At 38.0% G+C, this 288,358-nt stretch overlaps 1 pseudogene; it reads left to right on the forward strand.

Annotated features, from left to right (window-relative positions):
- The first annotated feature begins 122,767 nt into the window (after positions 1–122,767).
- LOC129653904 (zinc finger protein 322-like) lies at positions 122,768–123,978 on the forward strand (annotated as a pseudogene).
- The last annotated feature ends 164,380 nt before the right edge of the window (positions 123,979–288,358 follow it).

A 288,358-nucleotide genomic window follows, 5' to 3' on the forward strand; every position in this document is an offset into this window, starting at 1 on the left:
CTTGGAATGCAAGGAGATCAAACCAGTCAGTCCTAAAAGAAATCAGTCCTGAATACTCATTGGAAGGACTGATGCTGAAGCTCCAATATCTGGCCACCTGATGCGAAGAACTGACTCTTTGGAAAAGACCCGGATGTTGGGAAAGATTGAAGGCAGGAAGAGAAGGGGACAACAGAGGATGAGCTGTTTGGATAGCATCACTGACTCAATGGACATGAGTTTGAGTAAACTCCGGGAGTTGGTGATGGACAGGGAGGCCTGGTGTGCTGAAGTCAGAGGGGTTGCAAAGATTCAGACACTGATAGACTGAACTGAACTGAACCTTTAATAATCTATTTTTAAATAAAATTTTGATATTAGATAAACTTTTATTTAATAAGTATATGAAAATACCTTATAGGAAGTGATCTGCTAATATGGATGTTAGTATAATTAGAGTTTGACATATTTTAAGTTTCACTGTTTTGTCTTTTCTGTTTTCCAGAATTTCTACTCTTCATTAGAATGTCTATAGTTACTCTGAAGTATCTTCAGGCAGTTAAAAAAAAATCTTGTCAAGAGTTTTTAGGTGTTATACTTGGAAAAATGATGTTCACATAGTCACCATGATGGTAATAAAATCCCTGTTTATTGAACTCGTCCTGAAAAAATTATTTGATATTACTTTTCTAAAACTGTCACACTTTGGGAAGAAAATTGGGGAGCTGCTATTATAATACATCCGATTATTTGGAGACTAGATGCTTACTGCTAACACTTTGTTGTCAAAGTAAAATATTTCTTCCTTCTCAATTTTAGCTTTAAAATTGTTCAGTAGCTCAATGCAACGTTCTGGGGCAGGGCATCAGGTAAGGTTGAACCTAAGTTAGGTGCAACTGTCTACCATCCACAGGGTGCTAAGAAATGAAGTATCTGAAATATTTGTCGTTCAACAAACCCTGGATAATGTCACTTTATTTTTCACTGAACTCTATCTCCCCAGTTGGTAACCACCCAATTTTTCTTCTGCTGCACAACCGACTCTTTGTGACCCCATGGACTATAGCCTGCTAGGCTCCTCTGTCCATGGGATTCTCCAGGCAAGCATATTGGAGTGGGTTACCATGCCCCACTTTAGGGAATCTTCCGAACCCATGGATCAAACCTAGGTCTCCTACATTGTGGACATATTCTTTACCACCTGAGCCACCAAGGAAGCCCTGTTACACAAGAATAATATGACTATTCATTTAAATGCCCAATTAAAAAGTATAAAAGGTAAGGGACTTCCCTGGTGCTTCAGTGGTTAAAACTCTGCCCTCCAATGCAGGGGTGTGAATTCTTTCCCTGGTTAAGGAGCTAAGATTCCACATGCCTCACAGCTAAAAACCACCCCAAAAAAACAAAACAAACAAACAAAAAAAAAAAAACATAAAACAAGAGCAATGTTTTAACAAATTCAATAAAGACCTTAAGAATGATTCACATCAAAGTCTTTTAAAAAGTGTACAATGTAGAACCAACTCTATTCCAAAACAAGACTTTGTTTTTTCTTTTAATATAAGAAAAATATGATGATAGAAAGCTTGAGAAATGCATAAAATTATTTTAAAATGCAGAATTAAAAGGTACCAGATGGACAGATTAACCTCATCTAATCACACAAGCTCTTTAAAAACAAATTTTCTTTGGCTGGTAGCAGAAGAAATTAAAGAGACTGGATGTGTTGAGAAAATGTTGGCAAGAGAGGATATTCCATTGTGGGCTTTAAGATGGAGGCTGCAAGAGGGGAAGGACCTGAGAGCTGGTCCTATTAGCAGACAGTGACTCTCAACCATCAGTCTGTAGCAGAATGAGAACCTCAGGCTATAGGAGACAAACAGCAAGGAATTGGATTTAGTTAAAAACCCAACAGAGTTTGGAATCAGATTCTCCCCACCAGATCCCTCCATGTGAGATGCCAGCCTGGTCATCATCTTGACATTTTGAAGCCCTAAGCAGAGAACACAGTTGAGTCCACCTAGACTCCTGACCTGAAGAACACCAAATAATTAATACATTCTGTTACAAGCTGTCAAACTGGTAGTACCTAGAGACCTTTATACAGATCAAAGTAAGTCAGAAAGAGAAAAACAAATATCATATACCAACACATACATGTGAAATCTAGAAAAAATTATATAGATGATTTTATTTGCAAACCAGAAATACAGACACAGACACAGAAATAAGTGTATGCATATCAAAAGCAAAGGGAGTCATGGAATAAACTAGGAGATTGGGATTGACGTATACAAATTAATACACAATGCATGTATTAATATAAATAACTACTGGAAACATATTGTAGATTACAGGAACTTTACTCAATGCTCTGCGGTGACCTAAACGGCAAAGAAATTCCAAAATAGGACATATATGTACATGTATCGCTGATTCACTTTGCTGATTCACTTTGCTGTACAGTAGAAATTAACAGAACACTGTAAAGCAACTATATGCCAACAAAAATTAATAAAAATAAATAAACAATATTAACTGTGTTTCATGTCTAGTACATGAGATTGCTGATGTTTAAAGTTTTTTTTTTTTTTTTTTCCTGGTTTCCTGTCAAAACTTCTATATTTACAGGAAAATTTCAGAGCAAAAAAATCAAGAACTAAAGCATAATTAAAGAAAAATTAGATTAATGGCTATAAAGTAAGACTGCCTGAATATGATCTCTGAGTACAAATAAGAAATAGCTGATTAGTTTTGAGGACTTAATTAAAGTCTAATGAGTTTAAATACTTCTAGATTATTAGATTAATATTATGACAGCAAAAAAAAGTGTTGTACACTAGGAGTGCTATCATTCTTGTAACAAACCCTTACTTAATGCAACCCTAAATATGTAAGAATTTCATATAAAAATAGGAAATTGTTAAACTTTGCACCTTTGCTTTGCACCTTAAACTTTGCTAAACTTTAAAATTCGAAGAGAGTACAATACAGATATGTGGCAATGCAATAAGTACAGGGGTTAATTTCTTAATGACTAGAAAACAATTCAGTTCAGTTCAGCTCAGTCATTCAGTCATGTCTGACTCTTTGAGACACCATGAATTGCAGTACACCAGGCCTCCCTGTCCATCGCCAACTCCCAGACTTCACTCAAATTCACGTCCATCACATCGGTGATGCCATCCAGCCATCTCATCCTCTGTCGTCCCCTTCTCCTCCTGCCCCCAATCCCTCCCAGCATCAGAGTCTTTTCCAATGAGTCAACTCTTTGCGTGAGGTGGCCAAAGTATTGGAGTTTCAGCTTTAGCATCAGTCCTTCCAAGGAAAACCCAGGACTGATCTCCTTTAGAATGGACTGGTTGGATCTCCTTGCAGTCCAAGGGACTCTCAAGAAAACAATTATTGATCACCAAATTTTGGAAAGCTTTAAATCAATTTTTTTACTACAAAATGTTTCTGGGAAAAATTCAAGAGGAGCTAGATGAAAGATTTTGAAACTAGTAAGATATTGATTTTTCTAACTTTGTGTGCCAATTTGTGGATTTAATAGCCCCTAATTTAATTAGACTAATGCCTTTGTGTTGACTTGCTTGTAGAGACGGGCTGCCTGAAAAAATGTTTGAATTTCTGGTGATGTATCGCCAAAGAGGGGAAATTAATATACTTCTAGTTTGGTAATCTCAGTTAACAGCATAACCGAAATAGCTATGGATTTGGAAGATTCATGTAGTTTTATACCTGTTTCTTATTTATTTGTCACTTGAGGTTAGTAGAAGAGAATAGGAATTGTTTTAAAATTTGATCAATTAGGTCCACAACCAATTAGGTTAATACAATACAGCAATAGGATATGGAAAAAAAAAAAAAAAGAGTAGACACTTCATTTCTATGATAATGTTGAACGATTGGGGGTGGGAATGGAGACGGGAAGCAGAGAAAAAGAAAATTAAAATTTACAGTAGAGATACATGAAGTGAAATATTTTTCTTTTCAGGCCATTATTCAAAGACACAGTGACTGAAATCACTGAATGAATAAGTGATTGACTTGGGGGACACCATTGTCTAACAATTTAGGACTTGATTTAAAAGTTACACTTTAGTATATTTGTGTTTACCTATTATTGTCTTTCTGTAATTATTTAATTACAGAAAAATTACTTGTAATTATTTCACAATTATTTATAAAATAGACAGGATTGAGTGAATAACACACAGTTATAATTATTTAATATCAATGATCAATCAGCGTCACCAAATTTAGCTCATGATAAGTATAAAGTCATTTGCAGTTATCAATATCAAATCTATTTCCATTTGTATCTATTAGCATCAAAGCCATAAGACTCATCACAAAACACATCAAAAACAAACAGAAAATTCGAGATGGAAAGCAAAAAAAAAAAAAAAAAAAAAAGAAAAAATAAAGTATAGGATACCAGCTGAGCATTCAAGTTTACTGTTTTAAACAGTAAGGGGAATGGCTGTGTATGGTGTGAAGTCTGTGCTGCTGCTGCTAAGTCACTTCAGTCGTGTCTGCCTCAGTGTGACCCCATAGGCAGCAGCCCACCAGGCTCCCCCATCCTTGGGATTCTCCAGGCAAGAACACTGGAGTGGGTTGCCATTTCCTTCTCCAGTGCATGAAAGTGAAAATTGAAAGTGAAGTTGCTCAGTTGTGTCCGACTCTTAGCAACCCCATGGACTGTGGCCTACCAGGCTACTCCGTCCATGGGATTTTCCAGGCAAGAATACTGGAGTGGGGTGCCATTGCCTTCTCCAGAAGTCTGTGCTATAGTGGACTAAATAGAAAATTATTCAGGAACAGCTGAGTTTAGGACCTTATTGTATTGGAAAAATCTGGGATTTGCTACAATTTTCAAACTATTTACTCCCATAAAAGAAAAGCTGTTTTCACATGGAAGATTAGGAGAAGTTCCCAGGGAAAAGTCGTGTCTACCACAGAAAGTTTTTGATAAATAATTGGCTCTTCTCTCCTGTCATCAGTCATCACTATGTCCACAAATTTACAGCAAAAATATCATTGCAGGCCACAGAAAGAAAACCTTGCTGTGGTGACCCACTAATTCTCTAGAAGTATGACTTCTCAGGATATTTTTTAGAATTTGTTTTTAATTGGAGGATAATTGCTCTACAATGTTGTGTTGGTTTCTGCCATCCATCAACATGAATCAGCCAGAAGTACACATATGTCCCCTTCTTCTGGAATCTCCCTTCCACCCTATCCCACCCCTCCAGGCTGTCACACAGCACCTGATTTGATTCCCTGAGCCATACAGCAAATTCCCACTGGCTATCTGTTTTACATGTGGTAATGTATATGTTTCAATGCATGTGACTCTCTCAATCATCCCACTTTCTCCTTGCCCACTGTGTCCACAAGTCTGTTCTCTATGTCTGCAATGCAGATATTCTCACGGTATTTTGAGGCTGTTTCCTCCGCAGGCTGGAAAGTCACAGTGAGAGAGTGAGACACTATACATGTCAGATTAGGGAAGCACACCTGAGTTAATTTAGAAAACCATAAGACCAACGATGACAAACTCTGACCAACAGGATTTTAAAAACAGAAGCTGAGGATAATAAATTGGGAAGTGCTGCTAATGCAGTCAAGAGCAAAACCAAGAGGATAAATGAGAGGATTTCAAGAGCCAAGGAATTTTTACTTCATTTTCCTAATCCCAAGATTGGAACAGAAGATCTATTTGCAAATGGACAATGCCCATAAATTTCAAAAAAACTACCTTTGACCCATTTTCTATACCTAGAAAAGCATCAAGTTATGTTTTCTTTTTAATGACATTCTTAGAAAAACTGGAAACATTGAGATTTGTTGTTTTGTATTAAATTCTGTTTAAAGTAAACCTTAAGCAGTTTGCTATTTTATAGTAATTTAGTTAATTTCCTTATATCTCTATTTTCCTTTCATTAGATGAATTTCTGTAATCTCAGGATTTTAATCTTCTTCCTAATAAATATACTTCTAATTGTTAACTGGCTATCTAATTTCCTAAAAAAAAAAAAAATCACGGAAATCTGTGATACCTAAATATGATAGTGTTTAAAATCCCCTGTATGTATATGTATAGCTGATGTATCAGTGTATAGATGATACACTTTCCTATACAGTAGAAACTAACACAATGTTGTAAAGGGACTATACTCCAATAAACAAAACAAAACAAACAAACAAACAAACAAAAAACAAAAAACAAAAAAACTAGGTATAGGAGATAGAAATCAGAAGATTAATTCAAATACTATTCAATAGATAAACTTCACAAATCTTGGCAGATGACAGCACCCTTATGGCAGAAAGCAAAGAGGAACTGAAGAACCTCTTGGTGAAAGTGAAAGAGGAGAGTGAAAAAGCTGGCTTAAAACTCAACATTCAAAAAACTAAAATCATGGAATCTGGTCAAACCACTTCATAGCAAATAGATGAGGAACAATGGAAACAGTGACAGACTTTATTTTCTTGGGCTTCAAAATCACCATGGATGGTGATTGTAGCTATGAAATTAAAAAGTGCTTGCTCCCTGAAAGAAAAGCTATGATAAGCCTAGACAGTGTACTAAAAAGCAGAGACATCACTTTGCCAACAAAGGCCCATATAGTCAAAGTTATGGTTTTTCAGGTAGCCGTGTACAGATGTGAGAGTTTGACCATAAAGAAGGCAGAGTGACAAAAATTTGATGCTTTCAAACTGTGATGTTAGAGAAGACTCTTGAGAGTCTTTTAGACTGCATAAAGGTCAAACCAATCAATCCTAAAGGAAATCAATCCTGACTATTCATTGGAAGGACTGATGCTAAAGCTGAGGCTCCAGTGCTTTGGCCATCTGATGTGAAGAGCCAACTCAGAAAAGATCATGATGCTGGGAAAGATTGAAGGCAGGAGGAAAAGGGAATTACAGAGAATGAGATGGTTGGATGGCATCACCAACTCAATAAACAAGAGTTTGAGCATGTTCTGGGAGACGGTAAAGGACAGGAAAGCCTGGTGGGGTGCATTACATGGATCAAGGAGTCAGACATGAATGAGTGACTGAACAATGACAAATTGTAACAAACCAAAGTAAGGAGTTACAGAGAACTTCTGGGCTTCCCAGGTGGCACTAGTGGTAGAGAACCCTCTTGCAAATGTGAGTTCAATCCCTGGGTCAGAAAGATCCCCTGGAGGAGGGAATAGCATCTGATTCCAGTATTCTTGATTGGAAAATCCTAGCTATTTCAAATCCTAAAAGATGATACTGTTAAAGTGCTGCACTCAGTAAACCAGCAAATTTGGAAAACTCAGCAGTGGCCACAGGACTGGCAAAGGTCAGCTTTCATTCCAATCTCAAAGAACGGTAATGCCAAAGAATGTACAAACTACTGCAAAATTGAACTCATCTCAAAAGCTAGCAAATAAATGCTCAAAATTCCCCTAGCCAGGCTTCAAAGGTACGTGAACCATGAATTTCCAGATGTTCAAGATGGGTTTAGAAAAGGCAGAGAACCACAGATCAAACTGCCAACATCCGCTGGATCATTGAAAAAGGAAGAGAATTCCAGAAAAGCATCTACTTCTACTTTATTGACTACACCAGAGCCTTTGACTGTGTAGATCACAACAAACTGTGGAAAATTCTTCAAGATGGGAATACCAGACCACCTTACATGCTTCCTGAGAAATCTGTATGCAGGTCAAGAAACAACAGTTAGAACTGGACATGGAAAAACAGACTGTTCCAAATTGGGAAAGGAGTACATCAAGGCTGTATGTATACTGTCACCCTGCTTATTTAACTTATATGCAGAGTACATCATGAGAAACGCTGGGCTGGATGAAGCACAAGCTGGAATCAAGATTGCCAGGAGAAATATCAATAACCTCAGATACACAGATGACACCACCATTATGGCAGAAAGTGAAGAGAAACTAAAAAGCCTCTTGATGAAAGTGAAAGAGGAGAGTGAAAAAGTTGGCTTAAAATTCAACATTAATAAAACTAAGATCATGGCATCTGCTCCCATCACTTCATGGAAAATAGATGAGGAAACAATGGAAACAGTGAGAGACTATTTTCTTGGGCTCCAAAATCACTGCAGATGGTAGTTGCAGCCATAAAATTAAAAGATGCTTGATCCTTTGAAGAAAAGCTATGACCAACCTAGACAGCATATTAAAAACCAGAGAAATTACTTTCTCAAAAAAGGTCTGTCTAGTCAAAGGTATGGTTTTTCCAGTAGTCAGGTATGGATGTTAGAGTTGGACCATAAAGAAAGCTGAGTTCTGAAAAATTGATGCTTTTGAACTGCATGTTGGAGAAGACTCTTGAGAGTCCTTTGGACTGCAAGGAGATCAATCCAGTCAATCCTCAAGGAAATCAGTCCTCAGTATTCATTGGAAGGACTGATGCTGAAGCTAAAGCTCCAGTACTTTGGCCATCTGATGGGAAGAACTGACTCATTTGAGAAGACCTGGATGTTGGGAAAGATTGAAGGCAGGAGGAGAAGGGGATGACAGAGGGCGAGATGGTTGGAAAGCATCACCAACTCGATGGACATGAGTCTGAGCAAGTTCCAGGAGTTGGTGATGGACAGGGAGGTCTAGTGTGCTGCAGTCCGTGGGGTTGCAAAGAGTCGGATACTACTGTGCAACTGAACTGAACTGAAGGACAGAGAAGCCTGGCAGGCTACAATCCATATGTCACATAGAGTTGGACAGGACTGAAGTGACTTAGCACGCATGCACAGAGAACTTCTAGGTTTATATGTAGAACAATCTAACATACACACTATTAGCATTTCCAACACTGTTACATTTATTATTTGATTTGATTCTGATAAGTAGACTGCAATATAATTAAAGCAAATATATTTCTTTAAAATATCCTTGGGTATTAATTCTGTTTTTATTGTTTGGACTCTATAGTACTTGGTCTTTTTAAAATTTCACATTCTGCTATAAAAGTGTGGTTTAAACAAAAACTATGTAGAAACATTCCTGTGTATTTTTATAATCTACCTTACATGGACTTTAATTCAAAGAGAGTAACGATTTATTAAAGACCAGGTCACCAACATTGTGCTGAATCATCAGGGACACATAACTGTGAACCTGGGAATTTCTGTGTATCTTTAAAAATTATTTCAGAGAGAGTTCTAAGATGTTAACACTGTTTCTCCCTTCCTGTCCTCACCTCTGAACAGATTCTGGTGATCTTAAATTTCATACCAGCTGCAAACGTGGGATGTTTTGGAAGCTCAAAGATTAGACAATTCCTGTCCATTTTCAGCTTACAGTCTATAATAAAGACAGTCATCCTTGGCCAAAATAATAGCATAATTAAGTACAAGTTGTGAAAAACTTGGGAGTAAGCAGAATAAAGCATTATATAAGACTGGAATAGAGCATATGTGGTTGAGGGAAGCAGAAGAATAGAAACACAGCAGAACTGTACTATGTGATCATTCTACTCATATAGTGAAATTATTTTTAAGAATTCTAAATTACTATAGAATCTATGAGTACCTGGGCTTCCCAGGTACTAGTGTTAAAGAACCTGTCCACCTATGCAGGAAATGTAAGATGTAAGCTGTAAGGTCCAGGTTCAATCCCTGGGTGGGGAAGATCCCCTGGAAGAGGCCATGGCAACCCACTCCAGTATTCTTGCCTGGATAATCCCTTGAACAGAGGAGCACTGGCAGGCTACAGTCCGTAGGGTCACAAACAGTTGACATGAACACTATGCAGTTTTGCAATGTGACATGTCTTGTACATTATCTTGCCTTAATATTTATGTGTCTTACAGCTATGAAACATTCTGAAATTATTTGATAAAAGAATACTGCCTATGGCTTTATAAATTACTTCTTTGATCATTCCATCCTAAACAGGATTTTCCTAAATACAAATGATTACATAATTATTTTGAAGAACTGATAATTATTTTAAGAACTGAAAATCTCCTATGTTTATTATTTAGCTTTTTCCAGTAATTTTCTATGTTCAAAATAATTGATAGCATTTATTGAATCTTTCTACATGCCAGGCACTGAGCAAAGGACTTTCCATTCAACATGAAGGGCCTACAACAATATTACAACATAGTTTTATCAATACTGTTTCAGAGAAAAAAAAAATCTATACCCCCCCCAAAATTAGTTAAGTTTCATAGTGCCACATAAGTATGTACAGAAATTAAAAATCAAACTCTAAAAACCAAATTTCATTCCGAAATGTACACTCCTCCCCACACCACCTCCACTCTCTAAAATTTGTTTTATTCCATCACACTGTCTTTTGCTCTTAAATAACTTGTATTTCTTGGAATTTAGATGAGGCTTAAAGCACAACATTCAGAAAATGAAGATCATGGTATCTGGTCCCATTAGACAAGATCAGATCAGATCAGTCGCTCATTCGTGTCCGAATCTTTGCGACACCATGAATTGCAGCACATCAGGCCTCCCTGTCCATCACCAACTCCCGGAGTTCACTGAGACTCACGTCCATTGAGTCAGTGATGCCATCCAGCCATCTCATCCTCTGTCGTTCCCTTCTCCTCCTGCCCCCAAATCCCTCCCAGCATCAGAGTCTTTTCCAATGAGTCAACTCTTCGCATGAGGTGGCCAAACTACTTGAGTTTCAGCTCTAGCATCATTCCTTCCGAGGAAATCCCAGGGCTGATCTCCTTTAGAATGGACTGGTTGGATCTCCTTGCAGTCCAAGGGACTCTCAAGAGTCTTCTCCAACACCACAGTTCAAAGGCATCAATTCTTCGGCACTCAGCCTTCTTCACAGTACAACTCTCACATCCATACATGACCACAGGAAAAACCATAGCCTTGACTAGACGAACCTTTGGTGGCAAAGTAATGTCTCTGCTTTTGAATATGCTATCTAGGTAGGTCATAACTTTCTTTCCAAGGAGTAAGCGTCTTTTAATTTCATGGCTGCAGCCACCATCTGTAGTGATTTTGGAGCCCAGAAAAATAAAGTCTGACACTGTTTCCACTGTTTCTCCATCTATTTCCCATGAAGTGGTGGGGCCAGATGCCATGATCTTCATTTTCTGAATGTTGAGCTTTAAGCCAACTTTTTCATTCTCCTCTTTCACTTTCATCTTTGAGTTCCTCTTCATTTTCTGCCATAAGGGTGGTGTCATCTGCATATCACTTCATGGCAAATAGATGGGGAAACAGTGGAAACAGTGTCAGACTTTATCTTTTTGGGCTCCAAAATCACTGCAGATGGTGACTGCAGCCATGAAATTAAAAGACACTTATTCCTTGGAAGAAAAGTTATGACCAACCTAGATAGCATATTGAAAAGCAGAGACATTACATTGCCAAGAAAGATACGTTTAGTCAAGGCTATGGTTTTTCCAGTGGTCATGTATGGATGTGAGAGTTGGACTGTGAAGAAAGCTGAGCACTGAAGAATTGATGCTTTTGAACTGTGGTGTTTGAGAAGACTCTTGAGAGTCCCCTGGACTTCAAGGAGATCCAACCAGTCCATTCTAAAGGAGATCACTCCTGGGTGTTCTTTGGAAGAACTGATGCTAAAGCTGAAACTCCAATACTTTGGCCACCTCATGCGAAGAGTTGACTCATTGGAAAAGACTCTGATGCTGGGAGGGATTGGGGGCAGGAAGAGAAGGGGACAACAGTGGATGAGATGGCTGGATGGCATCACTGACTCTATGAACGTGAGTTTGAGTGATCTCTGGGAGTTGGTGATGGACAGGGAGGCCTGGCGTGCTGCGATTCATGGGGTTGCAAAGAGTTGGACACAACTGAGCAACTGAACTGAACTGAACTGAAAGTACCTTACTTTTCTTGAAATGACATTAGCAATTAAAATGGTTTGGGCTTTGAGCAAATTATTTAAGTATTAAAGCTTTTTATTCTTGTCACTGCTGTCATAAAGAAAGATAATTGTTTATTTCTCTCTGAATCTTGAGTCCAAGCTTCCAAGCTACATATGAAGCATTCATACTCTTTCAGTTGCTAATTAACTGGTTAATTCATTTGAAATTACTCAGAATTTTGTATCTGAGGTTTAAAACAGACACAAAAAAACTTGCTTATTTTTGCAATTTGACAGATTATGCAAAATCAATGTTATCCTCTAATATGCACTAAAACCTTTTGATTTATTGATCAAACCCTTCTCTTTTGACCTTTATATACCACTTTTAGTTCTTTGGGATTTCTTTTATTCTAATTACATTGTCTACTTCTGAAATCCATGAAATGGTATGCCAAAGATTTTTTTTTTTAAATATTCTTTAACTTCTTTGTACTTTCCTCCTCATATACCTTTTAAAAATTGACTTCAATGACCTATGAACATCAAAGGCATTCTGTCCCAGGGTTCTGCCAACACAATTCTAAATAATCCTTGAATTATGAAGGATAAAAGAGTATCTAAGTCTGATTGTGATTTATACAAAATGTTTCATGAGACTTTTGCTAAGAGTCAAAACTATGTTCAATTCAGTTGCTCAGTCATGTCTGGATTTGTGACCCCTTGGACTGCAGCATGCCAGGCTTCGCTGTCCATCACCAACTCCTAGAGCTTTCTCAAACTCATCTCCATAGAGTCGGTGATGTCATCCAACCATCTCATTCTCTGTCACCCCCTTCTTCTCCTGTCTTTCATCTTTCCTAGCATCAGGATCTTTTCAAATGAGTCAGTTCTTCCCATCAGGTGGCCAAAGTATTGGAGCTTCAACTTCAGCATCAGTCCTTCCAGTGAATATTCAGGGTTGACTTCCTTGAGGATTGACTGGTTTGATCTCCTTGCAGTCCAAGGGACTCTCAGGAATCTTCTCCAACACCACAGTTCAAAAGCATCAGTTCTTCAACACTCAGCTTTCTTTATGATCCAATTCTCACATCCATACATGACTAGTGGGAAAACCGTACCTTTGACTAGACGAACCTTTGTCGGCAAAGTAATGTACCTGCTTTTTAACATGCTGTCTAGTTTGGACATAGCTTTTCTTCCAAGGAGCAAGTGTCTTTATTTTCATGGCTACAGCTAATATCTGCAGTGATTTTGGAGCCCCCCAAAATAAAGTCAGTCAGTGTTTCCACTGTTTCCCCATCTATTTACCATGAAGTGATGGGAGGGACGTCATGATCTTAGTTTTTTGAATGGTGAGTTTTAAGCCAACTTTTTCACTCTCCTCTTTCACTTTCATCAAAAGGCTCTTCAGTTCCTCTTTACTTTCTGCCATAAGGGTTGTATCATCTCTGTACTGAGGTTATTGATATTTTTCCTTTACTCTTGATCTCCTTGCAGTCCAAGGGACTCTCTGATGCTTTTGAACTGTGGTGTTCGAAAAGACTCTTGAGAGTCCCTTGGACTTCAAAGAGATCAAACGAGATAGTTTTCCTTTACTCTTGAACATAAAAGAAAACATGCGGAATTAATTTCAAAAAGTGAATATAAGAATTCATACTTATTTATATTAAATAAATCTATATCAGGCTATATCAACTGATATTTATCAATATCAATTATAAATTTCAAACATACTGTGTATAATATACATGAGTATATTTGCATTTCATATATATGTATCATAAATGCATATAAGATTTATTTAACACATTATCACATTGTAATATTTAGCATACATTATTTATTTATATGCTACTTATTTAAATAAAACAGTGTTAATTATAGTTAAACTTCTCAAAAGCTTTCTATTTGTATAACTATCCATGTTTAATTAATCTGCAATAGGGATATTGGTATAAGACTATCAAGGCAAGTCAACTCTGTGATTCCCTGCATGTTTAAAGGCAGTGAAATATAAAGAATAAATGAAATATGAATAAACAATACCATCATTCAAGTCTCTGCTGAAAATCAGGTAAGACTCAAGGGGATAGCTTTCTTATCAGAAATCTTCATGAATACTTATCACAAAATGTACTCACAGTTCAAATCCTGGAGCTGACAGAAGCTTATTAAAAACATGTACACTTGTGGCTGATTCATGTCAATGTATGGGAAAACCACCACAATATAATAAAGTAATTAGCCTCCAATTAAAATAAATAAATTAAGTTTAAAAATGTATTTATTTTAAATCTCAGTAAAACACTAAGCTCTTTAACTCCTCAGTTCAGTTCAGTTCAGTCACTCAGTCGTGTCCGACTCTTTGCGACACTATGAATCGCAGCACACCAGGCCTCCCTGTCCATCACCAACTCCCAGAGTTCACACAAACTCATGTCCATTGAGTAGGTAATGCCATCCAGCCATCTCATCCTCTGTTGTCCCCTTCTCTTTCTGCCCTAAATCCCTCCCAGCATCAGAGTCTTTTCCAATGAGTCAACTCTTTGCGCGAGGTGGCCAAAGTATTGGAGTTTCAGCTTTAGCATCATTCCTTCCAATGAACACACGGGACTGACCTCCTTTAGAATGGACTGGTTGGATCTCCTTGCAGTCCGAGGGACTCTCAAGAGTCTTCTCCAACACCACAGTTCAAAAGCATCAATTCTTCAGTGCTCAGCTTTCTTCACAGTCCAACTCTCACATCCATACATGACCACTGGAAAAATCATAGCCTTGACAAGATGGACCTTTCTTGGCAGAGTAATGTCTCTGTTTTTTAATATGCTACCTAGGTTGGTCATAACTTTCCTTCCAAGGAGTAAGCATCTTTCAATTTCATGGCTGCAATCATCATCTGCAGTGATTTTGGAGCCCCCCAAAATAAAGTCTGACAGTGTTTCCACTGTTTCCACTGTTTCCCCATCTATTTCCCATGAAGTGATGAGACCAGATGCCATGATGTTAGTTTTCTGAATGTTGAGCTTTAAGCCAACATTTTTCACTCTCCTTTTTCACCTTCATCTAGAGGCTTTTTAGTTCCTCTTCACTTTCTGCCATAAGGGTGGTGTCATCTGCATATCTGAGGTTACTGATATTTCTCCGGGCAATCGTGATTCCAACTTGTGCTTCTTTCAGCCCAATGTTTCTCATGATGTACTCTGGGTATAACTTAGATAAGCAGGGTGACAATATACAGCCTTGATGTACTCCTTCTCCTATTTCGAACCAGTCTGTTGTTCCATGTCCATAAGTAAATTGGAATATATGGTATTAATACCATCAGAGTTTAAATATAACATTATTGTGAGACATTTTGTCATTTCACATGTAAATTTATACATATAGTTCCTATATTCTTAATGACTTTTATTACTGTAATATGAAAAAAAAACTTGAAAGGTTTTTTATCCTTTATGATTCATTTCTTATTATTTTTATTTGTACTAAATTTTAATTAATTCACATTGCTGATTCTTAGGAACCTAATTGTTACATGAAGGCTATCGTGAACTGTTCATTTTAAACAACTTGATATTTTCAGATAGTCCTGTAACTCTAAAATTTCTAAAAAACTTGCTATGTCTTGTGATAGCAAAAATAATGAAATAAACACTTTTGTTATTATTATTAGTGATCTTCATCACAAATATTTTGCAGTACTTTATTTTTTTTCTAGATATTTTGCATACTCAGGAAAATATTGAGCTTCTCAGAATTTTATGAAGTTATATTATTTTCACTCTTTTCCACATTTAGTTTTGATTCAGAATCCAAGAGAACCAAAAGTTAACTCACATGTTAAAGTTTTCTTGTCTCAAATGGCTAATTTTCTTAAGCACATAATTTGACAAAATTTCTTTCTACAAAAAATTCTTTGGACACTGCACCTTGAAATATATATGGTACCATGCTGAGAATACTGATCTCTTCCTGATACTGAAGATGTGACAATGTTGTACAGGTCAAAAACTATTTTCACTTTAGAATGTCTATTTCTTAAGTTACTATTACTTAAGTTTCATTGAATTTTTTAAAGCAGTGCAGAATCTTCTTTTTCTCAATATGTACAAAGCATAAGAATCTCACTTGGAACATTTGCTTCCAAAAGAAGAATATGTTCAAATATTCTTCTTTTAATGAATAGAGAATATACCCAGGGACATTTAATAATCTTGATATTATTATGAATCCATTGTTTGGAGATACCAGGAGATCATGATTTTATAAACAAAGTTCTCATCACAAGAAAAAAAAATTGCAACTACATGGGGTTGTGAACCTTACTAAAGTATTGAGTTACTGATTCTACCTTCTTTGTTTCTCAATAAGTTTTGAAAATCAGGTGTTCTTAAACTTACCCACAAGTGCTTAAAAGGTGAAAGTCTGGCATAGTGCTACAAAGGTACACTTATGTTCTGTGTATATATATATTCATCAGACTGCCTTGGTTTAACTTGCCACTGTGATCTGTAGTTGGTGATGGACAGGGAGTCCTGGCTGCTGCAGTCCATGGGGTCGCAAAGAGTTGGACACGACTGAGTGACTGAACTAAACTGTGATCTTGAGCTGAGGAGCAGAGGTTATAACAGGAGATATAGAGAGGAAATAGGAAAAAGGATATTTTTTCTCTTTCCACTATGACTTTATCTACTTAAAGCAGAAATTACATTGTGTATCTGGACATGGAACAACAGCCTGGTTCCAAATAGGAGAAGGAGTACTTCAAGGCTGTATATTGTCACCCTGCTTATTTAATTTCTAGGCAGAGTACATCATGAGAAACGCTGGGCTGGAAGAAGCACAAGCTGGAATCAAGATGGCCGGGAGAAATACCAATAACCTCAGATATGCAGATGACACCACCCTTATGGCAGAAAGTGAAGAGGAACTCAAAAGCCTCTTGATGAAAGTGAAAGTGGAGAGTGAAAAAGTTGGCTTAAAGCTCAACATTCAGAAAACGAAGATCATGGCATCGGGTCCCATCACTTCATGGGAAATAGATGGCGAAACAGTGGAAACAGTGTCAGAATTTATTTTTCTGGGCTCCAAAATCACTGCAGATGGTGACTGCAGCCATTAAATTAAAAGACGCTTACTCCTTGGAAGGAAAGTTATGACCAACCTAGATAGGATATTCAAAAGCAGATACATTACTTTGCCAACAAAGGCTCTTCTAGTCAAGGCTATGGTTTTTCCTGTGGTCATGTATAGATGTGAGAGTTGGACTGTGAAGAAGGCTGAGCACCGAAGAATTGATGCTTTTGAACTGTGGTGTTGGAGAAGACTTTTGAGAGTCCCTTGGACTGCAAGGAGATCCAACCAGTCCATTCTAAAGGAGAACAGCCCTGGGATTTCTTTGGAAGGAATGATGCTAAAGCTGAAACTCCAGTACTTTGGCCACCTCATGCGAAGAGTTGACCCATTGGAAAAGACTCTGATGCTGGGAGGGATTGGGGGCAAGAGGAGAAGGGGACGACAAAGGATGAGATGACTGGATGGCATCACTGACTCGATGGACATGAGTCTGAGTGAACTCCGGAAGTTGTTTATGGACAGGGAGGCCTGGCGTGCTGCGATTCATGGGGTCGCAGAGAGTCGGACACGACTGAGTGATGGATCTGGTCTGATCTGATCTTAATCACAATCTGAGTTCTACTTGTTTGCATTTCATTGCTGCATATTTTAAATCCCAAATTACAAAAAAGGTAGATTTGTTTAATAAACTTAATCCATTTCAAGAAATTATCTATTTCTTGGTTCCAGTACTTCTACAAAGTGGGAGAAATTGACCCAACTTAGAGTTGACTCAGTTCAGTTCAGTCGCTCAGTCATATCCAACTCTTTGTGACCCCATGGTCTTCAGTACACCAGGCTTCCCTGTCCATCAGCAACTCCCAGAGCTTACTCAAACTCATGTCTATCCCGTTGGGGATACCATCCAGCCATCGCATCCTCTGTCGTCCCCTTCTCCTCACACCTTCAATATTTCCCAGTATCAGGATCTTTTCCAAAGAGTCGGTTCTTCACATCAGGTGGCCAAAATATTGGAGTTTCAGCTTCAGCAGCAGTCGTTCCAATGAATATTCAGGATTGATTTCCTTTAGGATTAGCTGGCTGGATATCCTTGCAGTCCAAGGGATTCTCAAGAGTCTTCTCCAACACCACAGTTCAAAAGCATCAATTCTTCAGTGCTTATTCTTCTTCGTAGTCCAACTCTCACATTCATACATGACTACTGGAAAATCCATAGCTTTGACTAGATGGACCTTTGGTGGTAAAGTAATGTCTCTGAATTTTTAATATGCTGTTTAGGTTGGTCATAGCTTTTCTTCCAAGGAGTAAGCATCTTTTAATTTTATGGCTGCAGTCACCTTCTGCAGTGATTTTGGAGCCCCCCAAAATAAAGTATGTCACTGTTTCCATTGCTTCCCCATCAATTTGCCATGAAGTGATGGGACCAGATGCCATGACCTTAGGTTTTGAATGTTGAGTTTTAAGCCAACTTTTTCACTCTCCTCTTTCACTTTCATCAAGAGGTTCTTTAGTTCTTCTTCACTTTCTGCCATAAGGGTGATATCATCTGCATATCTGAAGTTATTGATATTTCTCCCAGCAACCTTGATTTCAGCTTGTGCTTCATCCATCCTGGCATTTAGCATGATGTACTCTGCGTAAAAGTGAAAGAAGCAGAGTGACAATATAAAGCCTTGATGTACTCTTTCCCTGATTTGGAACCAGTCTATTGTTCCATGTCTGGTTCTAACTCTTGCTTCTTGACCTGCATACAGATTTCTCAGGAGGCAGGTCAGGTGGTCTCGTGTTGCCATCTCTTTAAGAATTTTCCACATTTTATTGTGATCCACACAGTCAAAGGCTTTGGGATAGTCAATAAAGCAAAAGTAGATGTTTCTCTGGAACTCTCTTGCTTTTTTAATGATCCATCATATGTTAACAGTTGACTAGTGACTATAAGAGGGTAACACCCTATTGTTGTTATTTCTTATCATTAGTTCTGGTTCAAATGCACTAAAGCAATTCTCTTTATGACTTAAATATTCCAATGATTATTTAAGAAACCATCCCTTTCCAAGAAGAAATCTACAGGGAATCACTCCTTGTTTAAAAAGCAGCTGAAAATACAAGAACCTTATGCTGTGATGGACAGAACTGGGCTACTGTATTTTAGTGATGGCAGTCTTACTTTAGTGCTTCCTCAGTGGCTCAGTGGTAAAGAATTTGCCTGCAGTGCAGAAGACCTGGGTTCAAGCCCTGGGTCAGGAAGATCCCCTGGAGAGGGAATGGCCATCCACTCCAGTATTCTTCCCTGGAGAATTCCATGGATACAGTATACTAATGGGAAATGGTCTGTGGTGTCACAAAGAGTTGGACATGACTAAGTGACTAACACAACACATCCTTCTTTTATCTTGCCAATTTCCCACTGATAGCAATCTAAAACATAGCAAGTTTGGACATATTTCTATATCTGTATTTCTTAAATTAAATGTACTAAACAGAAGTGGCACCCTTTTGATAACCAAGGCTATCATTTTGACATGATTGTGTTACAATGAACAATTGTATTTGCCTATTTCCTCTGATTTTTACAAAACATCCTATTTAAATTTATTTGGTGTATTTTCTGCCTTACAAGAAATCAATTATTCATGGTTTATAAGTAAAAGGTAAATTCTGATTAACCAACATGGGGAATCCTCCTCAGAGTCAAGTGTTTAGTTTCTGATACTGAATTTTAAGCAGGTTTGTTGTTTTTGTTCAATAAGTAAGTCATATCCCATTATCTGCTACCCCATGGACTGCAGCACATCAGGCTTTCTTGTCCTTCACTATCACCAGGAGTTTACCCAAATCATGGCCATTGAATGGGTGATGTTCTAAACATCTCATCCTCTGTTGCACCCTTTTCCTTTTGCCTTCAAATTTTCCCAGCATCAGGGTCTTTTCCAATGACTTGGCTCTTCACATCAGGTGACCAAAGTATTGGAGCTTTAGCTTTAGTATCAGTCCTTCCAATATATTCAAGGTTGATTTCTTTAGGATTGACCGGCTTCATGTCCTTTAAGTCCAGGCACTCTCAAGAGTCTTCTCCAGTACCACACTTCTAAAGCATCAGTTCTTTGGTGCTCAGCCTTCTTTATGGTCCAACTCTCACATCCCAACATAGCTACCGGAAAAAAACATAGCTTTGACTACTTGGACCTTTTTCAATTAAGTGATGTCTTTGCTTTTTAATATGTTGTCTAGGTTTGTCATAGTGTAAGCAAGTCTAGGGCCTGTATTTCCTCACTTAATTAGCCATATCTTAAAATGGTATTGGAAATGACTGTTGTTTCTGCAAAAAGGGAAAATACTAGAAAATATGAGAAGCTTCTGTTGTGCTGGACCACACTAGGCTACTTTCTTTTGCTGGTGGCATCCTTAGTTTCTCTGCAGAAGACTAAGTCAAATCCAGTTTGATAAGTCCTTTGAATCATGGTGGTGGTTTAGTCATTAAATCATGTCTGACTCTTATGATCCCACGGACTGTAGCTTGCCAGGCTCCTCTGTCCATGGCATTCTCCAGGCAAAAATACCGCAGTGGGTTGCTATTTCTTTCTCCAGGGGATATTCCCAACTCAGGAGTTGACCTGGTCTCCTGCATTGCAGGTAGATTCTTTACCAACTGAGCTACAAGGAAAGCCCATACTTGTTTGTACTTTTTATATTTATACATTTTTCAGCAAAAAGTAGTGAATAGGAAAATAAAGTGGTCATCCTTAAATAGATCTCTCTTGGCATAGATCTCCCTTGAATTCAAATCTGAAAATTACTTGTGAAATCATGAGTGAACTTTAGAAAAAGTAGAATTCTTGAAGTCTCTGAATTGATATGTTAAAAGCAAGCACTCAGTGACGATTGCCAAGGCTTTAATCAGAGAAAAGTGACTCAGTTTGAAGTACTTTGTGCTCAAATAAGAGATGTGCTAAGATTTCAGATATGGCACTTTATTCTGAAATGGTTGCAGCAGATTTAATCTGAAAATCAGTTCAACTACTTGTGAGTATTACCTACAGTGATGTATCAAGGATGGTTTCAGATTTTATGTTGAATATTATGTATGCTGACTACATGTTGTGTCAGATAGGATAAAACACAGAGCTTACAGTTTCTAAAATATTTGAATGATTTCTCCTGCATCTGAAAATTTATCAGAAACAGTCAAATAATGAAAATGCTAATATTCTATCATATTTGTATATTTATAGAAACCCATATTACATTTTTCCTGCTTTTAAAATTAAGGTTCATTATCAATACATAGATTTTTTTTTTTAAAGAAACTACATTTATGTGATTTTCTTCTTTTTATGAGGTTTTTCTGCTCCTCTCTTAAGAGGAAGAGGCTGTCACATTTTACAAGCATCTGCTATATTCTTCAGAAGCTGAACATGCCTTGCAGAATATTGCCTGAAATTTAATTACTGTTTATGTCAGTTTGGTTTTCATCAACTTTTTAGCAGAATGAAACAGACTGATATGAATTCATTCACTGATCTTATACATGTCAAAAAATTATTTTTTTTACATTAGGTTTTAAATGCCTGTCTCTATGCATTTACTTAGTATGAAGGAAAATATAAACTGAGATCCTTGGAATTTCAGAAATCAGTTAACTAATCACTGTTCATTGAAGCTGAATTTTTATTCAGAATATAATTGCAAACACATTGCTGAAAGAAATACATAATCATTAAGATATTCATTGTTAGTAATAGGATATATGCCATAAGGAAATTTATATTGAGTGACATATTGGGATATACTATTTATAATATTTTAAGGCACTATATTTATTTAGTGCAAAAATTTTAAAATATATTTTTATAAGACTGTTGAAATCTAACATTTTTCAAAACATTTGGGAAATCTTAAATTACTCAAGCTCTAATATTAAAAAATATATATTCATTGGTCAACTGTGAATTGTTATGTGCTATAAACTATATGTGAATGCTGAATTTACTCTGCTGCAGAAGGCAGAAATATTCCTACTTTCATGGAGCTTATTTCTTATCATCAGTACATTTGACTCATGGAATAACACTAAAATTTAAATGAAAGGTATTAAATACAACATAGAAAATGAGTGAATTATTCAAAAAACTTAAACAAAACATTGTTATCTTTAAATTAATAAAACTAAAGAGTGTCAAATGCATACATTGTTTGGTAGGTGACATCCAGAAAAATCATTTTCTATAGGTGTCTTGTTTTCAGGGTTTCCCTTGTGACTCAGCTGGTAAAGAATCCGCCTGCAATGCGGGAGGCCTGGGTTCGATCCCTGGGTTGGGAAGATCCACTGGAGAAGGGAAAGGCTACCCACTCCACAATTCTGGCCTGGATAATTCAATGGACTTTATAGCCCATGCAGTCGCAGAGTCAAACAAGACTGAGTGACTTTTACTTTCACTTTTTATCAAGAATGTTACTAGCCAACTGGATAATCTCCACTACCCTACCATCCTCCCTGTCTGGGTCTATTCTCATAAATATCTACCTAAGAAAATGTGTAGTCTAATTTTTTTTTTTTCCTTTTAAGTTGCTTTCAGTCCCCTTAAAATGATTTAGAATAGTAATAGGCATATCATTCCTTAATTATACTTGAGGATTCGCTTAACCATTACTCTTTTCTCTATGTTCTTAAAGTATGATCTTAATCATAATCATTATGGGTTAATACTGCCAATGATGTATCAAGAGCCAGGAAAAAAAAGAGAAAATATTAAGCTTTAAAATAAGCATAATCATTAACATTAATCAATGATAGTCTTATATAAAATGAAAATACAAAACAGAATTATCATATAAATTGTTTATGACATTTTCAAATAAATATGCAGATAGTCAAATACCAGCAAATTAAGAGAAATTTATTTTAAAATTGCTTTCCCCCTTTATTTGTTGTTACATTCAAATGTACTGATGATAAGAAATAAGCTCCATGAAAGTAGGAATATTTCTGCCTTCTGCAGCAGAGTAAATTCAGCATTCACATATAGTTTATAGCACATAACAATTCACAGTTGACCAATGAATATATATTTTTTAATATTAGAGCTTGAATAATTTAAGATTTAAGTAATTTAAATATTCTTACAAATATTTTTTAAATGTAGCAAAAGTAACAAATATTCTTGACCTGTAATAGCCCAATTTTACATTTATAAGTTAAATGTTTTTATAGGTTCTTTGTAAGTTTTTGAATAGGGGAAGCCTACATGATGGAGATGATATTAAGGGATGTTAGACAAAGATGGTCAAGTAAAGGACTTATTTCTGAGGAGACTATGGTTTAGTAGGGTAAAGAATGGATCAAGATTTAATGATGAAACTTTAACAAAAGAAAGACATAATAGTTTTAGAAATATGGAATATGTTCTGTGCTGGGGTTAACTTTGTATGCTTGACATATTCTTTGATTAAAAATTGTGTTGTGCAGAGATATTTTAAAGCATGGGTTTCCTTAACGTTCTGTTAATGAGATCCATTTCTATGCAATATTGGAATGGCCCCAGCAGAACTGGGGCACCTGCACCACCACCCCACCATCTGAGAAGGGAGTGGGGAATACCATGGTTAATGGATGTGCTCCATAGACATAACCGGTTGTGGTTTTTCTCCCTGAAGTGAAATGCCCCCTTATACTTTCCAGTTGATTGACAGTGGTGAGTATTATAACTTCACTTTCCTCCTTTGGGACAGTAAGAGGAATCTTCTTGTATTTTCTCATGTTGTAGGATATTAAGAATGGTAAAATTTGTATAGCATAGAGTAGGATGCAAGAACTGAACTCTAATTTTCCTCTCCTTGTTGTAATACATGAATACATTCAAGGGAATTCCATGACTCAGTCCTTGTTATGCCATGCTTTTCTTGTGACTGTTTATTAAATTCAAGTCTTCTCAGATGAAGTTTTGTGTTTTTGTCTTATAAAAAGGCTCAAAGACTCTTCAGGATTTCAAAGGCAGGTAGGTCCAGGGACTGCTAAGTCACAATACATCACAGATTGCCTTAAGATGTCATGGCAAGTAGGTCTAACTATCCTCCTTAACAGGCAGCCATGAGACTGGCTACCCTCCATCTCGAATAAAGCTTTTTTCTTCACAGGAAGTCAAGGAAGCTCTCTGGGGATAATTAGGGAAGCAGTCAGCTTGTCAAAATGGCATCTCCTATATCAGTGTCCTTGTGCCTCAGCTGGTTAAGAATCCGCCTGCGATGCTGAAGACCGGGGTTCGTCCCTGGGTGAGAAGATCCCCTGGAGAAGATAAAAGCTATCTACTCCAGTATTCTGTCCTGGAGAATTGCAGGGACTGTATAGTCCATGGGGTCGCAAAGAGTTGAACACAACTGAGCAACTTTCAGAGAGAGAGAGATATCAATGTCCGCTTTAGAAGGAGCCCTATTGTATCTAATGTTCCTTTCTATACAATATCAGAGCTTCCCTGATGGCTCAGTTGGCAAAGAATCCGCCTGCAATGCAGGAGACCCAGGATCAATTTGTGGGTCAGGATGACCCCCTGGAGAAGGGATAGGCCACCCTCTTCAGTATTTTTGGATTTCCCTTGTGGCTCAGCAGGTTAAGAATCCACCTGCAACATGGGATACCTGGGTTCAATCCTTGGGTTGGGAAGATCCCCTGGAGAAAGGAAAGGCAACCCAGTCCAGTATTCTGGCTTGGAGAATTCCATGGACAGTATAATCCATTGGGTCGAAGAGTCAGACACGACTGAGTGACTTTCAGCATCACTGCTCTGGAATTCCTAACATACCTAGGGGGCTTATATCATTTTATTTAAAATAGTATAGTTTATTTTTATTATTGCAGTTTTTTTTTTTTTTTGGCTGCACAGACTCAGCAGTTGCATCTTGTGTGCTTTCTAGTTGTGGCACAGAAGATTAGTTGCCCCATGGCAGGCATGTGGGATCTTAGTTCCTTGACCAGGAATCGGACAGGCATCCCCTACAATGGAAGGCAGATTCTTGACCATTGGACCACTGGGGATGTCCCACGTATTTTTTTTATTAATTTAAAAATCTTTATTTTGAATTATACATATTCACATGCTTATTTATCTGTAAGGAGTGTCATCTTTCTAGACAAGGTGCCTGGCACAGTATCTTTTGTTAGCAATTGTTTGAATAACAAAAATATAAAATTCTAGAAAATAGACTGAATCAAGACTCTAGTTCTGGAGGTTGAATTTCAGGTTTCTGCTTTTAATCAATAAAACATATATATGGAATAAAATATTGAAATTGTTTTATATTAAGGTTACAAAATCATAGAGCCAAATTTTATGTCTGTCAATATTTTTACTTTTTACTAAAAGTTATTTAAAAATACCTTGTATATCTTGCTTTTATTATTTACACATGTAGAGATTAGGGGAGCCAAATAATATGTGAAAGTGTTTAACAGATATATTTCTTTCTGAATTTTTTATATACTCACTGTCCTTGATTTACAAAATCAATAGCAAATGGTGCCTTAGGGGATACAGATAAGCATAGGACCAAAATGTCACAGATCATTTTTGATAAGACCTTTTCTAGGTCCATCATGAAATGTTTGTCTTGAGAGTTACCATTTTATGAAGAAGTCTGTTTTCTGGGCAGGGGGGTGGGGGTGGGGGTCGGGGGTGGATAAGCTCAAAGTTGATAGCCAGGATGACTGAGACTACAAATGGTAGAGTGGACCAAAAGCGTCTATTCCTGGCACACAATCCATGCCAGATCCATAATGGCAGGTGGAAGGCTTGGCATTTTGTGTGTAGTCATGGTTGGGTGTTCTAGATGATTCCTGCCTGTAGTCTCCCTCTCTGGGGTCAAAACTCTTCTTAGAGAGAGATAAAGCCCCCTAGGTATGTCTGGAATTCCAAAGCAGTGATGCTGAACCTGTGGTTGGGATTCTTGCCAGTGTCAGCCTGGAAGAAGTTGTTGTTACTGTGAAATGGAAATAACAAATTTAGGCAGAGAGTGAGCTGAGATTCACCTACTTTTTTGGTTTTCCAAGCTCATTTGGCTTCCACTCCATCTGCTAATTTTTCCCTTCTCTTCTGGTTGAAGCAAAACCAAGGAAAAATCTCCTTTCTTCCCTCACCATTATTCTGTGTCTTTAACTTTTATCTTTGGGACCCAGAAAGTGTTTCTAGATAGGTGGCAACAATATGTAAGTGTGAATGGTTTTGGAATATGTTTGAGAGAGTGTTATTCCTTTAGTAAATCAGAATTGGGTTTAATTTATGAGAATTATAGTGTCCACATAGTCTTTTGCTCTGTCATTGAAACACAGGTGGTCAGCAAGAAATTATATTTTTTTTGAATAAAGGCTCAAATTATTTTTTAAAAAAGAGAAAACAATATATGAAATTAAAAGCTGGCATTTCCAAGCATTGGGTGTGTGACTGCAAAGTCCTAAGTTTGATTAAAATTTAATTATGATAAAAGTAATCTCTCTATCCAATAACATTTTATAGCTTATACTACCATCTTGATAATCTTCACAATCACTTTACCCATTCTTCCTTTGAGAGTGAATGGAACTAATCACACAATCATTACTGGTTATGATCTTTTCTTTGTCCATGCACACAAATAACTTTTACAGATTTTATTGTATACAGTTCCTGAAAAGTAGTTTTAAAATAACTGCCTATTTGGTATAAAGCTTCTGAAAAATTTGTAACTATGCTTATTTGATCCTCTTTCCAAAGAAGACTGACTGCAGCTTCTAGAAACTTCTATCTTGCTCAAGAGCACAAGTAAAAACAGAGAGTGAATTCTTCTGCAGGTTGATAAGAAGCCCTGGGTCCCAGAGGAGGAGAAAGGAGTCTGGGGTTCTGAAGGAGCAGATAGGGGTCTGGAATTCTCAAGGAGGGGGAAAGGACTTTTTTTTTTTTCCCCCTACATTCCTTAGTGAGGATTATATAACAACAATGTATCCTGCTGGAGGATAGTTTCTCCTTCTTGAAAACCTTCTGACGACCAACTCCGGGAGTTTGTGATGGACAGGGAGGCCTGGCGTGCTGCGATTCATGGGGTCACAAAGAGTCGGACATGACTGAGCAACTGAACTGAACTGAACTGAATGCTGTTATCTTAAAATGTATATTATGGGAGTGGGTCTGGTAAAATCTTTCTATTGTTAAGTTCTAATCTTGTTATATTAAAATGTAAATTGTGGGAGTGAGTCTGGTAAGATCTTTACAACCTTGAGATATTCTTTTGATTTATTGTAATAACCAGGTAAAAAGCATTCAACTTCCTTGCTTAGACTAGCGAGGGGGGCACTCTCCATCCCCCTCCTGATATCTATGTCAGAAGGTCTCTCTGTCCCTTTTTATACTAATAAAACTCTTTTATACAAAAGCTCTTTAGTAATCAAGCCTGGTCCCTGGTCCCAAAGCTAAATCTTCTTCTTCAGATATTAAGATTTGATGTCATTCCCAGTAAGCTATCAAAACCAACACAGCAGAATTGAATCCAGGGCATCAGAACTTCCAAATCCACACTTTTAATCACTAAGTTCTTCTTTAATGTGTGATTTCACACACCAGACAAAACAATGGCTCTCTTTAACTTTGCAGACTTTTTTCTTTTTAGTAACTTGTATTTGTTACAGAAACATTATAAGAATTTAAACCACTGGGTTAATCTTGAAATCATAATAGTTCAAAGGTCTTTTCCAGCAAAAACCAAACAAAACAAAACAAAAACAAAGCAGTGCACAGGTAGGAAAAAAACGCCATTCAGCGATTGCTCTGTATAAAGAACGGGTGGACCTAGCTCTGGTCTGGTCTTTATAGAGACACAGGGCTTCTCTCCACTTGTTCCCTCATGTCATTAGAAGAATATAATTAAGAAGACCTGTAAACAGAGCTTTATTTTCTTCTTTTTAGTTTTTGTTAGGTAGGTAGAATAGGGAAAAGGAGTCCAAAATGGCAGTGCCTAAAAGACAAGGAAGGTCAAAGGAAGGTCCGAGGACCAGAGTGAAGACTTCAGGCAGAACAAACAGCACTCCTGGCTAAGCCCTATTTGCATAGGGTAAGCCCAGGTGGAGGAAAAAAACACATAAAAGGAAGAGCCAAAGCTCTTTCTCAAGGACTCTCTCTCCCGCCTGCATGCGCTCTTTTCTTTCTCTCTCTCTCTCTCTCTCACTCTGTCTCTCTCCTGCTATCTTCTAAATAAAATAGAGCTGTAACACTGATTTGATTAAGAGCTGCAGCACGGTTTGTCCAAGACCTGAGAGCTGTGATGTGCCGAGGGCTTTAATGTTCGTTGCTCCAAATCTTTGTTTTGACGAGACATAGAACCGAGGAACATACACTTGTGTGACAGTCTTTATTTAATTTTTTTTTGGCTATGCTGTGTGCTTTTTGGATCTTAGCTCCCTGACCAGGGATCAAGCCCTAACTCCCTGCAGTGGAAGCGCAGAGTCCTAACAACTGGACCACTGGGGAAGTCCCCAGAGCTCTTCCTTCAATATTCATGGAGCCTCCATAATGGGATGTAAAGCTTCTAATTCATGTCCTCTGGAAAGATAAATCTCCAAGTCCTTACAATGAGAACATGTTGAGTGAAGTGGAGGCCTTTGGTGGCATCTATGTTTAAACACAATGGTCTGAATGTTTACATAGGAGAGGCTGGCACTGATGTTATAGTTGAGGTTGTGAGTCCTGGGTGCAACCAGTCTGTCACTATATTATTCTTTAGAAACTATGGTGATCTGAATGAGTTCCAACTTCGATCTCAGAGCAGCTTCCACAAACAATCACTGGAGATCACTGGACCTGTGTGGCTAGTTTTTATTATTTGCAGGGGTAGGTTTATATGAAAGAAAGTCATGCAATATTTGCAATCAGATTTGCAAACATAAAAACATAAAAGCTTATGTACAGCTTTATAAAAATACTGAGAAGAGTCAAAGTAACCTCATGTGTAAATTTAAAACCAAAACATAAGAACTTAATTACTTTCAAAACTATTTATAGTAAAATGATAAAATCATCAATTTTAATGTCTCTTACTTATTTGTTTCAATAATTTTTAAGTAAAGCATAAAAGGACAGGAAAATAGATGATTTCTCTCTCATCTAAATATTAATCTTTCTAATTGAAGGTTAAGTAGAATTTGGGTTGAAGTGATCATCTAAATCACTTTAACACTCTTCATAAAATCCCTTTGACTTGTAAACACAATGCTTGGGATGATGGTTCACTGAAGAATAATATGAATGAAAAAAACTGTGTTACCTTCTGGATAAGCAACTATCTGTTACATTTATTCCATCTGCAGAAATATTTTGAGCCCTGACTATCTGTGGTACAGTTCTAGGTATTGTGTATACAGCAGTGAGCCAAAAACTAAGTCTTTGACTTTGTAGAGCTTAAATGTATTTATTTGGGGGCAGGGGAAAAAGCAACAGTAGTTAACATCAAATGATGAGTATCCAAAAAAAAGATGTGTAAGGAGAAGCAAAAGTGGAAATTGTTGCTGCTTAGGTAAGCTGGTGAGGGAGGGGCTCTCTCAAAAGGTGACCCATGTGAACAGGCACCTGAAGAAAGAGAGGATGCAAACAGCAATGCCCCAGGGCAGAAGTGTGTTCTATGCTGGAAGGCAGAACAAGAAAGTCATTGGATTTTTCTGGAGCAATGTTGGATGTTATTAGAGGAAATTAGATCAGAGAATCAGTCCAGGCCAGAGCTTGCACTGTCATGTCTAAAATTGATTTTTACTTTGGCTTTTACTCCGTAGTAGATTGGAAAGTCATTGAAGAGCTTTGAGCAACAGAGAAACATCTACATTTAGAAAACAAAAAAACACAATGCTCAGTTACATTTGAACTTGAGATAAAAAATAAATAAATGTGACATAAAAGACGTCCCAAATATTGATGGGACATACTTATCATAAAACATTATTCATTATCTGAAATTTGAAGAACAGAATATCCTGTATTTCAGAAGCATTTTTGCACTTGTTGTTTGGTCTCTAGGTTGTTTCCAACCCTTTTGTGATCTCATGGACTGTAGCCCTCCAGGCTCCTCTGACCATGGGATTTCCCAGGCAAGAATACTTGAGCGGGTTGCCATTTCCTTCCTCCTCCCGACCCAGAGATCAGACCCACATCTTATGCACGGGCAGGTGGGTTCTTTACCACTGAGCCAGGGAAGCCCATGTTATCTAACTGCTGTGTGATAAATATTTTGATAGGAAAGAAGTAGAAGCTGCTAGAGTCTACTTAAATAGATTCAAATATATTCACTCATTCTTCTTTAATCTGAAGCATATCTAAAAACTGTAACTCAGTGAGATGTGCAGGCTTATGGAAAGATACATGAATTTGTCTTATTTTAATAAATTTATATCTTTTCAATTTTCTTTGGTATCAATAATGTATCTTTAAATAGATACAATAAAATATATTTTCATAAAATGTCTGTCATTATAAACATAAAATAATTATATTATACAAAATAGATATTAATTTTAAAAAGCATAAATTGGAACAAACAAGATTTGAAAAATATAACAAATTATTTTGAAGTAATGAATATAATTAGGTGAGTAACTAGATTATACATGATTTTTTAAGCATATATGGTACATTTAGAAGCACTGTAAGCATTGCATTTTCAAATATATTAGACCTGAAATCAAATCACAAAACCTTTCAGAAGTGAAATTAAGATATTTTAAAAATACAGTGCAATTATATTACAAACCAATTGCAAACCAAAAATAAAATGCCCTTCACCTCATATTTTTAGATATTAAGAAATACACAAGAATATTAGGAAAACCTTCTAATTGATAACAAAATGATGCTTATCAAACCCTATCTGAAAAAGTAAAGCAGAAATTTAAAAGAATTTGTAATTTTAAATGTATAAGTTAGAAATCTGCCTTCAATGCAGGAGACCAGAGTTCCATCTCTGAATCGGGAAGCTCCCTTGGAGAAGAGAATGACTATCCACACCAGTATTCTTGCCTGGAGAATTTCATGGACAGAGGAGCATGCAGGGCTACAGTCTATAGGGTTGCAAAGAGTTGGACACCACTGAGTGACTGACACACACACAAGATAGAAATAAAGTATCAGCTGAAAAAGTTGCAAAGTGAAAAGCAACCTGGGTCTAAGAGGTAGACAGAAAAAAAAAAAAATCTTAGACAGGGATAATTAAATAGAAAGTGTATATGCAGCAAAGTTCAACAAAGCTCTGAAAAATCAACAAAATAATGGCTTCTTGAGAGAGGAAAAAAAAAGAGAATATATATATATATATATCAGTCATGACAGAGTGGATGACTATAGCTGGAGAGAAGACATTAAACAGATAATAAAATGATATTATGAACAATCTAAGAGCAATAGATTTGAAACAGATATGAAGAGTAACTTACTAAACTGTCCATGGAAAAAGTTAAATAAATATTCTGGGCTTAAAGAAATGGAATATCATCCTTTTTTTCCCCCACAAATAAAACTCAAAGTCATGATGTCTTATGTCTTATCTTGTATTCTTCCAAATTAATAAGGAAGACATTTTTCAATCTTACAGAAGCTCTTTTTTGTTTTTAATTTTATTTTATTTTTAAACTTTACATAACTGTATTAGTTTTGCCAAATATCAAAATGAATCCGCCACAGGTATACATGTGTTCCCCATCCTGAGAATTGATGAAGAAAACCCTACTCATTTCATGAGGCTGGAAGACCTTCACACCAAAATCTGACAATGATGGTATGAGAAAGGAAAGTGGCCATCAAATTTCATATAGGAACATAGATGTAATAGATTTTGCAAAAAAAAAAAAAAAAAAAAAAAAGTACACACCAAATTCAGAAATACTTAAATGTATAAATACATCCTGAACAAATTTGATCTCAGTGAATGTAGGTTTTATTAACATTAAAGATCAGCAAATGTAAATCAATATCTTAACCAATTAAAGAGTAAAACAGTGGGTTAATGGAAGTAAAAGTAGAAATTATATTTGCAAAACTTCAGCATCCATTTGTCATAAAAAGAATAACAACCTCATGATCTTTCAGCAAAGTAGGTATAGAAGAGAACTTCTTTAACCTGCAAAGTTTCTCTAAAAACAAAGCAGTGATGAAAAGGCCTACTGCAAACTACTATACTTTTTCTTTAAAAAGGGAAACAATAAAGAAGACAAAAGTCTTCTAAAATCTCTTGAACTTACCTACTTGCCTACCAGCATCTCAATCTTATGCCACTATTATAGCTTGCTTTTCTTGTATAGAGATGCTCTTATCAAGTATACATATTCTCAGTCTTGCCTACCAGGATACGGCTTGAGAAATTCTTCTATTTGACAAAAGCTTTTTTCCCCTGAATCACTGCCATCAGCTTAAACACTTAATCATTAAAAAAAAAAAAAAATGTCTAATAATGCCTATACATCCAATTTGCTTTTTAATACACTCAACCCCTTCAGCCCCAGTAGACATAATGGCTTACTGTCATTACTATTCTCTGGATTCATCAACTTTTCAGTTTTCTGTTTGTTTTATCATACTATTTTTACACTTTTTAAATACTATCTAATTTAAGTCTCTTAAAACATCTGATGTTGGATTCTGTTTCTATTAATAACTGAAATGCTCAGTAATACAATGACTAATCTTTAAGAGTAGAATTATTTCAATTTTGTTGAGTACAAGAAATAGTATTTATTACAAGCTATAATTTTGTTATTCAGCTGACTGACTAAGTCATTTGAAAATGCATATTAAGTGTGATAAGCTAGCCTGGACAAAGCAATGATTCTTTCTATATATATTGGAAGCTGACTAAACATTTTTACCTTGATTTTGCAGGTTTGTGTGCATGTGCTCAGTAGTGTCCAACTCTTTGTGACTCCATGGACTGTGGCCTGCCACACTCCTCTGTCCATGAGATTTGCCAGGCAAAAATACTGGAATGGGCTGCCATTTCCTCCTCCAGGGGAACTTTCCAACCCAGACTGAGCCCAAGTTTCCTACATTGGTAGGCAAATTTTTTAGTGACTGTGCCACGTGGGAAGCCCAGGTAGAGTCTCTCTATTCTGACACGGAAATTCTAGAGGGTTTTCACACCACTAATAATAAAGCCAAACTCTATGCTGTGTGCTGACCTAAAAGGACACACATGGTCTGTTCCTTTCACTGTATTTGGCATCATTTCCTGTCATCCTTCCCTTTTTCTCTCTAGTTTGGCCACACTGGCCTCTTAACTGATCCTTTGCTGACCAAACACTCTACCTTCAGAGGCACCTTAAATATCGCAACTTCTGCCTAGACTGCTCTTTTCCTAAATAGCTTCAAGATTTGCTCTTTTACATTTTTATTTATTTTTTTCCTTGTTTTTTCATTTTATTTTATTTTTTAAATTTTATTTTATTTTTAAACTTTACAAAATTGTATTAGTTTTGCCAAATATCGAAATGAATCTGCCACAGGTATACATGTGTTCCCCATCCTGAACCCTCCTCCCTCCTCCCTCCCCATACCATCTCTCTGGGTCGTCCCAGTGCACTAGCCCTAAGCATCCAGTATCGTGCATCGAACCTGGACTGGAAACTCGTTTCATACTTGATATTATACGTGTTTCAATGCCATTATCCCAAATCTTCCCACCCTCTCCCTCTCCAACAGAGTCCATAAGACTGTTCTATACATCAGTGTCTCTTTTGCTGTTTCATACACAGGGTTATTGTTACCATCTTTCTAAATTCCATATATATGTGTTAGTATACTGTATTGGTGTTTTTCTTTCTGGCTTACATTTTTAAACTTCCTAAATTCCAATCCCCATTGACTTAGTGTTTTTTTTTTTTTTTTTTTTTTCCTCATAGGGATGTTAAGTACTGAAATATTCTATACCGTCTTATGATTTGCTTACATTACAATACCTCTGTGGGACTATCCCTATAAGAATAGGTTCTCTGACCACTTTAAGGACCCATTCAACAGTGCAAATGACACTTTCCGACATACAGTAGCAACCCAATAATACTTGTTGAGTTGATGAATGAGTGGTTAGCAATGACGGTAAGATGAACCCAACAAAAATTAAAACATTTCTTCATAAAAAATTCTAGAAAAGATGTTATTAGGTTGGTCAAAAAGTTCATTTGGGTTTTTCTGTAACATCTTATGGAGAAACCCAAATAAGCCTTTGGCCAACCCAATATTTTGCCATCTAAGCCTTCTTTTCTTATGGGCCCCACTTAGTTTTGCTATAAACTATAAAATTCAAAGGAAGGAAATCCTTTCAGAAGGACAGGTATCATGAGATGTGCTTTATTGTACAGGTTGCATGAGAAGATGAAGAAAAAAGAACCAACAGAAAGATGAATAAACTTGAAAGAGGAAGACATCTCAGAGGGGACACCAAGAGCTTGCTAGTCTCAGTTTAAATCTATTTATACTTCCTTCACTTATCCCATTAACATCCTTACTGCAGTGTACTAATTATGTCCTTGAATCATGATTAATATTTTCTTCCTCCTCAAAATCATGGGCAGGAGTGAAGTGGGCCTGAGCCTCTCTGATAACAACAGTTTTGAATCTCCGGTAGTAAATTAAAATTTTCTTTTCTTTTTTGGAGGTTGAAAAAAGGGGATTGTATTTTATTACTTTATCTATTTTCTATTGGTGTATAGTTGCTTTAAACCTTGTGTTAGTTTTTGTTGTACAACAAAGTGAGTCAGCTGTATGTATACATCCCCTCCCTCTTTGACCTCCCACCCACCCCACCCCACCACACCCCACCCCACCACACCCCTCCAGGTCATCACAAAGCACTGAGCTAAGTTTCCTGTGCTGTACAGCAGCTTCCCACTAGCTATCTGTTTCACACAAGGTAGTGTATATACCTCAATTCCAGTCTCCCAAATCCTCCCCCTTCTGCCCTCTGTGGAGTAGGCAATGGCGACCCACTCCAGTACTCTTGCCTGGAAAATGGATGGAGGAGCCTGGTAGGCTGCAGTCCATGGGGTGGTGAAGAGTCCGACACAACTGAGCGACTTCACTTTCACTTTTCACTTTCATGCATTGGAGAAGGAAATGGCAACCCACTCCAGTGTTCTTGCCTTGAGAATCCCAGGGACGGGAGAGCCTGGTGGGCTGCAGTCTATGGGGTTGCACAGAGTTGGACACCACTGAAACGACTTAGCAGCAGCAGCAGTTGCCCTCTGTGTCCACATGTATCCATTCTCTACCTCTACACCTCTATTCCTGCCCTGCAAATAGGTTCATCTGTACCATTTCTCTAGATTCTCTCTCTCTATATATGCTTAATATACAGTATTTTTTTTTCTCTTTCTGACTTACTTCACTCTATATGACAGTCTCTTGGTCCAAAGGTAATTTCTAAGTCCCACCTCCAGGAGTTCAGGTTCCGAGAGTCAAAATGTAGCTGATTACTGCGTATTTGTTAAAAAAAAAAAAAAAAAAAAAAGGTGGTGTTTAGGCCCAGGCTTGGCCATCCCAAAATGTGTTTCAGTGGCATACTGATTATTTTAAAGTTACTTAAGAAAAGGCCGATGCAAGAGGGACACCTTGACTTTCATTTCTCTTTGTTTTTTTAAAATATAAATTTATTTTAATTGGAGGCTAATTACAATATTGTAGTGGTTTTGCCATGCATTGACATGAATCCGCCACAGGTGTACATGTGTTCCCCATTCTGAACCTCTCTCCCACCTCCCTCCCCATCCCATCCCTTTGGGTCATCCCAGTGCACCAGCCCTGAGCACCATGTATCATATATCAAACGTGGACTAGCGATTTGTTTCACATATGATAATATATATGTTTCAATGCCATTCTCCCAAATCATCCCACCCTCGCCCTCTCCTACAGAGTCCAAAAGACAGTTCTATACATCTGTGTCTTTTTTGCTGTCTCGCATACATGGTTATCATTACCATCTTTCTAAATTCCATATATATATATATATATATATATATATGTTAGTATACTATGTTGGTGTTTTTTTTTTCTTTCTGGCTTACTTCACTCTGTATAATAGGCTCCAGTTTCATCCACCTCATTAGAACCGAATCTCTTATGTGAAAAGTGTACTTTCTGTGTCTGGAAGTAAGACGACATCCTTGTCATGAAAGACAGGAAATTCAGGGCCACAAAGACCATAAAGACAAACCAGGTGACTTGAATTTACTACTCCAGCCCCAAACTCCATTTAGATTCTTCACTAATTAAACACCCAACACGTAAGTTTCTTTGTCCTGTTAACTCTTAGAAATTTATTGTTTCTTTGTCTACAAGTGTATAAGCTATTCCGACCACTTCTTAGGCCCTCATTCTATGAGACTTCTGTGGACACAAGTGAAATGTGTTTCTTTTTCTCCTGTTAACCTGTCTTGTGTCAGTTTAATTTCTTATCCAACCACCAGAACTCAAGGGAGTCAAGGGTGAAATGTCTTACTCTCAACAGTGGCTCAGATGATATCAATATTTACCTTCAATATGATTTAAAAAGCAATATGATCATTCATCTAAATAATACAAATAATTGGCTGCTATGATGCCAAAAAGAAAACGGAAAGTCATTCTGAGTCAAAATAGGGAAAAATAATATATGTGTTATATTAAGGAACTGATGTGCTAACCGGAAGTTTTCTTCATCTACTAGCCATCTTTGATGCATAAACACTTACTTTAATGAACATAAGGTTAACAGCTTATGCAACCTCTCTAATAATATTTTTAAGTCTGAAGGTGAAAGCAAATGTTTAGAAAAAGGCAAAGGTCAACCAAATTTTATTGTAATATCTAAATTACAATTAATATGTAAATTATACTTAATTCCTATAGCAACAGGAAACTTTTTGAAACTCTGAACACTCATGTATTTCTCCAAATTTATGGAAAATGCTTAGAAGAAAAAATGCAGGAGATGTTGTGACCAGAATTCTTCCATTGCATGTTATTATCATGAAACCTCACCCTATAAGTATGAAATATGATATTGCAGAGCACACCAATCTGTCAAATCTTGTTTTCTTGCTCACTGAAATGGTAACTTCATGGAAAATAGATTCTTTGCTTGGGAAAAGTGACTAGCAATAACTTCATAATGCTCATTTATTCTTTTCTTAAACATTTTTTCAGCAAATCTGATGTAATATAGAATATGCTAAACTCTGAGAATACACAGAAAAGTAGACCGACTTGGCTTCAAGGATACTGTATATGTAAATTTCTCTCAATTTGGACTTCAAAGAATGTGACTCATTTTTCTTCCACAGATGCCATTTCAATTGTGAAATCTTTATACCTAATATTAGACATTATCCTCTTTAACATTAATACTTAAAAATCGACTAATGTAAATTTCACTGTCACTAGAATGTTGCTTATAATGGCCTCTTCAACAGTTAAACTTGAAGATAGTTTCTGACCCTTATACTTGACCTACTTTATGGATACTCTCACATTATATGATTATATAACAATAAGATAAACATTTGAAATATATACGATATCTTGAAAAGTATAAAAATCTCTAATATAGTAATTGCTAATTTCAATATAGTATTTTCAAAGCTGGTATAAGAATATAGTTATATAGTTATACAAATGCTTTAAACTGAAAAACTGCAAACTTTTTTACTGACTGAGAAATTTAAAATTATTTTCCATAGGGTAAAGCAATTGTTAGCTAAAACCAATAAATACCAACTCTTCTATTTAATACTTTTGGAGGACATGAAAAATACATTTTAAATTTTTCAAAATATCTTACCCATAACTTCTTTTAGGCAATACTTTTAACTTCCCAGGTCAGATGCTTCTTCTGTCAGTTACTGTGCATTAATTTTGTATTCTGCAACTTTACTGAATTCATTGATGAGCTCTGGTGGCATCTTTAGGATTTTTTATGTATAGAATCATGTCAACCTGCAAACAGTGACAGTTTTACTTCTTCTTTTCCAATTCGGATACCTTTCATTTTTGTTTCTTCTATGATTTCCATGGCTAGAACTTCCATAATTATGTGGAATAAGAATGGTGACAGTGAGCTTCCTTCTCTTGGTCCTGATCTTAGAGCAAGTGCTTTCTGCTTTTCAACACTGAGTGGGATATTTGCTGTGGGTTTGATGTATATGGCCTTTATTATGTTGAGGTATTTTCCCTGTATCCCCACTTTCTGGAGAGTTATTATTATAAATCAGTGCTGAATTTTATCAAAAGCTTTTTCTTCATCTTTTTATATGAGCATATAGTTATTATTCTCAGCATACAGTTTGTATTCTCAGTTTGTTAATGTGGTATATCGCATTGATTTTCCAAAATTAAAGAATCTTTGCATCCCTGAAATAAGTTCCACTTGATCACAGTGTATGTCTCAATGTATTGGTGGATTTGGTTTGTTAGTATTTTGTTGAGTATTTCTGCATCTCTGCCTATCAGTTATGTTGGCCTGTAATTTTCTTTTTTTGTGGTATTTTTGCATGGTTTTGGTATCAGGGTGATGGTGGTCTCATAGAATGAGTTTGGGAGTGTTCCTTCTTTTGCAATATTTGGAAGTGTTTCAAAAGGATAAGTGTTAACTCTTCTCTAAATGCTTGATAGAATTCAACTGATGATTTTTATTTTGGGGGGAAATGTTTTTTTATATATTTTTATTATTATTATTATTATTTTAACTTTACAATATTGTATTGGTTTTGCCATGCATCAACATGTCTGCCACGGGTGTACATGTGTTCCCCATCCTGAACCCCCTTCCCACCTTCCTCCCCATATCATCCTTCTGGGTCATCCCAGTGCACCAGCCCCAAGCATCCTGTATCCTGCATCGAACCTGGACTGGCGATTCGTTTCTTATATGATATTATACATGTTTTAATGCCATTCTCCCAAATCATCCCCCCTCCCTCTCCCACAAAGTTCAAAAGACTGTTCTATGCATCTGTGTCTCATTTGCTGTCTTGCATACAGGGTTGTCATTACCATCTTTCCAAATTCCATATATATGCGTTACTATACTGTATTGGTGTTTTTCTTTCTGGTTTACCTCACTCTGTGTACTAGGCCCCAGTTTCATCCACCTCATTAGAACCGATTCAAATGTATTCTTTTTAATGGCTGAGTAATACTCCATTGTGTATATGTACCACAGCTTTCTTATCCATTCATCTGCTGATGGACATCTAGGTTGCTTCCATGTCCTGGCTATTATAAACAGTGCTGTGATGAACACTAGGGTACACGTGTCTCTTTCAATTCTGGTTTCCTCGGTGTGTATGCCCAGCAGTGGGATTGGTGGGTCATAAGGCAGTTCTATTTCCAGTTTTTTAAGGAATCTCCACACTGTTCTCCATAGTGGCTGTACTAGTTTGCATTCCCACCAACAGTGGAAGAGGGTTCCCTTTTCTCCGCATCCTCTCCAGCATTTATTTCTTGTAGATTTTTGGATCATAGCCATTCTGACTGGCATGAAATGGTACCTCATTGTGGTTTTGATTTGCATTTCTCTGATAATGAGTGATGTGGAGCATCTTTTCATGTGTTTGTTAGCCATCTGTATGTCTTTTTTGGAGAAATGTCTATTTAGTTCTTTGGCCCATTTTTTGATTGGGTCGTTTATTTTTCTGGAATTGAGCTGCAGGAGTTGCTTGTATATTTTTGAGATTAGCTGTTTGTCAGTTGCTTCATTTGCTATTATTTTCTCCCATTCTGAAGGCTGTCTTTTCACCTTGTTTATAGTTTCTTTTGTTGTGCAGAAGCTTTGCAGGATATAAAATCAACACACAGAAATCCCTTGCATTCCTATACACTAATAATGAGAATTTGGAGAAGGCAATGGCACCCCACTCCAGTACTTTTGCCTGGAAAATCCCATGGAGAAGTAACTTGGCAATACTTGGCGAATAATGAGAAAATAGAAAGAGAAATTAAGGAAATAATTCCATTCACCAATGAAACGAAAATAATAAAATACTTAGGAATATATCTACCTAAAGAAACTAAAGACCTATATATGCTATGCTATGCTAAGTCACTTCAGTTGTGTCCAATTCTGTGTGACCCCATAGACGGTAGCCTACCAGGCTCTCCCGTCCCTGGGATTCTCCAGGCAAGAACACTGGAGTGGGTTGCCATTTCCTTCTCCAATGCATGAAAGTGAAAAGTGAAAGTGAAGTCGCCTAGTCCTGTCCGACTCTTAGCGACCCCATGGACTGCAGCCTACCAGGCTCCTCCGTCCATGGGATCTTCCAGGCAAGAGTACTGGAGTGGGGTGCCATTGCCTTCTCCGAAAATATAGAAAACTATAAAATACTGATGAAAGAAATCAAAAAGGACACTAATAGATGGAGAAATATACCATGTTCATGTATCAGAAGAATCAATATAGTGAAAATGAGTATACTACCCAAAGCAATCTATAGATTCAATGCAATCTCTATAAAGCTACCAACAGTATTTTTCAAAGAGCTAGAACAAATAATTTCACAATTTGTATGGAAATACAAAAAACCTCGAATAGCCAAAGCAATCTTGAGAAAGAAGAATGGAACTGGAGGAATCAACCTGCCTGACTTCAGGCTCTACTACAAAGCCACAGTCATCAAGACAGTATGGTACTGGCACAAAGACAGAAATACAGATCAATGGAACAAAATAGAAAGCCCAGAGATAAACCCACACACCTATCTTTGACAAAGGAGGCAAGAATATACAATGGAGAAAAGACAATCTCTTTAACAAGTGGTGCTGGGAAAACTGTTCAACCACTTGTAAAAGAATGAAACTAGACCACTTTCTAACACCATACACAAAAATAAACTCAAAATGGATTAAAGATCTAAAATAAGACCAGAAACTATAAAACTCTTAGAGGAGAACATAGGCAAAACACTCTCTGACACAGATCACAGCAGGATCCTCCATTACCCACCTCCCAGAATATTGGAAATAAAAGCAAAAATAAACAAATGGGAATTTTTTAAATCACATTTTCAATTTCAGTAGTTGTGATTGGTCTGTTCATCTTTTCTATTTTTCCTGCTTCAGTCTTGAAACAAGTTTTTTATATTTTCTTTACACAAAACTATATTCACTGCCAATGAGTTAGTAATCACAAAGATTTAAGTTCCCACTTATATGTGTATCAGTATGACATAATTTTTAAGTGGCAGGAGTTTCCCTTTTACCCAGACTGCCTTATAATGAAATGCAATTTTTGACTTCTGCTAACTACTGCAGGAGTCAAAATTATCTGAAAAACATGGAGATAGCTAATAAATTTGATGAAAATACTAAAAGCTTTAATTTTTGTTTCTCTGCACTAGGGTGTCATTCAGAGTTCTGTTCCTTTGTATATCACTGCATATTAAACATTACAAATAAACCTGACATTTTTGATATAAATTTATTTATTTTAATTGGAGGCTAATTACTTTACAATATTGTATTGGTTTTGCCATACATCAACATGCATCCGCCACGGGTGTACAGGTGTTCCCCTTCCTGAACCCCGCTCCCACTCCCTCTCCATCCCATCCCTCTGGGTCATCCCAGTGCACCAGCCCCAAGCATCCTGTATCCTGCATCGAACCTGGACTGGCAATCTGTTTCACATATGATATTATACATGTTTCAATGCCATTCTCCCAAATCATCCCACCCTCGCCCTCTCCCACAGAGTCCAAAAGTCTGTTTTAAACATCTGTGTCTCTTTTGCTGCCTCATATACAGGATTATCGTTACCATCTTTCTAAATTCCATATAAATGCGTTAGTATACTGTATTGGTGTTTTTCTTTCTGGCTTACTTCACTCTGCATAATAGGCTCCAGCTTCATCCACCTCATTAGAACTGATTCAAATATATTCTTTTTAATGGCTGAGTAATACTCCATTGTGAATATGTACCACAGCTTTCTTTTCCATTCATCTGTTGATGAACATCTAGGTTGCTTCCATGTCCTGGCTATTATAAACAGTGCTGCGATGAACATTGGGGTACACGTGTCTCTTTCAATTCTGGTTTCCTCAGTGTGTATGCCTAGGAGTGGGATTGCTGGGTCATAAGGCAGTTCTATTTTCAAATTTTTTAAGGAATCTTCACATTGTTCTCCATAGTGGCTGTACTAGTTTGCATTCCCACCAACAGTGGAAGAGGGTTCCCTTTTCTCCACACCCTCTCCAGCATTTATTGCTTGTAGACTTTTGGATAGCAGCCATTCTGACTGACGTGAAATAGTACCTCATTGTGGTTTTGATTTGCATTTCTCTGATAATGAGTGATGTGGAACATCTTTTCATGTGTTTGTTAGCCATCTGTATGTCTTCTTTGAGGAAATGTCATTTTAAATACTTGAGATAGTCAAACCAGCAGATGTAAGTACTGTCAAATCCATTTGAGGGAAGAAAGGAGGATATGAATTTTCTGCCTCATTTTGTCATTCCATGGGGTGCTCAAAATGAAGCCTGTGTACTGAATGTTAGATTTCCTTTTTGTGGCCTTGCTGTTACTTTAGTTCAGGCTTGTGTTTTCTCTTGTCTACAATCACTTCCTAGTTTAACTTCCTTTACTTTTCATGCTTACTCTGCCACTAGATTTTCTCCTATATTGCATCCTAGGTAAACTGCCTCTAAACTCTTTAGGTCCCAGAGAAGTCTTCTCAACATTACTACACATCACCTCAACCTTGTCTATCATTACCTTAACCACTCAGTCAAACACTACAAACACTGGTATCAGTTTCCACTCTTCCCTAAAGGGTATGTCTCTTCATATTTCAATATCATGGCAGATATTTTTCCTCTGCAAGAGAAAATTCCTCCAAAATTGGAAAGACATGAGAGTGGTTGAGTCATTTTTATCAAAATGGTAATAGTTACCTAGTCTGAATAGTCTAGGATTCAAAATATTTGCTGTATATTTTTTAATGTGTATTATTCTGTTAGAAATATTTCTCTTCACCAAAATACCTGAATTAGTATTTTAACTCAGAGAAAAACTTCAAATGCATGAACTATGATGGTGGTAGTTTAGTCACTAAGTTATGCCCAAATCTTGTGACCCCATGGACTGTAGCCTGCTAGGTTCATCTGTCCATGGGATTTACCAGGCAAGAATACCGGAGAGGGTTGCCATTTCCTTCTCCAAGGGATCTTCCCAACCCAGGGATCAAATTGGTGTCTCCTGCATTGCAGGCAGATTCTTTAGCACTGAGCCACCAGGGTAGCTCATGAACTGTACAAAAATCAATTAAATAGATATAATCTACTGAACAGTTAATTTAATATGATGACTCATTTATACTCACCACATAGTTATACCATTAACAAAAATCTACTGTTAACATACACATCTAAAATTAATGTGGTTTTGAAGCTCCTCTAGTTACGTTTCACTAATGAGTGTTTTGGAAATCAATACCAGCTGAGACCTAGGTTCAATCCCTGGATTGGGAAGATCCCCTGGAGAAACTGGCTACCCACTCCAGTATTCTTGCTTGGCAGGACACAGTCCATGGGGTCTCAAAGGGTCGGACATGACTGAGTGACTAACACTAGCGCTTATCTGACTTTTTAACCATCTTTTTCCACCTCATGTATGTAATACACTTGGAACACCACTTTCCCACTCTATGTCACTGTTATGAACACTCTGCAACCTCTGATGTCCCTCAGATGTCACATGTATGGTTACTCCATCCTGGTCTTCCAGCTCATGGGACACGCATCTGGTGTTTTTCTCCTCCTGCACCAGGCATAATATGGGAGTCAGTCCCACTAATCTGTGAACAATCAACAGCACTGTGCTAGTCATGGAGACTGCTGTAATGGATAACTACAACTTGATGTAAAGCAAAAGAAATACATTCCCTCACAGTGCTGGGTGTAGGATGTCCAAATTCGGCATGATCGCTTGGAAATTCAGTCAGCAGGGTGGTGCTCCCTCAGCAAGCTCTGGGGGAGAATGTGCTTCCTCTTCCAGCTTCTAGGGGGCTTGCAGCTTCTGTGACTTACATCCGTCTCACCCAGGCCTGCCTCCATGGACACATGGTCTTCCTGTGTCTTTTCCTTTTCTATGTTCACGTCCCTCTACTTCTTTCTTATAAGAACACATGTGACTGCATTTAGAGCAGTGTATCATCCAGCATAATGTATCATCTCAAAATCCTTACAAATCGTCCCATCTTTTTGTCATATAAGGTAATATTCATAGGTCGTGGGAATTATGTCCTGATATCCTGGATATTCTTTAGCATCCTGTAAACATGGGCCCCATTCAGATCTTTCTCACTTTGGTAAGTGCTAGACGAATAGTTCAGAGAAGACAATGGCAACCCACTCCAGTACTCTTGCCTGGAAAGTCCCATGGACAGAGGAGCCTGGTGGGCTGCAGTCCATGGGGTCGCTAAGAGTCAGACACGACTGAAGTGACTTAGCAGCAGCAGCAGCAGCAGCAGACTAATAGTTCTATTATGTGGTTAGCTCACAACCTCCCTATTTAAGCTGAATTGATTAGGCCTGCCCTTAAATGCAAAGCATCACTTGGTCAGCATCAATTTATGTTTAAAACTAAACACTTCAAAGCAAGTAGTGGAAGAGTTTAGGGATTAAATAAAGCATTATTAAGGTAGTGATGTTACTTTTTTCTTCACTATGCCCTTATCACTTTATTGACTATGTTAAAGCTTCTGACTGTGTGGATCACAACAAACTGAAAAATTCTTAAAGACATGGAAATACCAGACCACCTTACCTGGCTCCTGAGAAATCTGTATGAAGCTCAAGATGCAACAATTCAAACCAGACATGGAATAATGGACTAGTTCCAAATTGGGAAAGGAGTACATCAAGGCTGTATATCGTTACCCTGTTTATTTAACTTCCAAGCAGAGTACATCATGTGAAATGCCAGGCAGAATGAAGAACAAGCTGGAATCTAGATTTCTGGGAAGAATATTACTAACCTCAGATATGAAGATGACACTACCCCTATGGCAGAAAACAAAGAGGAACTAAAGAGCCTCTTGATGAAACTGAAAGAGCAGAGTGACAAAGCTGGTTTTAAACTCAACATTCAGAAAACTAAGACCATGGCATCCAGTCCCATTACTGCATGACAAATAGATGGGGAAACAGTGAAAACAGTGGCTGACTTTATTTTTTGGGGCTCCAAAATCACTGCAGATGGTGATGGCAGCCATGAAATTAAAAGACACTGATGTATAGAACAGTCTTTTGGAATCTGTGTTAGAGGGAGAGGGTGGGATGATTTGGGAGAATGGCATTGAAACATGTATAATATCATATATGAAATGAATCGCCAGTCCAGGTTCAATTCATGATACAGGATGCTTGGGGCTGGTGCACTGAGATTACCCAGAGGGATGGTATGGGGAGGGAGGAGGGAGGAGGGTTCAGGATAGGGAACATGTGTATACCTGTGGCTGATTCATGTTGAGGTATGGCAAAACCAATATTGTAAAGTAATTAACCTCCAATTAAAATAAATAAATTAATATTTAAAAAAAGACACTTACTCCTTGGAAGGAAAGTTATGACCAACCTAGGCAGCATACTAAAGAGCAGAGACATTACTTTGTCAACAAAGGTCTGTCTCATCAAGGCTATGGTTTTTCCAGTGGTCATGTATGGATGTGAGAGTTGGACTATAAAGAAAGGTGAGCACTGAAGAACTGATGCTTTTGAACAGTGGTGTTGGAGAAGACTCTTGAGAGTCCCTTGGACTGCAAGGAGATCCAACCAGTCTATCCTAAAGGAAATCAGTCCTGAATATTCACTGGAAGGACTGATGCTGAAGCTGAAATTTCAATACTTTGGCCACCTGATGCTAAGAGCTGACTCATTGGAAAAAACTCTGATGCTGGGAAAGATTGAAGGCAGGAGAAGGCATGACACAGGATGAGATGGTTGGATGGCATCACCAACGAAATGCACATGAGTTAGAGCAAGCTCTGGGAGTTGGTGTGGTTGGATGACATCACCAACTCAATGGACATGAGTTAGAGCAAGTTCTGGGAGTTGGTGATGGACAGTGAAACCTGGCATGCTGTAGTCGATGGGTCACAGAGTCAGACATGGCTGAGCGACTGAATGCCCTTAGGGGATACATATTGCTATTTCCATGTAAAGTAGGAATAAAGAGATTAAGAATGCTTAAGTTTTTGCTAATATCTCCAAGATCAGGTTTAGACTCAAAACTACATTTTTTAAGTCAAAAACTATTGTTTTTCAGTGAAGTCATACTCCCTTAAAAATAAATAGTTTTACTAAGGATAAAAACAAATACCTCACATGATGACTTAAATAACAGCATAAATGACAATATGAAGTTTTTCCTTGATCATTAAAATATCTGACCTGATGTATGATTAAAATGCTAGCAGTTTCTTTGCCTTCCACTTGTTAATGAGAAATGTCAAATTTATCATTAGTGATAAATTTATTTAAATATCAAATGTAAAATTTGATAAATATCAAACTTATCATTTGATAATGATAAATTCTATGCAGTGACGATCTAGCAAATAACAGTATAAGCTCTCTGGTTTGTCTTCCAGGTGCTCCATGTAACTGAATGTTTAAGAAAAGAGCTTTGTTTATTCCTTTATTTATTACAGCTTACATTTTGGAAAACATTGTGATCTATACAATCCTTCTGCCAACAAAAAATGAATAATTACCTAGGACTGGGTTTCTAAATAAGACCCATACCAACAAACAGATGTCAGCAGGATGTTGGCTTCAGTTTTTTGCCTGCAGGAAATCATTAAAAGATAAGTAGAATATCAAGTCTGCTCCCCTGGTAGCAGAACGTCCACCCTTGGAGGAAGGGAGGCTTATTTTAGTGCAGAAGCAATAGCTCCCACATTGCATGATAATCACTCTTGTATTTATAGACTGTGTAAATCAATCCTGGATAGGCAATAAAATAATCTTTTCTGTATTTACTTTAGGATCTTTAAGAAAAGGAGTTCTGAACAATTCAAACCTTTTTTAAACAATCCTACCCTTTAGTAAATTTTGTGGTTCAGTCTTCCACAATCACGTTGTGGTCTACCTGTGTGCCCTTAATGCCTTTCTACTATCTGGAGATCAGCACTGTATTCCAGCTGTGCAAGAAGGAGAATCTGTATTCAAAAATGGTCGATGTGCCGGCAGAAAGGCTGACTGAAAGCAGGTGTGCATCATTATGCTTAATACTCAGGGCTATTCTTCCATCTTAGCCCTCTAATGATTCTACAAGTTGTTTTTCATGACTCACAAGTTTGCAAAGGTCTAAATGGCTTAAAGAAGGTGGCTTAATTTTTTCCCAAATATTAAATAAAAGCTAAATTTCAGATATTCTTCATAAGAGACCTTTATTTTATTAACATATATTCTAAGTAATGGCAATGAGCCATTAAGAGTACAGGGTAATGAGTATGGAGTGATTTTCGTGTATCAGCAAATAGCATAAGACAATACAGAAAAACTCTTTTGCTTCAGACAAGATCAAGATTTATGTAAGATTTCCACATACAAAAATGAGCAGGGAATCAATGATTTCTAAAGTTATGATGCCACACACTTGCCATTAACAAATTAGCTGTAGAGAAACCTAGAGACTGTCACACAGAGTGAAGAAAGTCAGAAAGAGAAAAACAAATATATGTTTTTATGCATATATGTATGTGTGTGTATATATATATATATATATATATATATATATGGAATCTAGAAAAAACAGTGTGTGTGTATGTGTGAGTGTGTGCTCAGTCATGCCTGACTCCTTGTGACCCTATGGATTGTATGATACTATGTATTGTAGCCCCTGTCAGGCTCCTCTGTCCATGGAATTTTCCAGGAAAGAATACTAGAGTGAGTTGACATGCCCTCCTCCAGGGAACGTTCCCCTCCCAGGGATCAAACCTGTGTCTCCTGCATTGGCAGGCAAATTCTTTACCACTGAGCTACGTGGGAAGCCCGGGGCGGGGGTGGGGGGTGGGTGGGGAAGATAGTATAAATGATCTTACTTGCAAAGCAGAAACAGAGACACAGACATAGACAAGGGACATATGGATGTCAAGGGGGAAAAGTTGGTATGGACTGGGAGATTGGGACTGAAATATATATACTATTATTCATAAAATAGCTCACTAGTGAGAACCTACTGTATAGCACAGGGAACTGTAAGGAATGTTCTGTGGTGACCTACATGGGAAAGAAATCCAAAAAAGAGGGGATATATGTATTTGTAGAGCTGATTCAATTTGCTGCACAGTAGAAACCAACACGTCATTGTAAAGCAACGATGCACCAGTAAAAGTTAATTTTATAGAATCTAGTTATGTGTTCCCAATTTTTGTTCATAGGTAATGAGTGAATTAATCTTCTAAAGCTGTGAAATGTCAGGTTTATTTTAATATACTGAGCTACACAAAAGTTTAAAAATAAAAATGTAGGAATAAAATGTCTTATTTTTGTTATTTAATGTATGCCACTTGGTGCTCAGTCTAAATTGCAATATCACTTGCCAATCATGTTGGTAATACATATTGAAAATCATATGGGTAAACAATATGTACAATACAAGACTGTATATAGACCCACTTCCTTCTCCAGAGATCTTCCCCACCCAGGGCTCGAACCTGTGTCTTCTGTGTCTCCTACATGGGCAGGCCGGTTCTTTATCACTGAGCTACCTGGGAAACCCCATGTAGACTGTACTTTCCTTTTTAAACAGAGGAGTAAAGTTTAAAGGAATTACTTTGTTAACATATGAATGTTTATTCTCTTAGCTGTTAAACACACTGCCTTTTTAGATGTTAGAAAAGAGAAAGTTTAGGTAAAAGCCTACATACATTTAGGTGGTTTCCTATTTTTAGTTTTGTGGAAAAACAGGTGGGAGGTCCTAGCCAAGTATGCAACACAGTAAAAGCACTGTAGCATGAATCCCAAATTCAAATTAATTTAGTTTCAATGACTTCAATATTTATGTCACTAAAAGCAGGCAGAACTGCAGTGTGTTGTCTTCCACAGAGCTGTTGCTGACATAATTGTTCCCCCTCACTGGGAAGTTGTAGTTGGGTACAAAGCTGAGATAGATATGACATCCTGTGTCAGTTTTCTTTTTATGATATGATTAAAATGTATTAGTATGGGCCAAAGAACTAAATAGACATTTCTCCAAAGAAGACATACAGATGGCTAACAAACACATGAAAAGATCCTCAACATCACTCATTATCAGAGAAATGCAAATCAAAACCACTATGAGGTACCATTTCACACCAGTCAGAATGGCTGCGATCCAAAAGTCTACAAGTAATAAATGCTGGAGAGGGTGTGGAGAAAAGGGAACCCTCTTACACTGTTGGTGGGAATGCAAACTAGTACAGCCACTATGGAGAACAGTGTGGAGATTCCTTAAAAAACTGGAAATAGACCTGCCTTATGATCCAGCAATCCCACTGCTGGGCATGCACACTGAGGAAACCAGAAGGGAAAGAGACACGTGTACCCCAATGTTCAGCGCAGCACTGTTTATAATAGCCAGGACATGGAAGCAACCTAGATGTCCATCAGCAGATGAATGGATAAGAAAGCTGTGGTACATATACACAATGGAGTATTACTCAGCCATTAAAAAGAATACATTTGAATCAGTTCTAATGAGGTGGATGAAACTGGAGCCTATTATACAGAGTGAAGTAAGCCAGAAAGAAAAACACCAATACAGTATACTAACGCATATATATGGAATTTAGAAAGATGGTAACAATAACCCTGTGTACGAGACAGCAAAAGAGACACTGATGTATAGAACAGTCTTATGGACTCTGTGGGAGAGGGAGAGGGTGGGAAGATTTGGGAGAATGGCATTGAAACATGTAAAATATCATGTATGAAATGAGTTGCCAGTCCAGGTTTGATGCACGATACTGGATGCTTGGGGCTGGTGCACTGGGACGACCCAGAGGGATGGAATGGGGAGGCAGGAGGGAGGAGAGTTCAGGACGGGGAACACATGTATACCTGTGGCGAATTCATTTTGATATTTGGCAAAACTAATACAATTATGTAAAGTTTAAAAATAAAATAAAATTAAACTAATACAGTTATGTAAAGTTTAAAAATAAAATAAAATTAAAAAAATACAAAAAAATAAAAAAATAAATTATAGTAATATATGCCTTTTATAAAGAGATAAAATTTATACCTACATGTTGGTCTATCATGGTAATAAAAAATAACATTACAAAAAAAAATAAAAGAAATAAAATGTATTAGTATGGCTATGACTTGTTTGGTTGTTATTAATAAGAATTTCCATAGGTAAAGACATCTACAAACATTATTTAAATAGAAATTGTTCATGCAGTTAGGAATGAAGTTAGATAGTTTTCTCATGCCACACAGCTAAGTGTCAGACCTAGGATACAAAATCAGGCAGTCTAGCTATAGAATCTACTCTTTTCTGTACAAAATCATAATGTCTTTAGAAAACTACATGCTTATTATCTGGCTGAATCAGTTAACTTCTCCTGTGTAATAAATGCCCTGGTGGTGGACAGAATCCAGGGTGTTTGAGATCTTGTGTTTAAGTGATATCCTGCCCTGAGTGTAGGTAGGGTCTGTGTCTTGCTCCTAACCAATAGAATGTGGCCAGGGTGATGTGATTTCACTTCCTGGATGATGTTACCTGCAGAGGACTTGGTCTTACCGCTGGCAGATTCATTCTAGAGATGCCCTTTGCTGGCTGAGTAAGGAAGTAGCCAAGTTGGCAAAGCCCACATGGCAAGGAATGTGAGCAACCCCTGGTGGTGGAGGGCAACCTTTAGCCGAAAGTGGGCAAGAAGCTAATCCCTCTGTCTTGAACCCATGAAGACACAAATCCTGCCAACAACCTGAACGTGTCTGAAAGTACATTTGTCTCCTCTGACTTACTTCACTCTGTATGACAGTCTCTAGGTACATCCACTTCTCTATAAATGACTCCATTTTGTTCCTTTTTATGGTTCAGTAATATTCCATTGTATTTGTGTACCACATCTTCTTTATCTATTCCTCTGTGGATGGACATTTAGGCTGCTTCCGTGTCTTGGCTATTGTAAATAGTGCTGCCATGAACTTATGGGTTTATGGGTCTTCTTGAATTATGTTTTTTTTTTTTTCCTCAGGGTATATGTCCAGTAGTAGAATTGCTGGGTCCAATCCAGCTTCTAGATAAAATCACAGCCTTTTTGACACAATTTAAACCTTGAAAGACCCCTAGCAGAGGACCCAGATAAGCCATGCCCTGACTGCTGAACAGTGAAAACTGAAATAAGCAATCTAAGTTTTGTTGTGCTTTGTTACAAGAGATAACTAACACAAGTGACTGTGGTTTAAAACAACTATTCATTTAGCTCACAGCTCTGCAGTTTTGCAATCAGTTTTGATCCTGCTAGATATATCTGGTCTGTGCTGATTGGTTAAAGTGTCTGTTAGTTGGCAGGTCAGCCACTGTGGGTGTTTCATACAGACTTTGGCTGGAATGGCTATCAACTTGGTCCTCTCTTGTACAGGTTATTCTAGAATTGTTCTCAGGATGGCAGCAGTGTTCTTAGTAAGTTCTTAAGAGAGCAAAGTAAAACGTGCAAGTACTTTTCAGGTCTCTGTGGTGTGACATTGGTTAATGTTCCGTTGGCAAAAACAAGTCACATGACCAACCAAGACTTAAGAATTGGGTGACAGACCCCAACCCTTGAGAGAAGAAATGGAAAAGACTGGCTGTGTTTACAAATCATCACACTGGTATTCTCCATCTCTAAGCGACACCACAATTCACCCAGTTGATGAAGTCTGAATCATCCTTGATTCTTATCATTTTTTCACTTCCTATTTCACTCTTCTGTCTGTGTAACCTAAACTTAATTGGTTCATTTATTTCCAACATTATTATATTTTTAGTAGAAATACAAATTACTGGGTTGTATGCCTCAATAAAAATATGCAGGAATAAAATAAAATGTTCACAATTTAGGAAATCTTATGGCCATTTGTCTGATGTCTATGGACAAGCATTGAATATAACCCAGGCCTCACAGCTCAATTGGTAAATAATCCACCTGCAATGCAGGAGACCCCAGTTTGATTCCTGGGTTGGGAAGATGTGCTGGAGAAGGGATAGTCTACTCATTCCAGTATTCTTGGGCTTCCCTTATGGCTCAGCTGGTAAAGAATACATCTGCAATGCAGGAGACCTGGATTCAATCCCTGGGTTGGGAAGATCCCCTTGAGAAGGGAAAGGCTACCCACTCTGGTATTCTGGCCTGGAGAACTCCACAGACTATACAGTCCATGGGGTCACAAAGAGTTGGACATGACTGAGCGACTTTCACTTTCACTATGGGTTTTAATGTATGTTTCTAAAGTAGCAAAAAACTAGAAGTCTCTCAAAGGTCACTTGGAAAATGCAAAAGTACTAGCTTAAGTTCTCTAAGGCTGAAGTAAAGATTGCTATACCATACAGAACCTCTCAGTTTTTATTTAAAGGATAAATGCAATTTACTCTTTGAAAGTGAAAGTCACTCAGTTGTGTCCATCTCTTTGTGACCCCATAGACTATACAGTCCATGGAACTCTCAGGCGAGAATACTGGAGTGGGCAGCCTTTCCCTTCTCCAGGGGATCTTCCCAACCAGGGATCAAACCCAGGTCTCCCACATTGCAGGCAGACTCTTTACCATTTGAGCCACAAGGGAAGTCCAAATTTACTCTTTAATAGGGGTCAAAAAGTATGGTCTGCAGACCAAATCTGGGCTACTGCCTAATTTTGTAAGACAAATGAGTTAAGAAATCTTTACAGATTCAACAGAAGAATCAGAATCCCGTTTCAACACAGTTGCAAAGATATTGTGGCCATCTTCATTTTACCACAGGGATTTTGTGGAATATAATTTAATGGATTAATGGATGTTGATAAATTATGCCCCACCGGCTTAGAAATTGTGAACACAGCCTTGGGTAGTCAAGCAGTCAGTGTGGGAATCCCAGCTCTTTCCATTTTTAGCTCTGTGATGGAGGAAGACCCATGTCTGTTCTTCACTTTCCCATGGTGGAGCTCATATGCCCGCCCCAGACATTTAATTCTTTTACCTTAGTTTGATCTCTTGCCAAGAAAATGTGGTGGACAGGAGGCTTCTGCATTTAACCAGATTATACTGATATTTAATATCCTTTTGATCTATTGGGTTTCAGATTTAGCCAGAAAAATGCAAAACCAATTAGACTTCACTATTTGGATTCTTAAAATGATAGGTTGCCTATTTTCTCCTAACACTGAAGATTTTAAATGTTGTCAAGCAATAGTGAGTAACACTTGTATTTTAATAACATATTGTGTTTTAAAAGCCACAAAGTGATTTTATTTACATAACATCATTCACGCTTACAACTGACGTAGGAGATAGATGGGTCCCTGTGCTGGACAGCTGGTGTTTGTCAAGGGGAGTAAGATTGAAGTTTTGTTTTCACCCAGACACACCAAGGACAAAGCTAGTGGCAGAAGCTGAGCTCTGCTGAAGTAAAGAGACAAGGTGCCTACTCCTGAGGTCAAGGAAGACTTCTCTTCTGCACATGTGTAGGAAGCCTCCTTGAAGGTCAAAAAGGGAGGGGGCACCATCCCATAGTAAGTGTGGACATATTCCCACAGGCCTCTGTGGAGGGATCCATCTTAGCAAAAAGTTGCACAAACATCTTGGGGAGGATCCTAGGACCAGTCAGGTTGGTGTGAAAAAAGAAATGTTCCTCCTCATTAGAGAGGATGTCCACATCCTTTCTCTCCAGGTGTGTATTTCTGCCTTGCTTCAGTCTTATATATATATATATATATATATATATATATATATATATATATATTTTAATTTTTACAATGTTGTGTTGGTTTCTGCCATACAACAAAGTAAATCAGCCACAATTACACTTATATTCCCTTCCTCTTGAGCCTCCCTCCCGTCCCTCCATCCCACCCCTCAAAATCATCACAGAGCACCAGACTGGGTTCCCTGTGCATACAGCAACTCCTCACTAGCTGTCCATTTACACATGATAGTGTATATATGCTGATGCTAATTTTTCAATTTCCCCTACTCTCTCCTTCCCCACTGTGTCTGCAAGTCTGTTCTCTATGTCTGCAACTCCATTCCTTCCCTGCAAGTAGGTTCATCAATACCACTTTTCTAGATTCCACATATATGTGTTAATATATGATATTTGTTTTTCTCTTTCTAGTTCACTCTGTATAACAGGATCTGGGTTTATCCACCACACTAGAACTGACTCAATTTGTTCGTTTTTATGGTTGAGTAATACTCCATTGTATAAATGTCCACAACTTCTTTATCCATTCATCTATTGATGGACATCTAGGTTGCTTCCACGTCCTAGCTATTGTAAATAGTGGTGCAATGAACACTGGGGTATATTAAATAAATTGTTTCTCTGTGTGCTCTCTCACTTGCTGTGTTATGTCTCTGATAGTAAACTTAGCACCTGTTTTTACAGCTTTTGCTTTCTTGAAACATTCCTGCTTTCACTGGGATAAGAGTCAAGGCCATTCTGCTTCTAGCCTCTAACCCCTGGTGGCTCTAGAAGTTGGGAGTCCTGGTTTTCATCCAGGCTACCCAGGTTCAATTCCTGGGCAGGGACTGCTCACTGCTGTATCTCTGACATTATAATAACAATCGAAATAAATCAAGAGTGGTTACTATTTTCTCTTTTTTAACATATAAAGAAATCAAATATCAAAGAAATTAACTTACTTTTTGAAATACACATAGCTAGGGCAGGTTCAGGGCTCAAACACAGGCTATAAATTTGAATCACAGGAAAGAAGACAATATTTTTGACATGCCATTTACTGAGAAACTTCAATAGGTGTGTAAAGGAGAGAAGGGATCCTAATGTGTTACTAAATTTTGAATATAAATACTTAAAATTGTTACATTTATAAAAAATTAATAATCTCATCATGTGAGAGACTATATTAATATTACCTAATTGTGACTGATCTTTAGGTTGCATTCAACCACTTTATAATTTATTAAGCAACTTCAATGTGTTTATCTCCATATGCACAGCACCTAAAAAAGAATCTAAGGAACACTCCACCATTGGAAACAAATAACTTGGAAATTCAGAAGTGCTTTGAGTCTCATTATCATTCTGCTGGTGCAGAGTGTTAATAACAGCATTGAGAAGACTTACTTTTGCATTAGTATAATTTTCGTGTAGATGCCACCATCAAAGGTTACCTAAGTTGACAAATGACTGCAGCCCACTGCCACACCTGCTGCCTTTTCTCTGACAACAAAGAGTACTATGCTATTGAGCTTTCAGAAAGGTTAATTTCTATTTTCTGCAATTATAAATGACATGGTTAGAGGAGGTTGCAGGGAGTTGAATTACTGTGATTACTGTTTGCTGGAAATTATGCAAATTTGTATAAAAGCAAAGTTCGTGAAAACTGAAATTAGGCTATACTTGATTTAACCTAGTGTTACTAATGTTACAACTCAAAGTGTAAATAAAACACCAACATAATAAAATCCAAATCTCAATGTAAATATAATTTTATTATGAAGCACAAACAGGATGCCTGTTAACATTTTTACTGTAGCATTACTGTATTTGATATCATTTTTGAGGTATTCTGAAGCACATTAAAATCCAACCTTGCATGATGTATAATTTGAAAATGATGCTATTTAATTTTTTTCCCTAATAGCATTGAATTCAAATATGTTAGGCTCATCTTAGAGGCCAAATACTTCATCTGAATTATGATTCAGAAAATAATCACTTGGTTCTACTAAGCATAAGTTTATGTGATTTAATTTATATTATGGCAATATTAGCAATATCTCATTTATTCAGGATACTTGACTATTTAAATCTTAGTTTTGAGATCATTTTTTTCTATTAATAATTTACCAAATTTCATCACTAAGTCATACTTCCACTCATTCTTATCTTTGGTACTTACACTAGTTCTTTCATATATGACATATTGAAACAAATGCCAGATGTGTATTTATATGTTGTATATCCTCACATGTGACAAAAAATGTTTAAATGTATGAAAGAGGCAATCACTCTATGTTAGATTTAAAACTATGCAATTATGAAGAAAAATTTAAGCATTTTCATATAAGAAAGGCAATGCACAAGAATGCATAAATATCAGTTCAGTTCAGTCACTCAGCCGTGTCTGATTCTTTGTCACCCCATGGACTACAGCAAGCCAGACTTCCCTGTTCATCACCAACTCCAGCAGCTCACTGAAACTCATGTCCATCAAGTTGGTGATGCCCACCAACCATCTCATTCTCTGTTGCCCATTTCTCCTGTCTTCAGTCTTTCACATCAGGTGGCCAAAGTATTGAAACTTCAGTTTCAACATCAGTCTTTCCAATTAATATTCAGGACTGATTTCCTTGTGGATGGACTGGTTGGATCTCCTAAGCAGTCCAAGGGATCTTCTCCAACACCACAGTTGAAAAGCATCTGTTCTTCAGCACTCAGCTTTCTTTACGGTCCAACTCTCATATCCATACGTAACTAACGGAAAAACAATAGCTTTGACTATATGGGCCTTTGTTGACAAAGTAATGTCTCTACTTTCTAATATGCTGTCTAGGTTGGTCATAGCTTTTCTTCCAAGGAGGAAGCACCTTTAAATTTTATGGCTGTAGCCACCATCTACAGTGATTTTGGAGCCCAAGAAAATAGTCTCTCACTGTTTCCATTGTTTCCCCATCTATTTGCCATGAAGTGATGGGACTGGATGTCATGATCTTAGTTTTTTAATAAGTGTATATTTAATTATATATATGTATATATAATGTATAAATATATAACTCATAAATATAAGTTGATACTGCTTCAACCATTATTCAGAATTTCATGATCAAAAAGGAAGCTTAACACTATTGTGTGTGTTTTCAGGATGCTATTTTTAAAAACAAAGAAAACCCCCCAAATTATATTATGTATTTATAAATACGGTTACTAGAATGTTAATATTCACAGTCAACTATGAAATCACCAGTGGGTAATGAAATCATCAGTGGCTATGAGACAGACCTATTCTATTCATCTGCTTTTTTCCTAGACATACAGTCTAACCAGCTTACTGTGCAGTAAGGCATAGTCATGTGACTAAGTGCCCTCCATTGGTCAGCAAAGGTCAGAACCCCAGCCTCACCCAGATCTGTCCCATAACAACCTTCCATATATGCCCTTTCATGCTGTTTGCCAGCCTGCTGCTGAAAGACACAGTGACCCAGAAGCCAAGCAATTATTATGGCAGAGCTCATTGTTGAACACTGAGGTATTGTAGTACCAATCAGGAGAGCTCTGGCTACCAGCAATAATAACAGCTTCAATTCTGTACAGAAACAAAATAAATGCCTCTCATATTTAGAAACATTTACATTTTAAGGTTTTGTGCATGCATGTGTGTATGTGTGTGGCTGAGATATGTATGAGGGTAGTTACTACGATTTAATTTTATATGTAGAGTTAGAAGACATATGGAGAGAAGAAAAACTAAAGATTTCAAGAGATAAGACATGAGACTTTTTTCTGGCTGTCCTTTGCATATCTTATTTAATTTTTTTCCCCATTCTTTGGTTATACTGTCCATTATCACAACTGTTCAAATACGAGTAGATCTTTGACTCATCTCTATTTTGGAATAATTTTATTCATAAAATCTTAGACTCATTTTGTCTAAGACTGAGGGTTACTTCAGGAATGCAAGTCTGGTTCAACAGTGAAAAATTAATTACTGTAAGTCAGTAAATTGATAAAGAAGATAAATTTTATCTCAATAGATACAGGAACCATATTGGACAATATTCAATAACTTGCATTATAACCACTGACAAGAGGGAAGGGATAGAAGAAAAACTCCTTAACCGCATAAAGAATATCTATACAATGTTTACTGCCGCTGCTGCTGCTAAGTTGCTCAGTTGCGTCCGACTCTGTGCGACCCCAGAGACGGCAGCCCACCAGGCTCCACCATCCCTGGGATTCTCCAGGCAAGAACATTGGAGTGGGTTGCCATTTCCTTCTCCAATGCATGAAAGTGAAAGTGAAAGGGAAGTCGCTCAGTCGTGTCCGACTCTTAGCGACACCATAGACTGCAGCCCACCAGACTTCTCCATCCATGGGATTTTCCAGGCAAGATTACTGGAGTGGGGTGCCATTGCCTTCTCCTAACATGTTTACAGATAATTTAATTAGTAGTGAAAGACATATGCTTTCTTCAAGGATCAGGGACAAAGTACAGGTATCCTGTTCCAGCACTCTTGTTAAACAGCATACTGAAACTCAAAACCAGCAAAATGTCACAAGAAAAAATTAAAGATACATATAGGATATAAAGGAAGAAGTAAAACTAAATATTTACAGTGAACATAATTTTTTACATAGAAAATGCAATAATTTGGAATGCACATAATTCCAGGACTAATAAGTAAATCAGTAAGGTTGAAAAATATAACATCCACTCATGTCTATATACCAGCAATGGACATTTGTTATTTTAAGAAATATTATCACTTATTGTAGCACCAAAAATGAAGTAAACAGGTAAAAAAATCAATCAAAAATGCATAAGATTTGTACACTGAAAACTACAAAACACTTATGAAAGAAATCAAAGAACTCTATTAAGAGAGTTGGGCTGTGTTCATACATTGAATGACTGTATACTAACAAGGTGTCAATTTTATTTAAATAAATCTATAGATTCAATGCAGTTCTAATAAAATATAGAAGAATTTTTTTTTGTAGGCCACAACAAGCTAATTCTAAAATATAGATGGAAAGACAAAGAAACAAGGCTAACCAAGAGAATTTATTCAAAAAGAAAAAAGGATACACACTGCCTGACTTAAGAGCTATGAAGCTGCAGGAAGATAGTAGGAATTATCAAGGAATAAATACATATGTCAGTGAAACAGAGTACAGCATCCAGAAACAGCCCACAGAAATATAATCAGCTGATTGTTGACAAAGGTATAAAGACAAATCAGTAGAATAAGAAGTGTCTTTCAATGCATGAAGCAAGGCACTCAAAGCCAGTACCTGTGACAACCCAGAGGGATGGGATGGGGAGGGAGGTGGGAGGGGGTTTCAGGATGGGGGGACACATATGCACCTGTGGCTGATCCATGTCAATGTATGGAAAAAACCACCACAATATTGTAAAGTAATTAGCCTCCAATGAAAATAAATTAATTAAATTAAAAAATTAGTGCTATAAGATGAAATGTCTACATGATTAAAAAATGAACTTTGAACCTATTCAAAAATTAAATTTGGAACACAAATTTAACTATAAACCTAACTATAGTTAGGTTCACAAACCTAACTATAAACAAATTTATAAAATTTCTGAAGAAAAATCTTTGCAACTCTGGGATAGGTAAAAAGGTCTTGAGTATATGAATTAAACCACCATCTATGGAAGAAAAAAACAATAAATTTGGCTTTATCAGAAAGAAAAATTTGGCTCTGTAAAGTGTACCATTAAAAATAAACATCAGACTGGGATAAATATTTTGTAATAGACGTATTTGAGAAAAGACTTGTAAAACGTATCCAGAATACTTAAATAATTCTCAAAACTCAACAATAAGAAAGCAAACAACCTAATAAAAAAGTGTGCAAAGCATTTGGATTGAAACTCCATCAAAGAAGATTTATGAACAGTAAATAAAGACCTGAAAAGGTACTCAACTTCCATGTCATTAGTCATCAGAGAAATGCAAGTTAACTCAGGGTTATACCACTACATAAGTGTTACAATGGCTAAAAAATAACAAAGCAATACCACATTTGCAAAAACACACAGCCGAAGACCCCTCAGAGTGAAATTTACTGCACATTAATAAAGAAATGAATTATACAAACTTCCAATCAGCACTGGTCATGTCCCAACAATGCACATTACCTTTCTCTACAGCTTTGCATGTTGGGAGAATTCTCTTCTGCAGAGATGAAAGTTGCCTCCCTGAAATGTTGTCCACTGATCCATTTCTGTTTAAAGTAGCCATAAAAATGACATTCAATCTCAGGTAACGTGTCAGCCAGTGCTCAACTCTGAGACAGCTGCATGTGTATTATTGCAACTTAACCTGCAAGACTCTATTTTGACTCTTCTGTGTGAGCTAGATGTGTTTCTTTGGTTGCTTTTGTGATTGTGATCACACAGAGAATCCTGCCCCTCTGCCTGACTGTAAAAGTAAAGTGCCTTTGTTCAGAAACCCATCCACCTGTAGATGGCAGGAAGGAAGAAATTAACACAGTCCCCAGCCAGAGGCTTGCCATTCTTGGAGATACTTGCGAGATTAAAGATCTTTTTACTTTGTTTCACCTCCCTCATCTTTGATCCACGAAAGAACCTGGCATCCAGACTCCAACAAGATGGTTATTTGCAGACATTAGTTTACCATCTTCACTACCAGCTGGCTTTCTGAATAAAGTCCTATTCCTTGCTTCAACACTTCCTCCCTCAGATTCACTGGGCTCTCATGTGGCAAGCAGAGCCAGCTTGGACTGAGTAACACTTTGTGTGTGTTTTGGGATTATTTCGTACCTCAGCACAATATAGGGATTTTATACTTGCTGCATTATATGCTTTTATGTTCGTTTGAAAATGTCTGCTGCTAAGTTGCTTCAGTCATGTCCGACTCTGTGCGACCACATAGACGGCAGTGCACCAGGCTCCCCCGTCCCTGGGATTCTCCAGGCAAGAACACTGGAGTGGGTTGCCATTTCCTTCTCCAATGCATGCAAGGGAAAAGTGAAAGTGAAGTTGCTCAGTCGTGTCCGACTCTTAGCGACCCCATGGACTGCAGCCCACCAGGCTCCTTCATCGATGGGATTTTCCAGGCAAGAGTACTGGAGTGGGGTGCCATTGCTAGAAATCATTATTCAAATAAACATTTGGTCTGGATATAAAGGTAATTAAAAAAGAAGACTTGGCAGGGTTATTTCGTCTTCATCCTCTTTTTTGTCTCATTGCTCATAAACTCAAACCATCAAAAAGACACATAGGTACCCAAATTGCACTCCTTTGGGCAAATTTAATTCCATCCACATTCTAGATATGGTCTCAAGCAGCTAAGAACTCTCCTGCAGTATCCCAAAAATCAACAGCAACATTTTAATTAAAAATAATAACTAATTAATCCCTAAGTAATTTTGGACACTTAACTTGTATGATAAAAACCAAATGAACTCACTAAGCCATTTCCGAGAGGCAAGAGGTTGCTGACAATATATCCATCAGGCTAATTAAAAAAAAACAAATATTCAAACAGAAAAGTTGGCTCAATTGATTGATTGCTTGGAGAGTAATAACATCCTTAGCCTATGACATTCAGGTTTCAATGAGAACCTATTATTAGACACAAATTTGTACAAGTAATATATGCAAGAGAGAAAATATAAACTACTAGTTTATTTCAAAATCACTGCAGGTATTCATTTTTTAAAAGGGGATTATTTTAATTAATAAAATAAAATATACATGATAAACATCTGTGAAAGAAAATATGTAAACTAATTTGACATATAACTTTACTAACCTAAGGAGTTAGATATAGTTTTTATTTTCATTCACTCAGGAAACACCTAATTTCCAGGAACTATAAAGGATTACAAAAATAAATAAGATACAACATCTGCTCTTATGGAAAGGAACTGTGCGTATTCTATATAGGAAGGATGGTAGGCTTGACTAAACATAGATGATTTACCCTACTGTTATTCAGTTCAGTTCAATTCAGTCGCTCAGTCGTGTCTGACTCTTTGCGACCCCATGAATCGCAGCACGTCAGGCCTCCCTGTCCATCACCAACTCCCAGAGTCTACCCAAACTCATGTTCATCGAGTCGGTGGTACCATCCAGCCATCTCATCCTCTGTCGTTCCCTTCTCCTCCTGCCCCCAATCCTCCCAGCATCAGTGTCTTTTCCAATGAGTCAACTCTTCGAATGAGGTGGCCAAAGTACTGGAGTTTCAGCTTTAGCATCATTCCTTCCAAAGAACACCCAGGGCTGATCTCCTTTAGAATGGACTGGTTGGATCTCCTTGCGGTCCAAGGGACTCTCAAGAGTCTTATCCAACACCACAGTTCAAAAGCATCAATTCTTTGGTGCTCAGCTTTCTTCACAGTCCAACTCTCATATCCATACATGACCACTGGAAAAACCATAGCCTTGACTAGATGGACCTTTGTTGGCAAAATAATGTCTCTGCTTTTCAATATGCTAGCTAGGTTGGTCATAACTTTTCTTCCAAGGAGTAAGCGTCTTTTAATTTCATGGCTGCAATCACCATCTGCAGTGATTTTGGATTACTGACAAACAATTTGGTATCACTTGTATGGCTGAAACCTAATAATATACTTGTCAGAGTAAAATTAATGAGTCAAAGTGTTATATAAATATTTTAAGCATTTTGATGCATAATGTCACAATATCTTCTATAATAACTTTATAATTTCACATTACCACTTATAAAATCATATCCCCCATACACTCACTAAAACTCACTGACATGATGCATTATAATTAAAAAACAAACAAAAAAAAATCGAACAGAGCCCATTAATGTGCTTATATTTGATTGCTGAAGTTAAACCCTCAACTTCTTGACACCTTAAAAGCTATAATTCTAACCACGCATTTAACCTTCAGTGTTATCTAAGGGAATTTTACGAGAATACCTATGGCTTGTCACATCACTAACATTCTGATTCAGTAGTCCTTATGTAGGCTACCTGTGCGTCTCTATTTCAGAAAAGGATCTGGGCTCATTTAAAGATGGGTCTTCATTTACTGTAACTACCTCCTGAGTTCTGCTCTTATGTTTACAGGCAAAACCTCTGCATGAGTACAAGAGGCTGAACTGTCAAGGACTCACATGTATCACAAGTCCTACTGAAGGCCAAGCTTGACTGATGATTAATGAAATATGAAAACAAGAAACCATCACCACTGGTTGCTGAGGGAACTTGAGAAATCATTGTGTGCCCTCAACGTTGGGTTTCGTTATCTGGAAACATGTATACACAAAGCACACAAGCCAGGACATTATTTTGATGCCGACAAAGCAAACACAGTCATTGTCACCTTCCTAGTCTCTCTCCATGAAGCCTGGAGAAGTTTCCTAGGCCAGCATTAATATCTGGGGTCCCTGATTAGATTCAGTTACCTGAGAAATTCCTTCTTTGGGGTTTTACTGTCTCCAGTAACTTCATGAATTTTTAGAACATAATTAATTAAAATGTTGATGTTAAAAAACACCAGTGGATTTCTGCAAACTGAAATAGACACTAGCCATTTTTTGGTGACCAATCTTTAAATAGCAATTTATATTAAATGATTTGATTGACCAAAAGTGATAAACTAGTTAATAATAATATTTTCCCCAAGAAATTATACTTTTCTGTGGATGAGTTGAATTTCTTAAAAATCTCAATGATAAAGTTGGAGTTCTGTTCAGAGAGCAGAAAATGAGTGAAAAAGAAAGAAGGAATGACGATACTGCATGCTAACTTGCTATTACTTGTGCTTTGCTTTCAGACAGATTGTGAAAGCTAGAGCCTGTGCCTTCCTCTCACTAATTCAGAATCCAAACTCATCTAAAGGTGATAGATCCTATTTTTTAAGACAGAGGACAGCTCCTCAAACATGAATGGTGACAGAATATCTCAGGTTACCTGGACTTTTGCTTTGATGTATTTCCTGTGACAGTTCCTCTTCCCAGACCTAATGTTGGTCCCACAGTGAGTGCCTGCCGTGACTGTTGGTGAATTGACTGGTTAGAGGAAACCTTCCCCCTACTGAAACTGAGGAGAATGCTGTGAGGCTCCCAAGCACAGAAGCCTTTTTGTCCCCAGTTTCTTGTGTGTAGGGAATAGTCTCCAGCCTCAGCAACCTTCCCTGAGTTCCAAAGTGCAGGTTCAAATAGCTGCTAGTCAGGTAAGGGAGGGAACACAGAGACAAAGAGCACCCAGGAAACAAGAGAGCCATCTTGGGACAGGGCTAGTTTCTCCTCAAGGGATACACATAACATCTTTGTGCTGTTTTGCAGTACTAAAACCCCAACAAATGAAAGATTTTAACTACTTGAGGAAGCAGTCTTCATATTAGAGATAAGGTCACAGTTTGATAACCTGGAGAACCACAGAAACTCATCGGAAGACCAGATGAGGCCAGACCTTGCACACTCTGATTCCTATAAGGAACTCCACCCTTGAACCATTGCTATGAAACTGCTCACCAAATCCCTCTGGGTTGAGACACACAGTTTTGAGGACCTTAACCCACTGTGCCCTCCTTTGCCTGGCAAAGAAATACAGCTTTTTTTTTTTTTTTTTTTTTTTTACTTCACCTATCTTCTGCCTCTGAGATTTGATTAGGCACTGGTGCACAGATGCTAAGATTCACCATCACAAACACTAAAGCAAACAATCCAGAGAGTATCTGTGTTGAGAAATCTCAAGTCAAGGGCAGTGCATGTTTTAGATTCTGCCTCTCCCTGCCCTGACGTTTCTAGGGCACTTGTTCCATGGTGGCTTGTATGATCTCTGTTTCTGTGCACTAAAGTCAAGGCCTCTGTCTTCATAAAGTAACCACATTTCCAAGTAAGTTCAGACTGGTCTTCTGTTAGCTCTATATCTAAATTTAGCAGCTCTCACCGCTGGTGGATTTCTGCTGGCACTTTCACAAAGACAGGAGAGTTCCTTTCACTGTTTTTCTCCGAGCTGTGCGGCCACCAAGGATATCCTGTCACCTTCCACTTATTCAGCACTTGAGGTACAGCAGTACTTGTGCCTGCAGCAAAGCACTATTCTATTCACGAAAGCACTCTCTCCTGCCTCAGGTCAATTTGCTTTTACTCAACTACCATGGTGAGATGTGGGAGATCTTAATGAGGGTTTTGAATAGTTTCTTCAGGTTGTAAAAATTTATTCTAGGAAGCAATGTATGAACCAGAGGATTTATTAAAGTTTTAACTTTTGCTTAAGTTATTTCCCCATCTAAGAGCAAGAGATGATTCACCATTTCCTTTTCTTGATAATAAGACTTCATTTTGTTTCAATTTGGGGCTGCGACGGACCACGTGGAAGAAGCGTGCTGGCTGCAAGCACCTCACAGAAGCATGGTCGAGAGGAGCTACCCCACGCCCGAGGCCAGGGGCGGCAGCCCAGAGGAGCGGCTGCTGCCATGGAACAGGAGGGCCCAGAGGAACCACTCCATGTTCAAGGTCAGGAGGGGCGGCGGTGAGGATATATCCCTCGTCCAAGGTAAGGAGCAGAGGCTGCACTTTGCTGGAGCAGCCATGACGAGATACCCCATGTCCAAGGTAAGAGAAACCCAAGTAAGATAGTAAGTGTTGGGAGAGGAGATCAGAGGCCAGACACACTGAAACCATACTCACAGAAAACTAGCCAATCTAATCACACAGACCACAGCCTGGTCTAACACAATGAAACTAAGCCATACCCTGTGGGGCCATCCAAGACGGGCAGGTCATAGTGGGGAGGTCTGACAGAATGCGGTCCACTGGAGAAGGGAATGGCAAACCATTTCAGTATTCTTGCCTTGAGAACTCCATGAACAGTATGAAAAGGCAAAATGATAGGATACTGAAAGAGGAACTCCCCAGGTCGGTAGGTGCCCAATATGCTACTGGAGATCAGTGGAGAAATAACTCCAGAAAGAATGAAGGGATAGAGCCAAAGCAAAAACAACAGCCAGTTATGGATGGGACTGGTGATAGAAGCAAGGTCTGATGCTGTAAAGAGCAATATTGCACAGGAACCTGGAATGTTAGGTCCATGAATCAAGGAAAATTGGAAGTGGTCAAACAGGAGACGGTGAGAGTGAACATTGATATTCTAGGAATCAGCAAACTAAAATGGACTGGAATGGGTGAATTTAACTCAGATGACCATTATATCTACTACTGCAACCAGGAATCCCTTAAAAGAAATGGACTGGCCTAGGTTTGGCTGAAGATTCCTATCTAAATGCAAGAAAACAGAGCATGATGGTCTTTAAATTTTTAAAAATCCAAGACTCCTTTCTTTAAAGTAAGCTGATGCCAGGGACAGCTTCAAGAAAATTAGAGATACCAAGGGAACATTTCATGCAAAGATGGGCTCGATAAAGGACAGAAATGGTATGGACCTAACAGAAGCAGAAGATGTTAAGAAGAGGTAGCAAGAATACACAGAAGAACTGTACAAAAAAAGAACTTCACGACCCAGATAATCATGATGGTGTGATCACTTACCTAGAGCCAGACATCCTGGAATGTGAAGTCAAGTGGGCCTTAGAAAGCATGGTGATGGAATTCCAGTTGAGCTCTTTCAAATCCTGAAAGATGATGCTGTGAAAGTGCTGCACACAATATGCCAGCAAATTTGGAAAACTCAGTAGTGGCCACAGGACTGGAAAAGGTCCCTTTTCATTCTAATCCCAAAGAAAGGCAATGCCAAAGAATGCTCAAACTACCACACAATTGCACTCATCTCACATGCTAGTAAAGTAATGCTCACAATTCTCCAAGCCAGGCTTCAGCAATATGTGAACCGTGAACGTCCTGATGTTCAAGCTGGTTTTAGAAAAGGCAGAGGAACCAGAGATCAAATTGCCAACATCTGCTGGATCATGGAAAAAGCAAGAGAGTTCCAGAAAAACATCTATTTCTGCTTTATTGACTATGCCAAAGCCTTTGACTTTGTGGATCACAATAAACTGAGTGGCTGAACTGAACTGAACTAGGGAAAGTAAATTTGACCATGTGCAACAATTCTAACTTGGTCACTAAGTGATCCCATGTTCAGGACTCACTCGTGTTCCATTTCTGACATCTACTAAATGTACAACTTTGAGCAATTTTTGTTTTGTTTTTAGTGTAACTGAGCCTCAATTTCTTTATCTGTAAAAGGGTCATAATTTTAATACAACTCTGATAGAGTTGCCAAAATGACAACATAAGATACTCAGCGTGATTATTGGAAATATACATATCAACTTATATATACAGTAGAGTTTATATCACTCTAGATGTATTTGAGATATATATATATATATATATTTGAATATATATATTGGAATATATATATTTGAATATATATATTTGAAACTGGGGACCCAAAAGAGTGATCAGAATTTGTAAAAATAAATTTGTAAAAATAAATAGCATTATCCAAATCTCAGATTATGAAATAGAATGGGAACTGATTTTAGATTTTAGGACTAAAAGAGTAAAAAATCCAGTTTCATAAATAAGGAGTAGTAAACTTGGCTTGATTAGCTCAAGTTACTTAGGGTCAAAATCAATGTTCATTTAAGTAGAAGTAACTAAGTTTTCTAATAGAATATTTGTCATAAAGCCATTGTCTTTGTTAAATTGTCTCACATGCTCTTTTCAGCACCTAAACATCCTCCATAAATTTATTGCTCCTTTTTCTCCACATTGTGCTTCCTTATTAAAATAAATAAATAAATAAATAAAACCCCCAAAACTTCCCCTGACCATGTTATTTCATCTAGTTCTGACCCCATTAAATTCTTTTTATTATAGATTCTAAAAAAATGTTTTTCCTATCATTGATTCTTCACCAATTTTTTTTAATAGTGGCTTCATTGAAATATAATTCACATAGCATACAGTTTACCTCCTTAGTGGGTATAACTCACTGTTTTACTATATAGGCAGAAATACACAACCATCATTATTCTCAATTTTATAGTCTACATCACCACAAAAAGAAACCATGAACTCTTTAGGTATTACCATCTTATATTCACATTAAGCCCTCAACTCAAACCTAAGTAACCCTTAACCTGGCTTCTGTCTTTATGAATATGTCTCTGCTTAGTCACTTTAGACCTCTCTGACTCTTTGTGACCTTCTGGACTGTAGCCGCCAGGCTCTTCTGTCCATGGGATTTGCCAGGCACTAATATTGGAGTGGGTTGCCATGTCCTTCTCCAGGGGATCTTCCTGACCCAGGGATCAAAACTGGGTCTCTTGCATTGCAGGTGAATTATTTACTACTGAGCCACCAGGGAAACCCCTCTTGTCTCTATAGATTTACCCATTCGTGACAATTCACATACTATGTGGCATTCTGTGACTAGCTGCTTTCACTTAACAACATGGTTTCAAAATTCATAAATATTGTAGCATGTATCACTACTCCATCACTTTGTTATGACTAAATAATATTCCAGTGTATAGATATACTACATTTCATTTATCCATTTTTCAGGTGATAGAATTCAGGTTGTTTCCATCTTTTGGCTATTACTAATAAAGTGAAAATGAAAGTGAAGTCGCTCAGTCGTGTCTGACTCTTTGTGACCCCATGGACTGTAGCCCACCAGGCTCCTCAGTCCATAGACTTTTCCAGGCAAGAGTACTAGAGTGGGTTGTCATTTCCTTCTTCAGGGGATCTTCCCAATCAGGTTGGTATAAATATTCTACCAATTTTTGTGAGGACATGCATTTTAGTTTCTCTTAGGAATCTACCAAGGAGTGGAATTTCTGGGTAATAAGGTTACATATGGAAATGTTTCATAAATCATCAGATTGCTTTCAAGTATGGCTATACCATTTTATATTCCCACCTGCAGTCTATAAGGAGTTTGATACTTCTTATCCTTCAGTTCAGTTCAGTTCAGTCACACAGTCATGTCCAACTCTTTGCGACCCCATGAATTGCAGCATTGCGACCCCATGAATTGCAGCACGCCAGGCCTCCCTGTCCATCACCAACTCCCAGAGTTCACTCAAACTCATGTCCATCGAGTCAGTGATTCCATCCAGCCATCTCATCCCCTGTTGTCCCCTTCTCCTCCTGCCCCCAGTCCCTCCCAGCATCAGGGTCTTTTTCAATGAGTCAACTCTTCGAATGAGGTGGCCAAAGTACTGGAGTTTCAGCTTTAGCATCAGTCCTTCCAATGAACACCCAGGACTGATCTCCTTTAGAATGGACTGGTTGGATCTCCTTGCAGTCCAAGGGACTCTCAAGAGTCTTCTCCAACACCACAGTTCAAAAGTATCAATTCTTTGACATTCAGCTTTCTTCACAGTCCAACTTTCACATTCTTGCTACCACTTATAATCTGAATTTTTAATTATAGCCATATTAGTGAGTATAATGGAGAAGGCAATGGCACCCCACTCCAGTACTCTTGCCTGGAAAATCCCATGGATGGAGGAGCCTGGTAGGCTGCAGACCATGCGGTCGCGAAGAGTCGGACACGACTGAGCGACTTCACTTGCACTTTTCCCTTTCATGCATTGGAGAAGGAAATGGCAGCCCACTCCAGTGGTCTTGCTTGGAGAATCCCAGGGACAGGGGAGCCTGGTGGGCCACCGTCTATGGGATTGCACAGAGTCGGGCACGACTGAAGCGACTTAGCAGCAGTGAGTATAAAGTGAAAGAAAACTCATTGTGGTTTCAGTCTGGATTTCCCAGGTAGTTAATGATGCTGAGCATCTTTTCATGTGCTTATTGGTCATTCACATAACTTTTTTATAGAAATATCTATTCAGGTTCCTCACCCATTCTTTAATTGGGTTGTCTTCTTCTAATTGAACTGTAATGTTTCTGCATATCCTAGATAAAAGTACCTTATCATAAATTTAATTTTCAAATAATTTTTTATCTTTTCATTTCCTTTGATAGTTTCTCATGAAGAAGAAGTGTTTTTATTTTTGATGAAATATAATTAATTTTTTTTCTTTTGTTGCTTATACTTTTGGTGTCATATCTAAGAATCGTCTGTGAAATCTGAGGTCACAGAAATTTATCCCTGTGTTTTCTTCTAAAAGTTTTGTAGTTTCAGTTTTTATTTTTAGAGGTTACATCTACTTCTAGATAAATTGTGTAACAGCATGAGGTAAGAGTCCAATTTTATTATATTGCATGTAGCTATCCAGTTGTCCCAGCATCAGTTGTTGAAAAGACTATTCTTTCCCAGTTGAACAGTGTTGATTCCTTTGCTAAAAATCAATTGACGACAGATATAAAGTTTTATTTCCGGACTCTCAGTCCTATTCCACTGGTCTATGTGTCTATCTTTATGCAAGTACCACACTGTTTTGACTATTATGGTTTGTAATAAGATCTGAAACTGGGAGTTATGAGTCTAACAACTTTTATTTTTTAAGGCTGTTTTGGCTTTTTAAGTCCCCTGCCACTCCACATGAATTTTAGACTGTGTTTGTCAATTTCTGCAGTGGAACCAGTTGGGCCTCTGATAGAGATTGTATTCAATCTTTAGACAAATTTGGTGAGTACTGCAATCTTATGTAGAACTTCCCTGGTGGCTCAGATGGTAAAGTGTCTGTCTACAATGCAGGAGACCCGGGTTCGATCCCTGGGTCAGGAAGATCTCCTGGAGAAGGAAATGGCAAGCCACCTCAGTACTATTGCCTGGAAAATCCCATGGACACAGGATCCTGGTAGGCTACATTACATGGGTCGCAAAGAGTCGGACACGACCAAGCGAAGGCAATCTTATGTACTGTATTGCATTTAGTGAACATTTTCCATTTATTTGAATCATTTTTAGTTTATTTCAACTCTTTCTTTGTCTTCAATTTATGTGTTTGCAGTGCATTGGTTAAATGTATTATATTTTTCTTTCTGATGCTATCATAACTGGAATTGCTTTCTTAATTCTATTTTGGAATTTTCATTGCAAGTGTGTGGAAATACAACTGGTTTTTGTATATTGATCATGGGACCAGCTTGTTTATTAGTTCCAAAACAGTTTACAGCATTCCTTCAGACCAGATCAGTCGCCCAGTCGTGTCCGACTCTTTGTGACCCCATGAACTGCAGCACGCCAGGCCACCCTGTCCATCACCAACTCCCGGAGTTCAATGAGACTCACGTCCATCGAGTCAGTGATGCCACAGAGCCATCTCATCCTCTGTCGTCCCATTCTCCTCCTGCCCCCAATCCCTCCCAGCATCAGAGTCTTTTCCAATGAGTCAACTCTTTGCATGAAGTGGCTAAAGTACTGGAGTTTCAGCTTTAGCATCATTCCTTCCAAAGAAATCCGAGGGCTGATCTCCTTCAGAATGGACTGGTTGGATCTCCTTGCAGTCCAAGGGAATCTCAAGAGTCTTCTCCAACACCATAGTTCAAAATCATCAATTCTTTGGCAATCATCCTTCTTCACAGTCCAACTCTCACATCTATACACGACCGCAGGAAAAACCATAGCCTTGACTAGACGGACCTTTGTAGGCAAAGTAATGTCTCTGCTTTTGAATATGCTATCTAGGTTGGTCATAACTTTCCTGCCAAGGAGTAAGCATCTTTTAATTTCATGGCTGCAGTCACCATCTGTAGTGGCTTTGGAGCCCAGAAAAATAGAGTCTGACACAGTTTCCACTGTTTCCCCATCTATTTCCCATGAAGTGGTGGGACCAGATGCCATGAACTTTGTTTTCTGAATATTGAGCTTTAAGCCAACTTTTTTCCTCTCCACTTTCACTTTCATCAAGAGGCTTTTGAGTTCCTCTTCACTTTCTGCCATAAGGGTGGTGTCATCTGCATATCTGAGATTATTGATATTTCTCCGGGCAATCTTGATTCCAGCTTGTGTTTCTTCCAGTCCAGCGTTTCTCATGATGTACTCTGCATATAAGTTAAATAAACAGGGTGACAATATACAGCCTTGACGAACTCTTTTTCCTATTTGGAACCAGTCTGTTGTTCCATGTCCAGTTTTAACTGTTGTTTCCTGACCTGCATACAAATTTCTCAAGAGGCAGATCAGGTGGTCTGGTATTCCCATCTCTTGAAGAATTTTCCACAGTTGATTGTGATCCACACAGTCAAAGGCTTTGGCATAGTCAATAAAGCAGAAACAGAAGTTTTTCTGGAACTCTCTTGCTTTTTCCATGATCCAGCGGATGTTGGCAATTTGATCTCTGTTCCTCTGCCTTTTCTAAAACCAGCTTGAACATCAGGAAGTTCACGGTTCATGTATTGCTGAAGCCTGGATTGGAGAATTGTGAGCATTACTTTACTAGTGTGTGAGATGAGTGCAATTGTGTGGTAGTTTGAGCATTTTCTTTTACATTGCCTTTCTTTGGGATTGGAATGAAAACTGATGTTTTCCAGTACTGTGGCCACTGCTGAGTTTTCCAAATTTGCTGGCATATTGAGTGCAGCACTTTCACAGCATCATCTTTCAGGATTTGGGATAGTTCAACTGGAATTCCATCATCTCCACTAGCTTTGTTCGTAGTGATGCTTTCTAAGGCCCACTTGACTTCACATTCCAGGATGACTGGCTCTAGGTCAGTGATCACACCATCGTGATTATCTGGGTCGTGAAGATCTTTTTTGTACAGTTATTCTATGTATTATTGCCACCTTTTCCTAATATCTTCTCCTTCTGTTATGTCCATACCATTTCTGTCCTTTATCGAGCCCATCTTTGCATGAAATGTTCCTTTGATATCTCTGATTTTCTTGAAGAGATCCCTAGTCTTTCCCATTCTGTTGTTTTCCTCTACTTCTTTGCATTGATCACTGAAGAAGGCTTTCTTATCTCTTCTTGCTATTCTTTGGAACTCTGCATTCAGGTGTTTATATCTTTCCTTTTCTCCTTTGCTTTTCGCTTCTCTTCTTTTCACAGCTATTTGTAAGGCCTCTGCAGACAGCCATTTTGCTTTTTGCATTTCATTTCTATGGGAATGGTCTTGATCCCTGTCTCCTGTACAATGACACGAACCTCATTCCATAGTTCATCAGGCACTCTATCTATCAGATCTAGGCCCTTAAATCTATTTCTCACTTCCACTGTATAATCATAAGGGATTTGATTTAGGTCATACCTGAATGGTCTAGTGGTTTTCCCTCCTTTCTTCAATTTAAGTCTGAATTTGGCAATAAGGAGTTCATGGTCTGAGCCACAGTCAGCTCCTGGTCTTGCTTTTGCTGACTGTATAGAGCTTCTCCATCTTTGGCTGCAAAGAATATAATCAATCTGATTTTGGTGTTGACCATCTGGTGATGTCCATGTATAGAGTCTTCTCTTGTGTTGTTGGAAGAGGGAGTTTGTTATGAACAGTGCATTTTCTTGGCAAAACTCTATCAGTCTTTGCCCTGCTTCATTCCGTATTCCAAGGCCAACTTTGCCTGTTACTCCAGGTGTTTCTTGTCTTCCTACTTTTTCATTCCAGTCTCCTATAATGAAAAGGACATATTTTTTGGGTGTTAGTTCTAAAAGGTCTTGTAGGTCTTCATAGAACAGTTCAACTTCAGCTTCTTCAGCGTTACTGCTTGGGACATAGACTTGGATTACTGTAATAGTGAATGGTTTGCCTTGCAAATGAACAGAGATCATTCTGTCGTTTTTGAGATTGCATCCAAGTACTGCATTTCAGACTCTTTTTTTTTGACCATGATGGCTACTCCATTTCTTCTGAGGGATTCCTGTCCGCAGTAGTAGATATAATGGTCATCTGAGTTAAAATCTCCCATTCCAGTCCATTTCAGTTCGCTGATTCCTAGAATGTTGACCTTTACTCTTGCCATCTCTTGTTTGACCATTTCCAATTTGTCTTGATTCATGGACCTGACATTCTAGGTTCCTATGCAATATTGCTCTTACAGCATCGGACCTTGCTTCTATCACCAGTCACATCCACAGCTGGGTATTGTTTTTGCTTTGGCTCCATCCCTTCATTCTTTCTAGAGTTGTTTCCCCACTGATCTTCAGTAGCATATTGGGCACCTACTGACCTGGGGAGTTTCTCTTTCAGTATCCTATCATTTTGCCTTTTCATACTGTTCATGGGGTAGGGTTGTCTATATACAGGGTTTTCTTGTCTAGGAATAGAGATATTTTTCGGTCTTCCTTTTCAATCTGAATGTTTTCTTCACTAATTGCTCTGGGTAGATTTCTAGTGGATACCCTTGTCTTGTTCCTGGTCTTTAGCTGGTTAATTTGTTTTTAAATTGGTGATTCATTAATTTTCAACTTTGAACTCATTCCTGGAAATAGACCCTCTCTTCTAGAATGCCTTGACATCAGCCTCTCTGCCTAAGGAGGAAGAAGAACATGTGGATCACAGCATTTCAGACCCTCTTCCTCGTTTGGGTATTACTTTGGCTCTCACTAGTTTGTCCATATGAGATGAGATCCCTGTCACTGAAAGACAGTCTAGACCATCCTCACTGAGACCACAAGTACCCTGAAAGCCACTCTGGTTGTCTCTTGATTCTATAATTAGGTAGTGGGAACAGCAGGTGATGAGATTATTAGCCACAGTCAGATTTCCATATTTGCTCAAGCAGCTCATACTGGTTATTAAGTCCAATTAAATCTCCTTATGAGGTCAGTTCTATCTATTCACAACACAACCCAAATCTTAAATGACAAACATGGACACAGAAAAGGCAGCTTCAGTCAAAATAGAAAATCTAACAAAAAAATAAAATATAAACAGGTACAAATGATATTTAGGTACACTCTCCTGGACCATCTGGGCAAAAACCTTCCCAAAGGAATGCCTAGGTCTAGTTATTCGAACACGAGGTCTCAACGGAGGAGATGGATAAGCTTCTGAGGCCAAGTATCTGGTTGCCACAGGCAACATTGCTAGGGCCCTTATGATCGTCCTGTGATTAATATGAGTGTTATTCCCTCTGACCCATCCCATGAATCTGGAGGTGCATCAAGCACCTCACCAACTTTGACCCAGGTCTTTGGGGCTTTAAAAAATAAAACAAAACAGAAAAACTAAAATAGTACTAGAGGTTAGGCCAAGGTCCATCTGTTTCCAGGAGAACAGACGGGTCTATGCGAGGGTTAGAGTCCAAAGGGGAGTGGGGAAGAATCACAGCTTCTGATATGGGGGCTGAGACCACCACCTCTGGGACCACTGTCCAAGCCTGACTATAGGTGGGTTCTCTAGGGCTCCTACCAATCCCCAAAGCTGTATATCCTGCCACTGAATGAACAAGTCTATTATTTATGTGCCTTCCTGTTCACTTTTGCCCCAAGTTCCTGTCAGGAAGTACTGTAATCAGGGCCACCCTTGTAGGGTATATGGAAGACCACATACCCACCCTACTACCTACACCTGCACCTAGTGCTTCTGGCTCTCAAATACAAAACTGGTAGGTTGTCTTTTTGAATTACAGTTTTCTCTGGGTATATGCCTAGTAATGGGATAGCTGGGTCTAATGGTAGTTCTATTTTAGTTTTTTTTAGGATCCTGAATAGTGTTCTCCATAGTGTTTGTACCAATTTACATTCCCACCAATGGAGCATGAGGGTTCCCTTTTTTTGACACCTTGTACCGCATTTACTTTCCATAGATTTTTTTTTAGGCTGGCCATTCTGATCTGTGTGTGGTAATACCTCATTGAAGTTTTGACTTCATTTCTCTAATAATTAGTGATTGTTGAGCATCTTTTCATGCATTTGTTACCCATCTATAGGTGACCTAAATGGGAAGGAAATTTGAAAAAGAGAGGATATATTTATACACATATGTGTGTGTGTGTGTGTGTGTGTATTTCACTCTGAAGTACAGTAAAAAAAGAAAAAAAAACCAACTAATACAACACTATAAAGCAACTGTTGTTTGTTTTTAGTCATTCAGTCATGTCTGACTCTTTGCAACCCCATGGATTGTAGCCTGCCAAGGTCCTCTGTCCATGGGATTCTCCAGGCAAAAAATACTGGAGTTGCCATTTCCTTTTTCAGGGGATCTTCCCAACCCAGGGATCGAAAACAAGTCTCCTGCATGGCAGGCGGATTCTTCACCATCGAATCACCTGTGAAACCTAAAAGCAACTATACTCCAATAAATTTTTTTAAAAAGAAAGAAAGAAAATAAATAGCAAAAAAAATACTGGCTGCCTGGTTCAGTCACTCAGTCATGTCCAACTCTTTGTGACCCCATGGATTGTAGCCTGCCAGGCTCCTCTGTTCATGGAATTTTCCAGGCAAGAATACTGGAGTGGCTTGCCATTTCCTTCTCCAACTGGCTTCCTGAGGGAGAAATAAACAGCTGTCCTCACTGCTGAGCACCAGGAATACAAAGCCCTCTCTGAGACTGTTTATCTATTCAGCAGCCCCGTTTCACCTGTGTGGAAGGCCTCAGAAACCTGGTGAATCACTTTGGGTAATAAATGGCTCAACACCATAGTTCAGCAGTTGGGGGCCTGCAGTGTTTCCTAGACATTGTGATTCCTATGCGCTATGGCCCAAGCTGAAGGTACTTAATAACTGACATTCCAAAGGCACTTTTAAGCATTCCTTTCACTGGGATGATGACGATAGCTTGCTTTCACATGGAGCCAGTTACATCTTTAGTGTTCTTCCACAAGGATGCCTAAACTTCTGGGCGCTCTGCCATCAGGAGGTAGGTCATGGCTTGGAACAAGTCCCAATCTAAGAGGAAGAATGCTTCATCATATAGATGACATCTTCCTAGTGGGCTTAGAGCTGGGCAACCTCTTATGCTGAACTCCTGAATTTTCGAGTCTAATGACCTCAGATGGCAAAAAGTCTGCCTGCAATGCAGGAGACTTAGGTTCAGTTCCTGGGTTGGGAAAAAAAACCCTGAAGGGAGAGGCTACCCACTCCAATATCCTTGCCTGGAGATTTCCATGGATGGAGGTTACAGGTCACGTGGTCACAAAGAGTTGGACACAACTGAGTCACCAATGACATCAGTTCAGTTCAGTTCAGTCGCTCAGTCGTGTCTGACTCTGCAACCCCATGAATCACAGCACACCTGGCCTCCCTGTCCATCACAACTCTCAGAATTCACCCAGACTCACGTCCATCGAGTCAGTGATGCTGTCCAGCCATCTCATCCTCTGTCGTCCCTTTCTCCTCTTGCCCCCAATCCGTCCCAGCATCAGAGTCTGTTCCAATGAGTCAACTCTTTGCATGAAGTGGCCAAAGTACTGAAGTTTCAGCTTGAGCATCATTCCTTCCAAGGAAATCCCAGGGATGATCTCCTTCAGAAAGGACTGGTTGGAAAAGATCTAAACGTAAGACCAGAAACTATAAAACTCCTAGAGGAGAACATAGGCAAAACACTCTCTGACATACATCACAGCAGGATCCTCTATGACCCACCTCCCAGAATATTGGAAATAAAAGCAAAAATAAACAAATGGGACCTAATTAACCTTAAAAGCTTCTGCACATCAAAGGAAACTATTAGCAAGGTGAAAAGACAGCCTTCAGAATGGGAGAAGATAATAGCAAATGAAGCAACTGACAAACAACTAAACTCGAGAATATACAAGCAACTCCTACAGCTCAACTCCAGAAAAATAAATGACCCAATCAAAAAATGGGCCAAAGAACTAAATAGACATTTCACCAAAGAAGACATACAGATGGCTAACAAACACATGAAAAGATGCTCAACATCACTCATTATCAGAGAAATGCAAATCAAAACCACTATTAGGTACCATTTCACACCAGTCAGAATGGCTGCGATCCAAAAGTCTACAAGCAATAAATGCTGGAGAGGGTGTGGAGAAAAGGGAACCCTCTTACACTGTTGGGAATGCAAACTAGTACAGCCACTATGGAGAACAGTGTGGAGATTCCTTAAAAAAAACTGGAAATAGAACTGCCTTATGATCCAGCAATCCCACTGCTGGGCATACACACTGAGGAAACCAGAAGGGAAAGAGACACGAGTACCCCAATGTTCATCGCAGCACTGTTTATAATAGCCAGGACATGGAAGCAACCTAGATGTCCATCAGCAGATGAATGGATAAGAAAGCTGTGGTACATATACACAATGGACTATTACTCAGCCATTAAAAAGAATACATTTGAATCAGTTCTAATGAGGTGGATGAAACTGGAGCCTATTATACAGAGTGAAGTAAGCCAGAAAGAAAAACACCAATACAGTATACTAATGCATATATATGGAATTTAGAAAGATGGTAACAATAACCCTGTGTACGAGACAGCAAAAGAGACACTGATGTATAGAACAGTCTTATGGACTCTGTGGGAGAGGGAGAGGGTGGGAAGATTTGGGAGAATGGCATTGAAACATGTAAAATATCATGTATGAAACGAGTTGTCAGTCCAGGTTTGATGCACGATACTGGATGCTTGGGGCTGGTGCACTGGGACGACCCAGAGGGATGGAATGGGGAGGGAGGAGGGAGGAGGGTTCAGGATGGGGAAAACATGTATACCTGTGGCGGATTCATTTTGATATTTGGCAAAACTAATACAGTTATGTAAAGTTTAAAAATAAAATAAAATTAAAAAAGAAAAAAAGAAAGGACTGGTTGGATCTCCTTGCAGTCCAAGGGACTCTCAAGAGTCTTTTCCAACACCACAGTTCAAAAGCATCAATTCTTCGGCACTCAGCCTTCTTCACAGTCCAACTCCAACATCCATACATGACCACAGGAAAAACCATAGCCTTGACTAGATGGACCTTTGTTGGCAAAGTAATATCTCTGCTTTTGAATATGCTATCTAGGTTGGTCATAACTTTTCTTCCAAGGAGTAAGCATCTTTTAATTTCATGGCTTCAGTCACCATCTGCAGTGATTTTGGAGCCCCCCATAAATAAAATCTGACACTGTTTCCACTGTTTCCCCATCTATTTCCCATGAAGTGATGGGACCGGATGCCATGATCTTCGTTTTCTGAATGTTGAGCTTTTAAACCAACTTTTTTTTTTTTTAATTTTATTTTATTTTTAAATTTTACATAACTGTATTAGTTTTGCCAAATATCAAAATGAATCCGCCACAGGTATACATGTGTTCCCCATCCTGAACCCTTCTCCCTCCTCCCTCCCCATTCCATCCCTCTGGGTCATCCCAGTGCACCCGCCCCAAGCATCCAGTATCGTGCATCGAACCTGGACTGTCAACTCGTTTCATACATGACAAAGGAGGCAAGAATATACAATGGATTAAAGACAATCTCTTTAACAAGTGGTGCTGGGAACTCTGGTCAACCACTTGTAAAAGAATGAAACTAGAACACTTTCTAACACCATACACAAAAATAAACTCAAAATGGATCAAAGATCTAAACGTAAGACCAGAAACTATAAAACTCCTAGACGAGAACATAGGCAAAACACTCTCTGACATACATCACAGCAGGATCCTCTATGACCCACCTCCCAGAATATTGGAAATAAAAGCAAAAATAAACAAATGGGACCTAATTAGCCTTAAAAGCTTCTGCACATCAAAGGAAACTATTAGCAAGGTGAAAAGACAGCCTTCAGAATGGGAGAAGATAATAGCAAATGAAGCAACTGACAAACAACTAATCTCGAGAATATACAAGCAACTCCTACAGCTCAACTCCAGAAAAATAAATGACCCAATCAAAAAATGGGCCAAAGAACTAAATAGACATTTCTCCAAAGAAGACATACAGATGGCTAACAAACACATGAAAAGATGCTCAACATCACTCATTATCAGAGAAATGCAAATCAAAACCACTATGAGGTACCATTTCACACCAGTCAGAATGGCTGCGATCCAAAAGTCTACAAGCAATAAATGCTGGAGAGGGTGTGGAGAAAAGGGAACCCTCTTCCACTGTTGGTGGGAATGCAAACTAGTACAGCCACTATGGAGAACAGTGTGGAGATTCCTTAAAAAACTGGAAATAGAACTGCCTTAAACCAACTTTTTCACTCTCCACTTTCACTTTCATCAAGAGGCTTTTTAGTTCCTCTTCACTTTCTGCCATAAGGGTGGTGTCATCTGCATGTCTGAGGTTATTGCTATTTCTCCCGGCAATCTTGATTCCAGCTTGTGCTTTCTCCAGCCCAGCATTTATCATGATGTACTCTGCATATAAGTTAAATAAGCAGGGTGACAATATTCAGCCTTGACGTACTCCTTTTCCTATTTGGAACCAGTCTGGTGTTCCATATCCAGTTCTAACTGTTGCTTTCTGACCTGCATACAGATTTCTCAAGAGGCAGGTCAGGTGGTCTGGTATTCCCATCTCTTTCACAATTGTCCACAGTTTATTGTGATCCACACAGTCAAAGACTTTGGCATAGTCAATAAAACAGAAATAGATGTTTTTCTGGAACTCTCTTGCTTTTTCCATGATCCAGCGGATGTTGGCAATTTGATCTCTGGTTCCTCTGCCTTTTCTAAAACCAGCTTGAACATCAGGAAGTTCACGGCTCAAGTATTGCTGAAGCCTGGCTTGGAGAATTTTGAGCATTACTTTACTAGCATGTGAGATGAGTGCAATTGTGCGGTAGTTTGAGCATTCTTTGGCATTGACTTTCTTTGGAATTGGAATGAAAAGGGACCTTTTCCAGTCCTGTGGTCACTGCTCAGTTTTCCAAATTTGCTGACATATTGAGTCCAGCACTTTCACAACATCATCTTTCAGGATTTGAAATAGCTCCACTGCAATTCCATCACCTCCACTAGCTTTGTTCCTAGTGATGCTTTCCAAGGCCCACTTGACTTCACATTCCAGGATGTCTTGCTCTAGGTCAGTGATCACACCATTGTGATTATCTGGGTCATGAAGATCTTTTTTGTACAGTTCTTCTGTGCATTCTTGCCACCTCTTCTTAATATCTTCTGCTTCTGTTAGGTCCATACCATTTCTGTCCTTTATCGAGCCCATCTTTGCATGAAATGGTCCTTTGATATCTCTGATTTTCTTGAAGAGATCCCTAGTCTTTCCCATTCTGTTGTTTTCCTCTACTTCTTTGCATTGATCACTGAAGAAGGCTTTCTTATCTCTTCTTGCTATTCTTTGGAACTCTGCATTCAGATATTTATAGCCTTCCTTTTCTCCTTTGCTTTTCACTTCTATTCTTTTCACAGCTATTTGTAAGGCCTTCCCAGACAGCCATTTTGCTTTTTTGCATTTCATTTCCATGGGGATGGTCTTGATCCCTGTCTCCTGTACAATGTCATGAACTTCATTCCATAGTTCATCAGGCACTCTATCTATCAGATCTAGGCCCTTAAATCTATTTCTCACTTCCACTGTATATCTTCTAACCCTAATTAGTCAGACAGACTTAGACAGCATATTAAAAAGCTGAGACATTACTTTGTTGACAAAGGTCTGTATAGTCAAAGCTATCGTCTTTCCAGTAGGCACACATGGATGCAAGAGTTGGACCATAAAGAAAGCTGAGCACCAAAGAATTGATGCTATTGAACTATGGTGTTGGAGAAGACTCTTGAGAGTCCCCTGGACAGCAAGGAGATCCAACCAGTCAATCCTAAAGGAAATCAGTCCTGAATATTCATTGGAAGGATTGATGCTGAAGCTGAACCTCCAATACTTTGGCTACCTGATGTGAAGAAGTGACTCATTAGAAAAGACCCTGATTTTGAAAAAGACTGAAGATGGGAGAGCAGAGGATGACAGAGGATGAGAGGCTTGGAGGGCATCACTGACTCAACGGACATGGGTTTGAGCAAGCTCCAGGAGTTGGTGATGGACAGGGAAGCCTGAAGTGCTGAAGTCCATGGGGTTGCAGAGTCAGACATGACTGAGTGACTGAACTGAACTGAAGGAAATTAACTAAATTACTATATAATAGCAAACTGCTTAAAACTGACTTAAAGCAGAATTTAATACAAAACACCATATTTTGATTTTTCCAGTTTTTCTAGGAGTGTCCTTTTAAAAAAAAAACAAAACATAATGATGCTTTTCTAGGTATGGAAAATGTGTCAAAAATCGTTCTTTTGAAATGGACATTATACACTTTGCAAATAGACCTTCTGTTTCCAAGTTTGGATTTATAAAAGGAAGTAAACATTTCTTTGCTCTTGAAATCCTCTCATTCATCTTCTTGGTTTTGTTCTTGACTGCATTAGCAACATGTCCCAATTTATTATCTTCAGATTATGTTTTTAAAATCATGTTTGTCAGAGTTTGTCATTGTTAGGGTTTTCTACAGTAATTTACATCACATGTGCTTCCTTCATCTTACTTATATAGTGTCAGATGGTGACTGACAGGGAAGTCTGGTATGTGCATGGGGTCACAGAGTCTAGAGGACACAACTGAACAACTGAACTGAACTGGACCCTGATTAATTCCTCAAAGTCCCATATCTAAGTATCATCATATTGGGAGTTAGGAGTTCAATATATCAATTTGTGGGGACACATTCAGTCCATAACACTTTATCTCCTTATCTTCTATTCATCTTCCCCTGATACCTTTCTTTACCCTATTGAACTTGCTTTTCACTGAACACACTTCTGCTTCATGGACTTTAATTCTTCTTGTTTCGTCTGCCTGGAAATACATTTCAAATATCTTCCCATTTTCCACATCCTGCAGCTCCTTCAATATTTGACTCATCTCAGTAAATAATTCCCTAAATCTGCTCTTGAATATTATAACACTCTAATTCTCCTAAATTCATTTCTTTTCTTTCATAGCACTAATCACCAGTAACCCTGCATGGCATGGCTCATAGCTTCATTAAGCTATGCAAAACCCTTCACCATGACAAAGCTGTGAACCATGAAGAGGCCCCTAGTAATAGTCTATGTAACATACAATTTTAGGATTCTCAGCCTCTCATGAAAATTGAAACTTTATTAGAGCAGAGATTTAATTTTTTTTCAGTTTACTGTTACATTCCCAACTACTATAGTCATGTATGACACAATTAAAAATGTATACTTTTACTGTCTTGATGACTGTGGCTTTGTAGTAGAGCCTGAAGTCAGGTAGGTTGATTCCTCCAGTTCCATTCTTCTTTCTCAAGATCGCTTTGGCTATTCGAGGTTTTTTGTTTTTCCATACAAATTGTGAAATTATTTGTTCTAGCTCTGTGAAGAATGCTGTTGGTAGCTTGATAGGGATTGCATTGAATCTATAGATTGCTTTGGGTAGTATACTCATTTTCACTACATTGATTCTTCCAATCCATGAACATGGTATATTTCTCCATCTGTTAGTGTCCTCTTTGATTTCTTTCACCAGTGTTTTATAGTTTTCTATATATAGGTCTTTAGATTCTTTAGGTAGATATATTCCTAAGTATTTTATTCTTTCCGTTGCAATGGTGAATGGAATTGTTTCCTTAATTTCTCTTTCTGTTTTCTCATTATTAGTGTATAGGGGATTTCAGAATGGGAGAAGATAATAGCAAATGAAGCAACTGACAAACAACTAATCTCGAGAATATACAAGCAACTCCTACAGCTCAACTCCAGAAAAATAAATGACCCAATCAAAAAATGGGCCAAAGAACTAAATAGACATTTCTCCAAAGAAGACATAAAGATGGCTAACAAACACATGAAAAGATGCTCAACATCACTCATTATCAGAGAAATGCAAATCAAAACCACTATGAGGTACCATTTCACACCAGTCAGAATGGCTGCAATCCAAAAGTCTACAAGTAATAAATGCTGGAGAGGGTGTGGAGAAAAGGGAACCCTCTTACACTGTTGGTGGGAATGCAAACTAGTGCAGCCACTATGGAGAACAGTGTGGAGATTCCTTAAAAAACTGGAAATAGACATGCCTTATGATCCAGCAATCCCACTGCTGGGCATACACACTGAGAAAACCAGAAGGGAAAGAGACACGAGTACCCCAATGTTCATCGCAGCACTGTTTATAATAGCCAGGACATGGAAGCAACCTAGATGTCCATCAGCAGATGAATGGATAAGAAAGCTGTGGTACATATACACAATGGAGTATTATTCAGCCATTAAAAAGAATACATTTGAATCAGTTCTAATGAGGTGGATGAAACTGGAGCCTATTATACAGAGTGAAGTAAGCCAGAAAGAAAAACACCAATACAGTATACTAACGCATATATATGGAATTTAGAAAGATGGTAACAATAACCCTGTGTACGAGACAGCAAAAGAGACACAGATGTATAGAACAGTCTTATGGACTCTGTGGGAGAGGGAGAGGGTGGGAAGATTTGGGAGAATGGCATTGAAACATGTAAATATCATGTATGAAATGAGTTGCCAGTCCAGGTTCGATGCACGATACTGGATGCTTGGGGCTGGTGCACTGGGACGACCCAGAGGGATGGAATGGGGAGGGAGGAGGGAGGAGGGTTCAGGATGGGGAACACATGTGTACCTGTGGCGGATTCATTTTGATATTTGGCAAATCTAATACAGTTATGTAAAGTTTAAAAATAAAATAAAATTTAAAAAAAAAAAAAATGTATACTTTTAAACTGAATCAAATTAAAATGAAGTAATTTAAGTCACCTCAGGAAATACAAAATTAAATTATTAAAATTATGACTGAATGTCAGTAACATAATTTGTTGTTTAGTATCTGTTCTTCTTTATTAGATGGTTAGCTCTATGAAGCAATGAATTATTCAGCACTGAAGTTTTAGCAGTCTGGACACTGTTCATTTCTGGAGTTAACTCAGTACTGTTGAGTACATGGGTATATTTGCATTAATTTATCTTATATAATGATAGCTTGCCAATAGCACTCCTGTTGGATTTTCTGCTTTGAACTATTAAACTCTTACCTAAATTGGTATGCACTATTCTGTATTGTCTATGTGTTATGTCTGTGTTACAATAGCAAATGCAAGAAACTCAACTTAGTGTAGGAAGAACCCTTCCTTTTGAACTTAAAAGATACTTTTTAGAGCAATTTTCAGTTATTTTACACAAAATGTTTTATTTTTTTTAACTCAATGACCTTAATAAACCTAGCCTGTCAAAATAATGCCACCAGCAGTATTATGTATTATATTCATTAAAATGACTCATTTGTGGACAAACTGGTTGCTGTATAATGTTTTCCATGAAGCCTGGCACAACTGGTTTTTAATTTGTCTGTAAGGCAAAACCATTCCCTTTGGAGTAAATGTTTTCATCTGGATACTTCAATTTACCATGTTTGCAAACAGTATTTTGCTCACTTTGTTGTGCAAAGGAAAGAGTAATAAGCGAGTAAATCTGAACACATACAAGTGCAAATCAAGTAACTTCTTTCCTCTTTAGCTTGCTTCTTATTCTAGATTAGCAGATAATGTTCAAAAATAAATTAATTGGCTTAACATACTTAAATTATGAGCTTGGTTATCCAAATAAACATGTTTGCTTAGAACTTTACATTTCCACCTACTTAGTACAAGCTTGGAGAAGGAAATGGCAGCCCACTCCAGTATTCTTGTCAGGAATATCTCATGGACAGAAGAACTTGGTGGACTGTAGTCCATTGGGTCACAAAGAGTCAGATATGGCTGAACACACACACACAATATAGCTTAGTGAGATGACAGCAAAAAGCACTGCTGCCATTTTGTAAATGAAGAGGAGAAAATCCAACATCATGAATTGACTTGTCCCTTAATTCCAGGGTCAAGAATAATGCCCTAATTCATTTTGTTCTGGTATTTTTCTCTATTCCGTATATTAGTCTACACATATTATCAGTAGGTTGTGAATTTGGCTTTGATTTCACTGACATAAGAACATGTTTACACTTGGTTCTCAGAATTCCTTAAAGTTTCTACTGCTTTAAAGCAAAAAAAAGTGACCAAGGAGTCAAATGAAGATACTTATATCCAAATATTAAGAAGCCATGATTCTAATGTCATTATCATTCCTGGTGAAATTTATCTAGACTGAAAAGGTAGAACAGTTGAGACAAAGGCCAAGTTTGCTATTTTGAAGAGTGTTTCAATCATAATGCATAGGCCCTACTTCTTCAAAGTATAACTAATGTGTAGCATGTTTAGTGTCACAACTGTATTTTAAGGTTTAGCTTTATATTCTTGCATGCCTCATTTATTATGCATAAATCTGTTTCAGCAATTATGATAAAATAATGCTATCTTTGTATTTATTATTTCAAGTTGGGGGTTAACATCTATGATTGACAGAAATCTAGCTTTTAACATGCCTTACAGGCAATCCTGTTGCAATCAAAGCCATGAGCAGTACAGATTTAGGGTGTAGGGTCAATCTTTGGAAGAAAGGGCTCCCGCAACACAGCAGGTCAAAGATAACAGATATTTGATTTTCTTTTAAACAGGAGTCTAGGTGCAGGAGGGGAGTTCATATTAGTTCATGGTGCCACTGTTACAGGAGACTCTGCTCATAGACCCAGCTGCTGTCATTCTAAGACTGTTGAAGGCTGGCTCTCGAACACGCATGTATATTTCAGCTTGGGAAAATAATAAAGACAGGATATGGAACTCCTGGTGCAGGTGATGCTTACAGCTCCAAAGATAAACCCAGACCATGGCAGAGTTACCACCTGAATTTATTTATTAATTACATGAAGTCCCAAACAGTCCTGTGCACTGGGTAGATTTACTCTAAGAGGATCTTCAAGGACCTAGAACACTTCCTTGTATGTTCGTTATTTTCAATATGTGAATTCCAGGCTAGTCCTGCTTGTCTTCCTCCAGCTTGTTGAGGGGGAAATGATCATGAAGGAGCAATTTGGGAATTACTAATGGAATGCAGAAGTGGCATGGATCATTTCCATCACATCCAGTCTCCAGAGTGCATGGCCATGTGCAGGAGGAGAGGAAATGTGCTCACTGAGCAGCTACAAAATTTATGCCAACTTGAGTGTAATTTTATTTTTTTAAGTGGTAATCAATAAAATTCTTCTCTATTTATTATTGACTTAGTCCTACTTTGATTCAACAAGTTATTATTAATTTAGCAAAAGGCTTCTGATTTAAGTACTCTAGAATTTCAAAGAAAGCATTTACTAAAACATTCATAGGTTTAGATAAATGCTTTGCTTTTATTGGGAATATAGCAGATGTGTCAGTCTAAACAGATTTCTATATAAATGATTAGCAGCTGTCTCTCTGTATAATGTCTAAAAAGCATCACAGCACTTACTGAAGAATTTGTCGTTCATTAGTATGAAGGATGCTCTCCTTCATATGAACAGTATACTCTCAAAGGAAACTGTCTCTAGGAAAAAAGAAAAACAAGCTAATATTTAACTAGAATTAAGCAATTGATTGTCAGGAACACTGCTAAATATTTTCACATATAATTAAATGGTGTCATTGGTAGTAAGGCTGTTTCTCTAAGGAAGGGCTGGATAAAGAAGAAATTAAAGAGGAGGCTGAGCACCAAAGAATTGATGTTTCCCAAATTGTGGTGATGGAAAAGAATCTTGAGAGTCCCTCAGACAACAAGGAGATCAAAGGAGTCCATCCTAAAGGAAATCAACCCTGAATATTCATTGGAAGAACTATGCTAAAGCTGAAGCTCCAATACTTTAGCCACCTGATGCCAAGAGCCAACTTATTGTATAAAACTCTGATGCTGGGAAAGACTGAGGGCAGGAGAAGAAGGGGGTGACAGAGGATGAAATGGTTAGATGGCATCACTGACTCCATGGATGTGAATTTGAGCAAACTTGGGGAAACAGTGAAGGACAGGGGAACCTGGCATGCTGCAGTCCATGGGGTTGCAAAGAGTTGGACACAACTTAGCAACTGAACAACAACAATGAAGGGCAAAATGTAAAACTAGCGAGAAGCAGAGGACAATTCATGGAGGATGTGAGTCCAGGAAGACAGGTCATTGAGTCAAGGAGAATCTTTGGCAGACACTACAGAGCTGAGGAGTATTACAACGAAATAACAGGAAATTCAAATAGGTCCTGATCCACACCCAGTGATTCTACTCTGTTTTTCTGGTTTGCTCTTTTAAGCTTGTTTCCCTATTTTCAGCAAAGGGTCTTAAACACATTTTTTTAAGATATTAGACAGAGAGGAGCTTCATAGCTGTTGGTCCCTAGGCTTTTCATTTAAACTGGAGAGCATCATTTGTAGCCAATACCAATCAGGTTAATCTCCAGCTCACAACAGTCACCCTTCTTTGAGAGAAGTCCCAACCACAGAGGTGGGTCTGAAGTAATGATGAACAAGGTCCTTGCACCTGAACATTGACCTCTGGCCATCTTCTGGGGGTGGACAACTGATCAATGCTGGACCAAGTTTGGTAACTTAAACGGAAACACAGAAGTTGGTTGAAGCTCTTACCTTAATGATCCTGTGATATCCTCCAGCTGCTGAGGACTCCAGGGACCAGAGAGTGGAAGGGGGTGAGGTTCCTGGCTGCTTCCAGGTCTGGACCTGGCTGCTGGGCAGTGGTAAGGGAGGCTCCGGCCTTCACGGGGGCTCCAGAGTTCTGTGAGACACAGTCCTCAGCCTATTCTGGGTCCTCAGCCTGTCCTGGGCCCCCAGCTCACCCAATGGTGCTGAGGCCAAAGGGCCTGGAGGGCCACGGAATAAGACCCAGGGCCACGTCTTGCTGCACTCTGCCAAGAGGACCACCGCTAGGCTGATCATCAGTGGAGCAGGAAGACTTTTAACCACCAGGCTAACAGTCTCCAGGCTAACGGTCTCCCGACCTTTAAGTAAGTAAGTAAGTAAGTAAGTAAGTAAGTAAGTAAGTGAAGTCGCTCAGTAGTGTATGACTCTCTCCCTCCCTGCATGGGATTTTCCAGGCAAGAGTACTGGAGTGGATTGCCGTTTCTTTCTCCAGTGGATCTTCCCGACCCAGGGATAGAATCTGGGTCTCCCCCATTCCAGGCAGACGCTTTAACCTCTCAGCCACTAGGGAATCCTGAGCCCCGACCTTTAACCTCCATGCTAATGGTCTCGCGATAACAGCCTCGCGCCTGCACCGTTACACTTTGATTTCACAGACGCGTTCAGTGTCTTTGCGGTCACGAGGCAGTCGCCCTCACATGCTATCTGCACAGGCTTCGCAGTCTTTAACTCTTCATCTCATTCCAGCCAGCTTGTGCTTCTCACATCCACTAAAACCATTTCTTCCACTGTCACAAAGGAACTCTGTGTTGGCTGCTCCACAGGTATGTAGTTTGAATCTCCTCACTTTACTCAGTATTTCAGAGATGTTTAATTCAATCGTTGATTCTCCTTTTGTCAAATGAGCTTCTGCTGTTTAAATTCCTTGATCGTTTCCTTATTCATCTCTGTTTCTTCTAGATAATTTTTTTTTCCCCTATCCTTTCCTTGTAATTCTTAAATAAGGTGCTTTGAATAATCTCCCTTTTCCTCATTGGATTTAAAATGAATAAAGAAATAAAAGAAGTGAGTTACGCAAATGAGAAAAAAATATTAAAGTCAATGGGAATAAAATAAAAGTCAACGTTTAACACTGTGGCTTACGTATGTAGGCTGATGGTCTTCCCAGTAACAGATCCTAGATATGGACCAAGTCACTCAGACAGGAACAGGTTAGAGCCTTTCTACCTGCCCGGCTCTTTTGGAAGCTGGCTCCCAAGAAAAAGAGACAAGGGAAGAACAGAGCTAAGCTTCTGTTGTGCTGTGCTTAGTGGCACAGTCCTATCTGATTCTTTCTGACCGACCCCATGGAATAGGTAGCCTGCTAGACTCCTTTGTCCATGGGGATTTTCCAGCAAGAATACTGGAATGGGTTGCCATGCCCTCCTCCAGGGGATCTTCCCAATTCAGGGATCAAACTGAGGTCTCCTGCATTCATTGCAGGAGGATTTGTTACCATCTGGGCCACCAGGGAAGCTTATGAATACTTGGGTGAGTAGCCTATGGATTCTCCAGGGAATCTTCCTAACTCAGAAATCAAACTGGGGTATCCTGCATTGGAGGAAGATTCTTTACTAGCTAAGCCAGGAAGCCCAGAGCTAAGCTTAAGCAGGATCATTATCCTAAACTGAATATATGCCATGGTAGGAGGAAAAAAAGAGAACCCAGCAGTGCTGTTTCCTCTCTATGGAAGGAAACATTGCATATGTGTGTGAACAGGTACAGACAATCCATGGAAGAGCTGGAACCCTGTAGGATGTATAAAGAAATATTAACCCTAAATACTGTGTGACAAGTATGTGATAAGTCCATAAATAGTTGAGAAAAGACACCTGAGCAGAAAGGCCTTCGTAGGCTACCCAACAGAAAATAGTGTTCTTATCCACTTGTGTTGTCATTTAATCTCTAAGTCATATCTGATTTTTAGTCTCTAAGTCATATCTTCTTGTAGCCCTCTGTCCATGGGATTTCCCAGGAAAGAATACAAGAATGGTTGGCATTCCCTTCACCAAGTGGTCTTCCAGACAGGGATGGAACCCACATCTCCTGCATCAGCAGGCAGATTCTTTACCATTGAGCCACTTGGGAAGCCCCTTACACATTTACTCCATGTTTGCTTTCCCCTTAGGAGAAGGCAATGGCACCCCACTCCAGTACTCTTGCCTGGAGGATCCCATGGACGGAGGAGCCTGGTAGGCTGTGGTCCGTGGAGTGGCTAAGAGTTGGACACGACCTAGTGACTTCACTTTCACTTTTCACTTTCATGCCTTGGAGAAGGAAATGGCAACCCACTCCAGTGTTTTGCCTGGAGAATCCCAGGGATGGGGGAGCCTGGTGGGCTGCCGTCTGTGGAGTCACACAGAGTCGGACACGACTGAAGCAACTTAGCAGCTGCAGCAGCAGCTTTCCCTCTTGTACCCCTTAGAGACTGATCCAAATGGTTACTTGTTTATGATTTGCCTAAAGTGTGTCTTCATTTTGTTTAATCTGTATCCCCACCCTCTACAATAGTAACCAGAATGTAGGATGAATGAATGAATGTATAAAACAAATATATAAAGATGTCATGCCACTTCCATTGTTGGAAGAGATTACTGCTCTGTAGGCTTCAAGGAGATAAAATCTGAGTTGGATTATAAAGAATATTAAAAGAAATCAACCCAGAATATTCGTTGGAAGGACTGATAGCTGAAGTTGAAGCTCCAAAACTTTGGCCACCTGATGCAAAGAGCTGACTTATTAGAAAAGACCCTGATGCTGGGAAAGATTGAAGGCAGGAGGATATGGGGATGACAGAGAATGAAATGCTTGGATGGCATCACTGACTCGATGGACATGAATTTGAGCAAGCTCTGGGAGTTGGTGATGGACAGGGACGGCTGGTGTGCTGCAGTCCATGGGGTCTCAAAGAGTCGGACATGACTGAGCAACTGAACTGAAGTGAACTGATGTATACATATATACAACACCAAAATTTACTTGCAATTTTCCTCTCTAGTCTCCAAAAAGAAGTTAAAACAGGGATATTTTTCTTTCTCCATGGAAATTAGATTAGTAATACTGTCAGATTTTAATACAAATTCTGAAAAACTTCAGAATGAACTCTCTGGAGAAAATATGCAAAGGCCACCATATGTTCTCTTGTTTTTACCTTTCATGATTCATGAGTCCAGAGTCAGTTGTTAGAGACTTAAACTCCATATGAAACCAGAAAACTTATTTATTTTCAATAAGAAAAATGATTAATGTCTCACATTAGCAGCTTTTAGGAATTTGAGAAAATGTTTCCTACCACACATGGATGTATTAAGCATAATTTTTTTGAGGTAAAGATAAAAATTTATCTTGGGAATATTTATTTTTGTTCAGAAACTGAAGAAAGAATAGCTACAAAAGTCAATACTCATTCAGTTCAGTTGCTGAGTAGTGTCTGACTCTTTGCAACCTCTTGGACTGCAAGCATGCCAGGCCTCCCTGTCTATCACTAACTCCCAGAGTTCACTCAAACTCATTCCATTGAGTCAGTAGTGTCATCCAAACATCTCATCCTCTGTCATCCCCTTCTCCTGCCTTCACTCTTTCCCAGCATCAGGGTCTTTTCAAATGAGTGAGTTCTTTGCATCAGGTGCCCAAAGTATTGGAGTTTCAGCTTCAGCATCAGTCCTTCCAGTGAAGATTCAGGACTGATTTCCTTTAGGACTGGTTGGATCCCCTTGAAGTCCAAGGGACTCTCAAGAGCCTTCTTCAACACCATAGTTCAAAAGCATCAGTTCTTTGGTGCTCAGCTTTCTTTATGGTCCAATTCTCACATCCATACATGACCACTGGAAAAAAACATAGCCTTGACTAGATGGACCTTTGTTGGCAAAGTAATGTCTCTGCTCTTTAGTATGATGTCTAGGTTGGTCATAGCTTTTCTTCCAAGGAACAAATGTCTTTTAATTTCATGGCTGCAATCACCATCTGCAGTGATTTTGGAGCCCCCCAAAATAAAGTCTGTCCTGTTTCCATTGTTTCCCCATCTGTTTGCCATAAAGTGATGGGGCTGGATACCATGATCTTAGTTTTTTGAACATTGAGTTTTAAGTCAACATTTTCACTCTCCATTTTCACTTCCAAGAGGCTCTTTAGTTCTTCTTTGCTTTCTGTCATAAGGGTGATGTCATCTGCATATCTGAGGTTATTGATATTTCTCCTGGCAGTCTTGATTCCAGCTTGTGCTTCATTCAGTCCAGTGTTTCTCATGATGTACTCTGCATATAAGTTAAATATCAAGGTGACAGTATACAGCCTTGACATATTCCTTTCCTAATTTGGAACCAGTCTGTTGTTCCATGTCCAGTTTAGGATGTGACATACATTTCTCTAAAAAGAAAATTTATTTACATATTTTTGTGCAAAGTGTATTTCTGTACACTCTTTAAAATGTTTGCAGATCACAGAAAACTTCTTTGTGGATATCTATTGATATTTGCAATATTAAATATTAGACTTACAGGATAAATATTTATTTATTCCAAAAATGATAGAATGAATGTATTTGGTTAAAAGTGCCAATAAGTAACCTATTATGGGTTAGCATATTTCCTAGTCCAGGGTATCTTCCTGAACTAGGTATTGAACCTGCATCTCTTGCATCTCCTGTGGGTTCTTTACCGCCATGCCACCTGGGAAGCCCTGGTAGCAGATGGCTTGGTAGGATAAAGTGATTAAATGCTAGATATGTTCAGAAGACAGAGTTCTTAGAAATTTCTAACTGGTTGAATGGATTCTGTGAGAAAAGGACGTGTGTAGAAAGACTCTAGTGTTCTTGACCTGAACTTTTGACATGACAATATCACCATTAATGATAATGGTTTCCACTTTGTGTAAGTTTGAACAAGATCAGTGTAGTTTTTACACAGGACATTTGAGGTATCTTTTAGATCCATAACATAAGATATTAAGTATGTAGTTGAATGGGATATATTGGACAGGGTTGAGGGATGAGTTGATGCTAGAGATAAGGAGTTGCTCATCGTTAGACTGGGAATGTGTGTAGATTGAGAAGAAGAGAAAATACATACTTAAATACTTACATAGACCCTTCCCATATTAGGAAGATGGGCAGAAGAGAAAGAAGAAAAGACATCAGAAGAAGCAAACAGTGAAGTAGGGGTTCATTCAAGGGATTCTGAGTTTATTAGGTCAAGTGAAAAATAATAGGGCTGATTTTCTATATCAAATTTTGTCAACAATAAGATGAGAACTGATCATTGAATTTAACAACATGAAAACCAGGGGTGACCATGATAAAAAGTTGCCTAGCGGTATTATAAGCAAAATCCTGATTACATTGATCCAAGAGAGAATAGGATCCTTAACATTAAGCTGGAAATCTTAGAATATTTTGAAGCAAAACACAATAGAGTCCTTTAAAACAATCTATTAATATCCTTCAACATCATATTTAGTTTTGTTATAAATCAAGGTTTGTTGTTGTTTTTCAGTGACTAAGTCATGTCCTACTCTTTGTGACTCCATGGACTGCAACATGCCAGGCTCCCCTGTCCTTCACTATCTTCTGGAGTTTGTTCATCCTCATGTCCATTGAGTCGGTGATACTATCCAACTCAACTATCGTCTTCTACCACCCTCTTCTTCTTTTGCCTTCAATACTAAATATTACCCACTTTCAGATTTCGCATTCTATTTAAAATTCTAAAAATAAGAAGTTCAAGAGAAAAAATACAGCATGTTTAAATAGGCATTTAACTCATAATATTATGGAAATTATAGTTTATCAAAATATGCAAGTTTATCAAATCTATGTGATCATTGCCAAAAAAGATGCTAGATTTTCAGCATTTTTAACTTTCTTTTATGTCAGGAGAAAGTCTTGTAAGAAGCACAGGGGACATATATAATCAATTTCATTCAAATAATTTTTTCTTAACCTGTATTGTAAATACAGAGAAATCAGTATAGTACCACTAATTATGTTTGCATTAATCACATTAAATACACCTCAAAGAAATTATGCAGTTCACACTGCGATATCACAGTTGACATGTGCTTTCTTCCTTAATATGTGAAAAGTTACCTAAGCTTCACTAATTTTTAGTATTTTTAAAACTTTCAATTTATTTATTAAATCTTTTTTTTTTTTTTTTAAGCTCTGACTATCTTCTAGGCACATTTCCAGGAAAGTCAGCAAAGAAAACTGCTAAAATGTGTGTTTTCTGTCTATAATGCTTTGCAATTTTAAAAAACAAGAGGTCATAGAAGACTGCAATAAAATGGCAAACATTTAGCAAAACTTAAATGCTAAATTGAAAACATTTGGCATGTTCTTCTATGCGCTGTACCCAGGACACATGATCAATCATGACATTCCCCCCCCCCCACCCCAAATTGGCTTAAACTCTTTTTTTGAGTAAAAAAATATATAATATTTTTTGATATCAGGTGTAACACTATGTAACCATATCTGTTCTTGATGTACTGTGACTGTCCCAGAATTATAAAACTAAACTTTTGCCTTGACTCTATTTTTACAACCAAAGAGAAATGAAATGACATGGAAACCCAGAGAATAGAACCCTAAGGAATGAACCCAAAAATGAAGATATTTTTCAACCAGGCTTGAAAAATATCTGGAAACCACACATCTCTAAGAGATAAAGGAAAAGGAAGTGCAAGAAATATTTGTAAGAAGTCTTTAGGGAGAGATGTATATTTAGGTATTTCCCCCATTTTTTGATTGGGTTGCTTTTTTCATGTTGATCTCCATGAGCTGTTTTATATATTTTGGAGGTTAATCCTTTGTTGCTTTGTTTGCAAATATTTTCTCCCATTCTGAGGGTTGTCTTTCTGTCTTAATTACCTAATTCTGAGGCAGGGTAAGAGACAGATGTGCAGAATGGACATATGGACACACAGAGGTTGGGAGGGGAGACTGGGACAAATTGGGAGATTAGGATATATATATATATATATCCCAATATACATATATATACACTACAATGTGTAAAATAGATAGCTAGTGGGAATGTGTTATAAAGCACAGGAAGCTAAGCTTGGTGCTTTGTGGTGATGTAGAGGGATGGGATGGGGTTGGGGTGGGAGGGAGTCTTAAGAAGGGATGGATATATGTATGCATATGGTTGAAAGACTTCATTGTATGGCATAAACTAACACAACATTGTAAAACATTTATATTCCAATAAAAAAAAAGAAGTCAGAAGGGGAGTCTGTGATTCAAGACTAAGCCCTGGAAAAAATAAACTGAATGCATATTGCTGTGTTATAGCTTAGATATGGAACTAATAGAATAAATACAGAAAAGGTAGAAAAAATAAGAATAAACAAATATAATTGATAGAACATAAAGTAAGACAATAGGTATGAATCTGAGAATCAGTCAATATAGTAAATCTGAATATGTTAAATTTCTGTTGTGAAAGGCAAAAAGGTTTATGGAAATGAATTCAACCATATGCATTTTTGCAAATGATTCACTAAATTATATTAATAGATATACAGAAAAGTTGAAAATGAAGAGTTAAAAGGTTTCAGGCTAGCAAGCAGACAGCTATATTAATGTTGTCAGATTAAAAAAAATTAAGAAAAACTTTAATACAACAGAGGACAGTTCAGATTATTGTTATGAACTAAATTCTTGTGTTATCAAGTTCAGGTGTAGAAGCCCTTATCCCCAGTGTGATGGTATTTGGAGATAAGACTACTAGGAGGTAATTAGAGTTTATGAGGTCATGAGAGTGGGATCCTTCTAGATTTTAGGATTAGTTCCCTTCTAAGAAGAGACCCCAAGAGTATAGTCTTTGTCTTTCCACTCACACATAAAAGAGGGGTCATGTAACCACATTATGAGATGGCAACTGCCTCCAAGCCAAGAGAAGAGGCCTCAGAATGAACCCTATCTTGATGGCACTTGGATTTTGGATTTGCCAGCCTGTAGAAGTGTGAGAGAGAAATTTATATTGTTTAATCTGGATGTGCATGCATGCATGCTAAGTTGCTTCAGTCATGTCTAAATTTTTGTGACCTTAGGGACCATAGCCTGGTAACCTGTCTGTCCGTGGGATTCTCCAGTCAAGAATACCGGAGTGAGTTGCCATGCCCTCCTCCAGGGGACATTCCTGACTCATGAATTGAACACATGTCTTTTATGTCTCCTGCATTTGCAGGCAGGTTCTTTACCACTAGTACCACCTGAAAAGCCCCTTAATCTGCCCAGTCCATGGTATTTTATTATGGTAGGTCAAGCAAACTAAGACAGTTATTTTGAGATAAAATCCATAATATTCATGGATATTTATACATGTAACTAGATATGTATTACAGCAAAAAAGTCACTATAAAATTGAAGACACTGAACTTCTTTCAGAAAAGAAAAAACAATAACAAAAGTATAGGAATAAGAAATTTGATTGACACAACTGTAAATCTTGATCTAATGAATGTATATTGAACCATACACTCACAAGTTCAGCATTTACACTCTTCTGAAGCATGTATAGAAACACTAGGTGATAGTTTCTGTGTATATAGTCTTAAAAGAACTCTCAAGTAATTTTAAAAGAAAAAGCCTAATTTTACTTAATACATTTTAAAAATGCAAAATGCTAGCCAAAATTATGCTTCACCATTAATTAAAATACACTTCTAAATAGTTATTGAATAAGAAGAAAATTTAAATTATCATTTTTAAGAACAGAAATATGTGCTTTGAGTAGTATAACAGGAAAATATATAAATAAAAAATGGCTAATGCTAAAACAAGGTTTATCCTATGAAAACCTATTTTATATAATAAACTCAAGGCAAGAGAAATCCTAAAAGGCAAAAAATAATAATTTTAAATAGAATAAAAAACTTTCATATTCAGTAAAACTCAATGTTAGTCTTTTGGGAAACAAACAAAAGAAATACTGGCAAATTTGATCACTTATAAGTACATATAACCTTAGAAATAAAAAAGAGTAAAGACAGAGAGTAACTAGATAAAATTGTGGGAGCATATTATATATGTTTATGTCAATAAATTTAAAAATTTAAATAGCATAAATGCTTTTCTAGAGAAAAAAATCCATACAGTAATTCTTTTTTAAAATATAAATTTATTTATTTTAATTGGAGGCTAATTACTTTACAATATTGCATTGGTTTTGCCATACATCAAGTATTTGATGAAGCAATTTTTTTTTCTTGAATAACATACAGCTCTTTGATGATATTACTGAAAAAATATAGAGAATGTTGCAATTCTGCCCATTCTAAGTTATATACTTAAAAAACGGCCAACAATTAATACAAAAAGAAAGTTATGGAGGGTTTTTGTTTTCTTTTATCCCTTTCTGAAGGTATCATCAGCTGTTGTTGTTTAGTCGCTAAGTCATATCTGACTCTTTTGCGACCCCATGGACTGTAGCCTGTCAAGCTTCTCTGTCCATGGGATTTCTTAGGGAAGGATACTGGAGTGGGTAACCATTTCCTTCCCCAGGGCATCTTCCCAACCCGGAGAATGAACCCATGTCGCCTACATCGGCAGGCAGATTCTTTACCACTGAGCCTCCAAGGAAACCCATCATCAACTGAGTCATCTCAAAAAAAAAAAAAAAAAAAAAAAAAAAAAAAAAAAAAAAAAAAATCCAGGCTCCAGTAGGCAGTGGTTCTAAAGTGGTTATGGTCTGGTTCCAGTCGTTTTAGGAGAAGGCATTTTGGATCTGTGGAAGGGAGTCAGCATCTCTCATTTGTATATACTTCTGAAATAATTCTGTATGTGTCCATATGGAATTTGTGACTTAATTTGAATATGAAGCTAATAAAAGCCAATTGGACTTCCAGTGTCTTGATCCATATCTACACTAGGCAGTCAAGACCCTGAGTAAGGAACATGACTGGTGAGAACCCCAGTCTAATTCCCAACAAGGTTTGGTTTCTACTGTGTTTGGAGTGATTTTTGAAAGTATGGGAATATTTACATTATTATTTTTAATTAACTTTTTAAGTAAACTATCCTTGTAAACTCATATACTTAATTAAGTAGTAAGTAATAATTTGAAAAACTCAGAAGTGGCCACGGGCCTGGAAAAGGGCAGTTTTCATTCCAATCCCAAAGAAAGGCAATGCCAAAGAATGTTCAAACTACCACACAATTGCACTCATCTCACACGCTAGTAAAGTAATGCTCACAATTCTCCAAGCCAGGCTTCATCAATATGTGAACCGTGAACTTCCTGATGTTCAAGCTGCTTTTAGAAAAGGCAGAGGAGCCAGAGATCAAATTGCTAACATCTGCTGGATCATCAAAAAACCAAGAGAGTTCCAGAAAAACATCTATTTCTGCTTTATTGACTATGCCAAAGCCTTTCACTGTGTGGATCACAATAAACTGTGGAAAATTCTGAAAGAGATGGGAATACCAGGCTACCTGATCTGCCTCTCAAGAAACCTATATGCAGGTCAGGAAGCAACAGTTAGAACTGGACATGGAACAACAAAATGGTTCCAAATAGGAAGAGGAGTACATCAGGCTGTATATTGTCACCCTGCTTGTTTAACTTCTATGCACAGTACATCATGAGAAATGCTGGGCTGGAAGAAGCACAAGCTGGAATCAAGATAGGTGGGAGAAATATCAGTAACCTCAGATATGCAGATGACACCTTAAGGCAGACAGTGAAGAGGAACTAAACAGCCTCTTAGTGAAAGAGGAGAGTGAAAAAGTTGGCTTAAAATTCATCATTCAGAAAATGAAGATTATGGCATCTGGTCCCATCACTTCATGGGAAATAGATGGTGAAACAATGGAAAGTGTTGGACTTTATTTTTTGGGGGCTCCAAAATCACTGCAGATGGTGATTGCAGCCATGAAATTAAAAGACACTTACTCCTTGGAAGGAAAGTTATGACCAATCTAGATAGCATATTCAAAAGCAGAGACATTACTTTGCCAACAAAGGTCCGTCTAGTCAAGGCTATGGTTTTTCCTGTGGTCATGTATGGATGTGAGAGTTGGACTGTGAAGAAAGCTGAATGCTGAAGAATTGATGCTTTTGAACTGTGGTGTTGGAGAAGACTCTTGAGAGTCCCTCGGACTGCAAGGACATCCAACCAGTCCATTCTAAAGGAGATCAGCCCTGGGATTTCTTTGGAAGGAATGATGCTAAAGCTGAAACTCCAGTACTTTGGCCACCTCATGTGAAGAGTTGATGCATTGGAAAAGACTTTGATACTGGGAGGGATTGGGGGCAGGAGGAGAAGGGGACGACAGAGGATGAGATGGCTGGGTGGCATCACTGGTTAGATGGACGTGAGTTTGAGTGAACTCCAGGTGTTGGTGATGGACAGGGAGGCCTGGCATGCTGCGATTCATGGGGTCGCAAAGAGTCAGACACGACTGAGCGACTGAACTGAACTGAATAATAAATCTTTTATCTATCAAACTAGTGTTGCCCCATGAGTGAAGAGTTCTCTTGAAGGCTGTCTGTCTTGAGGGAGAGGAAGAAACAGAGCAGTTGTTTAGTTGCTCAGTCGTGTCTGTATTTTTGTGACTCCTTGGACTGCAGCATGCCAGACTTCCCTGTCCTTTACTATCTCCCAGACTTTGCTCAATCTCATGTCCACTGAGTCAGTAATGCCATCCAACCATCTCATCCACTGTCACTTCCTTCTCCTGCCCTCAGTCTTTCCCAGCATCAGGATCTTAAAGCAGGGAGGATGTCTGATCCTCTGAGGTAGCAGATCATAAGATTGTGGGCTGCACCTCACGTATAAATTGCTAGAATAACAGGAATCCTTTCCCATGAATGCTGAAAACTGCCCTAGGAACCTAGAGTGTTTTTTGTATCAATGCTGGAAGCACCCAGTTATGCACTAGAAACTGCAAAACTGCATAGCTGGAGAAAACTAATTTTGAGGAGGCAGTAACTAAGGTTAGTTTCAGAGATAATGGTTGTGAGTCAGGGTTTCTAAACTAAGAAACACTTTAAAAAATGTTTCTTCTATCTCTCCATATCAGACCAAAATTGGCCTTCTAAGAAAGCCAGCACACAATGGAAAAAAGCAATCCAGAGATACTTAGATATTTCAAACACATTATGTGGAATAGTTTTTGTTGACCTCTTTTAGCAAGATATTTAAAATAGTCTTTATGTTCTGCCATAGAATTTTCCAGTATTTCTATTTAGTAATTTTTACATGATGATTCTTAGTTTCTTGATGCTGCTATGTAATTACTTCTCAGAAGCAAGACTAGGCCCATTTTTCTTATTTCTACTGAGTTAGTGTTCATTTTGGCAGTCACTATAATTATATTGTGCTGAATTCAGGAACACTGGTCAGAAAATTAAAATGCAAATGGGTGCAGCACTATTACAGTGCACATACTAGTTTCCCTATAAATGATTTCACAAGTCTAACATTCTTGTCTCTCCAAAGACTTTCAAAACACTACAAAAGGAATATTATCAAAAACATTTTTTCTAACTCAAGCCAAAACAAGTGGAAGAAAACAAAAACATAAAAGGAGCAAAGCAATCTCTGTAATTATACTTGCAAAAATGTTTCATTTTCCCGAAATATCACATGTTATTTTTAGCAGTACTTATTTTGCATGTTTTATATTATACAGTTACTGGAAAAAAACTGTTCTTGAGAATCAAGTCCATTACATAAAAATAGCCCTCTTCTGTTAAAGTAGTTTGAATAAAAAACAAACTTCTCTAATATATTCATTATTGTAATTATATTTTTTAAACAGATAAATCTATTTAAAAAAATAAGTTTTTCTGGGATAGGAAAGCTTCATCTCAAAAGTGATGAGAGAGAGATTTATAAAATCAAAGAATCTAGAAATGCAAATAGTTGATCCAGACAACAAAAGGAAAAGAATAACATTCTCAAGTAATGATAAAGCTTCTAGAAAGATTTTAATAGTAGCGGGGACCATTTGAGTATTCTTATTAAAGGAATGGGATTCGTTAGTGGCTCAGATGTAAAGAATCTGCCTGCAGTGGAGGAGACCTGGGTTCAATCCCTGGGTTTAAAAGATCCCCTGAAGGTGGAAATGCCAACCCATTCCAGTATCCTTGCCTGGAGAGTCCCATAGACAGAGGAGCTTGGTGGGCTACAGTCACTGGGTTGGAAAAGAATAAGAAGACATAGTTATAAAATATTTATTATGTTCCTGCTTTGCATTAAGCTAATATGAAAAATTCAAGCATAAACATGCAATGAAATTTATAATAAGGCTATACCCTATGAGTGAGCAGTCTGATCTTTGTGATTTTTGTTGACACATAGCAGTTCAGGTGTCCATGTGGCCTTTGTGATAACTACTTATAGTGAAAATTTAGGACTACTCTTTCCAGTTCTCCATTTTTCTAATTTCCCTGCTATAGTTTCTTTATATACCTATTTCATCACTCCAAAAGCAGTCCAGGTAATGGTTATCAAATAAACTCTAAGCACTTGATAAGCTTTCAATTAATGTTCATTAAAGAAAGACTGAACAAATTATTCTATTTCAGACTTAGCTTATGAGTAAATATTTTATTCATCAATGGATAAAAGAATACTTAGGAAATTTTACCATACATAACTAATTTTTGTGCAGTACTTGGCATATATAATCTAAGCTGATATATTTGTTACATTTCAGATTACATCATTTTAGCTGGCTTAGGTACTGTGTAAAAGGGCAACCCCAGAAAAAGAAATATTATTTTACATTTGATAAATTTTTAAAAATTTGTTTTGGAATAATTATGAGATCATTGCAAATTCCAGAAATAATACATCGATTACTCTGTAACATTCACCAAATTTCTGCTAGTGATAACCACTTATACAATTATAGTACAGCTAATAAATTTTACATTAGCACTGTTAAAGAGGAAAATTTTTCCTCTTCCATGATGGTTAATTTGACTGGTCTAATAATTAGGTTGACATAAGAAAAACAAATGTGATTTTGTGTATATGGAACCTCACAAAAACTTTAGAGTACTCAAGACAGGTGACTGAGGCTTATGTGCCATCCTGAGCTAGGGAGAAGGTGTGTGGGTCTGGGACTATAAAGGGGAGGAATACAATTTACAGGGAGATAGGAAAAAACAGTGTCTGGAAAACAAATGTTTGTCATGCCATGTAGAGAAAATGGGACAAGAGGAAGTTCTTGAGAACAAGAGCAATGGTAGCATTTTTTCTTATAATATTTAGTCTTTTGTCCTCAATTCCTATAAAACTCCAGAGCCATAAGGTGAAATGGGTGTCTTATTATTTATAGCAAGCCCCTTTGTACCACAACTGGGTTTAAGTTAATGAGGTGACTTTTGAAAGCATCAAAAGGTGGAGGCTGGTGGTCTGGAGAACCAACATTGTGGTTAGAGAGTTGGAACATTTAGTCCCACTTGAGGATATCTGGAGGAGGGAGAGGGGCTAGAAATTAAAGTAGTCACTGAAGGCCAGTGATTTGCTCAACCATGGTTAGTCAGGAAGCCTTCATGAACATCCAGAATGACTGTGTAAGAGCTTCTGGGCTGGTGAACACATGGGGAGAGTGATGCTCTCAGAGGTTGTGGAAGTTCCTGCCCTTCCTCATACCTTGCCCTACATATCTGGCACATCCCAAGTTGTATCCTTTTATTAGAAAACTGGTAGCCAAGTGAGTCAGTGGGTTTCCTGAGTTCTGTCAGCTACTCTAGCAAGTAATAGAACTCAAAGAGGGATTTATAGGAACCTGTGATGTACAGCTAGTCAGGTAGAAGTACAGGTGACACCTTGGGCTTGTGACTGGTGTCTCAGATATGTGGAGGAGAGCAGTGTCCTAAGGCTGATCCTCTAACTTGTAGAGTATGATGCAGTCTTCATGTAGATCAGGTAAATGGTGTTTGATTATAGGAGACACAGCTGGTGTCTGGAGAATTGTTTGGCGATTATAAGGAGATCAGTATTGCTGGGAGAAATATCAATAACCTCAGATATGCAGATGACACTACTCTTATGGCAGAAAGAGAAGAGGAATTAAAAAGCCTCTTGATAAAACTGAAAGAGAAGAGTGAAAAAGCTGAAATAACTAAACGTTCAGAAAATGAAGATCATGGCATCATCCAGTCCGCTCACTTATTGGCAAATAGATAGGGAAACAGTGGAAACAGTGACAGACTTTATTTTCTTGGGCTCCAAAATCACTGCAGATGGTGACTGCAGCCATGAAATTAAAAGATGTTTGCTCCTTGGAAGAAAGGCCATGACAAACCTAGACCACATATTAAAAAGCTGAGACATTACTTAGCCAACAAAGGTCCGTATAGTCAAAGCTATGGTTTTTCTAGTAGTTATGTATGGATGTGAGAGTTGGACTATAAAGAAGGCTAAGGGCTGAAGAATTGATGCTTTTGGACTGTGGTGTTGAAGAAGGCTCTTGAGAGTCCCTTGGACTGCAAGAAGATCAAACCAGTCAATCCTAAAGGGAATCAATACTGAATATTCATTGGAAGGACTGATGCTGAAGCTCCAATACTTTGGCCACCTGATGCAAAGAGCTGACTCATTAGAAAAGACCGTGATGCTGGGAAATATTGAAGGCAGAAGGAGAAGGGGATGACAAAGGACAAGATGATTGAATTGCATCATAGACTCATTGGACATGAGATTGAGCATGTTCTGGAAGATAGTGAAGAACAGGGAAACCTGGCATGCTGCATTCCATGGGGTCACACAGTTGACACGACTAAACAACAATGAAGTGAACTTCTCTCTCCATGGTAAAACTGGGCAAAACCCAAAAGAATAGAGTTAAAAGATTATAGGTACCTGAAAAATTAATTAATTACCTCCTAATTTTTTTTCAAATCAGAGTGTAAACAAATAGAAGTTATAATTTGTATAATCACAGTGAAATTATTGGTAACACTCAGGCTGACTTCTGAATGCTGCAAGAATCATGGTGACCAAACATTGCAAGAGAACCTACTACTGGAATGAAGAAAACTAATAAAAAGAACCAAGCAATAACAGCAAAACAATCTCGGCTTCACTCATAATTTGAATTGTTGTTTGGTCTCTCAGTTATGTCCGACTCTTTTATGACCCTGTGGACTACAGCCTGCCAGGCTCATCTGTCCATGGGTTTTCCCAGGCAAGAGTACTGGAGTGGGTTGCCATTTCTTTCTCCAGGGGACCTTCCCAACCCAGGAATCAAACCCATGTCTCCTGCATTGGGAGGTGATTCTTTACTGCTGAGCCACCAGGGAAGCCCCCATAATTTGACTTCATAACATTCAAAACTGCAGTGGTATTTATTTAGACATTCATATTCTTAGTGGCTGAAATTTTCCCTGCATATATGAAAGACTGGATCTAAATTTAGGAGACCTGATTTTAAGTCCAGACTCTAATAATTATTGGCTACATGATTTCAGATTATTTCTCCCCTATTTTTCATCAGTAAAAGAGAATGAGATCTGTGACCATCAGACAGGGTCATTTTGAATGTCAAATAAGACCATTTAATAAGATCTCTTAACTCTAAAATCATATGCTAAATTTAGTAATTAGTTTTGTTCTTCAATCCTATGTATCTTAACTCATAATTGAAATTATAAACATAATCCATCTTTAATTCTGTCCTAACTTTATATTCTTCTAATGATCTAGCTATTTTCAGTGGAAAACTACAATCAGTTTCAGTTCAGTCGCTCAGTCGTGTCTGACTCTTTGAGACCCCATGAACTGCAGCATGCCAGGCCTCCCTGTCCACCACCAACTCCCGGAGTCCACCCAAACCCATGCCCATTGAGTCAGTGATGCCATCCAACCATCTCATCCTCTGTCATCCCCTTCTCTTCCTGCCCTCAATCTTTCCCAGCATCAGGGTCTTTTCAAATGAGTCAACTCTTCGCATCAGGTGGAAAACAACAATAAAAATGTCACAATAAAAAAATAGGTTTCTGAATGACTTCTAAATATATGAAACACTAAACTTGTGTAACTGTTTAGTTCTTTTATTTATTATTATTATTATTATTATTTTACTTTACAATATTGTATTGGTTTCACCATACATCAACATGCATCTTTAAACAATTATTTTTCTTTCTTTCTTATGATGACCTCATAGCATTTCTTTTCTGTCAGGTTAGTAATTATTTTTTTTTACACAGTATCTAAGGTAGGATATAGCCTGCCCTGTGACATCCTATGTTTGCTTGTCTGATTTTTTTAATAATAACTGAGAAATTTTTGAAGCAAAGTAAATACTTAAAATTGCCCATCAAAATGATTTTTGTTGTTTTACTTTAAATACTGTTTTGTACAACTGGGAAATAACACCTCAAATAGCATTGGCCCTGTATCATAGAAATTATTTAAATACACTAAATCACATGTAAAGTATTCTGAGAAGTGGAAAAAAATCAAAATTCACCTTTTTCGACCTTGTTTACCTGAATCTAAAGAAATTTATTTCATTTACACTTAATAAACAGCAATCAGCAACATGTAATTTCACATTAAAACCCTCATTAAATTAAAGGACTACTTTAATGTATTTTCCTGAGTTATACTGCCATGGAAGAAAAACTGAATTTTTGGCTCATTTTAGAGTTAAGATCAACAGGTAACAATATTAGACCTATTCTCTAAATTGACTTGTTTAAATTAAGCATTACCAATCATGACACAAATTAAAAGGAAAATAAGACAGGAATATTATTGAAAACTGAGTTGATAAAATACTTGGTTTATTGATGGCAGTGGCTTATTTTTGTAATCAAGTTTTTCTCAGACTAAAAATTATTTCATAACTTGTCAGCAATTCTTTGATAAATAACAATTAAAGGAATGTCAACATAAGTTCAAAATGATGCTAAACTGGACAGGAAAGTCTGCTTGGAATTATAATGTTGCCAAAATGATCCTTGAATGATCTGCAACTATTAGATCATTATATTTTCAATCCAGTGGAGGCCTCTAAATACAGCTATTGTTGCTCTTGTAACAGGAAAATCACAAAGAAGGGGAAAAAAAAAAAAAATCAACAACCCTTAATGGTTGTAATTTAAGAATCAATGTTAAACCTGATGTCTGATGATGGTATTTATTATATTGCTTGAATAATTTCTGTAACTCACAGATTAGTATTTTTCTTTGAATTTGTACCGATGACAATATATATATATATATATTCATACATACATACACAACTAGGGTGAAAGACAAGCAGAAACAAGTCATGTATAGAGACTGGGGAATAACATTCCAGGTTCAAAAGCCCTAAGGTGAGAACTGTGTTATCATGTAAGCATTCATTCTGTAGTGTAACATTTACAGAATAAGATAAATATTCACCCTTTGTCTACATAATGTTCAGGGTTGATAATTATGTACAAAAGTTAACACATGTATTTCTCTGCATGCATTTTGGGTTAGTTACTGGTGAAAATACATATTCATTTAGAAAATATTACTAGATAGGAATACTTGATCTTTACCTTTATCAATAAAATTGTAAACTTGGATTCAGTTCAGTTCAGTTCAGTCTCTCAGTTGTGTCCAACTCTTTGAGACCCCAAAGCATGCCAGGCCTCCCTGTCCATCACCAAGTCCCGGAGTTCACTCAAACTCACATCCTTCAAGTCGGTGATGCCATCCAGCCATCTCATCCTCTGTCGTCCCTTTTTCCTCCTGCCCCCAATCCCTTCCAGCATCAGAGTCTTTTCCAATTAGTCAACTCTAGTGGGATTAAAATGTGATATCTTCTCTTGTTCTTTATTTATTACCTTTACAGTACAGCAGTGAGCCAGAAACCAGTTCTTTTGAGCATAGTAGTATATATTATTGGAGAAGGCAATGGCACCCCACTCCAGTACTCTTGGCTGGAAAATCCCAATGATGGAGGAGCCTGGCAGGCTGCAGTCCATGGGGTCGCTAAAAGTCGGACACGACTGAGCGACTTCACTTTCACGCACTGGAGAAGGAAATGGAAACCCGCTCCAGTGGTCTTGCCTGGAGAATCTCAGGGATGGTGGAGCCTGATGGGCTGCCGTCTAGGGGGTCGCACAGAGTCGGACACGACTGAAGCAACTTAGCAGCAGCAGCAGTATATATTATTACTTCTGGCTAACCACACTTTGTCTACATAATGCTCATGGGGTCGCAAAAAGTTGGACACAACTCAGCGACTGAACTGAACTGAACTGAATCAATGTTGACAATTTTATTGATAAAGGTCAAGCATTCCTATCTAATAATATTTTCTAAATGATTTTGTTTTCACCAGTAACTAACCCAAGATGCATGCTAACCACACTAACAGGCAAATTTGGCCTTGGAATATGGAATGAAGCAGGGCAAAGACCAATAGAGTTTTGTCAAGAAAATGCACTGGTCATAGCAAACACCCTCTTCCAACAACACAAGAGAAGACTCTACACATGGACATCACCAGGTGTGACACCACCAAAATCAGATTGATTATATTCTTTGCAGCCTAAGATGGAGAAACTCTATACAGTCAACAAAAACAAGTCCAGGAGCTGACTGTGGCTCAGATCATGAACTCCTTATTGCCAAATTCAGACTGAAATTGAAGAAAGTAGGGAAAACAACTAGACCATTCAGGTATGACCTAAATCAAATCCCTTATGATTATACAGTGGAAGTGAGAAATAGATTTAAGGGACTAGATCTGATAGAATGTCTGATGGACTACGGACTGAGGTTCGTGACATTGTACAGGAGACAGGGATCAAGACCATCCCATGGAAAAGAAATGTAAAGTGGCTGTCTGAGGAGGCCTTACAAATAGTTGTGAAAAGAAGAGAAGCAAAAAGCAAATGAGAAAAAGGAAAGATATAAGCATCTGAATGCAGAATTCCAAAGAATAGCAAGAAGAGATAAGAAAGCCTTCCTTAGCTACCAATGCAAAGAAATAGAGGAAAACAACAGAATGAGAAAGACTAGAGATCTCTTCAAGAAAATTAGAGATACCAAGGGAATATTTCATGCAAAGATGGGCTCAATAAAGGACAGAAATGATATGAACCTAACAGAAGCAGTGGATATTAAGAAGAGGTGGCAGGAATACACAGAAGAACTGTACAAAAAATTATTCACAACCAAGATAATCATGATGGTGTGATCACTCACCTAGAGCCAGACATCCTGGAAAGTGAAGTCAAGTGGACCTTAGCATCACTACGAACAAAGCTAGTGGAGGTGATGGAACTCCAGTTGAGCTATTTCAAATCCTGAAAGATGATGCTGTGAAAGCACTGCACTCAATATGCCAGCAAATTTGGAAAACTGAGCAGTGGCCACAGGACTGGAAAAGGTCAGTTTTGATTCCAATCCCAAAGACAGGCAATGCCAAAGAATGCTCAGACTAACGGACAATTGCACTCATATCACAGGCTAGTAAAATAATACTCAAAATTCTCCAAGCCAGGCTTCAGCAATATGTGAACCATGAACTTGCAGATGTTCAAGCTGGTTTTAGAAAAGGGAGAGGAACCAGAGATCAAATTGCCAACATCTGCTGGATCATGGAAAAAGCAAGAGAGTTCCAGAAAAACATCTATTTTTGCTTTATTGAGTATGCCAAAGCTTTTGACTGTGTGGATCACAATAAACTGGAAAATTCTGCAAGAGATGGGAATACCAGACCAGTTGAGCTGCCTCTTGAGAAACCTGTATGCAGGTCAGGAAATAACAGTTAGAACTGGACATGGAACAACAGACTGGTTTCAAATAGGAAAAGGAGTACATCAAGTCTATATATTGTCACCCTACTTATGTAACTTATATGCAGAAAACATCATGAGAAACGCTGGGCTGGAAGAAGCACAAGCTGGAATCAAGATTGGTGGGAGAAATATCAATAACCTCAGATATGCAGATGACACCACCCCTATGGCAGACAGTGAAGAGGAACTAAAAAGCCTCTTGATGAAAGTGAAAGTAGAGAGTGAAAAAGTTGGCTTTAAAACTCAACATTCAGAAAACGAAGATCATGACATCTGGTCCCATCACTTCATGGGAAATAGATGGTGAAACAGTGGAAACAGTGTCAGACTATATTTTTGGGGGGCTCAAGAATCACTGCAGATGGTGTCTGCAGCCATGAAATTAAAAGACGCTTACTCCTTGGAAGGAAAGTTATGACCAACCTAGATAGCATATTGAAAAGGAGAGACATTACTTTGCCAACAAAGGTCTGTCTAGTCAAGGCTATGGTTTTTCCAGTGGTCATGTATGGATGTGAGAGTTGGACTGTGAAGAAAGCTCAGTGCCGAAGAATTGATGCTTTTGAACTGTGGTGTTGGAGAAGACTCTTGAGAGTCCCTTGGACTGCAAGGAGATCCAACCAGTCCATTCTGAAGGAGATAAGCCCTGGGATTTCTTTGGAAGGAATGATGCTAAAGCTGAAACTCCAGTACTTTTACCGCCTCATGTGAAGAGTTGATTCATTGGAAAAGACTCTGATGCTGGGAGGGATTGGGGGCAGAAGGAGAATGGGACGACAGAGGATGAGATGGCTGGATGGCATCACTGACTCAATGGACGTGAGTCTGAGTGAACTCTGGGAGTTGGTGATGGACAGGGAGGCCTGGTGTGCTTCGATTCATGGGGTCTCAAAGAGTCGGACACGACTGAACAACTGAACTTATCTGAACCACAGTTTGCTTGATACAGATGTTACATCTAATTTAATCTAAATTCTCTGTGGATATTAGCAATTTAACACACTAACTGTTACCTGAAGTTATGTTAACTTTTTATGTTAGAAAATGATTTTTTTTCATAAGTATAGGATTAAAATTTTGTTGTCCTTAAAATCATAAGAGACATAATCTGAGAGTAAATTTCAGGTATATAGTTTCTAAGGGAATACAAGTTAAAGCCAAGAAACTCAACTAGACTCTTCAACTATCCTAATATACAAGACTTCCTATAAAAAATGCACTAAAAATTTCAGTGATTCCTCAGTACCTGCTGCACCCCCCTGCTTATATTCTTGTGACTTTTCTGTGCGCCTCACTGATTTAAAATTCCTGGTATCTGCATCTCAGTGCTTTGCTCCCCAATGGTGCTTCTGGAACCTCCTTATTCTGGTCTTCCTTAAAGCATTCAGGTTTGTATTTTTCGTCAGTGTAAACCACCCTGTAACTCTTCATATTGAAAGCATGTTTCAGATACCCAAGTTGGCTTCTTACTCTATGATTGTAATTCTTGGTTAGATATCTAATCTTCATAATTTCTACTTTGATAACTCAGTGATTTCAGTATCCATGAAGATAAAAATTCCCAAACTCACACCTTCTTGGTTATCTCATCAATATTCAGTGTATCAAATGCCAGATATATGGGGGGTAACCAATGTTTTGTCTAAATCCTTCCTTTTTGTATCTATGAAAGTACTGGCACAATCAAGATTCTGAGCCTCTCACCTCCAAGAGTTTCATCATTCCCTTTGAAATTTATTTCTCCCCATCCTGTGCTCCTTCTCTCCCTGGCCAAGGATCTATGTTCTTTAAAGTGCTATCAGCTAATTAAATCTGTTCTCTGTTCATATTGGCTGCAAGTGAAAGCTAATTTATGTGGTTTTAAAATTTAGCATAACCCATATTTATTCCTGGAATCTTCCACATTTTTTTTTTTTTTTTGGCCAAATTGGTTTTGGAAAGAGTAGAAACCATAAAAGAGAAATAAAAGTATCAGACAGTGTATGTAATATCAAGATTAAAATAAGACATTGACTTGATTTACTGATCCATTTTTAAACTCTGATTGGATCTCCATTCTACACTCCCAGACTTTTGTCCTACTATTAAAAAGAGTCTCTAGGGACTTCCCTGACAGCCCAGTGGTTAAGACTGTACTTACAATGCAGGGAGGGCATTGGTTCAATTCCAGGTCAGGGAACTAAGACCCCACATGCTGTATTGCATGACCAAAAATAAAATAAAAAGCTTTAAAAATTATCTCTAGCATATTAAAATCTGCTCCGTACTTTTAAGTTTGATTTTTATTTTTTTTAGATGAACAAGTATATCTACTGTTTAGTATTTATGAACATGACCTTTAGAATTTTAATTCTGATTGTGGTATTAGGCAAGATATTTAATCTTCCCATGCTGTTTTCCCTCCACAGTAATACGTGATATACATTGTGCTTACTTTCTAGGGTTGTGTGAAGCTCAGGTTAGTAAATCACAATAAAGAAAACAGAAAAAAAAAAAAATCAGCCTTACTCATAAAACCATTTCAAAATAATTTCAGTAACATTTAGAGACAAATGTATTCATTTTTACAATGTTTCAAATGTTTGTTTTCTAAAACTGTAAGAGTAGGTACACTAAACATATTATCTGGTTGGTCTAAAGTTCCATCTATTCTAGTGGCATCAGGGCTTATTTTTGCAAGAACCATCATAATAATTACCTGTATGAGGCAATGTCCTTCATGATGACCAGTCTCACTTCATCACCTTCAAAAGGTCATTTTTGGCCAATTTTCCTCGGTTCCTGTGACTTCAGGGAGCTGATCACAGCAACCTTGCAAATCAGAAACAAGATTTCTCCCTTCTTGGCCCATTATATATATATAATTGTGATGTTAAAATGCTTTCTGGAAACACTTGGATTAGCCCAAATGATGATGGCTTGATGTTTTCCTGGAATTTCTTCATACATTGTCTGCTCCAAAATGAAATGATTCATAACGTAGTCCTCACTCAAGGCACAAACACATTATTGCCTTAATGGAGTGGGTTCTATTACAGTGAAAGGTGACTTATTATTCCTTGGCAAATCTATCTTAGTACTTCTGTGGATTTATAAAGAATAATAATGATTTAAGAAATGCAGAAACATGCTCAATTAGATCTCTCTACAGAGAGAGCAATGCAACAAAAACTCAGCAGTGGATCTTTTACTGTGAGTGGATGTTCAATAGATGTGTATAATTGATAAAGTCAAATCATTTTTAATACAGATATTGAGGGGTGGGCTTCCCTCGTAGTTCAGTCGGTTAAGAATCTGCCTGCAGTTCAGGAGACCTGAGTTCAATCCTTGGGTCTGGAAGAGGAGCCTGGTGGGCTGCAGTCCATGAGGTCGCAAAGAGTCAAGCACAACTGAGTGACTAACACTTCATTCATTGAGAAGCACCACTTGAGGTTGATAATGGTGACTAATTAATTTTGTTTTTTATTTGTATTGAAGTGTAATTGCTTTACCATGTTGTGTTTATTTATCCTGTACAATGAAGTAAATCAGCTATAGGTGTACATATATTTCTTCCCTCTTGAGCCTCTGTCCAGCCCCCACATCCCACTCCTCTAGGTCATGAAGAGCACTGAGCTGAGTTCTCTGTGCTATACAGCAGCTTCCCACTAGCTATCTGTTTTACACATGGTAGTGTATATATGCCAGAGCTACTGTCTCAGTTCATCCCACTGAAGTTTTATAACAATGTTTCTAGTGCAGATCAGTTGAAAATCTTGTGATTAAAATAGTAATAAATAAATACGATTTGGGAGTTAGGAATCTAATAATCTGTTGCAAATAGATTATCAACAGTTTTTATTTCTGAAATGGGAAAGTTACTAAAGATACCTAACAGGCCCAGGTGGAGGAAAAAAACATATAAAAGGAGGAGCCAAAGCGCTTTCTCTGGGACTCTCTCTCCCGTGTGCATGCGCTCGCTCGCTCGCGCTCTCTCTCTCTCTCTCTCTCTCTCTCTCTCTTTCTCTTTCTCTCTCTCACTCTCCTGCTATCTTCTAAATAAAATGGAGCTGTAACACTGAAAAAAAAAATAAAATAAAAATAAAGATACCTAAAACATGCAGAAAGACGGAGAGAGAAGGGGAACAGATTCTATCAAATGTTTATATTTTATGTAGTATGTGGGTAAGTGATAGATGAATGATAGATGATTAAAAAAAAAAAAAAAAACAGCTGTGTGTGTATGTATACTTGTCTCACACTCCCTGTTTGCAATAACACAGGCCTATAAAACAGCAAGCGGGGTAGGACCCAGGGTCTGCCAGAAAGGCAGGCAAAATAAGTAATGTATTTGAGCCTTCAGCAAGTGTCAATCAAATGATTTAAATCCCCACACTTAACCTTCACAACAACCCCACACAGACTGCTCGGGTCAAGATCCCACATCCAACCATTCCTAAAAACAAACAAACAAACAAACCAACAACAACAAAAACAACAACAGTAAAAACTGAGTTTGTTTTTATTGTAAACATCTATAAATGTATTTGGTAGCAAATCATGCTTTAAATTGTGATGCTGTTAATGTTATTCATAGTCATTTTTTCATCTGACCAAGTGAGAATATCCAGTTGCTTCCCTAAAGAAATATTAATAGGTTTGTTTATGAAGTGTAACATAGCTTGCAACCTGTGTAATGTAATACTTATCAAAATGTTTAAAAAATAGATTCAAACATATATCTGGCCCCAAGGATTTGGGATCATAGAATTGTGGGACTGTGTCCCTCCTGCATCAGGGAGAGAGTACGATTATAGGCCAGCATATCAGTGCCTTATTCTTTCTGCTTAAACAATAGTGTAGACAAAATAAGTACTCACCATCATTAGCAGCAACAGCAAAGGGAATTTTCACTTAATTGCAAATAAATAAGTTGGGATCTTTGGGATTGTCTCTCGATGAGCCAGAGAATAATTCAACTCTTTTTAATTGTCCATTTATTACAGTGATGCTTCTAAGAAAACTGGTTGAATGTTTCTCTTCTGTTTCATCTCCCTTCCTGCTGAAGAGAACTAAATTTGCTCAAAAAGTCTAGCAGGTGATGTGTCAAATTTATCTGGCTCTTACTAAAACAGCCTGCTTGCCTTCTCTTGCAGATGCTCTAAATCATATAACTGAACTTGGTTTTTATTAGGAAAAGCTGGTTTTGAGGATGCTTACAGTAAATTATGGGTCCAAATACAGCAAGTGTGTAAAACATCCTTTGGCAAATCTTCAGAAGTAAAGTTGAATAATGTTTCACTTTATTACCCTAATAATTTTTCCTTTTCAATCATTTATGCAGTATAACATATTTTTGTCATGTTGAATAATATGTAGTTTTGTGAGCTACCTTAAAATTTTTGCAACAAAGTAGATAATATCAAAAGTAATGCAGTGTAATTCATGGTTTTTCATTCAGCATTGTAACAAAAATCTCTTTATTAGAACTTTTCATAAATATCATATTTCAATGACTACCTGAGATTACATTCCTCCATGATTTACTTTATCACTTCCTTCTAGTTCGTTGAACAAATTTCCACACAGTTATTAAAATAATTATGTGACTAACATAATTATGTGTGAAGTTTATAATTTAGTTTAGGTAGATTGATAGAAAAATAGAGTAAAGGGTATTGAAAAGCAAGAAAGATGTCAGTTTAGTATTAGACCAATGTATATATTTTCAAAATTAATGTATACTTGAAAGACAAAATATTAGACTAAAATATATGAAATCTCTGGGAGCCCATGCCCGTCTAGAGGTGAGGAGAGAGGCAGTCAAGCCCCGACATGAAGCCAGTCCAGGAAGAGACAAAATCATATTTTTCCTTTCATGGGGGAAAATTGTTGAATTAAAACCTGTCTGTAATTAATTTTAAAGAAATTTTAAACAACACACTTTAAATATAGCTGGGGTTAGACAAACTCAATATAAGTCTTTATATTATATTCAAGAAGAAGTAAACTCACTTCAAAATCTTAGGTTAATTGATTTCTAAGAATTCCAGAAATCATGAATATTTATAGTTAAATCCTTCAAATATGATCAGAGTATAAAATAATCAAATAAATAAAACATATCACTTTTAGTCTGTCTTCATTTTTAAGGAAATTTATTTCACTAGCTAACGAGAATAGTTCAGACCCTCTTTCCTTTTTATACACTTTGAATAATTTAATCCTCTTCTCCCCCAAGATTTGCCTCATAATTATGGAAAAACCAATACAATATTGTAAAGTTTAAAAATAAAATAAATAAAACAAAAATGAATATAAGCAAGACTCCTAAAATGCTTCATATTTGCAATCCTACACTACCTGCCTCTCCACTCATAATTCTGCCTTTGAGCTTCTTACAAGGAAAAAAAGGATAATTCCTGTTCCTATCAAAGTCTTGTCCAGGTCTTCCATTTTTTCTCGAATTCTCATAACTTCTAGGCCTCTTAAAAAATTCATTCCTGAAATAACCTTCATGCAGAATCCTAAATTTCTCCTATGGTACTAAATAATTTTCATTAACATAAAAGTAAAAGAAATATCACTCTAAAAAATCAAACAAAAATGGCAGTTATAAAACCTTAAATCTGCCTTTGCTCATGTTTATCACCCTGTTTTTTCCTCTCTTTCACAGTGAGCATTTTAGAAAGTATATTCTACGATATTGACTCCAGTCCTTACCACCTGTTCTCTAGCCAATTCACTCCAATTGAATTTCAAGTGGAAATCCTATTTTTTTTCTTAGTAACTTGTAGAAATGTGCTTTATTTCATGCAAAGCTAATAATACCCCATATTTTAACAGTTAGACAAATATTTTTTAAAAGCTCATTACATCAATAAATTAAAATGCCATGAAGCAAGTCCATGACTTTGTCAAAAACAAACTGAGAGAACATTATGCATAGTTAAGGGAAAGATGCTATTTTAGCAGCTTACAGGTTTTTTCAAATACATACTGAGTGAGAATAAGTAGAGAATAATAGTTCCCTGGAACTGTTCTCTTTAAGTCATAGTGAATTCACATTAAATATTGCTGTCTTATCTCCATATTTAGCAGTCTCCTTGAGACACAAACTTGCCTTACTCACAGATATGAAATAATTTTCTCACTTGCTGTCAACATCCCTTTAGTGGTGCTTTCTCCGCACCTGTATTTTTAATGCCAGAATCCACAGAGCTTGATTCAAGTCTGTCTCTGCTATATTTTTATTTACTTATTTTGAAAAATTAATTATTATTTATTTCACCACTTCTACATTTTTTTTCAAGTTTTTCCATTTTAATTTTTAATAGAAATGAGTTTCAGGCTTAAATTTACACACTGGCAAACACACTTTCAGATCATATAGTTAAGCTTCACATTAATAAAACCAAACATATATTTTTCTTTTTAAAAAATATTTAATTGGAGGATAATTACTTTGCAGTGTTGTGATAGGTTTTTTTTTTTTTTTTTTTTTTTTTTTTTTTTTGTGCCATATATTGACTTGAATCAGCCACAGGTGCATGTGTCACCCTCCATCCTGACCACCCACCCCACCTCCCCCACTCCCTCTCTACCTCATCCCTCTGGGTTGTCCCAGAGCACCAGCTTTGAGTGCCCTGCTTCATGCATCGAACTTGCACTGGTCATCTATTTTACATATGGTAATATATATGTTTCGATGCTATTCTCTCAATAGCCTTCTCCCACATAGTCCGAAAGTCTGTTCTTTACACATGTGTCTCTTTTGCTTCCTTGCTTATAGGATCATCATCACTGTCTTTCTAAATTCTTCATATATACATTCATATAGTGTATTGGTGTTTCTCTTTCTGACTTATTTCATCCACCTCACTAGAACTAACTCAAATGTGTTCCTTTTTATAGCTGAATAATATTCCATTGTGTGTATGTACCAAAACTTCTTTATCCATTCATCTGCCAATAGACATCTAGGTTGCTTCCATGTCCTAGCTATTGTAAACAGTGTTGCATTGAAAGTTGGGGTACATGTGTCTCTTTCAATTCTGGTTTCCTTGGTGTGTATCCCCAGCAGTGGGATTACTGGGCCGTATGGCAGTTTATTTCCAGTTTTTTTAAGGAATCTCCACGCTGTTCTCCATAGTGGCTGTACTAGTTTGCATTTCCACCGACAGTGTAAGAGGGTTTCTCCACACCCTCTTTAGCATTTATTGTTTGTAGACTTTTTGATGGCGGCCATTCTGACCGGCATGACATAATACTTCATTGTGGTTTTGATTTGCATTTCTCTAATAATGAGTGATGTTGAACATCTTTTCGTGTGTTTGTTAGCCATCTGTATGTCTTCTTTGGAGAAATATCTGTTTAGTTCTTTTGCCTGGTGTATTTTTAATATGCCACATTTTGGTGATTTCCTCTAGCCTCATGAATATTAAATATCATCTTTGTGATAAAAATTCCTAAATTTCAGGCAAATGAATAGAATATAGGTATCTCAAATTGGATATGTTCTCCAGATATCTCAGCTTAATAAGGTAGCTTTGCATTCTCCATTTAACCTGCTCTGTAACTGTGTACCCCAAGTTACTTACAGTTTAGTAAATGGCACCATCATCTACTCTGGTACTAAATCACCTAACATCAGAAGCATCCTTAATTATTCCCATTTCCTTCATCTGCACATCTATTCCATTAGTAAGTCTTATCACCTTTCTTTCCAAAATGAAACTTGATTTTACCACATTCTCTCCATATTATCTCCATTTCCAGTGGGACCATTCTGTCATTTCTAGAGAAGGATTATCTCTTCTTTCCCAGCTGGACTCATTGCTTCCCCATGTGACCTGATAGTGCATTTCTTTTTTAGTGCCAATGTGATAATCCAAATATGGAAATCGGATCATTAGCAGACATAAAGAACAGACTATTGGTCACAGTGGAAGAGGTGGAGTGGGGATGACTTGAGAGGGTAGTAGTGAAACATATACATTACCATATGTAAATTAGAGAGCAAGTGGGAATTTACTATATGATGCAGGGAACCCAAAGCAGAACCCAAAGCTGGTGTTCTGTGATAACATGGAGGGGTGGGGTGGGGAGGGATGTGGCAGGGAGGTTTAAGTGGGAGGGGACATGTGTATACCTGTGGCTGATTCATGATGATGTGTCAGAAATCATCACAATATAGTAAAGTAACTGTCTTCCAATTAAAAATAAAATTAAATTAAAAAAAGAAATTGGATCATTTAATTCTCCTGCTTAAACATCTTCATTGGCTTTTCATTGCTCTTAAAGGAACATATGTATTCCTTTGATAGTATTCAAGAGACCACCTATATGGACACATCTCTTATTCAAATATGTGTCCTGATTCTTTTACCCTTTTCCCCCAGATCTTCAAATATTTGTGTCTAGGTTATCATTTAGACCTCAATGCAAACATTATCTGGGCATGATCAAGATTGTCACAAAAATTTTCAGTGAATTTCCTATAATCAAGAAACGGGAACCAAAAAGGCTTTGTCCCTATAAACGTTGGATATATATAATTTAACAAGCAATTTTTTTTTTTTTATCTTAAGGAGAATCTTTAAGTAATTTGTTCAAAAACAGTAAGAAAAGCAGAAGAGTTCCACGGACATGGGGCAAAATCTTTCTCCCCTTGGAATCCAGGCACAGTGAACTTCAGGTCCCTCTGTCATACATACATTCATACCATCTTTTTTCTGAATTTATTTGTGTAAGTTTTTGATACTTTAATAGTAAAACTAAGTGAAGACCAACAGAACTGATTTCAAGTCATGCTTTACTCTAATTTTCAAATCTACATCAGTCTCTTAGATCTGGCATAGCTCAACCCATCTTACCTGGGATAAAGGACCACTTTAGTTTACTTCTCTGCTTAGCGTTGAACCAGAAATTCGGCCTCTATAACCCACCATCTAATTAAATCTCAGAGATAGATTGTCAATTGAAGTAGAAAAGAATTATTTTATTGCTTTGCCAGGCAAAGAGGGCTACGCTGGGTTAATGCCCTCAAAACTATGTGTCCCAACCTGGAACGGACAGTGAGAAGTTTTATAATCATGGTTCAAACGGGGCATGATCAGCTTGTGGACATTCTTCTGATTGGTAGTGAGGTAAGTGGGAGTCAGCATCATCAACCTTCTGGTTCTAACCAATCTGGGGTCTATGTGCTTATGGGCAGCATACAGTTAATTTCTCCTACCCTGTAGGGGTTTTGGTCTCTGTAAAACAGCTCAAGATATTGTTGTATGTATCTCTTGATGGGGAACCAGGACCCTGCCCCAAGGCTGCACTATTTCTCTTGACTGTCAGTTTCTCCTTTGTCTCCATCCCCTCCTTACCTAATGAGCAACTGCTTGAATCTCCCCTTTGGAACTCAGGAAGGTCATGGAAACGAAATGAAGCCTATTTCCTGAAATAAAGAAATGGGAAAACAGAAAGGCTTTGTGCTCAGGAGCCCCACAGGGTCCTGCTGGATTTCACCATCTTCAGTCATTCATTTCATTTTCTTGATGACATTTATCACTATCTGAATATAGGTTATCTGTTCATTTGCTTACTATTTACCCTCTCTCTCCTTCCCACAAATGTTAAGTTCTGTTAAAACAGAGATTCTTATCTCTAGTTCTTTTTATATCCCTACTTTATAGATTGCAGTTATTAGCATAAAGTAGGTGGTCAGTAAATATTTTACTAAAGTAATGTTGTTGTTCAGTCACTTAAGTCGTGTCTGACTCTTTGTGACCTCATGAAGTGCAGCATGCCAGGCTTCCTTGTCCTTCACTATCTCTCTGAGTTTGCTCAAACTCATGTCCATTGAGTCAGTGATGCTATCTAACCACCTTACCCTCTGTCATTCCCTTCTCCTCCTGCCTTCAAAGTTTCCTAGCATCAGATTATTTTCTAATGAGTTAGCTCTTCACATCAGGTGGCCAAAGTATTGGAGCTTCAGCTTCAGCATCAGTCCTTCCAATGAGTATTTAGGGTTGATTTCCTTTAGGATTGACTTGTTTGATCTCCTTACTGTCCAAGGGACTCTCAAAAGGCTCTTCTCTAGCACTAGGATTCAAAAGTATCAATTCATTGGTACCCAGCCTTCTTTATGATCCGATTCTCACATCCATGCATAAGTACTGTGTCAGGAAACATTTAACAGGAGGCTTCCTGTGTGCTGTTTTGGATCTCTCAGGAATCCGCTGTTCCTTATTAATTCAGGAATTAAGAGGAGAAGTGACCTTCTCCTGGGGCTGAGGGATCCAGGCATTTTCTTCATTAGTTTTTCAATACAATGATAAGTACCCTCTTCTTTTTTGCAAACCATACGGTAAAAATGATTGTTTACAACTCTCTCTCTCTTTAATATGGATCGCCTATGTTTTGTAAGTCTGGAATTTTAATCTTTATCTTTGCTGAGAATAACTACAATATATATGCCCACACCATGTTGATTAAAACACCTTTGCTCATCAGAGCTTTGGTCCCCATGTGTGTCGCTCTCGCTCTCGCTCTCTCGCTCTCTCTCTCTCGCTCTCTGAGTTCACTTTCCTGCCCGAGCTTCTAAGACCCTCTCGAGAAGGCGCTCTGAGCCTTCACCCCATCTAGAGGGCGCCTGAGGCCTCTGTGAACAGAGCAAGCCCCTTGTCAGGGACTTTATTGTCTTTCTGCATAAACCAAGGAATATCAGCCTCTTTCTTTCTGCTTTACTTTCTTATTGGTCAACTCAGGACCACCAGGTTCCAGTCCATTAAAGGACCTCAACAGTACTGAAAACACCATAGGTTTGACTATAGGGAACTTTGTTAGCAAACTGATGTCTTTGCTTTTTAGTACACCGTGTAGGTTTGTCATAGCTTTTTTTCCCAAGGAGCAAGCATTTATAGCTAAATCATATTTCCTCCCAGAATGTTTTCCATTAATTGTTATTCTTAGTTAATATACAAAAACATGAAATAGTTAATACTGTATAATTACTCGTGCATCTTTCCTTCATTTTCTCTAGCATATTTACAGTTTAGCTCACCTGCATTTATTATACTGATTAATGTACTTGTAGCAAAAGAAGTCTCTATGGATGAATAAATTTAATACCACTTATAATTGGAGATACAATTTGATAATAAAATTATCATTTATGCAGGGGAATATATTCAGACAACATATGCTTAAACCAAAGTAATAATAAGAAATTAGGGAAGTAAATAAATGTGTCATTGGCATGGAACATGTATTATTTGCACAGAAAAATACTTATAATTAGGATAGCCAGAAACAAAAATAGAGCATTTCTAATTATAATTCAAGAATCAGACACATAACTGTATTTTAATCTACCAGTTAATAAAATGTAAAAACATTTCGAAAAACATTAGAGATCTTTAATCAAGTCACATAGTTTTCTGTCTGTTTGTGGCAGTGCCCTAGAGAAAGAAAGCAACAATTCTAAAGCATGCTTATCAAACACCTTGGAGTTCAATATTATTCTTTTTTTTTTTTTTTTCTTTTTAGATTGAGAAGCTAAATGGTCTCACGGCAACACATCTGGTAAAGTGACAGACTGTGACCTCAGGCTCACCCTCTTGCTTTCCTGTTGCTTCTCATACAAGGTCTATGGCATTACTCAGTGACCAGGAATATTTAAACCTGTATTTCAGTATTGCATCCAGAGTTATATGATAATGACTGCTGTGAGTTGCCATTTAGCTAGAACTTTTATTTTTCTAACGTGAAACCTGACCTTTCTTTTTTGAAGGAAACTTACTGGCTTTGTTCCTATTTTGCTGCTTTTTTCCCAATGATATTTAGAATTTATTTCAGAATCTTAGAAGATGTTTCACAAGACAGTTTTCAAAGATGGAATGTGCTGTATCAGCAGGCATAATAGCACAGAAAATATTTTTAAATTTGTAAATAAATTATTGTATCCTGATCAGTTATTCACCAGTAGTTTTGATGTTGTACCAAGTTATAGTTTTATTGGAATTAATAACTTAAAACTTAATATGACATTCAAAACTATATTGTGGAATAGATTAATGGCTACAGTCAGTCAGGTATTCACTGGGAAAACATTTTTGTTATCTATTTGAGCTCTTCTGTATCCTTCCCAAAATATAAAATATGATTATGTCATACAAGATACATATAGGGCTAGTCACCCAGTGGTGTTTCACATATAAAATGATGTTTTGCACTTTTTGTTCACTTACATTGAACATAGTAATTTTGAATAAATTATACATAAAATGAAAAATCGTGATCATTCTCATATTCTAGGACACAAAACAGTTTAAGAAGCTAGAAAAAATTGTTCTTAAAAAGCTGGGCTTGGGACAGGGCTGTGCCTGCTGCTTCCCACCCAAGCTGAAAGGGCTCGGGAAGCTAGCTGGCCTTGTTGGCCCTTAAATCGCACACTGGATGGCCTGGCCGGAGCTACCCTCCCCGAACCATGCAAAGAAGGATGCTCCTGGCTCTCGTCGGCCTCCCAGGTTTGCTTTCCTTCTTTTCCTGAAGGTGGGCCCTTAGGTTCACCGTCCAAAGCCTGTGGCCGCAGGGAAAGCCAAACCCCGAGTGTCCAAGAGTCCGGAGAGTAACCGCAAGTGCACTCCCAGGCAGAGGGGTGGTGCCGGCAGTAGCCGGGGAGAGGGAAGAATTGAGTATTGTTAATAAGTATGGACTAGAGACCTTTTGGAGCCAAAAGGAATACAGTCTTGAGTCTTTCTTGTTATGGGTTGTAAATACCACATAAAGAACAAGTGCGTGTAATGCTGGAAACTTGTAAAGAGGAACTGCTCGTGACGGAAAGGCCTAAGACAGATGTATCTTTCAAGTTATTATCGAGAAAATGACTATGAAGAAAATGATGCATCAGGAAGACCAGTGGAAAACTCCCTAGGAGAGAGCCATAGAAAATGCACACTTGAGAAGAGAGATATAATCAGAGAACTCAAGGAAAATATATCATGTATGCCCTCAGAAGGGTAAAAAAAAAAAAAAAAAAAAAAAGTATTCATGTGCATGAGATTACTCAAATAGATGATCAGATATACCAGTGCCTTGAACTTGAGCAAAACTTTTGTGAAAACTTAGGTCTTATGTGTGAGAGAACCCACACTGGGGAGAAACCTTATAGATTATTATGTGTGAGAAAACCTTCATCCAAAGCTCAGATCTTATTTCATATCAGAGGATCCACAGTTATGAGAAACCTTTTAAATGTAGCAAATGTGAGAAGAGCTTCTGGCACCACTTAGCCTTTTCAGGACATCAGAGAACGCATGCAGGTAAAAAATTGTATACATGTGATATCTGTGGCAAGAATTTTGGTCAGAGCTCTGATCTGCTTGTCCACCAGCGAAGCCATACGGGCGAGAAACTGTATCTTTGTAGTGAGTGTGACAAATGCTTCAGCAGAAGTACAAACCTCATCAGGCACCGAATGCACACGGGTGGGAAACTGTTTAAGTGTCTGGAGTGTGAAAAAACTTTTAGTGGGAAATCTGATCTTATTAGCCACCAGAGAACTCATACTGGTGAAAGACCCTACAAATGTAATAAGTGTGAGAAAACTTACCGACACCAGTCAGCCTTCATTGTTCATAAAAGAGTACATACTGGGGAGAAGCCCTATAAGTGCGGTGCCTATGAGAAATGCTTTGCCCAGAAATCAGACCTTATTGTACACCAAAGAGTCCACACAGGTGAGAAGCCATATAAATGCTTGGAACATATAAGAAGTTTTACCTGGAGTGCCAACCTCATCAGGCACCAGGCAACTCACACTCACACTTTTAAATGCCTTGAATATGAGAAGAGCTTCAGCTGTAGTTCAGACCTTATTGTTCATCAAAGAATTCACATGGAAGAGAAACCTCATCAGTGGTCTGCATGTGAGAGTGGCTTCCTCCTAGGCATGGACTTCATTGCCCAACAGAAAATGAGAACTCAGACAGAGGAGCTGCATTATAAATACAGTGTCTGTGATAAAAGCTTTCATCAGAGCTCAGCCCTTCTTCAACATCAGACAATCCACATTGGTGAAAAACCATATATCTCTAATGTGGCTGAGAAAGGTCTTGAGCTCAGCCCTCCCCATGTATCAGAATCCTCAGGGATGTCTTGACCAGACAAGAAGTTATTATACCATTAAAAAAATATGTATTTACAATGTAAGAGAATCATTTAAGATGGAGAACTCAAAGCAAATCTCAGACTTTCCTCAGAGTTCAGACTTTATTGGGGACCAGAAAATCTGTAGTTGTAGGAACTTGAGAAATCGTTTGACCAGAGAGCTGTCTTTACAGAACCATATCAATCACTCCAGTGAGAAACCTTACAAATGCCTTGAGTTTTTGGAAAACTTCAGTCCAAGCTCATGTCTGATCACCCACAAGAAGATTTATACAGGTGGGAAACTTACAAGTTCAGTGAATGTGAGAAAGCTCTCTAGCAATGCTCACCTCTCCTCATTCCAAGAGAATTCAGATCAGAAGATGATATTTTTTTAATGCCCTGTTAAACAGTGCTTCAGACAATATGCACACCTCATTGGATGTCAGAAAGCCCCACTGGAAAGAAACCCCAACAGTTGTGAAAAAACCTCTTAACATAACTGTGACTTTATTACCTATCAGAGAAGCCATACTGGTGAAAATTTGTGTATTTGCCTTGAATGTGGCAAAAACATTAAGTGGAGAGCCTTCTTGGGTTTGCAACCCCCGCCCCCCCCCAAAAAAAAAAATCTGATGAAGGACCTTATGAATTCTCTGAATGAGAAAAACTTCTGTCAATAATCAGTTCTTGTACACCAGGGAACTTGTATAAGTGAAAGACCCTATAAATAACCCTAAGTCTGGGGGGAGGGGAAAAGTCCTTGCAGGAAATCTCTATCTTATTGGGCCCCAAAGAAACTACTCTGGAGAGCATTTTGTAACCCTCTATGGAGGTCTAACTATGGACTGTGTATGTTTAATAGGTATGAGAAGAACTGTTCTCATAGTTAGTTGACCCCTGTAGTAGAGATGAGTTTTAATGGAGTCAACATGCAAACCGTTTTGTTCAGATACCCAGAAACTTGTTCTGGGAAGAGCTAGGGCAAGTCAGAGTAGGCCTGATGGGTAACTCAGGTAAAGATGCTTTTCTTTTATCTGAGCCATTGAATGATTGCTTTACTTTCAGTTGTTAAAATTTGGAACTCCAATAAAAGAAAGGACTGTAATTGAAAAAAGAAAAAAAAAAGTTGGGCTTTTGTAAAATTACTGTTCGAAAACTTAGGACATATTCTTAAAACCATCTACATAAACAGCATTCATAATTTTAAGATAATAATTGAAATTTAATTTATATACAGAAGAAGTACACAAATCATGAGTGTACATTTAAGTAAACGTTCAGACAATGAACACAACCATGTAAGTACCACCAGTTCAACAAATAGAGTATTTCCAGAAAGTTACAGGCAATTCTCATCCTCCCTTTAACTTACAAGCTTTTCATTTATTTTATAAAAGTAAAGGTTGCTCTGACCTTTAGCCCACCATAATATATGTTCCTGAGATTTATATAAATCAAATAATAAAAAAACATTCTATTCTGGTTTTTGCTCAAATTTACATTTTTGAAGTCTTATTTTGGCTCTTATGAATGTAGCTTTTTATTAGTAATCTCATTCATTTATTCATATTAGTGTTGATGGCCATTAGAGTTGTTTGCTGCTTCGGGATATTACACATCAGTTCAGTTCAGTTCAGTTCAGTCACTCAGTCATGTCCAATTCTTGGTGACCTCATGGACTGCAGCACGCCAGGCCTCTCTGTCCATCACCGGCTCCTGGAGCTTACTCAAACTCATGTCCATTCAGTCTGTGATGCCATCCAACTATCACATTCTCTGTCATCCCCTTCTCCTGCCTTCAGTATTCCCCAGCATCAGGGTCTTTTCAAATGAATCAACTATTCGCATCAGGTGGCAGAAGTATTGGAGTTTCAGCTTCAGCATCAGTCCTTCCAATGAATATTCAGGGCTGATTTCCTTTAGGATGGACTGGTTGGATCTCCTTGCGGTCCAAGGGACTCTCAAGAGTCTTCTCCAACACCACAGTTCAAAAGCATCAATTCTTTGGTGCTCAGCTTTCTTTATTGTCCAAATCTCACATCCATACATGACTACTGGAAAAACCATAGCCTTGACTAGATGGGCTTTTGTTAGCAAAGTAATGTCTCTGCTTTTTACTATGCTGTCTAGGTTGGTCATAACTTTACTTCCAAGGAGTAAGCGTCTTTTAGTTTCATGGCTGCAATCAACATCTGCAGTGATTTTGGAGCCCAGAAAAATAAAGTCAGCCACTGTTTCCCCGTCTATTTGCCATGAAATGATGGGACCAGGTGCCATGATCTTAGTTTTCTAAATGTTTAGGTTTAAGCCAATTTTTTCACTCTCTTTCACTTTCATCAAGAGGCTCTTTTGTTCCTCTTCACTTTCTGCCATAGGGGTGATGTCATTTGCATATCTGAGGTTATTCATATTTCTCCCAGAAATCTTGATTCCAGCTTGTTCTTCAGCCCAGCATTTCTCATGATGTACTCTGCATAGAAGTTAAATAAGCAGGTGACAATATACAGCCTTGCCATACTCCTTTTGCTATTTGGAACCAATCTGTTGTTCCATGTCCAGTTCTTTTTTTTTTTTTTTTTTTCCCATGTCCAGTTCTAACTGTTGCTTTATGACATGCATACAAGTTTCTCAAGAGACAGGTCACCTGGTTGGGTAATCCCATCTTTTTTAGGAATTTTCCAGAGTTTATTGTGATCCACACAGTCAAAGGCTTTGGCATAGTCAATAAAGCAGAAATAGATGTTTTTATGGAACTCTCTTGCTTTTTCCATGATCCAGTGGATGTTGGCAATTTGATCTCTGGTTCCTCTGCCTTTTCTAGATCCAGCCTGGACATCTGGCAGTTCATGATTCATGTATTGTTGAAGCCTGGGTTGGAGAATTTTGAGCATTATTTTACTAGTGTGTGAGATGAGTGCAGTTGTGTGGTAGTTTGAACATTCTTTGGCATTGCCTTTCTTTAGGATTGGAATGAAAACTGACCTTTTCCAGTCCTGTGGCCACTGCTGAGTTTCCAAATTTTCTGGCATATTGAGTGCAGCACTTTGACAGCATCATCTTTTAGGATTTAAAATAATGCAACTGGAATTCCATCGCCTGCACTAACTTTGTTCATAGTGATGCTTCCTGAGACCCAATTGACTTCACATTCCAGAACGTCTGGCTCTAGGTGAGTGACTATGCCTTCAAGAGTATTTAGGTCATGAAGATCTTTTTGGTACAGTTCTGTGTATCCTTGCCACCTCTTCTTAATATCTTCTGCTTCTGTTAGATCCATACCATTTCTGTCCTTTTTTTTTTTTAATTTTATTTTATTTTTTAAACTTTACATAATTGTATTGGTTTTGCCAAATATCAAAATGAATCCGCCACAGGTATACACGTGTTCCCCATCCTGAACCCTCCTCCCTCCTCCCTCCCCATTCCATCCCTCTGGATCGTCCCAGTGCACCAGCCCCAAGCATCCAGTATCGTGCATCAAACCTGAACTGGCAACTCGTTTCATACATGATATTTTACATGTTTCAATGCCATTCTCCCAAATCTTCCCACCCTCTCCCTCTCTCTCAGAGTCCATAAGACTGTTCTATACATCAGTGTCTCTTTTGCTGTCTCGTACACAGGGTTATTGTTACCATCTTTCTAAATTCCATATATATGCGTTAGTATACTGTATTGGTGTTTTTCTTTCTAGCTTACTTCACTCTGTATAATAGGCTCCAGTTTCATCCACCTCATTAGAACTGATTCAAATGTATTCTTTTTAATGTCTGAGTAATACTCCATTGTGTATATGTACCACAGCTTTCTTATCCATTCATCTGCTGATGGACATCTAGGTTGCTTCCATGTCCTGGCTATTATAAACAGTGCTGCGATGAACATTGGGGTACACGTGTCTCTTTCCCTTCTGGTTTCCTCAGTGTGTATGCCCAGCAGTGGGATTGCTGGATCATAAGGCGGTTCTATTTCCAGTTTTTTAAGGAATCTCCACACTGTTCTCCATAGTGGCTGTACTAGTTTGCATTCCCACCAACAGTGTAAGAGGGCTCCCTTTTCTCCACACCCTCTCCAGCATTTATTACTTGTAGACTTTTGGATCGCAGCCATTCTGACTGGTGTGAAATGGTACCTCATAGTGGTTTTGATTTGCATTTCTCTGATAATGAGTGATGTTGAGCATCTTTTCATGTGTTTGTTAGCCATCTGTATGTCTTCTTTGGAGAAATGTCTATTTAATTCTTTGGCCCATTTTTTGATTGGGTCATATATTTTTATGGAGTTGAGCTGTAGGAGTTGCTTGTATATTCTCGAGATTAGTTGTTTGTCAGTTGCTTCATTTGCGATTATCTTCTCCCATTCTGAAGGCTGTCTTTTCACCTTGTTAATAGTTTCCTTTGATGTGCAGAAGCTTTTAAGGTTAATTAGGTCCCATTTGTTTATTTTTGCTTTTATTTCCAATATTCTGGGAGGTGGGTCATAGAGGATCCTGCTATAAAACACTGGTGAAAGAAATCAAAGAGGACACTAACAGATGGAGAAATATACCATGTTCATGGATTGGAAGAATCAATATAGTGAAAATGAGTATACTACCCAAAGCAATCTATAGATTCAATGCAATCCCTATCAAGCTACCAACAGCATTCTTCACAGAGCTAGAACAAATAATTTCACAATTTGTATGGAAATACAAAAAACCTCGAATAGCCAAAGTGATCTTGAGAAAGAAGAATGGAACTGGAGGAATCAACCTACCTGACTTCAGGCTCTACTACAAAGCCACAGTTATCAAGACAGTATGGTACTGGCACAAAGACAGAAATATAGATCAATGGAACAAAATAGAAAGCCCAGAGATTAATCCACACACATATGGACACCTTATCTTTGACAAAGGAGGCAAGAATATACAATGGATTAAAGACAATCTCTTTAACAAGTGGTGCTGGGAAAACTGGTCAACCACTTGTAAAAGAATGAAACTAGAACACTTTCTAAGACAAGAAACTATAAAACTCCTAGAGGAGAACATAGGCAAAACACTCTCTGCCATACATCACAGCAGGATCCTCTATGACTGTTTCTGTCCTTTATTTTGCCCATCTTTGCATGAAATATTTCCTTGGTATCTCTAATTTTCTTGAAGAGATCTCTAGTCTTTCTCATTCTATTATTTTCCTCTATTTCTTTGCATTGATCACTGAAAGGCTTTCTTATTTCTTCTTGTTATTCTTTGGAACTCTGCATTCAGATGGGTATATCTTTCCTCTTCTCCTTTGCGTTTCACTTCTCTTCTTTTCTCAGCTATTTGTAAGATCTCCCCAGACAATCATTTTGCCTTTTTGCCTTTATTTTTCTTGCTGATGGTCTTGATCCCTGTCTCCTGTACAATGTCACTAACCTCCGTCCATAGTCTTCAGGCACTGTGTCTATCAAATCTAATCCCTTTAATCTATTTGTCACCTCCACTGTGTAATCATAAGGCATTTGATTTTACTCATTCCTGAATGGTCTAGTGGTTTTCCCTACTTTCTTCATTTTGTAATTCAAGGCCAAACTTTCCTGTTACTCCAGGTATCGCTTGACTTCCGCTTTTGCATTCCAGTCCCCTACGATGAAAAGGACATTTTGGGGGCATTATTTTTAGAAAGTCTTTTAGGTCATTATAGAACCATTTGAGTTCAGCTTGTTCGGCAGTGGGTTGGGGTGTAGACTTGAATTACTGTGATGTTGAATGATTTGCCTTGGAAACAAACAGAGATCATTCTGTCATTTTTGAGATTGCACCCCAGTACAGCATTTCAGACTCTTTTTTTAACTATGAGGGCTAGTCCATTTTTTCTAAGGATTCTTGCCCACAGTATTAGACATACTTAAATTCACCCATTCCAGTCCATTTTAGTGTACTGATTCCTACAATGTTGGTGTTCACTCTTGCTATCTCCTCTTTGACCACTTCCAATTTACCTTGATTCATGGCCCTAACATTCCAGGTGCCTATGCAATATTACTGTTTATATCATTGGACTTTCTTTCCATCACTAATCACATCCACAACTGGACGATGTTTTTGCTTTGGATCCATCTCTTCATTCTTTCTGAAGTTATTTCTCTATTCTTCTCCAGTAGCATATTGGGCACATACAGACTTTAGGAGCTCAATTTTCCATGTCATATCTCTGCCTTTTCATCCTGTTCATCAGGTTCTCAAGGCACGAATACTGAAGTGGGTTGCCATTCCCTTCTCCAGTGGACCACATTTGGCCATAACTCTTCACCATGATCCATCCATCTTGGGTGGCCCTACACAGCATGGCTCATAGTTTCATTGAGTTAAACAAGGCTGTGGTCCATATGAATAGTTTGATTAGTTTTCTGTGATCATGGTTTTCATTCTGTCTGCTGTCTGATGGGTAAGGATAAGAGACTTATGGAAGCTTCCTGAGGGGAGAGACTGACTAGAGGAAACTGGTTCTTGTTCTGATGGGCAAGGTCATGCTCAGTAAATCCTTTATCCAATTTTATGTTGATGAATTGCTTGGGACAGTGCAAACTATAAACTCATCTCAGTGGTCAAACTCAAAATGGCTCATGTATTCCACTGCTCTTCTTTTTCCCAGGACTTAAAAATCAAGCAAACTGAATCAGTTCTCTCCAAATGTCAAAGTACCGTGTTGCTAGATTGTTTTTGAAGTGTTGAATAAATGTTAATAATCATGACAGAGAAGAGGTGTATGCAAAATGGGTAAAAGGTGAAGTTTCTAAGTGGTTCACACAACCTGGATGCCCAGCAAAAACATTTCTGGAGAAAGGAACAAAGTTCCATTTACATAGTGACCTAGGAACTCAGAGGGGCTCTCCTGACCTCATCCACTTTGATCATTGCCTGGATCAACCACCTCCTCCTTAGCATCCATATATCCTCCATTCTCATTGTGTTTAGGGCATGGACTGGATTGTCCAGCAAGAAGAACTCGACTTAGTCACATCGTGTCCTTCAGGCCATCCTTTTGAGATCACATTTTGAATCTGCCTAAAGACAGAGAGTCCCTTGGACAACAGGGAGATTAAACCAGTCAATCCTAAAGGAAGTCCACCCTGAACATTCATTGAAAGGACTGATGCTGAAACTGAAGCTCCAGTACTTTAGCCATCTCATGCCAAGAATCAACTCATTGGAAAAGACCCTGATGCTGTGAAAGATTAAGGCAGGTGTATAAGCAGGCAGCAGATGATGAGATGGTTGCATGGCCTCACCGACTCAAGGGACATGAGTTTGAGCAAATTCTGGGAGGTTGTGAAGGACAGGGAATCCTGGCATGCTGCAGTTTATGGGGTGGCAAAGAGTCAGCACAGCTTAGTGACTGAAAAACAAAGGAAGAGAGGGTTTTATGAGGAAGGTAATATGAGACTTTTCCTAGAATATTTTGTAATCAATACAGTAGAGACATTACCTGAAAATAGTATTTTGCATATGAATAATATTTTAGAATACTGTATTATTATAATATACTCAAGAACATGTTCTTTGTTGTATCCCACCACTGCTGATATGTTTATTAAGTTTATTGCTCATACCAATTGAGTGAAAAGAAGTGAACCTGATTACTTCACTGCTTCTGGAACTAGTTCTGAGGATGATGTTTCTCTATGCTTAATCTGATATTAGGTATCAGGTAAGTTCTACAAAGCATTGGAAACAAAGTTTTAAATATAGTTTTATTGTGTGTGCATCTTTATTAAGAATTAAGACTTCTCAACTCAGAAGTGCACCTGAGCATGCTCATGAGAAATTAATTTACATTTTTATTAACATTGATACAGATGATACAGATATAAATCTACAACCTAATTTAAACTTTTAAAAATACATCTAGGTTCTGTGCTACAAATTTCAGTTGTTATATTTTCAATAGAACGTTAGCAAAACCAGTACAATATTGTAAAGTAATTAACCTCCAATTAAATAAATTAAAAAAAAAGAACATTAGAGATCTAGAAATACCAATACCATTTCAAAAATACTAACTTAATCAAATGATCCGTGCTCATAGCTAACCCGGAAAATGATGTTGGCCATATAATAACATTAATGTTGACAGAGGATGAGATGGTTGAATGGCATCACAGATTCAATGGACATGAGTTTGAGCAAACTCCGAGAGATAGTGAAAGACAAGGAAGCCTGGCATGCCACAGTCCATGGGGTCACAAAGAGTCAGAATGACTGAGCAACTGAACACCACCACAATATAATATCCAGGGTAGAAACCAATGGTAGTTATTATACAGAAAAAGTTTTCTTAAGGGGGGATATAGGAGTCCAAAAATACTTTCCAGAAAAAATAAATATATGCTTTAGTCTTATATAGTAATAGTCATTGGTATTTCAGCAGCAGGAGAATTGGCAATAATATGGTTTCATAACATGATCATAAGATGTAATAACACATTCATAAATTTCCAAAAGACAAAGAGTACAAAATAAGATGAAAAAGATAGGTTATCTCTACAAAATGCCAATGAAATATACAGGCTATGAAATGTATTTCTTAAATAGAGTCCTTAAGCCCAAATCTTATTTTGTGCTACTTCCATGAAGCTTTTTTAAGTTCTTTGTTTTGCCTTTTCATTATGCTTATAGAGCCTACATTTTATGATAGTGTATAAATGTGCTCTAAACAGTGATTTGACAAACATAATATCTCTTTTCTACAATTACATCATTCCTAAACTGAAAATGTTATTTTTATCTTTAGGATCTGGTAAGTAGCTCACTCCTGGGAAATAATTTTTACTGTGGAAAAATGAATGAAATATGATAGAAATAGCAGGTGAAACATAGAAACAGAAAATGGTATTTGTTATAGCTTACCTAACCATGAAGCAGAGATGTTCAGTTTGAATCGAGGTAAGGTGCTTGGTGTTATATTGAGGCTTTTGCTGAAACAGCAAAAATAATTCAATCTCTTTTGAAGAACCTTGCAGTAGTTCAGAAACCTGAATCCCCTGGATTGGCTCACTATGAAAGAATAATGTTATAACATTGTTTTCACAGTTAGATGCATTCAAATTAGCCTCAGTGAGAGCTTTAAAGTTAAAAACCCTTAAATAAGAAAACTCAAATGCCTATTGAATTTCCATACAACATTTGCAAATTGACGAACATAATGTCCAAATATTTTGAGATGGAGCCAGAGCTATGACCTTGTAAACCATGAATGTATATACTGCAAAAAATCCTTGATGTTTGTTTACATCCCCTGAGATGACCAAGTTTTAATGGAATCAATTTAAACAATAAAAGAAGTAGATGATAGTTGAAATTATGAGTGTGACCATTTTTGCACTTACTGTCTCTCAATTTTAATTATAAATGTATGGTTTTTGAATTAATAAATTATAAACAAAATGAAATGTGACTTAACTTTCCATTGTAAGCCTTTGGAGCCCTTTATCTTTATCTAGTAAAGAAAGTTGTGAGCTGCAATAATATAAAACAACAAACCCACAATGTTATTAGCAGTGCAGGAGTTACTGAGTTAATCAAAAGGAATTAGGTTTGCTCTCAGAAAACTGGTGTTAAATACCCTTAAATTGAAGCACTCTGTTCTGGTAATATGAAAGTCTTTAGTTTCCTTTACTAATGATTTTCTTTTCATAGAAATATAGTTTCGATTGACCTAATTAGACGTAAAATGAGATGTGTTCTTTGCGATAATAAAGGACCTAGTTTGGCTAAATTCTCATAGGACCACTGTTCCTCATTTTCCCTCACAATATGTTCTTGATCGCCAAAAGAATTTTTGCTTGTGTGATCACAGTGTGGGATGGTTTCTCTTGAGATATTCCTCTACTTCAAGTGACCCATAGGTTTACTGATTCAGAACTTGATTTTAATTTTTTTTTTAATTTTATTTTATTTTTAAACTTTACATAACTGTATTAGATTTGCCAAATATCAAAATGAATCCAATACAGCTATGTCTGTTGTTGATCACTTCATTGATGGCTTCCTTGGGCTCACAGATTATAGAAGGTTGAAAATAGGGCAGATGTTTTCTAATTTAAAGATATTTTTTGGTGTGGACCATTTTTTTTTTAATTTTTTTAATGAGTTTGTTACAGTATTGCTTATGTTTATGTTCTGGGTATTAATCTATTTATTTTTTTGGCCATGAGGCATGTATGACCTTAGCTCCCCAACCAGTGATTGAAACTGCACCTCCTGTATTGAGAAGTGAAGTCTCAACCACTGAATCACCAGGGAGATCCCAAGGCTAATTAATTTTCATTTCAACAGAACCTTTGACCACAACTTCCTGTGAATTAAAATGGTGAAACATGCATTGGAGGCTACATCAAAACGGAGGCTTTTCTAGTTGGTCAAGAAAAATATATGTACCATGCTGGTTAAAGGTTAAATATCTCTACATAGATCAAGAATTTTTTGTTGCCAATGAGAGGTACCGAATCCAGCTAACTTAAGGATACTGTGCATCCAGTGTATCAAGAGACAGCTACTCTGCTGGGCTTGAGACATTCACGATTGGGATGTAATGTGAATGATACCCGCCACCACCACCACCGCCCCCCCCCCACAGTATCTAAATACTGATAGCAATTATGGAGGAAATTACAGTGAAACACATTTATCTAACATAAGAGAACTTTCCAGAAAATCAAACTGTACAATAATTTAGTGGTAGTTGTATAAAATTGAATGCCCATGCCATATTTGAAGAGTTACATAGAAGTTCATTTGTCAGTGCATGTGTGCATGCTTAATCACTTCAGTTTAGTTCAGTCGCTCAGTCGTGTCCAACTCTTTGCGACCCCATGAATTGCAGCATGCCAGGCCTCCCTGTCCATCACCAACTCCCAGAGTTCACTCAGACTCACGTCCTTCGAGTCAGTGATGCCATCTCATCCTCTGTTGCCCCCTTCTCCTCCTGGCCCCAATCTCTCCCAGCATCAGAGTCTTTTCCAATGAGTCAACTCTTTGCATGAAGTGGCCAAACTACTCGAGTTTCAGCTTTAGCATCTTTCCTTCCAAAGAAATACCAGGGCTGATCTCCTTCAGAATGGACTGGTTGGATCTCCTTGCAGTCCAAGGGACTCTCAAGAGTCTTCTCCAGCACCACAGTTCAAAAGCATAAATTCTTCCATGCTCAGCTTTCTTCACAGTCCAACTCTCACATCCATACATGACCATTGGAAAAACCATAGCCTTGACTAGACGGACCTTTGTTGGCAAAGTAATGTCTCTGCTTTTCAATATGGTATCTAGGTTGGTCATAACTTTCCTTCCAAGGAGTAAGCGTCTTTTAATTTCATGGCTGCAGTCACCATCTGCAGTGATTTTGGAGCCCCCAAAAATAAAGTCTGACACTGTTTCCCCATCTATTTCCATGAAGTGATGGGACAGATGCCATGATCCTTGTTTTCTGTATGTTGAGCTTTAAGCCAACATTTTTCACTCTCCTCTTTCACTTTCATCAAGAGGTTTTTGAGTTCCTCTTCACTTTCTGCCATAAGGGTTGTGTCATCTACAAATCTGAGGTTATTGATATTTCTCCCGGCAATCTTGATTCCAGCTTGGGCTTCTTCCAGTCCAACGTTTCTCATGATGTACTCTGCATATAAGTTAAATAAGCAGAGTGACAATATACAGCCTTAACGTACTCCTTTTCCTATTTGGAACCAGTCTGTTGTTTCAAGTCCAGTTCTAACTGTTGCTTCCTGACCTGCATACAAATTTCTCAAGAGGCATCACTTGAGATGCCTTGATTTAATCACTTCAGCGATGTCCAACTCTTTGCAACCATATGGACTGTAGTCTGCCAGGCTCTTCTAGCCATGGGATTCTCCAGGCAAGAATACTGGAGTGGGTTTCCATGCCTTCCTCCAGGGGATCTTCCTGAGCCAGGGATCAAACACACATCTTTTTTAACAACTGAGCCACTGAAGGAACATTTAATTTCTCTGGTGGTGGTGTTTTGGTCACTAAGTCATGTCTGATCTTGCAACCCCATGGACTGTAGCCCACCAGCCTCCTCTGTCCATAGGATTTTCCAGGCAAGAATACTGGAGTGGATTGCCATTTCCTTCTCCAGGGGATCTTCCTGACCCAGTAATTGAACCTGGGTCTCCTGCATTGCAGGCAGTTTCTTCACTGACTGAGCTATGAGGGAAGCCCATTTCATTTCTCAGATGTAGTTAAAGAAACTTTGATATTGTACAGGTTGGATGGTGGGTTCCTTCCACTGGTAAATGATTTGTTTTATATATTAAAAACTATAGATATTGATAAAATTGCTCTCACTCCAAAAGCAAGGCCCCCCAAAAGAAAGACAACAAATACTTCTATAATGTATACTATGTACGGGGTATTTTATACGCTTTATATATATTAATATATGTATCGGTTAAGAATCCCTAAGGGATAGTTATTATGCAAATCTTTGTTTTTCAGATGGGAAAGTAGAAAGTCATGTAATATAGAGTAAACGGAATAAGGTCACACCCCCAGTTAAAGACAGAATCAGAATTCTGTTATATTCAGGCTTCCCCCATATTCTATTTACTTTCAGAAACACACACAAAATTCATACATTGCCTTTCAGAATGTATTAAGAATTGATGCTATTTCCTCAGGAAAAATTAGAATTTGGAGTTGAAAGGAACAGAAATCATATAAATTTGATTTTTCACAGCAGAAATTTATAATTTCTTGTAAAAGAAAGTAGTCTCTTTGCTAGAAAGACAAAATGAGGCCCTCTGTGTATCACTGTAATCCACCTAGATAGCATATTGAAAAGCAGAGACATTACTTTGCCAACAAAGGTCCGTTTAGTCAAGGCTATGGTTTTTCCAGTGGTTATGTATGGATGTGAGAGTTGGACTGTGAAGAAAGCTGAACACTGAAGAATTGATGCTTTTGAACTGTGGTGTTGGAGAAGACTCTTGAGAGTCCCTTGGATTGCAAGGAGATCCAACCAGTCCATTCTGAAGGAGATCAGCCCTGGGATTTCTTTGGAAGGAATGATGCTAAAGCTGAAACTGCAGTACTTTGGCCACCTCATGCAAAGAGTTGACCCATTGGAAAAGACTCTGATGCTGGGAGGGATTGGGGACAGGAGGAGAAGGGGTCGACAGAGGATGAGATGGCTGGATGGCATCACTGACTCGATGGACGTGAGTCTGAGTGAACTCCGGGAGTTGGTTATGGACAGGGAGGCCTGGCGTGCTGCGGTTCATGGGGTCGCAAAGAGTCAGGCATGACTGATCGACTTAACTGAACTGAACTGAATATGGGGTGAAGTGTCAAACAGGACTTGATAAGTAACATTACAGTAAGTCTAGAGAGCACAACAGAATCTATATATAATCAGGGTTTCAAATTGTGTGCCCACTCCGCCGAAAGCAATGAGACTTTATGAATCATATAAAGTAGCTATTTGGGGTTTTGTTTTTAAAAAATGTTTTGTGCTATGTGCTTAGTTGCTCACTTGTGTCCGAATCTTTGTGACCTCATGGGTCTGCCGAGTTTCTCTGTCCATGGATTCTGCAGGCAAGAATACTGGAGTGGGTAGTCATTCCCTTCACAGGGGATTGTCCAACCCAGGGAACAAACCCCAGTCTTCTGCATTGCAGTCAGATTCTTTACAATGAGAGCCACCAAGCAAGCCTGAAAATACATTTTACACTTACTTATTTTTTACTGAAATATACCTGATTTAAAATGTTGTGCTAGTTTCAGGTATACAGAGCAGTGACTCAGTTTACCAGTATCGATAGCTATATATTTTTTAAAGATTCTTTTCCCTTATCAGTCAGTTCAGTTCAGTCGCTCAGTTGTGTCCAACTCTTTGTCACCCAATGAATTGTAGCACACCGGGCTCCCTGTCCATCACCAACTCCCAGAGTTCACTCAGACTCATGCCCATCGAGTCAGCGATGCCATCCAGCCATCTCATCCTCTGTCGTCCCCTTCTCCTCCTGCCCCCAATCCCTCCCAGCATCAGAGTCTTTTCCAATGAGTCAACTCTTTGCATGAGGTGGCCAAAGTACTGCAGTTTCAGCTTTAGCATCATTCCTTCCAAAGAAATCCCAGGGCTGATCTCCTTTAGAATGGACTGGTTGGATCTCCTTGCAATCCAAGGGACTCTCAAGAGTCTTCTCCAACACCACAGTTCAAAAGCATTAATTCTTTGGTGCTCAGCTTTCTTTTTTTTTTTTAAATTTTATTTTATTTTTAAACTTTACATAACTGTATTATATTTGCCAAATATCAAAATGAATCCGCCACAGGTTTACATGTGTTCCCCATCCTGAACCCTCCTCCCTCCTCCCTCCCCATTCCATCCCTCTGGGTCGTCCCAGTGCACCAGCCCCAAGCATCCAGTATCGTGCATCGGACCTGGACTGGCAACTCATTTCATACATGATATTTTACATGTTTCAATGCCATTCTCCCAAATCTTCCCACCCTCTCCCTCTCCCACAGAGTCCATAAGACTGTTCTATACATCAGTGTCTCTTTTGCTGTCTCGTACACAGGGTTATTGTTACCATCTTTCTAAATTCCATATATATGCGTTAGTATACTGTATTGGTGTTTTTCTTTCTGGCTTACTTCACTCTGTATAATAGGCTCCAGTTTCATCCACCTCATTAGAACTGATTCAAATGTATTCTTTTTAATGGCTGAGTAATAGTCCATTGTGTATATGTACCACAGCTTGCTTATCCATTCATCTGCTGATGGACATCTAGGTTGCTTCCATGTCCTGGCTATTATAAACAGTGCTGCGATGAACATTGGGGTACTCGTGTCTCTTTCCCTTCTGGTTTTCTCAGTGTGTATGCCCAGCAGTGGGATTGCTGGATCATAAGGTATGTCTATTTCCAGTTTTTTAAGGAATCTCCACACTGTTCTCCATAGTGGCTGTACTAGTTTGCATTCCCACCAACAGTGTAAGAGGGTTCCCTTTTCTCCACACCCTCTCCAGCATTTATTACTTGTAGACTTTTGGATTGCAGCCATTCTGACTGGTGTGAAATGGTACCTCATAGTGGTTTTGATTTGCATTTCTCTGATAATGAGTGATGTTGAGCATCTTTTCATGTGTTTGTTAGCCATCTGTATGTCTTCTTTGGAGAAATGTCTATTTAGTTCTTTGGCCCATTTTTTGATTGGGTCATTTATTTTTCTGGAGTTGTGGTGCTCAGCTTTCTTCACAGCCCAACTCTCACATCCATACATGACCACAGGAAAAACCATAGCCTTGACTAGACGGACCTTTGTTGGCAAAGTAATGTCTCTGCTTTTCAATATGCTATCTAGGTTGGTCATAACTTTCCTTCCAAGGAGTAAGTGTCTTTTAATTTCATGGCTGCAGTCACCATCTGCAGTGATTTTGGAGCCCCAAAAAATAAAGTCTGACACTGTTCCTACTGTTTCCCCATCTATTTCCCATGAAGTGATGGGACCAGATGCCATGATCTTCGTTTTCTGAATGTTGAGCTTCAAGCCAAGTTTTTCACTCTCCACTTTCACTTTCATCAAGAGGCTTTTGAGTTCCTCTTCACTTTCTTCCATAAGGGTGTTGTCATCTGCATATCTGAGGTTATTGATACTTCTCCTCGCAATCTTGATCCCACCTTGCACTTCTTCCAGCCCACCGTTTCTCATGATGTACTCTTCATAGAAGTTAAATAAGCAGGGTGACAATATACAGCCTTGACGTATGCCTTTTCCTATTTGGAACCAGTCTGTTGTTCCATGTCCAGTTCTAACTGTTGATTCCTGAGCTGCATATAGGTTTCTCTTTTCCCTTGTAAATTACTATAAAATATTGTGTATAATTCTCTGTGATGTACAATAGGTCCTCATTGATTATTTTATATATGATAGTATAAATATGCTAATGCCAAGCTCTTTATAAAGCCTTACTCTTCTGTACTTGAGGGTAGAGTACAGGGTCTATCACAGAGCTTGGTGTATAATAATAGCTCAAGTTCATTTCAGTTGTTTTGTCTTGTCCAAATCTTTGCAACCCCATGGACACCAGCACACTAGGCTTCCCTATCCATCACTAACTCCCCAAGATTGCTCAAACTCAGGTCTACTGAGTCAGGGATGCCCTCCAACCACCTCATCCTCTGTCGTCCCCTTCTCCTTCTGCCTTCAGTCTTTCCCAGCATCAGGGTATTTTCTAAGGAGTCAGTTCTTAGCATCAGGTGTCCAAAGTATTGGAGTTTCAGCTTCAACATCAGTCCTTCCAATGAATATTCAGGACTGATTTCCTTTAGGTTTGACTGGTTTGATCTCCTTGCAGTCCAAGGGACTCGCAAGAGTCTTCTCCAACACTACAGTTCAAAAGCGTCAATTCTCCAGCGCTCAACTTACTTTATAGTCTTAACTCACATCCATACATGACTACTGGAAAAAGCATAGCCTTGACTAGACAGACCTTTGTTGGGAAAGTAATGTCTTTGCTTTTTAATATGATGTCTAGGTTGGTCATGGCTTTTCTTCCAAGGAGCAAGCGTCTTTTAATCTCATGCCTGCAGTCACCATCTGCAGTGATTTCAGAGCACCCAAAATAAAGTAAACCACTGTTTCCATTGTTTCCCCATATGTTTGCCATGAAATGATAGGACTGAATGCCATGATCTTAGTTTTTTGAATGTTGACTTTTAAGACAACTTTTTCACTCTCCTCTTTCACTTTCATCAAGAACCTTTTTAGTTCTTCTTCCCTTTCTTCCATAAGGGTGGTGTCATCTGTATATCTAAAGTGATTGATATTTCTCCTGGCAAGCTTGATTCCATCTTGTGCCTCTTCCAGCCCAGCATTTCATATGATGTACTCTGCATATTCTTATCTGGAAAATTCCAGGGCCGGTGGAGCCTGGTGGGCTTCCATCTGTGGGGTTGCACAGAGTCAGACACGACTGAAACAACTTAGCAGCAGCAGCAGCAGCATGTAAGTTAAATAAGCGGGGTGACAGTATACAGCCTTGACATACTCCTTTCCCAATTTGGAACCAGCTCATTGTTCCATGTCTGGTTCTAACTGTTACTTCTTGACTCGCATGCATATTTCTCAGGAGGTAGGTAAGGTGGTCTGGTATTCCCATCTCTTTAAGAATTTTCCAGTTTGTTGTGATCCACACAGTCAAAGTCTTTGTCATAGTCAATAAAGCAGAAGTAGATATTTTTCTGGAACTGTTTGCTTTTTCTGTGACCCAACGGATGTTGGCAATTTGTTCTCTGGTTCCTCTGCCTTTTCTAAATCCAACTCGACTATCTGAAAGTTCTCGATTCACATACTGTTGAAGCCTGCTGACCCATGCCTCCACAGGAGACACTCAAACATTCAAAGGCTGGTCTGGCTAAGTCTCTGTGGTGTCATGGGTCCTTGTGGCACAAGGTTTTGTTTGAGCCCTCCAAGTGTCTCTGGCAGATATGGGATTTGATTCTAAATGTGATTTCGCCCCTCCTACCTTCTTGCTGGAGCTTTTCCTTGCCCTTAGGCATGGCGTATCTTTTTTTGGTGGGATCCAACATTCTACTACTGATGATTGTTCATCAGCGAGTTGCAGTTTTGGAGTTCTCACAAAAGAAGATGTGCACATCCTTCTACTTCATCATCTTTCCTATCCAAGATGGTGAAGATGTATGCATATCCTTCTGCCCCGCCATCTTGCCTGTTCATCTTGTCTATCCATAGTATAATAATAAGTTGAAACTAAATTAAATAATAAATACTTGCAGTATCAAGAGACAGTCTGACTTTCAGTAGGCTTTACTGAATTGGTTTATGACAGTCCTATTCTATTAAAAAACAATCACACCATAATAATTATAAAGGTAGAAGCCACATAATCCAGTGACTGGAGACTTCTTGATGGTACATAAGCTTGTAAGTCAGGCATCTGTATTCACCAAACACTATGAGTCAAACCCTGGGGAAACACTAGTGGCAAAGAAAGGCAGACTCTAACATTCAGATGAATTGTGTTGATGTAAAGTCAATGCTGTTGCTGATTTGTGATAGATAATAGTGTAATGACTTAAGATTGACTCAATATTGAAATATTTTAAACAAGGAAATCCATCCCCAAACATATGTCTGTATATATGAGTGTATGTAACATGTATGTATTTAACCTAAAGATTATACAAATACATAATGGCACATATCTGATTAAACATGATACATTGAATACATGTGTTTATCTTCGTGCCATTCTAAATTTTCAGAAAAAAAAAAAAATAAAACAGTTCAAAGAGTCCAATTTTACAAAGGTAAAGAGAAGTGGAGAAAATGTTAAAAAAAAATGAATAGTAAGATAAATACTTGAATACTTATCAGAATTGTTGTTGTTTAGTCACTAGGTTATGTCCAACTCTTCTGCAACCCCAAGGGCTATAGCCTTCCAGGCTCTTATTTCCATGGGATTTCCCAGACAAGAATACTGGAGTGAGTTGCCATTTCCTTCACCAGGGGATCTTCCCAGCTCAGGGATTGAACCTGCGTCTCCTGCATTGGCAGGTGGATTCTTTACCACTGAGCCATCAGCAAAGCCCCATATTAACAAATGTGTTATGTGCTTAGGCACTCAGTCGTGTCCGATTCTTGCCGCTCCATAGACTGTAGCCTGCCAGACTACTCTGTCCGTGGGATTCTCCAGGCAAGAATACTAGAGTGGGTTGCCATTCCCTTCTCCAGGGGATCTTCCTGACCCAGGAATTGAACCTGGGTCGCCTGCATTTCAGGCAGAGTATCAATTGAGCAACCAGAGAAGCTCCATATTAACAAGTAATCAGATTTAAATATTTAAGCAATTATTCATCCTGGGTAGAAAATGATAATGCAATAGAAAATGGAACTTTACTACAGGATTTATCATTGTCATTATAATACAAATAATGATGCCATTGTGATATAACCATAGTAAGGAAATAAGGTAAGAAAATGCGTTTGTGATTATGTGTGTGAGAGTATGTTCTGTTTATGTGTGAATTTTTTGTGGTGAAGGAAGTGTCGAAAAGAGTGCTGAATTTTCATCTTCTATAGGGAAAATACAATAGTGTCCAAAATTGAAAAGTCAAGAGAGAGCGTAGGATAAGAGTAATGTTGAGAATTTGTATGTAGGGAAGTGAAGAAATGGTTAAAATATTTAACATGATTGCTTTTGAAAGTTGCTGTTAGGATATGGGGTGGACTTTTCATTATATATCTGCCAATATTTTATGATTTTTAAAATAGTGTAGATGTGTTGCATTGATAAAAGTTTTAAAAATAGCATAAAATGGGTTGAAATTTGTTGGAAGAGAAAAAATAAGTCATCATCAAATACTTATTGAAACTCTGACATATTAAAGTTTGATTTTAATAAATGTGACTATATATTAGAAATCATCAAATCATGACTAGTTCCCTTGGGGGAAGAATTTAAGGTTAGAAGTTAAGGCTCTGATATAAATAATTTCCTCTAAAAGACCTGCCCTCAACCCACAAGGGTTGGTTCAGTGTTCATTGTATATGGTCTTTATAACTTTCAAAACATTTCTGTCATAGTTAATACACATAATATTGTGACTAGTCTGTTGCCTATCTGTCTAGGCTGAATGTCAGGTAGGGTCGGAAAATGGAGGAGACAGAAAACTGTAAATTCATTCATTAGATCTTAGAATTACATCATTGACTTTTACCCACTAGTTAATCTGGGTTGCAAACTATTTTATGATACAAACTTATTTTGAAATATGTTCATATCAGAGTCTCTTGGCAGATTTTAGTCACATTTACAAATCCATGGCCATTTGTGAATTTGCATCACAGTCCTGATTTCATTTTTTAAAAGAAACATGGGCTTTGGGGGGAAAAATGTAGTATCATTGGTCTAAAAAGGACAAAAAAAGCCTTCATTAGTCTTTGGTTAAATTTCTAATCAGTATTCATTTCCAGTTTCTTCCAAGTTTCACTAGAACATAGCAAATAAAAAACAAATCACCAAGTCTGGCAATATTTAAGATATTAATGTCACTTTCCAAATTCATTATTTTCTTTTCTTCAAGGCAACAGACAGCTTAGTTTTTTATGGAAAGAAAAATAGATCCTCTGTGGCCATTTCTGTGCATTAAAAGATTTTTAGTTTTCTAAGACAGCATTCCAATTTTATCTAAACAAATGCTGAAGGCAACCAGACTGTTTTATGCTTTTCTCCAAGTGAATGACTTGTACATGCTTCTGATAATAGGAGTCTTTCCACTTAAAAAATATATATATTTTTTTAATGAAGGATAATTGCTTTACAGAATTTTGTTGTTTTCTGTTAAACCTCAACATGAATCAGCCATAGGTATACATACATCCCCTCCATCTTGAAACTCCCTCCCTTCTCCCTTCCCATCCCAGCACTCTAGGTTGATACAGAGCCCCTGTTTGAGTTTCTTGAGACATACAGCAAAATTCCATTGACTATTTTATATATGGTAATGTAAGTTTCCATGTTATTTTCTCCATACATCTCTCCCCATCCTCCACTTTCCGCATGTCCATAAATCTGTTCTCTGTCTGTTTCTCCATTGCTGCCCTGCAAATAAATTCTTCAGTACACATATTTCTAGATTCCATATGTATGCATTAATATATGATATTTCTCTTTCTTTTTCTGATTTACTTCACTCTGTATAATAGATTCTAGATTCATCCACATCATTAGAACTGGCTCAAATGTGTTCCTTTTAATGGGTAATATTCCACTGTGTATGTGTACTGCAACTTTTTTATACATTCATCTGTTGATAGACATCTAGGTTGCTTCCATGTTCTATCGATTGTAAATAGTGCTGCAAGGAAAAATGGGATACATGTGTCTTTTTCAAATTTGGTTTCTTCAGGGTATATGCCTCGGAGTGGGATTGCTGGGTCATATGGTGGTTTTATTCCTCAATTTTTAAGGAATCTACATACCGTCTTCCATAGTGGCTGTATCAAGTTACATTCCCACCAAAAGTGCAAGAGCATTCCCTTTTCTTCACATCCTCTCCAGCATTTATTGTTTGTAAACTTTTTGATGATGGCCATTCTGACTAATGTGAGGTGATATCTCATTGTAGTTTTGATTTGTATTTCTCTAATAATGAGAGATGTTGAACATTTTTTTCATCTGTTTGCTAGCCATCTGTGTGTCTTCTTTGGAGAAATGTCTGTTTAGATCTTTTCCCCACTTTTTGATTGGCTTATTTGTTTTTCTGGTCTTGAATTTTATGAGCTGCTTGTATATTTTGGAAATTAATCCTTTGTCAGTTGTTTCACTTATTATTTCCTCCCATTCTGAGAGTTGTCTTTAACCTGCTTTTTCTTTCCTTTGCTGTGAAAAAGCTTTGAAGTTTAATCATGTCCCACTTACTTACTTTTGTTTTTATTTCCATTACTCTAGGGGGTGGGGAATAAAGGATCTTTCATTTTTTGATTTATGTCATTGATTGTTCTGCCTAGGTTTTCCTGTAAGAGTTTTATAGTTTCTGGTCTTACGTATAGGTCTTTAATCCATTTTGAGTTTATCTTTGAGCATGGTATTAGTTCAATTCGGTTCAGTAGCTCAGTCGTATCTGATGCTTTACGACCCCAAGAACCACAGCACGCCAAGGCCTCCCTGTCCATCACCAACTCCTGGAGTCCACCCAAACCCATGTCCATTGAGTCGGTGATGCCATCCAACCATCTCATCCTCTGTCGTCCCCTTCTCCTCCTGCCCTCAATCTTTCCCAGCATCAGGGTCTTTTCAAATGAGTCAGCTCTTTGCATCAGTTGGCCAAAGTACTGGAGTTTCAATTTCAGCATCAGCCCTTCCAATTAATACCCAGGACTGATCTCCTTTAGGATGGACGGTTTAGATCTCCTTGCAGTCCAAGGGACTCTCAAGAAGCTTCTCCAACACCACAGTTCAAAAGCATCAATTCTTTGGTGCTTTCTTTATAGTCCGATTCTCATATCCATACATGACCATTGGAAAAGCCATAGCCTTGACTAGACGGACCTTTGTTGGCAAAGTAATGTCTCTGCTTTTTAATAGACTGTCTAGGTTGGTCATAACTTTCCTTCCAAGGATAAGCATCTTTTAATTTCATGGGTGCAGTCACCATCTGCAGTGATTTTGGAGCCCCAAAAAAGAAAGTCAGCCACTGTTTCCATTGTTTCCCATCTATTTGCCATGAAGTGATGGGGCTAGATGCCATGATCTTAGTTTTCTGAATGCATTAAACGGGATTAAAACAAATACCCCAAAATGAGAAAGTAAAGACAAACCCCAGAAGAATGACAATTACAAAACCAGTCAAATAATAATTAAACTAACAATATACACATATACATATACAGCCATAAGCAAAATCAAAACAGTCCAACAAATATAACGTACAATACATTGACTCAGTGAGCAAAGGAAACCAAAAGTGATATCCACTAATTAAGAATAAAAGTAAAGTACAAACTGGAAAACAGAACTAAAGCAAATTGCCAACTGGGAAACTAAGCAATGAAAACAAAACTAAAAAATATGATGAGAAAAAGAAAGGAAAGAAAGAATAGAAATACAAAGTTCAATAGAGGTAGATAAAGAAGATCTGTATATATTAAAGATTAACTGCAAGGGGGAAAGAACAGTAGGAAAAGCAAACAAAGGAATAAATTTAGAAAAAATAATAAGTTTAAATAATTTAAATATTAAGAGAAAAAAGGGAAAATTCCATAGAATTTCAGAAGTCCAATGTAGAGGAAGAGGTTTATAACAGCAATGAAAATTGTGATTGAAAAAAAAAAAAATATGGAAAGCTTAAGTAGGTTTCATAGTGCTAATAAAGTTGACAGCTACAGCGGGGGAGTTGGGGGGGGGGGAGAAAAGGAAAAAAATACAGAAGAAACTACAGAACAAGTCCAAACACAAGAATAATGAATGGTTTTCTTGAGTCTCTGCTGTTAGCGTCCTTTCCCTCACTGGGAGCCACAGTCTACCTCACCTCCCTAAGATGCCTTCCAACACTGCACTGGTCTCTGGACCTGCTTGGAGGCAGCTCACTCTAATGTGGTCATACTCCTGCGTATTCTCACCTCCAGTGTCCACAGCTACCAGAACTAGTCTGTTTTCTTTTGTGGGACCTCTCAATGTCCTTTTATATATTCCATAGACACAGAGTCTGCCTAGTTAATCATGTGGATTTAATCTGCAGCTTATACAGCTGGTGGGAAGGTTTTGAGTCCTCTTACTTAGCCACACTGCCCCTGGGTTTCAATTGTGGCTTTATCTCCACCTCTGCATGTGGGTCATCAACTAGGGTTTTCTCCTGAGGCTGCCCTGGAGGACTTCTGACTGACCCAGTGATGGCTAGGTTAGGAGGTGGTGCTGCTACTTGGATGCAGAGGCCCTAGCAACACCTGGTATTTAGGGAAGTTGGCGGCTAGGGCACAGGAAATATAGAGCTTTAGAAGGGTATGGCAACCCACTCCAGTATTCTTGCCTGGAGAATCCCACTGACAGAGAAGCCTGGTAGGCCATAGTCCACAGGGTTGCAAAGAGTTGGATATAACCGAAGCGACCCAGCATGCATAGATGCCAGACATTTTTTGCCTGTGGCAGCTCTGCCCTAGTGGGGGTTGAGTGTGAAGGGGGCACAGCTGCTTGGGTCGTGGGGACCCTGGAAGTACCAAAGTGCAGGGACACGGACTGCCTCAGCCACAGGAGTTATGGCCCCATCAGAGTCTGTTTTTCAAGCCTCTGTCAGCTGGTGATCAGAAGACCTCTCTGGCTAGACTTTCTCCATTGTTCTACCTGTTCATGCACTGAGAGGGCTCCTTTTCTTGGGGTCCTTCTCTGTTATTCGTCACATCAGGCACATAAGGGGGCCCCGTGGCTGGGGTCCTACTCTGTTGTTTGGTATGTCAGGCACTTAATAGGGCATCCTGGGTGGGGTCCTACTGTATTGTTCTGGCATGTCAGGCACTTAAATGGCTTCCTGGATGGGGTTCTACTCTGTTGTTCCACATGCCAGGTGCTTGATGGACTAGCCTCTCTGTTGTTCAGCTACCAATGCTGAGGGGGTGGGGAGAGAGAGGCTACAGTGATGGCTCCACCCGCAAGGTGATACTCAAAAGTATCACCTTGCTTCCATGGCTGCCTGGCTTTCCTCCACAGGTGTTTCCCACCACAGTGTCCTCCCTTACGTCCCCTCAGTCTGTCTCTCTCTGCAGTCAACAGTAGCTCTTGCCCTGGGATTGCTCCACAATTCCTGTGCTCTAGCTCCCAGCCACTACACCTTCTAGGGCACCTTCATTCCTGTCTGGGGTATGTATGACTGTGGCAAGGACTATCTGATTCTCATTCTGTTTAGGCTTGCCACAGAGTGGCTGCTTCACTCTCAGCCTCAAATGTTTCTCTTCTGACCCAGCCAGTTGCTCCGATGTGGGCGTCGGACCCCTGCTTCAGTTCCCCCACCTGCCAAGAGCAGGTCCAGTCCTACCAACACTCCCCCTAGTTCCTTCATCCTACCAGGTTTTGCATGGTTCTATATATTCTTTTCCAGTGGTTAGATACTCCTGCCCACTCTCAGCTGGTGTTCTGCAAACACTTCTGTTTCTGAAGGTGTATTCCTGATATATCTGGGAAGAGAGATGAACTCCGTGTCCACCTGCTCCTCCGCCATCCTGTTCCTGCTTGGAGTCTTTCCATTTTTAAATGGTATTTATTTCATTAATGTAATATAGGACCTGGACCTTCGTTTTTGAAAACTGCATCAACATCTTCCCCCAAAAGAAGCTGAAATTATGTTAACAATGAGGAAAAAAAGAGCCAACTCTCTTCCTTTTTTTCCCCTGAGATCCTTGTTAGGGTCACATGTGAGGCATGTCCTATAAATAAATCAGAAGATAGTTAAATGCAGCAATTTTCTAGAACATTGTTAAGTATTATTGTAGTGTCTCTAATTCATTTAAGTCTATTAAACCTGATCTGTAAAATTATAGTATTTTTAATCTTAAAAAGTATATGTCAAATTTTAAGAGTAGAATAGAAAAAAGTGTTTGCCCGAATTTTTATAATACATCAAAATCCTCAAATTGCTGGTGATTTTTTTTTTTTCCTAGTACTTTGTGTTTGAATCTAGACCTATTTTTGAGTTGTTCCATATTTTGTTATTCTGCTTTATTTCTGGGATATTTATCTTAAACTTTTAAAACAATTTTCTTGGTTATAGATAGACTGTAATTGTCCCCCTACCCCATTTGAACTTCAAAGCAATTTCCTTGAACCCTCCTTTGTCATTTTTAAAAGAATATTTTATGCATTTCTGTATAGTTGTGGCAAGATTAACAAAATTCAGGTCTGCCTTCCAACAAACTGAGCTTCTAGGATTTATAATGTAACCTTTCTCAGTTTTAAATAGATTCACTCAGTTCTCACAATGAGCCCATGGTATATGAATTTTACAATTTTTCCCATTTTACTGAATTTTTTGAAGGTTCAAGAGTTTCTTAGAGTCCAAATAACTATCAAGTACTAGTTAAGACTCTAGTCCACCAAGTTTGGCTCCAGTGCACTGGGGACTTAACCTTTCTGCTAGTTGGTATAAGATGTTAACATCTGTATAATGTTTATCTGTGAAGTACATATCATAATTATTTGGTGGTGGGGTCGGGGGAGCGTTCCTGGTGGCTCAACAGTGAAGAATTCACCTACCAGTGCAGGAGATGCAGATTCAATCCCTGGGTCAGGAAGATCCCCTGAAGAAGGAAATGGCAATCCATTCCAATGTTCTTGCCTGGGAAATCCCATGTGGAGAGGAGCCTGTTGGTCTGCAGTCCATGGGTTTGCAGAGTCGGGCATGACTGCAACTAAACAACAATGACAATTAGTTCTTATGGGCTTTGAAAAGTCTTTACTCCAAAAAAATTACAAAGTAAAGTAGTGAAATTCTACACTTCTTTTTAACTTAACCACTGTCTAATGTATTCCACGCATTTACCTTCAGATCTCCTGGGAGATGATATTACTAAAGAACACTGCTACCCAGTATCTGTGTTCAAATTGGCATTTATTTAATTTAAAATGTAAGAATTAAGTGATCCTGCAAAAGTTTGGTTTTTAGCAGCGTTCTACTAAGGGGCAGATGCTTACCCCTGGGAACATCTAGATACATTCTAGAGGATCACCCTACCACTATGAAAAACTGCTTTATGTGAATACAGAAAAATCCAACCCATTTTTATTTTGCCTTGAAATGTTTTTGCAACATGATTAAGAAAGTGAGGCATCTACCCATTAATTGAACAGAGACAACTTAAGGCAACATATACCCATGCGACAAATTGAGTGGAGTCATAAAAATTGAAAGATTTTTAAAATCTTTCTTAATTAAGTTAGCTTTTAGCAGTATGCGAATGCAGTATGTATGTGTATGTATAAAGGTTTGAATAACATTGTACCAAATGTCAATGAGCGATGGCTAATTTTGTTATGTGAATTTTACCTTGATAAGTAATCTACATTTATTGTATGCATAAATAATAAATACTGTAACTTTTTTGGCTTGTTTATTAGATGTTGAATGAATAGAAAGTCAGTCATTACTTTCAGATAAGTTTTATGGTATAGAGAAATTATTTTCACTGAATTTAACAATGAGCCAAAACAATGTAGCCAAACATAACCAAAGCTAATATTTTAGTGACATGTTGCTCATTACAGTAATATGAAGTATTTAATTTTTATGGACCAATAAATTAAGTAAATTAAAATTATATAAATGCATAAGCAGAAGTTGCAATGAGGGAAATCTTTGAAATAACACAATATCTTAAGAATCATATATTTAAACATCCATTTACTTAATACAACCAGGGTCAATTGTAGATAAGTAAATCAACAGTTTATTTTCCCACTTTTCATATGGTAGCTCATTAGCAATATGAGCTGAACTAATTATATTTAAATATTATTCTGAATTTGGACTACAGAGATTTTAGATCATAAACCAACCATTAAAATGATTTTACAAATGACTGTACATGGAAAAGATTTTAGCTACCTTCTCAGTAAAGTGGACTAGTACAAGTTTAGTCTGTAAAAGTAAATATTGTTTGAAAAATTGTTGAGTTTCTTTTTTATTCTTAATCTGTTTACATAAATTCTATCAGCAGATATTTATGATTCAATTGAAGTCAGTTTTTTCAGCATATTTATGTAAAAACAATTTTTCAACTGCATCTTGGAAACAAAAAATGCAAAAATATTTGTTACATAATAATTCAACATCGTTGAAATCTAATAAGAGACTGGCTGGATGTTTTCAAATGCCAAGTCATTTGTGCTTAATTGAATTGTTCATTATGAATTATGATTTCTTATATATACTGCAATTGAGATATAACACAGATACTTCAAAATTGAGTTTCAAACTAGGAACTTTTAATACTTTGCTTAAAATGTAATTTAATGTGAGATTAATTTTTAAAATTAAAAAGTTTTTAAATCATTAACAGCTATGCTTTTTCTCATTGCCTCTGTCCTCAAAAAGACATCCAATTATTTGTAGCTCTGTGATTGATGAAAGAAACAATGGGAAAAAATGTGCAAACTTTATAAATTCTCCAAAGGAAATCATTATTCAAACATGAGGAATATTAAATCTTGATAAAGAGATCAATTTCAAGTAGCTCTGTATGTTCACTCAGAATTGTGTGTTTCTAGTAATAAAGTCATATCACTTGGATATAAATCATATCAGACCGGATTTAAATCCTTGAGATTTGATAAAATCTAAGGAACAGATTATTACTGTTATCATTTGCTTTAGGTGTGCAAATAATTATTTCAATTTGTTTCAAGACACAATGAGAATATAAATCATGAGTTTAAAGGAAGTTACATTTTTACTCATTTTTATTTTTGCCTTTAAACTTGGAGGTTTTCCTAGAAGCTGTAGACAATACAGGTCCATGTAAATGGAATTATGTTCTCTGATCAGTGAATCTAAATGTCTAGTAATGTTTTTTTACATTGAGATAAAAATACCCACCCTTCAAAAGAAGTCACCTGACATTTTTTATCTAATTATCCTGTTTTATTCAATTATAAAATGTATAGAATTATAAAACACTATAGAAGTTATTCTATAGTGCTAAAGAAATATAGTCAATCTGACAACATGTCTGCAAGTTAATTTTCTCCCACCAAGGTTAGTGAATAGCCTCCCACTGACTTTCAATAACCTATACTCACTCAATCAATCCCCTACTTGAATTCTTGGAATCAAGTAATGTCAAATCATTGAGGGTGTGGTCACTAGTGTTTGGAGCTTTATAGAATACTGCTTTTCTTCAAAAAATAAGCAATCTACTGTAAAAATGTTTTTATTTTTGTGATTTTTACTTCAGTACAAACTCCAGAATATCTTTTTATAGGAAGATTTAGAATATTTTCAAGAGATTGCATGATACAATAGCTTGGCAGTGAGAAAGCAGCTTAAATGAAGGACTTAAGAGTGTGATTTTTTAAAATCTAGTGACATAGTGGAATTGATGGGTGACAAGGTATGGACTTCTCTGTTGGCTCAGATAGTAATGAATCTGCCTAGAGTGCAGGAGACCCAGGTTCGATCCCCTGGTTGGGAAAATCCCCTGGAGAAGGTCATCGCAAGCCATTCCAGTAGTCTTGCCTGGAGAATTCCTTGGACAGATGAACCTGGTAGGCTACAGTCCATGGGATCGCAAAGAGTCAGACATGACTGAGTGACTTAGAGAGAGAGAGGGTATGGAGGAGATACCTGTATAGAATGATCACGATACTTTTTGTTGGATGTACTGTGTGTAGCTAAGTACTGCTCTGCTTATATACATTTATAATACGGTCATATATTTGTTTTTAACCCTGCCAATTTTGGATTTAGCCCCTGCATAAATATTGGACAGTGTAAGCCATAGTTTATTCATATTATCTATTCGAAGGAAAAATGATTTGGAGAAAGGAGAAGGGATGAAAATATACATGTTTTAATAAATTATTTAAGAATAAATAACAGTGATCCACAAAGCTTTTGTTATCTTCTTAAATATTTAAAGTAGCCTATTATGGGAATCTGTTCTGAGTTTTTCTTGGCTACATGTTAAAATCTTATAAATTGGGATATATTAGTTATGTTAATGTATACAATTCATTTTCCTATCAAGTTATCATATTACAATGACTCCATGTATACTTTACATAGAGGAATGGTCTTTTTACAGTGATTCTTAAAATGAATTTTTAGTATAACCTATTTATCTTAAACGTGAAAGAAAAAATAAAGGCAAAACGTTGTTTCTAAGCCATTATCATTTAAGTTTTACAAGTCGCATCATTTTAATTTTTCTGTTCTTCCTTTGAAAATTATTAAGAGTAATAAAAGTATCCTTTTTATATATGTTTGATAGCTGATAGGTGGTACAGCTGATAGGCTCATTGAATTGCTGTATGGGGTGCAATGTAAATAATGTTAGAACCATGTCACCAAAAAAAGCTCCTAAATGCTGTCTGTTGTTCAACTTAATAGGGCTGCTCAATTTGCTGTCTCTAAATTGAACTTGTAGCTTTTATTTCCATGCCCCTCTGTTAGTCTAGTCACCTAGATGCTGAGTTTTTCCACATTCCCAGAACTTGGAGGTCACTTCCACAGCCATAACCATTATAATTTTATATTATTTTATTTCTAACTTGTTACAGAATGCTTTTAGTGGGCTCTTAAATATTCATTGAATGAAGTTTAGAATATTGAATAACTAGCTAAAATACCCTTTATAAGACACTTTATTTACTTCTCTTATACAGAAATTTTAAGATTTACAAAAAGAGGTAAATTTAACTGTAAAAATTTGAAAATGAATTAAGCCTTGCATCAGTAAAATTTTAGACACTGTTGAATACAGTGTATTCTTTCTCTCTGGGTTAACCTGATTGAAGAATATGAGAACAGTGGATTAAATATGGCTATATTTTGAAAATTAGCGGATTGCAATATAGAAACCTACGTGTGTGTGTGTGTGTGTGTGTATAATTTTGCAAATGTTTGTAGCCTGTTCTTGATTTAAACTAGTTTCATTTATTTTATTCCTGTCTTTCATAGTAGATGTACTATGTTATTAATATATACTACCCCAGAGTGAAGGTTTAAAGAAGAATCAATTACTTTGCTCATGGAATCTGTCAGGATCAGGCTATGACATAATGAGGATGCATCTTTTCTGCTGCACAGTATCCGAGTCCTCAGCTGGAAAGACTTTCAAGATAGCTTCTTAATCACAAGTCTCTGGGCTAGGCTGGTGGACTTACTGGGCTGGATGTATCGATCTGAGTATCTACCTGTGACCTCTCCATGTAGCTTGTGTCTCTCAGAGCGTGTCATCTGGGTTCTCAGTAGGAGTATGCAAGTAGGGGGCTTCCAAAGATCGAGTCTTCCAGGAGAAGCTTGTGGAAGATGAGTGGCTTATTACGACCTAACTTTGCAAGTCACATAGCTTCCATTCCTCTGTGGGCTATATGCTGAAGCAGTCAGAATAAAAGGGATGGGGTGGCTCAGAGGTTAAAGTATCCACCTGCAATGCAGGAGACCTGGGTTCTATCCCTGGGTCGGTAAGATCCCCTGGAGAAGGAAATGGCAACCCACTCCAGTATTCTTGCCTGGAAAATTCCATGGACAGAGGAGCATGGTGGGCTACAGTCCACGGGGTCACAATGAGTCGGACACAACTGAGTGAATTCACTTCATAGACCCTACTTTTAAATGGGAGGGTTGTCAATGAACTTGAAGTCTTTTTATTTGTAATATTTATCAGTGGTATTATAAGTACAGTATTTGTCTTATGATGTTTCCATAGACATATTTTGTGAAGTTCCTTTATATTTAAATGTTAAGCAGTGTTTTTATAGCATAATTATTTTTTTAAAAAGCTCTTGAGAGGATGAATATAAATTGATGAATAAGTAAACAATAAATAGAAGAGATAGTGGCATTTACCATTTTTATAATTAACAAAAAGAAGCTATGAATCACCTAAATTAAGTTTATTATGTAAATGTAACAAGCATAGTCAGATTCATGACTCTCCAGGTTCTAGAAATATTATATTTCTTTATTTTATTAAATCAAGCTCAGTCTGTCTTGAATTTGTCTGAAGGTCAATGAAAAATTTAGTATCAGTACTTTGGGTGCTCCCTCCTACAGTCTCCTCCCTCCACTTTTCGGAGAAAGATATTTCTCTTTTTGTTTTATATAGCATTTTAATAGAGTTTTTTTTTTTTTTTTTTCTTGAGTAGGCCCTTGATGATGTACTTCTCACCTAGCTGTTTATCATAGCAGTTTATTGAACTCTTGCTTCCAGCAACACAGTGTTTCTTTTTTTTTTTTTTTTAATTTTATTTTAAACTTTACATAACTGTATTAGTTTTGCCAAATATCAAAATGAATCCACCACAGGTATACATGTGTTCCCCATCCTAAACCCTCCTCCCTCCTCCCTCCCCATTCCATCCCTCTGGGTCGTCCCAGTGCACCAGCCCCAAGCATCCAGTATCGTGCATCGAACCTGGACTGGCAACTCATTTCATACATGATATTTTACATGTTTCAATGCCATTCTCCCAAATCTTCCCACCCTCTCCCTCTCCCACAGAGTCCATAAGACTGTTCTATACATCAGTGTCTCTTTTGCTGTCTCGTACACAGGGTTATTGTTACCATCTTTCTAAATTCCATATATATGCGTTAGTATACTGTATTGGTGTTTTTCTTTCTGGCTTACTTCACTCTGTATAATAGGCTCCAGTTTCATCCACCTCATTAGAACTGATTCAAATGTATTCTTTTTAATGGCTGAATAATACTCCATTGTGTATATGTACCACAGCTTTCTTATCCATTCATCTGCTGATGGACATCTAGGTTGCTTCCATGTCCTGGCTATTATAAACAGTGCTGCGATGAACCTTGGGGTACTCATGTCTCTTTCCCTTCTGGTTCTTATAAGAAGTCTGATGAATAAAATTACATCTTTATACAAATACACATATACATTATTTTCTCTACAATTACACAGTCTTCTCACATAAATGAAATTCAGTCTTGCCTGATATTTCTTAGTATGATAGAGAACAACTTTCAGTTTTGCTTATAATTAATAAATGTGTTTGCCATTTTGCTTGAATTAGTTTCTTTTTTATCTAATATCTTCAGCTTATTTCAACAGATAAAAGCAACTTTGTGAGAATAATTGCCCTGAAAAGAGAAATAAGGAAAGAAGGTTTTATTATTATCTTAATAACTCATAATGTGACACGTGGCACACTTGCTTTGGTAATGGACCACATTAAAACATATTTAGTGTTAATAATAGGTTTGAAACTACTATTCCTATTCTTGGATGACTTTATAAATTGTATTTAAAACATATATTTAAAGATGTAGATAATATCTCCAGAAAAGTAAAACTGCCAAAACGACCTGAGGACAGGAACAATGGAATAAATATAGCTATAATTTGGATAATATGTGAATTACAGTATAAAGACTATATTTTATGATTTTGAAAATGCTGGTAGACTGTTCATGGTTTGAACTGATTCAGTTTCTAGTATGCCTACCATTAGAATGCTAATTTTCATTTTTACTTTTTACACATTTTATTAGTTGAGGTTGGAATTGTGATATGTGGGAAAATCTGTTTAATTAGTGAATGATTTAGTTAACTAATTCTCATTTTGCAGCTTCTAACCTCATTTCAGAAATATGATTACTGTTCTCATCATGCATGTATGCTAAGTCACTTCAGTCGTGTCTTAATCTTTGTGACCCCATGGACTGTAGCCCGCCAGCCTCCTCTGTTTATGGGATTCTCCAGGCAAGAATATTGGAGTGGGTTGCCATCCCCTCCTCCTAGGGATCTTCACAGTTATTGCTAATTCATTTCTTTTTTTTTTTTTAATTTTATATTTGGCAAAACTAATACAATTATGTAAAGTTTAAAAATAAAATAAAATTAAATAAAATTAATTCATTTCTATAATGTATAACCATTTTGAATTATACCCTGACATTATGAATCTTTATCTTTCTGTGCAGTGACATAAATAGAAAATTAACTGTTGTACCTAAAATTATGTTTAAAAAATGAAAATGTGAAATTATAGTGAAAATGTAAAAATATAAAAAAAACAACCTACAGAAAAAAATATATGTATATCTAGAACGATGTATATAGTCAAAGTTATTCCTTCATTAAAATGTGAACTATGAAGTTTGGCCTTTGGTGCTTTTCCTCATTTATTGAAATTTCCTCTGCACCATATTATGTAAGACTTTAACTTCCTCAATCTTAAGACTTTTTCCTCTTTTTGTCCCCCCTCTTTTTCTTCCTCCTTCCCTTCCTTCTTTCTTCCTGTTATTCTTTTTTTCTATCATTAAATATTTCCTTGTAGCCTGCTGGGCTCTAAAGAAATTTTGAGGTGTGTAATAGTAAGATGGCATTACTCAAGTTCCTCTTTTTAGGAAGATAACATTAAGTAATCAATTATGGTGGATAAAAATCTATTGGGGGATTAAGTATAAGAGCAAACCTATGAAAATTCTTAGTAATTTTTTAATGTTGATCAAAAATACCAGTGAAATTGCAGATCAAATACAGGGATAATTAGCTTTGTTTTATGGCTTATAAATTAGAGTTGGTGGAATATACTATTATTTTTCATTTCTCATAGTCTCATTTTGACTATGTAATTTTTAGGACCTTCATCTCATTTCAATTTAGGTTGGTGGGTCAGTGGTAAAGAATCTGCCTGCCAGTGCAGGAGACACAGGTTCAATCCCTGGGTCAGGAAGATCCCCTGGAAAAGGAAATGACATCCTATTCCAGTATTCTTGCCTGGGAAATCCCGTGGACAGAGGAGCCCAGCAGGCTACAGTCCATGGAGTTGCAAAAAAGTCCAACACAACTGAAGTGACTAAACAACAATAAAACTACTTATAGTTTTTCTTCTAAAGGTTTTAAATTCTGAATGAATTTTCATTATTGAATTTTTAAAAACTTCATTGTTGGATATATTTTAAACTATTTTTTTTAATTAAAAAAAAATTCAGAATCACTCTCAAAATGATTCAGAATAAGTAGCAACCAATAAGTCCTTGATTAGAAGTTGTTTCATTTGTGAAAATACATGCATAGGCAAATACATGTATATCACAATTTTTTATTAGGGAAAATTGAGATTGAGAAAGGAGTCTTCTATTAGATAACTTTTCGTTGCTGTCAACTTCTTCATATAAGTGTAAGTCTTCTCAGTATATTTCCTTTAAGTGACACAACAAGCTCATGAATTTTCGTCTCATATTCTTTTATGGCTTTTTGGCTTAATGTGATTTAAAAAAAATCCTAATTGATTTGATCTGCACTATTCAGCAATGTTCAGTCAGAAGCAATGGTTTTTCTTTGCACATGAGATAAAATTTGCATGATCTCAAGGTTTGACTAACAGTAGAAACTTTGCAACACTCATTTTTGAGAGAAATACTTTCTCTTAATCTTTGTTCACTTTTAAATCTCATTACCTAATTGCATTCTTTGTTCAGTAGGACCATCTCTCTAGTTAATCTTCCAGAAGCTGTAATTGTACCACAACTGATGCCACCAGTTTTCCCCACCAGGGAAGTCCCAACATGATTGTCTTAATTTGAATTGTATTCTGATGTTAGTCAATCTACGTACCTTTGTTCTGCCTGACATGGAGCAGCTTAGAACAGAGATTGTTTTCACTCATATTTATATTTACGGGGCCTCACTCAGTGACCGTCTGGGCTTCCCAAGTGTCTCAGCAGTAAAGAATCTGTCTATCAGTGCAGGAAACAGATTTGATCCCTATGTTGGGAAGATTCCTCGAGAAGGAAATGGCAACCCGCTCTAGTATTCTTGCCTAGAAAATTCCATAGACAGAAGAGCCTGGCAGGCTACAACCATGAGGTTGCAAAGAATGGGACACAACTGAGCAACTACCTCACCTGCCCTCAATGACTGCACTCCTGAATGAATGCAGTTTAACATAGGATCTTACCATCCTTTAGTTTTAAAAACAAATGCATAAACAATTTGATTTATTAACATTTTATCTAAATTATTTTTTCTTTCCTATCCAAATTCTAGATTGTACCAGTGATCTGATAATTATGCTTTGTGTAATTAATATTCTGTGTTGATATTGTTCAGTCGCTGATTTGTGTCTAACCCTTTGAGACCCAATGGACTATAGCATACCAGGTTCCTCTGTCCTCCACTATCTCCTGGAGTTTACTCAAATTCATGCCCATTGAGTCAGTTCTGTTCAATCATACTTAAAATAATTTGTTTCAAATAGACATTTCTATCATGATCATACCACATACTACCTACTGTTATATAATTAGTTGGATATTGGATATCTATTGAAACAGGATGGAAGGGAGCAGAGCACAACCTTTGAAAGAATGATGTAGGCTGAAGGCACAATATTATCTGATTACAACCAAATAGATCCAAGGTGGCAAAGGAGTTAACTTCCAGTACACTTTGAGCCTCATCATATGCTCATTGTAATATATTCAGTTCAGTTCAGTCCAGTCACTCAGTCATGTCCGACTATTTGCGACCCTATGAATCGCAGCACGCCAGGCCTCCCTGTCCATCACCAACTCCCAGAGTTCACTCAGACTCACATCCATCGAGTCAGTGATGCCATCCAGTCATCTCATCCTCTGTCGTCCCCTTCTCCTCCTGCCCCCAATCCCTCCCAGCATCAGAGTCTTTTCAATGAGTCAACTCTTTGCTTGAGGTGGCCAAAGTACTGGAGTTTCAGCTTTAGCATCATTCCTTCCAAAGAACAACCAGGGCTGATCTACTTTAGAATGGACTGGTTGGATCTCCTTGAAGTCTAAGGGACTCTCAAGAGTTTTCTCTAACACCACAGTTCAAAAGCATCAATTCTTCAGTGCTCAGCTTTCTTCACTTTCCCTGAGAGTATCTTCTTTAATCATTAAATTATAAATGTGTAAGTTAAAACACACCTTTTCAAAATTAAATGAATGATAAATTTCTCACTTCTTAAAATGATATTCAAAACCTGTTAACAGTGTTAATTCTAATTTTAATAAATATCTCACTCTTTAAAAAAAAATAGAACACAAATTCTCTTTAATTGGATCTGTTTATTGTAGAAATGCATATCTAAAGAACAAAAGGAAAAAATGTGTCTCAGATTGCCAAACCCAAACACTGTAAAGTTTAGTTTTCAATAACCTTGGAAAAGGCAATCAAGGAAGAAAAGATATTAGCTAATGGTACTGAAAACTTCACTTGTTCTGGCCTCAATATTGAAGGAGTTACGACATTCTTTTTTGCTGCCATGTAACCTGTGTTGCTTATCTACCACTTGACAATCACTGAAGTTCCTCAATCTCAGCATCTCTATTGACTCTTGCTTTCCTGAAGGTTGTTAGTGATGGCCCCACAATTCTCTTCAGAGCATGGTCCTCTCCAGGCTCACTCTGAACTTCTTAAGGCACAATTTTATAACATAGTGCAAATTGTTTTTTATCTATCTTTTAAATGCTATATGATATAATTTATATGTGGGATCTAAAATATGACACAAATGAATTTATCAATGGAACCAAAACAGATTCACAGATACACAGAGAACAGACTGATGGTTCTCAGGGTAAGGATGGGGGCAGGGGTTGGGGTTAGCATATGCAAACATATATAGAATGAAAAAACAACAAGGTCCTACTGTGTAGCACAGGACAGTATATTCAATATCCAGTGATAAAGCATAATGGAAAAGAGTATGAAAAATAATGTATGTTTATATACAAATAACTGAATCACTTTGCTGTACAGCAGAAATGAACCTAACATTATAAATCAACTAAATTTCAATAAAATAAATTAAAAAAATGTAAAATGATTTACCCTTTCAGCATTTCAGCCCTTCTCCCTAAGGAAATAGGAAATTCCTCTTGATTTTCCTTATTAATAGATCAGGGGAGATTTTAAATAAGTAGTCTGCAAAGGGAATTCGCCTCTATCATTTCTTATCCATTTTACTTGGAAACTGTTCAGACATTCTTTACACCCATTCGGTATGAGTTTCTGCTTATTAGGGAATTATCTGATAGGGTCTGTGGTAGGCTTAAGATCCAGCTTTACTGCTGAAACTCATTCCCTGGCATTTTTGCCCTTACCCATGGGATAGTTTTATGTGGAGCACCACTGAAGATTTATGTACATAGAAAGTTATCAGCCTTCCTGATAACCAGAAGAATAGTTGACAGTTCTGTGGCCCTGTTAATGACCTTTGAGCCTTTAACTAGCATAGAACACCAATCAAAATGATAAAAAAAAAAAAACAAACAAGGAGATTTGATGAGTCATGTTGTACTCAGTTAAAATTCATTTTGGTAGGATTGCAACCTCTTTAACTTATTGTGATAAACTTTTAAATGCATTCCTTCAATTTTATTCATTCAAGAAAAAAAAAATTATTGTGTGCCTGATATATGCTTGATATTGGGTATTGTTCTATGCAGTGAGAATAAATTAGTGAAACAGAGAAAATCTTTCACCTTAGAAAGTTTACATCCTTAAGGAAGCAAAAAGAAGATATAAAATAAACAACAATTACATAATTTATTCAAATTTTTTTTTCAGGGTGAGATGACTTTATTTATTTATTTTTTAATTTTTAAAAATTTTTTTCTTATTTAATTTTTTAATCCAGCATAAACCAAATTTATGTGACCACAGAAACTTTTAAAAATTACATCAATTAAACCCTTTCAAAATGAATGTTGAGGGAAATATAATTAGGAATTGCTGAAAGTATTTCCCTTTATTCTCTATCCCTTGACTTCTCTAAGCCCTTATGTCCAAATAAATGGCATACGCTTGATTAGTTCCTGAGATTTTTTTTTTTTAGCAAAAATAAATATAGTTTATATAATTAGTCCATACAAACCAGCAGCTAGAAAGGCCTCCCCCCTCCACCGTGACTGCCACTGTGTGTACTGGCTTTCGGCTGGGGTGTCAGGCTGAGATTAAACAGTAATTATAATTGAAGCTAATGCAATTAATTAGATAATTTTGAGTTGTTCCAAGTTAATTCCACTATTAAAATTACATCATAAAATTAGAGCATTAAGAAGGATTACTGTCAAAAGTAAGTGTGAGTCAAGTACCTGACTCATGTGTGATTTATCTCCAGAATACTTGGCTCATATTTTTTCTTTTTTTTTTTAATTTTATTTTATTTAACTTTACAATATTGCATTGGTTTTGCCATATATCAAAACGAATCTGCCACAGGTGTACATGTGTTCCCCATCCTGAACCCTCCTCCATCCTCCCTCCCCATACCATCCCTCTGGGTCGTCCCAGTGCACCAGCCCCAAGTATCCAGTATCGTGCATTGAACCTGGACTGGTGACTCGTTTCATATATGATATTATACACATTTCAATGCCATTCTGCCAAAACATCCCATTTTAGAGATTAAAATAATGAAAAAGAACAGATGCAGTTACTGGTTAGGGAAGGAGGCTGCAGTGTGGAATAGGCTAGTTGGGAAGTAGACCCAATGAGAAGGTAAATTTGATCTGAGATTTAAAGAAGATTAAGAGACTTCATTGTTGGGATGTCAGAGTAGAAGCATTCCAATCAGAGAAAACAACCACAGCCCACTCTCAAATACTCTTGTGTGTTAAGACATGAAGTATGGCTGGAGCAGAGAGCAGGGAAGGAGCAGTTTGATTTCTGGAAAAAGAGAAGGATTGGAGACACTTTGTGTAAAAAATTTAGCATGGTGCTAAATCACTGCAGATGGTGACTGCAGCCATGAAATTAAAAGACGCTTACTCCTTGGAAGGAAAGTTATAACCAACCTAGATAGCATATTCAAAAGCAGAGACATTACTTTGCCAACAAAGTTTCCGTCTAGTCAAGGCTATGGTTTTTCCAGTGGTCATGTATGGATGTGAGAGTTGGACTGTGAAGAAGGCTGAGCACCAAAGAATTGATGCTTTTGAACTGTAGTGTTGGAGAAGACTCTTGAGAGTTCCTTGGACTGCAAGGAGATTCACCCAGTCTATTCTGAAGGAGATCAGCCCTGGGATATCTTTGGAGGGAATGATGCTAAAGCTGAAACTCCAGTACTTTGGCCACTTCATGCAAAGAGTTAACTCATTGGAAAAGACTCTGATGCTTGGAGGGATTGGGGGCAAGAGGAGAAGGGGACGACAGAGGATGAGATGGCTGGATGGCATCACTGACTCAATGGACATGATTCTGAGTGAACTCCGGGAGTTGGTGATGGACAGAGAGGCCTGGCGTGCTGCGATTCATGCGGTTGCAGAGAGTTGGACACGATTGAGTGACTGATCTGATCTAATCTGAATAATGCTAAAGATATTTAAATGATATCCTATACTGTGAAACCTGGATTATAGAAAGACAAAGTCACCTGGAATATATCAGTTTCCCATGGCTGTTATTACAAATTACTACAAAATTGGAGGCTTAGAACAACAGAAATGTATTCTCTCACTGTTTCTCAGCCCCCATATATGAATCAGTATTGCTGGACTCAAATCAAGGTATTAGCCTCTCCCAGTTTCTGGTGGCTATACCATTCCTTGAAAGAAGTGAAAGTGTTAGTCACTCAGTCATGTCTGACTCTTTGCCACCCATGGACTATAGCCCACCAACTCCTCTGTCCATGGGATTTCCCAGGCAAGAATGTTGGAGTGGGTTGCTATTCCCTTCTCCAGGGGATCTTCCTGACCCAGGGATTGAACCTGGGTCTCCTGCATTGCAGGCAGATTCTTTACCATCTGACTCACCAGGGAAACCCATTCCTTGATTTATGGCCAAATCACTCCAGTCTTCAAAGTCAGCATCTTCAAATTTTCAAGGCCAGCATTTTCAAATCTCTGTGTTTTCATGTTGCTTTCTCTTTTGTGTGTGTCAACTGCTTCCCATTTATAAGGACACTTGAGATTGTGTTTAGGACCTACTCAGGTAATTCAAGACAATGTCCCCTTTAAGCTCCTATCAACATCTTGAAACCACTCTTTCCACATAAGGTAATATATATGTGTGCAAGAGTTTATGACCCAATTTATTTTTTGAGCCTTTAACTAGCATAGAACACCAATCAAAGTGATTAAAAAAAAAAAAAAACAAGATTTGATGAGTCATGTTTTACTCAGTTAAAATTCATTTTGGTAGGATTGCAACCTCTAACTTATTGTGATAAACTTTTAAATTATGTGTGAGCTGTTACTTGGCTGACCACAAATGATCAGGGAATTAGAGTATCATTACAATTTTTAAAGGGATAAAATTAGTTCTAAATTTTACCTATAAAATTTGTTGGGACCACTCTATTCCAACTAACCTGAAGCCCTACTGGTATTAAGATGGATACTGACATCCTATAATCTTTCTAGCAATCTTATGTTTGATTGTCCACATGGCATGTCTACCTTACAGGGAGGGTAAAGTGGTGTTTTAGTAAAAGTCCATTTCATGGAGAGAGAAGGTTTTGCTTTATAAGATCCCAAATTACAATTAATTTTTATCAATTTCTCACCATTCTCTCCTCATCACGAAATGTATATGAAGTATAAGTCTTTTTTTTTTAATTTTATTTTTAAACTTTACAATATTGTATTAGTTTTGCCAAATATCAAAATGAATCTGCCACAGGTATACATGTGTTCCCCATCCTGAACCCTCCTCCATCCTCCCTCCCCATACCATCCCTCTGGGTCGTCCCAGTGCACCAGCCCCAAGCATCCAGTATCGTGCATCGAACCTGGACTGGCAACTCATTTCATACATGATATTATACATGTTTCAATGCCATTCTCCCAAATCTTCCCACCCTCTCCCTCTCCAACAGAGTCTATAAGACTGTCCTATACATCAGTGTCTCTTTTACTGTCTCATACACAGGGTTATTGTTACCATCTTGAAACTGGAGCCTATTATACAGAGTGAAGTAAGCCAGAAAGAAAAACACCAATACAGTATACTAACGCATATATATGGAATTTATAAGTCTTTTTTCAAGAGACACCCTATAGCTATGAATTTAATCTACTTTGTTCTTGTAAACTCCTACAGTTTTATCTTCTTCATCCACTGGAAAATGTAAGATTTTACTGGATTTTGTTGGCCTTGGGTTTGAAGGTTACATCCTGGAGTCAACACCCTACACACTCTGCATCCTTCAGGTGGGCCCTGGGACTGGAAACATGTGCTATTGTTTCATTTATTTATTTTAACAACAAAAAAATTCTAACTGGGACAAAACATTATTATACCAATTATTGTGTTATGCAAACCCATTCTGCTTTGAAGTACTCTATGAAATGAGTGAACAAAGAAATGAAGTTGGAATATACTGCCAATACTGTATTTATTGTAGACTTTCACGTGATTACTCCCTTGTTGAGAAAGCCTAGCAGTGTTCCAGGAGAAGCCTTCATCAGGGGGAGAGCCCAGGATATCAGAGTTGACAGAAGAGATTATTAGCATTTTGCACTTTTGTAGGAACATGACTAGTTTCTTTATTTTTAAGAATTTACTGAATTTATTGCAGTATTGCTTCGTTTTATGTGTTTGTTTTTTGGCCACAAGGCATGTGGGATCTTAACTGCCTGACCAGGAATGGAACCCTCACCCCTGAATTGGAAAACGAAGCCTTAACCACTTGACCACCAGGGAAGTCCCAATTTTGTTTCTTGTCATGGCTTCTGATCTATTAACATATAAGGGGGTGTAAAGTGTAGGATCACATATTCACCTAGTCCCATCTGGGATCCTGAAGCCAGTGGTGAGACTGAAAAATGTCTCCTGGAGATAAACCCCATGTGTCTGCTTCTGAAGTGATTTATTCCTTTAAACACCATAATCCTGCCCTGGAAGCACAGCCCTCTTATCCCTGCTCTACTTTAGAGAAATTTCACAGTGTCTCTAGTGGACCACATGAGGAAGCCTTGTTTCTACACTTTTTAAATTGTTGTTCAGTTGCTAAGTTGTGTCTGACTCTTTGCGACCTTGTGGACTGCAGCACGCCAGGCTTCTGTCCTTCACTCTTTCCCGAAGTTTGCTCAAACTCAGGTCCATTGAGTCAGTGATGCCATCCAACCATCTCATCCTCTGCACTTTTAAAATATTGACTCCTAATTAGAATCCACCTTCCAAGCAGGAGACGTGGCTTTCATCCCTGGGTCAGGAAGATCCCCTGGAGAAGGAACTGACAACCCACTCCAGTATTCTTGCCTGTGAAATCACATGGACAGAGGAGTCTGGTGGGCTACAGTCCGTGGGGTTGCAAAGAACTGGATGCAACTGAGCAACTAAACAACAACAGCAATTGTAGTAAATGCAGTACATGATACTCTCCTCCAATTATTGTCTTATTATGATTGTCCTAAAAACTCTAAAATGTTACTTCCTCTATAAAATCATCTGAATTAAAAAGTGATAGGTGCTAACTCTAATCCTCCTTATGAAATATACTTCAGTGTCTCCTTTATCAGGAAGTTACATCAATGCTTTCATTTCCTTAATTATCTCAGGAGGGTTTCATTGGGAGGGATGAAGTCTAATTATTCTTACATTTCTGCAGTCTCCTCCACTGTTGCTGAGTCTTGTGTGAGGGGAATATAGTCATATTTCTTTTATATTACATAGTTCTGAGCACAAAGCAGCACTTTAAAAAAATTGCTTCTTGATGACAGTGATTTTGTAAAGTGGCAGTCATTTGATTCAAGCACATGTAAATTTCACTTCAGTTAGCAGAACTAGAGATTTAAATGTGAGCTTTTAAAATGAGAAAAATTTTTAGAAAATTCAGAATATCAAATGAATGATGATAGCACTATCACACTGGGAAGTTGTGTGGTATCACGTTGATTTTGAAGGCAGCTTTCACCAGAGAATTGTGTAGTCAGTAGATGGCACTCTTTCTTTTATTAATAACCACTGACCACTTCTTTACTTTTATAAAAGTTATCAGTGATAGTTTATTTTTAACTATTTTAATGAAGTTCCCAAATTGCTTTTATCTAGCTTATCAAATAAATCATTTTGATTGCTTGTGATGGTGACTTTTGGGGCTTCAATTTTATGGGACAGTTCTGAATGAGGATCCAAACACTTTTTACTCAAAGTTTATCACTTTAAGCTGGAAATGAATTTTTCGCTTGACAGAGACTACAAAGAGGTTATTACAAGCATATTTCTTTTAAAAGGATTATTACTATTTTTTTTTTTTACTGTTTATAAGAGATTGTAAAATGGAAAACTGAGATAGAATACCCAAAGAGGTCTGATATGACAAAATTCATTTCAACCTCAAAATCTGGACAAGCATTTACAAAAATTCTGTATTAATTAAAAAAAAAAAAAAATATACAAGCACACGTGGGCAAATGAAAAGATGGTATGTTTCATCCAAGGGAACCTGGATGGAAGAATCAGAACTGATGATTTGGTAAAAAGTAAAATAGCACACAAACCCAGAGGAATTCTTGTATCATAAGTAACTACAATGTTTCATATTAATATGACAGTAACTGGTATAAATTATAATGTTGGTCAGCTTTGTGTGTCATGTTGGCTAGGCTATGGTCCCAGGTTTCAGTCAAACACTCCTCTAGTTGGCTGCTGTGAAGGTGCTCTGTAGATGTGATTAACATATACAATCAGTTGGTTTAAGTTAAAAGATTCCCCTCAAAAACAGAGATGGGGAAAAAATTAGGGATGAAACTGTGACATAGGAATCCATCCTGCGTCTCCTGGTACAAGCCTGACACATAGATTTCATATTTGCTTGCCTCCACAATTATGTGACCTGGAAAGGGAAACAGCAACCCATTCCAGTATTTTTGCCTGAAAAATTCCATCGACAGAGGAACCTGGCGGGCCACAGTTCTTGGGGTTACGAAAAACTCGGACATGACTTAGCAACTACTACAACAACAACAGTTATGTGAGCCACTTTCTTGAAATTCCTTTCTCTCCCTCTTTCCTTGTTTTTCATTATTTCTCTAATTATTTATTTGTGCTGTTTCCCTTTCTCTGAAGAATCCCGAGTGATATAAAATATAAATACAAATTTACATTAATTCCTTTATAACATTTCAGCGGGTATTGTGCTTATGGAATAAGCTCTGATAGTAATGAAAAGGGAAAGACTGGAAAACAATTTCTGAATTTAAAACAATAATAAAGGAATAAAAACACTAAGTTATTAATAGGACCAAAATCAAATTAAGGGAGAAGAAAAGGCATAACAAACTTTCCCTCAAAAGTCATTAGAAGTGGAAATGCAGACTATAAGTCATTAGAAAAGATGAAACATGGGGAATGTGTGAGAGTTCCGATGTATGGGTGGTAAGATTTCCAAAAGGAGACGATTTGCGGTAAAGGGATCGTCATTGGTAACATGAATAGTGGATTCTTCAGACTCATTGACTATCAGGGAAAATAATATTAATGAAACAAGATCAAAATATGCACTATATTCAATAAAGGAACAAAGTTTGTTTACCTGCAGAGGAACAAGCACCAGGCAACCTTAGACATTTCAGCAACACTGCCTTCAAAATGGTAATAAGCAAACCTGCAGAATATTATGAGGAAAACGAACATGAGACAAGAATTCTATGAACAAAATGACATTCATGTTCAAGGGCAAAATAAAGACAGTCTTGCTTATGCAAAGCTCAGGACCATTAACCTCACTTGATTCTTCTTCTGTTACACCTTTCTCTCTGGTCCAGTTGAACTCCTCCCAATTCCTCATAAGAACCTCAGATTTTGCCCTCTGTCCCGTGAATCTAGCTTATGGCTTCCTCGCTTTCTTCTCTTTCGTTCAGCCTTGCTATTCCTTAAGATCTCACTTAAAAAATATATAAATAAAAAATAAACATTCTCTGATTCCTCCACAGAGAAAAGGCTGCACTTAGCCTCCAAAAACTAGAGTAACTATTTCTTTTCTGTACTTCTATATATTTTCCTTTTCTCATCTCTTTATTTACTGAATTGAAATTTGGATACAAAAACATTGGTTTTGTGTATACCTCAAGGAGTTTTGAAAAATCAATATACTCAAGTAACCACCAGGACAATCAAAACAGAGAACATTTTCATCTCTCATTTAAATTGCCTCAGACCACATGCACCTCATCCCCATCTGGTTGATTGTTGACTATTTTCTCTACATAAATTAAAATTTTCTGGTAAATCATCTAGTGTATATTCTTTTGTTTCTGGCTTCGTTGCTCAGCTTCATCATTTGTTTCCAGTTTTTGTATGTTATGAAGAAAGATAATATAAAAATACTTGTGTGTGTGTAGTCTTGTGGACATGTTTTTTTTTTATTTTAAGAGGTATTATTGAGTCTTATGATATCATTCTACTTTAAAATGTGTCTTATAAATGCCATGGAACCAGATGGTTTGCAAAATATCAAATATGAGCATTTGTCTTTTAAAAACAAAGTTTAACTTGTGTTTGAATTTATTCCTACTATCTTATTTTATATTTTCTATGCACCATTATTTCTTCTTCTATCCCCTTTTCTGCATTTGTTTCTTTTAATTTATTCTAAGTGTAGATATGATGAAATATTGAAATATTGAGATCTCTAAGATTTCTGATGATGCAATTTAATGTATTTTTTAAAATTATGCTTTTAAAAAATTGGATTTCTCTTTTTCCACTTCTTCTCCTTGTTGGTTAAGAAAACCCTAAAGATTAGGCTTGGTTATACAATTAAATAAAAGCCAGACAAGGGTGGGAAGGGAAGGCATTGTTTTCAAACCTTCTTCTATCCATTAATATGTGCATATTCCTATGTAAATAAGATTATATACTTCTCTGATTTAAAACAGATCTCACACTCTACCTGTTTTAAAATTTTTATTTCTCTTTACAATATGTCATGGAGTTTTATTCTTATATAAATAATCTAGCTCTATCTCAATCTCTTAAAATGTTCATGATATGCCATAGGTTAGACATAGTATAGTCAAAATCCCATTGGTGGACAATTAGGCAGTTAAAATTTATTTTCTCTTAACCAATAACAGTGCTTTGAACATCCTTCTCTATGCTTCCTTAAGCATAGATGTGAATGCTTCTTTACACATGTATATCACTTTTTATGCTGAGATATTTTAAAGTAAGTTACCTGTGTGATGCCTATAAATAACCAAGAAATAGAAATGGGTTCACAGAATTTGTCTCTTGTTTTTATTTTAAGGAGTCCTGCCACACTGCTGTCAAAAAGGACTACACCTATTTGCCCTCCTTTGACCTCTACATAAATACCTACCTCCCCACAACCTTGCCACCACTTCTTAAATGTTTGGAAAATCTGGTCTGTCCTTTGTCTTCATTTATAGCAGGGGATGTCTTACACAGAAATCCTTAATTGTAGTTAGTATTCTCAAACTTAAACATTTTTATTTGATGTTTTCTGCATAACTATTTAAAAAGACTTTCTCTATCCAAAAGTTATAAACTCATGTCTATGTTTTTGTCCTACTGCTTCCATAATTTAAAAAAAAATAAGTTTTTGATCCACCTGAAATACATTCTTATGAATGGTGTGAAATATTAATCTAAATATTTTAAATGGATAGCCAATTTGTGATTATCATAGTAATCACTAATATTTGACAACCCTTAATTGTGCCAGAAGCTTTCAATTTAATTCCACTTTCCTCAGGTTTGTTTGAGGATTAAACACAGCATTCAGATGAAGGAACAAGTAAGGCACCAAATGGTTACTGATTTTGCACAATTCATAAATATGTTAATTGGTAGAATCAGGATTCTAACCTTAGCAGAATGACCCTACACTATTCAGCCTTCTAAAACAATTTTCTTTTCCCACAGATTTAAAGTACTAAATTCCCATAAATATATATGTTTGTTTATGAATTTTCCATTATATATTCTTACCCCACACATTAAAATTTCATCTGAACATATTATCCACTCTGCTTACTATTTTTACTGCTTACTATTTTTAATAACTCCTTACAGACCTTACAATCAACTTCAGCCCCTTTAGCCTCCCCCATCTCCTTTCTCTGGAATCTCAGATGAGTGCACAGACCCTTTTCTAAGTTATTTCTTTATTTGAGTTACAAAAACCTTCTGGTGCTTATGTGAACAGAGCAAATACTGTCATTTCATGAAACATTCCCTTCTCCATGCCTTTGTTCACACTTCTTCTTACGCCTCATCTTTTATGCCTCATTTGCTGGGTGAGCACATACTCATTTTTGAAGATGAACATAAACATCACCACCTGAGCTTTCCCTCCCTCTCCATCCCAACTAGGGAGGAAGAAACTGTTCTTTTCTTCTTTATGTGTCCATACCCTTCCCCTGAGAACTGCATTTATTCAGTGACAATGTGAGTGTCTTCAGGGCAGGACTATATCTTATTACGTATGTAATACGAATTGAATAAACATTTACTGAGTAAATTAATATAAAACAAAGACCATCAAATCATGAGAGCAATAATGAGGGTATTTATGAAATGGTACAAGACATTTTAAAATGAGACAAAATACCTTTTTCAAAAGAGTGTCAAGAAGCGAGTGTACTTAAGCACACTCAATTAGTTTAGAACAGAGCAAATGGATAACTGGAAAGATAACTTGTGCTACAACATGCTGAATGAACTAGTAAATGAGAAAGAAAGGGACTTCTCTGGTGGTTCAGTTGTTAGGACTTTATGCTTCCACTGCAGAGGACATGGGTTTGATCCCTGCTTAGGGAACTAAGAACCCACATGCTGTGGGGTGTAGCCAAAAAAAAAATAAATTATATATCCCACTGATTTAATAGAGAAAGCCAGTCAAAGGAAGCCAGAGAACCTTGTCTTGAGAGAATTAGATCTGAAGGACTTCATAATCATCTGCTGCTGCTGCTAAGTCACTTCAGTCGTGTCCAACTCTCAGCGACCCCATGGACTGCAGCCTACCAGGCTCCTCCATCCATGGGATTTTCCATTTCTAACTTAATCACCACTCAGCATCTCTACCTCTACATCAAGTCTCTATGATTTCTCAAATTGTAATAGTTTCCTAGTGGTTTTCCTGTTTTTGCCTTTGCCTCCCTACCATCTCTTTCAGGATGATTTTTTAAAATTATAATTCAAATAATGTCCTCTTTTAATCAAAACCAGGACAGTAATTTTGAGTCCATTCAGCTTCCTAATGGGCCATACTGAATATGTCCCTCCATTTTAACTACTTTCTTTGATTTTACCTTCTACTCTTGTATTTAATTAAATACAAATAGTCCCCAGATAATAAAGAAATATATTATTAACTTTTTAATAATTTACATAGAAAAGCCAAAACTGGGAAACAAATTATTAATGAATAACAGGAAGGTATAGAAATAGAATTTAAACCTGGGCATTTTGCTTTTAAAGATCAAATTCATAACCACTAGACAATATTTGCTTGTTCTTTAGAAATGTGCAAACTTCTTATTCAGTAATAAAACCTTAATTAAATAAAATATTTAACTATTTTGGTATATAACATGATAGCATTAAAATTACATTCAAAGAGTAAGATATATAAGAAAACAAATTGGAAAACATAATGCTCAGTAAGACCAAATATGTTATAAATGAAAATAGTTTCATAAGACTTCACTAATAATCCTATTCTCTGTTGATGAAGTTACTGTGAATTTTTGTGATTTTTCTTCAACAATTTAGCATTTAAATTTTTTCTAAAATAAACAGTCATTATTTTTAATTTCAGAAATGAAAGCAGGACATTGTCACAACCAAATTTAGCTAAAATTGCTTTATTTTTTCCCTAAATCAGAAAACTTAGAGAAAAATCAATGACCTAATTCATTAAACTCTTCATGTATAGCCTGATACTTTTCCTTAGATAAGTTTTATTTATGTTTGAGCAATAAACAAAATTTTGCAGTATGCTTTCAGAGGTAAGTTGCTTTAGGTTCTCTTAAATGTGGTTAAGAGAAGATACATGTACCCAATAGTAATAAAAATAACATTCTTGCCTGGCTTGCGGTCATATCGGAAGATCCGTGTAGATGTAGTGCCAATTGTGTGTTAAGGAGGCAGGTTGTCTTCTCTGTGTATTACCTATTGGCAGGCTACTGCTAACTGTACTGCACCTTCCTGGATATGTTCCCTTGTCACGTAGATGGTGTGTACACAGAGAATGTAAACTCATCATAACGTGCACTGAAGCAAAATATTACTGAGAAAGTGAAGCTACTCAAATAGATAGCATCTAATTTTTTTATAAGCATAGTGACTTTATGATTATCAGGCATCCTGGATATTTCACACTGCTACTCCTCCCCATTAAGATAGATAACCAAGAGATGAGCATCACTTGCATAGGAAAAAATAAAAAAAGAAACCTTATTTTTCCTTTCGTCTCATCCAAGCAATTTACACTTCAAGGTATTCATAAGGGAAAATATTGACTTTTTTGAATGTATTCAATTATTTGATCATGATTATGCCCTAACTTGTATGAGTGCTTTCAAAGCACCTATAAATTCCCTTCTAATTACTTCTTTAATGTATATTGTGTACATTTTAATCAGAAGAAATATTTCAAGGAAGAGCTTAATGGCTAGAGAAGTCACTTTTCCAGAGCTTCAACTGTAGGTTATTTCTGTTGCTGAACAAATGACCCTAGAGTAGAATAAGTATAACACCCAGTTTATAGTGTCCTTAGGCTACTGGTAAGAGGTCAGATGTAATTCACTTACCAGCTCTGTTCCAACATTTGTCCCTAGAGAATTTTACCCACAGCCACTTTCATAGGATTTATTTGTCATTGTCATTGGGTGCAGTTCTTTGTTACACTGGTCATTTGGTCAGTACAAGGGGAATGTGCAGCTTTATGGCCCTATGATGGATGGCCTGAAAACTCAAATACCTGTTTGTCTTGTGAATTTAGGAAGCTGGCTATACAAAGAGGATTCTAGTCCCCACTGAGCTTGCAGTTACTGGCAGCATCTCTCTTTTCCTTCTCCTCCTCCTTGTTCCCTGGACTTCCCCAATGGCTCAGACGGTAAAGCGTCTGTCTACAATGTGGGAGACCTGGGTTCAATCCCTGGGTCGAGAAGATTCCCTGGAGAAGGAAATGGCAACCCACTCCAGTACTCTTGTCTGGAAAATCCCATGGACGGAGGAGCTTGGTGCAGGCTACTGTCCATGGGGTTGCAAAGAGTCAGGCAGGACTGAACGACTTCATTTTCACTTTCACTTTTCCTCCTTGTTACTTTTTGGTGGACATATACATGGTCCACTTGAATACTTCTAAATTCCCCCAAACATGTCCACAACTGAATCTAACATATTGTGTTGATTTTTAACTGTGAGTGTGCCAAGCAGGATATTTTTTTCATAACAGATCAATTTAGGGATAACCTTTACTCTCCAATCACACAGAGCTGATTTATGTAACTGTACAGCAAAGCTATTGGCTAAAGACTGAGACTGTGAATATCTAAATATTTTCTAAAGGGTGAGACCTCCTATTTCACTGATAATTATTCAGTTGTCATCTCACTCCTTCAGTGTTGTTCAGTTACTGAGTCATGGCTGAATATTTGCTACCCCCATGGACTGCAGTATGCCAGGTTCCTTTGTCCTCCACTATCTCTGGAGGTTGCTCGAGTTCATGTCCACTGAGTCATTGATGTCCTCTAACCATCTCATACTCAAAAGGAGAAGGTTGTCCCCTTCTCCTCTTGGCCTCAGTCTTTCCCAGCATCAGGGTCATTTCCAATGAGTCACATCTTTTCCAGTGAGTCAGCTCGTTGCATCATGTGGCCAAAGTATTGGAGTGTCATCTTCAGCATCAGTCCTTCTCATGAGTGATTTAAGGTTGATTTCCTTTAGGATTGACTGGTTTGATCTCCTTATTGTCCAAGGGACTCTCAGGAGTTTTTCCAGCACCACAGTTAGAAAGCATCTTGCCTTGCCTTTCCCATTAAGGATTTATTGTACTGAAAGCATATGTTTGCTGGTTTCCAAATAGCAGCACAGTCCTCCTTCCAGGCTCTCCCATTGGTAAACCAGACAACCTGCCTTGCCTTGGCTGGGAGAGACCGAATACTTTATGCTACACTGCTGATACTGCAGGGTGGTCTCATAAGGCCTCTGTGTTTTATACTATGGATGGATAAGTAAGTTCTCCTAAGCTTCTTCCCTAGGGAGTATTCCTGAGTCACTCCACTTCATGACCAAACTTTGTTACAAGGTCCGCTGCCTTTTTGACGGTCTCTCTGACACCACTTAAAAGTTGGTTTAAAGCTCAACATTCAGAAAACGAAGATCATGGCATCCGGTCCCATCACTTCATGGGAAATAGATGGGGAAACAGTGGAAACAGTGTCAGACTTTGTTTTTCTGGGCTCCAAAATCACTGCAGATGGTGACTTCAGCCATGAAATTAACAGATGCTTACTCCTTGGAAGGAAAGTTAGGACCAACCTAGATAGCATATTGAAAAGCAGAGACATTACTTTGCCAAAAAAGGTCTGTCTAGTCAAGGCTATGGTTTTTCCAGTGGTCATGTATGGATGTGAGAGTTGGACTGTGAAGAAAGCTGAGTGCTTAAGAATTGATGCTTTTGAACTGTGATGTTGGAGAAGACTCTTGAGAGTCCCTTGGACTGCAAGGAGATCCAACCAGTCCATTCTGAAGATCAACCCTGGAATTTCTTTGGAAGGAATGATACTAAAGCTGAAACTCCAGTACTTTGGCCACCTCATGGGAAGAGTTGACTCATTGGTAAAGACTGATGCTGGGAGGGATTAGGGTCAGGAGGAGAAGGGAACGACAGAGGATGAGATGGCTGGATGGCATCACTGACTCGATGGACGTGAGTCTCAGTGAACTCAGGGAGTTGGTAATGGACAGGGAGCCCTGGCATGCTGAGATTCATGGGGTTGCAAAGAGTCGGACATGACTGAGTGACTGATCTAATATAGAAAGTAGATAACCAACCAAGATCTATTATATAGCACAGAGAACTCTAGTCAATATTCTGTAGTAACCTATATGAGAAACGAATCTGAAAAAGAACAGGTATATGCATATGTATAACTGAATCACTCTGCTGTACAGCAGAAACTAACAGAACATTATAAATGTGTTTATTTATTGTTCTCCAATAAATATTAATTTAAAAAATATTAATAATCAAATTATATACATACAAATATATATGGGGTTTTAGCAAATTTCTTGTCATGTATTACACTTTCCAAATATAGTTGTCATTTTGGATATGGTGAAATAATAACTCAGGGAAATATATTTCATGTTTATGTACAGAATGTGCATGCGTATGTATGCTTTTATACACGTGCTTATATATTTAAACTTAATTCAAAAATGCATGCTTATATATTTAAATTTAATTAGAAAAAATACACAATTTCTTTATTCCACTTATTCTGATGAAAGCATTGCTAGTATTTCAGAGAACAATTTCCTTTTTCTTGTTTATGGAAAAGTTTATCAAAGCATAAAAATATGTGTTGTTTTTATAGTTTCAGAGTAAATGATAGTAAATTTCACACACCATTTAGAAATGGTTCCAGCCCTTTGCTGAACTCTGAAACACAGTTCCTGCACTATATTTTCTCCTTCTTTCTTCTCCATAGGGGCAAAAGTTATATAAATTTGCCATCTGCTCTGAGACTTTCTAGCCATAACAACTGCAGTTAAAATCATGCAAATAATTCAGTTCAGACAAGGATGATGCCTTAATTTTCATTTATTCTAGTGTAACTCAATTAAATCCATTAAGGCCAGTTTCTCACTCCACAAGGTTACTCAGGTTCTTGTTTGCTTCCATTTAAGAATCCCAGGCAAAATTCAACATACCTCCATAATTTCATTCCCACAAAGCCTATTTTGAATAGCATCCTGATTCATACATTTAACTGCTAAAATGAGTTTTACCCATTTATTTTATATAGATACATTGTTGCTATGATTAAAATTGTTTTTATATTGAATAAAAATATCTTCATTGAGGAAGAAAAATTACCTAGGAGTCTATTCATGCCCTATAACATGGTGAAAACATATGCAGAAAGGAACATAATACATAGGACCCCAAAGATGAAGAATATGATTCTGGAACTGCTTCATCTTCATTGGGAAAAAAAAAAAAAAAAACTCATACAATGCACAGAAATACAATATCATAATAGCACAACTATAGGGTGCTGTTGTAAATTCCTACATTGGAAAGATTGTCAGACTTTCATCCTGAGTTTCCAGCTTCCTGTTGAGTCCACAGTAAGACGTTTATGGATTCCATTTTGAACAAAATATTTTGAGAAGGCAGATGAGGAACAGAATACATTTGGGATCACTGGGGTAGGCCTATTCGAGGAGTCTTTGATGATTAATAAAATTTGTCAGGTTAATAAACAGATGAAGATATGTCAGAAGAAACAGCAGGTTATTCCTGTAGTGATTTTCTGAACTCTTGCATGACTCAAAATTAATAAAAATTCCTGTAGGATATTCTAATATTTCCAGCTAAAAGCTCATCCATGTGTTCAGTTGACAAATATTTATTAATTGCTGACTGCGTGCATGGGGATAAAGAGGTATTAGAGACATACTGAGCTTATTATGTGAGAAAAAGTGACAAAAAGTAGAAAGGGGGTGTAGTCGTAGGGCTGTGACAGGGCTAGGATGAGGTAAGGATAAGGTGTGTGAAACACGCAAACAGGCATCTGATCCCATCTGGACATTTAGGAAAAAATCAATAATTTAAGTTGTTATTTTTTTTTTTTCTTTTAAACTGGAGAATAATTGCTTTACAATGCTGTGCTGTTCTCTGCCATAAACCAATGCAAATCAGTCATAATTATATATGTGATATATGTGTGTTTTGTACTCTTGGCAAAACTAACAAAGCAGGTCAAAGGCAAAAAGAATTTTGCTCAAAGAAAGCACTGGTCATAGCAAACACTCTGTTCCAACAACACAAGACTCTACACATGGATATCATCAGATGATCAACACCAAAATTAGACTGATTTTATTCTTTGCAGGCAAAGATGGAGAAGCTCTATGCAGTCAGCAAAAACAAGATTGGGAGGTGGCTGTGACTCAAATCATGAACTCCTTATTGCCAAATTCAGACTTAAATTGAAGAAATTAGAGAAAACGATGAGACGATGCAGGTATGGCCTAAATCAAATCCCTAACGATTATACAATAGAAGTGACAAATAAATTCAAGGGATTATATCTAATAGAGAGAGTACCTGAAAACTGTGGATGGCAGTTCATGACATTGTGCAGGAAGCAGTGATCAAGACCATCTCCAAGAAAAAGAACTGCAAAAAGGCAAAATGATTGACTGAGGAGGTCTTACAAATAACTGAGAAAAAAAGAGAAGCTAAAGCCAAAGGAGAAAAAGAAAGGTATACCCATTTCAATGCAGAGTTCCAAAGAATAGCAAGGAGAGATAAGAAAGCCTTCCTCAGACTAGAGATCTCTTCAAGAAAATTAGAGATACCAAGGGAACATTTCATGCAAAGATGGGCACATTAAAGGACAGAAATGGTATGGACCTAACAAGAAACAGAAGATATTAAGGAGATGGCAAGAATACACAGAAGAACTATAAAAAAAGATCTTCATGACCCAGATAACCACGATGGTGTGATCACTGGACTAGAGCCAGACACCCTGGTATGTGAAGTCAAGTGCTTAGGAAAGATGCTTAGGAAGCATCACTATGAACAAAGCTAGTGGAGGTGATGGAATTCCAGTTGAGCTATTTCAAATCCTAAAAGATGATGCTGTGAAAGTGCTGCACGCAATATGCCAGCAAATTTGCAAAACTCAACAGTGTCCACAAGACTAGAAAAGTCAGTTTTCATTCCAATCCCAAGGAAAGGCAATGACAAAGGATGCTCCGACTGCTGCACAATTGCAGTCATCTCAGATGCTAGCAAAATAATGTGCAAAATTCCCCAAGCTAGGTTTCAATAGTACATGAACTTCCAGATGTTCAAGCTGGATTTAGAAAAGGCAGAATAACCAGAGATTAAATTGCCAACATCCTCTGGATCATTGAAAAAGCAAGAGCCCCAGAAAAACTTTTGCTCTATTGCCTACGCCAAAGCCTTTGACTTTGTGGATCACAACAAACTGTGTAAAATTCTTAAAGAAATGGTAATATCAGGCCACCTGACCTGCTTCCTGATAAATCTATATGCAGGTCAAGAAGCAACAGTTAGAACTAGACATGGAACAACAGACTGGTTCTAATTCAGGAAAGGAGTATGTCAAGGCTGTATATTGTCACCCTGCTTATTTAAGTTATATGCAGTGTGCATCATGCAGAATGCCAGACTGGATGAAGCACAAGTTGCAATCAAGATTGCTGGGAGAAATATCAATAACCTCAGATATGCAGATGACACCACCCTTATGGCAGAAAACAAAGAAGAACTAAAGAGCCTCTTAATGAAAGTGAAAGAAGAGAGTGAAAGGGTTGGCCTGAAACTCAACATTCAGAAAACAAAGATCATGGCATCTGGTTCCATCACCTCATGACAAATAAATGGGGAAAAAGTGGAAACAGTGAGAGGCTTTATTTTGGGGGGGCTCCAAAAACACTGCAGATGGTGACTGCAGCCATGAAATGAAAAAAAAGGCTTACATATTGGAAGAAAAGTTATGACCAACCTAAACAGCATATTAAAAAGCAGAGACATTAATTTGCCAACAAAGGTCCATCTAGTCAAAGCTATGGTTTTTCCAGTAGTCATGTATGGATGTGAGGGTTGAACTATAAAGAAAGCTGAGTGTCAAAGAATTGATGCTTTTGAACTGTGGTGTCGGAGAAGACTCTTGAGAGTCCCTTGGACTTCAAGGAGATCCAACCAGTCCATTCCAAAGGAGATCAGTCCTGGGTGTTCATTGGAAGGACTGATGTTGAAGCTGAAACTCCAATACTTTGGCCACCTGATGCGAAGAGCTGACTCATTGGAAAAGACCCTGATGCTAGGAATGATTGAGGGCAGGAGGAGAAGGGGATGACAGAGGATGAGATGGTTGGATGGCATCATCGACTCAATGGACATGGGTTTGGGTGGACTCTGAGAATTGATGATGGGCAGGGTGGCCTGTCATGCTGCGGTTCATGGAGTCACAACTGAACTGAACTGATGCTGGGAAAGAATGAAGGCAGGAGAAGGGGACGACAGAAGATGAGATTTATGTCAGAGAGTGTTTTGTCTATGTTCTTCTCTAGGTGTTTTATAGTTTCTGGTCTTACATTTAGATCTTTAATCCATTTTGAGTTTAATACTTGCACCTTCAAAATTACACAACCTGAATTTTGCAATGCATTTATAATGGTATTATATTATTTATGTTAGTGTTATATTTATACTAAGGTATATTATTATAGTATATTTTAAGTAAGTAAGGCATATGTTATAGATTTAAGATTTATAAAACTCAGTAAAGTATGACATAAATGTAATATTGCTCTGGACAATGTAGATTGCTTCTCATTTCTGAGACATAAAAATATTTCAGAGTAAGAATGATTGGAAAATAGAGACTGCTGAAGTTTTGATCAGCCTCACTCCCATCAAAACAAAGTTATGTTTGTTTCATAAATATTTTTTAACCTATATTTGAGTACCAGGCACTCTTCTAGATAATGAAGTTTCAGGTAGGAATAAAACTGATGAGGTAGAAAGATCATAATCCTGGGAGTCATTAGGAACATTAGGAACTCTCTCTTCTTCACTAATCCATGCACTCATTCACAGACTCTTTTATGCATCACATTTAGAAAAAATTATTTTTCCTATCTGGCAGCCACAGTACTAGGTCTAGGAATTCAACAGTGAGGAAAGGTAAATTCAGATTTCCCTCTTAAAATCTAAAATCCAATGCAAGAGACAGAATTTACATGAATAATCACAAAGTAAATATTTAAAGACATCATATTTAATATGATACAGGAAAATTCATGAAAATATGGGTGACTGCAAGATCAAAGATGGCTTTCTCTAAAAAAAAAAAAAAATGTATTTAGCACAAAAAATGAAGGCTGTCTGGAAAGAAATACTATTAGTTTTAGGGAAAGATAATTCCAGGCAGCACTACTTGTTTAAAAGCTATAAAGCAGAAAAGAATTTGACACATTTAAGACCTGAGGAAAAAATATCCACAGAGTCTGGAGTGCGAGGAGCGAGGGGAGCAGTCATGATTAAGTAGAGCAGGCTGTGGGGACGTCATGAGGTACGTTGAGTGTTCTCATTTAAGAAATTAAAGCAAATATAATGAAAAACTAAAAGAAAAAAGTGTATATATGTATGTGGAATATCAAAAGGATACAAATGAAGTTATCTACAACACAGAAAAAGAGTCACAGATATAGAAACTTATGGTTAGCAGAGAGTATCGGGGGAGGGATAAATTGGGAGACTGGGATTGACGTATACACTGCTATGTATACAATAGGTATATAATAATATATAATATATAATAATAATTATATAAGGACCTACGATATAGCACCAGGAACACTACTCAACAATCTGCAACAATATGTAAGGGAAAAGGATCTTCTAGGAAGAGTGGATATATGTTCAACAGAAGCAGTTTGCTGTACACCTGAAACTAACACAAATTGCAAATCAAATATGTTCCCATATATTGTTTTAAATGCATAGAAAAACCTGGTAAAGATTTCCAAGCAGTAGAATTACCTATCAGTGGTCATCAGAAAGGAAGCTCTTCGAGGTTATCTTTTGTGTTTATAATATTGTGCTTTTACAAATTTGTTAAATTTTTGATAAAATGTAGTATATCCATGTCCTTATATTCTAATACTCTAAGAAAATAACAGAAACAGTATATTTGAAAAGGGGATTTACTTGAATATAAAGTTATTTTAGTATTTATTTTAATGAACAATCCCAAAGTAAAATTTTCTACAATAAATGCATTGAAGATTTTCACTCAAGATTAAGTACTGTTGCCCTTGGATCACCCTGCTACCAAAACAGACTTCCTCTTAAGTTTATAAAGAATAGTCTGACAGTCTACAGAATATAATAGGAAAATTAGGTTTCATGTCCTTGTTTGATTTGTTGTTCAGTCTCTCAGTAGTATCTGGCTCTTTGCGACCCCATGGACTGCAGCATGCCAAGCTTCCCCGTCCTTCCATATCTCCCTCAGTTTGTGCAAACTCGTGTTCATTGTGTTGGTAATGCCATCCGACCATCTCATCCTCTTATCGTCCCCTTCTCTTCCTGCCTTCAATCTTTCCCAGCATCAGAGTATTTTCCAATGAGTCAGTTCTTCACATCAGATGGCCAAAGTGTTGGAGCTTCAGCTTCATATTGAGTCCTTCCAATGAATATTGAGGACTGATTTCCTTTAGGATTAACTGGTTTGATCTCCTTGCAGTCCAAAGGACTCTTAAGAGTCTTGTTGAACACCACAGTTCAAAAGCATCAGTTCTTCGGTGTTCATCTCTCTTTATGGTCCAACTCTCGCATTCGTACATGAGTACTGGAAAAACCATAGCTTTGACTAGACAGACCTCGTCAGCAAAGTAATGTCTCTGCTTTTTAATATGCTGTCTAGGTTGGTCATAGCCTTTTTTTCAAGGAGCAAGCATCTTTTAATTTCAGGGCTGTGGTTACCAACGACAGTGATTTTGGAGCTCGAGATAATAAAATCTGTCATTATTTCTACTTTTTCCCTTCTATTTGACATGAAGTGACAGGACCAGATGCCATGATTTTAGTTTTTTGAATGTTGAGTTTTAAGCTAGCTTTTTTACACTCCTCTTTCATCTTCATCTTTCATTCCTTTTCACTTTCTGCCATTAGGGTACTGTCATCTGCATATCCGAGGTTATTGATATTTCTATCCACAATCTTGATTCCAGCTGTACTTCATCCAGCCCAGCATTTCCCATGATGTACTGTGCATAGAAATTAAATAAGTAAGTAAAGCAAAGTCGCTCAGTCGTGTCTGACTCTTTGCGACCCCATGGACTGTAGCCTACCAGGCTCCTCTGTCCATGGGATTTTCCAGGCAAGAGTACTGGAGTGGGTTGCCATTTCCTTCTCCAGGGGATCTTTCTGACCCAGGGATCAAAACCTGGTCTCCAGCATTAAATAAGCAGGGTGAGGGTGATAATATATAGCTTTGATGTGTTCCTTTTCCAGCTTGGAATAAGTCCATTGTTCCATGTTAGGTTCCAACTGTTATTTCTTAAGCTGCATATGGTTTTCTCAGGAGGCAGATAAGGTCATCTGATCAGTTCAGTTCAGTTCAGTCGCTCAGTCGTGTCCAACTCTTTGCGACCCCATGAATCACAGCACGCCAGGCCTCCCTGTCAATCACCAACTCCCGGAGTTTACTCAGACTCACGTCCATCGAGTCAGTGATACCTTCCAGCCATGTCATCCTCTGTCGTCCCCTTCTGCTCTTGCCCCCAATCCCTCCCAGCATCAGAGTCTTTTCCAATGAGTCAGCTCTTCGTATGAGGTGGCCAAAGTACTGGAGTTTCAGCTTCAGCATCATTCCCTCCAAAGAAATCCCAGGGCTGATCTTCTTCAGAATGGACTGGTGGGATCTCCTTGCAGTCCAAGGAACTCTCAAGAGTCTTCTCCAACACCACAGTTCAAAGGCATCAATTCTTCGGCACTCAGCTTTCTTCACAGCCCAACTCTCACATCCATACATGACCACTGGAAAAACCATAGCCTTGACTAGACGGACCTTTGCAGGCAAAGTAATGTCTCTGCTTTTCAATATGCTATCTAGGTTGGTCATAACTTTTCTTCCAAGGAGCAAGCATCTTTTAATTTCATGGCTGCAGTCACCATCTGCAGTGATTTTGGAGCCCCCAAAAATAAAGTCTGACACTGTTTCCACTGTTTGCCCATCTATTTCCCATGAAGTGATGGGACCAGATGCCATGATCTTTGTTTTCTGAATGTTGAGGTTTTTTTTTTTTTTTTTTTAATGGTCATTCCAAAGTCAGTTTATCTGAAGATGACAAATTATATGAAGTCTATGTTTATCTTTATTTAACTAAATGTTTTTAAAACTTCCTAAGCTTGAATGATATGTCACAAAATAGTGTCAGAAATATGAAGATATAAATTAAAACATTTGGATTATACTGTCAGTTTTAATTTTAATAAAATAGATAATTTCCTACTACATGGAGAGCAAGTCCATCCACTCATTGATAAAATTTTAGAAATATTTCCTATAAAAAGTTTAGTAGTTGATTGGGAATGAATCCATTAGAACATGATTTCTATAGGTACAGTGTTCCCATCCTCACCCCCATTCTTACTAATTTTGAGAAAATTTAAAAATACAGAAAAGTACAAAAAATAAAACAAGATATCCATATACCACAATCCAGAATTAACCAGTATCTCAATATATTTTCTGCAGTCTTTTTTTTTAAGAGAAATTGATGTTTATGTATAAAACTGAAGTCCCCCTCTAACAGCCCTCTCCCCTACATGCATTCCCTTCCTTTCTCCACTCTTCACGGGCAACACTCCTCAACATAATAAAAGCTATATATGACAAACCCACAGCAAACATTATCCTCAATGGTGAAAAATTGAAAGCATTTCCCCTAAAGTCAGGAACAAGACAAGGGTGCCCACTTTCACCATTACTATTCAACATAGTATTGGAAGTTTTGGCCACAGCAATCAGAGCAGAAAAAGAAATAAAAGGAATCCAAATTGGAAAAGAAGAAGTAAAAATCTCACTGTTTGCAGATGACATGATCCTCTACATAGAAAACCCTAAAGATTCCACCAGAAAATTTCTAGAACTAATCAATGAATATAGTAAAGTTTCAGGATATAAAATCAACACACAGAAATCCCTTGCATTCCTATACACTAATAATGAGAAAATAGAAAGAGAAATTAAGGAAACAGTTCCATTCACCATTGCATCGAAAATAATAAAATACTTAGGAATATACCTACCTAAAGAAACTGCTGCTGCTACTAAGTCACTTCAGTTGTGTCCGACTCTGTGCGACCCCAGAGATGGCAGCCCACTAGTCTCCTCTGTCCCTGGGATTCTCCAGGCAAGAACACGGAGTAGGTTGCCATTTCCTTCTCCAATGCATGAAAGTGAAAAGTGAAAGCGAAGTCGATCAGTCGTGTCCAACTCTTAGCGACCCCATGGACTGCAGCCTACCAGGCTCCTCCGTCCATGGGATTTTCCAGGCAAGAGTACTGGAGTGGGGTGCCATTGCCTTCTCTGATCTAAAGAAACTAAAGACCTATATATAGAAAACTATAAAACACTGGTGAAAGAAATCAAAGAGGACACTAATAGATGGAGAAATATACCATGTTCATGTATTGGAAGAATCAATACAGTGAAAATGAGTATACTACCCAAAGCAATTTATAGATTCAATGCAATCCCTATCAAGCTACCAACGGTATTCACAGAGCTAGAACAAATAATTTCATAATTTGGACGAATACAAAAATACAAAACAAAAAAACAAACAAAAAAAAAAACAACAACAAAACAACCTCGAATAGCCAAAGCAATCTTGAGAAAGAAGAATGGAACTGGAGGATTTAACCTGCCTGACTTGAGGCTCTACTACAAAGCCACAGTCATCAAGACAGTATGGTACTGGCACAAAGACAGAAATATTGATCAATGGAACAAAATAGAAAGTCCAGAGATAAATCCATGCACCTATGGACACCTTATCTTTGACAAAGGAGGCGAGAATATACAATGGATTAAAGACTATCTCTTTAACAAGTGGTGCTGGGAAAGCTGGTCAACCACTTGTAAAAGAATGAAACTAGAACACTTTCTAATACCATACACAAAAATAAACTCAAAATGGATTAAAGATCTAAATGTAAGACCAGAAACTATAAAACTCCTAGAAGAGAACATAGGCAAAACACTCTCCGACATACATCACAGCAGGATCTTCTATGACCCACCTCCCAGAATATTGGAAATAAAAGCAAAAATAAACAAATGGGACCTAATTAAACCCAAAAGCTTCTGCACAACAAAGGAAACTATAAGCAAGGTGAAAAGACAGCCTTCAGAATGGGAGAAAATAACATCAAGAGGCTTTTTAGTTACTCTTCACTTTCTGGCATAAGGGTGGTGCCATCTACATATCTGAGGTTATTGATATTTCTCCCGGCAATCTTGATTCCAGCTTGTGTTTCTTCCAGCCCAGCATTTCTCATGATGTACTCTGCATATAAGTTAAGTAAACAGGGTGACAATATACAGCCTTGACGTACTCCTTTTCCTATTTGGAACCAGTCTGTTGTTCCATGTCCAGTTATAACTGTTGCTTCCTGACCTGCATATAGGCTTCTTAAGAGGCAGGTCAAGTGGTCTGGTATTCCCATCTCTTTCAGAATTTTCCACAGTTTATTGTGATCCACACAGTCAAAGGCTTTGGCATAGTCAATAAAGCAGAAATAGATGTTTTTCTGGAGCTGTCTTTCTTTTTTGATGATCCAGCGCATGTTGGCAATTTGATCTCTGGTTCCTCTGCCTTTTCTAAAACCAGCTTGAACATCTGGAAGTTCATGGTTCACGTATTGCTGAAGCCTGGCTTGGAGAATTTTGAGCATTACTTTACTAGCGTGTGAGATGAGTGCAATTATGCAGTAATTTGAGCATTCTTTGGCATCCTTTATCAGTAATTTTTGCTCCTCTTTTCTCATATCTTTCTAATTCTTCCTCAGTATGTTGTAGTTTTCCTTGTCCACCAGGACCTGTCCAGACTAGAGGTGTTTACAGAACGGGATTCCTAAAGTGTCACTTTTCTTGCTTGGGAGTCAGTCAACCGATTTCCCTTGGCTACTTTACTCCCCTCCCTACTGTGCCCTTTCAAATGCATAATAGCTGCTTCTTTAGGACAACATACATCAGTTAAAAGTCTCTCAATCTCTTTGAATAGGTTCTCCTGTTGCTGTTTTAAATTGTCTTTCTTTCTGTATTGCAATATGAGCATGTAAAGTCAAATAAGCATATGTAGAATCAGTGTAGATATTTACTTGTTGTCCTTTGCTTATTTCTAGGGCTCCGGTCAAAGCAACAAGCTCAGCCAACTGGGCACTTGTACCAGGGAGAAGAGACTTCCTAAAACCTGTTCAGATATATTGCAACATGAGCGTATAAAGTCAAAGAAGCATACTTAGAATCAGTGTAGATATTTACTTGCTTCCCTTTGCTTAACTCTAGGGCTTGGGTCAAAGCAACAAGCTCAGCCAATTGGGTACTTTTATCAGGGGAAAGAGACTTTGTCTCTAAAACCTGTTCAGATATAACCACAGTACAGCCTGTTTTCTGCTTCCCATTCCTAACAAAAGAACTGCCATCTGTAAATGTATCCATGTCAGAATTGTCTAATTGGGATATTCATCAAATCTTCCCGAGCTGTGTAGTTAGAAATTGGTTGGGAACAGTCTCGATCAGGGGTTTCATCTTCCTTTTCAGGAAGTTTGAAAGTGGCAGGATTTAAGTTTCTACAAACTTAGAGCTTAGTTATTGATCCTTCTAACACAATGACTAATATTTAAGAAGCCAACTGTCTGTTATCCATTAACTTTAGAGTTTAAGATTCCACTCACATTATGAGACGTCATAAGATTTTGCCCATTAGTAAACTTAGAGCTTCAGACACTAACAAAGCAATAACAGCAATTACTCTTAAACAATGTGGCCAGCCCATGGGCAACTACATCTAATTCTCTACTTAGGTAAGCTAAAGGTTGCTGGTGAGGGCTTTGGGGTTGTGTCATCACTCCCAAGGCCATACCTTTCTTTTTGGTAACATAGATTAAACTCTGGTCCCATGGGAAGGCTTAAAGCAGGAGCCTGCAGGAGAGCACTTTGAAGAGACTTAAAAGACATTTGAGTCTCTGGGGACCAAACCAGCCTGTGGGTTTTGGCCTGCTGAGTCTCAGTTATACATTTAGATAAAGGCTGGGCATGTTCCCCATAACCCGGAATCCAAATGAGGCAGTAACTTGTGATACCCAAGAATCCTTTCACTTGTCTCAAACTCATAGTTAGGGGATGATTTAGTATAAGTTTAATTCTCTTGGGACCTATGGCCCTTCCCTTCTGATATGATTAGGCCCAGATATTAAACAGATTGTTAACAGAGTTGAGCTTTTTCCCTTGATGCCTTATAATCACAGCTGGTGAGAAAATTTAAGAAATCTTTTGAGGTTTGTGAGCAAGCTTCCTCTGTCTCAGCACAGTGCAGAATATCATCTACAAATTGTAGCACCACTGCCTTTGGGCTATTCAAGTTTTGTAGGCTCTGTGATAGGCTCTGCCCGAATAAGTGAGTGTTCACAAAACCCTTGAGGCAAAACTGTTCAGGTTAACTGAGAAGATTTCTGGGTAGGATCCTTAAAGGCAAATGACAATTTCCTTTCCTCCAACAATGGTATAGTAAAGAAAGCAGGTTTCAAATCAGTAACTGAAAAATATTTGGCTTGTTCAGGAATTTCAAACAATAAAGTATAAGGATTAGGCACCACAGGGTATAAAGGAACCACAGCCTCATTTATTATTTGTAAGTCTTGAACTAGTCTTCATTTATTATTTGATTTTTTACACCCAAAACAGGACTGTGGCATGGACTGTTAAAGGGAATTGATAGCTTCTGTTCCTTTAAATTTTCAATGATGAGTTTTAAACCTTTCTTAACATTGGGCTTTAGTGGATACTGCTTTTGATGTGGAAATGGGTGAGGGTCTTTAAGCTTAATAATGACAGGAAAAACATTTTGTGCTCAACCCATCTTTTTCCATCAGCCCACACTCTAGGATTTACATTTTGTTTAGTTAATGGGAGAGAAAGAGCAGTCTCCACATTCATTAAAACAGAGACCTGGACCTTGCTCAGTATATCCCTCCCCAGAAGGGGTGAGGGAGACTCAGGAACAATCAGAAACTCATGAGAAAACAGCACAGAGTCCCAGCTGCTGCTTAAAGGATGACTGGGATAATACTATTTGGCTCATCCAGACAGTTCCATTACAGCAGTGGATCAGGAGGAAAGTGGACCGGGGCTTCAGTGAACACAGAGAAAGTTGTCCCAGTGTTGAAAAGAAAATCAACCGATTGCCCGCCCCCACTCCCCACAGTTATTAATACTGTGTTCCTCAGGTGTTATTAGGATGGGTGCTTGTGTGGGGACCCCCAGGCACCTTCAGTTCTGATTATCCTGAGAGTTAAACCCCTCAGGTGTATGTCTTTTGGAGCAGTTTCTCCTCATGTGTGGTACTTTATAGCCTGGACAGGGGACTGAGGGTGCTCAAACATCTGAGAAAAACCTTGTGTGAGATGCCCCTCCTTTTCACAGTAATTGCAAGTCTGTCCCTTTAACCTGGGTTCCTCTGGGCATTTTTCTCTCAGTCTGATTCATAGCAGTTTTCACTGCCATCACTAGGGTCTCGGCCTTTGGTTCTTTTCTATTTTTGTTTCTCCTCTTCATATTCTCTACTTTAACAATCTGTCTGAGTCAGCTGCAACAGTTTTTCTAAAGATTGATTTGGTCCAAATGCCTGTTTTTGTAATTTACGGTCAATATCTGGAGCTGACTGTGTGAGGAATTTATCTTTTAATATCTTCTCTCCCTCTGCACTCTCAAGAGAAATATTAGTGAACTTTTGAAGGCCTTCCTGAAGTCTTTCTAGAATCTGCCAGGGACTTACTTCTCTCCTTGTTTTGTCAGCCAACTTAGCACAATTTAGAGACTTAGTTTGGGCTCTTTTAAGCCATTTAATAATGCAATTGACAAAGTGGGTCTGCTCTCATCTCTCTTCCTTTTTGTGATAATGTTAGTCTGGCTCTGTTATGGTGACTGCTTGGCCCCCAGTAGGAAGGAGAGCTATTTTGTGCTCCTTCTTTCCTCTTGCCTCACATTCAAGCCATTCATCTCCAAAAGTAGTAGCTTCCCCAAAACTCGAGCTCTTGATTCAGGAGTCAGTGTCTGTCTGAAGACATACATTGCATCACTCAAAGTAAGTTCATAAAGTAAAGTTAGTCTTGTAAAGGCTTCTGGATCCTCTAGATAGTCTATGAGATCTCTCTTTATCTCTTGTACCTCTGGGTAAGAAAAAGGCTTTAAAAATTTTATGGATGGGTTATTTTTCCCATTGGGGGCCTCCTGAAGAGGCAATAACTTGTGTGGCTGTTCCTCAGCCTCTCTAACTACCCTTGCATACATTCCCAGGAATAGATTAGAGAAATCTGTTTTCTCTCATCCTCATCCTGTATCTCATCCTCTGTCTCATCTTTTCTATCTTGTATTTTACCCTTAGTTTTGGTTGTCTGAGACTTCTCTAATTTGACTATCTGAGTTCCTGTTGAAACCAGTGTAGTCTAAGGCTGTATTGGAACTGGGTTTGTTTGAACTTCTCTGGAGACTGAGGCAACGCTTCTTGAAGGTATGCCTTGACCCTCAGCTTCCTCAGTTGGGAGCCCCAGATGCAGGGACAGAGTAAGAGGACAGAAGGAAGCTGAAGGCTTTACACCCAAATCTGTGCCCGTAGGACACAAGTCTGGCATATCTTGCAGAAAGAAAAAGACAACACGTATGGCACTTCTACCATTTCCCTTGTTTTCTACAGAACTGGTCTAGTGGTAAAGTTCACTTCAGTTCAGTGGCTCAGTCGTGTCCGACTCTTTGCGATGCCATGGACTGCAGCACACCTAGTGGTTAAACAATATCATAATTAAGAGACCCTTTAAGTGGCCATTGTTTGTCACCCTCCAATGGATATTATGGACATGCAGGTTTGCAAAAGAAAGTCAGATGTGTCTACTTGAAGCTCTGGGAATCAAACTTACCCCAGTTTTTTAGGACACAATCCAAGGGTATCGTTTTGGAACTTTGAGTAGCTCCCATCTGTAAGAGAAAAAAAATGTGACGTTCAGCACCCCCCCTTTTTTTTTCCACCAGAGGTGTCCCTCCCTGCTCTAGATGGGGTGGAGACAGACCTTACGCTGAAGCTTTCCTTCCCTGGTTGGACTTAGCCTGTTCCCTTACCGATGCAGGTGCCTTATTTGTTCCCTTCAACACTTGTTCTACCATCAAGGTGGGGTGGAGATGCACCAGGGGGTAGACCTGACGACATCCCAAATTGATTTCTGGTTACTTACCACCAAAATCTTTGTTTGATTTGCTCTTTTCCTCTGATGCCACCTGGGGTGTAACAGAGTAGTTTCCCAGAAAGTTTCCCAAGCTAGGACTACTAGCAGAATCATCTATCTTCCATGTGCCCATGCACATTCTTGAGTATAGTCCTGACTGGAGTAGAAGCAGTGAGTCATCACCCCATTAGTAAGCCACTGGAGAGCTTTATCTAGTCCAATAAGAGCTAGAACTATCAAAGGAAGAATCCCACTGTACTTCCAAACTGGGATTCCTGACCTATGTTCTTAGAAACCTCATGCTCAGCAGCAGCATTTCCATACATTTTGTTTGGAGGCACAGCTGTGACAAAGATTCACTTTTGGGACTCTGACCCCATGTGGAAGTAGCTAAGAGAGACACTGCTGAAGCTAGAGTTCCACCGAGTTCCCAAACGTGCTTCTAGAGCTAGAGTTCCACTTCATTCCTGTTAGGTAGGTAGAATAGGGAAAAGGAGTCCAAAATGGCAGTGGCTAAAAGACAAGGAAGGTCAAAGGAAGGTCTGAGGACCAGAGTGAAGACTTCGAGCAGAACAAACAGCACTCCTGGCTAAGCCCTATTTGCATAGGGCAGGCCCAGGTCGAGGAAAAACATATAAAAGGAGGAGCCAAAGCGCTTTCTCATGGACTCTCTCTCCCGTGTGCTTGCACTCTTTTCTTCCTCTCTCTCTCTCTCTTTCTCTCTCTCCTGCTATCTTCTAAATAAAATGGAGCTGTAACACTGATTTGCTAGTTTGTCCAAGACCCGAGAGCGGTGATGCGCTGAGGGCTTTAATGTCCGTTGCTCCAAATCTTTGTTGTGATGAGACAAAGAACCGAGGAACATACACTCGCGTGACATCTATAGAAGATAGAACATACACTTGCGTGACATCTATGGTGCCATGACTCAGATATGAGCTGGCTGAAACAACCTCTGTGTGGAAGAGGCCAAGCACAGCAGGAGCCCAGCTCAGCGAAGCTCCCGCACTAGAAGCAGAAGGCAAAGAAACCCAGTGCAGGGGAAGGCCCATAGTGCTGGAAGCCGGGACAGCGAAAAACGAACTCAGCAGAAAGCTCACGCGGCCCAGTTTCAGATTCCAGAAGACCTCCGGTTAAGGTAAGAGGTCCTCACTCCTATGGCTAAAGGGACCTTTACAATCTCTCGTTTCTTGTTTCCTCAAACCTCCTGCAAACAGGCGGGTGGCAGGGGCACAATTGAGGGACTCTGGAGAGGCTACTCCTCAGTATGTCCCAAAGGCGCTATCTGCTGAGCCCCAGTAGCTGTTACCCAAGCCGGTGGGGGTTCTTCTGTCCTTTCTCTTCTCTTTGCCAGAGATCAGACCAATGAAACTGTGAGCACTGGTCAGATATTTAGCAATTTTTCCAGTGGGCAATGAAGGGGATTCCTTGGCACGTTTTCCCCACTGCTTTTTCCTCCTGTCCTTCAGCTCTTTCCCGGGACTCAAGCCCAGCCAAAACTAATGAAACTCAGGCTCTGATGTCTCATTGCAAAAATTCATTGACAGACAAAGCGATAAGAGGTAGATTTGTTAGGATCCAGAGAGAAGCCACCCTTCAGGGTGTGAACCATTGCTGTGGGCAAGGGCTGTGGCCATGGTATTAGGCCTGGCTAGGTTTTGTGACGGGATGGAATTCATATGCTAATGAGTGAGAGGATCATCCCAGCCATTGGGGAACCACCCACTCCTCCCTCTTTTGACCTTGTGCCTTGGAGCTGTCCTGCCACCTCTGGATGTGTCTGTTGGCTTATAGATTGGGGATTAAGGTTTACTTGAATTTGATTTGTCATCTTGAACCCAACTGATTTTAATTGGTTTACATTATACCCTTGTGCTATGTCATTCTTTCAAAGGTTGTGCTCTGCCCCCTTCCCTCCTGTTTCATGCTCTTTTCCTGAGCCCCATCCAGACCCACAAGGCTGCCTCTACAATCTTCTGGAGAGACAACCAGAAAATAGTTGGCCTTGGGAGGGAAATACTCTATAATATCCAACCCCCTAATCCTACCCAATACTGGTCACACTGGAGATCTTGGGGACGCCCAAACTCCAGTCCAGGGAGTCCCAGGAGGTCATCACGCCTTGACCTGCCTAGAGATCGGTCTTTGAAAGGTTGTCATGCCTCAACCTGTTCGGGGATCCTTTAGTCCCAGGGGTCCCAGGAGGTCGTCATGCCTCGACCTGCCCAGGGACCCAATCCTCCGGAGGCTGTCATGCCTCAACCTGCCTGTGGATTCAATCTCTAGGAGGCTGTCATGCCTCAGTCTGCCTGGGGATCTGCACCCTGACCCAGGGACGCCTGGCTCTCAGGTTGCAACAGTTCTGGGTAAGATGAACTATTCCCGTCCACGGTGGGCAAACTAGCAATGAGTTACAAATCTCTTAATTCTACCCAGCACTGGTCACACTGGAGATCTTGGGGATGCCCAAACTCCAGACCGGGGGGTCCCAGGAGGTCATCACACCTTGACCTGCCTAGGGATCGGTCTTCGAAAGGTTGGCACGCCTCAACCTGTTCAGGGATCCTCTAGTCCCAGGGGTCCCAGGAGGTCGTCACGCCTCAACCTGCCCAGGGACCCAATCCTCGGGAGGCCGTCATGCCTCGACCTGCCCGGGAATTCGATCTCTAGGAGGCTGTCACGCCTCAGCCTGCCTGGGGATCTGCACCTTGACTCGGGGACACCTGGCTCTCAGGTTGCAACAGTTCTGGGTAGGATAAGCTTCAGAAAGACTCACCCTTAAGGAAATCAAAAGAGGTCTTTTTCTTTTCTCCCTGTCATGCTGTCTTTCAGATGGGAAATAACCAATCCACTTCCCAGCAGACGCCCTTGAAATGTATCCTTGATAACTGGAAGCTGTTCATCCCTCTAGCTCTAAGGAGAAGTCGTTTGAAATTCTTTTGTGCCACCGCATGGCCACAGTATCCACTGAGGGACGAGGAACACTGGCCTGAGGATGGAACTTTAAATTACAATACCATCCTGCAATTAGAATTATTCTGCAAAAGACAAGGGAAATGGACAAAGATCCCCTATGTCCAAATTTTCTTCCGACTAAGAGATATGAAGGAACTCTGTCTTAAGTATGGGATTGTAGTACGCCCTAAAAGTGAGCCCACTAGGCAAATAGTGTTAGGCACAGGCAACCAAGAAAAGGAACCCCCTCGTGAAGGCTCACCTGCCATAGGTCCCGAGTTGCCTGATGCTCCTTCCTCATACCCAAACGTGCCCCCATATCCGGGAGCACCTCCTCCACAAAAGCCAGCTGGAGTATGTCCCTTAGTTGAAACTGGAGGAGAATTTGGACCAACCCGGGTCCATAAGCCCTTCTCCCTCTTAGAACTAAGGCAGATCAAACAAGACCTGGGAACCTATACAACTGGCCAAATACATAGATACATTCCAACATACTACCTTGGCCTTTGACTTGACATGGAAAGACATCATGGTCATATTTAGTCAAACTTTATCTGATCCTGAACATACCAGGGTCTTAAAGGAAGCCCGGAGGTATGCAACAGGGCTCCACATGTCCAGTGATAGATACCCAGTAGAGGAAACTGCAGTCCCCTCCTCCGATCCTAATTAGAATTATAATGACCCTGAGCACATCTGGGAAAGAGATCATTTTCTAATCTGTGTGAAGGCAGGACTGAAAGCAGCCCAACAAAAAGTAATTAGCTATGCCCTGGTCTCAGCAATAACTCAGGAGCCCAATGAGAACCCCATTGCCTTTCTCGAGAGGCTAAAAGAGGTACTCCAAAAGTTTACCAACCTGGACTTAGACTCTTACGAGGGATGGGTGATTTTAAAGGACAAATTCCTGTCCCAATGTGCATCAGATATCAATTAAGTTACAGCAGCTACAACAGCAGGACCTTGCTGCCTCTTTAGATGAGATGGTCCAGACAGCCACCAATACCTTTTATAACAGAGAACAGGAGAAGGAGGCCAAGGCCCAGGAGAAGGAGAGAAAGAAAGAGACAAGGCATGCCCAGATACTGGCCGCCCTCCAGAGAAGCCCTATGGCAAACCCCGAGTCCTTGAGGACAAGGCACGAGACAGATGCCTGATCTGTAGACAGGCGGGGCATTGGGTCAAAGAGTGTCCAAACCATGACAAGTCTCCTAGAACGGCTTGCCACAAATGCCATCAACTGGGACATTGGGCGGCACTCTGCCCTTGGGACCCAAGAGCCTCAAGGTCAAGCGCCAAGCCTACCCTCACGATGGTTCAAGAGGACTGAAGCGGCCCGCTCCAGCCAGCCCGCCTGTCACAGATAACCATCACGGAGCTGGAGCCAAGGGTGCAACAGGATGTGGCAGGTAGGTCCGATAATTTCTTGGTTGACACAGGGGCTACCTACTCTGTCTTGATCTCCTACTCCGGAGCCTTCTCCTCCCAAACCTGTACCATTTTGGGTGCTACAGGAAAAGCAACTACTAAAAGATTCACCCAAGCACTTCTTTGTTGCTGGGATGGACAAATATTTTCCCACCAGTTTCTGGTGGTCCCTGAGTGTCCTACCCCCTTATTGGGAAGAGATATACTCACTAAACGGGGCCACCCTTGTGATGGGAAGTTTTTCAGCCCCTAGAGCTCTACAGCTCCTGGTTACTACTGAAGAACCCATTACACCTTCAATAGAGAGGGACCAAAAACTATGGGAAGACAAAATTAACCCCCAGGTGTGGGACCAGGGGATTCCTGGACGAGCCCACCAAGCTGAACCGGTCATCATTGTCCTCCGAGATCCTACTCGGTTTCCTAACCGGAAACAATATCCTCTCAAAAGAGAGGCTCGGGAGGGACTACAGCCTTTAATAAATAAATTCCTTGCTTTTGGGCTATTGGTCCCCACCAGTTCACCATGTAACACCCCAATCCTCTCAGTAAAGAAAAAAGACAGAACCTGGCAAATGGTTCAAGATCTCTGGATTATAAATGAAGCTGTAGTCCTCCTCCATCCCACAGTACCCAATCCCTATGTAATCTTGGAAGAAATCCCACCCAGTGCCAAGTGGTTTACAGTCTTGGATCTCAAAGATGCATTTTTTTGCATACCACTGGTTAAAGAATCCCAATACCTTTTTGCCTTTGAGTGGGAAGCCCCATGAGAAAAACACCAACAGATGACTTGGACAGTATTACCTCAGGGGTTCAGAGATAGCCCCCACCTGTTTGGACAGGCCCTTAGCCAGGACCTCCTAGATCTGGACCTGGGACCTAATGGGAAAATATTACAATACGTAGATGAACTACTAATCTGCTCTCCGGATGAGAAAAGTGCCCAACAACATGCAATTCAGGTTCTAAACTTCTAGGCAGAAAGGGGATATAAAGTCTCCCGTGCTAAGGCACAGATGGTCGAGACAAAGGTCACTTACCTGGGAGTTCAGATTACACACGGGTCCAGGAGGCTGTCCTCTGATCGGGTACAAGGAATCCTCCAGTTGCCCTCCCCCACGACTCGAAAATAAGTGCGAGCTTTCCTGGGGCTAACTGCTTATTGTAGAATCTGGATACCCAATTATGGTCTAATTGCCCAGCCTTTATATGAAAGCTTAAAGGGACGAGATTATTCAATCCCACTGATGTGGGGAACTCCTCAAAAGAAGGCAGAGGCTACACTAAAAGAGGCCTTAACTCAGGCACCTGCCTTGAGGTTGCCAGACCCAGAAAAAGCATTCCAACTTTATGTCCATGAAAGAGAGGGAATAGCCTTCGGAGTGTTAACTCAAAGGTTGGGGTCTGAGCCCCAGCCTGTAGCTTACTTATCCAAGAGGCTCCAGAGGTTGACCCCCCTGCCTTTGAAATCTTGCAGCTATTGCAATCATGATAGAAGAGGCTTTAAAACTCTCCTTTGGAGGCAAACTAACTATTTTTACCAGCCACCAAGTAAAACAACTCCTAAATGGGAGAGGCCATTTATGGATGTCTGATCAAAGAATCCTCAGATATCAAGTAATGCTGATGGAAAATCCAGGCCTCACTATATCCCCTTGTGAGGTTCTTAACCCAGCCACTCTTCTACCTATCCCCGAGGGCTCTCTCCTGTTTCCCTCTTGTCTAGAAACCTTGGACCACTGGACAAAACCCCAAGAGGGATTGTCAGAAGATCCTCTGACCAATCCTGAGGAAATCTGGTACACTGATGGAAGCAGCTTTGTCTTGGATGGAAAAAGAAGAGCTGGATATGCAGTAGTCTCAAATTTTGAGACCATAGAGGCTAAGCCTCTGCCACCAGGTACTTCAGCCCAATTAGCTGAGCTCATAGCTCTGACTCGAGCTTTAGAGCTGGGAAAAGGAAAAATAGCCATTTACACTGACTCCAAGTATACCTTTCTGGTGCTACATGCACATGTGACTGTTTGGAAAGAAAGGGGCCACTTGACCACCCGAGGGTCCCCAATCAAATATGATGATCAGATTCTTCAACTCTTGGAGGCAGTCCATCTGCCCACTGAGGTTTCAGTCTCCCACTGTAAAGGACACCAAAAAGGGAACACGGAAGTGGCACAAGGGAACCAAGCAGCTGATCAGGCAGCTAGGAGAGCAACATTACAGAGTCATAACCTAATAGGGATTGCCACCTTAGTTTCACAGACTAATTTGCCAGAAACTCCTTCATATACTGAAGGTGAGATTCTTAAAGCTAAGAGCGAGAGCTTTCAAGAAGATCATATGGGGGTGATCCCATATGGCAGGGACTCCTTATTCTGCCTGAAAACCTCCAATGGAAGTTGGTTAACTCCTTACATGCCACTACTCATTTAGGAGAAAAGACCCTCCAAAGATTACTAGAAAGGTCCTTCAGAGGAACAGGCCTCCAAACAACTATAAGACAGGTGGTCTCCTCTTGTCCCACTTGCCAGTTAAACAACCCCCAAGGAGCTCGAAGACCCCAGCTGACCCAGCCCATCCAACGACGTGGGGCCTACCCAGGAGAGGACTGGCAGATGGACTTCACCCAGATGCCAGTTTCTCAAGGGTATAAATACTTATTAGTTATGATAGATACATTCACAGGATGGATTGAAGGCTTTCCCACCTGGACTGAGAAGGCTGAGGAGGTGGTAACAAAAACTTGTCCATGAAATCATTCCAAGATTTGGTCTGCCCAGGTCATTGCAAAGTGACAGTGGGACATCATTTACTTCTAATGTCACCCAAGGAGTCTTGAAAGCATTGGGCATTACTTATTATCTCCATTGTGCCTGGAGGCCTCAATCTTCAGGAAAAGTAGAAAGAGCCAATTAGTTCTTAAAATCAGTGATAAAAAAGATATCCCAGGAGACCTCCCTGGGATGGAAGGAGGCTTTACCAATAGCTCTCCTCCACACTCGCATTGCCCCTAAGGAACAGGTTGGTCGTAGTCCTTATGAGATGCTATATGGGAGACCTTTTGTTTATGTCAATGACCTCTTCCTAGATCCAGAGGTTCAGACCCTCCAGTCTTAAACAATAGCCATTGGGCAATTCCAACAGGATATACACTTGTGGGGTATGAACCAGGACCCAAAAGATTCTAAAGAGTAACCACTATATGCTCCAGGGACTCAAGTCCTAATTAAAGTCTGGAAAGATGGGTCCCCAAAGGCTCAACTCCAGCCCACATGGAAGGGCCCCTACCCTGTAATACTTTCTACCCCCACAGCAGTCAAGGTACCAGGACATGACTCCTGGATTCATGAGTCAAGCCGTGGAAGAAAACAGAAGAGGACACTCAATACACCTGTGAGCCCCTGGGATACCTATTCAGGACTACCAATGAGTGCCATTCTAATGAACACCCCCACAATCTGGTTTCTGGGAATAAGATTTCACAGGATAACTCTAAAGAGCCAACACAGCTTGACAGAGACTGTACTCAAAAACAGACAGGAGATAGATCTTCTGATCCCTGAACAAGGAGGGACTTGAGCCATCCTGGCCATGTGAATTTAAAATTGACCAATGTCCCTACTAGTCCTTGTTATGCTATATTGATGATGCCTATGATTATTCCATGTACTTTCAATTGTCTAACCTGTTTTGTCTCTGCCCAGGTCAACCAGCTACAACATGCAGTGCCAGTTCAACAAAGATATAAAACTACAGCTGACTACAGAAAATATCACACACCCTTGGACATCGCTATAAGGACTCTGAGGATTGAGATTAGCAAGAGGGGGAGGCCCAATACCCCTCCCCACCCCAGTTCAGCAGGAAGTAGCCAGAAAGACCTCGACGCCCCTATTCCCAAAGAATTGGGCCTCCCATCTCTTGAGGTGGGGATGTTAGGTAGGTAGAATAGGGAAAAGGAGTCCAAAATGGCGGTGGCTAAAAGACAAGGAAGGTCAAAGAAAGGTCTGAGGACCAGAGTGAAGACTTCAGGCAGAACAAACAGCACTCCTGGCTAAGCCCAATTTGCATAGGGCAGGCCCAGGTGGAGGAAAAAACATATAAAAGGAGGAGCCAAAGCGCTTTCTCACGGACTCTCTCGTGCGTGCTTGCGCTCTTTTCTTTCTCTCTCTCTCTCTTTCTCTCTCTCTCTCCTGCTATCTTCTAAATAAAATGTAGCTGTAACACTGATTTGCCTAAGAGCTATAACACAGTTTGTCCAAGACCCGAGAGCGGTGATGCGCTGAGGGCTTTAATGTCTGTTGCTCCAAATCTTTGTTGTGATGAGACAAAGAACCGAGGAACATACACTCGCATAACATCTATAGAAGATAGAACATACACTCGCATGACAATTCCCAAATGTGCTCCATCAAGTCTGGGTTCCCCATGACTACCAAGCTTGGGGTCTAAGTAGAAGTACACAGTAATGACTAATGAATCACAAATCCCTTGAAAGTCTATGATCTGCCAGATTAGATTAGTAATTCTAACTCCCCAGGCAGTTATGAAATGATTAAAGAGACCAGGAAAAGATGACCAAAAAAGGAAAGTTTAGTCGACATGCTTCACCCGTTTCTGGCCACTCCGCTCATAGGGATATTGGGTGTCTCTTGGCATTGGTAGGTCTGTATGAACCCCTGACAAGGCTCCCTTTGGGTTGCCTTCAGTCATTAGAAGGCACCGCAAAACATCAAAGCTGGGCTCATCACTCACTTTGCAGACAGCGCGTCTCAAACTTGCAACTTTAATTCACATAAACACACCTTACAGTTAGTAGAGTAAAAGAAGAAACATCTGTAGAGTAAAAGAAGAAACCAGCTAGGGCTCTGAATATCTTTACCTACCTTGTCCTGAAGATCATGGAAAAGCCCCCAAGATGATAGCTTCCGGTTAACATTGTCAGGTTTGGGAACTGTGAAGTCAAAGATTTAGCTTCAGTATCAGGACCAGGTTTCACTACTCTTGTGTGGTCAAAGTTTTATTATAGTGAAAAGGAATAGAGAAGGGGATGGAGAGTGACCCCTCACTAGTCTTAGCAAGGGAACTGTATACTTTTTCAATTGGCTATTACAGTAAATCAAAAGAATGTCTCAAGGTTTTAATGGTCTTACCAGACCCACTCCCACAATTTTCATTTTAAAATGATGGGGTTAGAACTAACAATACAAAGATTTTACCAGACCCACTCTCACCATATACATTTTAAGATAACAGGATCAATCAGAAGGTTCTCAAGAAGGAGAAACGTGTCCTTAAGTAGGATCCATTGTTGTTGTATAATCCTTAGTACAGAGTTTAAGGTGAGTTGTTTTGCTGTATAATCATCAGCTCTGGGCTTAAAGAAAAAAGAAAAAAAAAAGCATTTTATGTGACTAAGACTAGGAAAACATTCTTTGTCCTTTTCCTCCTCCTTGGAGACCACAGACTTCTTATCAACCTACTTGAGAATTAACTGTCTCAGCTCTTCTTTTCCATTGGTCTGTATGTCTGTCTTTATGTCTGGAACATGTCATTTTAATTACTGTAGCTTTGAAATATATTTTAAAGTCAGAAATTTGATCTCTCTGGCTTCATTCTTCTTTTTCAAGATTGCTTTGATTATTCTGGGTTTTTCATGCTCCCGTATAAATCTTATAGTTTGTTTTCTTTATCTATAAAAAAATACTGTTGGGATTTAATGGAGATAATATTGAATCTACAGATTCCTTTGAATAGTAAGTACATTTACCAGTATTGTTTTCCAGTTCATGAACATGGCTTGTCTTATCATTTATTTATATAATCTTTAATATTTTCTATAAATTTTGAAGTTTTCAGTGTACAAGTATTGGATCTTAAGTTAACTGCATTCCTAAATATTTTATTCTTTTACATCCTACCAAGACCATATCATGGAAAAACAGAAAATCTGAACAAACGAATAATGTGTTGGGGGATTAAATCAATAATCAAAATATCCATCTAAATCATTGATCAGTGTTACAGAAAGTGAAAAAAAAGTCAGTGCTTTAGGGCTATAGATTTTTAATGTAACTATAGATAACTGATATTGGTATTTAAGGAAGCCTGTCCATTACTGGTATTGTTTATAACAAATCAAAGTAAAACAGGCTATCCAACTACTGAGCCTGGAAACCATTCTTACCTATTTAAGTATAAAAATGTAGTTATTGTTTGTTGACTATTAAAAATATGTGTATCTTTATGAAGGTCCCATAGTTTAAAGTTGCCCCTTCCTCAACAATCTTGTATAGCAATCATTTTTGTCCACTAGTCAAAACAAGAAAATCTGAGCTTAGGAAGCCAGTAATTTCCAAACTTTGCAATTTATAAGGTAGCACATTTTGGATTCATTCCAGAGCCTCCTGACTACCAATCTGGTATTCTTGTCCTCAACATGTACACAACTTTCCTAACAGATTTCAAACACTCTCATGATGTTCCTCCCCAAAGTTTTCCTGATAGATCAGTGAAGTTCATGTTGTAAAACCACAAAGCTGCAAAACTCTCACAGTCTCCTTACCTGTCAGCTTTTCAGAAACATTCTCAGCTCTGAACTACATGGATTTGCATTTGGGAAAATAACAAGTTGTGATTCAACAGGTAAATATTGGAATCTAAAAGCCATTTAATGCTCCATACTTCTATCTCTGTGTTGGCATGTAAATACATAAACACACACACACACACACACACACACACAGAGACATTTATGTATCTGATTTTTTTTAATTTATTTAGTTTTAATTGAAGGATAATTGCTTTACAATATTGCTCTGGTTTCTGCCATACATTAACATGAATTAGCCATAGGTATACATATGTCCTGGAGAAGGCAATGGCACCCCACTCCAGTACTCTTGCCTGGAAAACCCCATGGATGGAGAAGCCTGGTAGGCTGCAGTCCATGGGGTCGCTGAGGGTCAGACACGACTGAGCGACTTCACTTTCACTTTTCACTTTCATGCATTGGAGAAGGAAATGGCAACCCACTCCAGTGTTCTTGTTTGGAGAATCCCAGGGACGGGGGAGCCTGGTGGGCTGCCGTCTCTGGGGTCACACAGAGTTGGACACGACTGAAGTGACTTAGCAGCAGCAGCATGCATATGTCCCCTCATTCTTGAACCTCCCTCCCACCTCCCACCCTTTCCCACTCCTCTAGGTTGTTACAGAACCCTAGTTTAAATTCCCTAAGTCATACAGAAATTTTCCATTAGATATCTAATTTGCATATGGTACTGTATATGCTTCCATGCTGCTCTCTCCATTCATCTAATCTGGGTTTCCCTCATAACTCAGTTGGTAAAGAATCTGCCTGCAATGCAGGAGATCCTAGTTCGATGACTGGGTTGGGAAGATTTGCTTGAAAAGGGATAGGCTACATACTCCAGTATTCTTGGGCTCCCCTTGTGGCTCATCTGGTAAAGAATCCGCCTGCAATGTGGGAAACCTGGGTTCAATCCCTGGGTTGGGAAGATCCCCTGGAGAAAGGAAAGGCTAACCATTGCAGTCTTCTGGCCTGGGTGGGGTCTTAAAGAGTCAGATACAACCGAGCGACCTTCACCTTCACTCTCTCCTTCCTCCCCACCACACATGTCCATAAGTCTGTTCTCTATGTCTGCATCTCCATTGCTTCCCTGCAAATAAGTTCATCAATACCATCGTTTTGATTCCATGTATATGTGTTATATGTGATATTTATTATATATCTGACTTTGTATTGTATTAATTTTTACAAGAGTATATTGGGATAAACAATGTGTTGTATTTTAAATCTGGATTATAAATAATATTAGCCATATACTGTTTATTTTATAGGACTTTGGTGATTACTGGAATTTGTACTACTACTGATATTATTTTAGTACATCTGCTAGTTACGGTGGTAAATAGTGCATTTGCTCAATTAATTTATGACAAAGGAGCTACGAATATACAATGGGGAAAGATAGTCCAATAAATGGTGTTGAGACAACTGGTCAGCCACATGCCAAAAAACAAACAAACAAAAAAAAACAACAACAAAAAAAAAAACTGTATCACTATCTTACACTTCACATAAAAATTAACTCAAAAGAGAGTTTAAACACTTGCATATAGTACTTAAAACCACAGGATCTCTCCTCAGTTTTCTCAGTCCATTAAATTCCTCATTAAATAATGTGCATTGACTGACTCTAGAAATAACTATAACACCAAGGAAAAAACTGCAGCAGCTATTGATAGGACAGGACATTTTTCCCCATCAGATATTATGCTTGAGCATATATAAGTGATTAGAAAAATCCAAATTGTCCGTGGAAGCAAAAACTTTGATGAAGGTTCTAAACAACCCTTTCTTTGAAGAGAGAAATGATAGGAAACATGATTTTATCAAGTACCTAGTTTTTTTTATCTACAGGAAAGATGAGTTCTGTAAAATAAGAGCTAAAATGATTAAATTATAAAGTAAACTGAGGTGAAACACCCACTATGATGACTAACCAAAACAATGGAAAATAACAAGTGTTGGTAAGTATTTGGAGAAATAAGAGTGCTTGTACAATGCTAGTGGGGATGTAAAATGATTTTGTTTGCTGCTATCACATATAGTAGCTTACATGTGTGCTTAGTTGCTCAGTCGAACCTGACTCTCTACAACCCCATGGACTATAACCTGCCAGGTTCTTCTGTCCATGGGGTTTCCCTGGCAAGAATACTGGAGTGTGTTGCCATTTCCTCCTCCAGGGAATCTCTGAGTGTCCTTACATTAAAACCAGAATTACTATACAACTAGAAATTCCACTCCTAAGCTATATAGCCCAAAGTACGAAAACAGATACTCAAACAAATAGTTGTACACTGACGTTTATGGCAAGACTATTTGCAGTAGCAAAAAGGTCACTATGGACACAGCCCAAATACCAATGGATAGATGAATAGATAAACTGTAGCATTTTACATACCATGGACTATTACTCAAGCATAAAAGAAATTAAATACTGATACGTGCTACAGACAAAAATGAAGGTAGAAAACATTATGCTAAGTGAACGAGTCAAGATGCAAAAAGTCACATATTGCAAGATTTCATTAATACTAAACATCCAGACTATGTTAATACAGTAGAGACAAAGCAGATGCGTGGTTGTCAGGGACTAGGAAGAGGTGTAAATAGGGAATAATTGCTTAATGGGTAAAAAGGTTTATTTTGGGATGATGAAGTGTTTTTGAACTAGTTAAAGCAGTACTTGTACTGTATTGTGAATAAATTAAATGTCCCTGAATTATTCACTTTGAAATGTTTAATCTAATGTTATGTGAATTTCACATCAACAAAAAGATGAAAATAAAGTTGAGGTAAAAGTAAATTTTGATGAGTCAGGCAAGAATTAATACTCCAGAGGATTAGAGAGAAAAGCTAGTAATTGCCAAGGGGCAATATAATCAAACAAAGAATATTGTAGAGAAAAAACACAGGGCAAACACATGCATATTAATTATACAAAGAAATATGTCTGCATATCAGTCTTCCTTCAGACATTTCTTCATTCAACTAAATGTAGGAAAAATCAAAATAATATATTGAGAGTCTTGAAGTGAAGAGTACTAACAAAAGTGTACAGCATGAACATTTTATTTATACATGAATGTTGTAGAAATGTTTTTAGTTTTACAAAATTGGATAAAACTACACAAAAGTGGATAAATAATTTATTTTATTTTCATAAATGAAAATATTTGAAAGAACTTAAAAATATGAAGGAAATACTACAGAAAACAGTCTAGAGATTCCTCAAAAAATCACATATAACACTATTTTGATCCATCAATTCCAATCCTGAGTATATATCTGAAGAAAACAGAAATAATAATTCAAAACGATATGTACACCCCAGTGTTCACAGCAGCACTGTTTATAATTGCCAAGATATGGAAGCAATTTAAGTTTCCATCAACAGAGGAGTGGATAAAAAATATGTAATATATACCATATATATTATATATATATATATATATATATATATATATGTCATATATAACTATTACATATAAGGCTTCCCTAGTGGCTCAGTGGTAAAGAATCCACCTGCAATACAGGAGACCCAGGTTCTATCCCTAGGTTGGGAAGATTCCCTGGAGGAGGCCATGGCAACCTGCTCCAGTATTCTTGCCTGGAGAACCCCACAGACAGAGGAACCTGTGGGCAATAGTCCATAGTGTCACAATCAAACATGACTGAAGTGACTGAGTATGCACACATGCACATATTATATATATTAAGTGCATACAATGGAATGTTACTCTCATAAAAAGAGTTCAAATGTGTGGTTACCAGAGGTGACTGGACTACTGGGGAGGGAGAACTGAATGAAAGTGATCAAAAGGAACAAACTTACTGTTATAAGATAAATAAGGGGTGTAATAGCAATATGATAAATAGAGTTAACACTGCTATCTATCATATATGAGAATTAAGAGAGCAAATCCTAAGATTTTTTGTCAAAATAATTGTTTCTATTTATTTAATTTTATTCCTATCAGAGAAGATGGATGTTCACTGAATGTACTGTGGTCATCATTTCCTGATGTATGTAAGTCAAGTTACTATGCTGTATACTTTAAACTTGGTCAGGTCTTTGTGTCAATTATATATACATGAAACTGGAAGAAAATGCAACACACACACACACACACACATCTTTTCCTCCCCTTAAAATAGAGTATTAGGTACATTTCTATCATTGGCAACTCTGCTAGGCCTTAAATGTTATCATTAACTGAAAAAACAAAACAAAACAAACAAACAAAAAAACACACAACAAATCTGTTAGGAGAACCTGATTTCTAATACCACTAATAATGGGGAATTGTTGGAGTGAAAGTGTTGGTCGCTCGGTTCTGTCCGACATTTTTGCGATTCCATGGACTGAAGCCCACTGGAGCCCAGGCTCCATTGTTCATCAGATTCTTTAGGCAAGAATACTGGAGTGGGTAGCCATTCCTTTCTCCAAGAGATCTTCCCAGCCGAGGGACTGAACCCAGGTCTTCTGCAACACAATGCACATAGATTCTTTACCATATGAATCACTAGTGAAGCCTATAAAAATATATTTTATATATATATATATATATATATATAGAGAGAGAGAGAGAGAGAGAGAGACAGACAGACAGACAGACAGACATATATATGTATAAATTCCATGAACTATATATATATATATGTACGTGTGTGTATATATATATATTCCAGTTATAATTTTTGATTAGTAAAATATCAAATTTTAAAGCATTTCTTAGGATAATAGAAATTATGCATATGTAACCATTCAGATAAGATCAGATCAGTCACTCAGTCATGTCCGACTCTGCAACCTCATGAATCACAGCATGCCAGGCCTCGCTGTCCATCAACAATTCCCGGGATTCACTCAGACTCATGTCCATCGAGTCAGTGATGCCATCCAGCCATCTCATCCGCTGTTGTCCCCTTCTCCTCTTGCCCCCAATTCCTCCCAGCATCAGAGTCTTTTCCAATGAATCAACTCTTCGCATGAGGTGGCCAAAGTACTGGAGTTTCAGCTTTAGCATCATTCCATCCAAAGAAATCCCAGGGCTGATCTCCTTCAGAATGGACTGGTTGGATCTCCTTGCAGTTCAAGGGACTCTCAAGAGTCTTCTCCAACACCACAGTTCAAAAGCATCAATTCTTCGGCACTCAGCCTTCTTCACAGTCCAAATCTCACATCCATACATGACCACAGGAAAAACCATAGCCTTGACTAGACTAACCTTTGTTGGCAAAGTAATGTCTCTGTTTTGAATATGCTATCTAGGTTGGTCATAACTTTCCTTCCAAGGAGTAAGCATCTTTTAATTTCATGGCTGCAGTTACCATCTGTAGTGATTTTGGAGCCCAGAAAAATAAAGTCTGTCACTGTTTCCACTGTTTCCCCATCTATTTGCCAGGAAGTGATGGGACCGGATGCCATGATCTTCGTTTTCTGAATGTTGAGCTTTAAGCCAACTTTTTCACTCTCCACTTTCACTTTCATCAAGAGGCTTTTTAGTTCCTCTTCACTTTCTGCAATAAGGGTGGTGTCATCTGCATATCTGAGGTTATTGATATTTCTCCCGGCAATCTTGATTCCAACATTTGTTTCTTCCAGCCCAGGGTTTCTCATGATGTACTCTGCATAGAAGTTAAATAAACAGGGTGACAATATACAGCCTTGACGATCTCCTTTTTGTATTTGGAACCAGTCTGTTGTTCCATGTCCAGTTCTAACTGTTGCTTCCTGACCTGCATACAAATTTCTCAAGAGGCAGATCAGGTGGTCTGGTATTCCCATCACTTTCAGAATTTTCCACAGTTGATTGTGATCCACACAGTCAAAGGCTTTGGCATAGTCAATAAAGCAGAAATAGATGCTTTTCTGGAACTCTTTTGCTTTTTCCATGATCCAGCAGTTGTTGGCAATTTGATCTCTGGTTCCTCTGCCTTTTCTAAAACCAGCTTGAACATCAGGAAGTTCACGGTTCACATATTGCTGAAGCCTGGCTGGGAGAATTTTGAGCATTACTTTGCTAGCATGTGAGATGAGTGCAATTGTGTGGTAGTTTAGCATTCTTTGGCATTGCCTTTCTTTGGGATTGGAATGAAAACTGACCTTTTCCAGTCCTGTGGCCACTGCTGAGTTTTCCAAATTTGCTGGCATATTGGGTGCAGCACTTTCACAGTATCATCTTTCAGGATTTGAAATAGCTCCACTGGAATTCCATCACCTCCACTAGCTTTGTTCGTAGTGATGCTTCTAAGGCCCACTTGACTTCACATTCCAGGATGTCTGGCTCTAGGTCAGTGATCACTCCATCGTGATTATCTGGGTTGTGAAGATCTTTTTTTACAGTTCTTCTGTGTATTCTTTGGAGACAGCAATGGCACCCCACTCCAGTACTCTTGCCTGGAAAAATCCCATGGACAGAGGAGCCTGGTAGGCTGCAGTCCATGGGGTCGCTAAGAGTCGGACACGACTGAGTGATTTCATTTTCACTTTTCACTTTCATGCATTGGAGAAGGAAATTGCAACCCACTGCATTGTTTTTGCCTCGAAAATTCCAGGGACTTGGAAGCCTGGTAGGCTACTGTCTATGTGGTCGCACAGAGTCGGGCATGACTGAAGTGACTTAGCAGTCTGTGTGTTCTTGCCACCTCTTCTTAATATCTCCTGATTCTGTTAGGTCCATACCATTTCTGTCCTTTATCGAGCCCATCTTTACATGAAAAGTTCCCTTGGTATCTCTAATTTTCTTGAAGAGATCTCTAGTCTTTCCCATTCTGTTGTTTTCCTCTATTTCTTTGCATTGATCTCTGAGGAAGGCTTTCTGATCTCTTCTTGCTATTCTTTGGAACTCTGCATTCAGATGCTTATATCTTTCCTTTTCTCCTTTGCTTTTCGGCTTCTCTTCCTTTCACAGCTATTTGTAAGGCCTCCCCAGACAGCCATTTTGCTTTTTTGCATTTCTTTTCCATGGGGATGTCCTGTTATCCTAAAATGTATATTATGGGAGTGGGTCTGATAAGATCTCTCTATTGTTAGTTCTAATCCTGTCATCTTAAAATATAAATTGTGGGAATGGGTCTTGTAAGACCTTTACAACCTTGAGACATTCTTTTGATTTACTGTAATAACCAATTGAAAAAGTATAGAGCTCCCTTGCTAAGACTAGTGAGAGGGCACTCTCCATCCCCCTTCTGATGTTCATGTGAGAAACTTGCTCTGTCCCTTTTCATAATTTAATAAAACTGCTACACAAAAGTTCTTGAGTGATCAAGCCTGGTCCATGGACCCAAAGCTAAATCATCTTTGGAGATCAGGAATCCATAAGCTATCAATTTCCTAATTTTGCTAGGTATAGTTTGATTTTGGATATCAATAATTAAATGTTTTAAATCAACAAGGCACAATCAGAACAAATGTCACTGATAATTAGCACATAGGTAATGCATCTGTGAAATTTTAAGGGTATAATTTTAAAATTTTGTTTTAAGGGAACAATTTATTTTGATTCTTCTGAAATTCAATTTATATTTAAACATATTATATTTTATTTCATTAAAACCTAATAAGCTCTTGACAGAGAAAAAGAGTGTTTTGAACCCTACTAGAGAGAGATAGGGATTCCCAGGTGGCATTAGTGGTTAAGATCCCCCCTGCCAATGGAGGAGACATAGGAGATGTGGGTTTGATCCCAGGGTTGGAAAGATCCCCTGGAGAAGGTCATGGCTACCCACTCCAGTATTCTTGCCTGGAGAATTCCATGGATAGAGGAATCTGGCAGGCTACAGTCTGTGAGGTCTGTGGAGTTGGACACGACTGAGGAACAAACACATACACATGGGTAAGTTAAGTGTCATGCAAATTAAAACATTCTATTTCTATGTAACTGTTATTTCAAGTTTTCAAGTAAATATTCTGTGTTAAGAAAGATGGTATTACATATCTAAAAAATAATCAATCTTCCAATAGATATACACTGACCTTGTAAAGTGTGATCTCTTAGTGGTAGTGGTATATTGAAGTGGATTACAAAAATTATGTTTTAAATCATATGCTAATTAAACTTCAGAGAAACCTCAAAGGAAAAATAGCGATCATATGAACAGGTACCCCAAATATAGTACAATGAAGTTATATAATATGAAACAATATATGTTGAAACATAAATAATTAATGTCTACTTACATTGTAGACCTTAAATTGATATGGGAAAACAAGCAGAAATGTGTAAGCTCTATATAGAGAAGATGCCCAGAAATCAGTATTGTGAAATCAAAGATGGAAAAAGAGAACTTCAGAATTTGAGACACCGAGATGAATTGGTCTTCCGTATTTTTTAAAATGACTTACAAAATAAAACTGTAGAGAAAATGGGCAAAGTACATATTCTATCATGATAAAGAATGCTTTCCTAGAGATTAAGAATTGTTTTTAATTTGGAAAAATTATAAGTCCTGAGCAAGATGAATGAAACAAATCTGTACCAAATGAATATAATAAAATGGTAGGACATCAAAAAATAAAGAACCATGCCAACTCATACTATTGGAAACAGTACAGTAGGAAATATCACAATTCTGGCATTAGAATTTGTCCTAAAGATAACAATACTAGCTTACTTTGTTTTTGTGTGTATATGTGTATGTGTTTTGTGTGATTCCTTTTCCTGTTTTTTTAGTTGCAGTACTGACATGTAACATTGTGCAGATTTAAGGTGTACAATTTGTTGATGTGTTACATTTATGAAATAAGTGATTAGCACTCAGCTTTAGCTGACCCCTCTATCACATGACATCATTATCAGCTCTTTTTTGTGGTGAGAAAAATTAAGTTCTAGTTTCTTAGCAACTTTAAAGACAAAGTTTTAATTCAATCCATTGACCTAAGCTCGATGCTTTGTGTGTGTGTGTGTTCGTGTGTCTGTGTGTGTGACGAGTCCAGTGTTACAGATACAGCTTAGTGTCTCTAAATTTAGACTTCTTAAAAACTCGTTTTCAACTCTTCTTTCCTTGAATAAAGTAGAAGTGATTAAAATGTTCAATTACACAATCAACTGACAAATAACAAGCTACACAACAGATTCAAGAAATGAATTAAACTCAACATAGCACAAATATACTAAAATTAGCCTATTTCTGAGTAATTGTTTCAGTTCACTTGAGTCTCTCAGTCGTGTCTGACTCTTTGCGACCCCATGAACAGCACGCCAGGCCTCCCTGTCCATCACCAACTCCCGGAGTTCACCCAGACTCACGTCCATCGAGTCAGTGATGCCATCCAGCCATCTCATCCTCTGCCGTCCCCTTTTCCTCCTGGCCCCAATCCCTCCCAGCATCAGAGTCTTTTCCAATGAGTCAACTCTTCACATGAGGTGGCCAAAGTACTGGCATTTCAGCTTTAGCATCATTCCTTCCAAAGAAATCCCAGGGCTATCTCCTTCAGAATGGACTGGTGGGATCTCCTTGCAGTCCAAGGGACTCTGAAGAGTCTTCTCCAACACCACACTTCAAAGGCATCAATTCTTCAGCACTCAGCTTTCTTCACAGTCCAAATCTCACATCCATACATGAACACTGGAAAAACCATAGCCTTGACTAGACAGACCTTTGTTGGCAAAATAATGGCTCTGCTTTTCAATATGCTATCTAGATGGGTCATAACTTTCATTCCAAGGACTAAGCGTCTTTTAATTTCATGGCTGCAGTCACCATCTGCAGTGATTTTGGAGCCCCAAAAAATAAAGTCTGACACTGTTTCCACTCTTTTCCCATCTATTTCCCATGAAGTGATGGGACCAGATGCCATTGAAGAAAGTAGGCAATAATTGTTTAACATCTTGTAAATTCAAATGCAATTAATAATTTTCCCTAACCTTTATGAATATGGCTTTGAATAAAAATATTTCAACTTTCTATTAGAGGAAAATACTCTTCATTTTGAGTTTTGAGTGACATTTTAAAATTCTAAGGTTAGAATTTTTAACCAGTGATAAATGCTCATTTTAAAAATAAAATAAACTCCCATGATAGAGAATAATGCAAAGAATAAAGTATCACTTTAAATATCACCATCAGGAGCATTTAGCATTTGTCAAATATTTCATAATTTAACAAATTATATGTATTTCATAAATTGGTATGCTACAAAGAGAAGTATGAGTGAATTGATAAGAAAAGAATAATTAAATTTTAGCAAAATTAAAATCAGCAAAATTAAAAGACAACCTATGAAATGGGAGAAAATATTTGCAAATTCTACATTAATCTGGTAAGGGGTGACAAAATATATAAGAAACTCATTGAGGTCAACAGCAAGAAAACAATGACTAAAATATGGACAGAGTGCTTGTGTAAACAAATTTCCAAAGAAGAGATATAGGTGCCCAACAAATATAGGAAGAGATGCTCAACACCAAAGATAACATCAATACTCATCAGGAAAGTACCTATCCGATATCACTTAATACATGTTAGAAATGTAAAGTTACCCTTGTTAGAATGGCTACCATCAACATGACAAGAGATAGGATGTGGAGAAAAAATAATTCTGGTGCACTGCAGGTAGGAATATGAGATGTTCCAGCAATTATGGAAAACACTTCATGATGGAGGTTCATCATCAAGTGAAAAGTAGAACTACCATCTGATCCAATAATCCCACTTCTGGGTGTATAGCCAAGAAAATGAAATTAGTAACAGACATCTGCACTTCCATGTTTGTTGCAGAGTTATTCACAATAACCAAGATATGTAAATGAAGGGTCTCTCTACAGATGAATAAAGGAGATATTTTATACACACAGTGGAATATTATTCATCCACGAGAAAGAAGAAAATCTTGACATTTGTGACAACATGGATGGACCTTGAGGTCATTATGTTAAGTGGAATAGTATGCTATCACTTTAAAAATCCAAACTCAGTCATATACATTGAAGCAGAAGAAAGGATTGTGGTCACCAAGGATTGAGGGGTGGAGAAAATGGGAGATGTTGGTTAAAGGATGCACAATTCTGGTTATAAGTTGAGTAAGTTCTGGGTTCTAATGTACAGCCTGGTGACTAAAGTTAACAATAATATTGATACTATATAACTGAAAGCTACTAAGAGATTAGATCTTAAATATTCTAACCACACACACATGCACACACAGGTGATAGAAATGTTAACTAACCCTATTATGATAATCATTTCACAATATTTAAGTATCAAATCTTCATGTTGTACCCCTTAAACTTACACAATATTATATGTCAGTTATATTTGGATAAAGCTGGGGAAATGTTTTAAATAAAAATAGCCTAATATACAGAGTGAAGTAAGCCAGAAAGAAAAACACCACTACAGTATACTAACACATATATATGAAATTTAGAAAGATGGTAATGATAACCCTGTATGTGAGACAGCAAAAGAGACACAGATGTACAGAACAGTCTTTTGGACTCTGTGGGAGAGGGAGAGGGTGGGATGATCTGGGAGAATGGCACTGAAACATGTATAATATCATATATGAAACAAATCGCCAGTCCAAGTTCGATGCATGATACTGGTTGCTTGGGGCTGGTGCATTGGGACGACCCAGAGGGATGGTACAGGGAAGGAGGAGGGAGGGGGGTTCGGGATGGGGAACACGTGTATACCTGTGGTGGATTCATGTTGATGTATGGCAAAACCAATACAATATTGTAAAGTAATTAAACTCCAATTAAAATAAATAAATTTATATTTTAGAAAATACCAACTAAAAATAAATTACTGAATAAATAAACACATGAGAATTAAAAGGACAAGTATTCTTTGCAGAACAATTCAAAATAGCATATATAGGTGCTTCTCCCTTCAGGAGACATGCTTAATTACCAGACCCTCCACCTTCTCCTCCACCCACACCCCTACCCCCACCCCTGGTTTAAGTAAACTTAGGGACTTGCCTCCAAAGAAGAGAGTATGCAAAGAGAAAAGTAGTAACTTTAGAGCTCAGAAATCTAGCAAAACTACCTTAAACACATGAACTGTGGGATCCTGTAACAGATCCATCCTGAAACAGAAAGAGGACATTAATAGAAAAGTGAAATCCATGTAATATCTAGAGTTTAGTTAATACTAATGTGTTAATGACACCTTCTTTATTTTGATAAATGCACCATGGTAATATATTAACAACAGGAGAAACTGGTTTTCTACTATCTTTTGCAACTACTGCTATCTTTACAGCATTCTATAAATCTAAACTTAGCAACATATATTTTAATATGTGTTAAAATATTTTTGCTTTCATGTTATTCTATTTGCTATGAATTTTAGGATTCATTACTCAAATTATCTCTTCTAGGCTAAATCCAAACTTCTCTTGAAGCGATGAATGACAACTTGCTTGAGGGAGAGAATGCTAAGTGAAGATGAAAAAAATCTATCGTGTATTAGATGAAAAAAGAGAGGAACACCCACAGTGTTATAATTCCTGTTGTGGAATCACACTATTTCTGGCTCTAATTGTCAGCTTTAACTTTGCAGAAACTGAATGGATAAAGACGATGTGGTACATGTATGTCTTTCCAGGTGGCTCAATGGTAAAGAATCTGTCTGCCAATGCAGGAGACACAGAAGATGTGGGTTTGATCCCTAGGTCAGGAAGATCCCCTGGAGGAAGAAATGGTAACCCACTCCAGTATTCTTACCTGGAAAATTCCATGGACAGAGAAGCCCGATGGGCTACAATCCAGGGATCACAAAGAGTCAGACACAACTGAGCTACTGAGTACGTGCACATGGTTCACATAGACAATGAAATATTGCTCAGCCATAAATGAAACAAAACTGGATCATTTGTAGAACTGTGGGTGGACCTATAGTGTGTCATACAGAGTGAAAAAAGAAACAGTAAAACAAATATATTAACATATATATGTGGAATCTGGAAAAATGGTACAGATGAACCAAATTGCAGGGCAAGAATACAGACTCAGACATAGAGAACAGATGTGTGGACACATCGGGGGAGGAGTGGGATGAATTGAGAAAGTAGCACTGACATACATACACTACCATATGTAAAATAGAAAGCTGGTGGGAACCTGCTATACAGCACAGGGAACTCAGCCTGGTGTTCTGTGATGACCTAGTCAGGTGGATGAGGGGGAGGGAGGAAGGCTTAAGGAGGGAACATATGTATACGTATACCTGATTCACCATGTTGTACAACATAAACTAACACAACAGTGTGAAGCAACTATTCCCCAATGGGGAAAAAAAAAAAAATAACTATTGCTGTATTGAATCATAATAAAATTGGCTTTCTTTTAAGTTAGAGAATACTATTAACACCATGGTTATATTACTACAACCTGCTGTATTACTTTGGATTGGAAAAGATAATCATAACTGATTATACAATGATTGGTATGAAAAATGATGCATCCTAAATAATTTGACAGCATTTATATTTTATTATTTTATAATATTTAATTTTTGTGGCACAGCACAAAAAATAATTTGATAAGAAAATAGCTACCACCTTTATTCCTCATTTGCTATGAATGTTTACACCATGCTAATGTGTGTGTGTGTGTGTGTGTTTTCTATTATTAGTGAAATTTTGAGTTAAGGAGTATGATCTTCATCTTATAAGTGCTTTGTAAGGAAAGTATTCATTGGCTAACTCCAATTTACACATAAAAAAATTTATTTTGACCTTGGTAGATTAAAAATACAATTCTGCTTTTATATCAGAGCAAGCACCACAAAGTGTCAAAATATTCAGAAAGTTGCTATTTTTTCAAACCATAAAGCATTAATTTAAATTAAATAATAACAGATTTCACAAAGTCATACCAGATAAATTTTGTTGATACTGCTTTCTAAAATGCTCCCTTCTCCTGAATTTAATATTATCAATTAAAGCATTTACTGTGACAAAAAAAAATACCATAGAAGAAAACAACATGATTATTTTAATGCTGTCATTCAGTTCAGTTCAGTCACTCAGTCATGTCCATCTCTTTGCAACCCCATGAATCATAGCACGCCAGGCCTCCCTGTCCATCACCAACTCCCGGAGTTCACCCAGACTCACGTCCATTGAGTCAGTGATGCCATCCAGCCATCTCATCCTCTGTCGTCCCCTTCTCCTCCTGCCCCCAATCCCTCCCAGCATCAGAGTCTTTTCCAATGAGTCAGCTCTTCACATGAGGTGGCCAAAGTACTGCAGTTTCAGCTTTAGCATCACTCCTTCCAAAGAAATCTCAGGGCTGATCTCCCTCAGAATGGACTGGTTGGATCTCCTTGCAGTCCAAGGGACTCGCAAGAGTCTTCTCCAACACCACAGTTTAAAGGCATCAATTCTTCGGTGTTCAGCCTTCTTCACAGTCCAACTCTTACATCCATACATGAACACTGGAAAAACCATAGCCTTGACTAGATGAACCTTTGTTGCCAAGTAATGTCTCTGCTTCTGAATATGCTATCTAGGTTGGTCATAACTTTCCTTCCAAGGAGTAAGCGTCTTTTAATTTCATGGCTGCAATCACCATCTGCAGTGATTTTGGAGCCCAGAAAAATAAAGTCTGACACTGTTTCCAATGTTTACCCATCTATTCCCCATGAAGTTATGGGACCAGATGTCATGATCTTCGTTTTCTGAATATGGAGCTTTAAGCCAACTTTTTCACTCTCCACTTTCACTTTCATCACGAGGCTTTTGAGTTCCTCTTCACTTTCTGCCATAAGGGTGGTGTCATCTGCATATCTGAGGTTATTGATATTTCTCCCGCCAATCTTGATTCCAACTTGTGCTTCTTCCAGCCCAGGATTTCTCATGATGTACTCTGCATATAAGTTAAATAAACAGGGTGACAATATACAGCCTTGACACACTCCTTTTCCCATCTGGAACCAGTCTGTTTTTCCATGTCCAGTTCTAACTGTTGCTTTCTGACCTGCATACAAATTTCTCAAGAGGCAGGTCAGGTGATCTGGTATTCCCATCTCTTTCAGAATTTTCCACAGTTTCTTGTGATCCACACAGTCAAAGGCTTTGGCATAGTCAATAAAGCAGAAATAGATGCTTTTCTGGAACTTGCTTGCTTTTTTCATGATCCAGCAAATGTCGGCAATTTGATCTCTGGTTCCTCTGCCTTTTCTAAAACCAGCTTGAACATCAGGAAGTTCACAGTTCACATATTGCTGAAGCCTGGCTTGGAGAATTTTGAGCATTACTTTACTAGCGTGTGAGATGAGTGCAATTGTGTGGTAGATTGAGCATTCTTTGGCATTGCCTTTTTTTGGGATTGGAATGAAAACTGACCTTTTCTGACTAAAACTGACCCCACTGCTGAGTTTTCCAAATTTGCTGGTATATTGAGTGTAGCACTTTCACAGCATCATCTTTCAGGATTTGAAATAGCTCAACTAGAAGTCCATCACCTCCACTTGCTTTGTTCGTAGTGATGCTTTCTAGGGCCTACTTGACTTCACATTCCAGGATGTCTGGCTCTAGGTCAGTGATCACAGCATTGTGATTATCTTGGTCTTGAAGCTCTTTTTTGTACAGTTCTTCTGTGTATTCTTGCCACCTCTTCTTAATATCTCCTGCTTCTCTTAGGTCCATACCATGTCTGTCCTTTATCGAGCCCATCTTTGAAGGAAATGCTCACTTGGTATCTCTAATTTTCTTGAAGAGATCTCTAGTCTTTCCCATTCTGTTGTTTTCCTCTATTTCTTTGCAGTGATCTCTGAGGAAAGCTTTCTTATCTCTTCTTACCATTCTTTGGAACTCTGCATTCAGATGCTTATATCTTTCCTTTTCTCCTCTATTTTTCACTTCTCTTCTTTTCACAGCTATTTGTAAGGCCTCCCCAGACAGCCATTTTGCTTTTTTGCATTTCTTTTTCATGGGGATGGTATTGATCTCTCTCTCCTGTACAATGTGACGAACCTCATTCCATAACTAATGTTGTCATTAATTGAGTTGATAATCACATTTTATAGCATAATTTCCTTATTAGTGATTTAATTTAGTTACAAAATCTCTCGTTAAAAGCTCAGTTCTGTTGGCTTTTGCAAAGTAGTAAGGTCTGTTTAGTCAAGTGTATGATTTTTCCAGTGGTCATGTATGGATGTCAGAGTTGGATTGTGAAGAAAGCTGAAACACCGAAGAATTGATGCTTTTGAACTGTGGTGTTGGAGAAGACTCTTGAGAGTCCCTTGGACTGCAAGGAGATCCAACCAGTCCATCCTAAAGGAGACCATTCTTGGGTGGTCATTGGAAAGACAGATGCTGAGGCTGAAACTCCAATACTTTGGCCACCTGATGTAAAGAGTTGACTCATTGGAAAAGACTCTGATGCTGGGAGGGATTGGAGGCAGGAGGAGAAGGGGACGACAGAGGATGAGATCACTGGATGGCATCACCGACTCGATGGAGGTGATTCTAGGTGAACTCTGGGAGTTGGTGATGGACAGGGAGGCTTGGTGTGCTGTGATTCATGGGTTGCAAAGAGTCGAACATGACTAAACGACTGAACTGAACTGACTGAATTTAAATATAGATACTTTTATATAATATTTACTGTGCTCCAGTCATTGGCCTATGTACAGTGACTATAAATAAAATGTATGAATATAAAGAAGAATTGGATTTGTGACTTATTCTCAAAAAAATTCAATTTTTTTATGTAAAGAAATGTATAAGACTATATAATACATGTTAAAGACAATGCAAAATATAAATGTATTGTACCAGAAAGAATAAAGGCACTGCTACTGAACTGTGGTGTTAGAGAAGACTCTTGAGAGTCCCTTGGACTACAAGGAAATCAAACCAGTTAATCTTAAATTAAATCAATCCTGTATATTCATTGGAAGGACTGATGCTGAAGCTGAAGCTCCAATTCTTTGGCCACCTGATACAAAGAGCTGACTCTCTGGAAAAGACTCTGATGCTGGGAAGTATTGAAGCCAGGGAGAGAAGGGGATGAAAGAGAATGAGATGGTTGGATGGCATCACTGACTCAAAGGACATGAGTTTGAGCAAGTTCCGGGAGTTGGTAAAGGACAGGGAGGCCTGGCATGCTGCAGTCCATGGGGTCACAAATAGTGGACATAACTAAATGACTGAACAACAATAACCTACTTTATCATAGGCGTTTCTGCCTTCTGAAAGTTATCTTTATGTCTCAAATTTTAAAATTGAAATGTGAAGTGTGTAATTTACCCCACTGCTGACAGGTTGAATGAGAAAGGCCCTGAGGCCACTGCCCCGTCTCCAGCACCCTTGTGGCTGCCACAGCCAGGCAGCTGCTAAGAGCTGGTTACTGAGGAAATGTTAACCACCTCTCATCAAAGAGGATCATCTATTTCTTTTGAACTGCTCTTTACAAAATCTTCAGCTTGCTTCTACTGCTAATAGTGTTATCCAACCACTGGAAGTGAAACTTTAGGAGTACAAATAATCACTTCTTTCCTCCTCAGCATTTAACAAAGACATGAGTTGACTGGGCATGAGGTCAGTATTGCAGGTTTGCAAAGAAAGTAAAATAGTTTAAAGCAACAGCTCAACACTAAATCTCCTTCATGGAAAATATATTCATGTGGTCTTTGAATTCAAGTTTGATGTTTTTCATGCTCACACTTATTTTTAAAAATATATTTCTCATTTGGTCCCAGATTTTTTATTAAATTGCAAACAGAAATTCTAATGATTTCAAATAAAATATCATATAGGACAAAACCAGGTTTGTGATTAAAAATATATACATTAAATTTGAAGATGGTTTCCTGAGAATAAAATCATATTTACTTTTATATAAATAAATATTATCCTACCTTACTTGCTTATCTAATCTCAGTTGTACCTTTGCCCCAATACTACATACTTCAATAACTAGAGGACTTTGCATGAAGGAAAGAAGTCTTAGGAAATTTGTTTCACAATTCTATTTATGAGAGGATGTGAATATGATAATAAAATATTATACTTGATCAGAATATCTTATAGGACACTTTGCTAAATGTGCAGAGGTGGAAATGTGTATAGATCAATATCAGCATGAGAATTGAATTTTGGGCCTGTTCTCCTCCTAATGTTTGTAAAATAAATCTTCATTAGTATATAGAAGAGCATTTCATAGTAAGTATGTACATTTGTTACTGCACTAACAGGCTTTACTTTTCAGCTGTTTAGTTCAACCATGCAAGTTGGCATGTTCCCATATGCCCAGGGCCTAAAATCTCACAGGAAGAAAATATTGATGGATTTTAATGTTTCTCTTCTTTTCTTGGAATATTCCTAGAGTAACAGCAATGTGAGCTGAAGAGGTTTCATATGGTGATTAATCAAGTCAGTAAAGCTTACAGATAAAATTTCCTCCAAAAGTAATACACATAAGTATACATATATATTGGGGCTTCCCTAGTGGCTCAGAGGTAAAGAACCTGCCTGCAATGCAGAAGACACAGGAGACATGACTTTGATCCCTGGGTTGGGAAGATCCTGTGGAGGAGGAAACGACACCCCATTCCAGCATTCTTGCCTGGAAAATCGCATGGACAGAGGAGCCTGGTGGTCTACAGTCCATGGGGTCGCATAGAGTTGACACGACTGAAAAGACTGAGCCAGCACATACTCATACATTTATATTGTGCACTCAGCCACTCAGCTAAGTCTGACTTTCTGATTCCATGCTCCTTTGCCCATGGAATTTTTCAGGAAAGAATATTGGAGTGGGGTGCTATTCCCTACTCCATATGTTGTTACTAAGCTGTGTCCGACTCTTTGCAACTCCATGGACTGCAGCACTCCAGGCCTCCCAGCCCCTCACTATCAACATAAGAATTGAATTTTTGGCTTGTTTTCCTCCTAATGTTTGTAAAATAAATCTTCATTAGTATATAGAAGAGCATTTCATAGTAAGTATGTACATTTGTTACTGCACTAACAGGATTTAGTTAGAGAGTGAGTTAGCCTCTCACTATCTCCCAGAGTTTGCCCAGTTTCATGAATTGGTGATGCTATCCGACTATTTCCATGTCTATATATTGCATATTATAATATGTATTACATATGTGTCCTATAGTCATAGTCATATATTTCTTAATATATATACATATTTATCTGCATTTTTGGCACATTTGGAATTATTTGCAAAACCTTTTGGCAGATGTTTCCTGGCTAAGGAGAAGATGTCAGCATGAAAGTGCAGTGAGCATGATCTTGGGAAGAAGAAAATAAATTCCATCTCTAACTCTAAGAATTTATTGAGTTAGTAGCAATTATTTATTGAGTCACCTGCTTGCTACTTTGCTTTAAAATGTTGACACATATTTTGACAACTCTATTAACATCCAGCATATAAGAATAATACACATTTCTATAACTGGAATATCCAACAGATTTGAGTTTTTTTGGTCTGCTGGATCTAACCATTCTTTTTATTTAATGGTAATCTATAGTTACATTCTATTTTTTAATCTATCTCCCTTTATATTGGCAAACATAAATATTTCTCATGTACTCATATAAATAATTTGTAAGTGGAAAACAGAAGTGTTCAACATATATGGCTGTTTATTTCCTTTTTTAAGCCAAATATTAATTCATCTATTGTGGTGAAGGACTGGAGAAATTTAAGAATAAGATACTGTAAAACTTTGTCAAACTTTTGTGTTAAACCGATATCATAATAAATCACAGAATTATCAGGAGTAAAAAGTGTCAACAAGTAGTTGATAAGTTTGAAATAAATTAGGCTGGCTAATGAAGATATTGAAGATGTTCAATTTCAAGGCTGCTGTACAGTACTGTACATATTCTCTTTTTCTACCCTGGATGTGTTATAGTTCACCTAAGATGTGAGAATGTGAACTGAGCATGAGAGTTCAATAAGAAACCCACTAGTTCAGACCAAAGAGAAGGAATCATCAACATGTGTCTGTGTAGCATTTCTTCCTAGGATATATGGTCAGTCACTTCAGTTGTGTCTGACTCTTTGCAACCACGTGGACCAGAGCTGCCAGGCTCCTCTGTCCATGGGATTTTCCAGGCAAGAACACTGGTGTGGGTTGCCCTCCCTTTCCCAACCCAGGGATAGAACTTTCGTCTCCTGCATCTCCTGCACTGCAGATGGATTCTTTACCACTCAGTCACCTGGGAAGCCCTCCCTAGAATATTAAGTACCGATTTATGCTGGATGAGTTGGCTAAACTATAATAGAGCACAGCTCTGTGTAGACCTTAGCACTGGGGCATTGCTGTGGGCTGTTACCCACCCACCCTGTAACCAGGAAGCAGTTACCTAGAACACCATTAATGGTCCCTTAGGGCTTCTCAGGTGGTGCAGTGATAAAGAATCTGCCTGCCAATGCAGGAAACTCAGGATAATAAAACTTGTTCTTGTCAGGGCAGAGAATAACACTTGTTAGATAGAGATTTACAGGAACATGTTACCTGACCATGGCAGATAGGTTTGATTTCTGGGTTGGGAAAATTCTCTGGAATAGGGAACGACAATCCAGTCTAGTATTCTTGTCTAGAAAATTACACAGACAAAGGAGCCTGGCAGGCTACAGTCCATGGGGTCTCAAAGAGTTGGAAGTGACTGAGCCTGCATTCATGTCATAGAGCCATTGGTCAAGGCAACCTTGGGCCCTGCCCCTAAGTGAGCAACTGTCAACGAACAAACATTTGTTGTTCTTCTCAGCCATTAGTAAACTTGGCAATTGGCTTCTCTCCTCAAGTGAGCAACTGTCAGTTAGCACTGCTAGAGGTCCCAATCAGTTAGTTGTCAATGATTACCAGGCAGAGGAGAGTGAGGTAAGAAGTGAATCCTGGCCTTCTCCCCGGGGCCCTCCAGTTCATCCAGCCTTGGGAAAGTGGGTGAGCTGGGGGCGCAGGTTACAGGTAGAGGACTGTGTCCTGCTGGTCTCTAGAGCCCTCATCAAGGCCACCCACTGGCCAGGCCCAGGCCTTGAGGCAGTGGCCACTCCCACCTCTGCCACCTCATGGCAGCAGCCTTCTGCCTGGGATGCTTTCTGTGAGACCTGCCCCCTACCAGCTCCTATCCACCACCACCCCCTATATGGGCAGCCTGAGAAACCTGGCCAGTTGGGCTGGGTGCCCAGCTCCCTCGGCAATGACAGCTGAGCAGGGTCTGAGTACCTGGCCTTGAGGGTGCTGCCAGCTGAGCGCTGCCTCCTCTCAGCAGGACCGGAACTTGGAGGGGGAAAGTTGTGCCCTGGGATGTGCCCATTCTTGTCAGGATAGAGGATAACACTTGTTAGATAGCAATTTACAGGAATGTGTTACCTGACCATGACCTGACCTCCAGAAAGAGGGATCTGACACCATTGTTTACAACCACTCCTCATGGCCCTCCTTCCTCTGTCCTCAAAAAGGGCTTTGCTGAAAGTTTGATGCTTTAAATTCATGAGCCACCCCTCTCCTTGCATGGCCCTCAGTAAATGTTCCTCTGCTCCAAACTCTGGTATTTTGCTACTGTTTGGCCTCACTGTGTAATCTGGCGTGTGAACTTGCATTTTGGTAACAAAACTAAGTCCCATAATAAATACTTTAAAACAAGCTATTATATATAGTAAAACTAAGTATATTCTCACTTTGTGAATAGTTTTCCTATCCAAACGTGCTGAAATTAACTTCTGTAGATTTTTTAAATTTATAAATATTGTTTGAATTTCACACTCATTTTCTTTCTGCTTGTTTGAACATTGGCTTTACTCTCAAATATGAAGGAATAGGCTTAAAAGCTAAAAAGTGTGGCTAATAAGAGTTTTAAACAACAGAAATGAAGAACTCTCTAATACTATACAGATCTTATGGAGGAGGTCATATATGTCCCATTTAAGTATGACTTCTTGAAAACTTTGCAGAACTATTTTTACTTTGTGCCTATTAAAGGTGACACTGATACAAGTCATCGAAGAGAAGAAACCTGTCTCAATATTAACGATTTACTGGTAGAATGACCATAGCTAATCACATTCATCTTAGAAGTCTCATTAAAAATGAAAGAAAATTACTTTGGGAACTAAAACCAGTGACTAAAGCACTTTCTGAGCCAACTGCATGAAGGCATTTGAAAATAACGAGATCCTGGGCAGATGGAGAGCACAGCTGCTGCTGCTGCTGTCGCTTCAGTCGTGTCCTACTCTGTGTGACCCCATAGATGGCAGCCCACCAGGCTCCCCTGTCCCTGGGATTCTCCAGGCAAGAACACTGGAGTGGGTTGCCATTTCCTTCTCCAATGCATGAAAGTGAAAAGTGAAATTGAAGTCGCTCAGTCATGTCCAACTCTTAGCGACCCCATGGACTGCAGCCTATCAGACTCCTCCATCCATGGGATTTTCCAGGCAAGAGTACTTGAGTGGGGTGTCGTTGCCTTCTCTGGGAGAGCACAGCAGAGTTTTCTAAATCCTGACAAAAAATGAGAGAGCAGTTATATATCCACAATATAAAACCTATGAATACTATTTGCAATGAAATTTCCCCATGAGCCTCAAAATCAGATAAAGGCAAACAGATACAGGAAGTTCATTGTTAATATTTTATTTGCAGAGAAAAAAACAGTGGAACTCAATATGGCATATGAAAGTCCCAGTTCCCCATGATGCGATCTATGCAACTACAAGAAACTCTCAAAACTGATCAGCTAACTATGTCTTTTAGGATAAGAAATTCTTTTAGGATACTCACTGAAAAGAAACTACTTGAAGTGGAACAAAACTAAGAAATTTAGACACCAAAAAAGGGACAAGAGAGGGGAAAGATCCAGAAAAAAAGTGGAGGAGGAAAAAAGTTGAGCAAGGAAATTTCACAAAGCAAAGCAGCTATATGTGTGAACACTATGGCAAAAACAAAACAACAGAATCTGGAGTTCTGTGTCATTAGAAAATTAATTCTGAAGCATACCAGCTTCAGCTTAGGAACAGTTCACAGAAAAATCAGTTAAGGATTGAGTTTTAATTCCATGTAAACTTACTGTAAGGGGGAAAAATAATAAAAACCAGGACCTACTTTCAGAAAATTATAGCAATGCAAAAAGACTTGCTCACAAGATTTATAAGAACTGAAGCTTTTTAAATTTCATTCATGTTTACGTAAGATTTGAACATAAATTTTCATAATAACTTTCTAAAAGAAACACTCAAATGTCTGTTAACTCATGAATCAGTTCAGTTCATGAATGGGTAAACACATTTCGGTTTAGCCTACAAAGGAATACTCCTCAGCAGTAATTAAAATAACAAATTAGCTATATGAATGTGGATAAATTTCAAAAGCACTATGCAAAGTGCAAGAAGTCAGGATCCATGATACTTCTTTTCACATGATTCTGCTTACATAAAATTCTAGAACAATCAAATCTAGTGAGACCATATCAGTGGCTTCTAAGAGTTAACATGTTGGGAAGGTGTTGAATGCAAAGAAGCATAAGAGAAGAAGGAAAGATTCAAGAAATAGACTATGTGGAAGTTACACAGGTATGAACACTTGTTAAAAGTTTGCTAAACTGTACAGTTGAAATGAGTACAATTTACTAAATATGAGTTAAAATTCAAATAAAACATAAAAAGAGATAGATATAGGGAATTAATTATTTGGCATATGAAAGTCAATTTGGGAGTATTTTAACTTACTGTTCTGCTAGTGGTAAGAGTTGTATTGTTGTTCAGTCCCTTAGTTATGTCTGACTCTTTGGGAACCCAGGGACTATAGCATGCCAGGCTCCCCTGTCCTTCACTCTCTCCTGGTAAGAGTTTAAACAGGATCTAATAACCAAATCTTACTAAATTTTATATTCATATTCTGCAAAATTTTATATTTTTGTAATTATTATTTCCCACCTAATTCTCTGTTGTAATATGGCTCTAATTAAAAATAAAAGCCACAAGTTTCTCCAAGTTTAAATCAAAACACTCTTTCACTCTCGTCAGGAAGCATTTAACAGGAGGCTTCCTGTGTGCTATTTTGGATCTTTCTTGAATCCTCTGACCCTTATTAATTTCTGAATATTCAGGAATTAAGTGGAGTAACAAACTACTCCCAGAGCTTAGGAATGCATGTATTTCCTTTGTTAGTTTTTCCATACGGTGACAAGTAACTATTTATGACCCTCTTCCTTTTTATGAACCATATGGTTAAAGTGATTATTTACAACCCTCTCTCTTTCATATGGATGACCTCATGTTTCCTTGGTCACTTATAAGTTTTGATTTTATGTCTGCTGAAAATAGCTACATTGTAAGACAGTATAAATACTCACACAGTGTTGAATAAAACACCTTTGCCTGAGTCCCCGTGTCTTTCTTTCTTTCTCTCTCTCTCTCTTTCTCTCTCTCTTTTACTTTCTTATCATTGACTCTGGACTACCATATTCCAGTCCATTAAAGGACCTCAACACACTCTGACCTGATTAATTTCCTTATTAGAAACTAAAATGTGAATATATTTTAACTAATTATATGAAAAATACATTTTATTTTAAAACTTCAAATATCTAAGTATTTAACTTAAGCATTTAATGTTGAAGGACTCAAAAATTAGTGACATGGACAAATGAGCTTATCCATAAGTTATACACATAAAAGGAAGAGTTTCCAAAAATGCATTTATTCAAAGTCTATTTTAGTCAGTACTGTTTAAATAACAAATCCTAATTAGTTTTTCCAAGTTGCCTATACTCCATGCAATGCTAGCAGTCTCTGAGACCTACTTTATGTTAATTAGTTCTTCTGATAGGGAAATTTTATTTGTCTCTTTTTTTGTTGTTATTAAGAAGGAATTTTTGTTAAAAAAAAATAAGAACACTTTCTAACTTTGGGGTTCTGGGAAAGACAAAATTTTTAAATTAACTTCATTCATACACACCAGTAAAGGAAATCATAATTAGTTGTAACTTTAAGCCCTTGATTCTTTGCTAACAAATGATTCTTTTATTAAGAAAGCACACACAGACAAAAAAAACAAAACCAGAAAATATCATGCATAGCCTTTCTCAATATGTTCCAACCTAAAAAAAAAAAAATGTTTTTAGATATATGAATGCATACTAAGTCGCTTCAGTCTTGTCCAATTCTGTGCAACTGTATGGACTGTAGCCTGCCAAGTTCCTCTGTTGATGGGATTCTAAAGGCAAGAATTCAGGAGTGGGTTGCAGTCTTCTCCAGGGGATCTTCCTGACCCAGGGATCAAGCCCATATCTCTTATATCAGCTACGCTGGCAGGGGGTTCTTTACCACTTCAGTTCAGTTCAGCCGCTCAGTCGTGTCCAACATTTTGCAACCTCATGGACTACAGCACCGAGGCTTCCCTGTCCATCACCAACTCCTGGAGCTTACTCAAACTCATGTCCATTGAGTCAGGGATGCCATCCAACCATCTCATCTTCTGTCATCCCCTTCTCCTCCTGTCTTCAGTCTTTCCCAGCATCAGGGTCTTTTCCAGTGAGTCAGTTCTTTGTATCAGGTGGCCAAAGTACTGGAGCTTCAGCTTCAGCATCAGTCCTTCCAATGAATATTCAGGACTGGTCTCCTTTAGGATTGAAAGATTTGATCTCCTTGCATTCCAAGGGACTCTCAAGAGTCTTCTCCAGCACCACAATTTGAAAGTACCAGTTCTTTGGCTCTCAGATTTCTTTATGGTCCAGCTCTAATATCCATACATGACTACAGGAAAAATCGTAGCTTTGACTACAAATGTTTTTATGTTTTGTCAACATACTAGTGTAAACAGTTGTCAGATATTCTGATTTACTTTTAGAGGGTAGCCGTGGGTCTTTAGTCAATGCAGCTAAGTTACACTGCCAACTAGACAGTGGCCAACTTTGGACCAAGGCATCTGTCTCAAAGTCTTTACATTGTTTTAATAACCTACAATATTATGGTATGAACTAAATGTTACTAAGTGTTCTTCAGACATACAACTTCCTCTTTTTCTTACTTCCTTAAATAAATGACCTAAGTATGCTTCTAGAATATTAGTTGTCCAGTTTATGATAAAATTATATTTTAATACAAAGGGCTGCTACCAGCTCTTGGTATGGGAAAAAACTGAAGTAAAAGTTGAAGTAAGAGCATTAAAGAGTTAAAACTAAAATTCCAGTTTAGTAAAAATAATAAGAGAATCAAATGACTATGTATGTGTCTCCTCTCCCAACTTCTTAATGAAAATATGTGAAATAATGTAAGAATTTTTCAAATATGTATATTAGGGCCAAATTTTCTTTATATACACCTTTACTAATTTCAGCATATTAGATTTGGGGTTTTTATTTGAGACTCCAGCATAAGTGACTTTAGTCGAACATTTTGTTTTCTGACTTCTGTGTTATGAAATCTTAATGTGCAATCCTAACATGCATATTCCTTCCTGACCTCCTGTTTTGGTCTTACTGAATCATGCTAATTTTTAAATGTTGAATCAGTCTTGCATTCCCCAGATAAAACCCATTGGTCATGATAATATTTCTATATTTATTTTAATATATTGCTAGATTTGATTCACTAATATTTTGTTGAAAATTTTGTTTCTGTTTTCAATAGTGATAGTTGCCTTCACTTTACTTACGTTGTAATGTTTATGTTTAATTTTTATATCAGACAAATGCAAGCCTTATAAAAGAAATTGAAAGTTTTAGATGCACTTTTACTTTATGTAAATGTTTTAATAGAATTGGTATTATTATTTCTGTGAATTTGTAGAAATCTCCATTGAAGACACCTTGGCCTGAAAAGACTGGTGTTTCTGGAAAGTTTTCAATTAGGAATTCAGTTTATTAAACAGATATAGGATGACATACGGAGAAGGCAATGGCACCCCACTCCAGTACTCTTGCCTGGAAAATCCCAAGGGTGGAGGAGCCTGGTAGGCTGCAGTCCATGGGGTCGCTAAGAGTCCAACACGACTGAGGGACTTCACTTTCACTTTTCACTTTCATGCATTGGAGAAGGAAGTGGCAACCCACTCCAGTATTCTTGCCTGGAGAATCCCAGGGACAGGGGAGCCTGGTGAGCTGCCGTCTATGGGGTCGCACAGAGTCCGACACGACTGAAGTGACTTAGCAGCAGCAGGATGACATAAGTCTAATACATCCTTGTCATCACTTTAACATCTGTAAGATGTGTTATATCTTCTATGTTGAATTTATGCTTTTCACTTATTTTTTTTTCTTGGTCATTCTGGCTTGGTTTATCTGCTATATTGTTCTTTTCAAGCAACCTCTTATTGGTTTTGTTGATTTCCTCAATTGTTTTTATATTTTCATTTCTGCTTTTGTCTTATTATTTTCTTTATTCTTTTTCATTAGGTTTAACATCCTCATTTTCCCTTTAGGTATTACATGAAAGCTTAGAATATTGCTTTATAATAATGTTTCTTCTTTTTTTATTAAATTCCTTTCTAAATAGTACTGCTTGTATCACATAAAATTTTATATGTTGTGGTTTCATTTTCATTTAGCATAAAATATTTTTTAATTTCCATTTGATACTTTCTTTTTTGATGTGTAAGTAAGTTGTAAGAGTGATATTTGATTCTACATATTTAGGAATTTTCTAAGTATTTTTCTTTCCTGTCATTGATTCTTTATATAATTTCATTGTGACCACACAATATACTTTATATGATGTCAGATACTTGACCATGACCCAGAATTGGGCCTATCTTTATTAATGTCCTATGCTTACTTAAAAATAAAGTGTCTTATTTTGCTTTTTGGTAGGGAGTTGTATAAATATGTTAGCTCTAACTGGTTGATAGTTTTGTTTGTATCTTCCAAATTGCTACTGATTTTATTGCTTCTATTGATTGAAACAGAAACATTAAAGTCTACACCTTTAGTTTGTATTTTTATCATATTTATGTGAATTTCCTATAGAGAGCATATAATTAGTCTTTGTTTTTTTCTTAAATCCAGTATACCAAACGTTGTATTTTAGTTTGTATGTTTACATTTATTTATGTTTCCTGCAATTATTGATATACTTAGATTAGCATTTATAAACTTTTTCATTCTGGAGGGTTTCCTCTATTGTATTCATTCAGTCTCATTAGTGAGCAGGCCTTATCTCTCTGGGTTGGGAATGGGCTTTCTCAGTGATTTCCATCCTCTTTCCATGGCAAACAGTTCTTGCCTGAATCTTTTATGGGTCTTCTGTCCTTTTAAAAGACTGTGTCAGCCTAGGTCTAAGCCAGTTTTTTACCCCACCATCCCATGTGACATCTTGATTAAGACCTGGACGTTGAATATTCTTGTCACTGTGAGCAAGGTGTTCCTTTCAAGAGGAAATGATGGAATGGAGGCATGTTCTTCTTTTGCAGCTCTCTTCTAGGAAGCCTCCAGCTCTCCAGGAAACCCTCTGGTACCCTGCCTGGCTCTCAGTTTCATTTGTGATACCAATTGAAGTTAATGGAGAAGAAACTGCTAGTGAGGCAAAACTCCCCCTCACAACTACCAGAGTCTCTAGTTTCTCACTCAAGTCCATACTTGACCTTCAGAAATCCTGTGGAAGTGTTGCTGAAACCTCCTTACTCTTTTCTAAGAGAGCCTTCATTTCATGTTGTTCTCTGATCCAGGGAGGCTCCTATCTCTGTCTCTCCTTCAGGGCTTTGTCTTTGCTTCTATCTCAAACTAATTGATTATTTTTGACTTTAGATTTTTAATGAGCTCAAAAAAAAATTATGACCTTTATAGAGTATATGTTTTTTCCTTGATGAAATGCTGGAAACAATGTCCTTTCCAGCTTTCTATATACTCAGCAGGAACTAGAAATCTAGGCATCTTCTTGATGCCAGCATGCTGTTGCCATTCCTCTCAAATGTACTGAATATTTACAGATTATGCAGGAACTTACTTTTAAAGGATATTTTATAATATTTTTAGCTGCAAGGGAAGTAGAGGTTGCTGTGAAATCCTCCTCTTCTTTAAACTTTGAACTAGAATTTATCTTGAATTTACAGGGCAAATATAAATTTTAGAGGCTCCATTTCTTCAGAAATAGAGTCAATTCCAAACTATTTTTATTTAAGGCAAAGCTATTAATTGATCATATTGTATAAAATAAGAATTTAAGAGAAAGATTTACCTCCAGTAATGTAATCACCACAAACTTTAAAAGTGTAGTACAACACTAAAAATATAAAAATGTCCAAAACTAAATAAAATTTTAGGAATATTGAATCAGAAACAATTGAAATATTAATTGAATTTTTAAAACTCTTTACATTCCCTTTCTTACATAAAAATTACTTGTATTTGGTGATGTCACTTAACATTTTATTTATTTATTTAAGCTTTACTTAAATTTTACTTTAAGCTTAAGTCATCTTTTAATTTGGAAATGCATTTTGTTTCCAATCTTCTCCCTAAGAGTTAATTAACATTTTAGTAAATATTTTTGTGTGTTCTTTGGATTTGTAAATATGAACTTGAAAATGGTCTTTATTTACCATTCTTCTGAATAAATCAATGGCTAAGCAAAAGGCTTGAATCTACTAAAAAACAGACTTGTTTTTAATAAATTCAAGCAGACTAGCATGAGAGGCTTCAGTCTTAATCATCATACTATCAGACTCTTTAGAATGCTTCATGTCATACAGGTTAATAGAATTCACTTTTTTTTTTTCTTCTAATTTTTGATTTGTTTTTGCTGTTAGTCATGGTGCCTCTCTTCAAATAGAAACCCAAAAAATGTAAATAGACATACATAGATAGAAATAAGTATAGCTCCTCTGTCTGAAGCAGGGTAGGGTCCCTGGTGTCTGAGGATGTGATTTTCTCTTGAGTCCATCCACTCTTAGTGTTGTACAGACCATGAAGGGGATATGGGAAATACCACTTTGGGTCACATTTTTTTTTTAATTTTATTTTATTTTTAAACTTTACATAATTGTATTAGTTTTGCCAAATATCCAAATGAATCTGCCACAGGTATACATGCGTTCCCCATTCTGAACCCTCCTCCCTCCTCCTTCCCCATTCCATCCCACTGGGTCGTCCCAGTGCACCAGCCCCAAACATCCAGTATCGTGCATCGAACCTGGACTGGCAACTCGTTTCATACATGATATTTTACATGTTTCAATGCCATTCTCCCAAATCTTCCCACCCTCTCCCTCTCTCACAGAGTCCATAAGACTGTTCTATACATCAGTGTCTCTTTTGCTGTCTCGTACACAGGGTTATTGTTACCATCTTTCTAAATTCCATATATATGCATTAGTATACTGTATTGGTGTTTTTCTTTCTGGCTGACTTCACTCTGTATAATAGGCTCCAGTTTCATCCACCTCATTAGAACTGATTCAAATGTATTGTTTTTAATGGCTGAGTAATACTCCATTGGGTCACATTTTAAAAATACTAATCCAGATGAAAACTATTTTTAAAAATTTGAAAGATTATCTATACATATATTGTTGCTGTCATTCAGTTGCTAAGTTGTGTCTAACTCTTTGCAACTCCATGGACTGCAGCACGCCAGGCTTCCCTGTCCTTCACTATCTCCTGGAGTTTGCTCAAACTCATCTCCCTTGAGTTGGTGATGCCATCCAACCATCTTATCCTCTGTGGTCCCCCTTCTCCTCCTGCCTTCAATCTTTCCCAGCAATCTATGTATATCATATTTTATAACTACAATATATATCAAAATATGTAATTCAGTGATTTTTCATTTAAATGTGTGTTTAGGTCTAAGCGATGGAAGGACATTGACAAGTCCACCAAATACTCTCTATTTTCTGTAGTCAATTCTCAATGGCATTGATGACTGATTATGGAAGAACAAGTGCACCATTTCTAACATCAGATATTTTGCACCCAGTGTTTGCCAACTTGCCTAGATCTCTGTGAAGTGCAAATTTTCCATCGTTTCTAAGATGTTGCTCTGATTAAATTGGCCATTTGATTTCTCCAGACCAGTGAGACAATAAACATACTTAATATTAAAGAAAATAAGAAAACAAGGTAGAACTCAATAAAGCAAGAAAGTTGTCAGTAAGCAGTATTATGTCCTCTTTCTAACACTGCTGGGCATGTGTCCATTCTACTTCCCACTTGAGCAACCACTGGTAAAAGATAAAACTCAACTGCTCAGAAGTGTTCCAAAATGATCTCTAACTTTTCCCTTCCATCCAACATAGACCTCAGAATAAACAGAATAATTGCCACAATATTTTACCTAAGCTACTTTCCTTAGGTTATTTCCTTGACCACCTCTTAAGTTTGTAGTAAAGGTTAATTAATATTAGGATATGTGTTAGAATGATTAGTATTCCTCTCAGCAGTATTGTACTCCCATCACCCTTGATATTGGCTTCCTGTCTTTGGTAAAGACTAAGTAAGCAGGATTAATCTATGTTATTTCTGGGTAGAAGTTTCTAGAACCTGTGTGTGCATCCACATCCTCTCCTTTTCCTCTTTCCAGCAGTGTTCAGTGACTGAGTCCTGAGTAAGAACAAAATCAGTGCAGGAAAATTGTGATGAGACTTTTTTGATATCACTAAGATTTAAGAGTTGTTGTTACTAAAAGGTAAACTAGCTCATCCAAACTGGTACAGGAACATGATATCATTATCTTGTTTTATGAGCAAAGAAACCCTGGGCAAATAAGATTTCATCCCTGGGCATCAGAGGATACTGCTTCCTTTAATCCCGTGGTTTTCCATCTTGGTTGGCAAAGTTCCAGAATTCTCTATAGACTAAACAGGACAGTGGTGAGTGGGAGAGTTTGTAGGGTAGAAGAGAGGGAGACCTCAAGTTCTTTTCAACCACTTAAAAAAAAAAGCATTATTTATTTATCTGTGGTACACTGGGTCTTCCTTGCTGGATGGGCTTTTCTCTAGTTACTGAGAGCAAGGGCTATTCTTTGTTACAGTGATTGAGCTTCTCATTTTCAGAGGCTCCCCTTATTGTGGAGCACAGGCTCTAGTCACTTGGGCTCAGTAGCTGTGGCACATGTTGCTTTGTGGCATGTGGAATTCTCCTGAACCAGGGATCGAACCTGTGTCCCCTGCATTGACAGGCAGATTCTTAACCACTGAACAACCAAGGAAGGCCTCAGTTCCATTTTGACCAGTTACACTACCTGCCTACCCTATATCAAGATACTGTGAAAGATTTGAATTAACCAAACTTGGTTCCTCTCAATTTATTATAATATACCATCTAAAAGAAGGCTGTATGAACAGAAAGGGAATAGTAACCATATTATCTTTAAAGAAATAAAACTCAAAAGAATATGGATTTTTTTTTTCTTTTTTGTCTTCAGTTGTGTCCATTAGAACATCCCTACCCAGCAGATGCAGTTATCTCTGGTCTTAAGTGATAATTTTTGCCATGATCCAACTATCACTTTTTTGTGTTTTTCATGAGTATTTTTCTGTGGGAGTATCTGTCTTAAGTAAGGGAAATGAATGTTATACTTTCCTTGAGAGTTGCTTTTCTTGTTATACATCAATGATTTATCATTTTACATTTTTCTCAATATCTTAATAATTTTTCAATTTATATTTTTCTTTATGCATTAGTGATTTATTATTTTACATTCCTCTTTACACATTAGTGACTTGTCATTTGGTCAGTAGGTTAGTCTCTTTTGAATTTGGTTAATGTGAGCCATTTCCCCAAAATTCACACTCCTTCAAGCAATGAAAATACTACAAGTAGATCATGGAACCACATCTGAGTTTGCAGCCTGAGGCCCTGTCAGGGCAGGGAGCCAGGCCCTTTATATGACAGGTATCATCTCTCCCACATTCATCTGTACCTTTAACATTAGGCAGCCTGATCTATCCTTTATTTGTTAACTTTTTCTCTACTTTTAGTACAGTAAAAAGGATTGAGAAGATTACTAACTCTGTTCTCACTAGAATATAAATTTAATCAAGAGAGTAAGTATTGGACTTGGAGAATATACACTCTTATTTTCAGAGTATTAAATTACACTTTAGGAGAGGTTTATGGTATTTTTTGTGCCCTGAACAACTACTGGGAGTTCTAAATATTCCTAACCTACCAAGAAAGCTAATGTAGCATCAAGAACACCAGTTGCCCACGTCCAAAATTTCAACCTTGTAAGATCTTTTTATTTAAATTAATATTTTAAATGCTTTAAGTGGTTATGACTTTCTGTAGCACTACAACTAAATTAACCATAATTTTAACATTTAATGATTCAGAATTAGAAAACAATCCATTAAAAAAGATAAATATAAATCAGTACACATTATGATATGGCAATTTTTCACAGAAAAATTCCAGTCATGGAGCTTTTATGTAAAAAGCATAATTATATGACTACTGTTTCCCCATCTCTTTCAGCTGAGTTTTCTAAAAGAGAGTTGAAATCAGAAACTTAAATGTCTCTGCCCTAAAATTGCAACCAAATCCTAAATTCAACTTTTTCTAAATTAGAATACCAGCATCATTTGAACGGCTTTGAAGAGAACCAGCTGAACAAGTGGCAATCGAAGCTTATAAAACAAAACCAAAACAGAAATATCCTAATTTTTTGCCAATTAGCCTTTATTATCATTCATTTAAACTGAATTTGAGACTAAGGAAATGTTCACAGCAATGTATAGGAAGAAAATACACCCTCTGGTAAATTTGTACTGAAATAGATTTGGGTTTGTGTGTGTGTGTATGTATCTTTACTTTCCATATAGATTTCTCTTTTTCTCAAGAATGCCGATGTTGGAGAGACTTTTTTTTTTTTTAATTTTATTTTATTTTTAAACTTTACAATATTGCATTAGTTTTGCCAAATATCGAAATGAATCCGCCACAGGTATACATGTGTTCCCCATCCTGAACCCTCCTCCCTCCTCCCTCCCCATACCATCCCTCTGGGTCGTCCCAGTGCACCAGCCCCAAGCATCCAGTATCGTGCATTGAACCACTATGAGGTACCATTTCACGCCAGTCAGAATGGCTGCGATCCAAAAGTCTACAAGCAATAAATGCTGGAGAGGCTGTGGCGAAAAGGGAACCCTATAACACTGTTGGTGGGAGTGCAAACTAATACAGCCACTATGGAGAACAGTGTGGAGATTCCTTAAAAAACTGGAAATAGAACTGCCTTATGATCCAGCAATCCCACTGCTGGGCATACACACTGAGAAAACCAGAAGGGAAAGAGACACGTGTACCCCAATGTTCATCACAGCACTGTTTTTAATAGCCAGGACATGGAAGCAACCTAGATGTCCATCAGCAGATGAATGGATAAGAAAGCTATGGTACATATACACAATGGAGTATTACTCAGCCATTAAAAAGAATACATTTGAATCAGTTCTAATGAGGTGGATGAAACTGGAGCCTATTATACAGAGTGAAGTCAGCCAGAAAGAAAAACACCAATACAGTATACTAACGCATATATACGGAATTTAGAAAGATGGTAACAATAACCCTGTGTATGAGACAGCAAAAGAGACAATGATGTATAGAACAGTCTTATGGACTCTGTGGGAGAGGGAGAGGGTGGGAAGATTTGGGAGAATGGCGTTGAAACATGTATAATATCATGTATGGAGAGACTTTTGAGACTACGCTGTTTTAGATTTTCTCCACCAGGTCACGTTTGTTAATGTTACTCTGACCATTGGCTGATAGACAAGCAGCACTAGATTTTAGTTAAAAACTCAAAACAACAAACAGTAATGAAGTCACTTGTCCAGGCTTCTCCTGGACTTAACAACGTTTTAATACTTTTATCTTCTGATTTTCCAATTCTCTGTTACATATTGAAAAAAAGATTTAATTGGTCCAGATACTCATTTGGGGTGCTTTAAACAAACTTTCCAAGTTTATTTCTCTTTTATAATGTTAGCTATAACCTATATATTCACTATAATCTTTTATCACTAAAATCTGTTTCACTTTTAAGATCTGTCATAATCAAGCGCGTTGAAATATATGCTACAAAATTAGAATACACACACACACACCCCCCTATATATATATATGTATATATATATATATACATATATATATACACACATACAGCTCTGACATTCTGCTTATGAAGCAGTTCTTTAAGGAATACAGAAAACTGTAATATATATTAATTTTTCTTTAAAATTTGAAAAGAATTCCATTTTTCTCCATTGTTTTGAATTCACCAATATCTTTAAGTCATTTGACTTGTTGTATTTGACTCTTGGACCCTGATGCTGGGAAAGATTGAAATGAAGTCAGAAGTAGAAGAGGGTGGCAGAGGAGGAGACGGTTAGAAAGCATCACTGACTCGATGGACATGAATTTGAGCAAACTCCAATGGTGGAAGGCAGGGAAGCCTGGCATGCTGCAGTCCATAGGGTCACAACGAATCTGACATAACTTAGTGATTGAACAACAACAAATTTGACTCTTAGATCCAGATTTTCTTCTTTTTCTTATACGGACTCTTCAGATCAGATCAGATCAGTTGCTCAGTCGTGTCCGACTTTTTGCGACCCCATGAATTGCAGCACGCCAGGCCTCCCTGTCCATCACCAACTCCCGGAGTTCACTGAGACTCACGTCCATCGAGTCAGTGATGCCATCCAGCCATCTCATCCTCTGTCGTCCCCTTCTCCTCCTGACCCCAATCCCTCCCAGCATCAGAGTCTTTTCCAATGAGTCAACTCTTCGCATGAAGTGGTCAAAGTACTGGAGCTTCAGCTTTAGCATCATTCCTTCTAAAGAAATCCCAGGGCTGATCTCCTTCAGAATGGACTGGTTGGATCTCCTTGCAGTCCAAGGGACTCTCAAGAGTCTTCTCCAACACCACAGTTCAAAAGCATCAATTCTTCGGCGCTTTACAGTGACTTTAATTGTATTACTTACACTTTAGTTAGAAAGGTAGACTCTTCTTATCTAGTTGAGGATAGAATAAACTTTACATATAAAATATGGCATTTTTTATTAGTGCTCTTCCAGATATTAGCTCTTTGCAAAACTCTCTGATGAGAATTGCATCCTGTAAGGTGATGCAATGCAATCCTCTACATTCAAAGGAGAACAAGAATGATTGCATTTGTAAATCAATGAAGAGAGTGACATGGGGAATCTTTGTTATTAATGTTCAGCTAGATGGCCATTTATCTTAAATGAGGAAAATTCTAGGAAAATTTAAAAACTAAAAGGTTACTCAGAAGAGTGACTATTTCATCTAACAATTGCTCAGAATTCATAGATTCCAGGATTACATGTATAAAGTTACACTCCTTATAATAGAGAAAAAAAAAAAATCAAATACTCCAAGCCATATGTAAAAAGTATGTTCCCTTTTCTATATAATAAACTTTTGATTTCACAGGCTGTCTTTGATGTCTTTCATATTTAGACTTAGTTACTCACATTTTACTAGTATAAGTAAACATGTCTGGCCACAGGATTCCCCCTAGTTCTCTTAAAAGCATTACTGCAACACCTGATACCAGAATCTCTTGTTCACAATTGCAGGTATGGAGAACACCATGCACTCGGGAGGCAGGCAGAGGAAGAAGATAGATGTTTTCACCTCAAACATCTCAGAAATTTTAAATAAGATGCCTACAAAATATTTATTTGTAGTTTCAGACATCCGATTCCTATATAAATTTTAGCAGATTAAAATTCTGAAAGATTTTATAATGTTGCATGTTTGGTGCATTTAAGCTTCTCAGTGGGGCTTCTTGAGGTCTTGGGGAAAGATTCACGTTTAATGTAAATATGTTTGGTCTATTTCAACAGAAAATATAAACTATCCATTTTAAAATTTCTTTTTTTTTTTTTTTACTTTTTATACACAGCCAGTGTTCCTAAAAATTTTACTCTTACAAGCATGAAATGATTGAAAAGGTACTTTGAACAGTTGTCATTTCCACAATGTTAAAATGTGTACTGAGTCCTGAATTTGTAAGTCTGTTTAGTTGGACTGACCTTTGGCTCAGGACAATCTGTCCATGCATAAAAACATAGAATATATCATTGACATAGGATGGGAAAGCAAAAGGTAAAGGAGAAAAGGAAACATACACCCATTTGAATGCAGAGTTCCAAAGAATAGCAAGGTGAGATAAGAAAGCCTTCCTCAGTGATCAATGCAAAGAAATAGAGGAAAACAATAGGATGAGAAAGTCTAGAGATCTCTTCTAGAGAAAATCTCTAGAGAAAATTAGAGGAGCCAAGGGAATATTTCATGTAAAGATTGGCACAATAAAGGACAGAAGTGGTATGGACCTAAGAGAAGGAGAAGATATTAAGAAGAGGTGTCAAGAATACACAGAACTGTACCAAAAAAAAAAAGAAAAAAATCTTCATGACCCAGATAATCTCAATGGTGTGATCACCAGCCTAGAGCCAGACATCGTGGTGTGCAAAGTCAAGTGAGCCTTAGGAGGCATCACTACAAACAAAGCTAGTGGAGGTGATGGAATTCCAGTTGAGCTATTTCAAATCTTAAAAGATGATACTCTGAAAGTGCTGCACTCAATATGCCAGCAAAATTGGAAAACTCAGCAGTGGCCACAGGACTGGAAAAAGGCAGTTTTCTTTCCAATCCCAAATAAAGGCAATGCCAAAGAATGCTCACACTACTGCACAATTGCTCCCATCTCATATGCTAGGAAAGTAATGCTCAAAATTCTCCAAGTGAGGCTTCAACAGTACGTGAACCATGAACTTCCAGATGTTCAAGCTGGATTAGAAAAGGCAGAAGAACCAGAGATCAAATTGCCAACATTCATTGGATCATCAAAAAAGCAAGAGAGTTCCAGAAATATATTTATTTCTGCTTTATTGACTATGCAAAAGCCTTTGACTGTGTGAACCACAACACCCTCTGGAAAATTCTTAAATCGATGGGAATACTAGACCACCTGACTTGCCTCTTATGAAATCTGTATGCAGGTCAGGAAGCAACAGTTAAAACTGGACATGGAACAACAGACTGGTTCCAGATAGGGAAAGGAGTATGCCAAGGCTGTATATTCTCACCCTGCTTATTTAACTTAAATGCAGAGTACATCATGAGAAACGCTGGACTGGAAGAAGCACAAGCTGAAATCAAGATTGTCGGGAGAAATATCAATAACCTCAGATATGCAGATGACACCACGCTTATGGCAGAAAGTGAAGAGGAACTAAAAAGCCTCTTGATGAAAGTGAAAGAGGAGAGTGAAAAATTTGGCTTAAAACTCAACATTCAGAAAACTAAGATCATGGCATCTGGTCACATCACTTGATGGCAAATAGACGGGGTAACAGTGGAAACAGTGTCAGACTTTATTTTTGGGGGCTCCAAAATCACTTCAGATGGTGACTGCAGCCATGAAATTAAAAGATGCTTATTAAAAAGCAGAGATGTTACTTTACCAATAAAGGTCCTTCTCATCAAAGCTATGGTTTTTCCAGTAGTCATGTGTGGATGTGAGAGTTGGACTATAAAGAAAGCTGAGGGCCAAAGAATTGATGCTTTTGAACTGTGGTTGGAGAAAACACTTGAGAGTCCCTTGGACTGCAAGGAGATCCAGCCAGTCCATCCTAAAGGAAATCAGTCCTGAATATTCATTGGGAGGACTGAATCTCAAGCTGAAACTCCAATACTTTGGCCACCTGTTTTGAAGAACTGACTCATTTGAAAAGACCCTGATGCTAGAAAAGATTGAAGGCAGGAGGAGAAGGGGAGGACAGAGGATGAGACTGTTGGATGGCATCACCGACTCAATGGATATGAGTTTGAGTAAACTCCAGGAGTTGGTGATGGACAGGGAGGCCTGACGTGCTGCAGTCCATGGGGTCACAAAGAGTCAGGCATGACTGAACAACTGAACTGAACTGAGGTTGGGGAAGGATTTCGTAAGTGAAAATTCACTGAAATAAGCCACTACAGGAAGACAAAGTGAATGAGTCCACTGTTATGGGATTGCTTGGGAAAGGCCCTGATCCTGGGAAAGATTGAGGGAAGAAGGAGAAGGGGGCAACGGGATGAGATGTTTAGATGGCATCACTGACTCAGTGGACATGAGTTTGAGCAAGTTCGGGTAGATGGTGAAGAACAAGGAAGCCTGGTGTGCTGTAGTCCATGGGTTCACAAAGAAACAGACATGACTGAGTGACTCAACAAAAACAATATAGTCGAATTAATAGAATTCAAGTGTGAAATGCTGGTTCCAGGAGCTAAGACGAAGAGGGAAAGAAGAGTTGATAATCAAAAGTTACAGTTTTAGTTCAGCAAGATGAATATGATTACATATCTGCTGTAACAATACTGTGAAAGTGTTGTAGCCTACCAGGCTCCTCCAATTTTCCAAGCAAGAACACTGGAGTGGGTTGCCATACTGTACCTTACTCTTAACAGCAATTTAAGATAGAGCATCTCATGTTAAGTGTTTCACCACAGTAAAATGAAATAGAATAAAATAAAACTGAAAAAACAAAATTTCAAAAGCAGAGCATAAAGCAGAATATTAATGAATGGAATTATAATAAACATTTCTATTTAATAAAGAATATCACAAAGTTAAAATTAACAGAGTGATAGCATTTAAAAAGATATTCACAATGTTTAAAACTGAAAAAATGACTAATATCTGTAATACAAAAATCTTATGAAAATCAATAAGAAAAGGACAATTTAAGAGAAAAACATAAATAAAATAAATAGGCAATTTTTATAAAAGAAAAATTTTACATGATAACAATATTTGGATTAGGATTCAGACATACAAATTAAAATAAAAATAAAAACCTTATTCTACTAGATTGGCAAAAATAAGAAATTAACACACTTAATGTTGGTGAATAATGGGAATAGGGACCGTAACGTGTTGGTGGCTAGAAGGACAGCACAGAACAGCCATTCTGGAGATCAGTCTAGCATCACTTAGTGAAATTAAGTACAGACATATTTATTGTTTAGCAATACTGTGACAGGATAAATAACACAAATAAAGCCCTATGGTGTTCCAAAGGGGATATTTACAAGTATGTTTACTGAACGTTATTTGTGATGTAGAGATTTTCCATCATTGTAGGGTGCCATGTTGTGTGCTCAATCATGTCCAACTCTTTGTGATCCCATGGACCATAACCCACTGGGCTCCCCTGTCCATGGAATTCTCCAGGCAAGGCTAGATGGGTAAAATATGGTGGGTGCCTACTGTGAACTACTGTCCAGAAATTAGAAGCAAGTTATTAGACATAAATATAACAATAGAGTTGTGCTTTAAAACCAGATTTCTCTTTAAAAAGTTGGGTGTGATGTAATGCCCATAAAATATAAATACACACTTAGTCAGAATATACCTAAATAAGATGTATATAATCATTTGTTGTTTTTAGTCACTAAATTGTGTCTGAATCTTTTGCAACCCCATGGACTGTAGCCCACCAGGCTCCTCTGTCCATAGGATTTTCCAGGCAAGAATTCTGGTGTGGGTAGCCATTTCCTACTACAGGGGATTTTCCAAACCCAGGGATCAAACCCATGTCTCCTCCATTGGCAGGTGGATTTTTTTTTTTACCACTGGGCCACCAGGGAAACCATGTTTATACAATTAACACAAAATAAAGGTAGCCTATTGTAATAGGAAAATAATTGAGTATAATAGAGGGGATGGAAGGGAATAATTGAGATTAATAATAGAGGAACCCTACAAATCCCAACAGTGATAAACTGACATAGGTGAAGTAAAAAATAGAATAAAAAAATCGTTGAATATGTATCAAAATCTTTAATACAGAAATTTAAGAATGTATCTTCATTCCCATGATTGTCTTCTTTTAATCTACACAACAGTATGACTTTTTAGATATAATCCTACTGTATTAAGTTTTTTCTATGTATTTTATATCTCGATTGCTATTATTAATAGGATTTATGTTCATTATGCTAACTAACAATTTATTCTCTCAAGTATATTTTAATCAAAATTATAATGAATTCCTTTATTAATCTTTAGAATGTTCATGTAATTTTCAGGGATTTTGCAGGCAAATAAGCATTTCTTCTGTAAGAAACAATGATTTATGTTCTTATTTTCTTTGTAACTGAATTTTTTGAAATGTCAGAGCTGTTTGGAACAAGACATCACCATCTTATTTGTTCTCATTTTTTATATTTATATAGTTATTTGTTTTTCTTTATAACTGAACTGTTGGGACATAAGAGCCATTTTAAACAAAAGAAGTAATTTCTGCCAACAGAGTCTTGTTATTCTATTGTCAATTTTACATATGATTTTGGCTTTAATACATGACAGATATTCTTTATCCTATTATGAAAGTTCCCTTATATTCATAGCTTATTTATAGATTTTCTTTCTATTTGTATGATTTTCTTAATATTAACCTGGTGCGATTAAAGCTTAAGAAAACATAGGATCTATACATATTTTTTTATTTTAATGTATAGAATGTAATTATAATTTTAATGTATAGAATGTGGTCTTCTGGAGAAGGGAATGACAAACCACTTTTGAATTCTTGCCTTGAGAACCCCATGAACAGTATAAAAAGGCAAAATGATAGGATACTGAACGGGGAACTCCCTGGGTCTGTAGGTACCCAATATGCTACTGGAGATCATTGGAGAAATAACTCCAGAAAGAATGAAGGGATGGAACCAAAGCAAAAACAACACCTGGCTGTGGATGTGACTGGTGATAGAAGCAAGGTATGATGCTGTAAAGAGCAATATTGTATAGGAAACTGGAATGTCAGGTCCATGAATCAAGGCAAATTGGAAGTGGTGAATCAGGAGATGGCAAGAGTGAACGTCAACATTCTAGGAATCAGTGAACTAAAATGGACTGGAATGGGTGAATTTAACTCAGATGACCATCATATCTACTACTGCAGGCAGGAATCCCTCAGAAGAAATGGAGTAGCCATCATGGTCAACAAAAGAGTCTGAAATGCAGCACTTGGATGCAATCTCAAAAATGACAGGATGATCTCTGTTCGTTTCCAAGGCAAACCATTAAATATCACAATAATTCAAGTCTATGTCCTTATGAGTAATGCTGAAGCAGCTGAAGCTGAATGGTTCTATGAAGACATACAAGACCTGCTAGAACTAACACCCAAAGAAGATGTCCTTTTCATTATAGGGGACTGGAATGCAAAAATAGGAAGTCAAGAAACATCTGGAGTAATAGGCAAATTTGGCTTTGGAGTACAGAATGAAGCAGGGCAAAGGCTAATAGAGTTTTGCCAGGAGAATGCACTGGTCATAGCAAACACCCTCTTCTAAAAACACAAGAGAAGACTCTACACATGGACATCACCAGATGGTCAACACCAAAGTCAGACTGATTATATTCTTTGCAGCCAAAGATGGAGAAGCTCTATACAGTCAGCAAAAACAAGACTGAGGGTGACTGTGGCTCAGGTCATGAACTCCTTATTGCCAAATTCAGACTTAAATTGAAGAAAGTGGGGAAAACCACTAGACCATTCAGGTATGACCTAAATCAAATCCCTTATGATTATACAGTGGAAATGAGAAATATATTTAAGGGACTAGATATGGAGGCAGAGTGCCTGATGAGCTATGGAATGAGGTTTGTGACATTGTACAGGAGACAGGGATCAAGACCATAGCCATAGAAAAGAAATGCAAAAAAGCAAAATGGCTGTCTGGGGAGGCCTTACAAATAGCTGTGAAAAGAAGAGAAGCGAAAAGCAAAGGAGAAAAGGAAAGATATAAACATCTGAAAGCAGAGTTCCAAAGAATAGCAAGGAGCAATAAGAAAGCCTTCCTCATGATCAATGCAAAGAAATAGGGGAAAACAACAGAATGGGAAAGACTAGAGATCTTTTCAAGTAAATTAGAGATACGAAGGCAACATTTCTTGCAAAGATGGGCTCAATAAAGGAGAAAAATGATGTGGACCTAACAGAAGCAGAAGATATTAAGAAGAGGTGGCAAGAATACACAGAAGAACTGTACAAAAAAAAGAGCTTCACAACTAAGATAATCACGATGGTGTGACCACTCACCTAGAACCAGATATCCTGGAATGTGAAGTCAAGTGGGCCTTAGAAAGCATCACTACGAACAAAGCTAGTGGAGGTGATGGAATTCCAGTTGAGCTATTTCAAATCCTGAATGATGATGCTGTGAAAGTGCTGCACTCAATATGCCAGCTAATCTGGAAAACTCAGCAGTGGCCACAGGACTGGAAAAGGTCAGTTTTCATTCCAATCCCAAAGAAAGGCAATGCCAAAGAATGCTCAAACTACTGCACAATTGCACTCATCTCACACACTAGTAAAGTAATGCTCAAAATTCTCCAAGCCAGGCTTCAGCAATATGTGAACTGTGAACTTCCAGATGTTCCAGCTGGTTTTAGAAAACCAGAGATCAAATTGCCAACATCCACTGGATCATCGAAAAAACAGGAGAGTTCCAGAAAAGGATCTATTTCTGCTTTATTGACTATGCCAAAGCCTTTGACTGTGTGGATCTCAATAAACTGTGGAAAATTCTGAAAGTGATGGGAATACCAGACCACCTGACCTGCCTCTTGTGAAGCCTATATGCAGGTCAGGAAGCAGCAGTTAGAACTGGACATGGAACAACAGACTGGTTCCAAATAGGAAAAGGAGTACATCAAGGCTGTATATTGTCACCCTGCTTATTTAAATTAAATGCATAGTACATCATGAGAAACACTGGGCTGGAAGAAGCACAAGCTGGAATCAAGATTGCTGGGAGAAATATCAATAACCTCAGATATGCATATGACACCACCCTTATGGCAGAAAGTGAAGAGGAACTAAAAAGCCTCTTGATGAAAGTGAAAGAGGAGAGTGAAGAGTGAAAAAGTTGGCTTAAAGCTCAACATTCAGAAAAGGAAGATCATGCCATCTGGTCTCATCACTTCATGGCAAATAGATGGAGAAACAATGGAAACAGTCTCAGACTTTGTTTTTTTTGGGGGGGCTCCAAATTCACTTCAGATGGTGATTACAACCATGAAATTAAAAGACGCTTACTCCTTGGAAGGAAAGTTATAACCAACTTAGATAGTATATTGAAGAGCAGAGATATTACTTTGCCAACAAAGTCCGTCTAGTCAAGGCTCTGGTTTTCCTAGTTGTCATGTGTGGATTTGAGAGTTGGATGGTCAAGAAAGCTGAGCCCCGGAGAACTGATTCTTTTGAACTGTGGTGTTGGAGAAGACTCTTGAGAGTCCCTTGGACGGCCAGGAGATCCAACCATTCCATCCTAAAGGAGATCAGTCCTGGGTGTTCATTGGGAGGAATGATGCTAAAGCTGAAACCGCAATAATTTGACCACCTCATGCAAACAGTTGACTCATTGGAAAATACTCTGATCCTGGGAGGGATTGGGGGCAGGAGGAGAAGGGGACTACAGGGGATAAGGTGGCTGGATGGCATCACTGACTAGATGAACATGAATTGAGTGAATTCCGGGAGTTGGTGATGGACAGGGAGGCCTGGAGTGCTATTTTTCATGGGGTTACAAAGAGTCGGACATGACTGCGTGACTGAACTGAACTGAACTGATACATTTTTAATTTAAAAAATTCCAAAATGATGACTATTACTGCATGAAATGGACTATTACACAGCAGCTTCCAGTCATGGATAAGATCGTGGGTTCCCTTAGCTTGACTAAGGAAATAGATAGTGTATTTGTTTTCTATTACTGGGTTATAAATTATTTTTAAAAATATTTAAATAGCACACATTTATTATCACACATTTTCCAGGGGTCAGAAATCCAAAGATGGCAGCACTGGATCTGAAATCCAGATGTTGGTCAGGGATGCAGTTCTTAATTTGGATTGGGGCTCTTCTAAGCTCACAGGTGGTTGGCGGAATTCATTTGCATCCTGTTGCAGAATTAAGATTCCCATTTCCTGTTAGCTGTTGTTCAGTGACCTTCTCGGCAACTAGAGGCTGTTCCTTGCCCCATGGCCCTTAAAGGCAGTTTGGAACATAAAAGTTTGCTTTCTTCCAGCCCAGCCAGAGCATGTTTCTCTGACTTCCTTTTCTGTAACCAGTTGAAGAAAACTTTATGGTTTTAAAAGATTCACGTGACTAGATCTGGCCTACCGAAACAATCTCCCTATTTTATTTATTTGTGGCCACATTGTGATCCTTAAAGGATCTTAGTTTCCCAATTCAGTTCAGTTTAGTTCAATCGCTCAGTCGTGTCCGACTCTTTGCGACACCATGAATTGCAGCACACCAGGCCTCCCCTTCCATCACCAACTCCCAGAGTTCACACAAACTCACATCCATCGAGTCAGTGATGCCATCCAGCCATCTCATCCTCTGCCCCCAATCCCTCCTAGCATCAGAGTCTTTTCCAACAAGTCAACTCTTCACATGAAGTGGCCAAAGTACTGGAGTTTCAGCTTTAGCATCATTCCTTCCAAAGAAATCTCAGGGCTGATCTCCTTTAGAATGGACTGGTTGGATCTCCTAGCAGTCCAAGCGACTCTCAAGACTCTTCTCCAACACCACATTCAAAAGCATCAATTCTTCAGCACTCAGCTTTCTTCACAGTCCAACTCTCACATCCATACATGACTACTGGAAAAACCATGGCCTTGACTAGACGGACCTTTGTTGGCAAAGTAATGTCTCTGCTTTTGAATATGCTATCTAGGTTGGTCATAACTTTCCTCCCAAGGAGTAAGCATCTTTTAATTTCATGGCTTCAATCACCATCTTTAGTGATTTTGGAGCCCAACCAGGTATCCAACCGCATCCTTTCAGTGAAAACACAGAGACCTAACAACTGCATCACCAAGGAATTTCTACCATCTCTTTAATTTCAACTAACTGTGGACTTTAATTACATCTGCAAAATCCCTTCACTCCAGAACTTAGCTAAACTTTTAACCAAATATCTGGCAGGAGCGTGAACAGAAAGGTCTGGGGATAGAATTCTATCACAAAGTCATGACAGGACACCATATCCACTGAGTGAGGATCCTGTCATGTGTGAAATGTGCCCTTTATTTCTCTTGTAGAGAATTTTGTATATTTTTTGTTTCTGCACCTGATTCTTTGTGACCTCATGGACTATAGTCCACTAGGCTCCTCTGTCCATAGGGTTTCTCAGGCAAGAATAATGCACAGGGTTGCCATTCCCTCCTCTAGGGGACCTTGATGACCCTGGGATTGAACCTGCATTTCCTACATTGGCTGGTGGGTTTTTTACTGCTGAGCCACCAGGGAAGCCTGACACAGAGACACTGCAAGATGTCACTTGACTGGGTACTTTTCAAAACCGTCATCACCAGTTCTGTCCCACATTTGTTCTGTAAGATGTTCTTTCCTCTATTTATTGTTGGTGATGATAACATTTGGCCCTTGTTTAGAATGGCCTTTGCCAGATTTCTTTAAAGTTCCTCTTACCATAATCTTTTCTTTAATTGAGTCACTACATCCAGCCCATGATGAAGGGGAAGTAAATTAAACTCTACCTAAGGATGTGTTGGGAAAGAAGGGATGCCACTATACATGTATTATTTATAATTCTCCTGCAAAGAAGATCTATCCTTTGTTTGCTTATTACCAACATGGACTCATGAATATTTATTTTTTACTTAGGGTTCTAATTTTTTTAATATTTATCTTGTTGTTCACATTTTTCCAGCTCTGTCCACTGAGAATTCTTTAAGACTGACTTCTGGGCAGAATGGCACTCTGGGGCTTAAAACCTCTGTAGTCTCACCTGAGGCCACATTCAGGAGGCCTCCATGCTTGGTTTAAGACTCTGCTGTCAAAATCTTAACATCTTGATGATTTTATCTTGAAATTTGTGATCCCTACTTGAAATCTGATGGGACAATGATGTGCTGGAGGCTTGGAGACTTCACTCACACAGGGTCCCTCTCCCTGCCTCCACTTCCTTGGGACACTATCTATGCCTATTCCCACATCCTTTGGATCCCTAGGCATTACTTGGCTTTCCCCTTCTCCTAGGAGTCCAGAGATAACTATATGGCCCACTTGCAGGTGAACTAGGTTCCTTTGGCATGAGAAGGATGTGCATTCTGCCCTCACTCTCTGCTCAGGGCTGAGAAGGGAAGAGTTCAAGTTGTGTACCTGTGCCCTGGATGTCTCAGTGGGGCATGACCATCTGAGCTGGTAGCACCTGAATCTCTGGTTGGCAGCCATTCAGAGACTGTGTCCTGGAAGTGTTGAAGCTCTAACTTACAGCCCAACCCCAATCCAGGAAACCAGCTAGTCTGTCCCGGAGCAGAGGTTAAGATCCCTTGGGTTGTCTCTGATGTAGGTCAGGACAATGGGCTCTTGGAAAAGGAAAACGACTAACTCAAGTTTTCATGTGTCCACCCTTAGCTGGGCTACAGTCTGTCCATCCGGAGGCTGGATGCTGGCAGGAGGTGGAATACTTCACCTTTTAGGCCGTAGTCAAGCCAGTCGAGGGGCTCTCGAAGTCTGTGATAGTCTTATTTGCCCAGGAATAATTATGCTTCCTTAGACTGTATTCTGTTAGCAAGTTACATGTCTGGAAAGATATTTTTTCCCTTGTCCATCCTTCCTGATCTGGCTTCCATTTGGCTCTTCAGGCCTTCTGGAATTACCCTTGGGAGTAGCTAGAAAACATAAATTGTGCAATTTTTGTAATTCTGCATACAAGTTGGATGCTCTAATAAAAAAAGTGAAAGTCATTCAGTCTTGTCATTTGCCTTTAAATTCCTCATTACACAATGTAAAGATGAAGAATAAAATACATACAAATGTTTAAAAATTTAAATTTTCTTTTCCTAGGACAATATTAAATAATGTCTTAAATTTATATTTATATGCTCCATAGAGAGTTGAACCATAAAAAAGGCTGAGTGTCAAAGAACTGATGCTTTTGAACTGTAGTTCTGGAGAAGACTCTTGAGAGTCCCATGGGCAGCAAATAGATCAAACGAGTAAATCCTAAATGAAATTAACCCTGAATATTCACTAGAAGGACTGATACTGAAGTTGAAGCTCCAACACTTTGGCCACCTGATGTGAATAGCTGAGTCATTGGAAAAGACCCTGATGCTGGAAAAGAGTGAGGGCTGGAAGAAAAGGGGGTGACAGAGGATGAAATGGTTAGATAGCATCACCAACTCAATGGACATGAGTTTGAGCAAACTCCAGGAGATAGTAAAGGATAGCAAAGGTTGGTGTGCTGCAGTCCATGGGGTCATAAAGAATTCCAGACATGATTGAATGACTGAATAAAAATAACAACCACATACCATAGTCTTATACACAACAGTGACTTACCTCACAGTTTTGAAACTTGGGAAGTCCATGATCAAGGCATTGGCAGATTTGGAGTCTAGTGAAAACCCCCTTCCTGGTTTAGATATAGTAGGCATTTCTTGTGTCTTCACACTGCAGAATGAGGGAGAGCCTACTCCTATTTTTATAAGGCCACTCATCCCAGTCTTGAGGTGTCCATCCTCATGACCTAATCACCTTCCAAAGGCCCCACCTCCAGTTACTCACATCCAGGATTAAACTTCAACAAATGAATTTAGGGGGATGCAAATAGTCTATAACATATTGTTAATAAAATGCATCCTCCCAATTTGAGAGAGTAACTTCAGAGAAAAGGAAAAAAATATATATATATGTAATTAGAAAAAAGTTTTCATTTTTAGACAAGATTTCCCCATGTTGAACATGGGCACTCACAATTTTGGGGGATCCACAGGGCTCTGTATTGTTTTGAAATGTCCCCATTCCTCCACCTTTATTGTTAACTTCTCCTTTGGGTACTTTACATTGTGGCAATGCTATATCTCTTAAGTTTTCTTGTTCACACCTTGCTACTTAGTAACATCTTTGTAGACAAACTGCTTTTCCTGCCATAATTTTATATTTTTGGTAGGCTTCTATTTTTAGGCTAAAATTAATGAAGAGACATATCATTTAGCATTCAAATAGCTATATGTAATAGGATGTGTATTTAGAAATGCTTAAATAATGGAGGTTTCATTTTTGTAAATTGAACATAATATTCAGATTAGATGATCTGAGAAGTTCCATGGTATTGAGGCTCAAAAGTCAACATTGTTGTGATTCTTTTTATCTCTTCATCCTGTATCTAGCACCCAATCATTCTTTTCTTTTTGTTTAAATTTTGACTGAAGTATAGTTGACTTATAATGTTGCATTTATTTCTGCCAAACAGCAAAGTGAAGCATTAATATATATGCACATCCTTTCTTTTTTAGATTTTTTCCTATATAGGTCATTACAGCATATTGGGTAGAGTTCACTGTGCTAAACAGTAGGTCTTTATTAGAATTCAATCATTTTTAACAACATGCAAATCTTTTTTCTTTCCTCTTTTTTTATTTTTTAATATAAATTTATTTTAACTGCAGGCTAATTACTTTACAGTATTGTATTGGTTTTGCCATACATCAACAAGAATCCACCACAGGTGTACACATGTTCCCCATCCTGAACCCCACTCCCACCTCCCTCCCCATACCACCCCTCTAGGTCATCCCAGTGAACCAGCCCCAAGCATCCTGTATCCTGCATCAAACCTGGACTGGCAATTCATTTCACATATGATACTAGAGATGTATCAATGCCATTCTCCCAAATCATCTCACCCTTTCCTTTTCCCACAGAGTCCAAAAAACTGTTCTATACATCTATGTCTCTTTTGCTGTCTCGCATACAGGGTTATCATTGCCATCTTTCTAAATTTCATATATATGCGTTAGTATACTGTATTGGTGTTTTTCTTTCTAGCTTACTTCACTCTGTATAATAGGCTCCAGTTTATCCACCTTATTAGAACTGATTCAAATGTATTCTTTTTAATGATTGAGTAATAATCCATTGTGTATATGTACCACAGCTTTCTTTTCCATTCATCTGCTGATGAACATCTAGGTTTTGCTCCATGGCCTGGCTATTATAAACAGTTCTGCGATGAACATTGCGGTACACGTGTCTCTTTCAATTCTGGTTTCCTCAGTGTGTACACCCAGCAGTGGGATTTCTGTGTCATAAGGCAGTTCTATTTCCGGTTTTTTAAGGAATCTCCACACTGTTCTCCATAGTGGCTGTATTAGTTTGCATTCCCACCAACAGTGGAAGAGGGTTCTTATTTCTCCACACCCTCTCCAGCATTTATTGGTTGTAGACTTTTGGATAGCAGCCATTCTGACTGGCGTGAAATGATACCTCATTGTGGTTTTGATTTGCATTTCTCTGATAATGAGTGATGTTGAGCATCTTTTCATGTGTTTGTTAGCCATCTGTATGTCTTCTTTGGAGAAATGTCTGTTTAGTTCTTGGATCCATTTTTTGATTGGGTCGTTTATTTTTCTTGAATTGAGCTTCAGGAGTTGCTTGTATATTTTTGAGATTAGTTCTTTGTCAGTTGCTTCATTTGTTATTATTTCCTCCCATTCTGAAGGCTGTCTTTTCACCTTGCTTATAATTTCCTTTGTTGTGCAGAAGCTTTTAATTTTAATTAGGTCACATTTGTTTATTTTTGCTTTTATTTCCAATATTCTGGGAGATGGGTCACAGAGGATCCTGCTGTGATTTATATCAGAGAGTGTTTTGCCTATGTTTTCCTCTAGGAGTTTTATAGTTTCTGGTCTTACGTTTAGATCTTTAATCCATTTTGAGTTTATTTGTGTGTATGATTTTAAAAAGTGTTCTTTTACAAGTGGTTGACCAGTTTTCCCAGCACCACTTGTTAAAGAGATTGTTTTTTCTCCACTGTATATTCTTGCCTCCTTTGTCAAAAATAAGGTGTCCATAGGTGTGTGGATTTATCTCTGGGCTTTCTATTTTGTTCCATTGATCTATATTTCTATCTTTGTGCCAGTACCATAGTGTTTTGATGACAGTGGCTTTGTAGTAGAGCCTGAAGTCAGGCAGGTTGATTCCTCCAGTTCCATTCTTTCTTCCCAAGATTGCTTTGGCTATTCGAGGTTTTGTGTATTTCCATACATATTGTGAAATTATTTGTTTTAGCTCTGTGAAAAATACCATTGGTAGCTTGATAGGGATTGCACTGAGTCTATAGATTGCATTGGGTAGTATACTCATTTTCACTATATTGATTCTTCCAATCCATGAACATGGTGTATTTCCCCATCTATTAGTGTCCTCTTTGATTTCTTTCACCAGTGTTTTATAGTTTTCTATATATAGGTCTTTAGTTTTTTTCAGTTCAGTTCAGTTTAGTTGCAGAGTTGTGTCTGAGTCTTCGACAACGCATGAACTGCAGCACGCCAGGCCTCCCTGTCATCACCAACTCCCAGATTTCACTCAAACTCACGTCCATCAAGTCAGTGATGCCATCCAGCCGTCTCATCCTCTGTAGTCCCCTTCTCCTCCTGCCCCCAATTCCTCCCAGCATCAGAGTCTTTTCTAATGAGTCAACACTTTGCATCGGGTGGCCAAAGTACTGGAGTTTCATCTTTAGCATCATGCTTTCCAATGAACACCCAGGACTGATCTCCCTTAGGATGGACTGGTTGGATCTCCTTGCAGCCCAAGGGACTCTCAAGAGTCTTCTCCAACACCACAGTTCAAAAGCATCAATTCTTCCGCTCTCAACTTTCTTCACCGTCCAACTCTCACATCCATACATGACCGCTGGAAAACCATAGCCTTGACTAGACGGACCTTTGTTGGCAACGTAATGTCTTTGGTTTTTAATATGCTATCTAGGTTGGTCATAACTTTTCTTCCAAGGAGTAAGCGTCTTTTAATTTCATAGCTTCAATCTTCAGTGATTTCAGAGCCCCCCAAAAATAAAGTCTGACACTGTTTCCACTGTTTCCCCATCTATTTGCCATGAAGTGATGGGACCAGATGCCATGATCTTAGTTTTCTGAATGTTGAGCTTTAAGCCAACTTTTTCACTCTCCTCTTTCACTTTCATCAAGAGGCTTTTTAGTTCCTCTTCACTTTGTGCCATAAGGGTGGTGTCATCTACATATCTGAGGTTATTGATAGTCCTTATGGCAATCTTGATTCCAGCTTGTGCTTCTTCCAGCCGAGGGTTTCTCATGATGTACTCTTCATATAGTTTAAATAAGCAGGTTGACAATATACAGCCTTTATGTACTCCTTTTCCTATTTGGAACCAGTCTGTTGTTCCATGTCCAGTTCTAACTGTTGCTTCCTGACCTGCATATAGGTTTCTCAAGAGGCATTCCTAAGTATTTTAGTCTTTTCATTGCAATGGTGAATGGAATTTTTTCCTTTTTTTGTCTTTCTATTTTCTAATTATTAGTGTATAGGAATGCAAGAGATTTCTGTGTGTTGATATTATATCCTGCTACTTTACTATATTCATTGATTAGCTCTAGTAATTTTCTGGTGGAGTCTTTAGGGTTTTCTATGTGGAGGATCATGTCATCTACAAACAGTGAGAGTTTTACTTCTTCTTTTCCAATTTGAATTCCTTTTATTTCTTTTTCTGCTCTGATTGCTGTACCCCAAACTTCCAAAACTATGTTGAATAGTAGTGTTGAACGTGGGTACCCTTGTCTTGTTTCTGACTTTAGGAGAAATGCTTTCAATTTCTTACCATTGAGGACAATGTTTGCTGTGGGTTTGTCATATATAGTTTTTGTTATGTTGAGGTATATTCCTTCTATTCCTGCTTTCTGGAGAGTTTTTATCATAAATGGATGTTGAATTTTGTCAAAGGCTTTCTCTGCATCTATTGAGATGATCATATGACTTTTATTTTTATATTTGTTAATGTGATGTATTACATTGATTGATTTGTGGATATTGAAGAATACTTGCATCCCTGGGATAAAGCCCACTTGGTCATGGTGTATGATCTTTTTAATGTGTTGTTGGATTCTGATCGCTAGAATTTTGTTAAGGATTTTTGAATCTATTTTCATCAGTGGTATTGGCCTGTAATTTTCTTTTTTTGTGGCATCTTTGTCAGGTTTTGGTATTATCGTGATGGTGGCCTCATAGAATGAGTTTGGAAGTTTACATTCCTCTTCAATTTTCTGGAAGAGTTTGAGTAGGATAGGTGTTCAGTCAGTTCAGTTCAGTCACTAAGTCGTGTCAGACTCTTTGCAACCACATGAATTGCAGCGCACAAGGACTCCCTGTCCATCACCAACTCCCAGAGTTCACTCAGACTCACGTCCATTGAGTCAGTGATGCCATCCAGCCATCTCATCCTCTGTCATCCTCTTCTCCTTCTGCTCCCAATCCCTCCCAGCATCAGAGTCTTTTCCAATGAGTCAACTCTTCGCATGAGCTGGCCAAAGTACTGGAGTTTCAGCTTTAGCATCATTCCTTCCAAGGAAATCCCAGAGCTGATCTCCTTCAGAACGGACTGGTTGGATCTCCTTGCAGACCAAGGGACTCTCAAGAGTCTTCTCCAATACCATAGTTCAAAACCGTCAATTCTTTGGCACTCAGCCTTCTTCACAGTCCAACTCTTACATCCATACATGACCACAGGAAAAAACACAGCCTTGACTAGAAGGACCTTTGTTGGCAAAGTAATGTCTCTGCTTTTGAATATGCTATCTAGGTTCGTCATAACTTTCCTTCCAAGGAGTAAGCGTCTTTTAATTTCATGGCTGCAGTCACCATCTGAAGTGATTTTGGAGCCCCCAAAAATAAAATCTGACATTGTTTCCACTGTTTCCCCATCTATTTCCCATGAAGTGTAGGGACCGGATGCCATGATCTTAGTTTTCTGAATGTTGAGCTTTAAGCCAACTTTTTCACTCTGCACTTTTATTTTCATCAAGAGGCTTCTTAGTCCCTCTTCACTTTCTGTCATAGCTCTTTTCTAAATTTTTGGTAGAATTCAGCAATGAAGCCGTCTGGACCTGGGCTTTTGTTTGCTGGAAGACTTCTGATTATAGTTTCAATTTCTGTGCTTGTGATGGGTCTGTTAAGATTATCTATTTCTTCCTGGTTCAGTTTCTGAAAGTTGTACTTTTCTAAGAATTTGTCTATTTCTTCCAAGTTGTCCATTTTATTGGCATATAATTGCTGATAGTAGTGTCTTATGATCCTTTGTATTTATTTGTTGTCTGTTGTGATCTCCATTTTCATTTCTAATTTTGTTGATTTGATTTTTCTCCCTTTGTTTCTTGATGGGTCTGGCTAATGGTTTGTCAATTTTATTTATCTTTTCAAAGAATCAGCTTTTGGCTTTGTCGATTTTTGCCATGGTCTCTTTTGTTTCTTTTGCATTCATTTTTGCCCTAATCTTTAAGATTTCTTTCCATCTACTAACCCTGGGGTTCTTCATTTCTTCCTTTTCTAGTTGCTTTATGTGTAAAGTTAGTTTATTTATTTGACTTTTTTCTTACTTCTTGAAGTATGCCTGTATTGCTATGAACTTTCCGCTTAGCACTACTTTTACAGTGTCCCACAGGTTTTGGGTTGTTGTGGTTTCATTTTCATTCATTTTTGTGCATATTCAGATTTCTTTTTTGATTTCTTCTGTGATTTGATGGTTATTCAGCAGCATGTTGTTCAGCCTCCATATGTTGGATTTTTTAATAGTTTTTCTCCTGTAATTGAGATCTAATCTAACTGTATGTGGTCAGAAAAGATGCTTGGAATGATTTCAATTTTTTTTTTTTTTTAATTTACCAAGGCTAGATTTATGGCCCAGGATGTGATTTATCCTGGAGAAAGTTCCATGTGCACTTGAGAAAACAGTGAAATTCATTTTTGGGGGGGTGAAATGTCCTATAGATATCAATTAGGACTAACTGGTCTATTGTATCATTTAAAGTTTGTATTTTCTTGTTAATTTTCTGTTTAGTTGATCTATCCATAGGTGTGAGTGGGGTATTAAAGTCTCCCACTATTATCGTGTTATCGTTAATTTCCCCTTTCATACTTGTTAGCATTTGTCTTACATATTGTTGTGCTTCTATGTTGGGTGCATATATATTTATAATTGTTATATCTTCTTCTTGGATTGATCCTTTGTTCATTATGTAGTGTCCTTCTTTGTCTCTTTTCACAGCCTTTGTTTTAAAGTCTGTTTTATCTGATATGAGTATTGCTACTCCTGCTTTCTTTTTGTCTATGTTTGCATAGTATATCTTTTTCCAGCCCTTCACTTTCAATCTGTATGTGTCCCCTGTTTTGAGGTGGGTCTGTGGTAGACAACATATAAAGGTGTCTTGTTTTTGTATCCATTCAGCCAGTCTTTGTCTTTTGGTTGGGGCATTCAACCCATTTATGCTTAAGGTAATTATTGATAAGTATGATCCTGTTGCCATTTACTTTATTGTTTTGGGTTCGAGTTTATACACCCTTTTCATGTTTCCTGTCTAGAGAAGATCCTTTAGCATGTGTTGGAGAGCTGGTTTGGTGGTGCTGAATTCTCTCAGCTTTTGCTTGTCTGTAAAGCTTTTGATTTCTCCTTCATATTTGAATGAGATCCTTGCTGGGTACAGTAATATGGGCTGTAGGTTATTTTATTTTCTTTCATCATGTTAAGTATGTCCTGCCATTCTCTTCTGGCCTGAAGAGTTTCTATTGAAGGATCAGCTTTTATCCTTATGGGAATCCCCTTGTATGTTACTTGTTGATTTTTTCTTGCTGCTTTTAATATTTGTTCTTTGTGTTTGTTCTTTGTTAATTTGATTAATTTGTGTCTTGGGGTATTTTGCCTTGGGTTTATCCTGTTTGGGACTCTCTGGATTTCTTGGACTTGGGTGATTATTTCCTTCTCCATTTTAGGGAAGTTTTCAACTATTATCTCCTCAAGTATTTTCTCATGGTCATTCTTTTTGTCTTGTTCTGGGACTCCTATGATTCTAATGTTGGGGCGTTTAGCATTGTCCTGGAGGTCTCTCAGATTGTCCTTATTTCTTTTAATTGGCTTTTCTTTTTTCCTCGCTGATTCATTTATTTCTACCATTCTATCTTCTACTTCACTAATCCCATCATCTGCCTCAGTTATTCTACTATTTGTTCCCTCCAGAGTGTTTTTTTTCAATCTCATTTATTGCATTATTCATTATATATTGACTTTTTTATTTCTTCTAGGTCCTTGTTAAAACTTTCTTGCATATTCTCAATCCTTGTTCCAGGCTATTTATCTGTGATTCCATTTTGATTTCAAGATTTTGGATCATTTTCACTGTCATTTTTTGGAATTCTTCATCAGGTACATTCCCTATCTCTTCCTCTTTTGTTTGGTTTGGTGGGCATTTATCCTGCTTCTTTACCTGCTTGGTATTCCTCTGTCTCTTCATCTTGTTTATATTGCTGTGTTTGGGGTGGCCTTTCTTTATTTTGGCAGTTTGTGGAGTTCTCTTTATTGTGGAGTTTCCTCGTTGTACGGGTGGCTTGTCAAGGTTTCCTGGTTAGGGAAGCTTGTGTCAGTGTTCTGGTGGGTGGAGCTGGATTTATTCTCTCTGGAGTGCAATGAAGTGTCCAGTAATGAGTTACAAGATGTCAGTGGGTTTGAAGTGACTTTGGGCAGCCTGTATATTGAAGCTCAGGGCTATGTTCCTGTGTTGCTGGAGAATTTGTGTGGTATGTCTTGCGCTGGAGCTTGTTGGCCCTTGGGTGGTGCTTGGTTTCAGTGTAGGTGTGGAGGCATTTGATGAGCTCCTATCGATGAATGTTCTCTGGAGTCAGGAGTGCTCTGGTGTTCTCAGGATTTGGACTTAAGCCTCCTGCTTCTGGTTTTCAGTCTTATTTTTACAGTAGCCTCAAGACTTCTCCATCTATAGAGCACTGTTGTTAAAACATCTAGGTTAAAGATGAAAAGTTTCTCCACAGTGAGGGACACCCAGAGAGGTTCACACACTTACATGGAGAAGAGAAGAGCGAGGAGGGAGATAGAGGTGACCAGGATGAGATGAGGTGGGGTCAAAAGAGGAGAGAGCAAGCTAGCCAGTAATCACTTCCTTATGTGTGCTCCACAGTCTGGATCGCTTAGAGATGTTCACAGAGTTATACAGAGAAGAGAAGATGGAGGAAGGAGACAGAGGTGGCCAGGAGGATAAAGGGGGGAATCAAAAGGAGAGAGACAGATCCAGCCAGTAATCAGTTCTCTAAGTTTTCTGCACCGTCTGGAACACACAAAGAGATTCAGAGTTGGGTAGAGAAGAGAAGGCAGAGGGAGGCGATAGAGGGACCTGGTACAGAAAAAGGAGAGTCCAAAGCAGGAGAGAGCAGTCAAGCCAGTAATTTCGCTCCCAAGTCAAAATGGGTACTGAAGATTGGGTTCTTTAAGGTACAAAATTTATAACAAAAACCAAAAAGTAAAGATTATAAATCTAGAGTAGGGTTGGATTTTCAAAAATACCATATTAAAGAAAAAGAAAGACAAAAAAGTCACAAAAATTATATATATATATATATATATATATATATATAAAGTTTGCTTTTAAAAATAGGGTCTCTTCTTTTTGTGAAGTAATAGTAGGTTATAAAAATGAAAATTAAAGGAGTAATAGAGGGCTTAAAAATTAAAAAAAAATGATAGTAAAAATAGTAAAAATATATCTAGGACTTTCTCTGGTGGTGTTGTGGGCAGTGTTGGGTCAGTTCATTTTTGGATAGTTCCTTGGTCCGGTTTATATTTCTCAAGATCTATAGGCCCCTTCCTATTTAGTTGGTACTAACTACAGGGTTTTCATCTATTGCACCTGTCACTTCCAAGGCGGTTCCCTCTGTTTTAGCTTCTTCTGTTTGCTGGTCTCTTCATTGTCTGATTTCCACCCTGACACAAGGGGACAGTGGTGGACACTTTTTTGGGGCTCACTTGTTCAGTCTCGCTGTGGGGAGGGAGGGATGCTGCAAACAAATAACACTGGTGTGTGCTCACAGTGTCTCAGCCACCCTGGGCCTGCCCCCACTCATGGCACATGTGCCCTCCCTGCCCACACTGCTCAGGCTCTAGGGTGTTCCACCGGGAACCTTCCGAGGCCAGCTCTGAGCTGCATGCACCTCCCAGGTCTAAGCCGCTCAGGTTCAGGCACTAGGGTAGTCCTCAAAGGTGCAGACTCAGTTGGGCCTGCGTTTTGTGCCCTTCCCAGGTCTGAGCAGCTCAGCTTTAGCGAGTGTGCTCACTGCGACTTATTGCCTCCTCCGTCCCTGCTGTTCGGTTTTCTGGGTGTACAACCGGCACACCTTCTCAGGCAGATGTTGACCGTCCAGAACCCCAAGAAGTCTTAGTTAGCAAAGAAGCCTGCTTGCAATTTGGTAGATAATGCCTCTCTGGGGCTGTGATTGCCCCCTTCTGGCTCTGGCTGCCTGTCACCAGAGGGGGATGGTCTGCAGGGGGCTAGCTCTGCTCAGTCTTTTGTTCTGTGAGCAGGCCTGGCAGTGTCTTAGGTTAGGGCTTTTCGCGTGGTAGTTATCCCACAGTCTGGTTTGCTACCCCAAGTTAGTTCCCTCAGATTGCCCTTAGAGCATTCAGTCCGGATCCTTACTCTAAGCAATGCAGCCCGTGCCTCCCTGCCCAGCCCCCACTTGCTAGTGGCCGGTGCAGGTGTCTGTGCTGCTTTTCCACTGGGGGAGTTACCATTGGGCACGTAATTTGTGGGTTTTAATTATTTATTTATTTTTCCTCCAAGTTATGTTGCCCTCTGTGGTTCCAAGGCTCACCACAGACTTGGCAGTGAGAGTGTTTCCTGGTGTTTGGAAATTTCTCTCTTTTTAAGACTCCCTTCTTGGGATGGAGATCCGTCCCTATCTCTTTTGTCTCTCTTTTTGTCTTTTATATTTTTTCCTACCTCCTTTAAAAGACAATGGGCTGCTTTTCTGGGTGCCTGATGTTCTCTGCCAGCATTTAGAAGTTGTTTTGTGGAATTTACTGTGTTTAAATGTTCTTTTGATGAATTTGTGGGGGAGAAATTGGTCTCCCCATCCTATTCCTCAGCCATCTTAGGACCACCCTCAACATGCAAATCTTAAGCAATGGGAGAATTTTCTTTTGACATTTTTTCACATTTTATCAGTAGTTTTCTCTTCAGGATCCATAAGCTAGGGTTCTGTCTATAGCTTAGCTGAAATGAGGCTGCAGAAATGCCTACTGTCTTCAGCCTGCCTTGTGAAAGACAAGCTCTGAGACCAAAAAAAAATGTTGGGGAGACACAGGGAAGAGGCAGAGGGCAAGTGGGAACAGCACACACTGGAATATATAATAGACTCAGTGGGGGCTCAGAACATCTAAGGAGTCAGGAGTTCAGGAGTTGGAGGTTAGACCTACCATGTGAAATGTCTTTTGCTCTTTTCTCTTTCCATCCATCTTTTACCTCTTGGCATGCATTCTTGATTATTATTCTCAGAGTAGAGAACCGCTGTGTGAAAATTAATAGAGCCAGAAGCAACCTTCTTCACTATCTAAATATAGTTGCTTTTCTCTTTCTGACTTCAGTTCAGTTCAGTTCAGTCGCTCAGTTGTGTCCTACTCTTTGCGACCCCATGAATTGCAGCACGCCAGGCCTCCCTGTCAATCATCATCTCCCAGAGTTCACTCAGACTCACTTCCATCAAGTCAATGATGCCATCCAGCCATCTCATCCTCTGTCGTCCTCTTCTCCTCCTGCCCCCAATCCCTCCCAGCATCAGAGTCTTTTCCAATGAGTCAACTCTTCGCATGATGTGGCCAAAGTACTGGAGTTTCAACTTTAGCATCATTCCTTCCAAAGAAATCCCAGGGCTTATCTCCTTTAGAATGGACTGGTTGGATCTCCTTGAAGTCCAAGGGACTCTCAAGAGTCTTCTCCAACACCACAGTTCAAAAGCATCAATTCTTCAGCACTCAGCTTTCTTCACAGTCCAACTCTCACATCCATACATGACCACTGGAAAAACCATAGCCTTGACTAGACGGGCCTTTGTTGGCAAAGTAATGTCTCTGCTTTTCAATATGCTATCTAGGTTGGTCATAACTTTTCTTCCAAGGAGTAAGCGTCTTTTAATTTCATGGCTACAGACACTGTCTGCAGTGATTTTGGAGCCCAAAAAAATAATGTCTGACACTGTTTCCACTGTTTCCCCATCTAATTCCCATGGAGTGATGGGACGGGATGCCATGATCTTAGTTTTCTGAATGTTGAGCTTTAACCCAACTTTTTCACTCTCCTCTTTCACCTTCATCAAGAGGCTTTTTAGTTCCTCTTCACTTTCTGCCACAAGGGTGGTGTCATCTGCATATCTGAGGTTGTTGATATGTCTCCCAGCAATCTTGATCCCAGCTTCTGCTTCTTCCAGCCCAGTGTTTCTCATGATGTACTCTGCATATAAGTTAAATAAGCAGGGTGACAATATACAGCCTTTACATGCTCCTTTTCCTATTTGGAACCAGTCTGTTCCATGTCCAGTTCTAACTGTTGCTTCCTGACCTGCAAACAAATTTCTCAAGAAGCAGGTCAGGTTGTCTGGTATTACCATCTCTTGAAGAATTTTCCACAGTTTCTTGTGATCCACACAGTCAAAGGCTTGGGCATAGTCAATAAAGCAGAAATAGATGCTTTTCTGGAACTCTCTTGCTTTTTTGATGATCCAGCATATGTTGGCAATTTGGTCTCTTACTTACTTCACTTTATATGCTCTAGGTTCATCGACCTCATTAGAATTGATTCAAATGTGTTCCCTTTTATGGCTGAGTATATACATATATACATTATATATATATATATATATATATATATGCACCACATGAACACTGGGGTATGTGTGTCTTTTTCAATTATGGTTTTCTCAAGATATGTGCCCAGTAGTGGGATTGTTGGGTTATATAGTAATTTTATTCCTAGATTTTGTTAAATAAATATCCATATTTTTCTCCACAATGAAGATGCAGGATAGAGAACAGATTTGTGGACACAGTTGGGGAAGAAGAGAGTGGGACAAATTGAGAGAGTAGCATTTAAATCATAGAAGGCAATGGCACCCCACTCCAGTACTCTTGCCTGGAAAATCCCATGGACGGGACAGCCTGTTGGCTGCTGTCTATGGGGTCGCTAAGAGTCAGACACGGCTGAGCGACTTCACTTTCACTTTTCACTTTCATGCATTGAAGAAGGAAAGGGCAACCCACTCCAGTGTTCTTGCCTGGAGAATCCCAGGGACGGGGGAGCCTGGTGGGCTGCCATCTATGGGGGTCGCACAGAGTCAGACACGACTGAAGTGACTTAGCAGCAGCAGCAGCAGAAGCATTTAAATATATATAATACCATATATAAAATAGATAACCATTGGGAATTTGATGTATGATGCAGGAAGCTCAAACTCAATGCACTGTGGCAACCTAGAGAGGTGGGATGGGGAGGGAGGTGGGAAAGAGGCTCAAGAGGGAGGGGACATATGCATATCTATGGCTGATTAATGTGAATATATGGTATAAACCAACACGATATTGTATAGCAATTATCCTATAATTAAAAATATATAATTTTTTAAAAAGTTAGACAAATAAATGTAGTTGCAGTCTTTTTTTTTTTTTTTTTTTTTTTTTTTTTTTTGGTCTCTAAACTTCTAAATGAGAACTCCATAGAAGACCTTTCACTCATGGGACGATATGTGCAGGACCTGTAACATTCATTATTGCTAGACTGCAATATTATGATTGATCAGGCTGGATGCTTATCACTGTGGGTTCATAGGACAGGGTGGTGAGCTGTAGCAGGGAAACCAAAGAATGAAATCTGCCATTTTATCAGAGGGTTTGAGAAGAGTGAGAGTGTTTTTTTCAAAAAAAAATTTAATACACTATTGATTGATTTTTTTTCTTTTTTTTTTTAAATTTTATTTTATTTTTAAACTTTACATAATTGTATTAGTTTTGCCAAATATCAAAATGAATCCGCCACAGGTACACATGTGTTCCCCATCCTGAACCCTCCTCCCTCCTCCCTCCCCATACCATCCCTCTGGGTCGTCCCACTGCACCAGCCCCAAGCATCCAGTATCGTGCATCGAACCTGGACTGGCGACTCGTTTCATACATGATATTATACATGTTTCAATGCCATTCTCCCAAATCTTCCCACCCTCTCCCTCTCCCACAGAGTCCATAAGACTGTTCTATACATCAGTGTCTCTTTTGCTGTCTCATACACAGGGTTATTGTTACCATCTTTCTAAATTCCATATATATGCGTTAGTATACTGTATTGGTGTTTTTCTTTCTGGCTTACTTCACTCTGTATAATAGGCTCCAGTTTCATCCACCTCATTAGAACTGATTCAAATGTATTCTTTTTAATGGCTGAGTAATACTCCATTGTGTATATGTACCATAGCTTTCTTATCCATTCATCTGCTGATGGACATTTTGTGAGTTTCAGCTGTTAATTACTTTTTTAAGCATTAGAGTTTTAGGTACATTACATTCTTTTGATCTTATTCAGCCTTCTCTTTTTTCTGTTTTAAATTATTTTTAAATGATCATTTATTATTATTTCTCTTTTTCAATTAATCTGTCAGTTGTTTTACATGACAGCTTTTTCACAGTTCGGTTCAGTTCAGTCACTAAGTCGTGTCCGACTCTTTGTGACCCCATAAATAGCAGCACGTCAGGCCTTCCTGTCCATCACCATCTCCCAGAGTTCACTCAGACTCACGTCCATCAAGTCAGTGATGCCATCCAGCCATCTCATCCTCTGCCATCCCCTTCTCTTCCTGCCCCCAATCCCTCCCAGGATCAGAGTCTTTTCCAATGAGTCAACTCTTCGCATGAGGTGGCCAAAGTACTGGAGTTTCAGCTTTAGCATCATTCCTTCCAAAGAAATCCCAGGGCTGATCTCCGGCAGAATGCACTGGTTGGATCTCCTTGCAGCCCAAGGGACTCTCAAGAGTCCCAACACCACAGTTCAAAAGCATCAATTCTTTGGCTCTCAGCCTTCTTCACAGTCCAAATCTCACATCCATACATAACCACTGGAAAAACCATAGCCTTGACTAGACGACCTTTGTTGGCAAAGTAATGTCTCTGCTTTTCAATATGCTATTTAGGTTGGTCATAGCTTTCCTTCCAAGGAGTAAGCATCTTTTAATTTCGTGGCTGCAGTCACTATCTGCAGTGATTTTGGAGCCTAGAAAAATAAATCCTGACACTGTTTCCACTGTTTCCCCATCTATTTCCCATGAAGTGTAGGGACCAAATGCCATGATCTTCGTTTTCTGAATGTTGAGCTTTAAGCCAAGTTTTTCACTCTCCACTTTCACCTTCATCAAGAGGCTTTTTAGTTCCTCTTCACTTTCTGCCACAAGGGTGATGTCATCTGCATATCTGAGGTTATTGATATTTCTCCTGGCAATATTGATTCCAGCTTGTGTTTCTTCCAGCCCAGCGTTTCTTATGATGTACTAATGCAAAAAAAAAAATTTTGGAGAGAACCTAATGCAAATATGTAATAAAGTTATATTCAGTAATTTCTTTAAATACTGTGTAACCCATATCCTTGTTATCACATCTTGAGCAAAACGTTCTCCATTACTTCATATTTCAAGCAGCTTTCACCAGTCCTATAATGTGCTTGTTATTGTATCGCTTCCCTTTTTAAATGAGGAGAGCTCTGACCCTAACAGATTTCGTTAGGGTTATCTCTGCATGAGATAACTGTTCACGCTCATGTTTGGTTACCACTATCTCTGCATGACAACATTTAAAATCTAGTTCAGGTTAAAGCCATTAGGAGAAGGCTTACAAAATAGCACACATGTGGGGAGAGTGGGCAGGGAGCCGTGGTAGGCAGCCCAGAGCATGTGTTAGAGATGGAGTGGTAAGGAGCACACCTTCATAGGAGGGCTGGTGCATGCCATATCTGGAGGTGGGAGACCACAGACCACAGACCAAGGATGCAAGCATGCTGGCAAGGATGCCATGGAAGGGGGAAACCTGGTAGAAAGAACATGGACAGGATGGAGACAGCCTGGCAGAGGTGGCAGAAGCCAAGCAGGTAAACAGGAGATTGGGGTGGGGGCAGGGAGTTTGAACTGTGTGTGGCGGGCAAGGTGACTATGGACACAGGAGGTTGGCTGCATACAGTAGGACTGATATTTAATGTATATTAAATGGGAGTCAGGTTTCTCATTTTCACAAAAGAGAGTTTAAAATATGGAAACAGAGCTTGCTAGTCACCTAGAGCCAGACATCCTGGAGTGAGAAGTAAAGTGGGCCTTAGGAAGCATCACTACAAACAAAGCTAGTGGAGGTGATGGAATTCAAGCAGAGCTATTTCAAATCCTAAAAGATGATGTTGTGAAAGAGCTGTACTCAATATGCCAACACATTTGGAAAACTCAGCAGTGGCCACAGGACTGGAAAAGGCCAGTTTTCAATCCAAACACAAAGAAGGGCAATGCAAAAAAAATGTTCAAACTACTGCATAATTGCCCTCATTTCATACACTAGTAAATTAATGCTCAGAATTCTTCAAACTAGCTCCAACAGTATGTGAACCAAAAACTTCCAGATGTACAACTGATTTTAGACAAGGGAGAGAAACCAGAGATCATATTTCCAACATCCATTGGATCATAAAAAAAAGCTAGAGAGTTCCAGAAAAAGACCTACTTCGGTTTCATTGACTTTGCTAAAGCCTTTGCCTGTGTAGATCACAATAAACTGTGGAAAATTCTTGAACAGATGGGAATACAAGACCACCTGACCTACCTCCTGAGAAACCTGTATGCAGATCAACAAGCAACAGTTAGAACAAGATATGGACTGCTTCCAAATTGGGAAAGGAGTACATCTAGGCTGTATATTGTCAAATGGCTTATTTATCTTATATGCAGAGTATATCATGTTAAATGTTGGGCTGGATAAGCACAAGCTGCCATCAAGATTTTTTGCCAGGAGAAACATCAATAACCTCAGATATGCAGATGACACCATCCTTATGGCAGAAGGCAGAGAGGAATTAAAGAGCCTTGCGATGAAAGTGAAAGAGGAGAGTGAAAAAGCTGCCTTAAAACTCAACATTCAAAACACCAAGATCATAGCATCTGTTCCCGTTACTTCATGCCAAATAGATGGTGAAACAATGGAAACAATGATATAATTTATTTCCTCAGTCTCCAACATCACTGCAAATGGTGACTGTACCCATGAAATTAGAAGATGCTTTCTCTTTTGAAGAAAAGCAATGACCAACCTAGACAGCATATTAAAAAGCAGAGACATTACTTTGCTGACAAAGGTTCATCTAGGCAAAGCTATGGTTTTTCTCTAGTCATGTATGGATGTGAGACCTGGACAATAAAAAGGCTGAGAGCTGAAGAATTGATGCCTCTGAACCGTGGTGTTGAAGAAGACTCTTGAGAGTCCCTTGAACAGCAAAGAGGTCAAACCAGTCAATCCTAAAGAAAATCAATCCTGAATGTTCACTGGAAGGACTGATGCTGAAGCTCCAATATTTTGGCCATGTGATGCAAAGAGTCGTCTCATTGGAAAAGACTCTGATGCTGAGAAAGATTGAAGGCAGGAAAATTAGGGGACAACAGAGGGTTAGATTGTTGGATGGCATCACCGACTTGATGGGCATGAGTTTGAGCAGACTCTGGGAAATGGTGAAGGACAGGAAAGCCTGACATGGTGCGGTCCATGGAGTCACAAAGAGCCAGACATAACTGAGTAACTGAATAACAGCAAAAAGTAGGCACACCACAATGATGGTTTCGATGTAAATATATATATATATATATATATATATATATGTATTGTGTTCACTTAAATGCATCTCTTTCATTTTAAAATCAACCAACCAGTTCATCTTTTCCTGACCACTTGTGTAAAAGAACAATACCTTCTCTTTGTATTTCTTACACAATTTCACTTTTCCTTTTGACATCACTTCAAGAAACAGAGAACATCATTTGCAAAATGTTGAGTAGGAATCAGGCTTAACTGTTTGGGTAAAGCCAAGATTAGAGGAATTCTAGAACAAAATGAAAGGGGAAACAGGGGGAGAGAGAGGGGAGGGAGGAGCGAAAATGAGCTCAGGAATCATGGAAAACCTCAAGACATTTGGGTTTTATTCTATGTGAAATTAACTATATGGAAGGGTCCTGACCATAATTGTGAATGAAGCTTATTTATAAAGTATCATTCCTGTTACTATGTAGACAGTAACTTGTCTCTGCCAGGGGAGGAAACAAGGAATCAAATTCAAGGATGACAGAGAAGAACAGCTTGACCTGGGTTTGTGACGATGAAGTTATTTAGGCAGCATTTCTTGGCTGACTTTTTTATCAAATCTGTGAGAAAGAATCAGTCAGGGATAATATCAAATTTTGTACCTTGGCTAGTGGGAGAATTGCGGTATTACAGTGTTGTGGACATTTTATAGAAGAGCGGATTTGAAGACAGATAATTAAGTTTCTTAGAATATTTGAGTTTCTTGTTTTTAGATGATTATTGCAAATCCAAGTAAAGATGATAAACAGGGATTCTATAATTTACGGGAAGAGTAGAAATATAAAGTGGAAGTGAATTGCTTAAAGAAGGTATTTAAAGCTTGTGTCCAATCTCCGGTGCAGTAACAATAGAGGCAGAAAAGAGGTCATTTTTTGAGTCCTGAGTTACTCCAACAGAAGTCTAGAAGATGGAAGAGAACAAGCAAGGTGTTTGTGAAGCAGTGGGCATGAGGAAGCAGCAAGAAAATGGGGGAGAATAATATTTTGCTAATTGAAAAAAAGAAATGTTTAAAGAAAGAATTGGTGCTGAATTAAGCAGTGCTGAAAATTCTAGTAAAATGAGAATTCAAGATGGATCATTTGGGGGGGAAATCTGCACATCATTTATGACATTTACCCAAATAGTTTTAGAGAAAGGTCTAGTTGGAAATGATTTAAGAGAACAAAAGGGAAGAAAGTGGAACAGTAGTATAAATCCTATTCTAGCTGATTCTTTAAATTTTAAATGAAGGATTGGTCTCAGCATAAGGGTATAGGGAAAAGTAGCGTAGAGTAAGTGAGGAAAGCTAAACAAGGATGTGGTCTAGGATACCCACTAGCTATAGCCTAGACCTGGGAGTTCTGGAGGAAAAGTAGAGTCACAGAACTTATCTGACATCGAGGTAAGGGATCACAATTTATGGCTCTTGTTAACCATTCACTGATACATATGTATTAGTTATTCACTGCTGTGAACCTGTGGGCTTTTGAGGACAGTTGCTCAATGATCTTCAAGAGAAATTAAGAGTAGGAAAGTTTCCTAACAGCCTATAGGTTATATAATTCCTTGGAGAATATGGAATGAACAGTCACAGATAGAAATGCAAAGGAGAATATTACTAGGGAAGAACCTAGTAATAATAATCTCCAGGCTCTTTCCTAGTAATATTCTCCTCTGTGGCTCCATCTATGGGCTTTTCAGTGGCTCAGATGGTAAAGAATCCACCTGCAATATGAGAGACCCGGGTTCGATCCCTGGGTCAGGAAGATACCCTGGGAACCCACGATGACTGAAGACACTCCTACCACTTGAGCAATCCCTAACATTCAGAGCTACAGGTTACTTCTCAGGAGCTGGGACAAACACCACATCTCTCTTTGGGTGAAGTTAATTCTTCAGTACACAGTTGCCCAACATTATATCCCCTGTAGATAGGCCAGTATTACATCAATAGCTAAAATTTTAGAAATAAAATTGTGTAAAGTTTTTTTAATTCGATTTGACCATAGGAGTGTTCATGATAAGAAAAATAAGTGGAAACCTAGTTTGGAGTGAGTATAATCTGCGGAATTCAAGAATTAATCTGGAATAGAGAAACTTGAGCTCTCTTATTTTACATATATATACTCTCTTGTCTGTCGATAAGTTTTACTATTGTTTAAAATTAGAAAATATATTTTCTTGGTGCTTGCTGCTACTGCTACTGCTAAGTCACTTCAGTCGTGTCCGACTCTGTGTGACCCCATAGACGGCAGCCCACCAGGCTCCCCCGTCCCTGGAATTCTCCAGGCAAGAACACTAGAGTGGGTTGCCATTTACTTCTCCAATACATGAAAGTGAAAAGTGAAAGTGAAGTCGCTCAGTCGTGTCTGACTCTTCGTGACCGCGTGGACTGCAGCCTACCAGGCTCCTCCGTCCATGGGATTTTCCAGGCAAGAGTACTGGAGTGGAGTGCCATCGCCTTCTCCATTCTTGGTGCTTACTGAGGCTTGAAAACTGTAAATTGATGAGTACAACATCAAATTGCTTCAAAGAGATTATACTTAGTATTTACACGTGTGAGAGATGTTGACTTAAATGGATTAATTGAAAACTCAATCAGCTGGTCCAATAAGTCACTCCTTTTTGCTGAATTAGTAAATTACTAATTTACTAATTTTATCAGAAAGACTAATACAATCTAATATTTTAAAAATAATATTTTCTCTTGAGACACAAGGGAAAAGATGTAATATAATTCCCTTACTCTTACAAAAATCTTAGTAAACTCCTACCCAGCACTAAACACAATCCCTAAAATTATACTAAATTTGAAATTATGTGAAATGTCTACCCAATTTAATAGTAGTGTTTTATAATTCTGTCTCATTCCTTCATATGTTGTTCATCTATTAATTTGTTTCTTAAGTCATGATGTGTGTGTGTAAGTCATGTCTGCTCAGTTGTGTCCATCTCTTTTCAACTCCATGAACTGTAAACTCTCCATGGAATTCTCCAGTCAAAATACTGGAGTGGATTGCCATTTACTGCTCCATAAGTCATAGTAGCTTGTCTAATAATTTATGACCAGAAATATACTATAAAATACCTTAAAAAGATTGATTACAATGATTACAGTAATAGTTATAAACAGAATGAAAACCTTTGTATTTTAACACAGAATTGTTATTTAATAAATATAATTTCTAGATGAATCATGGGAGAAGGCAATGGCACCCCACTCCAGTACTCTTGCCTGGAAAATCCCATGGACGGAGGAGCCTGGTAGGCTGCAGTCCATGGGGTCGCTTCTGTATAAAAATAAATTGTTATACTTTTGAATAAAAAAGAATGAATATAGGACTTTAAACTTTTTATTGATATGCCGATACATTCAGAAAATTATACCTATACTAAGTATGAAATTGTAAATACTCACAAACAGAACAGGGCTTCCTAGGTGACACAATTGGTAAACAATCCACCTGCCAATGCAAGAGACCCAAGAGACCAGAGTTCAATCCCTGAGTCAGGTAGATCTGCTGGAGTAGGAAATGGCAACCCACTCTAGTATCCTTACCTGGAAAATCCCATGGGCAGAGGAGCCTGGTGGGCTATAGACCATGGAATCCCAAAGAGTCGGGCAGGACTGAGCACACACACACACAGAACAAATCTGTTAAACCAGCTCCCAAATCCATAATAGAATTTGTCTCCTTAAAGTTTCCTCTAGCAATCTTAACCAGTCCCACTTTGCCTCCCACCCAGCAAAGGAACTTGCTAGTCTGACTTTTAACAAAATGTTATTATATAGCATGATTATTAAATGTATCACTCAAAGAAAAATTCTATTATTGATTTTTCTAATAATAGCAAACTACCTCTGGTTTGTAAACTCTAAGGTTTATAGATTGGTACCCAAATTTCAATGGTTAGTCTGCAGACATGACTTATTTTTATCTATCTTGTATCTGGATGCTCACCCAGTAACTTTACTTTCTGTCCGCAGTTTGGTCATGAGCCCACCGACCTTCTATCTCATATCTCTCTGTTTCTACAATCAGAATGATGTGAACATTTTCAGAAAATGTCCAGGGGAGGGAATTATGTATTTAAGTATATTTAAAGTAACGGCACCCCACTCCAGGACTCTTGCCGGGAAAATCCCATGGATGGAGGAGCCTGGTGGGCTGCAGTCCATGGGGTCGCTAAGAGTCGGACACGACTGAAGTGACTTAGCAGCAGCGGCAGCAAGGATATGAAATACTGTAGATAAAGATGAGACAAAAATTTTTCTTAACTATAAGAAGAAAAATCAGATGCTAGGTAGATGAGGATCGTTGGCATCTACAAACATCAATGATACACTAGGCAGCAGAGACCTAGGGGGGAGTTGTCAATATTCATTATAATACAGTATTTAATGAAAGTAATTAAGTTAATCATTCAAACAAATGTCCAGTATATACAATTCATTAATGCAGACAAATATACCTCATTTGTGTATAACATTAAACTGAATTTAAGTTTTTTATCAACTGACCATAATAAATCTAAAGTTTATTAATCAATTTTTATTGAAATATTTATTTACAGTGCTATATTAGTTTCAGGGATACAGCAAATTGATTCAGATATGTGCTGTGCTGTAATTAGTCACTCAGTCATGTCTGACTATTTGAAACCCCATGCACTGCAGTCCACGAGGCTCCTCTGTCCAAGGTGATTCTCCAGGCAAGAATACTGAAGTGGGTTGCCATTCCTTCCTCCAGGGTATTTTCCTGACTGAGGGATTGAACCCACATTTCTGATGTCTCCTGCGTTGGCAGGTGGGTTCTTTACCACTAGCACCACCTGGGAAGTCCAAATATATCTATATCTACTTATATATATGTTTTCAGATTATTTTTCCTTATACTAAAAATACTGACTATAGTTTCCTGTGCTATACAGTAGGTCCTTATTTGTTATTTTTTTAATAGATAAATAGTATGTATATGTTAATTCCAAACTTGAATTTTATCCCTTCCTCCTTTGCTTTCCCTTTTGGTTACTATGAGTATGTTTTCTATATCTGTTAGAGTATTTCTATCTTGTATGTAAGTTCATTTGTATCACTTTTTATAGATTCCACATATAAGCAATATCATATGTCATTTGTCTTTGGCTTACTTCACATAGCTTGGTAATCTCTATGTCCATTCATATTCTAGAAAATGGCATTATTTCATTATGTTTTATGGCTGAGTAGTTTTCCATTGTATACATATACCACATATTCTCCATCCCTTCATCTGTAGATGGAAATTTAGGTGGTTTCCACGTCTTGGCTATTGTAAATAGTGCTGCAGTGAACATTGGGGTGCTTGTATCTTTTTAGAATGTTTTCTCTGGATATATGCCCAGGAGTGGGATTGCAAGACTCCATAGTAGCTCCATTTTTAGGTTTTCAAGGAACTTCCATACTATTCTCCATGGTGGCTGTACCAATTTACATTCTCACCAACAGTGTAGCAGCATTCTTTTTTTTCCCCACACCATCTCTAGCATTATTGTAGACTTTTTGGTGATGGACATTCTGAACAATGTGAGGTGATACTGTGGCATAATTTTGATTTGTGTTTCTCTAATTATTAGCAATAGTGAGCATCTTTTCAGGTGAATTTTCACCATCTGTGTGTCTTCTTTGGAAAAAACATCTATCTATATCTTATTCACATTTCTTGATTTTTTTTTTATTTAGCTGTAGAAGCTGTTTCTATCTTTTGGAGATTAATTCCTTATAGTTTGTGTCATTTGCAAATATTGTCCTAAATTCTGTAGGTAGTCTTCTTGTCCCCCCACCCCTCCATGGTTTCGTTTGTTATGCAAAGCTTTAAAGCTTAATTAGGTCTCATGTGTATTTTCTTCTATTTCCCTTATTCTAGGAAGTGGATTGAAAAAAGATATCGCTGTGATTTATGTCAAAGAGTGTTCTGCCTACGTTTGCCTCTGGGACATTTATAGTATCCAGTTTTCCATTTTGGTGTTTATTCAAGTTTATTTTTGTGTATGGTGCTACAGAATGTTTTAATTTCACTCTTTTACAGGTAGCTGCCCAATGTTCTCAGCACCACTTATTGAAGAGACTGTCTTTCTCCATTGTATATTCTTGCCTCCTTTGTCAGAGATTAGGTGACCATAGGTTCATGGGTTTATTTCTGGGTTTTTTATTGATTTGAATTATAGGATACCAGCTGGTGTCTGAGACTAGCTTAATGGTGGTGTGAAGAAATCCCCACACCCTAGCACACAACACACACTGGAAACTGAGCACTAGCATCACCTTACAGCATCCAATTTTAGTTTATTTTAAGAAATCCCTAGATTCATCAGTAGTTCATCATTTAAAATTTTTTTTTTTAGTTTTTTTCACTATATTTACCCCCAATGAATTAATATATAGTATCAGTATAAATCTCTTTTTCTTAATCCAAGTTACAATAGCCTAAATGTTTATTTACGGGTATGCTTAAATGTTTTAATGCCTTTTGACATTTCAGGAAATATAAATGCTATCAATGGAATAATATTTCCACTAAAAATATACAAAGTATATGTCCAGTCACTTAAACTAGACTACTAAGGTTAACATGTATAAAACAAAACATCGATTTATTTTTCCTCCTGTATAAATACATTTTTTTTCTCTCTGAAAACTATTTTGAAATGTATATATACTTAAGAGTAAAATTGCTACTTTTTTTTTTAATATGGGGAAAAACTAGATTTATTTATAACAATGCTTGTTACTCTAGTTTTAAAGGCCAGATATTTTACATTTGGAATTATTATTTATAACACCTACCCTACCTGTTAGCCTTTTCAACATTTAAATGCACAATATCATTTCATAGTCATGGAAACTCCAAAGAGTTTTATTTAAAAACTCAACTTTATTAAACAGATATGTTTGAGGTTTCTACTATGTGTTGGACTCTAGGTGCTGCAGATATCCTAGTGAACAAAACAATTAGTCCTGCCCATCTAGAACTTATATTTTAGAAGGATGTTGAGAAATTAGAGACTTATAGTAATTTTATACTTTTTCTGGGGTCACAAAAGTGGAAGAGGCAGAACTGAGGAGATTCTAATCCAAAGAGACAGCAGTCAGATAGTGTTAAATAGTAGAAGGGAGAAACTTCCTTTGTTTGTGTTTAGGACAAATATAAAGAGTCATGAACTCGAACATTTTTCATGGTTATAAATAATAATCAGGAGTCCTGTTTTTTCCCTGGTGTTATAAATATCATATTATATATGCTATTAACTACTTCCTATCAATTCTCCCTTTTGTAAAGTGGTAAAACAATGTAAAAATTGATGTACACATATATAATTTTTGCTAAAGGAAGCAGTCACTATGAATACTTTTCAAAGAGGAATACTATAAAAGTAGTATTAATTCCATTCATTTGATAATTCTAGTATTCAATTTTCCTATATTAATATGAGTATATAAACACCCTTCAAATACTAATAAAAATGCATATTTTACTGAGGTTATAAGTCTTTGAATAGGTTTTTTTTAATTTAAATTTATTTATTTTAATTGGAGTCTAATTACTTTACAATATTGTATTGGTTTTGCCATACATCACATGAATCTGCCACGGGTGCACACGTGTTCCCAATCCTGAACCCCCCTCCCACCTCCCTCCCCGTACCATCCCTCTGGGTCATCCCAGTGCACCAGCCCCAAGCATCCTGTATCCTGCATCGAACCTGGACTGGCAATTCATTTCTTATATGATATTATACATGTTTCAATGCCATTCTCCCAAATCATCCCACACTCTCCCTCTCCCACAGAGTCCAAAAGACTGTTCTATACATCAGTGTCTCTTTTGCTGTCCCGCATACAAGGTTATCGTTACCATCTTTCTAAATTCCATATATATGCGTTAGTATACTGTATTGGTGTTTTTCTTTCTGGCTTACTTCACTCTGTATAATAGGCTCCAGTTTCATCCACCTCATTAGAACTGATTCAAATGTATTCTTTTTAATGGCTGAGTAATAGTTTTGATTTGTAAATTTCAATTTCTGTGAGTTTGCTTTCTCAGCTAAAAGGAAAATTGGTTAATATACTTTTAAAAATGGCATTGAGTTACATATAAAACATACATTATATATAAAATGTATTGTGTTAAAAGAGATTTAATAGATTACATTTAAAATGAAAAGAGACTTAAAATTTAAATTATGATTTCTGATAATTACTGTTAAGATTTCATTTTTTAAAAATTATTTGCTCCATATGCATAAAAGTTCACTCCTCCTCAGATTCTTTGCAGAGAATAGTCTCTTTCAAGGCTGCTTCCCCCTGCCACTAATTCTTTACATAATGAACACTGCTAAAGAAAAAACATTTTCAACAATACTGTTAAAGCACAATAAATCAGACTTTACTCAAGGGGAAGGGCTCTCAGGACAGGTGTAGGACACTGCTGGAATTTTAAGTAGACATTGGGCTGAACTCTGAATACACTGGGGGTCAGAGGGGATTTATAACCCAGAAGCAGTGTAGGGGGGGTCAGTGGATGGAAAATAGAACTAAGAGGAAGCCTTGGGGTGAGGGGAACTCTGGTTAAACTGACCTATCAGGAGTCTGGTGAAGATTGGATGACACAGAGAAAGACACAAAGTGGGCCTTTGAAAAGTTTATAGAACCTGAGTAAAGTTTGGTTAAGAAAAGAATGTCAGTACCTACTCATACAACAAAGGTCCATATAGTCAAAGCTATGGTTTTCCCAGTAGTCAAGTACCATTGTCAGAGTTGGACTATAAAGAAAGCTGAGCACCAAGAAATTGATGCTTTTGAACTGTGGTGCTGTAGAAGACTCTTGAGAGTCCATGGGACTGCAAGGAGATCAAACCAGTCAATCCTTAAATAAATCAACCCTGAATATTTATTGGAAAGATCAATGCTGAAGCTCCAATACTTTGGCCACTTGATGTGAAAAACCAACACACTGGAAAGGACCTTGATTCTGGGAAATATTGAGGGCAGGAGGACAAGGTGGGTGACAGAAGATGACATGGTTACATAGCATCACTGACTCAATAGACATGAATCTGAGCAAACTCTGGAAGATAGTGGAGGATAGAGGAGCATGCACTATGGAGCTGCAAAGAGTTGAACATGACTTAGCAACTGAACAACAACTCATCTTTCAGGACTCAAATGTCATTTTCTCATTTGAGACCAATTGAAATCCCTCAGATCTCACAGTATAGCATATCTCCTTTCCCCCTCCCTCATATTTTACTCTCTCATAGTATCCTGTAATTATCCTTCATATCATTTATATTTTCTATTTATATCTCTATTGTATATTAATGTTTGGTTTATCACTATAAGATTCTTAGTATCATATGTCCACCATATGTGTTTTGTTTACCAAGTTATATTAAACACCTAACTCAGATCTGGGATGTAATTGTCAATTTTATGGCAAGAAAAAGATGAATAATGAATTTCATAAATTATTAATGCATTTATCTCATTTTATTTTATCGATTTGATAGATTGTATTACAAATGGCTTTGACAAAGTCTACCATTTTTTCATCTAACTAATCAAATATAAAACTGATAATGTACAATGTCGTATCTGATTTTGGGAGAAAGAGCTGTTCCTGATTATGTAAGCAGATACTGTTGTCTAACAAATGTAGTTCCCTGTTTCTTTTTAGTAACATAATCATCTTTTTATTAATGTGTTTATCCTTTCACCATTCTTTTGTTGGGATGTAAGACTGGATTGGTTTCCATTCCCTTCACCAGTAATTGGCTGAGGGGTTAGGATCCAGTTCAGGCCAGTGAGATTTAAAGACAAGTCTGCTTGTATTTCTGGTCATGCTTTTCTTTCTCTCTTCTTTCTAAGGATACCCACAGAAAAACTAGTTCCCTTTATACCTCAGATAATTACTATGTTTTGGCATGACCTTAGGAGAGTGAACAGTTGGCTTAAAGCTCAACATTCAGAAAACAAAGATCATGGCATCTGGTCCCCTCACTTCATGGGAAATAGATGGGGAGACAGTAGAAACAGTGTCAGACTTTATTTTTTGGGGCTCCGAAATCACTGCAGATGGTAATTGCAGCCATGAAATTAAAAGACACTTACTCCTTGGAAGGAAAGTTATGACCAACCTAGATAGCATATTAAAAACCAAAGACATTACTTTGCCAACAAAGGTCCATCTAGTCAAGGCTATGGTTTTTCCAGTGGTCATATATGGATGTGAGAGTTGGACTGTGAAGAAAGCTAAGCACCAAAGAATTGATGCTTTTGAACTGTGGTGTTGGAGAAGACTCTTGGGAGTCCCTTGGACTGCAAGGAGATCCAACCAGTCCATTCTAAAGGCGATCGGTCCTGGGTGTTCATTGGAAGGACTGATGCTAAAGCTGAAACTCTAATACTTTGGCCACCTCATGCGAAAAGTTGACTCATTGGAAAAGACCCTGATGCTGGAAGGGATTGAGGGCAGGAGGAGAAGGGGATGACAGAGGATGAGATGGCTTGATGGCATCACCAACTCGATAGACATGAGTTTGAGTGAATTCCTGGAGTTGGTCATGGACAGGGAGGCCTGGCGTCCTGTGATTCATGGGGTTGCAAAGAGTTGGACACGACTGAGCAACTGAATTGAACTGAACTGACATGACCTTAGCAAACTTTCTGTCTGTGAAAGGAGCCAGGCTGAGGCCAAGGCTGTCACCTTAAAGGCAACAAAGTTGGGTGAAAAATAATCAGGGTCCTTGGTGTCATCAGTGTGTTACTGAATTCCCAACTCTGAACACAGCTCAGCTCTGAATTTCTGTTTAGTGAAAGCCAATTTTAAAGAGCTTTTCTCATATCTTCTGTCAAAAGCTTTGGAGTGCATTTTTAGAACAGTATTGTGTGATGTTCAGGACTTAACACCAGTGAGTACTATTCCAATGCAGTATTTAATCTACATGATTATCAATGTCACTTTGGTCAGTAAAGTGATTATGCATTAGTACTAAGTAGAAGAAAGGAGTTTAATTGAAATGGGTAAGAAAAAGCCAAACTTGCAATTTATTTTCTGTTTTCCCACTAAAAATCTTCACCATGAATTACTTTATGCCAAACAAATTAATAGCTACTCCACAGCAGTGATGGAAAAGTCTTTGTGTGATACTCTGGGAGTAAAGATGTCTTATAGGATCAAACTAATGAAATTCCTTTACAGCGAGTTAGGTAGAATATTGAAGCTTTAATGAGAATGCTAATAATAATTAGCATGCACATTTGTCTGCCATAAGATGTCTGCTTAATTTTCATGGCACATGACATTAAAATACATTGTTTTCACATACTTTTTCCCTAGTTTTATAACTGGGTTTGTGAAAATGTCAGTGATATAATTGTATTATATAAACCATTAATAATAATCATAAGTTTATTTCTGGAGTTATACATATATATGACACCCTTAAGGATTTATATACAAACTATTTTATCTTGCTAATAATTTTATGAGAAATGTACTGTAATTATCATCTTAGCAATGAGCACAGAGATTACTAGAGGTCTTGGGTCTTTGAATATGTCTGTAATTTTAACCACTATGTTGGTTCCTTATTAGAAAGTATACAAACAGTAACTAGAGAATAAATACTTAATAATAAAAACAATTTATTTTATTAATAACTATTTAATAGAATATTTAATATAATAAATATTTTAAGGAATTTTCTTCTATTAAATATACCTGTGGCTTGTTTATTACTTGAAAGAATATTTGACTTGCATACAATAAAATAACACCACTAGTGTACATATCTATTTTTATAAAATTGAATACATATTCATTGTTTCAGAGAGGTATGCTATCATTTAGACTTAAGAAATTTCTATCCTTGGAAATTAATATCATTCTACATATAGGAAATTTCTTTTCAGACAGTCATGGATACTGGTAATGAACTTCTATTTCTAAGTTATCATCCATTTGCAAAAAAAAATGAGTTTTGGAATAAATTAGCAATGAGTTTCACTGTGTTTCCTGTATAGATGCAGTCATACTTTAAAATATAATTAAAGAATATACTCTTGAAAAATTGCATTTTCAAATAAGAAACATAACATATAATAATCCCACATTTTTTAATTGAAATGTTTCTTTTTTTCAAAAGGAAGTTTTCATCAAAGCTTGAAAGATTGAGCATTAAACAATATTAATTTAGGGGATGATAGTAAAGTCAATAATTATCTAGCTGTATGAAAAATTAAGTCTTATGGGAAAATTTACTAATTGCTACATATTAGAATCAAATAATTATGACATTCAAGACATTGACATTTTGAGAGTTATATTTATCATTGAATAGATTCTTTCCATTTATACATCTTACCATTTATCTTAAGTCTGTGCACATCATGTATTTAAGCATCAAAGAAGAGTCACTAAAAGCCTACTATCTTCCTCATGTATTCTTTAATTATACACTCAAGTATGTGTTCTAGATTATACATTCTTATGAAAAGTCATTAAACTCTATTATTCCTTGAACAACATGCAGTGAGGCATGCCAACCCTCTGCACAGTCCAAAATTTGTCCATAATTTGTAATCTGTCCTTGGTGTCTCTGGTTCCTTAGTATTCAGTCTTTCATATCTGTGGTTTTGCATTTGTGGGTTCAACCAGCTGTGAATTATGTAGTATTGTAGTATTACTATTGAAAAAAACAACAACACACAAACTAGAACCATGAAGTTCAAACCTGTGTGGTTCAAGGATCAACTGTATAAGGAAATAAAATTTTTAAATAAATTTTAGAAGTTCATGGTAATTGATCCTATTTTAAAAAGTATGATACATTAATTAATATTATACATACAGATATTCATCATTAATTGAAAAAGCATTTATGTGCTTAATATGAGCATACATGTACTCTCTCCCCTTAGGGAATTAACACTTTGGTGGTAGAAGTTTTGTATTATGTGTTTGCACAATGTCAGATGGTCATAGGAACCATACAAATGAAATCTTACAACCCAATTGTGTGTCAATTAATATTTTCATTTTATGATTAAATTCCAAGAAATTAAGTACCTTATTCTAGGTCACATATGTCAATGAAAATTTTAACCTCTTTTCCTCCAGGTCTTTCTACTACTTAGAATGTCTCCTAACCTCAACTTGCTATCTCCATTTTCCACACTAGAATCAGAGCAACATTCTTAAAATTAAAAAAAAAATAATAAAATTATTCTAGCCTCTCATTTAAAACAGAGCAAGTGTTGCCAATTGCTTTCAGGATTATATCCAGTTTCCTCAACTTGTATGATAAGGGTATGGTTTTGCCCTGTGCCAGTTCTGAGAAAGGTTTCAGCTAGTGCCAATCAATATGACCCTAATACTGGCTTGGAAAGTAGACTTGTACCTGGGGATTATCCTTCCAGATTTTGGAGGACTTAATTATTGGTTGAGAATTTGGAGCACTATTCTGAGTGTAATTGTAGATGTCTAGGTACCTGTTCACTTTCTTGAGGGACTTTTACACGTTCCTGGTGATGGAAGGATTGTTTGATACACTGAGTAGGTGGAAGGAGGTTCAGGTTTTAGGGCATGGCTGTGTAGATTAAACATTCAGCAGGTGGTAGGGGATCTGCTTTGAACTAGAAGCCAACTGGTAAAATAATCCAGGGAACCTCTTGATTCATGTAGTTTACATATTCTTATGAAGAGGGAGTCCTTGGGGGAGCTGACCTGGCTCTCAGGTGCTGGGGATGGACTTACAGGTCTAAGGACTGGTCATCTCATGATAGTCTGTCCATTTTTCTCCACAAAGTCTTCCAGAATTTATCTCCCTTGCCTGGGCCTAGAGCCCTTTTCTTTCATTGCTTCCACTCAGCATTCTTCTCTTTCCAGTCTGAATATAGATAATGTATGAAAAAAGATTTTCTGTTGCAAAAGTTGTTCTTGTTTATTTTTCAGATCCATCATCTGAGCAAATACATGTGTTATATTATTAGGTTGCAAGAACTCATTCCTATTTTTCTTTCCCTCTCTTCTCTCCCTCCCTCTTTACTCCTTTCCTCTCTTTTTCCACATCACACCTATCTCTCCATATCCCTCACTCTGTACCTTTTCATTAGACATTATTTCACTAAGAGAAACAGAGAGCACAGAATGCCTAGATGGAAAAAGTGGGGCAAAACTGGTAAGAAATATACTCTCAGTGCTGGTGGTTTAGTCGCTAAGTCATGTCTGACTCTTGTGACCCTATGGACTGTAAGCCACGAGGCTTCTCTGTTCATGGGATTTCTCAGGCAAGAATACTGGAGTGGGTTGTCATTTCTTCCTCCAGGGTATCTTCCTGACACAAGGATCAAATCTACCTTTCCTGGATTGCAGGCAGATTCTTTACCACTGAGCCTTACTTAGGTGAAATTACATTACTTTGGTATACTGAAACCTGATATATTCATCTCCAAACTTCCATTGAAATATTACTGAAAACACAACAAAAGGGAAATAGGCAACTATATAAGAAAATAAATCTAACATTGATTTTGAACTTGAGTCCAAAGATAACTCTTATTGTTAATGCACACCTCAGTTTTACAAATTTCTCAGTGTGACTACCCACAACATTCATGGGAGATTCTAGCTTTCCTGAATGCAGCTTTGAAATATAAGGGCCTCATCAAAGAACATAGCAGTTAATTGGCCCTCCCTCCACATTCCTCAGTTCAGCTCAGTCGCTCAGTCGCGTCCGACTCTTTGCAACCCCATGAATAGCAGCACGCCAGGCCTACCTGTCCATCACCATCTCCCGGAGTTCACTCAGACTCACGTCCATCAAGTCGGTGATGCCATCCAGCCATCTCATCCTCTGTCGTCCGCTTTTCCTCCTGCCCCCAATCCCTTCTAACATTAGAGTCTTTTCCAATGAGTCAGCTCTTCACATGAAGTGGCCAAAGTACTGGAGTTTCAGCTTTAGCATCATTCCTTCCAAAGAACACGCAGGGCTGATCTCCTTGCAGTCCAAGGGACTCCCAAGAGTCTTCTCCAACACCACAGTTCAAAAGCATCAATTCTTCGGCGCTCAGCTTTCTTTACAGTCCAACTCTCACATCCATACATGACCACTGGAAAAACCATAGCCTTGACTAGATGGACTTTTTTTGGCAAAGTAATGTCTCTGCTTTTCAATACGCTATCTAGGTTGGTCATAACTTTCCTTCCAAGGAGTAAGCGTCTTTTAATTTCATGGCTGCAGTCACCATCTTCAGTAACTTTGGAGCCCCCAAAAATAAAGTCTGACACTGTTTCTACTGTTTCCCCATCTATTTGCCATGAAGTGATGAGACCAGATGCCATGATCTTAGTTTTCTGAATGCTGAGCTTCAAGCCAAGTTTTTCACTCTCCACTTTCACTTTCATCAAGAGGCTTTTTACTTCCTCTTCACTTTCTGCCATAAGGGTGGTGGCATCTGCATATCTGAGGTGACTGATATTTCTCCTGGCAATCTTGATTCCAGCTTGTATTTCTTCCAGCCCAGCGTTTCTCATGATGTACTCTGCATATAAGTTAAATAAGCAAGGTGACAATATACAATCTTGACGTACTCCTTTTCCTATTTGGAACCATTCTGTGGTTCCATGTGCAGTTCTAACTGCTGCTTCCTGACCTGCATATAGGTTTCTCAACAGGCAGGTCAGGTGGACTGGTATTGCCATCTCTTTCAGAATTTTCCAGTTTATTTTGATCCACACAGTCAAAGACTTTGGCATAGTCAATAACATTCCTACACATAGGCTATTGATTTGGGGGGATGAGAGCAATGGTATTCCTTTGCTGCCTAAATAGTAGACATCTTTTTTTGTTAATATAACTGATAGTTCCCAGGGTTCTAATTGATTGCATACTATGAGAAAAAATTACCTAGGTTTTAAGAAGTAGAATACAGTGGTGTGCAGCAGAGATTGGAGGGCTGTAGATTTCTTAAAATGCATCCCACCCCCACCCCAAATCAAAACAGCTTAACTTGTCCAGGCTTTTGATTTTCAAGATATATGGCAAAACCAATACAATATTGTAAAGTTAAAAAATAAAATAATAAAAAAAAAGTATTGCTATTATGGGAATTTTTAGAATCACAAAATAACAAATTAAGAAATACAATCACACAATAATAATTTCAGTTTTTGAAAACAAGAAAGAAGTCCAGATTTTAATTTGGAATTCTCTAATTTCTCTGAAGCATAAACAAAACATTTCTGTGAGCCAAGATTCTCCATGAGAATCTCCATTGTTATGTCAAGAAAAACATGCTGCTCCTTATGTATAAATTATAGAACAAACAGAAAGATATATTTGAGTCTACAAACATTTCAAAATACCATACTCTGTATTTCTTTCATAGATCAAAATCTATATCCCACTCTTCATTTTTGTAATGTCAGTTGTCTTCATTCATGTTAATTGGATAAAAATGTTCTCTTTTCAAAAAAGATCTGTCTCTCTATGTATGATGGAGTAGGAAATGACAACCCACTCCAGTATTCTTGCCTGGAAAATGCCATGGACAGAGGAGCCTGGTGGGCTGCAGTCCATGGGGTTGCAGAGTTGGACATAACTGAATGACTAACACTCTATGTGTGAACGAAACACCATCTACTCTTTTTCTCCTCAAAAATCTTACTTAACAAGTATACTCCCTCTCATCTATATCGTCAACCATTCTCACAAATCAGCATAAGTATATATCAAATCTCTCCTCTTTGGAAAGGCAGGACCTAGATTCACACATTTGCAGAATGCTGATTACTACTTATTTCATTTTTTCAATGATTGATGCATAAACGCCTTTTAATTCTTACTGTGGTCTCAGTCATCATAGTCTTTTGAAACTACTCTTATAAATTTGTCAACAAACTCTCTCACTGCTAAGGACAATGAACAGCTGTTACTCTGTAGCAAAATTTGATCTCCTGTAGCACTGTATATTGTTGATCAACAAGTTCATATTTCAATTATTTTTTAATTATGTACAATGGGTTCTTCATTGTAGAAAAATTTAAAAATATAAGAAATAAGTAAAAATTTAATTTCATTATTGAAAAACAGCTATTTTTAAGCATTATATATATTTACTTATGCTTTTTCTGTAAGGTTATATATAAAATATTATATATTGTGTTTGCATATATTTATATATGCCCAAGCATATATGGCAAGCTAATATTTATACATATTGTGGTTATTTATAAATATAGAAATATCTTACTGTGCTTCTTCTTTCATAAAATTTTAAATACTCTCTCAATGTGGTTTAAACATCTTTGCATGTAAATGTGTATTCTTAAATAGCTACATCATGGCTTTAAAAAAGCCAGAAAAAAGTCACATGATGGTAAAGTAGAAGTAGAAAAAAATCTAGAAGAATGACAAAACTAAATAAAACAAATTCAAAACCCCTGGTGGCTCAGATGGTAAAACGTCTGCCTGCAATGCAGGAGACTGAGGTTCGATCCCCAGGTCGGGAAGATCTCCTGGAGAAGGAAATGGCAATCCACTCCAGTACTCTTGCCTGGAAAATTCCATGGACGGAGGAGCCTTGTAGGCTACAGTCTATGGGGTCACAAAGAGTCAGACACAACTGAATGACTTCACTTTCGTTTTAGAGATAGAAAAGGGTAGAGTTCCTCAAAAACATAACTGAAAGGAAAACCATATTCAATATTTAGAAATATATTTGTCTTCCTACAGTTGTCATTAAAGTATGAAAATAAGACAAAGAATATTTTAGTAAAAAATTACTCAACATTTATCCCAGAAATCTTCGAATACCAACTATCTACTTTCCACATGCACTTTTGGTCTCAAATATTATTTTTCAAATATCAGAATCATGTGTACACCAATATCAAGTTGTTACTCAACATTTTATCTTTATATCCTAAATAAACTATAAGTTGTTTGGAATAATGAATTAAGTGGTGAACCTTGTATGACTGTGCTCTTATCAGTTGCTAATTTATTCATTATCATTGTCATCAGGTTATCCTCCAAAAAGCAACATTTTCATTCTTTACTATAAACACATTTTATCAAGTCAGGATCAAGCCTTTCACATTAAATGTTAAATTTTATAATTATAATAATATAATCAGAGTACAATATGAGGTAGGAAAACATAAAATTTATGGGCATGCATTCCAGGACAAGTGGTCTGGATTCACACTCTAGCTCTCCAACTTATATTAGGCAAGTTAATTTTCTAATTTGTAAAGCAAGAGTGATAATAGAAATTATATGGTTATTGTGAAAACTGCATGAATTAATATATGTAAAATATTTAGAAAACTTATCAATACAGAGAAACTTAAGCTATTACTAGAATTTAAGTAACATGAGAACATTATTTTTTCCCTTTTATTCCCTTCTGTATTTTCAGCCCTTAGAATAGAAGCTAATACATGGTTATTGTTCAGTTACTCTGTCATGTCATATTCTTTGCAAACCCATGGACTGCGCAGCATGCAAGTTTTCCCTGTCATTCACCATCTCCCAGAGCTTGCTCAAACATATCCATTGAGTCAGTGATGACATCCAACTATCTCATCCTCTGTCATCCCCTTAACTTCCTACCTTTAATCTTTCCCAGCATCAGGATTTTTTCTAACAAGTTGGCTCATTGCATCAGGTGGATAAAATATTGGAGCTTCAGCTTCAACATCAGTCTTTGCAATGAACATTCAGAATTTATTTCTTGAGGATTGACTGGTCTGAGCAAGAGCAGTCCAAATGACTCTCAAGAGTCTTCTCCATCATCATTGTTCAAAAGCTTCAATTCTTGGCTCTCAGCCTTTTTATGATCCAACACTCATATCCATACATTACTACTGGAAAAATCATAGTTTTGATTATGTGGACCTTTGCTGGCATAGTAATGTCTCTGCTTTTTAAATATACTGTCTAGGTTGGTCATGGCTTTTTTTCCAAGGAGCAGTTCAGTTCAGTTCAGTCGCACGGTCTTGTCTGACTCTTTGAGACCCCATGGACTACAGCACACCAGGCCTCCCTGTCCATCACCAACTTTCGGAGTTTACTCAAACTCATGTCCATTGAATCAGTGATGCCATCCAACCACCTCATCTTCTGTTGTCCACTTCTTCTCCTGCCTTCAATCTTCCTGAGCATCAGAGTCTTTTCAAATGAGTCAGTTCTTTGCATCAAGTGGCCAAAGTATTGGGGTTTCAGCTTCAGCATCAGTCCTTCAAATGAATATTCAAGACTGATTTCCTTTAGGATGGACTGGTTGGATCTCCTTGCTGTCCAAGCGACTCTCATGAGTCTTCTCCAACACCACAGTTCAAAAGCATCAAAGCTTTGGTGCAAGAATCCAAGGAGCAAACGTCTTTTAATTTCATGGCTGCAGTGACCATCTGCAGTGATTTTGGAGCCCAGGAAAATAAAGTCTGTCACTTTTTCCATTGTTTACCCATCTATTTGCCATAAAGTGATGGAACCAGTTGCCATGATCTTCATTTTTGGCATATTGAATTTTAAGCCAGTTTTTTTCACTCCTCTCTTTCACTTTCACCAAAAGGCTCTTTAGTTACTCTTCGCTTTCTGCCATAAGGGTGGTGTCATCTGCATACCTGAGGTAATTGTATTTCAACCAGCAGTCTTAATTCCAGCTTGTGCTTCATCCAGCCTGACATTTCGCATGATGTACTCTTTATATAAGTTAAATAAGCAGGGTGGCAATACACAGCTTTGATGAAATCCTTTCCCAGTTTTGAACCAGTCCATTTTCCACATCCAGTTCTAACTGTTGCTTTTTGACCTGTATACAGGTTTCTCAGGAGACAGGTAAGGTGGTCAGGTATTCTCATCTCTTGTAGAATTTTCCACAGTTGTGACACAGACAGTTAAAGGCTTTAGCATAGCCAATGAAACAGAAGTAAATGTTTTTCTGGAATTCTCTTGCTTCTTCTGTGATCCAATTTGTGTTAGCAATTTGATCTCTGATTCCTCTGGCTTTTCTAAGTTCAGCTTGAACATATGGGAGTTCTTGGTTCATGTACTGTTGAATCCTAGCTTGGAGAATTTTGACCATTACTTTGCTAATATGTGAGATGAATGCAACTGTGCAGTAGTTTGAACATTCTTTGGCATTGCCTTTCTTTGGGATTGGAATGAAAACTGACCTTTTCCAGTCCTGTGGCCACTGCTAAGTTTTCCAAATTTGCTGTCATATTGAGTGCAGCACTTTCACAGCATCATATTTTATGATGTTAAGTAGATCAACTGGAATTCCACCATCTCCACTAGCTTTGTTCCTGGTGATGCTTCAAGGACCACTTGACTTTGCACTAC

Source organism: Bubalus kerabau, chromosome 5 (genome assembly GCF_029407905.1).
Source record: "Bubalus kerabau isolate K-KA32 ecotype Philippines breed swamp buffalo chromosome 5, PCC_UOA_SB_1v2, whole genome shotgun sequence".
In the NCBI taxonomy this organism is placed as follows: Eukaryota; Metazoa; Chordata; class Mammalia; order Artiodactyla; family Bovidae; genus Bubalus; species Bubalus kerabau.